The sequence below is a fragment of the Symphalangus syndactylus genome, chromosome 11 (genome assembly GCF_028878055.3).
Source record: "Symphalangus syndactylus isolate Jambi chromosome 11, NHGRI_mSymSyn1-v2.1_pri, whole genome shotgun sequence".
Classification (NCBI taxonomy): domain Eukaryota; kingdom Metazoa; phylum Chordata; class Mammalia; order Primates; family Hylobatidae; genus Symphalangus; species Symphalangus syndactylus.
Genome location: NC_072433.2, coordinates 52,915,201 through 53,183,056, shown reverse-complemented (window position 1 = coordinate 53,183,056; position 267,856 = coordinate 52,915,201). Strand labels below are relative to the sequence as shown.

At 45.0% G+C, this 267,856-nt stretch overlaps 10 protein-coding genes across 27 annotated transcripts; 5 read left to right on the top strand and 5 right to left on the bottom strand.

Annotated features, from left to right (window-relative positions):
• Window positions 1-3,768: 3,768 nt before the first annotated feature.
• Window positions 3,769-11,154, bottom strand: ZNF843 (zinc finger protein 843). Its single transcript, XM_055298105.2, is given in 6 exon segments — window positions 3,769-7,059; window positions 7,062-7,372; window positions 7,374-7,462; window positions 7,464-7,526; window positions 7,528-7,755; window positions 11,143-11,154. Coding segments are annotated over 6 exon segments (1,008 nt in total). The 3' UTR covers window positions 3,769-6,754.
• Window positions 11,155-31,275: 20,121 nt separating this feature from the next.
• ARMC5 (armadillo repeat containing 5) lies at window positions 31,276-39,230 on the top strand. Of its 2 annotated transcripts, XM_063611914.1 has the most exons (7): window positions 31,945-32,419; window positions 34,329-34,436; window positions 34,538-34,602; window positions 35,179-35,324; window positions 36,790-37,286; window positions 37,915-38,047; window positions 38,144-39,230. In XM_063611914.1, the coding sequence occupies exons 1-7, from the start codon at window positions 31,945-31,947 to the stop codon at window positions 38,952-38,954; spliced, it is 2,235 nt and encodes a 744-aa protein (XP_063467984.1). In that variant the 3' UTR covers window positions 38,955-39,230. The 2 variants fall into 2 exon arrangements, with proteins under 2 accessions (XP_055154078.1, XP_063467984.1); XM_055298103.2 differs by having other exon boundaries at window positions 31,276-32,419; window positions 34,538-35,324.
• A 5,241-nt stretch (window positions 39,231-44,471) lies between these two features.
• Window positions 44,472-50,796, top strand: TGFB1I1 (transforming growth factor beta 1 induced transcript 1). 2 transcript variants are annotated; one of them, XM_055299614.2, is made up of 11 exons: window positions 44,473-45,036; window positions 46,261-46,376; window positions 46,502-46,554; window positions 46,656-46,798; window positions 46,996-47,083; window positions 47,197-47,302; window positions 47,410-47,604; window positions 48,855-49,028; window positions 49,324-49,405; window positions 49,701-49,849; window positions 50,149-50,796. In XM_055299614.2, exons 1-11 carry the CDS (start codon window positions 45,024-45,026, stop codon window positions 50,413-50,415), a joined length of 1,386 nt encoding a protein of 461 aa, XP_055155589.1. In that variant the 5' UTR covers window positions 44,473-45,023; the 3' UTR covers window positions 50,416-50,796. The 2 variants fall into 2 exon arrangements, with proteins under 2 accessions (XP_055155588.1, XP_055155589.1); XM_055299613.2 differs by lacking the exon at window positions 46,502-46,554 and having other exon boundaries at window positions 44,472-45,036; window positions 50,149-50,786.
• Window positions 50,797-55,874: 5,078 nt separating this feature from the next.
• On the top strand, window positions 55,875-63,596 carry SLC5A2 (solute carrier family 5 member 2). 2 transcript variants are annotated; one of them, XM_055298159.2, is made up of 14 exons: window positions 55,875-56,053; window positions 57,484-57,555; window positions 57,630-57,734; window positions 58,539-58,703; window positions 58,980-59,085; window positions 60,136-60,216; window positions 60,346-60,575; window positions 60,859-60,994; window positions 61,210-61,317; window positions 61,449-61,599; window positions 61,707-61,875; window positions 61,950-62,165; window positions 62,932-63,058; window positions 63,137-63,596. In XM_055298159.2, the coding sequence occupies exons 1-14, from the start codon at window positions 55,919-55,921 to the stop codon at window positions 63,361-63,363; spliced, it is 2,028 nt and encodes a 675-aa protein (XP_055154134.1). In that variant the 5' UTR covers window positions 55,875-55,918; the 3' UTR covers window positions 63,364-63,596. The 2 variants fall into 2 exon arrangements, with proteins under 2 accessions (XP_055154134.1, XP_055154132.1); XM_055298157.2 differs by having other exon boundaries at window positions 55,890-56,053; window positions 62,932-63,596.
• Window positions 62,316-81,295, bottom strand: RUSF1 (RUS family member 1). Of its 2 annotated transcripts, none has more exons than XM_055298160.2 (13): window positions 80,935-81,295; window positions 80,629-80,743; window positions 73,513-73,558; window positions 72,329-72,361; window positions 72,138-72,243; window positions 69,697-69,798; window positions 66,705-66,775; window positions 66,442-66,626; window positions 66,306-66,363; window positions 65,802-65,872; window positions 65,022-65,165; window positions 64,834-64,911; window positions 62,316-63,761 (listed from the first exon to the last, which is right to left on the bottom strand). In XM_055298160.2, exons 1-13 carry the CDS (start codon window positions 81,232-81,234, stop codon window positions 63,664-63,666), a joined length of 1,407 nt encoding a protein of 468 aa, XP_055154135.1. In that variant the 5' UTR covers window positions 81,235-81,295; the 3' UTR covers window positions 62,316-63,663. The 2 variants fall into 2 exon arrangements, with proteins under 2 accessions (XP_055154135.1, XP_063468847.1); XM_063612777.1 differs by having other exon boundaries at window positions 66,442-66,620; window positions 80,935-81,285.
• Window positions 81,296-85,602: 4,307 nt separating this feature from the next.
• AHSP (alpha hemoglobin stabilizing protein) lies at window positions 85,603-101,985 on the top strand. Of its 3 annotated transcripts, XM_055298528.2 has the most exons (4): window positions 85,603-85,868; window positions 96,023-96,083; window positions 101,305-101,383; window positions 101,640-101,964. In XM_055298528.2, exons 3-4 carry the CDS (start codon window positions 101,309-101,311, stop codon window positions 101,871-101,873), a joined length of 309 nt encoding a protein of 102 aa, XP_055154503.1. In that variant the 5' UTR covers window positions 85,603-85,868; window positions 96,023-96,083; window positions 101,305-101,308; the 3' UTR covers window positions 101,874-101,964. The 3 variants fall into 3 exon arrangements, with proteins under 3 accessions (XP_055154503.1, XP_055154502.1, XP_055154504.1); XM_055298527.1 differs by lacking the exons at window positions 85,603-85,868; window positions 96,023-96,083 and adding an exon at window positions 100,992-101,131 and having other exon boundaries at window positions 101,640-101,985; XM_055298529.2 differs by lacking the exons at window positions 85,603-85,868; window positions 96,023-96,083 and adding an exon at window positions 101,062-101,131 and having other exon boundaries at window positions 101,309-101,383; window positions 101,640-101,985.
• Window positions 101,986-128,119: 26,134 nt separating this feature from the next.
• LOC129457595 (vomeronasal type-1 receptor 3-like) lies at window positions 128,120-129,060 on the top strand. The gene is given in 4 exon segments (XM_055232951.2): window positions 128,120-128,173; window positions 128,175-128,493; window positions 128,496-128,888; window positions 128,891-129,060. Coding segments are annotated over 4 exon segments (933 nt in total). The 3' UTR covers window positions 129,058-129,060.
• Window positions 129,061-147,226: 18,166 nt separating this feature from the next.
• Window positions 147,227-240,874, bottom strand: KRBOX5 (KRAB box domain containing 5). 12 transcript variants are annotated; one of them, XR_010114439.1, is made up of 8 exons: window positions 240,735-240,874; window positions 240,028-240,186; window positions 233,095-239,877; window positions 224,113-224,239; window positions 223,521-223,616; window positions 191,102-191,236; window positions 149,137-149,237; window positions 147,227-148,173 (listed from the first exon to the last, which is right to left on the bottom strand). XR_010114439.1 is itself a non-coding variant. In XM_063612771.1 (8 exons), exons 4-8 carry the CDS (start codon window positions 233,380-233,382, stop codon window positions 188,986-188,988), a joined length of 1,911 nt encoding a protein of 636 aa, XP_063468841.1. In that variant the 5' UTR covers window positions 233,383-237,305; window positions 237,383-239,877; window positions 240,028-240,186; window positions 240,735-240,874; the 3' UTR covers window positions 188,015-188,985. The 12 variants fall into 12 exon arrangements, 10 of the variants coding, with proteins under 10 accessions (XP_063468846.1, XP_063468845.1, XP_055153930.1 ...); XM_063612771.1 differs by lacking the exons at window positions 147,227-148,173; window positions 149,137-149,237 and adding an exon at window positions 188,015-190,250 and having other exon boundaries at window positions 233,095-237,305; window positions 237,383-239,877; XM_063612776.1 differs by lacking the exons at window positions 147,227-148,173; window positions 149,137-149,237 and adding an exon at window positions 178,775-183,782 and having other exon boundaries at window positions 233,367-239,877.
• Window positions 200,701-203,010, bottom strand: LOC129492736 (ubiquitin-conjugating enzyme E2 D3-like). The gene has a single exon (XM_063612770.1). The coding sequence runs from the start codon at window positions 201,201-201,203 to the stop codon at window positions 200,760-200,762; it is 444 nt and encodes a 147-aa protein (XP_063468840.1). The 5' UTR covers window positions 201,204-203,010; the 3' UTR covers window positions 200,701-200,759.
• LOC129492735 (putative protein CLUHP3) lies at window positions 240,743-246,236 on the bottom strand. Its single transcript, XM_055297956.2, has 6 exons — window positions 246,060-246,236; window positions 243,440-243,651; window positions 242,427-242,585; window positions 241,351-241,421; window positions 240,978-241,107; window positions 240,743-240,880 (listed from the first exon to the last, which is right to left on the bottom strand). The coding sequence occupies exons 2-5, from the start codon at window positions 243,635-243,637 to the stop codon at window positions 240,981-240,983; spliced, it is 555 nt and encodes a 184-aa protein (XP_055153931.1). The 5' UTR covers window positions 243,638-243,651; window positions 246,060-246,236; the 3' UTR covers window positions 240,743-240,880; window positions 240,978-240,980.
• Between the last annotated feature and the right edge of the window lie 21,620 nt (window positions 246,237-267,856).

Sequence of the window (267,856 nt, the reverse complement as noted above, 5' to 3'; positions counted from 1 at the left end):
TAATAAATATTTGTAGAATGAATTAAGTGTCTTTTTGAGTCTCAGTGTTTTCAGCTGTAAAATGTATAATAATTTGTACCTTAAAAGATTTTTTAAATAATGGAGACGGGGATCTCACTGTGTTGTCCAGGCTGGTGTGGAACTCTTGAGCTCACGTGATCCTCCTGCCTCAGCCTCCCACGGTGCTGGGATTACAGGCATGAGCCACCGCACCCGGCCCTTACATCATTTTTATGAAGTTTATGTAAGGTAGGAATGTGTCAACCTGGATTTTGGCACGTAACAGTAGTTCAGTATATGTATTAGTCACAGTTCTTTGCAAAGAACAGAACTCACTCTCACTAGTTTCAAAAGATAGGTAATTGAGAATCTTAGGTAGCTCGCTATGTCTGGTATAGCCAGAGAGGCCTACAGTCTGCACAGTCAGAAACAAGTCATTCCGTTGGCCAGCTGCAGTGACACCCCCACAGCTCACACTGCTGGACCCTGGATTCCAAAAGCTTCATTAAGGCTGCCCTGGAAAGCCGGAATTTTCCACCCTCATCCCCTCTTGAAAACAGATTCTTCGTGAAACGTGTATCCTGGGTCGCTCTTTTCTGAAAGAATTATGTGATTGCACCAACTGGCAACCCCTAGGTCCCCCAGCTGCAGGAGGGGATGGGAAACTGAGCTCTGGATTCTGCCTTAGGGAGGCAGGAATTGTAGGGAAAATCTCCAGGTCTAGGATGAGTATTCAAAAGGTTCCAGGCAGCCACAAGCCTGACAGGTGTCTACTGCAAAGTGCATTATTTCAATCTGAAAAATAACAACTACTTGGAGAAAGAAAGCCTAGACAGGGCCGGTGTTCACCCTCTATCAAAGCAGGTCACAAGAAAGCCACAAGACCAGGCAGGATGACATCTGCCTGTTCTGTCCTCAGCACCAGACAGGGACCTTGGCATGAAGTAGGTGTTCTAAAAATATGTATGTAATGAATGCTTGAACCTTGTTACTTTGGTTAACCCTACAGCAATGCCTTTTCAGAATTACAATCCAATAGGAAGCTTCCAGCTTTGATCAAGGGCTGATGTACTAATATGAACTTCATATACAAAAGAAGAATGAATTATATAGACATATAATCTGAATTTAATATATGAAAGAAAAATGAGGAAGATACATTTTCAAGAAGGGGATCTATACCTGTTTCTGGGTAATAAACTGAATAGTAGGTTCCACCCAACTTTAAGCTGCTGCTGCTACTTTTTTTAAAAAAAAATAACCTCCTTGAAGCAGTCAAATGTTATACAGTGTTACAAAAATGATTCCTGAGCTCTCACTGAGCTATAATAGAATTCTTCCTACAGTTTTTTCCCAGCTGGACTTTGGCATTGTTGCAGAGAAGATGGGGCCCTATTCCAGTTAAAGATACCTGGCATCTCCCTCTACACATAGCCCCCTCCCTATATATATAAGATAATGGCTCCTGGAGAAAACAGACATGAAGACAGGTATTTTTACTTGACAAAATTCTAGAGGCCAGGCATGGTGGCCCACGCTTGTAATCCCAGAACTTTGGGAGAACAAGGAGGGTGGATCACTTGAGGTCAAGAGTTCGAGGCTTGCCTGGCCAACATGGTGAAACCCCGTCTCTACTAAAAAATACAAAAATTAGCTGGGTGTGGTGGCCTGTGCCTGTAGTACCAGCTACTCGGGAGGCTGAGGCAGGAGAATCGCTTGATCCTAGGAGGTGGAGGTTGCAGTGAGCCAAGATTGTGCCACTGCACTTCAGCCTAGGCGACAGAGTAAGACTCTGTCTCAAAAAAAAAAAAAAAAAAAAAGGAAGGAAGAAAAGGTTCTAGGCTTCTTTTCTCCCCTAAATGGCCCCTCAGAGTTTTTCTGGTTGTTGCCAAACAATTCCCTGGGAATTCCCATCCGTTTGTTCTTAGCTTGGGAGCTCCCATGGAGAGGTTTTCTTGCTGGGATGTCAAGAACGCCCTGAGGAGGGCCACTTCTGTCCTGGGCTGCTGTCACCATCACGAGGTGCACTTGCCCAGGTACCCAGAGACCTCCGCTCAGGTGGTCTGTGCTTTTCTGGGCCCATCACCATCTTACCTGCCTCTCTAGAGGGTGTGCAGAGCTGTCTCTTCAAGGCTGTGCACTCAGCATTGTTTTTGTAAGTTCTCACTCACACAGTTCTTAACCTGGCTGCTGCCAACACTTTCAGTTTCTAGAGGTTTAATTTTTCCTCCACTTTAGGCAGAGGGAAGAACAAACTCACCAGGTGCTAATAAACCCCGGAGGGCAGCATCTCAGCCGCTTTTCAGAGGTGTGAAGGAGGTGGAGGCGTGAGTCAGGGTCAGTTTCTCTTCTGCCCTCTTCCTGGGATGCTGCATACCGTGACCATATTTTCTAAAGCAAAGATCGATTACAACATGTGATCTACTAAGTATAAATGTTTATGGGGGCCCTAGGGACAGTGTATTTGAAATTGGAATTGTCCTGGAAAAACAACTGTATGGTGATACAGGACATGGGCTAGCTAGAACGAACAGGTAGAGAGAGTTGGAGCTCAGACAGCATTGGGGTGGGGTCCAGTGGCAACAGGGGCATAGACTCTAAATAAACAGGGCTCTGAGCTCCCTCTGCACTTGGGAGGGGCCAGCGGCTATGTAATAGTGGATGTCTACTGTTTTGTGTCATATGACCAATATATCTATGCCTTTTTTTCTGATACTGACACACGCACCCCTGCCCCCCTTATTCTCAGTTCAAGTGGGGTTGACTCCCTCCTCTAGCTCCAAGAAGGGCCACATGATCCAGGCCTACCCAATCAGAGCATTCTATTTTCCAGGCCATAGTGATTTTTTTTTTTTTTTTTTGTGACAGAGTCTCACTCTGTTCCCCAAGGTGGAGTGAAGTGGTGCAATCTTGGCTCACTGCAACCCCTGTCTCCCATGTTCAAGTGATTATTCTGCCTCAGCCTCCCGAGTAGCTGGGATTATAGGTGCACACCACCATGCTTGGCTACTTGTTTGCATTTTTAGTAGAGACGGGGTTTCACCACGTTGGCCAGGCTGGTCTCGAACTTCTGACCTCAAGTGATCTGCCTGCCTCGGCCTCCCAAAGTGCTGGGATTACAGGCGTGAGCCATCCCACCCGGCCCTAGTGATTGTTTTTTGTATTTTGTTTTGAGACAGGGTCTGGCTCTGTCACCCAGGCTGGAGTGCAGTGGTGTGTTCATAGCTCACTGCAGCCTCGAACTCCTGGGCTCAAGTGATCCTCCCACCTCTGGTTTTTTTGTTGTTGTTGTTTGTTTGTTTGTTTTCTACAGATGGAGTCTGTTGTAGGGAGGGGCACAAGTCCATGAGTTCCAATTTTCAGGCCTCTCTCCTGGACTGTTGAAATACAATTGTACTTCAAATGGACTTGGAGCTGCTGGAGCTTCAGGCTGGGGCCTTCAATTGAAGCCAATATTGAAGCCATTTTCAGAGCAGACCTGAAAAATGGGAGATCTAGCCCTGTTAATATTATGTGAACCCCTGAGTCAAGATGTGCCAGAATTGAGAAAGAGCTGAACTCTTAAGACTTTTCAGTTATGTGAAATAACAGATCCCCTATTATTATAGAAATGGGGCTTTAAGTCCTAATTTATTGTTAAACATTTTTTTGTGAAGCTATAGCACATCTCTAAACTTTTACCAGCACATTTCTGATTTCTGTTCCCCTGTACTGATCCATGTTTTATTGAAGTTTTGGGGCTTCTGTTGTAGAAATGATAGAAATATATTTAATAAACATTCTGGAGTACGTATGCCTTTAATGAATTAAACCTAATAGGCACTTGATATGAAGGGATTTAATATTTGTGAAAATGAAGTGAGACAAATAAATTACACATTGAGATACAGCCCAAGTTGCTAAATATTTAAAGGTTGAGGCTTGTAATTTTATTTTCTTCCATTTCATAATAGTGTAGTGTGACACATCACAATACATCTCTACACTGTGACTTGATTTCTCTCAAATCTGTGTGTAATGCTGGGAACACTGATGTTCTGGCTGAACCCATGATACTTGCACACTTGTGCTTGGTTTGCCTCATGACTGGGGTCATTTGAGCCAAGGCTGCAAACTAGGACAGAGTTTGAAACTGGGGCTCCCCTGCGAGAGCGTTACCTCACATATTATGGGACCAGGACCACTAGGCCAGCTGGTCTATAAAGAGCTCCTAAAATGGCAACCTATTAATCTCAGAATTTTTTTTTTTTTTAGACGGAGTCTCACTGTGTTGCCCAGGCTAGAGTGCAGTGGTGGGATCTCAGCTCACTGCAGCCTCAGCCTCCTGAGTAGCTAGAATTATAGATGTGCGCCATCATGCCTGGCTAATTTTTGCATTTTTAGTAAAGACGGGGTTTCACCGAAATCTCACTATCTGAAATTATGGCCAGACTGGTCTTGAACTCCTGACTTCAGGTGATTCAGCCTCCCAAAGTGTTGGGATTACCAGCATGAGCTACCATGCCTGACCATAATCTCCGATATTTTCTAAACCAGTATTTTGCCACCAGTAAATGCTGATTATTAAAAATACACTCAAAGGCCTTTTTGGCCTATGACTGATGCTGCTGAAAATTTGATATAACCGTCTTGGCAATTTGTGGTAATCTCATTTCTACAAATGTGTGGAGGAGATGCACGAGGCCCAAGTAAACAATATTGTTTTCAGTTGCTTTTTTCTGTTATCACTATAAACATAACCATGGAATCATCGAATGACAGGCACAGTAACCAGGAAGACATCGATTGATTGGGTGGGGTCACCTTCACAGTCACCTTGGCTAACTTTCCAAGTATGTACACATTGTATCTTGGGAGGACAACAAGGATGAAAGAAACCCAAGTTTTAGCACAGAATACTTGAGCAGCTGGAATTGGTTCCTTCACATAAGTAATATTAATTGAGCACCCACTGTGAGCCAGGCCCTGTACCAGGGTCTCTGCTCTCGTGGAGCTCAGTCTGCTGGGGAGATAGACAGATTACCAGACAGACATGCCCTACGTTCTCAATGCCACTGGAGCACTCACCACGTCAGGTGTGACACGAGAGGTGGGGCAGTCTCTCAGTGGAAGTGGGGCTCATATGAATGAGTAGGGCAAGTCTGGGAGACAGAAAAGGGGAAAGGTCATTTTGGGCAGTGGAAGGAAATAAATCAAGTGCAAAGACACAGAGGTGCAGGAGGCCCTGGCAAGCAAAGGCACAGAGGTCAGGCAAAGCCCAATGGAGAAGCATGCATGCCACGCTAAAGCATTTGAACCCTGTTCTGTAGGCCCTGCTGGGGTCGGCGGAGGGGCTGGAGGGGTGGGAGTGGCAGGCAGGAGATGCTTTTGGGCAGGAGACTGACATCAGATTTAGTGTTGGAGTCTGGAGTCTGAGGGAGGAATCTATAATAACTGGTAGGTTCTATGGATGCTGAACCAGAATGCAGAGGCGGGAAGCAGGGGAGATTGGCTAGGAGTCTTCTCCAACAGTCCAGGCTCATGATGACAGGACTTGCACCTGCGAGAGAGCACAGGCCACAGAGGGCACGGGGTGCTGTCAAAAACTCTTCTGAGGTACAACAAGTAGACGGCAGTGCCTGATACTACTTGGATTGGGAGAAAGAGGCATCAAGGACTGGGGTAGCAAGCTTGGAAACCGAACCAGTAATGCTACCACAGACTTTCATGCAGTTTAAATTCTCATAGGGTAACTTTTTTTTCCTCACTCTAATAGCACATCGTTAAGACAACCAACAAACACTTTTAAAAATACTTATCTAAAAGAGAGGCTGGGTGCGGTGGCTCATGCCTATAATCCCAGCACTTTGGGAGGCTAAGGTGGGCGGATCACCTGAGGTCAGGAGTTCAAGACCAGCCTGGCCAGCATGGTCAAACCCCCTCTCTACTAAAAATACAAAAATTAGCTGGGCGTGGTGGCGGGCGCCTGTAATCCCAGCTACTCAGGAGGCTGAGGTAGAAGAATCGCTTGAACCCGGGAGATGGAGGTTGCAGTGAGCAGAGATCATGCCACTGCACTGCAGCCTAGGCAAAAGAGCGAGATTCCGTCTTAAGAAAAAAAAAAAAAGGAGAGAGAAATAATATTAATCACTAATATTAAGATAACACAATATTATTCCTGCCCACACCAAGAATATACCTTGTATATTATTATTACTTTGATAATATACCTTTGCCTACTACCTACCTAGATCCTTTTGTTATTTTAGTTATTTTAGAGAGACAGGGTCTCACTCTGTCACCCACGCTGGGGTGCAGTGGTCTGATCATAGCTCACTGCAGCCTTGAACTCTCCAACTCAAGCAATACTTCCGCCTCACCCTCCTGAGTAGCTGGGACTACAGGCCAGCGCCACCACACCAGCTCGTTTTATTTTTATTTCACAGAGATGCGGTCTCGCTAGGCTGCCCAGGCTGGTCTCAAATTCTTTGGTCTCACGCGATCCTCCCACCTCGGTCTCTTAAAGCGCTGGGATTACAGGTGTGAGTCACCGCCCGCAGCCTCACCTGCCTAAATCCCTTAATGTATAAGGGAAAGGAGCGAGAATTCAGGGGAAAAAAACAAACAACATAGCCCCCAGCACTTCTGAGAAAGATCTGCCATACAGAAAAGCCGTCCTGAGCGGGTCTTTGTGGAGGGAGGGGACTGCATCTCAGATCCACAGTCCACCGGGGGCTGCGACTATTCCACCCAGGGCTGCAAGCACGCTGGTTCTTCAGTGTCGGGCCAGGTTGGACCTCCGGCTGGAGGCCTTCCACACCGGAAACACTGGTAGGGCTCCTCTCCGGTGTGGGTTCGAGGGCGGCGGAGGAGCTCGGCACTGTCGCTGAAGCCTGGCCCTGGCCTCGCCGAGCGGTCGGGCCGCTCTGTGCTGCGAGGCCTCCCGGGCTGGCTCAGGGTAGCCTGGGGCCTGAACCGCCTCCCGCGAGTCCCGTCCCATGCTCGCACACCTTCTGGGCCCCATTGCCCCCTCCTGCTGAGCTGCTGGCTGGGTGGCTGGCGGAACCTGGGCAACTTCAGGCCTCCCGGAGGCCCTGCAGGCCCTGCGGGAAGGCCGGATGGAACCAGAGGCTGGAGACTGAGTAGGGGGCCAGGATAAAGGAAGGGAGGTCGGGGCAGGAGTGTGGATGGGGGCAGATGTTGAAGGAAGGACCCGGGGCTCCTACAGGGCCGGAGCCCGGAGGTGCTGCCCGGGGCGACTGAGCTGGGTGCGAGGCTGACGCTCTCCACGCTCCCAGGCCTGCAGGTCTTCTCCCTTGGGTGCGGGAGGACGCTCTGGGAGAGGGAGGTCTTCTCACTGACGCTGTCACCGCAGCTGCAGCAGCAGAAGGGACGCTCTCCTGTGTGAATTCGCTGGTGGCGGATCAGCTTCCACAGGTCCCCAAAAACCTGCTGGCACTGGGGACAGACGCAGGGCTTCCTTCAGCCAGTGTGTGCTCCTTGGTGAGCCAGCAGCAGAGCTGGCCACTAAGCCCTTGCCACACTCCCCGCAGACGAATGGCTTCTCCCGAGTGGACTCGCTGGTGCTTGATGAGGTTGGAGCGGCCACAGCAGGTCTTGTCGCACTGGGGACAGTGACAAGGTCTCTCGCCAGTCGCTGTGGACCCGCCAGTGCTGGAGGAGGGATGCGCTCTGAGTAAAACCCCTTCCGCAGGCCCTGCTGCAGCAGGTCAGAGCTCTGGCTGAAACGCTTTCCACAGTCAGGGCGGGGGAAGGCTTCTAACGAGCAGGGGGCTTCGGAGATGGCCGCTCAGGGAGTAACTGTATGGGAGGCTCTTGCCGCACTCGGCGCAGCTGTGGGGCCTCTGCCGCACTCAGGCTTCCCGTGGCCACGAGCTCACAGTCTGGGAGCCGCACCCGGCCCCAGGCCTCGGGGGCTGTCAGGAGAGTTCTCTAATGTAAGACTCTGGGCAATGTCATCTGAAGGTGTTTCTTGAGGCTCTCGGGCATGTCCCTGGGTGTTCCCCATCACTAGGTCCGTCCTCTTGGATACGCTGGTCCTCACTGCTGTGTCCAGTTCTTGCGGAAGGAAAGATTTCAGATCCCGGAGCCATCATTCTCTCTAGAGGGAGAGAAAACCACAGAAGAATTTTACTACAAACTGCAAAGGAGACTTTGCTTTCGGAATCCTATAATCAATGCTTCTTTATTATTATTTGACTTTTTCTTTCCTTTTTTTTTTTTTTTTTTTTAAGACAGGGTCTATCTCTGTTGCCCAGGATGGAATGCAGTGGTACGATCTCTGATCACTGCAATCTTTGCCTCTCTGACTCAAGTGATCCTCCCACCTCAGTCTCTCAAGTAGCTGGGACTATAGGTGCATACCACTAGGCCCAGCATTTTTTTTTTTTTTTTTGGTAGAAGCTGGTTTTTATCACGTTGCCCAAGCTGCTCTCAAACTGCTGGGCTCAAGCGGTTGGCCCACCTGGGCCACCCAAAGTGCTGGGATTACAAGCATGAGCTACCATGCCCGGCCTCCTATAATCAATGCTTTTTTTTTTTGAGAGGGAGTCTTGCTCTGTCACCCAGGCTGGAGTGCAGTGGTGCTATCTATCTCGGCTCACTGCAACCTCTGCCTCCCAGGTTCAAGTGATTCTCCTGCCTCAGCCTCCCGAGTAGCTGGGATTACAGGCGCCTGCCACCATGCCCAGCTAATTTTTTTTTGTATTTTAGTAGAGACGGGATTTCACCATGTTGGTCAGGCTGGTCTCAAACTCCTGACCTCGTGATCTACCCACCTCGGCCTCCCAAAGTGCTGGGATTACAGGCGTGAGCCACTGCACATGGCCAATCAATGCTTCTTAATAGTAAGATTTATTTTAAAATTTAGATTGGGGTTATAAGACTTTTGGTAGTCTTGGATATTACCATCTTTATCCTGAATGAAAGTGTAGCAAGAGGCTGGGCACAGTGGCTCATGCCTATAATCCCAGCACTTTGGGAGGCTAAGGCCAGAGGATCCTTGAGCCCAGGAGACTAGCCTGGGCAACAAAGCAAGACCCTGTCTGTATTAAAATTACAAAAGCGTGGTCAGGATCATTTCCTCACTAACCTTGAACATCCAAACACAAACCATCAAAAAGAATCAACTTCAGAAAGACATTATTTCTTTATTGGTTAAGGTGATTAAAAGAAGGGGGGCCCTCAGGCCACAAAGATAATTAACTGATTTGTCACAAACCATATTGAAACTCTTTTTTAAAAAGGGTATAGATGACTTTTAATTTACAATTTTAACAATCAAATTAGCCAAGAGTAGAGTTTGCAATAGGACTAGAAAGTATTCCAGTGGCTCATATATAAGTGGGCTAATTTTATCTATTTTTAGGCCTATTAGGCCTGTCAGTCTGGATTTTCCATTACTTGGAAATGGGGACTGGGGAACAGATGCTTCTGGCTGCTCTGAGCCCTGGCTTGATCCTTGGGTCTCATCTCTCTCTCTCTCACCGTTTGTGCTTCACCTCACAGTGGATACTTGGCTCTTATCTCAGGACCTGACCTCCCACTGAGCTCCAAGCCTGCAAAGCATGCTGCCACCCAGGTATTTCCCCCTTAACATCCTGCCATCACTTCAAATTTAATACCCCTATGCCAAAAAATCACTGACTCCTAATTTCACTTTTGTTGGTGGCACCAGTTTCATTCTCTTGGACATCTAAGCTCAAAAACAGTGGAACTTCTTTTGACTCATTGCTCTCCTTCCTTCCCTAGAAGTAAGTGAGCTACCATTTAAAAGTGATGTGCTCATTCTCAGCAAACTATCGCAAGGACAAAAAAACAAACATCGCATGTTCTCACTCATAGGTGGGAACTGAACAATGAGAACACTTGGACACAGGAAGGGGGACATCACACACCGGGGCCTGTTGTGGCGTAGGGGGAGGGGGGAGGGACAGCATTAGGAGATATACCTAATGTAAATGACGAGTTAATGGGTGCAGCACACCAACATGGCACATGTATACATATGTAACAAACCTGCACATTGTGCACATGTACCCTAGAACTTAAAGTATAAAAAAAAAAAAAGTGATGTGCTATCATCAGTCACCCGGGAAATGCAAATTAAAACCACAATGAGTGCCCTTATGCACCCACTAAAATCAAGCAGACTGAAGGTGCTAACTGTTGCCTGAGGATATGAAGTCTCACACGTTGCTGGGGAAATGTAAAATGGCCTGGGCATTTTGGAAACCAGTTTCGGTTAACAGTAAATTAAATGTACACTTACCACATGACTCAATAATTCTACTCTTAGGATTTACTCAAGGAAAATAAAAACATACGTCCACACAAAGACTTTTTCACAAATGTGCATATCAGCTTTATTCATAATAGGCATAAGCTAGAAACATCCAAATGTCCATCAATGGGCGGAAGAATAAAGAAAGTGTGGTTTACCCATGTAACAGAATACTAGCAACAAAGTGGAACTGCTGTTACCTGCAAGCAATGGATAAATCTCAAAATTATGTTAAACCAGAGAAGACAGATACAAGAGAATACATACTATATGATTCAATTTCTGTGAAATTCTGTTTCTACAAAAAGCAAAATTTATTCATGGGGCAGAAAGTAGACCAGTGGTTCTCTGGGGCTGGGTCAGGGAGAGAGCAGCTGACTGCATGGGGCATGAGAGGGTGACGGCAAAGTTCTGCACCCTAAATGTGATGATGGTTATGCCCGTGTATACATTCACCAAAAACCAGCAACCTGTACACTTAAAATGGGTGTGTTTTATATATAACTTATACTTCAGTAAGTGTCAGCACAGATAGGCTAAGCTTCTTCTGAGATGTAACACAGGTAGACAGGAGTATCAGTGCTGACTGGCCAACTATCTGTAAAATATTTTATTAAGCTATAAATAAAACGGAGTTGAAATAGTCAGGACTTACAGTGTACTTACTACGTGCCAGATACTATTCTAAGAGTTTCCACATATTGGTTAGACCTCACAACAACTCTCCAAGATACTAATGATTACCCCATTTTACAGGTGAAGAAACTGAGGCATAGAAAGTTTAAATAATTTAGAAAAGCCATATATACAGTAAAAAAATTTTTTGGCTCCAGGGAGCTTCCTCTTAACTACTATGCCACAATACTTCTCATTAGGACAATTTTGAAATAGACACACTTCTTCCTCCATAATTTCATCTCCTCTACAAAAAATATTTTTACGTTTGCATATTTTATTCAGGCTTTGCCAACATGCATATGCATTTTAACTACTCCATAATCATAGTTCAGACAAAGAGCAAGAGGAAGCCATTCCAAGCAACAGAAGAGTCTAATTTTGCTCTCTGAAAAATAAGCCTTTTTTTAACTTACAAACTATCTCATTCATTCACATTCTTTCATAATGATCTATTTTAATGGCTTTGTTTGAAATACCATATTATATTGTATTCATTTCCTTTATTATTGGAATAGATCATTAGTAGAGATAATGCTGTAATGAGCATCTTTATGGAATGCACAGAGCTTATTTTTTTTCCCTGTGGAATCTTTTATGTAGGAATCATTCCCAGGAGCGCAGCTGCTGCCCCATATAAGAAAGGGCCTCTGGCCTCGATAAAGTAGCAGCTCTTATACCAGTATGAATGAGCTAGTGTTCAATTTGCTAGTGCCTGAGACTGGTCCAGACTCCAGCCCATTCATGGTCTTGAGGGCCCTAGGAAGACCACAGCAATTCCCGCAACTCTCCTTTGGGAGTCAGTGGGGACCTGTTACCGAAATCAGTCCTTGTGCCAATTAAAAGTACCACAGGCTGCCAGAAATTTCCATCTAGTTTTCCACTATCACTCAACATTCTTCCTGTGACTATAACTCCTCTCCTACATTCCCTGTCATCAGCCTTGCCCAGGCTTTCCTGATCTCATCCCTAGATGAGTGTGTGTTTTCCAGCTGGCCTTTTGTGATTTGATTCCCCTCTCTTCCAATGAATGATCTGACACAAGGGCTGTCAAGCATGCTTGTTACTGTAGGGCAGTGCTTCCTGTTTTCACAGCATAGAACCCACAGAAAATGTTACAATTTGAGCAACTCACAGGGATAAAGGGTTAAGATTGCTCCCTGCTGGAGGTGCCCGGCCCAGTGCTTCGGGCCACCCTAGGCCCTACCTACCTTCCTCAGGGGTTAAAGCAGTGGTTCTCAGTGCTAGCTGCACAGTAGGATTACCTGGGAGCTTTCAAAATTATTTTGTCTGTGCTGCACCCAGGAGTAACAACAGCCAAGGTTAAGAACCTTTTTAGCTAAATGGTTATCTGTTTATCCTCAGTTACCTCCACAGCTTATCCTTCTACTACAGTGCCTCCTGAGTAATGGGCACACCGTACAGTATTATTATTGATTATTATTAGTATTAGAGACAGGCTCTCCCTCTATCATCCAGGCTGGAGTGCAGTGGCACCATCATGGCTCACTGCAGCCTCGACCTCCTGGGCTCAAGCGATCCTCCTTCAGCCTCCTGAGTAGCTGGGATCACAGGTGTGCACCACCACACCTGGCTAATTTTTTTTTTTTTTTTAAATAATTAGTGTAGACAGGATCTCATTATGTTGCCTACGCTACTCTCCAACTCTTGGGCTTAAGCGATCCTCCCGCCTTGGCTTCCCAAAGTGCTGGGATTACAGACGTGAGCCACAGCGCCCAGCAGAATACAGAAGTAATAAACTAAGGTCAAGGCCATGTACAGAGGTGTTCAAGGCTCTGAACTGCTGGACTTAATGTCACAAGATAAATTTTAACCTCACCAAACCCTCTCAGTTTAAGAGTATCTGCTAAGTTCTGAGAAAGCAAACGGGGCGTGTGAAAAGATGGGTGTTCATGCCTGTGTGTATGTGGGGTCGGTGATGAGGTTAAGGACAGAACCCAGGGGAGGACTCGGGGACGGGGGAGGCGGCTGGGATTTTAAGGCGGGCCGGGTGTGCTGCAGCCAGCACTGCCGGAGAATCGCTGGGAAACGGCTCCAGCAGTAGAAGGGTGGACGGCCGGCGGAGGGTGGACGGCCGGCGGCAAAGGCGGTGGAGGGGCTGGCCCGCCCTTTCCCTCCTGATAACACCGACGTGCGTGTGGGGTCCACGGAACGCCCCACCAAGCCTCGCCTGGCGCGGGGTCGAGGGGCTCGGCGGAGGCGCGTGTTCAGAGGTGGAAGCGGTGGGCCCGGGCTGCGGCCCTTCGCTCTTTTTTTTTTTTTTTTTTGAGACGGAGTCTCGCTGTGTTCCTCAGGCTGGAGTGCAGTGGTGAGATCTCGGCTCACTGCAACCCCTGCCTCCCGGGTTCAAGCGATTCTCCTGCCTCAGCCTCCTGAGTAGCTGGGACCACAGGCGTCCGCCACCACGCCCAGCTAATTTTTGCATTTTTAGTAGAGATGGGATTTCGCCATATTGGCCAGGCTGGTCTCGAACTCCTGACCTCGTGATCCGCCCGCCTCGGCCTCCCAAAGTGCTGGGATTACGGGCGTGAGCCACCGCGCCCGGCCCCTTCGCTCGCTCTTACCCGGTGAGGTCCCGTGCCCGCGTACCTCCCGCATGACACTTGGGCGTGCGGCCGAGCCGGAAGCGCCCCTGCCCCGCGAGCCGCCCCCGAGACACGGCGGATCGGAACCCAGCCGGGCGCGTAGCTCCAGGAAGGGGACGTGACGAGGACCCGGCAGCCACGGGGCCTGCGGGTAAACGTGGTCCCCGCAAGGGACCCTGGGAACTGGAGGCGTCCTGACCCGGCGTCCGGGGCCCACGGCCCAGGACTAGGATGCCGGGGGTCTCGGGCGTCCTCCCTAACCTCAGTCATAGGGCGCCCCGTATCCAGCCCGCCCTGCTTGCCTCTCGCTTCCCCCAAATACTGCCCCGACCTGTCCAATGGCCCCCACCAAGACAGGGAGAAACGACCAAGACAGTGAGGACTCCGCAAACAGCCGCGGGAGACCCAACCCCTCCACTCCCTCACCAGGATGAGGGAGTCGGCGCCATGCGCATGCACACGCGCCGGCCTCTCCTCCTCCCACCTTCAGCGCGTCTCGCCCGGGAACCGAGGGAAGGGAATGACGGCGCGACGGCGACCCCTAGGGGCGGGAGGAGGCGCGAGGAGCCGGGCTGGGAAGCGCCATGCTGCAAGTTGAAGGGGGACATTGGGTCACTGGGCTGGGTGGGATTAGGGTAGGGCGAGTGAGGCCCTGGCCTCTGGCACAGAATTTAAGGAGGCACCCCAAAATTTAGTAATCAGGATACACAGACTGGGCGCGGTGGCTCACGCCTGTAATCCCAACACTTTGGGAGGCCAAAGTGGGAGGATTGCTTGAGGCCAGGAGTTAGGGATCAGCCTGGGAAACAAAGCGAGACCCCCATCTCTACAAAAAAAATTTAAAATTTAGCCGGGCTTGGTGGTGGGCGCCTGTAGCCCCAGCTACTCAGGATGCTTAAGTGGGAGGATCACTTGAGCCCAGGAGGTTGAAGCTGCAGTGAGCTATGGTGGCACCTCTGCACTCCAGCCTGGGCAACAGAGCAAGATCATGTCTCTTTAAAAAAAACAAAACAAAACAAAACAAAAAAAAACCCAGACGCGGTGGCTCACGCCTGTAATCCCAGCACTTTGGGAGGGCAAGGGTAGTGGATCAGTTGAGGTCAGGAGTTCAAGACCAGCCTGGCCAACATGGTGAAACTAAAAATATAAAAATTATTCTACTAAAAATACAAAAATTAGGCCGGGTATGGTGGCGCACACCTGTAATCCCAGCTACTTAGGAGACTGAGGCAGGAGAATCGCTTGAAACCAGGAGGCAGAGGTTGCAGTGAGCCGAGATCATGCCACTGCACTCCAGCCTGGGTGAAAGAGTGAAACCCTGTCTCAAAAACAACAACAACAACAACAACAACAAAACCCCAAATTATATTATACGCACACCCTACTGAGTTTGATTCCTGGTTCCACCAGTTAATAGCTGTGGGAGTTTGGGCAGTTTGGTGAATCTAATCTCTGTATCTCAATTTCTTCATCTGTAACATGGCAATAATAACAGCACCTACTTACCTCATAAGATTGCTGGGAAGATTCGAGGAGAAAAGCCACGTGAAGAGCTTAGCACAATGTCTGGCACATGGTAAGTGTTCAGTGAATGTTAGTCAGTTGGTGGCTATGGCAGCCATCTGCTGAGATAATTCCCAGTGATCCTACTCCTGGTGTTCACATCCTTTTTAGTCCCTTCCCACAGTGCACCAGGGTTGGTTTATGTGACCTGTGGAACACTATAGGAGTTTCTTTCTCTCTTTCTCTCGTTCTCTTTCTTTCTTTCCTTCCTCTCTCTTTTTTTTTTTTTTTTTTTTTTTTTTTTGACAGAGTTTTGCTCTATCACCCAGGCTGGAGTGCAGTGGCATGATCTCGGCTCACTGCAACCTCTGCCTCCTGGGTTCAAGTGATTCTCGTGCCTCAGCCTCCCAAGTAGCTGGGATTACACACACGGCCACCACACCAGGCTAAATTTTGTAATTTTAGTAGAGATGGGGTTTTGCCATGTTGGCCAGGCTGGTCTCGAACTCCTGACCTTAGGTGATCCACCCACCTCAGCCTCCCAAAGTGCTGGGATTACATGCATGAGCCACCATACCTGGCAAGAATTACTTATAATTAGGTTATAAAAGTCATGACAGTGAAAACCTCCCAACTTAGTTCTGAGGCCAGTATTACCCTACTGTCAAAATCAGACAAAGACATCATAAGAAAACTAGAGACTAATATCTCTTATGAATATAGACATAAAAATCCTCAAGAAAATACCAGCAAAAAAAATTCAGAAATATATAAAAAGGATAACCAGGTGGGATTTATCCCAGGAATGCATGGATAGCTTAACTTATGAAAATCAATTAATACACTACATCAATACAATAAAGGGAAAACATTATTTCAATCGGTGTAAAAACAGCATTTGACAAAATTCAGCATCCTTCATCATAAAAATAGCAAACTAGGAATAGAAGGAAACTCAATTAACGTAATAAAGGGCATCTATGAAAAAACCCACTGCCAACATCATACTCAATGGTGACAGAATAAAAGCTCTTCCTCTAAGATCAGAAACAAGAAAGGGATGCCCACTTTTGCCACATCTATTCAGCCTTGTACTACTGGAAGCTCTCACCAGTTCTTGCCTGGAAGCTCTTGCCATGAGGCAAGGAAAAATAAAAAGCAAGCAAATCAGAAAGGAAGAAGTAAAACTATCTCCATTTATAGCTGAGGTGATTTTATAGAAAATCCTAAAGAATCTATGAAAAAAACTTTGTTAGAGCTATTAAACAAATTCTGCAAAGTTGTAACAACAAAATCAATACACAGAAGTCAGTTGTGTTTCTATACTCTTGACATATTCTATATTCTGGTGTAGTCTATTTTCTGCTGCTATAACCACGCCACAGATTGGGTAATTTATAAAGCAAGGAGATTTATTTGGCTCACAGTTCTGCAGGCTTAGAGGTCCAACATCATGGCACCAGCATCAAGGGTCATCCATGGCAGAAAGTGAAAGTGCACTGTATTAGTCTGTTTTCACACTGCTGTAAGGAACTACCTGAGACTGGGTAATTTATTTAAAAAAAAAAAAAGAGGCCAGGCGCAGTGGCTCACACCTGTAGTCCCAGCACTTTGGGAGGCAACGTGGGCAGATCACTTGAGGTACAGAGTTTGAGACCAGCCTGGCCAACATGGTAAAACCCTGTCTCTACAAAAAATTTAGCTGGCTATGGTGGCAGGCACCTATAATCCCAGCTACTCAGGAGGCTGAGGCAGGATAATTGTTTGAACCTGGGAAGCAGAGGTTGCAGTGAGCTGAGACAGCGCCACTGCACTCCAGCCTCGGCGACAGATTGAAACTTGGTCTCAAAAAAAAAAAAGGGCCGGGCGCGGTGGCTCAAGCCTGTAATCCCAGCACTTTGGGAGGCCGAGGCGGGCGGATCATAAGGTCAGGAGATCGAGACCATCCTGGCTAACAATGGTGAAACCCCGTCTCTACTAAAAATACAAAAAATTAGCCAGGCATGGTGGCGGGCACCTATAGTCCCAGCTACTCGGGAGGCCGAGGTAGGAGAATGGCGTGAACCAGGGAGGTGGAGCTTGCAGTGAGCCGAGATCGCGCCACTGCACTACAGCCTGGGCAACAGAGCGAGACTTAATTGACTCACATGGCTGGGGAGGCCTCAGGAAACTTACAATAATGGCAGAAGGTGAAGGGGAAGGAAGGCACGTCTTAAATGGCAGCAGAAGAGAAAGAAAGAGCAAAGAGGAAGAGCCACACACTTATCAAACAACCAGATCTCCTGAGAATTCGATCACGAGAATAGCAATGGGGAAGTCCACCCCCATGATTCAGTCATCTCCCACCAGGCCATTCCCCCAACATGTGGGGATTACAATTTGAGACAAGATTTGGGTGGGGACACAGAGCCAAACCATATCAGGCATGCAATCTTGTGAGACATGAGACAGAGAGAGAAATAGCGCTGAATTTATCCTTGTATCAGGAGCCTACCCCTGTGATAACTAACTCATTCCCATGATAATGGCATTAATCCACTCATGAGGACAGAACTTTCATGACCTAATCACCTCATAAAGGCCCCATCTCTTAATAGTGTTACAATGGCAATTAAATTTCAACATGAGTTGGAAGGGACGTTCAAACCATAGCACTCTCAATAAAAAATTATACAATAGGCAGGGCGAGGTAGCTCACTCCTTAATCCCAGCACTTTGGGAAGCCAAGGTGGGCAGATCACCTGAGGCAAGGAGTTCGAGACCAGCCCGGCCAACATGGCAGAACACTGTCTCTACTAAAAATACAAAACTTAGCTGGGCATAGTGACACACACCTCTAATCCCAGCTACTCGAGAGGCTGAGGCACAAGAATCCCTTGAACCTGGGAGGCAGAGGTTGCAGCGGGCTGCGATTGTGTCTCTGCACTCCAGCCTCAGCGACAGAGGGAGACTCTGTCTCAAAAATAAATAAATAAATAGATAAATAATTAAAAATTTAAAAAATGTATATATACAAGGTAGATATTGAATATCTGCATGCAAAAGAATGAATTTGGATCCCTATATCACAACATATATAAAAGTTAACTCAAATTGAATCACAGAACTAAAAGGACTCTTAGAATCTTTATAACTTTGAATTAAGCAATGCTTTCTTAGATATGACAGCAAAAGCACAAGCAACAAAAGAAAAAATACAGAAACTGAACACCATCAAAATTGAAACCTCTTGTGTTTCATATGACATTATTCTTTAATTTTTTTCTTTTTCTTTCCAAATACCCAGACGTCAAGGAGATTCACAAGACATTATTAAGAAAAAGAGAAGATAAAAAAGAAAATAAAAGGAGAAGATAACCCACAGAGCAGGTAAAAATCTTTGCTAATCATATATCTGGTAAGGGATTTGTACCTAGACTGTATAAAGAACTATTGCAACTCAATGATAAAAAAGACAAATAATCCAATTTAAAAATGGAATTAGGCTGGGCACCGTGGCTCACGCCTGTAATCCCAGCACTTTGGGGAGCTGAGGTGGGCAGATCACCTGAGATCAGGAGTTTGAGATCAGCCTGGACAACATGGTGAAACCCCATCTCTACTAAAAATACAAAAATTAGCCGGGCATGGTGGCACGTGCCTGTAATTCCAGCTACTCAGGAGGCTGAGACAGGAGAATCACTTGAACCTGGGAGGTGGAGGTTACAGTGAGCCAAGATCACGCCACTGCACTCCAGCCTAGGCGAGAGAGCAAGAGTCGGTCTCAAAAAAAAAAAAAAAAAAAAAAAAGGAAAGAAAGAAAGAAAGAAATTAGTTGAGTGTGGTGGCCTGCACCTCTAGTCCCAGCTAGTCGGAAGGCTGAGAATCACTTGAACCATGGAGGCGGAGGCTGCAGTGAGCCAAAATTGTGCCACTGCACTCCTGGGCAAGAGGAGTCCTTGTCTCAAGAAAAAGAAAGAAAAGGAAAAAAAATTAAATGGGCAAACGACTTGAATAGACAGTCAAATGGCCAATAGTTACATGAAAAGATCCTCAATGTCATTAGTCCCCAGAGAAATGCAAATCAAAACTACGAGGTGCCACATCATGCATACTAGGATGGCGATAATAAAAAAGACAGGTAATTAGGCCAGTAGCGGTGGCTCACGCCTGTAATCCCATCACTTTGAGAGGCTGAGATGGGCGAATCACCTGGGCTCAGCAGTTGGAGACCAGCCTGGTGAACATGGTGAAACCTAGTCTCTACTAAAAACACACAAAAAATTAGCCAGGCATGGTGGCGGGTGCCTGTAGTCCCAGCTACTCAGGAGGCTGAGGCAGGAGAATCACTTGAACCTGGCAGGTAAAGGCTGCAGTGAGTTGAGATCATGCCGCTGCACTCCAGCCTGGGCAACAGATGGAGACTCTATCTCAAATAATAATAATATTATTATTATTTTTAAAAAAATAATAATATTTTTAAAATGATAATATGTACAGGCAGCGGCTCACACTTGTAATCCCAGCACTTTGGGAGGCCGAAGTGGGAGGATCACCTGAGGTCAGAAGTTTGAGACCAGCCTGGCCAACTTGGTGAAACCCTGTCTCTACTAAAAATACAAACATTTGCTGGGCGTGGTGACAGGCGCCTATAATCCCAGTCACATGGGAGGCTGAGGCAAGAGAATCACTTGAACCTGGGAGGCGTAGGTTGCAGTGAGCTGAGATCACGCCACTGCACTCCAGCCTGGTGACAGAGTGAGATTCTGACTCAAAAAAAAAAAAAAAAAAAAAAAAAAGCTGAAAAAAGACAGGTAATTAACAAGTTTTTGTGAGAATGTGGAGAGATTGGAACCCTCACACATGGCTGGCTGGAATGTAAAATTGTACACTAACTTTGGAAAATAGTCTGGCAGTTCCTCAGATGTTTAAACATAGAGTTATATGATCCAGCAATTTCCCTTCTACATATGTAACCAAGAGAAATAAAAGGATATTCCACAAAAAACTTGTACAGGAATATTCATAGCAGCATTATTCATAATAGCTTCAGAGTGGAAACAACCCAAGTGTCCGTCAACTGATGACTGAAGAAATAAAAGTGGCATATCCATGTCTTAGTCTGTTTTGTGCTGCATCATAGAATGCCTGAGGCTGGATAATTTATAAAGAATAGAAATATCTTTCTTTCAGTTCTAGAGGTTGGAAGTCGAAGGTCAAGGGCCCTGCATCTGGTGAGGGCCTTCTTTCTGCCTCATCCCACAGCAGAAAGTGGAAGGGCAAGACAGTGCAAGAGAGGGGGTGGGGTGGGGGCAGAACCCATCCATTTATCTATCAGCTGTCCACTCCCTTGATAACTAACCTACTCATGCAACAATGCCATTAATCCATTCATGAGGGAAGAGCCCACATAACCTAATCACTTCTTAAAGTTCCCACCTCTCAACAGTTGCATTGGGGGTTAAGTTTCCAACACATGAACTCTGGGGGACATGTTCAAACCACAGCAATCCATAAAGTGAAACTGTATTATTCCTAATAAAAAGAAATGGGATGCTACAGTGTGGATGAACCTTGATAACATTATGCTATGTGAAAGAAGCCAGACACGAAAGATCACACATTGTATGATTCCATTTATATGACATGTCCAGAATAGGTCATCTGTAGAGATACGACGTAGACTAGTGGTTGCCTAGGGTTGGGGGATAGGGGGTGTTATGGATTCAATGTTTGTATCGCCCCCAAATTTATAAATTGAAGTTTAACCCCAGTGTGACTGTATTTGAAGACAGGGCCTGGCTGGGCATGGCACCTCACGCCTGTAATCCCAGCACTTTGGGAGGCCAAGGGAAGCGGATCACCTGAGGTCAGGAGTTGGAGACTAGCCTGGCCAACATGGTGAAACACCGTCTCTACTAAAAATTCCAAAAAATTAGCCGGGTGTGGTGGCAGATGTCTGTAATCTCAGCTACTTGGGACGCTGAGGCAGGTGAATGGCTTGAATCCAGGAGACGGACATTGCAGTGAGCCGAGACCGCGCCATTGCACTGCAGCCTGGGCAAAAGCAACAAAACTCCCTCTCAAAAAAAAAAAAAAAGAAAAAAAGAAAAAAGACAGGGCCTGTGTTAAATAAGGTAATCAAGATGAGGGACTTCCAAGAGGAGTGCTGGCGATTAAGAGAGCTGGGGCCAGGTGGGGTGGCTCACACGTGTAATCAGCACTTTCAGAGGCCAAGGTGGGAGGATCCCTTGAGCCTAGGAGTTCGACACCAGCCTGGGCAACATAACAAGACCTCGCCTCTATTTATAAATTCAATTTATTATTATTTTTTTTTTAAAAGGAGAGAACTGCGAGGAGATAAAAAGAGAAAGGGCCAAGGCCAGGCGCGATGGCTCACACCTGTAATCCCAGCACTTTGGGAGGCCGAGGCAGGCGGATCACGAGGTCAGGAGATCGAGACCATCCTGGCTAACATAGTGAAACCCCGTCTCTACTAAAAATAAAAAAAAAAAAAAAAAAAAAAATAGCCTGGCGTGGTGGCATGCACCTGTGGTCCCAGCTACTCAGGAGGGTAAGACAGGAGAATTGCTTGATCCCGGGAGGTGGAAGTTGCAGTGAGCCGAGATCGCGCCACTGCTCTCCAGCCTAGGCAACAGAGCTCGAGACTCCATCTCAAAAAAAAAAAAAAAAAAAAGAGAGAGAGAGAAAGGGCCAAATAATTCAATTCTAAGGTTTGGGATTTCTTTTTTTGTTGTTCTTTTTTATTTTGAGGGGAAAATGTTGAAGCAATGTAAAAGTGTACTGTAGGAGAATAAATACAGCGATATTGTTACTAAAAAAATCCAAAAACCAAAAACCTGAAACCCAAGAACAAAACCTTTCCAGGGTGCTGACAAAGCTCCGAATCTCCAGGCTGCTAACATTCTCCCGGCTGCTCATTTGTGAGGATCCAGTGACCTGTGTCCACTGCTGGGAAGCGAGGGCATCCGCTGGTGTGGCGCAGCCACGCCGGGGGTGCAGTGAAGCCTGTGGACGCAGTTCTCTGCACTCTGCCCTGTGCTCTCTCTGACGTTTTCCACATCCCACCTCTTCACCCTCTCCGAGGCTTTCTTCTCTACCCATCTAGGGACTACAGCCCAGAAAAATGCTACCACACCACACATTGCATTTAGTTGTCACGACTCGCTAGTCCCCATTATTCCAGAGCATCACCTCAACCATTTCTTGATTCTGATTACCTTAAAACTGTTTGTTACCCCTGTAGCCCTAGCACTTTGGGAAACTGAGGTGGGAGGATTGCTTGAGCCTAGGAGTTCGGGACCATCCTGGGCAATGTAGCAAGACCCCTGTCTCTACAAAAAAAAATTAAAAATTAGCTGGGTATGGTGGCATATGCCTGTAATCCCAGCTACTTGGGAGGCTGACACAGGAGGATCACCTGAGCCCAGGAGGTCGAGGCTGCAGTGGGCTGTGGTCACACCACTGCACCCCAGCCTGGGTGAGTGAGTGAGACCGTATCTCAAAAAACCATAAAAACCTTTTTGTTATTGGGATGGCACTGCTCCAGGGCCTTCCAGAGCTAGGGAATATATGGACATTTACACACATCTGCGTGCACATACACATATACACACCCATACTAATTTCTATGTCTATCTAAACACTTTCTGAAAATCCTGAGTCTACTCCTATACCTCCAGTTCCAATTCGACACCACAAGGGCAACCCACATTTTCTCCCTTTCCCGAGCTGTGTTTCGGTTTTCTCTGACACTGAGAAACCTGGCTGTCGTTATCTTTCAAATGTGTACTTATTTCACCAACAGCTGGCGGAAGCAGTTTCTTATCTCTCTTGCCATCTCCTTCCCGTGGCTGATGCCCTCTAATCCTATCAGGTTCTGCCACGCCAAGCCAGGCCACCCTCTCGTGTGGACACCCTCCCCCTGCCTGCTGGAGCTCTGATGCACGCTCTGGCCTGCTGCGTCTCACTCCCCACACCCGGCAGATGCCTCTTTGGCTCTGCCTGCCCCTAGAGGCTGTAAGACAGCATTGTTCAGGAAAGGGAGGAAAGGGAATGGGTGTAGGAAAGGAAGAGCAGATCTTCTTTGAAGAATTCTTTTTTAAAAAAATTATTTTTTTAGAGACAGGGTCTCACTCTGTTGCCCAGGCTGGGGTGCAGTGGCACAATCCTAGCTCACTGCAGTCTCAAATTCCTTGGCTCAAGCGGTCCTCCTGCCTCAGCCTCCTGAATAGCTGGGACTACAGTGAACATCAACACATCTGGCTAGTTTTTTTATTTTTTCTAGAGATGGGGTTTGCTATGTTGCCAAGGCTAGTCTCAAACTCCTGGGTTCAAACCATCCTCCCACCTCAGCCTCTGAAAGTGCTGGGATTATAGGTGTGAGCCACCACCTTTTTTTTCTAATTTACTATTTCTAGTAAGCCATTGGCTTAGAAACCAGATTCACTAATTAATTCATTTACCCTTTCATGATACAAAATTTTTTAACTGACTGAGGCCTTTCCTGAGAATTGGGTGCATGAGCTTTGGTGCATGGACTTGGAAATCTCTGCTTCTTGAACTCCTCGGGGCTCTCTTTACTTCATTCACTCCTGGTGCTCTGCAAGGTTCTGAATGGGGGAGGTTGGCCAGCCTGGGAGAGGTCACCCACACCAGGAGGTCTCAGTACCTCTCTTTCTATCCTATCACTTGGGAATCCTCTAGGATCTGTTTCAGGGAGTCTCTGGTTAGCCCTGAGACATGAGTGGTGTGGGTGAGACTCCCAGGGTCCAGGAGAGGAGGAGTCTGGAATTCTCTGCAGACAGGTTTCCTGGAATCCCAATCCTGGCTCTTTCCAGCCGATACTAGCAGGCAACACTGGGAGGCTGGGAGCCTCTGGGTCAGAATTTTTGGACAGATGACGACTGGAGTGGGGTTGGGGTTGCTTCTCCTTCATGATGAATGAAAATTCTCCATTCTCAAGTTATTCATGAGGGCATGGCCCCAGATGGAACTGCTGTCTCCCCTCCACTCCCTTCCAACTCTGAGAGGGTACAGCACAAGAGCCCAAGTGGGCCTGGGGTTGAGGGAGGTGAGAGGCAGTTATGTCCATGATCTGGATTACCCTGTGTGGGGAAGCAGGGGAAGGAGAGAGGAAGGGAGACCCTGTGGGCACTTCCCAGGCACCAGAGACTCATTTGCAGGCACCAGAGACCCATTCCCAGGAAATCAGAGCCATTCCCAGGCACGAGAGATCCAGTCCCAGGAATCAGAGAGACCCATTCCTAGGCACCAGAGACTCATTCCCAGGAATCAGAAAGACCCATTCCCAGGCAGCTGAGACCTCTCTCAGAGGTCCTCACATCCCTGAGATTAAAGCAGTCAGGAGGCAGGATGGAGAGGGGAGTGTCCTATCAGGTCTAAGGAGGTTGTCAACTTCCTGGACTTCTTGCTAAGGACTCCTCTTCCCACCTTCATGGGTAGCTGAGGTCAGGGAATCTGTGGGGACAAGACTTTCTTTTAAATGCTAATCTGCTGACTAACCTTGAGTCTAGGAATGCCTCCAAAATGTCAAGCTGATGTGTTTTTTTTTGAAATGGAGCCTCACTCTTTCATCCAGACTGGGGTGCAGTGGCACGATCTTGGCTCACTGAAACCTCTGCCTCCTGGCTTCAAGCAATTCTGCCTCAACCTCCCAAGTAGCTGGGATTACAGGCACGTGCCACCATGCCTGGCTAATTTTTATATTTTTGGTAGAGACGGGGTTTCACCATGTTGGGCAGGCTGGTCTCGAACTCCTGACCTCAGATGATCTGCCCACCCCAAGCGCTGGGATTACAGGCGTGAGCCACCGTGCCCGGCCCTCATGGGAAGACGAAACACCTCTTCACTGTAAGTTTCCTCCAAAACAACCCTTGTGCTATTCCAGAAATCAGAAGCTGTGACACCCACAACAACCTGTACCTTCCTTCCAGAGTATGCATACTTTTTCCCCATGATATAAGCCCTGGGTCTGGGGCCTTGCAGTGCGGAGATCTCCGTTTCGCAGGTAGACCATACTTCTGCCTGTAAGTTTTCCTAATAAATCACCTAATACCGGCAAACTGGATTGTCTGCCTCCTTCTTTGGTTTCTTGGCTCCATTAGCATTTGGAATCACTTTACATGACTCTTTCTCAGAACTGAATCCCTGACCTCCTTTTTGCAGGTCTTGGATCTGCCAGCCATTCCCTTCCCCATCACCATCCTGTTCCCAAATGGACCCCTGGTCTCTGTTCCTGGCTAGGGATTCACCTGCGCCCATGGGTGAATAGCTCTGGGGCCTTCAGCCCTGCAGCTGCGCTGGAGTAGAAGGTAGGCAGGTCTGCCCTGAGTCAGCCTCCCCTCCTTAGCCCTTCCTGGGACAGCCTCCCCATCTTCCTCCACTCCTTTGGGAAAGGGACCCAGATCCCAGGAAAGAGAAACTGCCAATCACCTCGGCAGTGCAGGGGCCTTTCTTGTGGCTCTCTCTGCTTGCCCCACGTGGGATGCTGGGGACTTAGCAGGGACAGTGCAGATAAGTCTCTATCCTCCTGGAGAATGCCTATGGGGATGTCCAGGGAAGGGAGAGGAGGAGGGAATCTGACCTGGGATGGGGGGCACTCCTCCAGCATCCCAAGTACCCCTCCAAAACCGCCTGCCTCACTACAGCTGAGCATCCAGGTGGGCGGGCTCCAGTGGCCACATCCACCACACAGCACCAGCCTGTGTGTGTCTTGCCAGGCTCAGAGCTGGGAACCTGGGACCCAGGACTGGGTGAGCTAGAGACATGACTGTGACTGTACTGGAGTCAGTCTTATGCCCAGAGCTAAGCAGGAGCAGGGCCAGCCCGGAGGAGACGACGTTACCGACTCCTACCCCCTCCTGTCTAGCACTTAGAGTACCTCTATACTGGCTTGCTTCCTACAGTTACTCTGGGAAGAATGTCTGCCAGAGACCCTGACCTCTGACCCAGGCACGCAAGGGTCTGCCTTGCCTAGCTGAGCCTGTGCACTCTGTCTCTGCCTCCCTTCAGATAGGGAAAGGAGCTTCAAATTAGGGGTGATGTCATAGCACGGAGTGGAGATGGGGTGGCAGGGAGGCTCAGGGAAGGAGGCCAGGTATTTCACAGAGGAGTTCTGGGGGAGAAGAAGGAAAATGGCAGAGTAGGGAACAGGAAGGGGTGAAGGAAAGGGGAAAAGTGCCTTCACTGCATGGAAAGGTCCTTCTCACCCACAGTGGAGTGGGATGGAGACTGTAACTCAAGTACTTTTCTGCAGGGGACAGGCAAGTAACACATATGAAACGTGCTGAGTCAGGGATGCAAGAGGGAGTGTCCCTGTTCCCATGTCCAGGACAGCCACTACTCAACAAATTGCTGCCATAAAGATCCAATGTTGCAGCATCTTCTGAAATAAATAATAAAGCAGGCCGGGTGTGGTGACTGACGCCTGTAATCCTACCACTTTGGGAAGCCGAGGTGGATGGGGGGAGGGAAGGGCCGGGAAAGGGAATCTTTTTTTTTTTTTTTTTGAAATGGAGTCTTGCTCTGTCACCCAGGCTGTAGTGCAGTGACAGGATCTCCACCCACTGCAAGCTCTGCCTCCCGGGTTCACACCATTCTCCTGCCTCAGCCTCCTGAGTAGCTGGAACTATAGGCGCCTGCCACCATATCCAGCTGATTTTTTGTATTTTTAGTAGAGACAGGATTTCACCGTGTGAGCCAGGAAGGTCTCGATCTCCTGACCTTGTGATCCGCCCACCTCAGCCTCCCAAAGTGCTGGGATTACAGGCGTGAGCCACCGCGCCCCGCCGCCAGGGGATCATTTGAGCCCAGGAGTTCAAGACCAGCCTGCAGCCTGGCAAGGTCCTGTCTCAATTAAAAAAAAAAAAAAAAGCAAACAACAAACCAAACCCCAGAAATCAACTGTGATGTGAAATCTCCTTATTTAAATGTTGGCTCTTTAAAAAAATAAAAAGACCAGGTTAGGTGGCTCACATCTGTAATCCCAGCATTTTGGGAGGCCGAGACCAGAGGAACACTTGAACTCAGGAGTTCAAGACCAGCCTGGGCAACACAGTGAGACCCCGTCTCTACAAAACATTTTTTAAAAATAAAAAAATTAGCCAGGTGTGGTGGTGTATGCCTGTAGTCCCAGCTCCTTGGGAGGTTAAGGTGGGAGGATCACTTGAGCCCAGGAGGTTGAGGCTACAGTGAGCCACAATTGCACCACTGCACTCCAGCCTGGATGACAAAGTGAGATTCTGTCTCAAAAATAAATAAATAAACAAATAAATAAACGGGCATGGTAGCTCACACCTGTAATTCCAGCATTTTGGGAGACTGAGGCAGGGGGATCGCTTAAGCCTACAAGTTTCAGACCAGCCTGGGCAACAAAATGGAACCTCAAAAGGTAAAATCGTGGCTTGTTTGAAAACACACACACACACACACACACACAGCCAAAACAAATGTGTTTCCCATCTCGGGCTTGGGCACTGGGTCACAAGCTTGGACAGTGAAGCTGCTTCTAAACCCAGCACAAGGTACAGTGGATGCAGGACATGGGATAAATTCCTGTTAGATTAAGCCCGTCCCTCTGCTTCTGAGGTCTAGGCCTGCCTCTCTGTTCTGGTCAGAACCTGTGTTATGCAATTGGAGAGGAGAGGGATCCCAGGAGTATCTGCCCTAAAGTGAGAAATTAGATTACAGGTCTCTGAAACGGATTCTGCAAACCAATCCTCCTTCCATCCCTACTCTACCCATACCTAATATTGTTAAGCAGTTACGAATTTTGCAGAGGTCTACAACACTTGACACTCACTCAAGGCAACTGTGAGGAAACTGAGGCTTAAAGGCCACTAGTAAGCAGTGTAAAAAGGACCTGATCATGACAATTATTCTTTGAGTGCCTACTATGCATGTGCTGGGCTCAGGCCCTTCACTGAAACCCTGGCTTGCACTCTCTGAAGGGTCCTGGGTGAGGAAGATGTAAAGAACTCCGTACCTCATCACTGACACCCTGCCGGGGGCATGTGCTGCTCCCAGCCTGAGATGAGTGCTGTTCATTACATGTCATCTCCATGAAGCCTCCCGCATTTGCTCCAGGAAAGACCCATTCGCCACCCCGGCGTCATTCACTCTGTGTTGTTGCTGATACTAAGTCTGTTTCCTTCAAGGGGCAACAGGCTACCCAAGGACTGGGGCTGCTGCCTTCATTTCTGCGACCTCCAGCGGGAGCTCTTGTGTGAGCTGCATGATGCTTGCTAACAGCTCTAGGCAGGAGGGAGAGGGAAACTGAGGGCTGCCGAGTCATCCCTGGCCCAGGTGCTTCGTGCGTGTGCAGTGTTCCTGTGGAATCTTTACCACAACCTCCCATCTCTGTTTTACAGATGAAGAAACAGGCTCAGAAAAGGCAGACGTGTCTAAGGTCACACAAGCCTTGACACCATGAGCTAGAAGCTGAGGGTGAGGTCACTTCACATCCCTTCCCTTTAGTTTCTACTCTATGTGGGTAGCATCCTCGACACAGAAGCCCTGATAAAAGATGGCAAAATTGCCGGGCGTGGTGGCTCATACCTGTCATCCTAGCACTTTGGGGGGCTGAGGCGGGTGGATCACTTGAGGTCAGGAGTTCGAGACCAGCCTGGCCAACGTGGTGAAACCCTCTACTAAAAATACAAACACTGGCTGGTGTCATGGCGCACGCCTGTAGTCCCAGCTACTCGGGAGGCTGAGGCAGGAGAATCACTTTAACCCAGGAGGCGGAGGTTGCAATGAGCTGAGATTGTGCCACTGCACTCCAGCCTGGGCAAGAGTGAGACTCCCTCTCAAAAAAAAAAAAAAAAAAAAAAAAAAAGATGGTAAAATTTGGGGGCAGCAGACCAGATGCCTGGACTGATGGTAGGACTGTCCCACAAGGGGTGGACATTAAGTCCTTGAAACAGACAAGTCCCTCCCCCAGCAGGGAAGGGAAGGGCCTCAGAGCTTGGTCTCTGCTCTGAGCACAGGTAGGTGCTTGGGAAGCCTATCCCTGGCTCCCACATACACAAAGTTTTACCAGTAGAAATGTATGTTTGGGCAATGCCTAGGCAAAAAGGCCATGCTCAGTCCCCAATGTCCAGGCACAAAGGACTCTTCACCACTCTTCCGTCTCTTGACAGAATGGCAGAAAAGGAGCCTGGGAACTTGGAAGGGAAGGGGATAAGGCAGGGGAAGGGGCAGGTGACAAACCCTGGGCCTCTTGCTCCTGCCCAGAAATGCAACAAAGCAACCCCTGAACTCAACATACAGGTCTGTTCTGGGGCCCCCACCACCCTAGCATCACCCATAATGATAGTTCTCACGTGCTGAGAGGACTTTTGAAGGGCTCACACACCCAGGGCTCACACAATGGTCCCAAGTTCAAATTCTCTGGCCCATCTGCCAGAACACAGGCTCCCTCATGGTTCCCTCTGGAGGTTAGGAATGCCCCGCCTGCGCTCTGCCATGGCACTCCTCACAGGCACTTGCCTGATTTCTGGTCCCATTCCTCTAGGAAGAGGTAGCTGTTGTTCTAGGTGTGATTAACCCCATCACTCCCTAGGCCTGTGAAGGGATTGCGTCAGCTACTGCCAGATCTGCAGGCACCTGGGTCCGCGCTGGACAGCTCCCACCATCCCAAAACTCTCCCTTCAGCTGGTCGACATTCTGTCTTTGTAACTTCAAAGAACAAACCTAAGCCCTCTTAGCTGGCTGGGCTCTTTGAAGGCAGTGATCACAGATCTAGTGTTCTGATTCTTTCAGACTGGGGCTCTTTTGTTAAAAAAATTTTTTTAATTTGTTATTTTTTTGAGACAGTCTCCGTCGCCCAGGCTGGAGCGCAGTGGCACGATCTTCGCTCACTGCAGCCTCCGCCTCCCGGGGTTCAAGTGAGTCTCCTGCCTCAGCCTCCCAAGTAGCTGGGATTACAGGCGAGAGCCAACACGCCTGGCTTTTTTTTTTTTTAAGTAGAGACAGGGTCTCAATATGTTGGCCAGGCTGGTCTCGAACTCCTGGCCTCCAGTGATCCGCTAACCTTGGCCTCCCAAAGTGCTGGGATTACAGGCATGAGCCACCACGCCCAGCCCAGACTGGGGTTCCTTGACTTAGCAAAGGGTTGGGCAAAAAGATGTGGAGACCCCCCCGCCCCAACCGAATCCCATCATTAGCTCTAAAATCAACAGCCCTAAAGGAGCAGAAGGGGGTCTGCTTAGAGATCCTGGTTCCTTCCATTTCCTTGAGGTCCGAACCAAAGTCAGAGCTCAAGTTTCAGCTAAAATTTAAGCCAGGGCTATATGCAGAGGCTGTCGCCCTGGTGCGTCCGCTGGTGCTGGCCCAGGTTGGAGCTTTGGACTACGGCCTTGCCACACTGCAGGCAGATGCAGGGCTTCTTGCTGCTGTGGGCCGCCTAGTGGATGGGCAGGTGGGAGCTCTGGCCGAAGCTCCGGCCACACTCACCACCAAGCATCAGGTTTCCGGACTTTGTGACTGTGCTGGTGCCGCAGCAGATTCCAACTGTGCACAAAACTCCTACTACAATACAAACAAGGCACTTAGAGGCCTTCTCACCCATGTGGAGCGCAGGTACTGCAACAGGTTGGAGCTAAGGCTGAGACTCTTGCCGCAGTCCCCTCAGCGGTAAGGCTTTTAGCGGTGTGTGCGCGCTGGTGCTGGATCAGTTTGGAGCTGATGCTGAAAGTCTTACCACACTAAGCACAGGTATAGGGCTGAAGCGACGGTCACACGCGGGGCAGGAGTACGGCTTTTCACCGGTGTGTACCCAGTGGTGCTTAACCAAATTAGAGCCACATCGGAAGCTTCTGCCATACCCCGGACAACGGTAAGGCTTGTCACCAGCGTGGCTGCCTTGGTGGTGAATGAAGCCGGGGAGGCAGGCTGTGGTCAGCCCACACTTCCGGCACTCGCAGGTTTTGGGGCTTGTAGACGGTTGCTCTTGGCAAAGGCTTCTTCCTCCCCAGGGCCAGAGCCTGACCATTTTCCGGGAGGGCAGCTGCCCCGGCCACACCAGGAAGGGCTGCTCAGGCAGAGCCACCCCGCAAACCAGGGGTGACCTGGGGGATCCCCAGGATGCGAATGTTCCGCTCCCCCGCCGCCCCGCCCCGTCCGGATTCTCCCTCGCCTCTTCTGGCGCGGCCGACTGCACTGCGGGTGAAGAACGCCCCGTTTTCTAGATGCCAGCTCACGAGCACGTCCAGAGCGGAGGACACTCGGGACACCGGGGTCCAGCTCCAGAAACGGAAAATTCCACAAGCCCGTCACTCTAGGAAACGGCAGCGAACGTTCTCGGTAGGTTTAACCCTCTTCTTCCTCTGACCGAGCGAGGGCTCCCCGTCTGCGGCACGGTCAGGACCCCGCACTTTCGGCCCGGCTCGGGGTTCTCGGAGTCCGTCCCGAGGCCAGGCTGCACCACCGCTGGGGGGCAGCGAAGCGAGCCTAGAGGAGGAAAGGCGGTCCCCGCCGAGTGCACGCCGGGGGCGGAGCACGGCACGAAGGCTCCATGGTCGGACGTCTGGGCTGTTCGGAGGCCCCGGCCCACCTGGAGGGCCCTGGAAGAGTTTCCGGCGCTTCCCGAGGTAGGCGTGAGAAGCTCGGCGCGGACCACATCTCCCGCATGCACCGCCCGCACGTCCCAGGTTGCGCAGCGATTAAGGTATCGCCGCGCCTCCTGTGCAAGGACAGACTTCCGGGGTCGAGAACTACAACTTCCGACTTGCATCGCTGCGGTGGCGCTATTTAAACAGCGTCAGCGAGTCGGTGCCCGACGATTCCCCTGTCTTCCACTTCCGCTCCCTGGGATCAGCGGCGTGAAGCGGGGCGGAGTCTGAGGTCCGAGCCAAGATGGCGGCTGCGAAGCCAACCCTCACGGACTCGCTCTCGTTCTGCCTCGCGCAGCTCGCGGCGGCGGCTGGGGAGGGTCTGGGTGGGGAAAAGGACCCAGCGACCAACGAGACACCCCTGAGCCGCGCGCTTCTAGCCCTCCGCACGCGCCACATCAAGGCAGCGGGGGGAATCGAGCGCTTCCGGGCACGCGGCGGGCTCCGCCCCCTACTCGCGCTGCTACGGCGAGCGGCCGCAGCGGGTTCCGCCCCGTCCCAGGCAGGCGCCGGCTCCGCCCCCTCGTCGGCCGCGTCGGCAGCTTCTAGCCCCGCCCCCGCGTCGGGCCCCGCCCCCTCCGCTGCGTCGTCGTCTATGCCTACGCCGCCAGTGCGCCTGCGCAAGACGCTGGACTTGGCGCTCAGCATCCTAGCCGATTGCTGTACGGAAGGGGCGTGCCGGTCCGAAGTGCGCAGACTCGGAGGCATACTCCCTTTGGGTAAGTGCTCCGCCCCCGTTTCCTAGAAAGATTAGGTTTGCAACTCCCTTGCTGTCTGGACCCGGGCAGTCTGGAGTTCTTTGTGTCATATCCCGGAATAATGTGCTTTGTGATGGCGCATCCTCCTGTTTCTCAATCTGTTGTGCCCCGTGACGTCACTGCACTCTCTATAGATGAGAGAGAGCCCTCCCAGACCAGATAATCTTATAGCCATTGTCTAGGAATTAGTTGTTGAGGACTTCTTTCGAAGCTGGACTAGCGGAGGCCAAAGAGTTATTTGGTGACTTTTTCAGATGATTCTTATCGTCCAGTTATGATGTTCATAGCAGACATTCAGTGCCCACTATGTGCCCGGCCCTGTGCAAGGTTCTGAAGCCCCACTGATGAGCTGGAAGGTGTAGTGGTTCAGAAAGGGAGTTCTGCAAAAGTCACCTAACCCCTCCGAGGCTAGGATTCCTTGTAAAATGGGGCAATAATCGCTACCTCAAAAAATCAGAGTGGGGAGAAAACGAAGTACAAATATAGCACGAATATACAAATATTCTAAGCATTATACATATTTCAAGTTATTAAAAACTAGCATAAGCTGGGTGCAGCGGTACGCGCCTGTAGTTCCAGCTATTTGGGAGGCTGAGGCGGGAGGATCCCTTGAGCCTAGGAGGTCGAGGCTGCAGTGAACAATGACTGTGCCTGTGAATAGCCACTGCATTCCAGCCTGGGCAACGTAACAAGACCTCGTATCTTAGAAAACCAAACAAACCAGTAGTCGCTTAGAAGCAGGAAAAGATAAATAAAAATAATTAAAACCAGCACAGGAAGAACAAATCCTAGCAAAACATAAGCTTTTCTGTTTACCAGCTAAATTGGTGCCTCCTAGTGGCAATGTGTGAAAGCAGTTTACATGTCACTACCTGCCTTCCACGAAATTATGCTAGTTTTGATGACATCTTAACTTTTCGGATAAAGGGAAGCATTAATATATTTAAAATTTACATAAAATGTATCTGGACCATATATGTTTGACAAGAGCCTTGGTTATTAAATAACCCCCATCATTCAGCTACTATTTTTCATTTTAAATATCTTCCGAATTTATCTGCTTCTCTCTCTCCCTACTTCCATTGTGTGCCCAGAGACTGGTATCTCTGTGCTGTGTGATGCCGGTAGCTGGGTTGGTTCAAGCTATTGTTTTTTCATGCTTGGACTATTATGACAGCCTTTTGACTCCCCCCTTCCAATTCTTTCCCCCGTAATGCATTCTCCCTATGGATGCCAGATTGTATCATGTCACTCCCCTTCATAAAACCCTTGTGTGGCCCCCAGTCCCTTCACATTCAAGTTCTGACCCCTTGGCCTGACGTTTGAAGCCTTTCACAGACACTGCATCTTACCTCTGGACCTTTGGAAAGGCTACTTCCAAACCTAAAATGCCTTCTCACACCCCCATCCACCGTGCTTCTGGCAAATACCTTCCTGTGTACCCCTCCAGACCCAGCCCGAGTGTTAGCCTCTTTCTTTTTATTTTTTTGAGATGGAGTCTTGCTCTGTCATCCAGGCTGGAGTGCAGTGACACGATCTCAGCTTACTGCAACCTCTGCCTCCTGGGTTCAAGCAATTCTCCTGCCACAGCCTCCCGGGTAGCTGGGATTACAGGCGCGCACCACCATGCCCAGATAATTTTTGTATTTTTAGTAGAGATGGGGTTTGGCCCCGTTGGCCAGGCTGGTCTTGAACTCCTGACCTCAAGTGACCCACCCACCTTGGTCCCCCAAAGTGCTAGGATTACAGGCTTGAGCCACTGTGCCCTGCTGACCATTAGCCTCTTCTGAAAGCCTTCCAGGCCCTCTCAGGCCACATTCTCCAGGTGAATAAGGGGTAGAACCCTTACAAGCCCAAACTGTCCTTGCAGTGACCATTCTTCAGTGCATGAAGACAGACAGCATCCAGAACCGAACGGCCCGTGCCCTGGGGAACTTAGCCATGGAACCTGAGAGCTGTGGGGACATCCACTGTGCTGGTGAGAGGCTGTGAGGTTGGGGTCTGCTAGGGCTCGGGGCAGAAGAAAGGCTTGAGTGTCTGTCCTTGTTCACCCTCTGTGCTCCCTTTTCCTGCCCTCAGGTGCTGTTCCCCTGCTTGTGGAGAGCCTGACAGCCTGCCAGGACTCGCAGTGCCTGCAGAGCGTGGTGCGTGCCCTCCGTAACCTGGCAGACTCACCCCAGCACCGCCTGGCCCTGGCACAGCAGGGAGCAGTGCGCCCACTGGCCGAGCTCCTGGCCACTGCCCCAGATGCTGCACTGACCTTAGCCCTCGTCCGTGCCCTCCTGGAACTCAGCCGAGGCTGCTCCCGGGCCTGTGCTGAGCAGCTAAGTTTGGGTGGGGGATTGGGTCCACTCGTCAGCCTGGCTTCCCACCCCAAGCGGGCAGTACGTGAGGGAACCATTCTGATCCTCGCCAACCTGTGTGCCCAGGGCCTGATTCGGCCTGCACTGGGCAATGCTGGTGGCGTGGAGGTGCTGGTAGATGAGCTCCGGCAGCGCCGGGGTCCTAATGGAGCTAGCCCAACCTCCCAGCAGCCCCTGGTGCGGGCTGTGTGCCTCCTGTGTCGTGAGGCCATCAACCGGGCCCGACTGCGGGATGCTGGTGGCTTGGATCTACTGATGGGCCTGCTGCGGGACCCTCGTGCAAGCGCATGGCACCCTCGTATTGTGGCTGCCCTTGTGGGGTTTCTGTATGACACTGGGGCCCTGGGCCGGCTGCAGGCTCTGGGACTTGTGCCTCTCCTGGCTGGGCAGCTGTGTGGTGAGGCTGGTGAGGAGGAAGAAGAGGGAAGAGAAGCTGCTTCCTGGGACTTCCCTGAGGAGAGGACCCCTGAGCGGGCACAGGGTGGAAGCTTCCGGAGTCTCAGGTGAGTCCCTGCCTCAGGGCTTGGGAGGGTGAGCAGTGCAGTGGTGTGGGGTTTGTGTCTGTCTTGGTCCTCTTCACTACCTCCACCCCCATTCTGTCTGAATAAGACTTTTATAACCCAGACTCCTGATTCCCACATGACCACCTGCCAGTTCCTATTTAACACACTCTACTCCCCTGGGTCTACCTTTTTTTTTTTTGAGACAGGGTCTCACTCTGTCGCCCAGGCTGGAATGCAGTGGTGCCATCTCCACTCACTGCAACCTCCACCTCCTTGGTTCAAGCAGTTCTCCTGCCTCAGCCTCCCAGGTAGCTGGGATTACAGGTGCCGGCCACCACACCCAGCTAATTTTTGTATTTTTAATAGAGACAAGGTTTCACCATGTTGGCCAGCCTGGTCTCAAACTCCTGACCTCAGGTGATCCACCCGCCTCAGCCTCCCAAAGTCCTGGGATTACAGGCGTGAGCCACTGCACTGGCTGGATCTACTTTTTAACCTTGGTTCCACCCCAGCACCTTTGAACTTTGGGCCCCAGACAAGTTCACTGGGAGGTGGGATATACGCTGGTTAAGATGGTGGGCTCTGGAGTCCAAGTTCTTATTCTGTTACCATCACTCATGAGCTGAAGCATCACAGGAAAGCTGAGGAAGTCTTTATTTTTTTAAAACATTAGAGTTGGAGAGCTCGCTTGGTTGCCCAGGCTGGTTTTGAACTCTTGGCTTCCAGTGACCCTCCCGGCTCAGCCTCCCAAAGTGTAGGGATTACAGATGTGAGCCACCATGCCCAGCCCCCAGCGCTTCCTATTTCCTTTTTATTTTCTCCATGACCCCTGTACTCTACACTAGCCCCACACTAACGTAACTCATGGTACTCTTACTTCTTGTCTGCTTCTTCTCACTGGAACATAAACTCCAGGGGGACAGGCAGTTTGTTCAGTGCTTCTACCCAGCACTGAAAGAACAGCTTGGCACATGACAGGCATCAGTAATTACTGAATGAGGTTTTAGTCCTATCCCCCTCTCACTTCCGTTTCTCCCCTTTCTCTGCCCTCCTCCTCTCCCCTGGCTTTACCTCCCTCCAAGACAGCTTTTAGCTTATGCAGTGGCTCACGCCTGTAATCCTAGCACCTTGGGAGGCCAAGGCGGGAGGATCACTTGAGCACAGGAGTTCGAGACCAGCCTGGGCAACATAGCGAGACCCATCTCTACAAAACATTTAAAAAATTAGCTGAGTGTGGTGGCACATACCTGTAGTGCCAGCTGCTTGGGAGGCTGAGGTGGGAGGATCACCTGAGCTCAAGAGTTCAAGACTGCAGTGAGCCAGGATCCCACAACTGCATTCCAGCCGGGGCTATAGAGGGATACCACGTTTCTTTAAAAAAAAAAAAAGACAGCTCACACCTCTTGGACTCTGCCCCTTCACCTTGGCTCTGGGTTCAGTCTCCTTCCCTCTCTGCCCTCCATAGGTCGTGGCTGATCTCCGAAGGCTATGCCACGGGCCCTGATGACATCTCCCCTGACTGGTCTCCTGAGCAGTGTCCTCCGCCGGAGCCCATGGAGCTGGCCAGCCCCACCCCCACCCCGACCTCGCTGCGGTCACCACGCACCCAACGCACTCCGGGCCGCAGCCCTGCCGCCGCCATCGAGGAGCCTTGGGGACGCGAAGGGCCAGCCCTGCTGCTGCTATCGCGCTTTTCCCAGGCCCCTGACCCAAGTGGGGCACTTGTGACCGGTCCGGCCCTGTACGGCCTGCTGACCTATGTGACCGGCGCACCGGGCCCGCCCAGCCCACGTGCACTGCGCATCCTGTCACGCCTCACTTGCAACCCTGCCTGCCTCGAGGCCTTCGTGCGCAGCTATGGCGCAGCGCTGCTGCGGGCCTGGCTGGTGCTCGGGGTGGCGCCCGACGATTGGCCGGCACCACGTGCCCGGCCCACTCTCCACAGCCGGCACCGAGAGCTGGGTGAGTTCCCACACCCACCCGTCTCCTTGCCCTGTGCGAGTCCCCATCCTCCCCCATGGCTTCCGTGGGCCCAGAACCTCACCTTCCCACTCACCTGTCCTCCCCAGCGCGTCCTCCAGACAACCCGTCACCAGAGTGGGGTGGGGAACAGGGCGTTCAGGCCCTCCATGGGCCCACAGGCAGAGTTCTGCTGTGTCCTCTGCCCTAGCCCTGGGGTCCAGATACCCTAACTCCAGATGCAGCCCGGCACCCAGGATCTGGGCTGGTCTGTGCTTCTTTCCTGGCTCTGCCATTGGTTCAGCGCTGTCCTGACTGCTCCCCACCAGCATGCTGACCTGTGAACCCCAGCCTCACCACCACCCCCAGCACTGCCAGGGACTGCCCTGTCTGCTGTGCCCTGACCACAGGCTGCTTCAGGGGCCCATACTTACACCCTGACCGTCCCACCTTCTGTCCTTGTCCTGGACCTCAGGTTCCCAGCGTCCCGAGCCCAGCACTGCCTCTTCAGTGCCCTGATTTCTCACCCAGAGGTTTCACCCTCCTTCATCTCACAGGCCCAGAGTCCTGTCTCACTCATCCCACGTGTCTTAGACCCCAGCTCCCAGCCTGACAAGCTTTCCACTCACAGGGGAGAGGCTACTGCAGAACCTGACGGTTCAGGCCGAGTCGCCCTTCGGGGTTGGGGCCCTCACGCACCTGCTGCTCTCTGGGAGCCCTGAGGACCGAGTGGCCTGTGCGCTGACCCTGCCCTTCATCTGCCGGTGAGTGGGAAGTGGGTGCCTTGCGGGGTTGGGGGAGGAGTGCTGTTTCTCCCGGGCCCGGTTGCCACCTTCTGAAAGGCCTTTTCTTCCCTGTAGGAAACCCTCTCTGTGGCGCCGGCTGCTCCTGGAGCAGGGTGGCCTCCGGCTCCTCCTTGCAGCGCTGACCCGGCCGGCCCCACACCCGCTTTTCCTCTTCTTTGCCGCGGACTCCCTTTCCTGCCTCCAAGACCTGGTGTCTCCCACTGTGAGCCCAGCTGTCCCACAGGCAGTCCCCATGGACCTAGACTCACCCTCCCCTTGCCTCTATGAACCTCTGCTTGGCCCAGCCCCTGTCCCAGCTCCTGACCTGCACTTCCTGCTGGACTCAGGCCTCCAGCTCCCTGCCCAGCGAGCGGCCTCAGCCACCGCCTCCCCTTTCTTCCGGGCCCTGCTGTCAGGCAGCTTTGCAGAAGCCCAGATGGACCTGGTGCCCCTGCGAGGCCTGTCGCCTGGCGCAGCCTGGCCTGTCCTGCATCATTTGCATGGTTGTCGGGGCTGTGGGGCTGCCCTGGGGCCCGTGCCCCCACCAGGCCAGCCCCTGCTGGGCTCAGAGGCTGAGGAGGCACTGGAGGCCGCTGGCCGTTTCCTACTGCCTGGGCTGGAGGAGGAGCTGGAAGAGGCCGTGGGCCGCATCCACCTGGGACCCCAGGGCGGCCCGGAGTCAGTGGGTGAGGTGTTCCGCTTGGGCCGGCCCCGGCTGGCTGCCCACTGTGCCCGCTGGACACTGGGGCCAGAGCAGTGCCCGAGGAAGCGGGGTCTGGCCCTGGTGGGGCTTGTGGAGGCAGCAGGTGAAGAGGCAGGGCCCCTGACGGAGGCTTTGCTGGCCGTGGTGATGGGGATTGAGTTGGGGGCAAGGGTCCCTGCGTAGACTGTTGATGTCCCCTGGCAAGGGGACCCAAGGATGAATTGGCTGTGAAGGAGCCTCCCTGAGACTGGCAAGGGAGGAGGCTGAGCAGAAGGAGTCGTCATGGAGGAGCGGTGAGAACATGGAACCAGACCCCAGGATAACGATCTGAAGACCTGGGAGTGAGAAGCCAAGGTCAGGGTCTGGGCGTAGGGCCCAGAGAAGCAGAACAGCCCAGAGCCCTAGGTTCCTGGCTTGGCCCAGACCTCTGGAATTGAGATTAAACACTTTGGAGTTGGATACCTGTGTTGTGTGGTGTGTCTGCTTCTGTTTCTTTGCCCACTAAGCAGAGTCTTGTTCAGGTCTTTGTGTCTGGACACAGACCCCTTGCATGTGACAGTTTAATAAGTACTAGGACAGGGTTGAGTTCCCAGGCTGCTGCTTAGGATGTGGTTTTGGGCCCCAGGGGAAGCCTGCTTCCTGCTGTCAGGGCCTCACTGCTCTGACATAGCAACCCAACTGGACACACAGACCTTGCTCGGGGCTGAAAGGGTTGTGCTGAGGGAATGCTGTTAGTCTGATGATGTGTTGAAGGCCTTTGCATTACTGACTGTTGCCCGTCTTGGGCCCCCATTCTCTGGCTCCCTTTTCATCTCCTGGGCCACGTGTCCTACTGCTGTCTGTCTGAGGGAAGACCTGCTGTGGAGAGAATCTCTGAGCCCTGTCTTAGTCATGCCCAGAGACAGACAAAGACCTGTGCTGGCGTTGAGGAGAGGGAAGGGCTCACATTGCTTTGGTCTCCAAGGCAGGGTCTCCATCACCTGGCTTCCAGATCTTTTTTTTTTTTTGACTGTTATTTTGCTTTAGATTCAGGGGGCACGTGCATGTTTTTTACACGGGTATATTGTGTACTGGGGAGGATTGGGTTTCTAGTGAACCCATTACCCAAAGAATGAACACAATACCCACTAGGTAATTTTCCAGCCCTTGCTGCGCACCCACCCGCCCCCTTTTTGGAGTCCCCAGTGTCTGTTTCCATCTTCATGCCCCTGTGTACCTGTTGCTTAGCTCCCACTTATAACAGAGAACATGCAGTATTTGGTTTTCTGTGTCTGAGTTAGTTTACTTAGGATAATGGCCTCCAGCTCCATTCATGTTCCTGCAAAGGATATTATTTCATTTTTTAAGGCTGTGTACTATTCCATGGTGTATATGTACCACATTTTCCTTCTTTTTTTTTAAGACACAGGGTCTTGCTGTGTCGCCCAGGCTGGTCTCAAAATCCTAAGTTCAAGCAGTCCTCCTGTCTCAGACTCCTAAAGTGCTGGGATTTATAGGCACGAGCCACTGTGCCAGCCAACATTTTCTTTATTCAGTCAACCATTGATGGATACTTAGGTTGGGTCCATGACTTTGCTATTGTGAATAGTACTGCAATGAACACAACGAGTCCAGCTGTCTTTTACATGATTTCTTTTCCTGTGGGTAGATACTCGGTAGTGGGATTTCTGGGTCAAATGATAGTTCTAGTTGTAGGTCTTTGAGAAATCTCCATGCTGTTTTCCATAGAGGTTGAGCTAATTTACATTCCCACCAACAGTGTGTAAGTATTCCCCTTTCTCCACATTCATGCCAACATCTGTTGCTTTTTTACTTTTTAATAATTGGCTTGCAGATTTTTGACTCCTCAGTGGCAGCCTGATTTTGGGGAGAGCTGCACTGGGCCTGCCAAGGTCTGCTTCTGGGCAGCTGAGGTTGGCACTTGCTGTCTCTGAACCTCTGTGAGTGTTGGTCCAGGTCTCTGGTTTTCAGGCTATGCATTAGAACCAAGCAGTGAGCTTTGAAAAACTATTGATGCCTGGGGCCTTTTTGCTCACATTGGACTGGGCATCAGTATTTTATTTTATTTTATTTTTATTTTTGGAATCTTGCTCTGTCACCCAGGCTGTAGTGTGGTGGTGCAATCTTGGTTCATTGCAGCCTCCGCCTCTCTGGTTCAAGCAATTCTCGTGCCTCAGCCACCCAAGTAGCTGGGATTACAGGTGCCACCATGCCCGGCTAATTTTTTTTGTATTTTTAGTAGAGATGGGGTTTCACCATGTTGGCCAGGCTGCTGTCGAACTCCTGACTTCAGGTGATCTGCCTGCCTTGGCCTCCCAAAGTGCTGGGATTACAGGCGTGAGCCACTGCACCCAGTCAGGCCCTATCTTCAAATATAGTCACACTGAGGGTTAAACTTTGATGTATAAATGTAGGGGAGACACAAATATTCAGTCCATAACACTCCCTTTCCCCCAACCCTAGGCAATCACTAGTCTACATCGTATCTCTACAGATGACCTGTTCTGGACATGTCATATAAATGGAATCATACCATGTGTGATCTTTCGTGTCTGGCTTTTTTCACATAGCATAATGTTATCAAGGTTCATCCACACTGTAGCATCTCATTTCTTTTTATTAGGAATAATACAGTTTCACTTCATGCATTGCTGCGGTTTGAACATGTCCCCCGGAGTTCATGTGTTGGAAACTTAACCCCCAATGCAACTGTTGAGAGGTGGGAACTTTAAGAAGTGATTAGGTTATGTGGGCTCTTCCCTCATGAATGGATTAATGGCATTGTTGCATGAGTAGGTTAGTTATCAAGGGAGTGGACAGCTGATAGATAAATGGATGGGTTCTGCCCCCACCCCACCTCCTCTCTTGCACTGTCTTGCCCTTCCACTTTCTGCTGTGGGATGAGGCAGAAAGAAGGCCCTCACCAGATGCAGAGCCCTTGACCTTCGACTTCCCAACCTCTAGAACTGAAAGAAAGATATTTCTTTTTTTTTTTTTTTTTTTTTTTTTGAGACGGAGTCTCGCTCTGTCGCCCAGGCTGGAGTGCAGTGGCGCAATCTCGGCTCACTGCAAGCTCCGCCTCCCGGGTTCACGACATTCTCCTGCCTCAGCCTCTCCGAGTAGCTGAGACTACAGGTGCCCGCCACCACGCCCGGCTAATTTTTTTTTTGTATTTTTAGTAGAGACGGGGTTTCACCGTGGTCTCGATCTCCTGACCTCGTGATCCGCCCGCCTCGGCCTCCCAAAGTGCTGGGATTACAAGCGTGAGCCACCGCGCCCGGCCCTCTATTCTTTATAAATTATCCAGCCTCAGGCATTCTATGATGCAGCACAAAACAGACTAAGACATGGATATGCCACTTTTATTTCTTCAATCATCAGTTGACGGACATTTGGGTTGTTTCCTCTCTGGAGCTATTATGAATAATGCTGCTATGAATATTCGTGTACAAGTTTTTTTGTGGAATATGCTTTTATTTCTCTTGGTTACGTATCTAGAAGGGAAATTGCTGGATCATATAATTCTATGTTTAAACATCTGAGGAACTGCCAGACCATTTTCCATTTTCCAAAGTTAGTGAACGATTTTACATTCCAGCCAGCCATGTGTGAGGGTTCCAATCTCTCCATATCCTCACAAAAACTTGCTAATTACCTCTTTCTTTTCAGCTTTTTTTTTTTTTTTTTTTTTTTTTTTGAGTCGGAGTCTCATTCTGTCACCAGGCTGGAGTGCAGTGGCACAATCTCTGCTCACTGCAACCTCTGCCTCCCGAGTTCAAGTGATTCTCCTGCCTCAGCCTCCCGAGTAGCTGGGATTACAGGTGCCTGCCACCACGCCCAGCTAATTTTTGTATTTTTAGTAGAGATGGGGTTTCGCCAAGTTAACCAGGCTGATCTCGAACTCCCGACCTCAGGTGATCCGCCTGCCTCGGCCTCCCAGAGTGCTAGGATTACAGGCGTGAACCACTGAGCCTGGCCTTTAAAATATTATTATTATTATTTGAGATGTAGTCTTGCTCTGTTGCCCAGGCTGGAGTGCAGTGGTACGATCTCAGCTCACTGCAGCCTCCACCTGCCAGGTTCAAGGGATTCTTCTGCCTCAGCCTCCCAAGTAGCTGGAAATACAGGTGCCCACCACCTTGCCCAGCTAATTTTTTTGTGTGTTTTTAGTAGAGACTGGGTTTCACCATCTTAGCCAGGCTAACACGATCTCTGCTCACTGCAACCTCTGCCTCCCGAATTCAAGTGATTGTCCTTCCTCAGCCTCCTGAGTAGCTGGGATTATAGGTGCCTGCCACCACGCCCAGCTAATTTTTGTATTTTTAGTAGAGACGGGGTTTAGCCAAGATAACCAGGCTGGTCTCGAACTCCCGACCTCAGGTGATCCGCCAGCCTCGGCCTCCCAGAGTGCTGGGATTACAGGCGTGAACCACCGAGCTCGGCCTTTAAAATATTATTATTATTATTATTATTATTATTTGAGATGGAGTCTCACTCTGTTGCCCAGGCTGGAGTGCAGTGGTGCAATCTCAGCTCATTGCAGCCTCCACCTGCCAGGTTCAAGGGATTCTCCTGCCTCAGCCTCCTGAGTAGCTGGGACTACAGGTGCCTGCCACCATGTCTGGCTAATTTGTTGTGTGTTTTTAGTAGAGACTGTTTTCACCATGTTAGCCAGGCTGGTCTCGAACTCCTGACCTCAGGTGATCCACCCACCTCGGCCTTCCAAAGTGTTAGGATTACAGGCATGAGCCACTGCTCCTTGCCTAATTACCTGTCTTTTTTGTTATTGCCATCCTAATAGGTATGATGTGGCATCTCATTGTAGTTTTGATTTGCATTTCTCTGGGGACTAATGATGTTGAGGATCTTTTCATGTAATCATTGGCTATTTATATAACTTCTTTGAACTGTCTATTCAGGTCGTTTGATCATTTTTTTTTCTTTTTCTTTTTTATTCTTGACACAGGGTCTCCTCTGTCGTTCAGGAGTTCAGTGGCACAATCTCAGCTCACTGCAGCCTCCACCTCCAGGCTTCAAGCAATTCTGTCTCAGCCTCCCAAGTAGCTGGAATTACAGGCTCCCACCACCACGCACGGCTAATTTTGTATTTTTAGTAGAGACGGGGTTTCGTCATGTTGGCCAGGCTGGTCTCGAACTCCTGACCTCAAGTGACCTGCCCGCCTTGACCTCCCAAAGTGCTGGGATTATAGGTGTGAGTCACCATGCCCGTCCGGCATTTTAAAAAGCTCCCCAGGTTGTTCCGATTTGCTCCTGGGTTGAGACCCACAGTCCAGTGCTCAGATCTGTCCAGAAGAGTGGCTGCAGCACAGTTGTCTGTCCATAACTACCTCTAGGGCCTCTCGTTTCCACCTCGTTTCTCAGTCCAGGGAAGGCCTTGCTACTTTGTGGCTGGAGACTGTGTCTTGCTTTCTGCTCTGAGTTCATCAGTAACTTAGGAAAGGGCTGTTTCAGAGCAGGCCTGGGCCACCTCAGTGTTGAGGAAGGGCTTTGTCTTGCAGGCTGGCTGGGGGTTGGTTGCCTAGGAGTGTTTTACCCGAATTTGCAAGGGACTTGCGCCCGGGTTCGAGTTTAGGTGTGTCTATGACCAAGTCTTGGACGGAAGGTTCTAGTGTAGAGTCTGTGTGTGGGTTCACTGTGTCTGTCCCCGTCCTTCAGATTTCTTTGTGTCTAGTATGTATGCCTCTTGGGGCCTCTATCTGTCAGGGTCTCCGATGGGAAGGTCTCTGAACCCGAGGTCTAACTGAGTCTTAGAACATCACTCCTGCTACCAATCCAAAAATTCCGTCTGGGACAAGTCTCCCAGGAATGGCATGGGTGGGAGGGAGGCTCTTGTCTAGGACTCAGGCGCTGGCTTTGAGGGGTGTCTGCTTGGGGGCCTCAGTCAGTGTCTGTAAGTCTCCCTAGGGAGCGGCTCTGGAGCTTGGTCTGGAGAAGCCACTTCTCTCTGGCTCTGGCCTCCTGGGGCTCCCTGCAGCTGAGGCCAAGGCTGGGGTGTGGCCGCCTCCGCGGCAGGCCGGCGGGCTGGGCTCGGGTGGGCCGGGGCGCTCCCTCCTTTCCACGCCCCCACCTCGGGTTCCCCCGTTCATCGCCCCCCCATCCCCATCCCAGCGGGTCCCGGCTTCCTTACATGGTCACGGCCGGGCTTCCAGCTCCCGGACGTCCCCCGCCCCCCGCCCCCACCGGACACGGCCCCCGCCCTGTTCGCCCCGCGCCACCCGCCCGCGCCCCGCCATGGAGGACCTGGGTGAGTGGGGCCGGATCCCCGGGTCCGTGGCTCCTCACCGCTGCCCAGAGCTGCCTCCCCGCCGTCGCTCTCCCGCATCTCCCCATCCTTGTCTTCTTACTTCTGCTTTTCGCCTCTGCCCGCGCCTCCTTTCCAACTCCACGTCCCCCTTCCTGCCTCTCCCTTCCTGCCTTTCCTGGGCCGGCCGCTCCCTCCCTTCTTCCCTCGCTCTGCTCCTCCATCCCAGGCTGCAGCAGATGGAACGGGAGGTGCGGGGCCCGCGGGCGCCCAGGCGCGGGGCTCTGGGGAGGGAGGGGTTAAAGGGGCCTCGGCCCGGGGACCGGGAAAGTAGAGGGCACGGGAAAGTCTGGCATCATGTTTTGGAGAAAAAAAGCGGGCCTGCCTGCACCAGAGTTTTGGGAGAGGAGGAGTTAAGGGCTCCTGAGCACGGTGAGGGTCAGGTCCTTGAGGCAAGGAAGAGAATAGTAGCTCAGGAGTGCCTAGGCGCCCGCGAAGGCTTCAGGGTTTCACGCGGGTGCTCAGAGACGAAGACTGAGGGCAGGACTTCTGGGTCCTGGAAGTGAAAGGGCTCAAAGGACCCGGATCTGGGGATGCAGGGATGGAGAGAGGTGTCTTGTCCGGAAGGCGGACCCAGGTATCTCGTCCTCCCTGCGAAGCCTGGGGCTGGAAGGCTGTCCGCTCCACGGGAGAGAGGGGCTTCCCGCCCCTGGCGGTAGAGGGCGCTGCTCGGTAGGGGTAACTGACGCTGTACCGCAGAGAAGCAGCCAATCAGAAGGCAGGTCCCAGCGAAGCGCCAGTGAGGAGCGCAGGGCGGGACTCAGGGGCCTGGGCGGGGCCTGTGTAGATAGAGGGAGGAGTTAACAAGCATGGAAGAGAGAGCGTCCAATCAGAAAGCTGGGGGCCAGGCACTGGGCCAATGGAGCAATTTGGAGGGGAGCCACATTTGGCTTGGGTGAAGATCCCATTTTGACTGCATCAGAGAAGATGGGGAGAATAAAATAATTAGGAGGCTGGGTTTGTGCTTGGCTCCCAGAGTGAGCAACTGGGATATTGTGGTCATAAATATTCCTTGCTACCCTTCGAGCAGTGCTCTGCCTGGCTCTGGCCCTGTGACCTCTTCTCTTAATACTGGCTTCTGTCCTGCTCCAGTACTGCCCACTGGGAACCTTATCTTCTGATCTAACCGTGACCCCTGTCTCTCTCCCTGATGGCCTCTTCCTGCAGACGCCCTGCTCTCTGACCTGGAGACTACCACCTCGCACATGCCAAGGTCAGGGGCTCCCAAAGAGCGCCCTGCGGAGCCTCTCACCCCTCCCCCATCCTATGGCCACCAGCCACAGGTGAGATCGGATGTTGGGGACTGGGGCAGCCACTAGGGCCAGGCTCGGCCTGGTCTATGGGGATCTCAGCCTGAGTGGGGCAGAGTGCAGGCCTGTCATCCCACCTGTGCGTCTCCGCTCTGTAGACAGGGTCTGGGGAGTCTTCAGGAGCCTCGGGGGACAAGGACCACCTGTACAGGTGAGGGGCCTGGCAACCAGGGCATAAGGGGCCAACTGAGGCTCAGGTGAGGAGGCTTGGATTCCCCACCCCTGAACCCAGGCTCCCACTCTGCTTCCCAGCACGGTATGCAAGCCTCGGTCCCCAAAGCCTGCAGCCCCGGCGGCCCCTCCATTCTCCTCTTCCAGCGGTGTCTTGGGTACTGGGCTCTGTGAGCTAGATCGGTTGCTTCAGGAACTTAATGCCACCCAGTTCAACATCACAGGTACCAGGGTGACTGAGAGAGGCCTTGATGTGATGGGGGCAGGGGAGGGAAGGGGATGGGAGCAGGGGAGGGAAGGGCGGGGCAGAGACTAAGAGGAATACACTTCCCAGTGTAGCAGTTAAAGGGACCTAAAGCCTCAAGTGGGAGGGTGCGTTGAGCATGGCCCTATATATAGCGTCCTCCTCTCCTCTCTCCAGATGAAATCATGTCTCAGTTCCCATCTAGCAAGGTGGCTTCAGGAGAGCAGAAGGAGGACCAGTCTGAAGACAAGAAAAGACCCAGCCTGTGAGTTTGGCATCATTGTCAGGGCTGAGAGGAGATGAGTCCTGGATGTCTGAGTCACTAGAGGGAGCGTTGCTCTGGGAGGCTCTGAGATGACACAAGCATGTTCTTCACAGCCCTTCCAGCCCGTCTCCTGGCCTCCCAAAGCCTTCTGCCACCTCGGCCACTCTGGAGCTGGATAGACTGATGGCCTCACTCTCTGACTTCCGCGTTCAAAACCATGTGAGTTGGGCAATGGGCCAGTGTCCATTTGTGGCTCTCCAACCCCTTCTAGACAATTCCACATCTGCTGCCTTGCTGACTCAATTATCATGTCCTCCCCGCTGCAGCTTCCAGTCTCTGGGCCAACCCAGCCACCGGTGGCGAGCTCCACAAACGAGGGCTCCCCGTCCCCACCAGAGCCGACTGGCAAGGGCAGCCTAGACACCATGCTGGGGCTGCTGCAGTCCGACCTCAGCCGCCGGGGTGTTCCCACCCAGGCCAAGGGCCTCTGTGGCTCCTGCAATAAACCTATTGCTGGGCAAGTAAGTGGAGCCTTGTGAGAAAGGAGGCAGAGACCTGTCACAGACCCATCTATAGTGAGATCCGGGCTTTATGCTGTTCCCTTTTAGTAAGTTAATCTGGAAAGTGGGTATCATTATTACTTATGTTTTATGGATGAGGAAACTGAAGCTCTGAACCACACAGCAGGTTAGTGGTAGGGTGAAAATTCCAACCATGTTACCATTTATTGTGGTCCTACTGTGTGCCAGGCACTGTGCCAGCTCCTTTACAAACCCTCATCTCATCTGATCTTCACAAAACAGTCTGTGGCTCCACCCACCATCTCTCATGCATCTACAAAGGCTCTCTCTTCCTCTGTCAGAGTCTGGACTTGGTTCACTGGTCCTTGTCTTATTGACTGAGCAGATGTGATTGACAACAGCTGTGCCTAGGGGTTAACCTAGTGCCCCCTGGTAGATCAAGTACCTGACTCCCAGCCCAGAATTGCCCATCTCAGCAAAGGAGGGTGGCATTGTGACTTTTGTGGATCATAGGCACTTTCATCTTCATGAGTCCCTTCGTCCATTAAAATAAATAGATTTTTATGCCTGTGTTGGTGGAAAGATGGGTATGTTATTATTATATATTAAAGCATTTTCTTCTAGTTCATTTTCTTATTCTGAATTTTTAAAAACGGATTTTTCACTTCCTCCCTCTTATTTATTTTGAGGCGAAGTCTCACTCTTGTGACCCAGGCTGGAGTGCAGTGGTGCGATTGTGGCTCACTGCAGCCTCGACCTCCTGGGCTCAAGTGATCCTCCCACCTCAGCCTCCCGAGTAGCTGGGACTATAGGCCCCCGCCACCTCGCCTGGCTAATTTTATTTATTTATTGTAGAGATGGGGTTTCACCATGTTGCCCAGGCTGGTCTCAAACTCCTGGGCTCAAGTAATCCTCCCACCTCAGCCTCCCAAATGCTAGGATTAGAAGCACGAGCCACCCAGCCTGATCTTACTCTGATTTAAAAAAAAAAATTAAAACGTTTTTATGGGCCCCTAAATGTATTGTGGGCTCCAGGCGCTGTGCCTGCTGTGCCTCATGTATAGGTCAATCCTGGAGCGCAGCTGGAAGACGGGAGCTAGATCTCCATCGCTTACAGGCTGCGTGATCTCGAACACTGGATTCTTTATTCTGATCGCTCAGAGAGGACTCGAAAAACGCCGCGTAAATCTTGCCTCACTGGGCATGTGGCTGTCAGAGCCGCTCTGACCCGCCTCACCTCCCACTCGCAGGTGGTGACGGCTCTGGGCCGCGCCTGGCATCCCGAGCACTTCGTTTGCGGAGGCTGTTCCACCGCCTTGGGAGGCAGCAGCTTCTTCGAGAAGGATGGAGCCCCCTTCTGCCCCGAGTGCTACTTTGAGCGCTTCTCGCCTAGATGTGGCTTCTGCAACCAGCCCATCCGACACGTGAGCCCCGCCCGGCCGCACGGAGCCCGCCATGTCTCACCCGGAGAGCTGTGGGACGGGCCTCCACCGCATGGGTCCCGCTCCACCCGCGATATCCCACCCCACCCCTACCCCTTCCCCTTGGCAATGTCCAAAGCCCCTTGGACTCCACTCTTCCTTTCTGACTCCCACGTTCCTAGTTAGATCTTCTCCCCCTCCCCCCACGCATGCCTTAGTCCAGTCACCCGGGTTCCACGCGGGAGAGGAAGGCGCGAAGGCACAGAGGCCGCGCTGAGTGCCCTCTCCCTCCCTGCAGAAGATGGTGACCGCCTTGGGCACTCACTGGCACCCAGAGCATTTCTGCTGCGTCAGTTGCGGGGAGCCCTTCGGAGATGAGGGTGAGAGTGAACTCGACTCCCACCTTAAAAGCTGCGGGTCCCCTCGACGTCTCGCCCCAGCCCCTCCGACCTCCGGAGTCCTCAGGGCCATGGTTTTCCTTCTGCTCTCTTCTGGCCCTGCCCTCTCCCATACAGACTCCGGACCCGAGCCCTCCCGCTCTGTCCCGCCCCAGACCCGGCTCCTCCTTCCCCAGGGCTCCCTCGGACTGCCCCTCCTGCGGCCCCAGATCTCAGGTCTGGGTCCCCCGTCCCGCCCGCACCCTTTGCTTTCAGCCCACTCAGTTGCCTCTCCTAGGTTTCCACGAGCGCGAGGGCCGCCCCTACTGCCGCCGGGACTTCCTGCAGCTGTTCGCCCCGCGCTGCCAGGGCTGCCAGGGCCCCATCCTGGATAACTACATCTCGGCGCTCAGCGCGCTCTGGCACCCGGACTGTTTCGTCTGCAGGGTGCGCGCTGCGGGGCGGGGCGTTGGAGGGGCGGGTCAAGGGTACAGGGCTGTGGGGCGGGGCGCTGGAGGGGCGGGTCAAGGGTGCAGGACAGGGGGCGGGGCCTTGGAGGGGTGGGTCACGGGAGGTGCTGCTAGGAGCCTCGGGTGGGGCGAGTTTTCCGGGCAGGGTCCCATTGGACGGGATTCTTCACGTCTGGGGCGGGCTGCGGGGTCCCAGGGCGTTATCTGCTAGTAACGCGCGTTGTCTGGCAGTGGCCGCTGACCTGTCTGTCCTCTTTCGTGGCCTCCCTTCCCCAGGAATGCTTCGCGCCCTTCTCGGGGGGCAGCTTTTTCGAGCACGAGGGCCGCCCGTTGTGCGAGAACCACTTCCACGCACGGCGCGGCTCGCTGTGCGCCACGTGTGGCCTCCCCGTGACCGGCCGCTGCGTGTCGGCCCTGGGTCGCCGCTTCCACCCGGACCACTTCACATGCACCTTCTGCCTGCGCCCGCTCACCAAGGGCTCCTTTCAGGAGCGCGCCGGCAAGCCCTACTGCCAGCCCTGCTTCCTGAAGCTCTTCGGCTGACAGCCCGCTCGGCTCGCCCCCTCCCCGGGAGGCCGCGCCCTCCCGGAAAAGCCGGGTCCTCCAGACCCCGAGGTCTTGCTCTCAGAGCGTGAGGCCCCACCCACTGGAGAGCCCCGCCCCTAAGGTACTCTGAGTCCTCAGGGGTCAAGTTCAGAAAAGGCCCAGCCACACCTAAACCCACACGCCCACAAAGTGGATCGCACACAGAGAGCTCCCGTGCGGGCCTCCACTCTATTCCCACCCTTGAGGGAGCCCCCTGACTGGGGGAGGGTCCTTGCAATTCCAGCGAATCGGAGGCCAGGCCAGGACGTCCTTGCTCCCTGCACCCTCACTGTTCTGTGCACTTTTTCTACCTACATAAACACACGCATTCCACGTCTCCCTGGTGCTGTCTCTGAATGCGCGCAGGAGCTTGGCCCTGACGCCCCGCCCCCGCGCTGGCTCTGTCCCCGGCCGTCTCTAGGCCACTGCCCTGTGGCCGCAGCGGGACCCGCAGCCTCAGCCCTTGCAGGTAGCCACTCCTGCACTTCCGACTTCAAGTATCAGATGAGCCTGAGGCTGGAAAGGGTGGCGACCCGCGCAGGACTGTACAGATAGTGGCAGAGCCAGGACAAGAGCTCCAACTGGGGCCCCACCGAATCTTCCCGCCCTCATTACCCCTTCTTCAGTTCTATATTTTGTTTTGTTTTGTCCTAAGAGATGAGGCCTCACTTTGTCGCCCAGGCTGGAGTACAGTGGTGCCATAGCTCACTGCAACCTCGAACTCCTGGTCTTGAGTGATCCTCCCGCCTTGGCCTCCCAAAGTACTGGGATTGCAGATGTGAGCCACTGTGCCCGCCCTTCCCTTTACTCTTGAAATAAGCGCTTACAGTGGTTCATGTCTGTAATCCTGGCACTTTGGGAGGCCAGGGCGGTGAATCACTTCAGGCCAGGAGTTTGAGACCAGCCTGGCCAACATGGTGAAACCCCGTCTCTACTACAAATACAAAAATTAGCTGGGCATGGTGGCACACGCTTGTAATCCCAGCTTCTCAGGAGGCTGAGGCAGGAGAATTGATTGAACTCGGGAGGCAGAGGTTGCAGTGAGCCGAGATGGCGCCACTGCACTCCAGCCTGGGCAACAGAGTGAGACTCTGTCTCAAAAAAAAGAAAAGAAAGAAAAGAAAGGAAGAAAGAGAAAGGAAGAAGGAAGGAAGGAAGGAAGGAGAGAGAAAGAAAGAACTTAATCTGCTCCCCTCCTGCACTGCCTTTGGTTTCCAGATTTTTTCCCCTATTAAAGGGCCTTGAGGGATGGAGCTCTATCCAGAGTGCCAGCTGTGCTCACCTTTTGGTTCTGGGCACTAAGGTACAGCTTCCCTCTTACTATTGACCCACAACATCTTGGATTACCTGAATGTTTCATGTAGTTATGGCCTCAGCTTAACCCTTTCTCACTCCCACCCCCAGGTGTCCCGGTCAAGGCAGAACAATCAGCATATTCAGAGCCATTACTTACTGTCCCTGCTGGCCTATCTGCCACCACCTGAGGCTTCTCCCGGCCTAGCCCTGTGCTGGGTGGTGCTGGGTCCAGAGATGAGTTAGGCTCACTGCCCTGGAGAGCCCCAGGCTGAGGAGGCAGATACTTGGACAGAGGATGACACTTGGTGTGGCCAGGTTGTGACTGAGGGAAGCACTGGGGGCTGTAGAAGCCAGAAGGTGGCTTCTTAACCCAGACTGGGAGTCAAGGGATGCTTCCTGGAGTAACTGACACCCAGGACCTGAGCCAAGTCCTAGCAGAGAAGGATGGGGCCAGGGGTTTTCAGGTTGGAGGATGGAGCCAAGGGTTTCAGGTGTGAAGAAGTTCAGGTTCCATCTGAGTCCCTAAGTCCCAGGGTGGCCCTCTGGGTCTAGACTCTAGGGACCTCTGGTGCTGGAAATGATAGGTCCTCAGAGCCCTTTCCAGCTCATCAGGAAGAGCTAGAAGCCGCAGGGAGCATGTATGGGCACGAGGAAAAGGTGAGGCGTCCTTGGCGCCAGCCTCTCCCAGGCCCCCAGATCTCTTCCTCTCTAAGGTTCCTCTCCCATGGTCTTCCCAGGTCTCCTGCTCTTCCCCTTCCACATATTCTCCCCGAAGAATGTCCCCCCAACCCCAGCCTGTAACCACCTCCCTACCTTGAGGATGCCCAAATTGGCATTCATTCATTCACCAAATATTTATTGAGCGCTCCTGTGCCAGGCTCTGGGGAGACAATGGGGAACCAAGCAGCTATGACCTTTGCTTTTAGGGAGCTGAAGTCTAGTAGCAGAGACAGATGACAGCCAAGCACAAAGGTGACATGCGTGATGAAGGAGCGGTACCTTCCCGACCGCCTAGCTAAAGCCAACGCTTCCCTGGTTTCCATGCCACGGCCCCTCCCTAGTTCCTTCCTAGCACGCAGTGCTCTTGCAAGTAGGATTTTTTTTTTTTTTTTTGAGACGGAGTCTCCCTCTGTTGCCCAGGCTGGGGTGCAGTGGTGCCATCTGGGCTCACTGCAACTTCTGCCTCCTGAGGTTGAACCTCCGGGTTCAAGCGATTCTCTTGCCTCAGCCTCCTGAGTAGCTGGGATTACAGGCTTGTGGCACCACACCTGGCTTTTTTTTTTTTTTTTTTTTTTTTGAGACGGAGTTTCCCTCTTGTTGCCCAGGCTGGAGTGCAATGGCGTGATCTCAGCTCACTGCAACCTCCACCTCCTGGGTTCAAGCGATTCTCCTGCTTCAGCCTCCCGCGTATCTGGGATTAGAGGCATGCGCCACCACACCCGGCTAATTTTGTATTTTTAGTAGAGACGGGTTTCTCCATGTTGGTCGGGCTGATCTCGAACTCCTGACCTCAGGTGATCCGCCCGCCTTGGCCTCCCAAAGTGCGGGGATTACAGGTGTGAGCCACTGCACCCAGCCCTAATTTTTATATTTTTAGTAAAGACGGGGTTTCACGATGTTGGCCAGGCTGGTCTCGAACTCCTGACCTCAGGTGATTCCCCTGCCTCAGCCTCCAAAAATGCTGGGATTACAGGCATGAGCCACCGCGCCTGGCCCTTATTGTTTCTGGCTTCTATCTGATTCTGCAACTGGAACAGAAGCTCCCGAGAGCAGGCAGTGCATTTGTTTTGCTGACCATTTTCTCCCTGGTGTCTAGAACAGGTCCAGTACATAGCCAGTCTCCATACGTGTTTGTTAATGAAGGAAGGAACCAGGAAGGAAGGAAACAGAGACAGTACAACAGACGAAATAGAGAACTAAGTTAGGGGAGGTGGGGAAGAGATTACTTTCACCAGGTAGTAAAATGTAAGGTCTCAGCTGAGAGCCGAACATGGAGAAGGAGCCAGCTGTGCAAGGCGCCAAGGAGAGCATTCCCGGCAGACAGGAAGCAGGTGCAAAGGCCAGGGAGGAGGAGAGAGTCTGATGCCTTGGAAGAAAGAAGGCCACTGTGGCTGGACTGGAGCCAGCAATGGGGAGGCCAAAGAGGAAGGAGATGTCACATCATGAAGGCCTTTGACAGCCGTGGTGAAGGGACCTTATCTGAAGTGTCTGTAACACACATGTGTCCTCTGACACTTGGCACTGGATTTCTCTCAGGCACTTTAAACTCATCACCCCCTGAAGCAGACACTGTGGGTGCCCCACCCATATACCTGCATGGCCCACCTTGGAAGTCATATACTGTGACAGTTTCCAGACACCCTGACTTGCAGCTCCTCCCGGAGTTTCTTGTCTGAGGCTGCTCTTGGGAGGAGGGAGAGTGCTCCGTGTTCTCAGCAGGCCTGAAGTGTGTAGCCAGTGACAGACACAAATCAGGGAATAAATACCCCAACCACCTGGCCCCTCAAGGATCATTGCTATGGGGTGTTCTTCAGTGTCTCAGAGTGTCCTTTTTGGGATGAGGCTCCAACTGCTCTTGGTGGTAACCTGATAAATGACACACCCTTATGCCAGGCGTGGTGGCTCACACCTGTAATCCCAGCACTTTGGGAGGCTGAGGCAGTTTGGCTCAGGTTTTGAGACCAGCCTGGGCAACATAGTGAAACCTCATCTCTATAAAAAATACAAAAATTAGCCGAGTATTGTGGCATGCCTGTAGTTCCAGCTATTTAGGAAGCTGAGGTGGGAGGATCCCTTGAGCCCAGGAGGTCGAGGCTGCAGTGAGCTGTGATCACACTGCTGTACTTCAGCCTTGGTGACACAGCAAGACCCTGTCTCAAAAGAAAGAAACACATGCTTTGTTGGCTTTTCTCCTTGTTTCATTTCTCTTCCCTACACCTTCACAGTCCATACTGGAATCACTTCCTCAGGAAAGTCGTTGCACACAAATTCTCATCTCAGGGTCTCCTTTTAGAGGAACACAAACTAAGGTACTCCTTCATCCAAACTCTGTCATATTACACTCATAGCATTTTTCTCTGTTCCCCATCTCTGGGATGACCATTGCTGCCATAATCAGGCAGGACTTTCCTTCGACTGTCCCCTGACATCCAAGTCTGGTCAATTCTTCTAGAAAGGTAGACATACAAATATTAACCAGCCTATCCCTTCTTGAATCCAGTCCTGTGCTGAGCAATGAGACTCCAGGGATGAATCAGATCAGTCCTGCCCTTTTTAATTTTTATTTATTTATTTTTTAAGAGACAAGATCTCACTCCGCTGCCCAGGCTGGTTTCAAACTCCTGAGCTCAAGTGATCCTCCCTCTGCAGCCTCCCAAATTGCTAGGATTACAGGCGTGAGCCCCAACACCCAGCCAGTCCTCCTCTTGAGGAGACTCTAGTTTGTTGGGAAGACAGACCTGGACCCAGGCAAGGGCCACACATTGTGCTCAGAACTGCATCGGAAATGTCAGAGAAGTCTTTCTTGAAGAGGCAACACAGGCTGGGTACTGAAAGCTGAGTAGGAGTTGGCCGTTTGGGAGACAGGGAAGTGCTCTAAACAGAAGACACAGTTTGTGCGAGGATTTGGTGGGGATAAAAATATCTGGTCAAAAAAAGCAAAAAGCAAAAATCTGGGCTGGGTAGGTTAAAGGAGTGGGAAGGGATTTCTGATTTCCTCTAGATTTGGTTTGGAGAAGCAGGGGGAAGGATGAGTGGGAATTGGGGCATGGCCAGGGTTGGAAATCAGGCTGAAGAGCTTGTACTAAGAACTATGGAGGGTTTCTGAGGAGGGTGAGTCAGACTTGGATTTGAAAATGATTCCTCTGGATTAGTTAAATCCAGGGGTGTTGGCTTAGCTAAGAAGGAAACGATGCATTTTTAGGGAGTAAAAGAGGTGATTTTGAGCCTGCAGCACAGGGGAGAGGGCGGAGGCTAAGGCCCAGGAAGGAGTGCTCTTGAACTTGGAAGGGGCCAGCTCCCCAGGACCAGCCTTCAGCCTTGATATGACCTGATTCAGCTAAACAAAGCTGGGGAGCGGGAACGAGACCTGGGGGACTTGTCGGCTCAGTGCCCCTGAGGTAACCATTAATCCTTCCCCTGGGGGAATCCAGGGGCTGGTTCCCGGATGGGGCAGATCCTGGGGAGAATGGAGGCAGGCTCGGCACCAGAGCTGGGGGCCCAGAGGGCCCTGATTGACAATCCTGCTGACATCCTAGTCATTGCCTCATATTTTCTGCTGGTCATTGGCGTTGGCTTGTGGGTAAGAAGTTGGGGGGTGTGCTGCTGGTGGCTGCTGGCTTCGGGGGCCTGGGGGAAAAGTCTCGGGGGACCCTAGGTGGGAGAATGATGCTTGGATCTTTGAAGGAGAAACCTAGGCCTGGGGGCAAGCAGGTCTTTGGAGGTTCTCAGGGAGGCCCAGACAACATTCCTTCCTTGTCTTCCCACTTTGGGACTGTGCTAGCTAAAGGGGTCCATGGATTTTCATCAGGGTCAACATTCTAAATGGGGTCTCATTCCCCTGGCCACATTGTGGCTGACCAGCAGAAAATATTCAAGGCCCCCAGGAAGGTCAAGCTAAATCCACACACAATAAATCCTGGGGAGTTGGGATGGGACTAGTGGCTCATACCTGTAATCCCAGCACTTTGGGAGGCCAAGGCAGGGGGATCACTGAGGCCAGGAGTTTGAGACCAGACTGGCCAACATGGTGACACCACATCTCTTTTTTATTTAAAAAAGTATTTAAAAAATTATTTACTTTTAAATAGAGAGGGGTCTCACCATGTTGCCCAGCCTAGTCTTGAACTCTTAGGCTCAAGCAATCCTTCTGCCTCTGCCTCCCAAAGTGCTGGGATTACAGGTGTGAGCCACTGTGCCTGGATGAGACCTTGTTTCTTAAAAAGAAAAAAGAAAAGAAAGAAAGAAAGGAAAAATTAGTCAGGCATGGTGGTGTGTGTGCCTGTAGTCACAACTACTCGGAGGCCAAGGTGGGAAGATTGCTTGAGCCCAGGAGTTCAAGGCTGCAGTGAGCTATGATCACGTCACTGCACTCCAGCCTAGGAGACAGAGCGAGAGCTTGTCTCTAAAAAGAAAGACAGATGTGGGGCTGGGTGCGGTGGTTCATGCTTCTGTACTTTGGGAGGCCGAGGCAGCTGAATTGCTTGAGGCCAGGAGTTCAAGACCAGCCTGGCCAACATCGTGAAACCCTGTCTCTACTAAAATACAAACACACACACACACACACACACACACACACACACACACACACACACACACACACACACACATAGCTGGGTGTAGTGGTGGGTGCCTATAATCCCAGCTACTTTGGAGGCTGAGGCATGAGAATTGCTTGAACCTGGGAGGTGGAGGTTGCAGTGAGCCGAGATCACAGCACTGCACTCCAGCCTGGGCAACAAGAGCAAGACTCTGTCTCAAAAAATGAAAAAAAAAAAAAAAAAAAGAAAGAAAAAGAAAAAATACATGAAAAAACTTGGGGAATTGGACACTGGGATTAGAGCCTGGGTTGCCCTGAGTGTTTGGGAGGAGTTGGGTGTGGGAGTGCAAACGATCAGGGAAGCTTGGCTCGTTAATCTTCAGCCAGAAACAAGGCTGAGGAATGTGTTGAGGTGGCTGATGACGTCCAAGGCTGTGCCCCAAACCCAGGTCTCCCCCGCCTCTGTCTCCCAGTCCATGTGCAGAACCAACAGAGGCACTGTGGGCGGCTACTTCCTGGCAGGACGAAGCATGGTGTGGTGGCCGGTGAGACGGGCTGGGCCGGGAACGGGAGGGGCCTGGAGAAGCAGCCCTGCTCACTCCCTCCTCTGGCCACCCAGGTTGGGGCCTCTCTCTTCGCCAGCAACATCGGCAGTGGCCACTTTGTGGGCCTGGCAGGGACTGGCGCTGCAAGTGGCTTGGCTGTTGCTGGATTCGAGTGGAATGTGAGGCCCTCTTTTTTCCAATAACCCCACCCCCAGTGAGAACACCTGGAAGGGTCACACCTTGGGGAAACTCCAGGAAAGGGGGAATGAGACTGGCAGTGGGACTTCCCAACTGCGGGGTGTGGCTGGGCTGGGAGTGGAGGTCATACATCCAGCCAGGAAGCAGAGGGGTGCAGGGGTGACCACTGTCGGTCCTGCTCCTGACTTGCCATGTGAGCCAGTCTGCACCAGCCACTGCCTCTGGGAGCTTCCATTTATTCCTCTCTGAGTGGGGTGAGCAGCCTCAAAGCCAGGGAAGCACCTGCTCAAATGTGCTCTGAAGCTGTGGTCTGTGAGGAACTCGGGGCCAAGTTAAAGCCCTTTGCAGAAGTGAGGAGCAGGGACAAAGCTCTGGGACTAAGGCTCCTGTTGTAGGGGAGATTGGGCTTTGAGCTCAGAGCTTCCTGGAGGAGAAGACTGCTGAGCTGATCCTTGAGGGACACAAGGTTTGGGTGGCTTTGGCTCAGGTCAGTCTGAGGGGTCTATGCTGGGGTTCATATCTAGATGATCATAGGGACAACATTGGGAAAAACGGGCCAGAAGTGATAGCCTGGGGAGAAAAGGAGGGCTCCAGTTAAGAGCCCAGAAGGGTGTCAGCTCTGTTCCTTGGTGCCCAGGGCCCCGGGGCCATCACCTGCAGTTGTCCTCTGGGCCCCAGATGTGGCCCTTCCCAGGGCCACTTGCTTGGAGTAGCACCTTCACAAAGAGGTCAGATCCTCAGGGATGGGGGCAAGCCACCCTCAGCGGCAGTACTGCCACCCGTAGGCGCTCTTCGTGGTGCTGCTTCTGGGCTGGCTGTTTGCACCCGTGTACCTGACAGCGGGGGTCATCACGATGCCACAGTACCTGCGCAAGCGCTTCGGTGGCCGCCGCATCCGCCTCTACCTGTCTGTGCTCTCCCTTTTCCTGTACATCTTCACCAAGATCTCAGTGAGTGCCTGTGGTGGACGCAATTGGGCCCTGGAAGGGCGGGGCTCGAGTGGGGTCTCTAGAGAACCCTGGAGGACGTGAGACCTAGGAGAAACCACTGCGAGGGTTATGATGATGGAGGCAGAGCCTGCAATGAATGTCTCCGGGGCACCAGCCACAGTGCTGGGACCTGGAAAAATGGAGGGAAGCTTTGAGGCTAGTAGGGCATGGCCTGGGCAGGAGGTGGGCTGGGGACACTACCCTGGGTCCTGACCTGGCACTTGCTCCTCCCCCAAGGTGGACATGTTCTCCGGAGCTGTATTCATCCAGCAGGCTCTGGGCTGGAACATCTACGCCTCCGTCATCGCGCTTCTGGGCATCACCATGATTTACACAGTGACAGGTGCGAGCAGGGGCTTAGGAAAGGGAGTGGGCCTGGGACACTGCTGCCAGCTGTGGCCAGGGTTTAGGGAGCTGCCAGAGGAAAGCAAGCTGGAGAGGTCTGGAAGTGTGGTGTGGTCCAAGCAGGAGAAGGAACTAAATCTTTGGAGAGCAAAGGCTTCCTCTCTTTCCACTGTCTCTTGGATTTTGACTGGAAGTTCAGAGAGAGAAAGCCATGCTGGGCTTGAGTGAGGACTATGAGAAAAGGAAGATTTAGCAGCTCTTGCCTGCCTTGAACACCTGGGAGAGCGCGCCTGATGAGTCTCCAAGATCTCTGGCCAAACCCAGTGTGGTTCAGAGGGACCTGGGGTGGGGCCTGAGGTCAGATGCGGACCAGAGTAGGCAGGGCTTGGTGCCAAGGCCCTCTTGAGGGGACCCACCTCCAGAAGGAACGTAACTGAGTATTGGACCTTAGAGAATCATCCTCTCCTATGATGACACAGAAAAAACTGGGGCCGGCTGGGAGTGGTGGCTCACGCCTGTAATCCCAGCACTTTGGGAGGCCGAGGCGGGCGGATTACACGGTCAGGAGTTTGAGACCAGCCTGGCCAACATGGTGAAACCCCATCTCTACTAAAGATACAAAAAATTGGCTGGACGTGGTGGCCCGCGCCTGTAATCCCAGCTACTCGGGAGGCTGAGGCAGGAGAATTGCTTGAACCGGGGAGGCGGAGGTTGCAGTGAGCTGAGATCCACCATTGCACTCCAGCCTGGGCAACAGGGCAAGACTCCAACTCAAAAACAAAAACAAAAACAAACAAAACTGGGGCCTAGAGGGGGCTGCTAGTGGGGGTCCTGCAAGTGGGCGCCTGGCCCTAAAACTCAGCCACACTCTGCCCGCCAAGCCCTGCTTGTTGGTGCCTGCGTGCATGAGCCCCGAGAATAGGCTATCGTTTTGAAATTTATTCTCCAGGAAGGGGAACTCTTTCAAATTCCCACAAAGACGCCTTATTGCTAAGGCCAGCCTGTAACACAAACAGCTGGGCTGTCCCCTGACCTCGGCCTGTTGCAGGAGGGCTGGCCGCGCTGATGTACACGGACACGGTACAGACCTTCGTCATTCTCGGGGGCGCCTGCATCCTCATGGGTTACGGTAGGGGCTCGCCTACCAGGGAGGGGCGCGGAGGGCTTGGTCGCGGAGCTCTCGGCCTGCGCGCGGGGCCGTTGCGCGTCTCCGGTCTGAGGGTCCTAAGGAGGGTCCCCTGACGGCCTTGCCCGGCAGCCTTCCACGAGGTGGGCGGGTATTCGGGTCTCTTCGACAAATACCTGGGAGCAGCGACTTCGCTGACGGTGTCCCAGGATCCAGCCGTGGGAAACGTCTCCAGCTTCTGCTATCGACCCCGGCCCGACTCCTACCACCTGCTCCGGCACCCCGTGACCGGGGATCTGCCGTGGCCCGCGCTGCTCCTGGGACTCACGATCGTCTCGGGCTGGTACTGGTGCAGCGACCAGGTGCGAGTATAGGGCTGCGCCTGCAGTGAGGCCGGGGCGGAGCCGAGACGGGCGGAGCCTGAGTCCCTCCCCGCCTTCCTCACAACGGTCTAAGGCGCGGTCTGAGGGGAGGGAACCCCTCAGGTTGGTGCTAAACCAGACGGAAGGCTCCATCTGCTCCAAGCGTGCAGCTGAACTTGGGGCACTCACGAGCCAGAGGCGGGGCACATATTAGAGCGGAACGTGGCGCGGGGCGGAGCCAAGGGGAGGCCCGCACGCGGGCAGCTGAACGCCGCTCCCGTAGGTCATCGTGCAGCGCTGCCTGGCCGGGAAAAGCCTGACCCACATCAAGGCGGGCTGCATCCTGTGTGGGTACCTGAAGCTGACGCCTATGTTTCTCATGGTCATGCCAGGCATGATCAGCCGCATTCTGTACCCAGGTAACGTCCGCGTCCCTGCCCCGCCCCTTTCCTGTGCCAGCGACCGGGCGCCCGTCGCCCAGTTCCGTCACCCTCCTAACACTCGGGAGTTTGGGCGCGGAGTCCCGCCTCCCTCCGGGGGTCGCACGCCTCCTCTGCTGGGATTCCCAGTCCCCACCTCCTGGGATTCCCAGACCAGGCCCCGTCCTAGCCGCGCGGTGGCCTCTCTCTGGCAGACGAGGTGGCGTGCGTGGTGCCTGAGGTGTGCAGGCGCGTGTGCGGCACGGAGGTGGGCTGCTCCAACATCGCCTACCCGCGGCTCGTCGTGAAGCTCATGCCCAACGGTGAGGGCGGCCCCAGGCCACAGGCGCAAGCTCGCTGCGGAGCCCGCTGCTGGGAGGGGTCGTCCCTCGCGCAGCTGCAGCCGCCCTGGACCCCCAGTGGCCCCAGCCTCACGGCTGCCGTCGGCCCGCAGGTCTGCGCGGACTCATGCTGGCGGTCATGCTGGCCGCGCTCATGTCCTCGCTGGCCTCCATCTTCAACAGCAGCAGCACGCTCTTCACCATGGACATCTACACGCGCCTGCGGCCACGCGCCAGCGACCGCGAGCTACTGCTGGTGGGACGGTGCGGCCTGGGCTCCCCTCCTCCCCAACGGATCAGCCCGGGGCGGGGGCTTGCGCACCTGCAGGGGAGCCCAGGGTCCGGGTTCGATCCGACGGGCTCCGCCGCAGGCTCTGGGTGGTGTTCATCGTGGTAGTATCGGTGGCCTGGCTTCCCGTGGTGCAGGCGGCGCAGGGCGGGCAGCTCTTCGATTACATCCAGGCAGTCTCCAGCTACCTGGCACCGCCCGTGTCCGCCGTCTTCGTGCTGGCGCTCTTTGTGCCGCGCGTTAATGAGCAGGTGAGCCGCAAGCGCATGGTGACGGCAAGGCTGGGCTTGCACATCCTGAGCAGGCTGACCTGTTTCCTTCGCAGGGCGCCTTCTGGGGACTCATCGGGGGCCTGCTGATGGGCCTGGCACGCCTGATTCCCGAGTTCTCCTTCGGCTCAGGCAGCTGTGTGCAGCCCTCGGCGTGCCCGGCTTTCCTCTGCGGCGTGCACTACCTCTACTTCGCCATCGTGCTGTTCTTCTGCTCCGGCCTCCTCACCCTCATGGTCTCCCTGTGCACCGCACCCATCCCCTGCAAGCACGTGAGTGGCCGGGTGCCCCAAGCAAGCACTGTGGGACACAGCACCTGCCCTCTGCTTCCTGGAGTGCCCAGCGGGGAGCACCTGAATTTCTAGACTGAGGGTTGGGAATGGGCTGGGGGTCCAGCTGCAGATGCAATTGCAGAGCAAGAATTTTTATTTAAATACATTTATTTGAACCCGCCTGGAGGAGGCTTGATGTTGATGGGTTGGTGATTAAAGCCTCCCAAAGCCAATCCTTGGCATGGCCTTTGGGACTCAAAACACAGGATCTGACTAGTGGGGCACAATACCATCTTGAATGCCCACAAAAAGGTTTGGTTTTGTTGCCAAAGGGCAGGTGGCTCCAGGCAGGGCTGATGGTGGCAGGGTGGGGTGAGGACAGGACAAGAGATCTGGGTGTGGAAGAATGCCCGGGATTCCTCAGCAGCAGGAGGAAAGGGTGGGAGCACACAGGCACAGAACACTGTGAGCAGGACTGCCAGGCCAGTGTCACAAGCGCTACCATGTGGGTATAGACAGACCTGAGCTGATAAAGCTGGGGGAGCAAGGCCAACGGCTTTAAACACAAGCTCAGGGGTTCGGGGTTTATCCCGAGGGCACAGGGCAGCCATGTAGGGTGGAGTTGGCATGAGTTGAGCCTGGGCTGGGTGCGTAGACTGGACAGAGGTGGGTAGGGCAGGCAGTGATGAGCTGGTGTGCAAGAGACTTTAGGGCCGGGCGTCGGGGGACAGAACTCCCACCTCGTCCGTGCTCCCACCCTCCCCAGCTCCACCGCCTGGTCTTCAGTCTCCGGCACAGCAAGGAGGAACGGGAGGACCTGGATGCTGATGAGCAGGAAGGCTCCTCACTCCCTGTACAGAATGGGTGCCCAGAGCGTGCCATGGAGATGAATGGTAGGGCACCATGCCGGGAGGTGGGGCTGGAGGAGCTGAGTTCCCGCAAACTAACTGCAGGGCCTCAATTTCCCTCAGAGCCCCAGGCCCCGGCACCAAGCCTCTTCCACCAGTGCCTGCTCTGGTTTTGTGGAATGAGCAGAGGTGGGGTGGGCAGTCCTCCGCCCCTTACCCAGGAGGAGGCAGCGGCAGCAGCCAGGCGGCTGGAGGACATCAGCGAGGACCCGAGCTGGGCCCGTGTGGTCAACCTCAATGCCCTGCTCATGATGGCAGTGGCCGTGTTCCTCTGGGGCTTCTATGCCTAAGACCAACTGTGTTGGACACCATAAGCCACAGCCTCACAGGAAGTGGGGGTGAGGAGCCTGCAGTGCTCCTCAGAAAAGGGGAAGGAGCAGTGGGGTGACAAGGTCCTGGCTCCCCTTCTCCCGGCCTTCCTCTGCCTGGGGCCCACTGCATCTGATTGGCAGTCACTTCCCATGAGGGCGTGGCCCACCTGCTGCAGTTGCCCTAAGGAAAAATAAAGCTGCCTTTCCCCATGTCCCGCTGTGGCCAAAGTGTCCTTGCTCCAGGTTCCTGCCCTGGGCTTGGGCCTCCATCTGGGCTGCTCACAAGACCTTCTTTTCGGGAGACAGAATCCATGTGGCCCTCCACTCATCCACCTCTAGCTGGTGCTTCTCGGTCTTCCAGCCGGCATCTTGCAGTCCTGGGGAGAGATCATGGGGTGCTGCTGGGAATGCTGGGGACAAGGGTAAGGAGAGGCACAGGCTGGGTGCAGGGTTTGTGCATACTGGGGCTCCCACTGCCTCTGCTCGGTGAGTATGGCATAAAATGGGGCTGAAACCACACCTGGCTGCAGCAAGAATTCATTGAAATGGCACACAGAAGAGCGCTGGGATGGAACAGGTGCCAGACAAAACGTCCTCATCAGCCAGTGTGAGGGCCTCCCCGCTCCAGCCTCCCATTTTCTACATGTCAACTGGGATTACACAGACTGTCTACACTGATACCACTTCAAAGACCATTCTAAGCTCTCAGTCCTATAAACAGGGAAACTGAGTCCCAAACAGGATTGCAGGGAGAACCCATCTTTTTTTTTTTTTTTTTGAGATGGGGTCTCTGTCACCCAGGCTGGGGTACAGTGGCACAATCTGGGCTCACTGCAACCTCTGCCTCCTAGGCTCAAGTGATCCTCCCATCTCAGCCTCCTGACAGTCCCACAGGCGTGCATCACCATGCACAGCTAATTTTTTTATATTTTTGGTAGAGACAGGGTTTCATCATGTTGCCCAGGCTGGCCTTGAACTCCTGAGCTCAAGTACCTGCCTGCCTTGGCCTCCCAAAGTGCTGGGATTACAGGTGTGAGCCACTGTGCCCGGCAGTTTTTTTTTTTTTTTTTTTTGAGAGAGGGTCTTGCTCTGTCACCCAGGCTGGTACAATCATGGCTCACTGTAGCCTCGACCTCCCCCAGTTCAGGTGATCCTCCCACCTCAGCCTCCTGAGTAGCTGCAACCACAAGAGCAGAACCATACCTGGCTAATTTTTGTATTTTTTTTGTAGAGACAAGGTTTTGCCACGTTGCCCAGGCAGGGTCTCAAGCAATCTGCCCACTTAGGCCTCCCAAGGCACTAGAATTATCGGTGTGAGCCGATAATTCTGCACCAGGCCCAAGAACCCAAGTCTTTTACCTTTCAGGTGGAAGCGTGGGAGTGGCAGAAGGTGGGGCCCCCAGGGACAAGGCTTCAGGGGCCAAGCAGCCATGGGCTGAGGGATGTTACCTTTCAAGAACTTTGGGAACAGCATGTCCAACACTTGGTGTGTCTCCTTGACGATGACCCAGCTCTCTTTCTTAGGACCTGGGTATGGGGGTGCAGAACCAGAAGCTCTGTGTCCTCCAGCAGGACAGAGTTTGTCCTCTCTCCTCCCCACCCTGAGGCATCAGCAGTCTAGATCGTGAGGCACTTACCTGCCTGCACCCGGTTCCTCAGCTCCTCCAGCTCTGCTGGAAGGGGTCCATCTCCCTGCAGGGCCCCAAGCATCAGCCCATGTGTGGCGGCCCTTAGGATGTTCTTGGGGCCTGCCTTCTGGTTCAGAACTACCTGTACCTGGTCTGGAGGGACCCAGAGACAGACTGGTATCAGGGAAGGGCCACCTCCCAAACCCCTTCTATCCCATCACCCTGCTTCCCCTGTCTGCCCTGAGACCTTGGCCTGGCATGGAAGGCCAGCACCTCACCCCTTCCTTTCCAATTCATCTCCTGTTGCTCCCCAATGTTCGGGCCAAACTGACCAATTTCCAAATACAATTTCACAGCAGCTCACTGGGCTGGGTCTCTTTTGCATTTCTTTAATGGCTAGTAAGAATAAGCGCCTTTTCACACTCAACCAGCAGACCAGCACACTCAAGGACTTGTTTACCCAAGAGGAACCCAGGATGGAGAGAAGGGTGGTTTCCCAGGGACAGCAAAGGTCATAGCCTTCCTAAGAGTGCTGCAATGTAGCTTTACAGTCACATTATTTGATCCTCATAAAAACACCGCAAGGAATAAGGCAGGTACTGTTAGCTCCGTTTTACAAAGCGGTGAAGTGAATTTCACTGGGGCATTGCAGCTGTAATTTGAACAGTCTAGAGCAACCCCCAGAACAGGCAGCCTCCAAACTGCCCAGAACTTGGGGACCTGGGTTGGAGGAATGAGAGGCTGACCCGGGAGGGTGTGTTTTAGGCTGGGAGAATGAGGCACACTCACTTCGTGACTGGTCCCAGCAGAGAAGGTAGGGTTCTTGGTGCCCCTCAACCAGCTGCTGCAGCTCAAAGACACTGTGGGGGAGAGGACAGTGCAGTGGGGGTGGAGGACAGCAAAGGCAGGCAGGCATGCCCAACCAGCCACTGAACAGCCACCCACAATGAACTGAAACGATCCAGGCTTCACTCAGGTTCCCTCGCTTCCTCTCTCCCTCAGCCATTACCCACACACACCAAATCCATCCCTTCTTCCTGTATCGTCATCCAACTTCCCCATCTGCCCATCCTTCCTTCACCCATCGAACACATCTCTTACATCTGCTTCATGTTATACACCCTTTCCTTCCTCATACACCCACACCAACCCCACATCTGTTCAGCAGCAATGAAGAACCCAGGACAGAGTGGTGGGGCCTTGCCAGGGAGGCCAGTGTGTAATCAGAGTGAGGGGTGTGTACGGGGAGTGTGGGTGGCGGTGGTGATGAGCGGGAGATGCTAGGCCACTCACCTGGAGACCAAGCGGTGTAAGGGGACCCCCAGGGATAGAGACGGAGCTGGCCAGAAACCTGTGGGAAGCTGGGGTCAGGACGCCTAGGCAGTGGGAGAGGCTGAGACACAGGACCCGAGACCAGGGGCAGGGTCACCTGTCCACAGCGGCTCCATGCGATTGGCTGCAGTTGGGTCAAGTACCTCTCCCCTCTGAAGGTAGTGCTTCAGGACCAGCCGGAGCCGGCCTTCGTTCAAGGTCTCCATGACCAGGGCTCGGACCGCGCGGTAGTTGGCATAGATGTGGAGGGCAGTGAGGAAGAAGAAACATCCAAGGCTGAAGCTGGGGTGAGAGAGTGAGGTAGCCGAAGTGGGCAGAGGCCCAGCTGGGGCTCTCCTGCCCACCCTGTTTCCGGCTTACCCAGGGCAACCTGAAACCAGAGGGAGCATCAGGAGGCTGACCAAGAGCCCCGCCAGGTTCACCAGCGTCTCCTGGAAAATGGCAGAGGGAGTAGGAGTTGGAAGGTGCCCCTCCAGGCCAGACTGAGTACCCCTGAGTGCCTTTTACCCCATCCTCCCTGCTCCACAACCTCCCAGGGCTCCCTACTGCAATGTGGGTAAATTTTTAGTTTTTGGTGGGTGAAATGTCATTTAAAAGATGCCAGCTTGAGGTGGCTCACACCTGTAGCACCAGCACTTTGGGAGGCTGAGGTGGGCAGATCACTTGAGTCCAGGAGCTTGAGACCAGACTGGGCAACATAGTGGGACTCTATTTCTACAAAAATATTAAAAATTTGGTGGGGCATAGTGGCTCGCGCCTGTAATCCTAGCAATCTGGGAGGTCGAGGTGGGCAGATTCCCTGAGCTCAGGAGTTCAAGACCAGCCTGGGCAACATGGTGAGACCCATTGTACTTTTGTAAAAATACAAAAAACTAGCCGGGTATGGTGGCGTGTGCCTGTAGTCCCAGCTACTCAGGAGGCTGAACTGCTCGAGCCCGGGAGGTGGAGGTTGCAGTGAGCTGAGATCACGCCACTTCACTCCAGCCTGGGCAACAGAGCAAGACTGTCTCCAAAAAAGAAAAAAAAAATTAAGCCATGATTGCACCACTGTACTCCAGCCTGGGAGACACAGTGATACCCTGTCTAAATACATATATGTTTATCAGTTGCTTTTTTGCCCAGGTAGGTGCCCTTGGAATACCCTTGAACACATCTTCTTTGTCTTGCAAGTCACCAGAATAGACCCACACTCAGGCACTCACTAATGTGTTTTTTTTTTTTTTTTTTTTTTTTAAAGAGCTAGGGTCTCGCTGTGTCACCCAGGCTGGAGTGCAGTGGTGCAATCATAACTCATAGCCACCTCAAACTCCTGAGCTCAAGTGATCCTACCACCACGCCTCCACTAATTATTACTGCATTTTTTGGTAAAGATGGGTCTTGCTATATTGCCCAGGCTGATCTTGAACTCCCGGGCTCAAGCAATCCCCACCTCAGCTTCCCAAGTGCTGGGATAACAGGCATGAGCTGGAATAACTTCTGTTTACTGATTTTAAAAAGTTGACTGCTCCCCTCCCACCAAGCTCCTTTGGTATGCAATAACTGGCAGATAAATTTGCAAAGGGGTCAAGGAACCATCCGGGAAGAAAAGGAACAAGACCCACACCTCTTCCCTTGTGTATCAATGTTAGGAGAACACTCTGATGGCTGGATTGAGATCACCCTAGGGGAAGGGACCCCAGGCTACCTGCCCCCAACTCATCATGAGGGAAGAGTCTGGATTGGTGCCCCTGACTACTGGGCTCCCAGGGAGGGCTGGTCCTGGCACACAGAGGACCCGAGACTGGAGAGCTGTTCTCACTCTGCCCTCCTGGAAAAGGCGTATGCTGTGGGAATAAAAGCTGTGGGTGTGGCAGGAAACTGGGAATCAGGGACCTGGGGAGTTCAGGAGCTCCTCCCTCCCAGGTGGGAAGAGTCATTTCCAGCGGCCACATCCAGTGACAGAAAAGCTGCATCGGCAGAAAGCTGGGGTCTGCTGCGGGACTGACACATTCCTAGGTTAGTTCTGGATACATCCCTGGCTCTGTGGACTGAGGAAGCCCTGGGGTCTTGGGAAAAACGGCTTGGGGTTAGGGGGAGGGCTGGGGGCCAGCGAGAGAACAGGAGAGGGACACCAGGCATGGAGCTGGGAGTCCTGTGGTGAGGGGCCTGTGCTGTGCTTCCTTCTTGCTCCTTAACAGCCTGTGGACTTAGGTTCAGAAGAGACAATGGGTGGAATGAGCCCGAGCGTCCTGAGAGAAGGGACTTCCCCAGGGGTCCCCAGGGAGATGGGACCTCTCCATGCTTTATTTCTTCATCTGTACTAAGGCAACTGTGAGCATTTACTGCACATGCCCACTGTGAGAATTTAAAGAGTTCCCAGAAATGAAATACTTGGCACATGGTTAGGGCTTAGTAAATATTAGCTTGGGTTAAGATTATTGAGCCAAACAATGGAAGAGAAGGCCAGAAAGTAGGAATGCATAGAACAGCAGTTTCTAAATTGCTTCAGTGTCAAAGAAAACCATCTCACACTTCTGGGACTTCCCTGGGCCTTAATTTCCTCATCTGTAAACTACGGATGAAGTAGTACCTACCTCAAAGGGTTGGTGTGAGAGTTTGTTTGTTTTTGAGACAGGGTCTTGCTCTGTCACCTGGGCTGGAGTGCAGTGGGGTGATCATAGCTCACCGCAGCCTCCACCTCCTGAGCTCAAGGCTGGGACTAGAGGTGTGCACCACCACACCTAGCTAAAGTTTCTTTTACATATTATGTAGAGATGGGGTCTCGCTGGGTTGCCCAGGCTGGTTTCAAACTCCTGGCCTCAAGTGATCCTCCCATCTTGGCCTCCCAAAGTGCCAGGATGACAGGCGTGAGAGTTAAGTGATGCAGTGCACGTAAGCACTCAGCATGGGTTTGTAGAGGTCTAATCCATGCAGAGTTTAGCCTTAGGGGTGTCCCTACCCCAATTCCAGGCTCCCTGGGGTGGGTAGTGGGGCTGAGCCAGCAGGCCTGCTAAACTGCTGAGTGGAAGCCCCAGCCAGTGACCCAGCAACCCCATGTGCTGAGTACCTCTGACTTGCCAATTGCCTTGGCATGTGGGGCCTCATGTGATCAGAACATCCAGCTTGCATGGTGGGGTCTGGAGAGGGCAAGGCTGAGGGCTTGCTCTCAGCCACACAGGTGGCGGGCAGGGCCTGAGATCAGCTCGGACTTGCTGCCACCAGAGCCCAAACCCCTACTCCTGCTTGGGTGTCTTGAGTCAGCAGGGAGCACCCACACTTCTTCCTGTGTGTTCCTGGGCCCTCCAGGGCACTCAGGGGCTTCTCTCCCCTTCCCCTCCCCACTCCACGTCCTCCCTCCAGCTCTGGCACTCACCTGGCTGCTGTCCTTGGCTGACACATCGGCCATGTTGTTCCTCCGAGCCTGGTGCACGGTCAGGGCAGCCCGAGTGGCCCCACCCGCAACACTCACAATGCACTGGGTGGGGAGGGGAAGAGAGAAGGTTGGCGGAGACACGTGTCCTGGTAACACAGGCATTCAGACCAGCTGGAGAAAACCTGGCTCCGGCCAAACTCTGAATGTTGTCCTTGGTATCTAGTTCTCACCTTGATGCCCCCTAGGCTCAACTTCCCTGTCCTGTTCTAGGAAACTGGAGTCCCGCCTGCCACTACCACCTTGGGGACTGGCCTCACAGAAGCTCAATTTCCTTCCCCAAGGTGGAGGCCCAAAGATCATTCTCAGCCCAGAACTCCCAGCCCTCCAGCTCCTGCTTTGGCTATACCCTCCCCATTACTGGCGGGAGGCTCAGGCTGGTTTCCAGCTTCATGCTTACATCTGCCTCCTGTAACTCCTCTACTCTCCTCCTGCCCCAGTTGAAGCTGTCGAAACCTACAATGATGGCCCTGACCTCCCAGGGAGCCCAGATCTCTCCCTCTGAGATCGCAGGATAAAGCTCATCAAGGAGGGTCACTGGTCACCCACAATCATCCCGAGTTCATCAAAGCTCTTTTACTTATTACTATTTTTATTTATCCTTAGTTTTTGAATAGAGACAGAGTCTCCGTGTGTTGCCCAGGCGGGCCTGGAACTCCTGGGCTCAAGAGATCTTCCCACGCGAGCCTCCCAAAGTGCTGGGATTACAGGCGTGAGCCACCGCCCCTGGCTGAGGGCTCTTTTAGATGCCAGACATAGACTAAGGTGCTGTGATACAAGTCAGACCCAGGCCCTGCCCTCATGGAGCATATAGATCAACAGATAATAAATAAACAAGTTAATATGCAGGCAGAGGAAACAGTCTGTTCAAAGACGAGGAACGAGGGACAAAGTGCGGGCGAAGTGGCTGGCAGGGACCTGACCACGCGGAGCCTGGCAAGCCTGGTGAAGGTCTTTCCCTAAGAGCAATGGAGCAGCAGAGTGACCTGATTGCTTTCCTCTTTGAAAGGATCACTGGGCTGCTCTGAGAGGGGAGCAGCAGGGAGGCTACCTGGGAAGCAACGGTGCTCTCTCAGCAGTGAGAGGTGGTGACAGGAAGATGGAGGAGAGAATGGACTGGAGATTTTGAGGAGGGAAAAATAACAGAACTGAAGGTTCAGCTGAAGGTGACAGATAAGGGGAAGGGGGAAGAGGAGGAGGTGGCAGTGGTGGTGGCGGCAGCATGGATGACAGCCAGGCTGGCTTCTCTTAGTGCAGCTGGGGATGGAGGTTGTGGAGAGGGGAACTCTAGAGAGGGGTCTTAAGAGGCAAGCTCATGGCCCTGTTCCATTCCCTTGTTGGACAGATGAAGAGACTGAAGTCCCAAAGGCAGAGTTTGAAGCAAAAGCCAGATGGCACAACCCTCGGTCCACAGCTACAGCCATGCTTTTCTCTGAGGTTTCCTATCCTGTTTAGGGGTGCTCGTAGCATTTAGGCCTGCAACCAGGGAAGCTAAATGTCCTCTACCACAAGGAACCGTTGCACCCCAAATGCTAGCACTTATGGAGAAACACGGCCCTAATGTGATTTTAAGTTGACACATGGGCCTTGGAATGGGTCTTCCATTTTCTTGAGTTTCTCCTCTGGGCCAGGGACTTAACTCTGACAGGATATGCTCTTTACTGAACCACGCCAGGCCTCAGTGTCCTCATTTGGATGAGACCAACCTGCAAGGGTTGTGCGGGCAACAGCTCGGCATGAGGAAGAGTGTGCTTGAGCCCCGCGTGTCCCCCAGCTCACTGTGCGGTCTGTGCTCCATCTCCACCTCGCCTCCAGACCTTAAGCTGTGCTGTTTCTTTTGCCTGGAACACCCGCCCTGCACCTTAAACTCCATCTTCAGGACCCAGGCTCGGGAGAGCTCTTCCTACACTCCCTGACCAGGCTGGAATCCCCGCCTTACCCTCTTGCAGGCCCCTACATTTCTCATTTGAAATACCTGTACCTATAATTCCACAAACACTGGTGCAATTATGTGTGGTTTCCTTTCAAAGATGGGGGGCCCACATTCTGTGCCAAATATGCAGTAGGCACTCAATAAATACTGTACTGAAAGAACCAAAGAGAAGTCAAGGAAGCTGGTTCCAAAATATCAACATTGGACAACCCCTTCTAGGTCTCAGCTCGGAGCTCCCTCCCCAGTCCTGTGGCTCTGGACATTGCCTTACACTTTCTGGGGCACTAGACGCTGTCTGGCTGGAGGAGGGTCAGAAAGGATGGTTGGGTTCGAGTAGAAACATCTGAACTTTCTTATTCTTCTTGACGTGGCTTAAACACAGAGCCCAGGTAAACTCACACACTACCAAGGCAGGTGTCTTGGGCAGATGGGTGTCCCCACAGGCGGCTACCTTGGCCAGGTTGCTGGTGGAGACGGTCATGGTGAAACAAATTGGGTATACAGGAGCCATAATCTCAAGGAACATAGCTACGTCATTGAGGATGTCCGCAAAAAGCCTGGGGAGGGATCAGAGGTTAGAGGTCAGAGGTGGGAGACTTTCATAATGGAAGACTCTCCTCCCCCGTCCCCGCCCCTCCTCACCTCCACTGCTTGGCATTGCAGTCCAGTTTGCTCCTGTTGGGGAGGAGAGGTTGTTGTAATTTGGACTTAAGAAACACATCCTATGGGCAGTGTGGGGAGTCTTGGACCACAGTAAAGTCTGAAGAGCTCAGGAAAACCCACATCCCCAGACAGACATCTGTCCCCACAGCCGGTCACTGCTACTTAAAATGCCACCATTAGCTGGGAGGACCTTCAGTGACTGACTGACCACCTAGTGTCTCCCACTTATGAACTCACGATTTACCAAGGAAAAACCCTGATTGTGTTGTGGCTGCTCCCCAGCCTCTGTCAGTCCTTGGAGGGAGGCTCTTCCTAGGTTCCTCTGCCTCTCTCCATTCTTCTTGCTTTAGACTGAGGGTACCCAGCGAGCGTATTTTGGACTAGTAAACATCACATTGAGTGTGTAACCCTGCATGTTACAGACAACTAGCCCTGATAGGGGATATGATTTCCCTGGATCACATGGAGAGTTGCGGAAAAGGCTAAGAGAGCCAGGCTCCGACATCCAGGCCTAGGGTACTTCTGTTACACAACATCGTGGATGGCTACCTCACCTGTCCTTTTCGTCAGACAGTGACTCCCTGCCCTGTGCACAAACACTTGGAAACGACTTCTCTAGGGACCCAGTGGCAGGAGATACTGCAGCCCCAGCCCAGCTCACGATGTGCAGCATTAGGCCCGAGTCTCAGTTTGAGATCTCCTGGAGGGAATGGGAACATTCTTGGGAGAGGTATCAGACAATAATGAGATCCTGAACACATGGCCTGGTTGAGGGTTCTGCCCAGTGAACTGCCCAATACCATGGAAAGCACAGGCTTCAGGTTCAAATCCCATCTCGCTAGTTATAAGCTGTATGGTTTGGGCAGGTAACTTCCCTCATGCAGGTGTATTTCACATTTATGAAATGTACACATCCAATCCCATCCTACAGAGTTGCTGTAAGGATTAGAGACAGCATACAGAGGCTCAGGGGGCACAGTTACAGCTGTTAATGGTGGCTAGTGTTTACTGAGCCATTATGTACGATGCCATGGGCATTAAGCACTTTGCATAGGTCATCTCATGGAACCCTTACAACCACAATTAATGGCAATACTATGACTATCATTACTACCACCACTGGGAAGAGTTGCCAGAGTTGCTGGCTGGGAAGACAAACTCACCCTTTCCACCAGGCAAAGATGATGCGGCCCAGCATGCCAGTTGAATCTGGGGGAGAGAAGGCACAGGTAAGGAGCAAGGAAGAGGCGTGGGAGTTGTGGGGCCTGACAGACCCTGGCACTGAATTGGCCAATTCACCGAGTCACTGCCTTTGGGAACTCAGTCTGGTACTAGAAGTTGTGGACAGTCATAGCTGCATAATGGGGTCAGAAGTGCCTACACATAGCAGTTCCTCAATATGTCCCCTAGGAGACATGGACAAGAAATGTTCTTTGCAGAATTGTTCATAACAGCAAAAAACATGGTAATAATGCAAATGTTGACTGACAGAATACACAAATTCTATTATATTCACCCAGAGACATTCTTTCATAGATGAATACTACTATTAAACTCTTGCATGAAAATAACTCATGAAGACCACATACAGCACAGTTTGTAAAGCTCTAAAATTAAAACTAAACAATACAGCACTTAGGAATATTTACCTATTTAGTAAAACTATTCAAAAAAGCAGGAAATCTTAAGTGGAAATTCAAAGGTTATTGCTAACCTAGTCTAGCTTTTAGGCTGGGCAGTTGGCTCACAGATGGTTATTATGGGATAAATAAATAAAAGGATTTGGGCTGGGTATGGTGGCTCAGGCCTATAATCCCAGCACTTTGGGATTACAGGGGGTTTGGGCCCAGGGACCGCTTGAAGCCAGGAGTTCAAGACCAGCCTGGGCAACACAGCAAGACCCCATCTCTACAAAAAGTAGGAAAGAAATTAGCCAGGCATGGTGGCATGCCTGTATTCCCAGCTACTTGGGAGGCTGAGGCGTAAGGATGGCTTGAACTCGGGATATCAACGCTGCAGTGAGCTATGATCATGTCACTGCACTCCAGCCTGGATGACAGAGCAAGACCCAGTCTCAGAGGGGAAAAAAAAAAAAAAAGATTTGAATTGCAGCTGGGGTTGCACAGCAGAGGGACAGGCCTTCTTAGGCTGGGCAGAGTAAGAGAAGTCTCTGGAATCAGTGGGACCTTCGTTTGCACAACAAATGCTTTCTGGCTACCTAACTCTCTCTGCCAGGTACTTCATGACCACAGTGACTGAGATGATTCCAGGGTCAAAATCCAGCCAAAGAGCAGATAACAATCAGTACAGAAAACGCTGATTTAGACCAGGGATCGGTAAACTGTTTCTACTCCCTGGTTTTGGAAATAAAGTATTACTGGAATGCAGCCATGTCCATTTGTTTACAGATTGTCTATGGCTGTTTTTGCAAGACAATGGCAGAACTGAGTTGCTGCAACTAAGATTATAAAGCCTGCAAAGCATTAAGATCTGGCCTTTTACAGAAAAAGTTTGTCAATTTGGACCATCCATTATACAGAGAGTAGCACCCATTAAGCCTGGCAGGAATATCTTAGAACGAGACACCTGAGAGGGACTTATACAGTGGACATGGGAGAGGACAGATACCATGGGGAGAGGATTCGTACTTGTCTGAGCTTGAGGGCACTGACCCTGACGTGGGGATGTAGGAGAAAGGACACTACGTTATGGGAATGAGGGCTGGGAGCTTCCCACAAAACATAAATGCAACGACACGGGCCAGCCCTCCCATTCTCCACTGAGAGCAGATGCATTTTCCCCTTTCCAGAGCCTTCTTGGGCACTGAGTCATGCTTGCCCACCCTAGACTTGAGGGAAATCAGTAAGCGCTCCGGTGCACACCTGAAATACCTGTGCCTTTTCATCTTCACAATGATCCTGAGACTTTGGGAGGGATCATTCCCCTTCACTGAGGCTCCCATTAGATTGGTGAATAAAATTGAGGCATTTTACAAGAAAATATGGATTTCCAGCTTCTCTGGAAGAACCTGAAGACATGGCCACACTGGGGCTGCCCTCTCTCACGGCCAGCATCAGCTGGGGCTACCTCACTGAAGGAAAGCATGGGTCTAAGCTACTGTCATCTGGCCTGCTTTGTTTCTCCATTTCTGTCCTGACTCTGGAAGTAACACCCAACAAGATGGTTTTACAGGCCTCCCATCACTCACTTTAACTTCTTCCCTTCAAGTACATTATATTCTCAGCAAAATCATCATTGTGCCAGCCACCACACCTGGCTAATTTTTGTATTTTTAGTAGAGATGGGGTTTCACTATGTTGGCCAGGCTGGTCTCAAACTCCTGACCTCAGGTGATCCACCCGCCTTGGCCTCACGAATGTTGGGATTATAGGCGTGAGCCACTGTGCCCACCCAGACTCTATTTTTCTTTCCTTTGGCTACACACTTGTATCCACTCAGGTGTATACCCTCCTTGGGCCACCTGACAGAAAGGGAGCCTATTCTACCTTTCCATGGATCATCAGAGGCATTTACAGGACAAATGATATATATACTCCCTAGCATCTGAGTCAATACTGTCCACTAGAATAGAAAACTTAACTCCCACTTGCATTTTTTTCCTCCTCATTTACAACTGGCCAACCTGTAAGATCTAGAAACATCTGAGTCCTAATAAGGAATCAGCTGACCACAAATTGTACTTGGCTCCACTTGAAATTTTTAGCTGGCAAAAGAGTGTGGTAGTTAAGAGTGGAACACAGGAATAAGTCCGCCTGGGTCAAAATCATGGCCCTAAGTGACCTTGGACAAGTTACTTAAACACACTTTTGTCTCCGTTTTTCCATCTAAAAAATGAATAATGGCAGCTAACTAATATGGCTGCTGCAGAGATCAAGACACAGACACATATTACATGTAACCGTACAAAATGTGTGGCTTAAGGTAGGCTGCCAAAATATTAGCAACAAGTTTTATTACTATTGCTACTCATGACAATTAGCATCATGTTCCACTGATAGGTAACTGAAAATGATCGCATCAAAAAATTCCAAGTAAGTTTCTCATATGAAGCTCTGCACAGAAATTTCCCATGTTTGATGAAAATGAGCTTGTAAAATCCTAATTGAGAGCTTCTTTTACTATCAATAACAAGCCTTATTTATTTTTTTAGAAGGAGTTTCGCTCTTGTTGAGCAGGCTGGAGTGCAATGGCGTGATCTCGGCTCACCACAACCTCCGCCTACCAGGTTCAAGTGATTCTCCTACCTCAGCCTCCTGAGTAGCTGGGATTACAGGCGCACACAAACATGCCCGGCTAATTTTGTATTATCAGTTGGCGGGGAGGGGGGGGGTGGTTTCTCCATGTTGGTCAGGCTGGTCTCGAACTCCTGACCTCAGGTGATCCACCTGCCTCAGCCTCCCAAAGTGCTGGGATCATAGGCGTGAGCCACCGCACCTGGCCAATAACAAGTCTTTTAAGTAGATTTTTCATCCTTTTTCTTTGAGACAGGGTCTCAGTCTGTCGTCCAGGCTGGACTACAGGTGCCTGCCACCACGCCTGGCCAATTTTTGAGTTTTTTGTCAGAGACGGGGGTTAAACCATGTTGGCCAGGGTGGTGTCCAACTCCTGACCCCAAGTGATCCACCTGCCTTGGCCTCCCAAAGTGCTGGGATTATAGGCGTGAGCCACTGCACCTAGCCTTTTGTTTTTTTTTTTTCATATCTTAAAGTGATCTTGATTTTTCTTAATAACTTGTCTGAGCTAAAGGTTTAGCGTTCCTTTTTTGTTTTAGACAGGATACTGCTCTGTTGCCCAGGCTGGAGTGCAGTGGCACTATCTCGGTTCAATGCAACCTCCACTTCTTGGGTTCAAGTGATTTTCCTGCCGCTGCTTCCCGAGTAGCTGGGATTCCAGGCACGTGCCACCATGCCTGGCTAATCTTCGTATTTTTAGTACAGATGGCGTTTTACCATGTTGGCTAGGCTGGTCTTGAGCATCTGACCTCAACTGACCTGCCCACCTTGGTCCCCAAATCCCACAGTGCTGGGATTACAAAGATGAGCCACCATGCCCCGCCAAGGTTAAGCATTCCTAATCCAAAAACCTAAAATCTGAAATGCTCCAAAACCCGCAGCTTTTGGGAGTGCAGACATGATGCCACCAGTAGAAACATCCAATGGTGAAATAGCACAAACTGTTCTTGTAAGGAAGAGACCGGACTGTTACTGTGTCTATGTAGAAAAGGAGGACATAAGAAACTCCATTTTGATCTGTACTAAGAAAATTGTTTTGCCTTGAGATGCTGTTAATCTGTAACTTTAGCCCCAACCCTGTGCTCACAGAAATGTGCTGTATGGAATCAAGGTTTAAGGGATCTAGGGCAGTGCAGGATGTGCCTTGTTAACAATATGTTTACAGGCAGTATGCTTGGTAAAAGTCATCGCCATTCTCCATTCTCGATTAACCAGCGGCACAATGCACTGTGGAAAGCCACAGGGACCTCTGCCCAAGAAAGCCTGGATATTGTCCAAGGCTTCCCCCGACTGAGATAGCCTGAGACGTCGCCTCGTGGGAAGGGAAAGACCTGACTGTCCCCTAGCCCGACACCTGTAAAGGGTCTGTGCTGAGGAGGATTAGGCGAGACATGCTGGTGGCAATGCTGCTCTGCTACTCTGCTACACTGAGATGTTTGGGTGGAGATAAGCATAATTCTGGCCTACGTGCACATCCGGGCACAGTACCTTCCCTTGAACTTATTTGTGACAGATTCCTTTGCTCACACGTTTTCCTGCTGACCTTCTCCCCACCATCACCCTGTTCTCCTGCCGCATTCCCCTTGCCGAGATAGTGAAAACAGTAATCAGTAAATACTGAGGGAATTCAGAGACCGGTGCAGGTGTGGGTCCTCCGCATGCTGAGTGCTGGTCCCCTGGGCCCACTGTTCTTTCTCTATACTTTGTCTCTGTGTCTTATTTCTCTTCTCAGTCTCTCGTCCCACCTGATGAGAAATACCCACAGCTGTGGAAGGGCTGGCCTCCTTCAGTTCTGAATCAAGGCAATCGTGGTAACAGTGACAATGAAGAGGATGTTGTTAATACTACAGAAAAAGTGCCTACAGACAGCACCGTGAGGATGTGGGAGGGGATTATTGAGGCACTAGAGCAGCATACATTCACAACAGAACAAGAAATCAGGCAGTTTATAGAATCCAAGAGAGACTTCTAAGATAGAAACCACAGTTGATGAGGCAGACTCTGGTGGAAACATTTTAAAAAGCCACCCAGCAGAACACTTCCTCATCCCTAGAGGACCCGCTTCCTGTCCTTCAACGGCTTCTAATGTTTCTTCTCACCTTAAAAAAATAAAATATGGTGTCTAGTAACCTTTTCATCAAAACAGCTGAAGACTGAGAGCCTGCCATTTTTGTTGCTGCTGCCATGGTTCAGAAGCTGATACAGGTGTTCTGGTGACCTGCTGTGCTGCTTAGTTACCCTGAACACACAATTTCTCACTGTATTAGTGGTATATCATGTTTTATACTGTTAAATGCTTATGTGTGAATAGGTATTAGAAAATGACTGCTTCTTGGTAGCATATACATTCAGAGTCAGGAACGATGGGGACGTTAACCAACCAGATTGTCCATGTGTGGCTGAGACAGTGACATCTTTGCTTTCTGATGGATCAATGAACACAAAGTTTGTTTCATGCACACTATTGAAAATATAGTATAAAACTGCCTTTAAGGTATGTGTATAAAGTATATATGAAACATAAACAAATTTCATGTTTAGACTTGAGTCTCATCCCCAGCAAATCTCATTATATACATGAAAATATTCCAAAATCCCAAAAAAATTCCGAAGTCCAAAACACTTCTGGTTGCAAGCATTTTGGATAAGGGATATTCAATCTGTATAGGCAACATGTTGGTGACATCACATGAAAACAGCAACTATTGACCCAAGCTCCAAATGCATTCCAAAAATACGGCCAACAAGCCGGGCGCAGTGGCTCACGCCTATAATCCCAGCACTTTGTGAAGCTGAGGCAAATGGATCACCCGAGGTCAGGAGTTCGAGACCAGCCTGGCCAACATGGTGAAACTCTGTCTCTACTAAAAATACAAAAAATTAGCGGGGCAGGGTGGCACATGCCTGTAATCCCAGCTACTTGGGAGGCTGAGGCAAGAGAATCACTTGAACCCGGGAGGAAGAGGCTGCAGTGAGCTGAGATTGTGCCACTGCACTCCTGCATTCCAGCCTGGGTGACAGTGAGACTACGAGTCTTAAAAAAAAAAAAAAAAAAAAAAAAAAAGAGATGGGGGTCTTCCTATGTTGCCCAGGCTGCCTCAGCCTCCCAAAGTACGAGGATTAAAGGTGTGAGCCACCGTGCCCGGCCCAGTTTTCTCAGTCTTAATGGTAAAGGTGTAAACAGGAGGGTCTTGTTTTCTCAAAAAAATCCAGAGAGGCTCACAAGGGATGTGGCCAGACAGATGCTACCAATGGAAAGAGCTTTTCCTTAGATCTGATTTATCAGGTGGATGCAAATGTAATTGCGGGTTTTCCATTACCTTTAATGGTAATAATGACAAACCCCGCAATTACTTTTGCACCAGCCTAATAAATACCCTCTGGGAGCAAGAGTGAAAGACAAAGGACAATGGCAAAAGCCATGGGGACGCCTCGTGTAGCGCATGTAACAATTTCCCTTTTCTGTTCTATTTCCCTCTCTGAGTGGCATGGTACCAAACTGTACTTTTTTTTTCCTTAAACAATTTTTTAAAAGCTGTACACATTCAGTAGATAGTCACTCTATTATTTACAGCATCATCTGGTATCCTAGAGCACACACAATACCTTCCATTCTTTCCAGGCTCTCCTCTCTCCTTCTCAGGACCAACTATATCTTTTTTTTCTGGAGCTCACCAATTTCCCCTATCCTGGGCAGCTGGCAGTTTTATTCAATCAATTGCATTCTTATGCAATCTTCCGCAAAGAGAATAGGGATAAAGGGGAGGCGACGGGATTTGGGATCCAGATGATTGAGACTCAGAAGTCTGTGTGGGGAATGAAGTGCGGCTGCTAGGCTGGTGAGTGGGATGAGGGTCTTCCAGATGTGGGAAGTAAGACTGGGTTACAAAGCACCGCTCTAATCACTGGGGAGACCTGCCTGAATTCTACCTAATGGGGCACGAGTCCATACATCTATACACATAAGAGCCCAGCGAAGGCAGGGCTGACAGCAGCAATACGTGAAGCTCCAAGAGTGCAGCTCACCTTTCACGAGCCAGGTGGCCGTGGCAGCTGAAACAGTGGCTTTTGCGTTCCCCACCCCTATGCCCAGCAAGACTGCCTGGGTGGCTAGGGAGCCGGAGAGGCTGGAAGCAAAGGCCTGGAGAAGAAAACAAGTAGGGTGAGAAGCGGGCGTAGGAGCGTGGCGGTCTAAGTGCCTTCATCTGTTCCTGCTCTTGGTGTATGCGGCATGTCAGACCCCCCCCCCCCCCCCGAGTCTCAGTCACCCGTCCATTACTGGGGAGGGAGGAGTGGCCTGCACTGTCCCCTGCCCCAGACGACCGAGCTGACCTGCACGGAATCCCACAGCTGGTAGGGCAAGTAGTCCGGGCTGACGCTATCAGGAAAGCCCTGCGGCAGGAACACGGCCTGGAGCCCGGAGAGGGGCGGCGAGGAGGCCCCGGGTGCCCCCACTTCGCCCGCATCTCGTCCTTCGGGTTTGACCGTGAAGGCCCTGGAGAGCCCCCACCAGCGCCAGCCCCCGACCTCCCACTGCAGGCTCCCGTCCGCGGCGGAGCGGCAGCCCTGTGCCTCCCCGGAGCCGAACTGCTCGGAACACAGTGGGGTCTCCAAACCCGCGTCGTCAGCCATGCCGAGCTTCTGGGTCCCAGCCCCGCCCCTGCCGCCCGGTGGACGTGGCAGGCAGCACTTCCGGCTGGGCTACGGAGGCTGCGGAGGGACATTCTTCACGAACAGCTGCCGGCCGCGGCGTCCGCCGCGCAGTTAGGAAACTGACTGTCCCTCTCTCCGGCCTCAGCGCCGCTTCGGACGCCCCGGCACCGGCCCCTGTTGCTTTGTAGCACTCTGCAGCTGGGCTGCAGGCGCCGTGGGCCTCCGCCAGTTGTGTTCGAGACGCGGTTCGGCCACAGAAGTTTTAGCTGTGTGACGTTGGGCAAGTCAGTGGCCCTCTCTGGGCCTCAGGTGCCTTTTCTGCTGTGAGACCAGCGACTGCATTTTTAACCCTGATTTTATCCCTAGATCTACCCAACACATAGTAGGTGCTCAAAAGATATTTATGAGTGAATGAATGCGTAATGAGAAGAAATTGGACCAGATGAGGCCCTGTGAAGCTGCTTGGGTTTTTTTGTTGTTGTTCTTTTTTTTTTTTTTCTCTTCTGAGTGTCCCTGGCCTGGACTAGAAATTCTCCATCCTTCGGCCTTCTGCGAGACTGCAGGAACATTGCTTTTGAAGGATGCTAAGGAATCCGAGGGATGAAAAAAAATCAAGAGATTGCAATGATGTCACAAAACAAGGAAACAAGGCAGGAAATTCTTGTGTGTTTTTTGCGGGAGAGAGTCCATGAAATTGGCGGGGAGTCCAAAGAGGGAGTGTTTCTGTCCTTGGAACTCACATTTTCTTCTTTCCATTTCTCCTCTTCTTCCCTTCTAGTGCAGCTTATTCACTCCGAAGCAGAAATTTGCCAAAAAACATCCTCTTTTTATCAGAAAATAAAATATCCTGGTTTCTTAGCCTGGCATTCTTGGATCCGCACAGTTTGATCCCAACCGACAACTCCTTACTTGAAACTTCAGATTCTCCCAAACCGTCACCTTTCTCGTGGACTTAACACTGGAAGGCCCTTCTACCCCGCTTCGCCTTATCTCACACAAACACAGTCTCTCTCAGACTGAGATAAACTTGAACACTTCTTTTCTTTTCTTTCTTTCTTTCTTTTTTTTTTTTAATTTTGGGTTTCAAAATACAAATGACCTAATCACAACATTTCTGTAATGTTGTCTAAATTCAGGTGCTGGTTTGAATAGAGGACAAAAATAAAACAAGGTTTGAAGACTAAGTACTTTAAAAACGTATTTACTTAAATAGAGGCAGGGCCTCCCTATGTTGCCCAGGCTGCTCTCAAACTCCTGGCCTCAAAAGTGATCCTCGGGCTGGGCGTGGTGGCTCACGCCTGTAATTCCAGCACTTTGGGAGGTCGAGGCAGGTGGATCACTTGAGGACAGGAGTTCAAGACCAGCTTGGCCAACATGGTGAAACCCCATCTCTACTAAAAATACAAAAATTAGCTGGGCGTGGGGGTGGCGTGGCCATAATCCCAGCTACCCGGGAGGCGGAGGCAAGAAAATCGCTTGAACCGTGTAGTTTTCATTAACTCCGTGTTTGTTATCTCTTTTTTACCAATGGTTTGCCAGTTTCTTCTACAAATACCTGTTGCTACTACCTATTATGTGCTCATTGGGATAGTGAGCAAAAACAAACAAGGGTCTTGGTCTTCTGGAACTTATATCAGGGAAGGATATTGATCAAATCATACAAATAAATGCAAAGTTGGAACTATATCAATTGCTGTAGAGGGGTACATGCTATTTAATATGAAGACTTTTAGAAGGAGAATTGAGCTAATCAATGGAATCAAGGGAAACTTTTTTTTTTTGAGATGGAGTCTCCCTCTGTCACCCAGGCTGGAGTGCAGTGGCGCAGTCTTGGCTCACTGCAACCTCCACCTCCCAGGTTCAAGTGATTCACCTGCCTCACCCTCTCGAGTAGCAGGGATTACAAGCATTCACCACTACGCCCAGCTAATTTTTGTATTTTTAGTAGAGACGGGGTTTTGCCATGTTGGCCAGGCTGGTCTTGAACTCCTGGCCTCAACTCGTCTGCCTGCCTTGCCTCCCAAAGTGCTGGGATTACAGGCATGAGCCACTGTGCCCAGCCAAGGGAAACTTTTTAACAAAAGTTTAAGATGGGGTCTCTCTGTGTTGCCCAGGCCTCCCGCCTTGGTCTTCCAAAATGCTAGGATTATAGGCATGAGCCCTTGAGGCCAGCTGGGAAACTGTTTTTTTGAGGAAGTGTGTATTTAGCTGAGATCTAGAGTAAAAGTTAACTTGATTATGATGGGAAAATAATTTTCTGGAAAGAAGGAGCAGCATGTCCTGAGTGGGAACGGGGCGTGGTACCTAACATCCAACAAAGTCCGGTGCAGCAGAAGTCTAGAGCACGAGGGGCATGGGGAAAGGGCTGCTAGGGAGTTAGGGGCCAAACTGCAGGACATTGTAGGCCAAGCAGTTCTTCATCCTTAAGGTTAAGATTTATTTTTTATTCTATCAATCAATCAATGAGACAGGGTCTTGCTCTGTCACCCAGGCTGGAGTGCAGTGGTGCAATCATAGCTCACTGCAGCCTCAAACTCTTGGGCTCAAGTGATCCTCTTGCCTCAGCCTCCCAAGTAGCTGGGACTACAGGCATGCACCACCGTGCCTGGCTAACTTTTAAAATTTTCTGTAGAGATGGAATCTCACTATGTTGCCTAGGCTGGTCTCGAACTCCTGGCCTCAAGTGATCCTCCCACCTCGGCCTCCCAAAGCTCTTGAGATTAAAGAATATATTGGTATATATTGGAGTGGCACTTTAGAGAGGTAGTTGAATAAATTTAATTTTTTTTTAAAAGACAGGTTCTCTGTCACCCAGAGAGTGCAGTGGTGCAATCATACTACAGTCTCACTACAGCCTCAACTTCCAGGGTTCAGGCGATCCGCCTCAGCCTCCCGAGTAGCTGGGACCACAGGCGTGTGCCACCATGGCTAGTTAATTTTTGTATTTTATTTTTGTAGAGACAGGGTTTTGCCATGCTGCCTAGGCTGGTCTCAAACTTCTGGGCTCAAGTGATCCGCCCACCTCAGCTTCCCAAAGTGCTGGGCTTATAGGCACAAACCGTGCCTGGCAGAAATGTAATGTTTAATTCTTATTTGCCATTTAGCTTATAATACTGTCAATAAATTATCCTTTCAAAATAATTTTGAGTTTCCTGGTACAGTGAAAGATAGAAGGGCTACAAGCATTGTGTTATATTTGAAAGGTTAGCTTCTGTGAGTGGATAGGACTCTGGGGCAAACGTCTATGAATTCCATCAGAGGGCCTTACTGTGAATGTAGGTTCTGTCCAGGATTGTAGCTGTGAGATCTTGGGCAAGTTACATATCTCTCTGTCTTTCAGTTTCTTCTTCTGAAAGACGAAATGGTAATGGTAAAATGGAAATAATACTAGTACCTACCACACAGAGTTGGAACGAGAATTAAGAGTCATGTCATGGCCGGGGGCGGTGGCTCACGCCTGTAATCTCAGCACTTTGGGAGGCCGAGGTGGGCGGATCACGAGGTCAAGAGATCAAGACCATCCTGGCCAACATGGTGAAACCCCATGTCTACTAAAAATACATAAATGAGCCGTGTGTGGTGATGTGTGCCTATAGTCCCAGCTACTCGGGAGGCTGAGGCAGGAGAATTGCTTGAACCTGGGAGGCAGGGGTTGCAGTGAGCTGAGACTGCACCACTGCACTCCAGCCTGGGCGACACAGCAAGACTCTGTCTAAAAAAAAAAAAAAAAAAGTCATGTCGTATATGCAAAACTCAAAATATTTAGCACATAGTACGTACTGTTTAAGTGTTGGTTCTTACTCAGAGATAATGTCAAGTGTTCAAATGTGAGGCCCTTGGCTCCATGTGAGGCAGGTGGTCCTCATGACTAGTGTCACTATATAATTTATTGTGCAAACCAGGACTTTTGATAAGGTCATTAAAGGAAGCACTGGTAATAATTGTGTTGGGAAAACAGGACTGCGGGAAAACAGGTCTGCAGTGAAGCTGTCTCGGGCAAATGGGAATATATGGTCACATTATTTATGAGCCCACTGCAGCTCTACTGCTCACCATTGTCCACCTTGACCTCTCCCTACTCAGACTATGATAGCCCCTGTTTGTTGTAGCATTTACTTAACTCTTAGCCTATGCTGTCTGGAGCCAGTTTGTATTTGCTTTTGTTAGGTACAGATGTCCTGTCTTCCCAAGTGGACTGTAAGTGCCTGAGGGCAAGGACCCATCATGCACTTCCCTGTGATCCGAGTGTGCAGATAGGTGGCTTGACAAAGAGATGAGTGATAGTTCCCCTTTCTCTATAGCTGACTGCCACAGTCGCTACTTGAGACCCTCATTACAATAGTTACTACTGTTACTATCTGAGACCTTCACTATGACCGTTACTACTGACTACTTGAGACTGTCGCTATGACAGTTACTACTGTTACTACTTGAGACCTTCATTATGACAGTTACTGCCGTTACTCTTTGACACCCTCATTACAAGACTGAATGAAGGGGTGAACATAGAAAATGAAAACTTAAAGCAAAAAGGAAGGGTCCAGGGGAAGAAGAAGAGAGCTCCCTGCTTCTAGTAAGCAAAGGCAGCCCTTGAGCTTCCACAGGAGGAGGAGGTAATGATGGGTCGGCTGCTTAACTGATAACAAGTTCATATTATTATTAACAGGCTTCAGATGTACCTAATCACAAGAAACACTGTGCTTGGGGCATGACTGCCCTCAGCATTCCTTCTGGGTGGCAGACGCAGTTTGTCAGTTTGCCAACATTCTGCATTTATGAGAAACAGTTTGTTGTTTACTCATACAGCCTCCAGTGGTATACTGAGTTGATCGTGACCCTCATTCTTTTGGCCTGTAACATTTCTCTCTCATGAGGTCTCTTGAGAGCCTGCGCCTAAATCCTGTCATTTGACAGTGCAACTGTCTCTTGTTATAGCTAGGGAATTGCTTCCAGGACCCTGGAGTATATGAAAACCTGCACACACTCGTCTTGCAGTTGGCTCTGCATATATGTGGCTTTTGCAACCCTCTGTTACTGTATTTGCTTTTTTTTTTTTAGATGGAGTTTCGCTCTTGTTGCCCAGGCTGGAGTGCAGTGGCACAATCTCAGCTCACTGCAACCTCCGCCTCCTGAGTTCAAGCGATTCTCCTACCTCAGCCTCCCAAGTACCCGGGATTACGGGCATGTGCCACCATGCCTGGCTAATTTTTGTATTTTTAGTAGAGACGGAGTTTCACCATGTTGGCCAGGCTGGTCTCGAACTCCTGACCCCACATGATCCACTCGCCTTGGCCTCCCAAAGTGCTGGGATTATAGGCATGAGCCACTGCGCCCGGCCTGCTGTATTTTCTTTCTTTCCTTTTCCTTTTATTATTTAACTGAATAAGAAAAAATGTTGGTATCCTTTCTTTTCTTCTTGCTCTGTTCTCCCCTCCCTCCCTCCCTTCCTTCTTTTCCTTTCCTCCCTCCCTCCCTTCCTTCCTTCCTTTCCTCTCCTCCCTCCCTCCCTTCCTTCCTTCCTTTCCTCCTTCCCTTCTTTTTCCCTTCCTTCTTCCCTCCCTTCCTCCCTTCTTCCTTTCCTCTTTTTGGAGATAGTTTCACTCTGTCACCCAGGCTGGGTGCAGGGGTGTGACCATGGCTCACTGCAGCCTTGACCTCCTGGGCTTAAGTGATCCTACCATCTCACTGCCTGAGTAGCTAGAATTACAGGTGCATGCTACCACTTCCAGCCATTACTATATTTTTGATCTGTATTTGGTTGAAAGAAATCTACATTATAAGTGGATCTGCCCAGTTCAAACCCGTGTTGTTCAAAGATCACTGGTATATCAAGCATGGGGCAGAATACTCCAAGCTCTCAGCCCCTTGACTTTCCCCTAGTTGATTTCCCCTCTTCCAATCCTGCCTCCTGTAGTCACTCTCCACACAGCTTCCAACTCTCTGGTTTACAACCTCTCAGTGGGCTGGGCACAGTGGCTCATGCCTGTAATCCCAGCACTTTGGGAGGCTGAGGTGAGTGGATCACTTGAGGTCAGGAATTTGAGACCAGCCTGGCCAACATGGTGAAACCCCATCTCTACTGAAAATACAAAAATTAGCCAGGCGTGGTGGCGCTAGCCTGTAATCCCAGCTACCTGGAAGGCTGAGGCAGGAGAATCGCTTGAACCTGGGGGGCGGAGGTTGCAGTGAGCCGAAATTGTCCCACTGCACTCCAGCCTGAGTGACAGAACGAGACTCTGTCTCAAAAACAGCAACAACAAAAGCACCTCACAGTGGCTTATCATTACTTTTATGGAAGGAGATTGCAACATTCTCCTCAAACCCTTCAATGGCTTTTCTTCATGCTTGAAAATAAAACCCGAACTTTTTGTCAGAGCAAGCAAAGCTCTGCAGATCCGGTCCTGCCTGATCTCTTGAACCTCACCTCTGCCACTCATCCTGTCGCTTCCCCTAAAGATCATAAGATCCAGGAGCACTAATCTATTTTGAGGGCTTTGTATCAGTGCCTGGCACAAGGTAGGGTCCAAATATCTATTTGTGGAAAGAATAAATTTTTATTTTTTAAAAAATAGAGATGGGGAGGCTGGGTATGGTAGCTCATGTCTATAATCCCTGCACTTTGGGTGATCGAGGCAAGTGGATCACCTGAGGTCAGGAGTTCGAGACCAGCCTGGCCAACATGGTGAAACTCCATCTCTACTAAAAATACAGAAATTAGCTGGACATGGTAGTATGCATGCCTGTGGGCCCAGCTACTTGGGAGGCTGAGGCAGGAGAATCATGTGACCTGGGAGGCAGAGGCTGCAGTGAGCCGAGATCATGCCACTGCACTCCAGCCTGGGTGACAGAGCAAGACTCCATCTCAAAAAAAAAAAAAAAATTTCAATGTCAGAATTGTTAGATATATTAAAACACAAGTCTATTATGTAAAAGGAAAACTCGAGGTACGGAAAATTATTCACTGAATTAAGTGTTACTAAGATGAGTATTGAGCCAAAGAATGGCTTTAGGACATTTTTCAAGGCAGAGTAAATATTATCAAATAATTTACTTAAGAAAACTACTGAAGTCCATGATTTTTGTTATAATATGAAAACATAAGGTCATCAAGATATCTTGACCGCTCATCCCGACTTCATGAAAGAATATGGTCTTTTCATCATTCTCAGAGACCAGATGTTTCCTGTCACCACCTATCACAGTCTCCATTAGGTACTTTGTATGTCCAGAGTAGGTTAAAGCCTTATATTTAATACTTTTGAAAAAGAGTTAGATAATTTAATCAGCTACATCTTATACATTATCACAGGCATGAAGGAATTGTAGAAATGCTTCCACTCATCCTGAAAATGTTTCTGACTCTTGTGGAATTGATAGAACAACTAGCGGATTAATTTCTAAATTAAACTACAAAACTTTTTTAAAAATCCATTATTCCCATTTTATGGGTAAGGAGATCTTACATGAGAAAGATCAACAAAAACAGATTTTCGGGGCCAGGCATGGTGGCTCAGGCCCGTAATCCCTGCACTTTGGGAGGCCGAGGCAGGTGGCTCTCTTGAGGTCAGGAGTTTGAGACCAACCGGGGCAAAATGGTGAAATCATTTTGTATTTCCCTATGAAAAATACAAAAAATATTAGCTAGGCATGTTGGTGCATGCCTGTAATCCCAGCTACTCAGGCAGGTGAGACACAAGAAACCTTTGAACCTGGTAGGTGGAGGTTGCAGCAAGCTGAGATCGTCCCTCTGTACCTTGGGTGACAGGGCCACACCCTGTCTCAAATAAAACAAAAAAACAACAGATTTTTGGCCTCTTGCATCAAAAACCAACAATGACATAAATGAGCCGCAGTTCGGGACTGGCTCATGTTCTTGGAACTTAGCTCCCTCTCTACAACTTAGCCCATGACCCAGCAATTATTTCCTTTCCCCACATAGCCTTGGCGCTGGCCAGTTTCTGGCCCAGTGAAGTCCCTTTTCTAGACTAGAGCATTTACTCCACCTCCTCATACACTTCCTCCCCTTGCAGGTGATCCCTCATAGACCAAAATGTAGCACACCCACCAGGTGCCTCCCTGTTGTCGGGCTGTGGAACTCAGTGACTGTTAGAACGGCCAGCAAACGTATGGAGGGAGGTGGCCAGGTCAGAGATATGGGCTCAGGATCCTGTGACCTCACCTCCCCACAGAACTGCAATTATACTTTCACCTGGGGCAGCAATGACAGTACACACTTGGGGAATTGAAAATATTTTTTGTTGCGGGAAGTCAGGGACCCCGAATGGAGGGACCAGCTGAAGCCATGGCAGAAGAACATAAATTGTGAAGATTTCATGGACATTTATTAGTTCCCCAAATTAATACTTTTATAATTTCTTACGCCTGTCTTTACTGCAGTCTCTGAACATAAATTGTGAAGATTTCATGGACACATCACTTCCCCAATCAATACCCTTGTGGTTTCCTATGCGTGTCTTTACTTTAATCTCTCAATCCCGTCATCTTCATAAACTGAGGAGGATGTATGTTGCCTCAGGACCCTGTGATGATTGTGTTAACTGTACAAATTGTACAGCGTGTGTGTTTGAACAATATGAAATCTGGGCACCTTGAAAAAAAAACAGGATAACAGCAATGTTCAGGGAACAAGAGAGATAACCTTAAACTCTGACTGCTGGTGAGCCAGGAGGAACAGAGCCACATTTCTCTTCTTTCAAAAGCAAATGGGAGAAATATCGCTGAATTCTTTTTCTCAGCAAGGAACATCCCTGAGAAAGAGAATGCGTCCCTGAGGGGAGGCCTCTGAAATGACCACTTTGGGGGAAGCTGTCTTTTATGGTCATAGTGGGGGGATGAAATAAGCCCCATTCTCCTGTAGCACTCCCAGGCTTATTAGGATGAGAAAATTCCTGCCTAATAAATTTTGGTCAGACCAGTTGTCTGCTCTCAAACCCTGTTTCCTAAAAGATGTTATCAATGACAATGCATGCCCAAAACTTCATTAGCAATTTTAATTTTGCCCCAGTCCTGTGGTCCTGTAATCTCACCCTGCCTCCATTTGCCTTGTGATGTTTTATTACCTTGTGAAGCATGTGATCTCTGTGACCCACATCCTATTCGTACACTCACTCCCCTTTTGAAAATTGCTAATAAAAACTTGCTGGTTTTGTGGCTTGAGGGGCATCACGGAACCTGCTGACTTGTGATGTCTCCCCCCCGACACCCAGCTTTAAAATTTCTCTCTTTTGTACTCTTTCCCTTTATTTCTCAGACTGGCTGACACTTAGGGAAAATAGAAAAGAACCTATGTGAAATATCAGGGCTGAATTTCCCCCAATAATTTTTGAAAAACTTTGTCCCAATTACAATTACCAAAAACAATGACAACTTCCCTGCAGCACCTCCAGAGAGATGGCAGTGCCTGGAAAGGTTCTGCTTTTCCATGATCCTTTGAGGCAGACAGGGGCTCTCCTGGAGGGAGCAGAAAATGTGGAGTCTGAGACAGAAGGGGATGACAGTGAAGCGCGGTGGGTGCTGGATTCTGTGCTTCCTGGGATGTGTTTTTGTTGAAACTCCAATTTTCTGTTGCTCCCCAAATTCTTTAAATGAACAATCATTGAATTATAAATAGATAAATGGTAACTTGAGAAGGATTTGTCAACAGATTACAGTGCCAGGAAGAAGGTGAGGTTCAATATTGACAAAGAAAATAGAGACATCTGTGTAATTCAATGCAAGTTGATATGCACAGGTAGATTGCATGTGTGTGTGTGTGTGTGTGTGTGTTTTGAATATATGTTTTATCAAAATGTAACTCAATAGAGTTAGACTCTAAACTGAGCAATATTCATAGAAGAAACAAAGACATTTAACAAGGAATTTCCCCTCCCACACACACAAGCACCAAGTTTATGTAGTTGAGAGGGAAATTCTACCGATAAAGTAATCAATAAACTAATGCTAGTTAAACTACTCAAGAGTTATAGAGAGGTAAATCTTTCCTAAAATAGTTTTTAGGAAGGGTATATAAAGGTGATACCAGAACCTTGCCTAGATTTAGCCACATAAAGGTGATACCAGCACCTTGCCTAGATTTAGCCATCTAGAATACTATAGACAAATAGGACATATACTTTTTTTTTCTTTTTTTTTTTTTTGAGACAGAGTTTTGCTCTTGTTGCCTGGGGCCAGAGTACAATGGCGCAATCTCGGCTCACCACAACCTCCGCCTCCCGGGTTCAAGTGATTCTCCCACCTCAGCCTCCCAAGTAGCTGAGATTACAGGCATGCGCCACCACGCCTAGCTAATTTTATATTTTTAGTAGAGACAGGGTTTCTCCATGTTGGTCAGGTTGGTCTTGAACTCTTGACTTCAGGTGATCCGCCCCCCTCGGCCTCCCAAAGTGCTGGGATTACAGGCGTGAACCATAGTGCCCGGTGACATATACATTTAAGAGTAAAATATTAAATATTAGAAACTATTGCATCAATATATTAATGCATAATCGATCACCCTTTATGTTATAAAGGTAAGTATGATTCAATATTAAGAAATTCATTGATGAAATTAATCACATTAACTGAATGAGAATGTCATGTGACTATGTTCATCAATGCAAAAAAATTGGCAGAATTCTACAGAAAATTATGTTTAATAAATTTAGTAGGAAACTGGTGTAAAAGATTTCTGAAAAACATGAAAATAGACTTATACAAATGAAAAATAATGACACCAAATGTTTGGGTAGGAAAATTCAACAATATTGAGAAGTCAATAATCTTTGAATAAATTTATATGTTGATTTTGACCCAAATATAATACCATGTACTTGAGTTCTGAAGATTTAAAAAATGTATTGCTATGTAAAGTAAACAAAAAAAATCCATGAACAATTTGAAATGAAAAAAAAAAAGAGTGACTTCCCTTGTCATATATTATTAAAACATGGGGATCTGGCACTGTGGCTCACTCCTGTAATGCCAGCACTTTGGGAGGCTAAGGCAGGCGGATCACCTGAGGTCAAGAGTTTGAGACCACCCTGACCAACATTATGAAACCCCATCTGTAATAAAAATACAAAAATTAGCCAGGTCTTGGTGGGCACCTGTAATCCCAGCTACTCAGGAGGCTGAGGCAGGAGAATTGCTTGCACCTGGGAGGCAGAGGTTGCAGTGAGTCAAGATCACGCCACTGCAATCCAGCCTGGGTGACAAAGCAAGACTCCATAGGAAAAAAAAATAAAACATGAGAATTAAAATAGTGTACTGTTGATTCATGAATAGAAATAGAAATGAGTGGAATACAAATTTTAAAATAGAATAAAATATTTGCAAATATTTTACAATTTTAATTACAATAAGACAGCAGTGACAAAAGTAGAAATGTGGATTTAGGGTGTCTCACTGGAGACCACAGCCCATGAATATGTAGCTGAGCCTTTGTCTCCTCATGTGTTTTGTTGCCACAGAGATGGTGTTTCCACAAGTGCAGGGAGGGTATTCAGCCTTTGAATAGAGCAGCTGTGGCTATTGTCTGATGAATAACATTTTTACGGGCACGATACATACTGTAACCTGTTCTAAGAGCCCACAGCCTGTTTTCTGGTGAGCTGAGATGTGACTGCCTTCAGTAACACTTTATCACCTGCATCTGACCCACTTTCTCTGGGTACCTTAAAAACAGTCACATACTGTTTTAGTAATTCCTTCAGTTGGTGACTTGCCTGGTGTGAGACTATCTGGGAACCCCTCCTATCCAAGCCCACAGGTGATAACAGTCTGTGAACAGTCCAGGGAGAGACCAACTGCTCAGGGATGCTGGAACAGTGTATGAACAGACTACGTATGTATAAACTTGTACCCATCATTGAGCTTTGGCCAGTTGTTCAAACCATGTTCAAATAAGATAAATGCCAATTGTAACCAATGCAGCTGTTTCCGTATCCCACTTCTGTACCATTTTCTGTATGTCACTTTCTTGATTCTGTCCATAAATCCTCTCTGACCACACAGCAGCATGGAGTTTTTCTGAACCATTCTGGTTAAGAGAGCTGCCTGGTTTGCAAGTCATTCTTTGTTCAATTAAATCCTGTTCAACTTAATTTCCCGAAAGTATTTTTTATTTTTTACTTAGTTATTTTTTTAACATTACCAAGGTGAATGTATACCAAGAGCTTGGAATATCTTTGGTGTGAGGAATATGGTAGGTGATGTTTTCTGGAGGATGAGGTGAGGCCAGAATGGGGTTTGAGGGCCAAAGAGGGACCTGTGTGAGAGGCTGATGAGGGTGCTGTTAGTAACTGGGCCTGTTATACGGGAACAGGGTTATTACCCCTATCAAACATGGAAGAAGGGGAAAAGTTCTTAAAACACAAGCAGGAGGTATTTTCCCTCCTACTTTTTATATTTCCACAAACAGCCAAAAGCTAAGTATATGGCTTCTGTCCTTCATTCTCACAGTGTTCAGAGTAGCCAGCCAAGTCCAATGAGGAGGGTTCAGGTGCACAGAGTGGTCTTCTAAATACTAATCTACATCTTTTTCCACTACAGAATTTTTTTTTTTTTTTTTTTTTTTTTTGAGATGGAGTCTTGCTCTGTCACCCAGGCTGGAGTGCAGTAGCGCAATCTCGGCTCACTGCAAGCTCCGCCTCCCGGGTTCACGCCATTCTCCTGCCTCAGCCTCTCCGAGTAGCTGGGACTACAGGCGCCTGCCACCACGCCCGGCTAATTTTTTGTATTTTTAGTAGAGACGGGGTTTCACCGTGGTCTCGATCTCCTGACCTCGTGATCTGCCCGCCTCGGCCTCCCAAAGTGCTGGGATTACAAGTGTGAGCCACCGCGCCCGGCCTTTCCACTACAGAATTTTTATCAAGTCAATTTAAAAAGTTTTGGTTGATTAAAGAAGCGTTTTTAAGGCCTGGTGCAGTGGCTCATGCATGTAATCCCAGCACTTTGGGAGGCCAAGGTGGGCGGATCTCTTGAGGTCAGGAGTTGGAGACCAGCCTGGCCAACATAGTGAAACCCCGTCTCTACTAAAAATACAAAAAATAGCCAGGCGTGGTGGCAGGTGCCTGTAATCCCAGATACTCAGGAGGCAGAGACTGGAGAATCACTTGAACCCCGGAGGTGGAGGCTGCAGTGAGCCGAGATCGTGCCACTGCGCTCCAGCCTGGGTGACAGAGCAAGACTACGTCTCAAAACAAACAAACAAACAAACAAAAAACCTTTTAAAGTATATAAACATTAGTTTCAAAATTCTGGTTGGCAAAACAACTATGTCAAGTTCACGAAACATAGGGGAAGTTCCAATGAAGTGCCAGAGCCAGAGTTACTCCCAGAGCCAGCTTTGGGGCTACTGTCCTGTCCTCAGGATGCTACAGTCTTTCTAAGCTACATAGGTCACACATGGGGCTGACCTTTCAAACACGCAGGTGCTGCTGTGTAAGAGAAATAGGGGACCTTCAACTCTGCTCCTCTGGATGGAAAGAAGGTGTCTCACAGGTCCTATTTTCCATACTAGATGTTAAGTACAGTCGCTATAAGAAGGTCAGTTTCAAATGATTTGCAAAGCACATTTACAAACTCTTCAACCTCATGAGCATGCCCATGAATACTACAAATAAGAGGAGTGGGGAATCACTTTGAAAGCAAAGGGGGTGAGGCCTTTCTTTTCAGTGACCAAACAGGGTCCCTTGTACAATTCACACATCCAGCTCCCAGCCCAGCCCACACCTTAACTGGTTCCTGTGGGAACCCCAGCTCAGTTTGTCTCCAAGATGCCCCCAAATCCTCCAGCCTGGATGCTGCCTCCAGGGTCCACCCTTGTGGGGTTTCCCACTGAGACCCCCCTCACCAGAGGCCAGAAAGAGCCAATCCAAGCTCAGCCGGCAGTGGATGCTCACCCTGGATGATCTGTCTGCTCTACTGTCAGTTACACCACTGCTGTCTACTCTCAACCAAGTCTACACCAAGAGACGTCAGCGGCACATGCCCAATTATGCCTTTGGTAACAACCCCCCTGCATCTCACCTGTCTCCAGCTCCCCATATCCCTTGAAGTCTGGTTTCCTTGATCAGGATTAGGGGTTTTCAGTGTGGCAGGGACTCCTGATGGTAGCAGAATGGCATCTCTGAGGCCAAACCATGTCTGAATTGACACTCCATGTTATCTAACTTTTTCACTCTCCTCTGCTCTGCAGTGTGGGGTGGAGTTCCCCAAAGCAGAAGCAGTTGTGAGAATTCAGCTGTCTCCTACTAATCCAGGTATTTCAGAGACCCCTGTAGTCAGAGCACCATGGTCCCGAGATGAGCAAGAAGAACACTTCCAATGGGTATGCGGTCCTGGGAAGTTTTAGAGAATCAAATTCCAGATCTTTGAAGTCCATACTCATTCTCAAAATCAACTAGACCCAAAAACTGTGTCCAGGGGAGTCCCTGCCCCTGGGCCCTTCTCATGCTTCCTTCCTTCTCCCAATTGCCAATCTCACCTGCCTGAAATTTACAGGGGGCGTTGTCCCAGACCACGAGAATAGGGACCCTTCAACAATTCCCTCAATTCTATGCCATCCATCTGATTAGAGGATTTATTTCCAATACAATTGGAATTTCTGTTTCATAAATATTTATTAAAATTTGAAACATTCACTTTGGTAAACTGCATTTTACTAAATATGTGTCTATATATGTTATATATATATTATATATATATATATATATAAATTTCCTCTTGAATATATATGTCAGAGCTATCTATCCATGTATCTATACAGAGAGAGAGTGAGACAGAGAGACCAACAGATAGAAAGACACAGCACATGAGAGAAGTTGCAAGTAAGTAGAATGGGAGTGAACAAAATACTCACAAGCACAAAAGCATATGAGTTATCTTAGGATAAAGTTATGTGGGGATAGTGGAATAGAAATACAAGTTCAAGAAGTAAAAGGCATGTTGTAAAACTCCCAGTTGCTAAGGAAAAACTTGTTTGGTTTTTAAAAAAATATATAGTGGTCAGGGCCAAATCACCACCCCATTAACATTGTGTTGGGTGTATTCAAAAGAGTGATGTGTGGTTTGTTTAAATGTGTTTGGATCCTGTCACAGTTAAAAGCCTTTGCTATGATTTAAATGTGTGAGGCAAAAATAAATGTCTACAAAACTTGTGTGGGAGTATACACAAAGATTCTTTAGAAGGATTGGATGAAAGAATTTGAAGACAAAGGAAAGAATATCTGAAAGTCTAATCCCTAGCTGACATTACTTTTCCTCCTGAAACATGCAGTGGGGCTGCCCAGGCCTTTGTCTCCATTTGTTCCATTTACCTGTAGGAAAATAAGACTTGGTTCTCATCACAATTTTAGCAGTCATGACGTACATGGCCTCAAGGAAGTGCCAGAGGATGTTTTAGGCTCCAGGAGCCATTTAAAGGATGTTTCTTTCCAAAGAAAATGTTCATGTCATGAATTTTATTCCACTAACATAATCTGAACATACAGGTCTACCTTTAAATAATGGGCCAGATGACCCCCGTTTATCTAGGAGTGCAGTCTTCTGTCAGGGCAGATGTCCTTTCTACTGTGGAGAATTGCATTCTGAGACCCTATGAGTCTGAGCATGTCTGTAAGGGGCTGCCGCCGTCTATTACAAGGATGGCCTCTTTAGCTTTGGCTCTATACCATGTGGCTTGAAGATTTTCCTTGAATTTGACCTGAGTCCCTGACCCCACCCACATTGCTGGGGAGGAGGGGCCCATTCTGGACTCTGGCAGCTGTAACTCCTGACCCCCAGTCTTGCTTGCAGTGGAAAAGAAGAGGCGGAAGAGGGAGGTGCACACTCAGCCACTCTGGGCATCCTTCCTGGGTAGGCTGGGCCCCCTGCAGGGCCTGCTGTCACCTATCCAGGAGCACAGCTGATCTCGGCTGGGTCTCCCTCAGCACCCTCAGGATGTGTGGGGCAGGTGTCTGCGAGTCCCTGGGGGACTCAGATTCCTGGCCAGTCTCACTGCCTCCTGCCTCAGCATTGGGACCCTCATGTGGCTGCAGATGTGGCTGGTAGTACCAATTAAGGGAGCCTCTGTCTTTCCAAACTTAAATTCCCCCTCCCATAACCCATAACTTCAGCCCCCTCCATTTTCTGAGCTAAGCTCCAACTAGTGAAAACAAAGTCAAGTGGGAGTCAGGGGACAGGAAAGTGGCCCAGGGGTGGGGCAGAAGAGGGGGAAGGGACAAGTTTCTCTCGAATGGATCAAGAGCGAGCTCCTCCCTCCTGCGAGTAGCCACGCTGCCAAGATGCTGTCCTTCAGATTCGAAAGGCCCATGTCTCCTCCCCAGCCCTGGGACCCTCTGGAGGCTGCAGGTCCTGATTGCTGTGCCAGTCACAGCAGGAACAGGCCCCCAAAACGTCACATCTCCAGGAAATAAGACCAAGGTTCCACCTAACCAGTTCAGCTCTCTCCTCCCTCCCAAAATGTTCACAGGGGAAACCATGGGCCAAACTATGTAACACGAAATCTACAACCTTTTTGCCCTGACTCTAACCTGGTACTGCCACGAGCAAGTCAGGGTTTTGCGTTGACTGAGAGTGGGATGTGTGTCGTCAATTCCAATCAGATTTCTGGAGAAGGCTCTTTTTTCCTTGATGGTTGAGGTCTTCATTGCAGTCCTCTTGGTGGAAGGAGAGGCTTTCCTAGAAGTCCAAACAGTTCTCTTTTCCTCCCTCTGGCTAATTTCTTGTTCAGCTGAAGCAGAGCCTGCCTCGATGAGGGAGTTCCTATTAGGTTTCTTAATTTAAGAGACATCACCAGTAGTGAATTCCACTGTAAATCAGCAGTGCTTTATTTTTCTGTTGCAGAATGAGTTTGTGATCCTAGTTTTCTACAATTCTTTAGCAAATGTGTTTTTGTAATCTCAACGTTCAACTCTTCCTTTATTGACTTATCTAGCATGCTGAAAGAGAATCAGTTTCCCCTGCTATTCTCAAGACACTGGGTTGAGGGAAGAGACTTCAATTCTTCACTACATCTCACTAATTTTACTCTGCAATTCATTATAGTCCAGGTAGTTAGATTAGTTCCAACTGTGCCAGGAAATTTTGAGGAATGAACAAAATTAGATGTTTTTTTTCCTTTTTTTTTTTTAAGAGATGGGGTCTCACTATGTTGCCCAGGCTGGTCTTGAACTCCTGGGCTCAGACGATCCTCCTGTCTCTGCCTCTTACAGGCATGAGCCACTGTGCGTGGCTTCAATGCTGGATGTGTTCTTGGCAGCATGGTCTTCTAAGCCATCCGAGGCAGCACCATCTCTTTTGAGTTTCCTGGCACGTACCAGAGACCTTCCTGAAACTTTTCCTTAATGAGCTTTGGAAGGGCTTTGGGATCTTGATCTTTCCCATCTGGTAATGAATTATTTTTAAAGAAATATTTAAGAAAAATTATTTAGAAGTGAAAGGATGCAGGAGAGAGTCGGCCTGGTGTGATGTGAGAAAGACTGGACCTGGTGGTCATTGCTGGCTTTCAAGCTGGAAAAGGACCAGGAGTGAAAGAATGTGGGTTCTTCTATAGACTAGAAGAGGAAAGAAAAAGAACTCTTTCTCACAGATTCCAAGGGGAACACAGCCTAGAGGACAACTTAATTTTAGCCTAGTGAGTCTCATTTTAGATTTCTGATCTCTAAGTCTGTAAGATAATAAAATTTATTTATTTATTTATTTAGAGACAAGGTCTCACTCTGTCACCCAGGCTGGAGTGCAGTGGCGTGATCTTGGCTCACTGCAGCCTCTGCCTCCCGGGTTCAAGCGATTCTTCTGCCTCAGCCTCCCAAGTAGCTGGGATTACAGGTGCATGCCATCACGTCTGGCTAATTTTTGTATTTTTAGTAGAGATGGGGTTTCGCCATGTTGGCCAGGATGGTCTTGAACTCCTGACCTCAAGTGATCCGCCTGCCTTGACCTCCCAAAGTGTTGGGATCACAGACGTGAGCCACCGCACCTGGCTAGTAACACATACTTTCCACCCTACGTAAATGAAAACATGTTCACATGGAAACCTGTACACAAATATTTATAGCAACTCTATTCACACTTGCCCCAAAGTGCAAACAATCTAGATGTCCTTCCATGGCTGAATGAACTACAGTGCATCCATACAATGCAGTGTGTGCACTGACACTTGCAACAACTTGGATGGAGCTCAAGAACATCATGCTGACCAAAAAAAGCCAGTCTCAAAGGTTACATACTGTCTGATTCCATTTATATGACATCCTGAAAAAGGCTTAACTGTAGTAATGAACAGATAAGTGGTTGCCAGAAGTTATGGGTGAGGATAGGGGTGGCTACAAAAGGTTAATGTGAAGGAGTGGTTTTTGGGTGATGGAAACATTCTGTACCTTAGCTGCGTTTGTAGTTACACAAATCTATTATAAAATTAATAAACTAGGCTGGATGTGGTGGCTCACACCTGTAATCCCAGCACTTTGGGAGGCCAAGGTGGGTGGATCACTTGAGGTCAGGAGTTTGAGACTAACCTGGCCAACATGGTGAAACCCCATCTCTACTAAAATACAAAAATTAGCTAGGTGTGGTGGTGCACGCCTGTAATCCCAGCTACTTGGGAGGCTGAGGCAGGAGAATCACCTGAACCTGGGAGGCAAAGTTTGCAGCAAGCTGAGATCGCATCACTGCACTCCAGCCTGGGCCACAGAAGGAGACTCCCTCTCAAAAAAAAAAAAAAAAAATTTAATATACTGTACACCAAAAGGAAGTCAGTTTTGCTGTATATTAATTAAAAAATGCTACAACCAAAAAGGCAAATCAACAAAGCTTTATGAGTGTATAGGCACCTATGAATGTTGGGTTTTGAATGGAAAAAAAAAGTGACAGGAAATATACAATGTTTAATGCTGGTTACTTTGGAGGGGGCAAAAATGATTCAGTTTTTCAGTGTACGTGTTTGTATTGTTTTAATTATTTTAATTAGTATATAGTAATTTTGAAATTTGAGAAACATCTACTGAAAATGGAAAATACCAGGAAAAATATTTAAACAGATGAAAAAGAGTATTTCTGCTTTATTGGGTACCTGTTGACAGGGTAGTGAACAAGACAAATGCATCTCCATTCTTTTTTTTTTTTTTTTTGAGATGGAGTCTCTCCCTGTCACCCAGACTGGAGTTCTGTGGTGTGATCTTGGCTCACTGCAACCATTGCCTCCAGGGTTCAAGCGATTCTCGGGCCTCAGCCTCCCAAGTAGCTGAGACTACAGGCGCCTGCCACCACGCCTGGCTATTTATCTCCATTCTTGTGGAGCGCAGCGTGGTGGAGTTCGGTCCACACGCTTACAGGTGGCTTATCTGCAAAATGTGTCTAAAAAGAAATTTTATAGGATAAATATTTTATACATGTTTGAAACAGTGCTTGGCACAAATGAATAAATGTAATGCAAGCTGCTATTAATACATCATCTCTGAACTGGGAGAATCATTGCGATCACATCGTTGTGATTACACAAAAGCCTCTGTCATGTAATAGGGCTCAGTAAACGTCAATTTTCATAGCATTTTGAGCCTGGATACTGAGATATGGGGCAAAAGGCAAGGACATGTCCCTGGTTTGGCTCTCGCATTTCCTGGGTTTCCTTATTTATCTGTTTTTTTTTTTTTTTTTTTTTTTTTTTTTTGGACTTGTTATCTTTCTACCTTCAGGGAAGCCTCTCCCTTCTTCTCCTCCCCAGAATGACCTATCACCCTCCTTCAGGACCTAGATGCAGGGCGTTTCTATCTTAGGCTGACACTTGACTCCTTGCCTACATCTATAGCTTGGCACAGAGAGATTCACGCACCCTCAAGAGTGTGGGTGAGACATACATAGCCTGTTAGACCTGAAGGTGAGCCCAACGTGGGAAAGTCGTGACCTCAGAGCAGGGCAGGATGTGAAAGGTTTTGGAAAGGAGGTGGCCCCGCAGGGCAGGAGGGATTTTTAAAGGGAGGGAGCGGATTGGGGGAAATACCCAGTGAGGAGGGAAATGGATATGTAAATTCTACCCTTTTCTCTACCCAGGCAGATGGCTCTTCTTAAGGCCAATACGGATCTCATTTCCGCAGGACTGAAGGAGTTCAGTGTTCTGCTGAATCAGCAGGTGAGTCCAGGCTTTCCGTTTCAAAGGACTGGCCTGGAGACTGGGGGGTGCCGGGGAAGTGGAGGATGAGGGCAGAAAACAGAGGATAATTGGAGCTGATGAAGTAATGATGGAGTTGATGGGAACAATGAGAGAATGGGATACAATGCAGAGGAAAGAGGATGTGAGAGTTGGTGCTGTGGCACTATTCTGGTATTCCTGAATCCCATTGCTGACCACATTCTCCCTTGCCAACTGCCTCTCCGCAACCCCCCAGGTCTTCAATGATCCTCTCATCTCTGAAAAAGACATGGTGATTGTGGTGGAGGACTGGATGAACTTCTACATCAACTATTACAGGCAGCAGGTGACAGGGGAGCCCCAAGAGCGAGACAAGGCTCTGCAGGAGCTTCGGCAAGAGCTGAACACTCTGGCCAACCCTTTCCTGGCCAAGTACAGGGACTTCCTGAAGTCTCATGAGCTCCCGAGTCACCCTCCGCCCTCCTCCTAGCTCAGGGACCCAGCCCCTCCTCTCTGAGAAACTCTGACCTTCATGTCCTTAGCCTGTGCTCCTGCCACTCTACCCTGACACCTCAATAAAGACCAGCACTGGTTTTGCTGGACTTCTGGCTTGTCTTTCATGGTCTCTCCTGACATGTGGAGGCAGTCGGTCCCTTTCCTTCCGCCCTCCTTCTTAGATATGCTCTTGGAAGTTTAATTCCTTACAGCAAAGGTTAGCAGCCTTGAGTGACCACTGGGCAGCGATTCTAAACTAAAACAGGCTGAACGAGGGGCCAGGAAGGCGGACTAGAGAGTGCGGAGGCGCGGGGGAGGGGGTGGCAGAAACAAGAAAGGGGGATAGAAGTCCTCCAGACATTGTCCTGTGACCTGCTTGTCGAGGAGGAAACTGTTGGAAGTCTCCCAGTCTTGTTCATCCTAAGCCAGGTCCACCGCCTCGACTTTTCAATCCCCTGTCCTTAGCCCCAGCTCAAACAACATTCTAGGATCTTCGGACTCTGACTACCGCAAAATACCTCCCCGGAGCCCCAAGCATCGCAGGAATTTAGAGTTGGAAGGGATCCTGGGAACCCTTCAGCGCGCCCCTTATATTTCAGGCGGGGAAGCCCCTTCCCTTTGGCTCCAACATCCCTGGGCGCAGATGCCAGGATTGGGAAGCAGAGGAGCCCGCCTTCCCCCCGCCCCAAACTTCTCAGATCAATTCCCGGTCTAGCTCCCTTTCTCCCAGACCTCCAGACTCGAATCCTCTTTATTTTAGGGCTCTGGGCGGAACCAGGGCCGGGCCAGACTCAAGAGCTTTTTAAAAACGAAATGAAGGTGTTAGACGCGCGGCGCAGTCTCCAGGAAAAGCCTCCACGCGCAGAGGGGAGGGCCCTCGGGAGGGTGCGCGGGGCGGGGGAGCGCGGGGCCGGGGAGCGGCTACGAGGCGCCGCACACCAATCAGACGCGGCTCAGGGTGCGAGCTGGGAGCTGGAGGGCGCCGCTCTGGACCTTTTCCGTGTTCTCTCTAACGCGGGAAATGTTTGGGGCCCGGAGGGATTGCTCCTCGTTCCAACCTCCAGCAAGCTTTCCTCTGGGACCTGTGAACCGACTGTTGTTTTGTGGGTCTCTGCAGCCTGGATCAGGGTGGAAAGGGAACCCGCTCAGTGTCCCCAGCGGTGCTTCCAACCCTGGGGTGTGGTCGGCCCTAGACCCAGCTTGGGAGAGTGGCGCCTCCCAGGGAAGCAGGCGGCGAGCACCTCTGGGTTGGGGTCGGTGGTCCAGGCAGAGTCTGGGGCGTTCTCCACTGCACCGCTCAGGAAATCTCAGTCCGTGAATGGGGACCAGGGCCCGCTCAGGCGGGACAGTAGTCGGCAGCCTCACCTTTGCAAGAGAGACCTGGCCTGGTGTGTGTGGGTGGAGGACAGTGACTGGGGGACGCTAGGAGAGCGCACAGCACAACGCTCGGGTGCCTTATGCAGAATGGCGAAATGTTTGCATGTAACCCACGCACATCCTTTCGTGGACTTCACATCATGGCTAGATTACTTATAATACCGACCACAACGTCAATGCTATGTAAATAGTTGTTACACTGTATTATTTAGGGAGTAACGACAAGAAAAAAAGCCTGTACATGTTCAGTACAGAGGCAACCATCCATTTTTCTCCCCAAAGATTTTCCATCCTTTGTTGGTTGAATCCACAGATGCGGAACCCACAGATACGGAGGGACCACTGTATTTGTCTTTCAGCTTAGCTGAAAAGAATATCAGAAGCCACTTTGGCTCAATTCATGAAGAGGAACTTTGCGTACCTTTATAACTATCCAGCTATGGGAGCTGCTGAGCTAAGCACTTCTCAGGAAAGTGCTTTCAAAGGAAAATAACCAATTACAGGTAAAAGGTAGAAAAGATTCTCACTGGGAAGTTCAACATTGAAACTCCATTCCGACCATTCCATAAGCTTGTGTAACTGAGAAGCTGCAAAAAATATTTTTAAGACAGAAAAATCTGTTACCTGCACTTTCTGCTCTCACATTACTATCAACGAAGTGACTGGTTGTAAATCTACAAGAACTAAAATTGGGGATATTTTGATTTTTCGGAGATGGTGATATGAACCTGATGGTTCATAATAATAAAAATAAAATTACTAAAGCAGTGAGTGCCCCAAATCCATTACTGTTCCTGAAGGAAAATAAATTAGAAGTAGCAAGAATAACCTTCCTTTGCTTAGCAGTATCTGAATTAATACTAGAAATAAGATTGTAAATAAATGGTAAAACATTATAGCCATAACCCTGCCCTTATCTTCACCCTCATATTGAACCTGACCTAGAGCTGACCCTGAACTTGAGCCTCATCTCTAGCCTCACCTTGCCCCTGATCATAACGGACACCTTGCCCTCACAATGACCCTGACTCTCACACTGACATTGCCTCTCATTCTCATTCTTATACTGATCCTGATGCTGAATTGGACCCTAAACTTTACCTGATCCTAACTTTCACCCTGTCTCTGAACCTCAACCTGAATCCTACCCTGACCCTTACCCTGAAATTGACCTTCACTGACCCTTCCCTAAGCATTATGTTGACTCGGACCCTAACTATGACCCTGACCCTTGATCTTCAACTTGACCTAGACAGTGATCATAATTATGACTTTTTTTTTTTTTTAAAGAAGCAGGGTCTTGCTCTGTCGCTCAGGCCGTAGTGCAGTGGTGCCAGCATGGCTCACAGCAGCTTTGACCTCCAGAGCTCAAGCGACCCTCCTACCTCAGCCTCCTGAGTAGCTGGGACCACAGGTGCATGCCACTATGCCTGGCTATTTTTCTTTTTTTTGTATTTTTTGTAGAGATGGGGGTCTCACTATGTTGTCCAGGCTGGTCTTGACCCCCTGGCCTCAAGCAAGCCTCCCACCTTAGCCTCCCAAAGCACTAGGACTACAGGTGTGAGCCACTGTGCCTGGCCTTTAACCATGACTCTTGACCCTGAAGCATACACTCTCACCTTGACTCTGACCTTCCTCTTGTTCTGACACCACCCCCTCCTTCACACCTGAGCCTTACCCTAGTGCTCACTCTCACCTTGCACCTGACTGCGACACTCACCCGACCCTGATCCTGACTGTCACTTACACACTCTATCTCGTTCTCACCCTGACCCTGATTCTGTACTTGACCCGGACCCTCACTTTTGCCTTCAGTTTTAGCCTCACCCTTAATCCCAACCCGAACATTGAAGCTAACCCTACAGTGGCACTCAACTTGACCCTCCCCTGGCCTGGAATCTTAACGTCACCACTGTCCTCATCATGACCATAAATCTGACCCTTACCTGACCCTGACTCTGCTGCTTACTTTCCACTGACCCTGACTTGACCCTTATGGTCTCCTTGATCCTGACCTCACCCTGACTCTATAAGGACTATTATCCATACCTTCACCATGTCCTTGAACCTGCTGTGAATCTGAAACTTATGCTGAGCCTGAACTACACACTCAGCCTGACCCTGGCACTGAGTTTTTCTCACTCTGTGATGAACTCTGACCCTAAAACTGACTCTGACCCTTGCCCTGACCCAGGCTTTGAATGTTTGCCACACACTCCTTATTCTCACTCTGACACTGACCCCCACTCTGATCCTCACGATGACTCTCAGCTGGACTTTGACCCTGGAACATGACTCTTACCCTCATCAAGACTCAGCAATTTGCTCACACCTATAGTCCCAGCACTTTGGGAGGCTGAGTTGAGAGGATCACTTGAGGTCAGGCATTTGAGACCAGCCTGAGCAACATAGCAAGATGCCTCACCCCCATCTATACAACAAAATACTCACATTGCATTACAAATGTCTGCTACATCGTTGTAGCAAATTCTTTCTTTTTACTCCTATTAGTAGCTGCAATGTGGTCTTATGGTAAAACTCTGTGCCCCAGTTCTGACCACTGGAACAAGTTGGACACATCTGGCTTCTTTTTTTTCTTTTTTTTTTTTTTTTTTTTTTTTTTTTTGAGACGGAGTCTCGCTCTGTCATCTAGGCTGGAGTGCAGTGGTGCGATCTCGGCTCACTGCAGCCTCCGCCTCCCAGGTTCAAGTGATTCTCCTGCCTCAGCATCCCAAGTAGCTGAGATTACAGGCACCCACCACCAAACCTGGCTAATTTTGGTATTTTTAGTAGAGACAAGAGTTTCACCATGTTGGCCAGGCTGGTCTCAAATTCCTCACCTCAGGTGATGTGCCTGCTTCAGCCTCCCAAAGTGTTGGGATTACAGGCATAAGCCACCAAGCCCAACCACTTCTGGCCTCTTACCAGGGCTGTGACTTGGTGAGACAAAAGAGGAATCAGTGGGAAATTTAAGGAAGCCCTCTCTCGCAGGCTCGTGAAAGTGCAGCGTCAGCTCCTGAGAGTGGGGCCTCCTTAAATGTTGTGCCCTGGATGCCTCCTTGCCTTACTCTCCTCTAGGGCCTGCTTCTTGTAGCTCCTAAAGGGTTTTGCCCTCTGGATATTTTTCAGTTCTCCTGCAAATGCAGATGGGCGGCCCATGCCCACCAGTATTCCGGGCACATCCCAACATGCCCAACTCCACTCAGAATCCACTGGAATCCCTGATACATTTGTTTGATGCATTTATATATTAATAATGCAGTAGCTCATACCTGTAATTCCAGTACACTGGGAGGCCAAGGTGGGAGGATCTCTTGAGTCCAAGAGTCCTAAGAGACCAGCCTGGGCAACATAGAGAAATCCTGTCTCTACAAAAAATACAAAAATTAGCCAGGTGTGGTGGTGTGTGCCTGCGGTCCCAGCGACGTGGGAGGCTGAGGTGGGAGGATCACTTGAACCCAGGAGTTTTTTTTTTTTTTTTTTTTTTTTAGATGGAGTCTTGCTCTGTTGCCCAGGCTGGAGTGCAGTGGTGCAATCTCAGCTCACTGCAGCCTCCGCCTCCCAGGCTCAAGTGATTCTCCTGCCTCAGCCTCCCAAGTAGCTGGGACTACAGGTGCGTACCACTATGCTGGGCTAAAGAGTCCAGGAGTTCTAAGAGACCAGCCTGGGCAACACAGGGAAACTCCATCTCTACAAAAAATACAAAAAATTGGCCGGGCGCAGTGGCTCACACCTGTAATCCCAGCACTTTGGGAGGCCAAGGTGGGTGGATCACAAGTTCAGGAGATGGAGACCATCCTGGCAAACATAGTGAAACCCCATCTCTAGTAAAAATACAAAAAAAATTAGCTGGGTATGGTGGCACACACCTGTAGTCCCAGCTACTCTGGAGGCTGAGGCAGGAGAATTGCTTGAACCCGGGAGGCGGAGGTTGCGGTGAGCCGTGATCCTGCCACTGCACTCCAGCCTGGGAAACGGAGCGAGACTCCAGCTCAAAAAAAAAAAAAAAATATATATATATATATATATGTATATATATATATATTTTTTCAAGGTAAGTAATCTAGCTTCTGTAAGCCTCAGTTTCCTATTTTTGTATGTGTGAGAGAATAAACTACTTGATCTTTCTATAGCAAATGTCATGCTTTTGTGAAAGGTTTTTTGAAGGTAGATGAACCAAATTAAAGATTCTACAGATGTCAGAGGCCCATCTGTCCATGAGCATCCCCTCTCCCAACCTTGAAAATTACTGTATTGATTGGATTTTCCATATAAAACTTCTATTGTAACCTCCAGAGTTTGTGCACTCATGATAATTAATTACATTTTTCATGAATATTTTTTTTTACACTTTCTTCCCTCTTACAACTTAAGAGTTTTTGCTGATACCATAAACAAACCAAACCAAACAGGAGTGTCACATAATGGAGTTAGTGGCCAAAATTAAAATGTAAAAGACTTTAGTGTATAAATTAGGCTGGGCACGGTGGCTCACACCTGTAATCCCAGCACTTTGGAAGGCCGAGGCAGGCAGATCATCTGAGATCAGGAGTTCAAGACCAGCCTGGCTAACATGGTGAAACCCTGTCTCTATTAAAAAAAAAAATACAAAAAATTAGCCACGCTTGGTGGCAGGCACCTGTAATCCCAGCTACTTGGGAGGCTGAGGCAGGAGAATCGCTTGAACCCAGGTTGCAGTGAGCTGAGATTGTGTCATTGCAGTCCAGGCTGGGCAACTAGAGTGAAACTCCATCTCAAAAAAACCCCCAAAAACAAACAAAAAAAGACTTTAGTGTATAAATTGAGTTGACTATAATGACTGTATATTTTTTGTTGACACATATTCATTACAAATGTTTTGGGAGAGATGTGCTTGCATTTTCAATCTTAAGAGCGCACAGTTTTGTAGTTATAAATTCTATTACTGCTGTATTGTTTCTAATACCTTTTACAGAAGCGAAATGTCTTCATGCTGCTAAATAGCATTTACCTGCAAGTGAAGGAATGAAAGCTCATAAAACTGCAATACAAAATTTGTCTTCAGCAATAGGTTTAATTTTATTTTTGTAGATTTATGAACCTAGAAATTTATTGCCAGATATTTAATATATCAAAATAGTAGAACAAGGAGCTTGTATTAAGAAATGTATTAATAGCCTGGCATGGTTGCTCCGCCTGTTATCCCAGCACTTTGAGAGAACGAGGGGGGGGAATCACCTGAGGTCAGGAGTTCAAGACCAGCCTGGCAAACATGGTGAAACCCCATGTCTACTAAAAATACAAAAATTAGCTGGGTGTATTGGTGGGTGTTTTTAATCCCAGCTACTCAGGAGACTGAGGCAGGAGAATCGCTGGAACCCCTGAGGCGGATGTTGGAGCAGTGAGCTGAGATTGCACCACTACACTCCAGCCTGGGTGACCAAGCGTCACTGCACTTCAGCTTGGGCATCTCAAAACAAAACAAAACAAAACAAAAGTAAAGAAAAAACGAAAGAAATGTATCGGGAAATTTGTGATTTTCCTGGGTTTTTTTTTCTTTTTCTTTTTCTTTTTTTTTTAGTTAGGCAAACTGAAGAGGCAAACAACGAGAAGTAAGATGACTTCTCACACAGCTCAGTGAACATGGGATCTGCTCAGATGCTCTGATTTCTGAGCCCCCCACTCCCCACTCCTAACTGTTAAGCTATTCTAATGCCAGGGTATGTTGGAATTTATTCATCCGTTGATGAATAAATAAACTGCGGAACAGTTCTAAACAATGAAATATCATATTAAAATAAAACTGCTCTGGCTACAATAAGGAAACAGATTGTAATGAAGATAGCATCAGGGAACCAGTAGAGAGGCTGTTGTGGTGCCTCCAGAAGGTAGTGGGGTGATTTAGACAACAGGAGTATAAATAATCATGTGGAATTCTCTCCTGGAGCTCCCACCGCTATCTGCCTAAGTTCCACTAAAGAAGTAGAAATGTGACACTGATCATTTACAGATCATCTTCCTTGAGTTTACCTAAAAGAAGAGAAAACCTTCAAATGTCTGTGTAGCTATCATTGGTAGGAACCGTCATACTCCAGAGCCAAAACACCAAGAGTGTGGACCTGCTCTTCTAGGGCTCTGTTTTACTTATAGGACTCATATTAATTTTTTTCCAACAAAGTTTAAAAGTAAGTCCTGTGTGACATCATCCAGCCATGGAAATTCTGTTACTAAAATCTGAGCCCCGCCGGGCATAGTAGCTCACACCTGTAATCCCAGCACTTTGGGAAGTCGAGGCGTGTGGATCATTTGAGGTCAGGAATTCGAGACCAGCCTGATCAACATGGTGAAACCCTGTCTCTACTAAAACTACAAAAATTAGCTGAGTGTGGTGGCTTGTGCCTATAATCCCAGTTACTCAGGAGGCTGAGGCAAAAGTATTGCTTGAGCACAGGAGGCAGAGGTTGCAGTGAGCCCAGAGAGAGGCTCCATCTCAATAATAATGATAATTAATAATAATAGCTGAGCCTCAAAGTCAAAGAGGAGGACTTTGCTTCTCAGTGTCATTTTTCTAAAGGGAGCCGGGAGCCAAGTGTATGGCTTCCTTCCCTTGTTGCCCACGGTCCTGAGCAGTTAGTGAGCCTGGCCAGGAAGGACTCAGGTGCCCACATCCTCTTCTAAACACAGCCAGAAGTCCATTAGGGTTGAGAATTATCACGTCATTTTCCATCACAAGATTTTTATCAAATCTATTTAAAAATTTTTGGTTTGATTAAAAAAACCCTTTGAAGTCCAAAAACAAGTTTCAAAAATCTAGTTGGTAAAATACAACGATGTCAAGATTGCAATGGGTAGGCGAAGTCCTGGGATTTGAGAGCAGGACGAGCGCATTCCTGGGCTGCGGTCCTGTCCTCTGGCTGTGGCCTTTCCGGGCTCCCAAGGCTGCGCAAAGGCTGCCATCCCAAGGCAAGGTGGGGGCTGCGGGGCCGCCCCTGGACGGAAGCGCGGCCTGCCTAGGCCTCGTTTTTTGTTCCTAGATGTGAGTCCAATCCCACTATGAAGGTCAGGTTCAAAAGGTTTGCCAAAGCAAAGCTGCAAACACTTCCACCTCAGAAGCACACCCCTGTATAAGAAAAACAAGGGTGTGTGTGTGTGTGTGTGTGTGTGTGGGTATCCATTTGAGAGCAAAGGAGCGAAGACGCGACGCTATGTGACAATTTAAGTGAACTGTACAATTCACCGTCCTCAATGCCTCCCGGCCGCCTTTTAACTGATCTGTGGGAACTCCAGCATGCCCCGGGCCGTGCCCCAGGGCGCCCCCAGAGCCCATCTCCCCAAAGTCCTGCAGCCAGGACGCTGTCACCAGGGCCAGCGCCTCTCGGGAGTTCCCACTCTGTGACTCCCTGGCCAGAGACCAGGAGCAGCCGGGCACAGGCCGCGCCCCCGCGTGTCCCCGCGGAGGTCATGAGGTCTCTGCGGCCCAGGCCCCGTCCCCGGACAGCCCCGGGTGCCTCAGGAGCTCCGGCCGCAGCTCATCTGGGACCAGCTGCCCGTGGAGCCACCCCTCACCCAGCCGCCCCCAAGTTCCCGCAGGAGGAACTGGCAACAGACACTTCCAGCCCGCAGCCGCCGGCCGCACCGGCGCTGCACAGACTAGGACGCGCCCCGGGGCCGGGGCCGCGCTGGATCGGACCCGCCCAGACACCCGCTCCTCCACCGCCGCCCCGCGGGGATCCTGGCGCGCTGTCCTCCCTTCCTGGGTGCCCGGGGCTGCGCTTCCCGGGAGGGCCGCACACCCCCAACCACCCGATGCAAATTAAGGAGATTCCTATTCCGGAGGCTGAGGACACCTCTGGGGGTCATGGGAAGGTCATGCTGTTGATTCTGGTGATGGCTTCAAGAGGTATTCAACTTCATCACATTTTGCAAGTTGAATATATGCGGTTATTGGTATTCCATTTTACCTCAATAAAGCTGCTTTAAAAAAATTCTGTACATGTTGTTTGGCAGACTTTGGGAAATAGAGGACTGTACATTTCTAGCCATTAGTATATTGGGTCAGAGGACAAGTCCATGTAAAACAGTTTTGTGTATTTCCAAATTACCACCTTAAGTGTTTGAGCTAATTTTTTTTTCTTTTTCCAGTAAGGAACCATGGTATCATTTTTTTCCACTGACTGGCTCAAGGATACTAAGTTTTTTTTTAATTCGTTTTTAAAATTCTTTAATTAATGCTAACCTTGTAGGCAAAAAAGAAAAAAAAAAAGATGATCTGTTTTTTTCCATGACTTTCATGGTAAGTGAAGGTGAACATCTTTCCATATCTGTGAGGTGGTTTCCCATGACTATCATTACAAATGACCACAAACTTGGTAGCTTAATACATCATCAATTTATTATCTTATGGTCTAGACGGATGGCTCACGCCTGTAAACCCAGCACTTTGGGAGGCTGCAGCAGGCAGATCACCTGAGGCCAGGAGTTCAAGACCAGCCTGGCCAACATGGTGAAACCCCATCTCTACTAAAATTACAAAAATTAGTTAGGTGTGGTGGTGGGCACCTGTAGTCCTACCTACTCGGGAGGCGGAGGTGGGAAAGTCGCTTGAACTTGGGAGGTGGAGGTTGCAGTTAGCTGAGATCACACCACTGCACTCCAGCCTGGGCGATAGAGCAAGACCTTTTCTCAAAATAAATAAATAAACAAACAAATTTATGATCTTATGAATTTAGAGATCAGAAATCTGAAATTAGACTCAATAGGCTAAAATTAAGTTGTCCTCTAGGCTGTGTTCCCCTTGGAGTCTCTGGAAAAGAGTTCTTTTTCTTTCCTCTTCTAGTCTATTGGAAGAACCCACATTCTTTCACTCCTGGTCCCTTTCCAGCTCGAAAGCCAGCAATGACCACCAGGTCCAGTCTTTCTCACATCACATCAGGCCAACTCTCTCCTGCATCCTTTCACTTCTAAGGACTCTTGTGATTTTGCTGCACCTACCAGGATAGTCAAGGATGATCTCCTCATCTCATGGTCAGCTGAACAGAACCATAATTTAGCCTGTAATCTTGACATGGACAATTAACAAGAACTTTAAGTTGTGAGAACTTTTAATTAGAGGGATATTACTCACTTGGAAACTGAAGCTCGCAAAATTGCCAAACCACATGGCCAGTACGTAGGTATATGGAGTGTCAATTCAGACATGGTTTGGCCTCATAGATGCCATTCTGCGACTATCAGGAGTCCCTGACACACTGAAAACCCCTAATCCTGATCAAGGAAACCAAGCTTCAAGGGATGTGGGGAGCTGGAGACAGGTGAGATGCAGGTGGGTTGTTACCAAAGGCATGATCGGGCATGTGCTGCCCATGTTTCTTTGTAGGGTGGACTTGGTTGAGAGTAGGCAGCAGTGGTGTAACTGATGGCAGAGCAGACAGATCATCTGGGGTGAGCAGCCACTGCCAGCTGAGCTTGGCTTGGCTCTTTCTGGGCTCTGGTGAGGGAGGTCTCGGTAGGAACTCCCACAAGGGTGGACCCTGGAGGCAGCGTCCAGGCTGGAGGATTTGGGGACACCCTGAGGATGAGACAGCAGCCCCAAAGCACACTCTAGGAGTAGCTCCGGCTCTGGCACTTTCTTGGAACTTCCCCTATACTTTGTGAACTTCACATAATTGTTTAACTGCTGAGAATAGGCCCCCAAATCTGGCCATAAACTGGCCCCAAAACTGACTGAAAACAAAATTTCTGCAACACTGTGACAAGTTCGTGATGGCCATGACACCCATGCTGAAGGTTGTGGGTTTACCGGAATAAGGGCAAGGAACACCTGGTCCACCCAGGGTGGAAAACTGCTTAAAGGCATTCCTAAACCACAAACAATGGCATGAGCGATCTGTGCCTTAGGTACATGTTCCTGCTGCAGATAACTAGCCAGAGCCCATCCCTTTGTTTCAGCCCATCCCTTTATTTCCCGTATGGAACACTTTTAGTTAATCTATAATCTATAGAAACAATGCTTATCACTGGCTTGCTGTCAATAAATATTTGGGTAACTCTCTGCTCAGGGCTCTCAGCTCTGAAGGCTGTGAGTCCCCTGATTTCCCACTCCACATGCTATATTTCTGTGTGTGTGTGTCTTTAATTCCTCTAGTACTGTTGGGTTAGGGTCTCCCTGACCAAGCTGGTCTTGGCAAGTGGCACCCAATGTGGGGACTCGAACCCAGGTCGAAGGATCACTGGAGCAAGGGTTGGAGAACGTGGAACTAAGTCGGAAGACACTTGAGTACTCTTAAGCAATCCCCATGTTGAGTAAGAAGGGGAGCTTGGAAGCATCAGGGTAACAATGGGACAAGTGTGGGCTCTGGTTTGTTCCACCTTGGAACATTCATGATGAGGAGGAAGGAAAGTATAACGAAGTAACAGAAGAGATGACAGAGCAGGTTTGTTTGCCAGCTAAAGCTAAAGCAGCAAAGGAAGGAGAGGTTCATCCTTGCCCTTCTGCACCCCCTCATTATTTTGGAGAAAAAGAGTGGCCTGACCCCCCAGATCTTTCTTTTCTGGTGGACACTGGGCGAAAAGTAGTTGCCCCAGTGACTGTTCGAGCGGCACCTTGAGCAACTGCTCTCAGTTCTATTCAGGCAGGAATTCAGAAAGCTAGACGAGAGGGTGATACAGAGGCTTGGCAGTTCCCTGTTAGAATACACCCCCCAGATCAACAGGGAGATATTACAGCCACATTTGAGCCTTTTCCTTTTAAATTCAGAAAAAGGCATGAGGGGCCAGTCCTGGGCCTTGTTCCAAACTGGGGCGTTTCCGGCTCAGGCCATTCCCTAACCCCTGTACAATGTCTGTCACCTGCCACAGCTGGGAGTGCTATAGTAGATTTATGCTGCACAAAATCTGTGAGCCTTCTGCCTGGGGAACCCCCACAAAAAGTTCCAACTGGAGCAGGGATGATAGGATTACTTCTAGGCAGGTCTAGTTTAAATTTAAAAGGAGTGCAAGTACAAACAGGAGTCATTGATTCAGAATACAGTGGGGAAATTCAAATTGTTATATCTACTTCTGTTCCCTGGAAAGCAGAGCCAGGAGAGTGTATAGCACAACTCCTGATTGTGCCATATGTAGAAATGGGGAAAACTGAAATTAAATGAGCAGGAGGATTTGGAAGCACAAATAAACAAGGCAAAGCAGCTTATTAGGTGGATGGAATTACTGATAAACATGCTACCTGTGAAAAAACTATCCAGGGAAAGAAATTTAAAGGTTTGATAGATACAGGAGTGGACATTTCAATCATTTCTCTCCAGCACTGGCCGTCCATGTGGCCAATTCAACTCACTAAATTTAACATAGTTGGATTTGGTAAAGCCCCTGAAGTCTATCAAAGTAGTTATATTTTGCATTGTGAGGGGCCTGATGGACTACCTGGGACTATTCAACCAATTATAACTTCTGTACCTATAACTTTATGAGGGAGAGATTTATTACAACAATGGGGAGCACAAGTTCTAATTCCAGAGCAATTATACAGCCCTCAAAGTCAACATATGATGCATGAAATGGGGTATGTCCCTGGTATGGGACTAGTAAAAAATTTGCAAGATTTGAAGGAACCGCTTCAAGCAGAAAGATAAAGTTCCCACCAAGGTTTAGGATATCATTTTTGATGGCGGCCATTGTTAAGCCTCCAGAACCTATACCTTTAAAATGGTTAACAGATAAGCCAATTTGGATAGAACAACGACTGCTAAGAGAAACTGGAGGCTTTGGAGGACTTAGTTACTGAACAATTAGAAAAAGGACACATAACTCCAACGTTTTCCCCTTGGAATTCTCCAGTTTTTGTAATTAAGAAAAAATCAGGTAAATGGAGAATGTTAACTCACTTAAGAGCCATTAATTCAGCTATACAACCTATGGGGGCATTACAGCCAGGATTGCCTTCTTCTACCATGATTCCAAAAAATTGGCCTTTAATAGTCATAGATTTAAAAGGCTGTTTCTTTACTATTCCCTTAGCTGAGCAAGACTGTGAATGGTTTGCATTTACTATTCCTGCAGTAAACAACCTGCAGCCTGCTAAGCATTTTCATTGGAAAGTGTTGCCACAAGGCATGATAAACAGTCTAACAATTTGTCAGACTTATGTAGGGCAAGCAACTGAACCTACTTGTAAAAAATTTTCACAGTGTTACATTATTCATTATATGGATGATATACTTTGTGTTGCCCCCACTCTAGAAATATTACTCCAATGTTATGATCACTGGATTGGAGCATAGTGTTGGAGCATAGTGTGCCATGGCCACACTATGTTCAACTGGTCTAAACAAAACGGTCAGATGGTAGAAATGGTAAGAAGTACAGCAAGAGTTCCCAATGGCAGTATAGCAGCACCTCAACCTCAAATGATATGGCCTGCTGTAGGAGCTAAACATAAGGATTTGTGGAAACTATTAATGGTTCTTAGTAAGATCAAAATTTGGGAAAGAATAAAAAAGCATCTAGAAGGACACTCTACAAATTTGTCTTTGGATATTGCAAAATTGAAAGAACAAATATTTAAAGCATCCCAGGCACACCTGACCTTAATGCCAGGAACTGGAGTGCTTGAAGGAGCTGCAGACGGATTAGTAGCTATTAATCCATTAAAATAGATAAAGACACCTGGAGGCTCTGTGATTTCAATGGTGATTGTGCTTTTAATCTGTGTTGTTTGTCTTTGTGTAGTCTGCAGATGTGGATCCTGACTCCTGCGAGAAGTAGCTCACTGTGATAAAGCCACCTTTGCTTTTATTGCCCTGCAAAAACAAGAAGGGGGACATGCTGGGGATATCCCCCAAATCCGGCCATAAACTGGCCCCAAAAGTGGCCATAAACAAAATCTGCAGCACTGTGATTTGTTTGTGATGGCCATGACACCCATTCTGAAGGTTGTGGGTTCACTGGAATAAGGGCAAGGAACACCTGGCCCATCCAAGGTGGAAAATCGCTTAAAGGCATTCCTAAACCACAAACAATGGTATGAGTGATCTGTGCCTTAAGGACATGTTCCTGCTGCAGATAACTAGCCAGAGCTTATCCCTTTGTTTCAGCCCATCCCTTTGTTTCCCATAAGGAATACTTTTAGTTAATCTATAATCTACAGAAACAAGGTTTATCACTGGCTTGCTGTCAATAAATATGTGGGTAAATCTCTGCTCAGGGCTCTCAGCTCTGAAGGCTGTGAGTCCCCTGATTTCCCACTCCACATGCTATATTTCTGTATGTGTGTCTTTAATTCCTCTAACACCATGGGGTTAGGGTCTCCCCGACCAAGCTGGTCTTGGCATTTAGCCAACCAGAATTTTGAAAGTAATGTTTATTTAAAAAGTTTTTTTAAATCAAACACAATTTAAAAAATTAACTTGATAAAAATTTTGTGATGGAGAAAGATGTAGATGATTTTTAAACCTAATTTGTTTTGGTCCGTATTTAGAAGACTGCTATGTGCACTTGAGCCCCTTCTTCACTGGACATTGCTGGTTATTCTGGACACTGTGAGAATGAAGGATAGAAGCCATGTACTTGGCTATTGGCTCTTGTGGAAATGTAAAAAATGTGAGGGAAATACCTCCTGTTTTTCCTCTTACCTTATGTTTGGGAGGGGTAATAACCCTGTCCCCATATAACAGGCACAGTTACTAATAGTAACCTCATCAGCCTCACAGATGTGTCCCTCTCTGGCCCTCAAACCCCATTCTGGCCTCACCTCATCCTCCCAACAACATCACCTACCATGTTCTTCCCACCTAAGGTATTCTAAGCTCATATTCATTGTGGTCATGATTTAAAAAAAAACTTTAGGCAAATTAAGTTGAACGCGATTTAATTGAGCAAAGAATGACTTGCAAACCAGGCAGCTCCCTTAACCAGAATAGGTTCCAAAAAACTCCATGCTGCTGTGTGGTTGGAGAGGATTTATGGACAGAATCAAGAAAGTGACATACAGAAAAAAGTACAGAAGTGAGGTGCAGTAACAGCTGCATTGGGTATAGCTTGGCATTTATCTTATTTGAACATAATGTGAACAATTGGCCGTCTTTGATCGGCCAAGGCTCAATGATTGGTACAAGAGCAGGCCATAGTCTATCTATACATCCAGGTAAGTTACAGTTAACTAGGTAGAGAGAACCTTTTAGGCCAAACTTAAAATATATAAGAAGATAGCTTTAGGCTAAACTTAATTTAACAATCTCCTCTTTTGGTCAACCTCTCAATTTTGTGTGTGACCAAAACTTAGGGCTTTAGTGCTACTCTGAGTCACTATCATGTTGGGCTTCTGGCCTCAGCAAATCATTCATAGATTGTGTTGTTTTCATGACTGTGAAAAGTAAAGTAGAGGTTCCTCTTCAAAGATTTTCCTCCCCATTTAATTAGGAATAAATAGTAACTTCTCTTAGAAGCAAAATTTATTCAAAGACCTGTGCTAACGTTCTTAAATATCTGCTAGCCATGATAAAGAAATCAATGTACTTTATGTTCTTAGCTCCCACAATTTAGCCTAAATATTTGCCCTGGCATGCTTATACTGGTTCAAGCAAGCATTAGGTCATAGCCTGTTCCTCTTCCTTATTTGAAGGTGTTTTTACCTTTCTCAGTATTCCACAAGTTACTTCCTCCTTCCTTTGTTCTCCTCTGCCTTTGCCTCCTTTAAAAAGTTCTAAGTTGCTAGGCAGTTGGGACAAATACAGAATGTAAGGCCCCATTCCAGCCAATGGAAACCGGACACAGTGGTAGTGTGGACATGTCAGGTTATAAATAACCCTGTCTCCTTTGTTCAGTGTACTCTCATGGGAAAACTGCTGGCAAGTGTACCCTTTCTGCAGGAAGTAAAAATAGCCTTGCTGAGTAAACTAAATTTATGTTCAAGTGCTATTTCTTTATAGCACCAGGGAACAAGCATTTCAAACAATGATCATACATTTCTTTGAGTTTTTGTCATTCCAGTCAAAGAGATCATTTGCCATTCCATAGATGACTGCACACAAACATTTAATACTTTTGAGAGAATACAGAATACTTGGGAGACTACTGTTGTGAGTATCCGGAGGATAATACCAAGAGTTTGGAGTATGCTCCTTAGCCAGGGTCCACACCAAACCAATTAAAATAAAATAGATCAAGGAGTGAGCTAGATAGAGTACTTGTTTTAACCCAGCAGGCTGTCTGTTAATTCCCTGCAACTAAATCTCTCTCGTACCTATGTATTCAACCACGTGCAGATTCTTCCGCGTTCAGCCATTAGATCATCTAGAGTTATTCTATTATCTAGCACAACTATAGCAAGAGAACTTGAAGAAGACTGCTGTACAACCAAAGCCTTTGCGGTAGAAGCTGATACAGAGCCCACTATGAGGGACAAATGTCTAATCATTGCCTCATTTATATTTACTCCAAATCATAGAAAAAGAGACCTAAGAAATGATGCCCATCGACAAGGATGAAGGCCTCCTGGCAATATTCTCTTCACCCTATGCTGTAGGTTAACAGGAGTGAACCAATGTTCTGTCTCTGACTGATTACAGAGCAACAAAGCTACCATTAAAATTCTTCATCCACATTGGCCCTTCATCTTTTATCCTTCAAGGCATAAGGTTGGCCATGTATAAAATTGGCTTCAAAATACCCCACAAATAGGCTGGGTGCGGTGGCTCAGGCCTGTAATCCCAGCACTTTGGGAGGCCAAGACTGTCGGATAGCAAGGTCAGGGGTTCCAGACCAGCCTGACCAACATGGCGAAACCCCATCTCTACTAAAAATACAAAAATTAGCTGGGCATGGTGGTGTGCCCCTGTAATCCCAGCTGCTTGGAAGGCTGAGGCCAGAGAATTGCTTGAAACTGGGAGGTAGAGGTTGCAGTGAGCCAAGATCGCGCCACTGCACTCCACCCTGGGTGACAGAGTGGGACTCTTTCTCAAAAAAAGAGAAAACACAACAGAAAACAAAATATCCCACAAGTAGCTGGGCGCGGTGGCTCATGCTTGTAATCCCAGCACTTTGGGAGGCTGAGGCGGGCGGATCATGAGGTCAGGAGATCGAGACCATCCTGGCTAACACGGCAAAACCCCATCTCTACTAAAAATACAAAAAATTAGCCGGGTGTGGTGGCAGGCACCTGTAGTCCCAGCTACTCAGGAGGCTGAAGCAGGAGAATGGCGTGAACCCAGGAGGCGGAGGTTGCAGTGAGCCAAGATTGCGCCACTGCACTCCAGCCTGGGCGACAGAGCGAGACTCTGTCTCAAAAAAAAAAAAAATCCCACAAATAATAGTATGCCATATGAGTTTACACAAAGCCCCTTTTACAATCCTAATGTTCATAGAAGCATAAGGAAGGAAAAAATTAAGAGAGGCATGAGTCTTCTGATAGCAGAGAAGTCTTGATCTGTGATCTTGAGAAAGCTGTCCACATCTACAATATCGTCTGCTTCTGGAGAGAAACTTCCCTGGTTAGCTTTACCTTAGTTCTCTACTGGGTGTGCAGCTCCAAGAAGTGTTCTTCTGAGTTGTGAGATTATGGACCCAAGATTCAAGGTCTCAAGTTTTGTTACAGAGTGGTGGCAAAGACAGCCTTTCTCTGATGTTGTTTTCTGAAGACCCAATGTCTAGGTTTTAGATTGTGAAGGGTTTGATTGTCCTCGGCCAGTGGCTCATGAAAGCTTCCTTTGCCTGGTGAAAACACTCTGGCATAATACATTAAAGTTTTGCAGCATTTAGTCATATCGGAGTTTAGGAATGAAAGATACATGAGGTTCTATTATTAGGGCACAGGCCTTTCAGTGAGTATTTCATAAGCGGTCAACTTATGTTTTCCATTGGAAGTGGATCTGATTGTCATTAATCTGCAATATCTTTGACCAAGGCAATCCAATTAATTCAGTTAGCTCTGACTAGTGCTATTGGCTCTGTAATAACTTATCTGTTCTACAACTTGTCCAGTGAAACGAGTACTTCTATCACTGGAGATTTCTCCAGAAATGTCCCATGAGAGAAACACATTTCCTAAGGACCTTTTCGCTACTGTTGTAGCATCAGCCTTCTTGCATGGAAAACCCTTTATACAGCCAGAAAACATGCATTGAAAATGACAATTGAATGACATTCCTCTATAAGTGTTCAAATGGCCCAAAGGTAGCAGAAATGTATCTAAAGTTTTGATTGTCTTCTCAGGATTATGGGTTTAATGCACCAAACATTGGATATATATATTTGTTTTGGATTATTTTATTTCTTCCATGGAAGAGTCCTGGAGTGTAGAGCTATAATAAGGGAAGCTTGAAGGACTCAGGAAAGACTGGGCAGCTGTCCACACTTTCCACGAGTCCACACTTAACACTGAATTCGTATTCTCTTAAATGCCAGTTTTGTTTCCCCAAATCAAGTATATTGCACCGTTTATTAAGTAGGTTACCATTTGACTTAGATAATGAAGTTCATTCAAATTGCGTAAGTAAATGATTTCAATACTGGCTGATTTAATATGAAAATCTGGCAGAGTATTTCCTTGATATTCAATTAATTCTTGTCCTGCTTGGGTTAGCAGTTTCATAAAATAGTCAAATCTCTTCATTAGAGTTCTGGGACTTCTCATCTGGTCCAAATGAAATGACTCTAAAATTATCAGAAATTTGTGTTCAAGAATGCTTATCAGGGTCCTTTCCATCCTCCCACGAACCTCCTTGAAGACACAATATTCTAGGATTTTATTGGCTTGTGAAGACTTTTCAGAAAGTTCATAAGACTTAAGCAATTAGCTGTCAAAATGACTTAAAATAGTCATAAAGACACAATAGATAAGAAAATTTGATTATTTCTGTGGCCTACAATTATTTTACATAGTAACCACAATTATGACTTATAAGCTACCAAAACATATGTTAGGAATCAGAAGTTTAGAAATCTCATACAAATTTGGGACATATATTAATAACATATCCATAAAATATAACTAGAATAAGGTTAAACATTATATCTTATTAGATAATGCTTCCCACATAATTTAAAATAGCAAATAAACCTGTTTATTATCTCTCTTTTGGATGCTTCAAGGAACTTCTGTAACATCCCAGAGTTAATTTGGGGTCCAAAAGACTTAATTTTAAATTTAAAATGTGATTTTTGGGAAGGATGTGAAATATATTAAAGGTTTAAAACACTAGGTCAAAATAGAATCACAGGTCACTGTAAAATAATAGTCATTCCATTTAGACAAAGTGATAATTAAAAGGTTTTAAAAAGCAGAAACCTGTTTCTAATAGAGAGGAGACTCAGTTTTCTGAACACTTGAAAGACCTAATAAAGACAGCATGAGACAGAATCTGTCTCTCCTCTTTCTTCCTTTTTTTTTTGCAGATTATTAGAAGAGTATGCAAAAATATTTTATCATCTCTTACTAATGCTACATGAAAGTCTTGTTCAAAAGAAAAAAACTTTTACTTTTACATTAGCGTGTTACCAATACAAAGCTAACTTTAATAATAAACAAATAACATATAAACAAATAATATACAAATAAATAATAAACAAATAAACATATAACGAATTCATCCAATCTCAGTCAGCTTTTGACTACGGTTTTTCATAACCTTTTACAATCTCTCACAATTTTTTCTATTCTCTTTTTCTTTTGTGAGATGGAGTTTTGCTCTTGTCACCTAGGCTGGAGTGCAATGGCACAATCTCGGCTCACTGCAATGGCACAATCTCGGCTCACTGCAAGCTCTGCCTCCTGGGTTCAAGCGATTCTCCTGCCTCAGCCTCCCAAGTAGCTGGGATTACAGGCATGTGCCACCACCCCCGGCTAATTTTGTATTTTTAGTAGATACAGGGTTTCACCATGTTGGTCAGGCTGGTCTCCAACTCTTGACCTCAGGTGATCCGCTCGCCTCGGCCTCCCAAAGTGCTGGGATTACAGGCATGAACTACTGTGCCCAGCTATTCTCTTTTTCTTTACAACTTTTTATATTCGCTGTTTTATCTTTTTTTATTTCTTCAATTTGAAACAATCTTTAAGTAACATTTAACTAGACAGAATTGCTTTTTCTCCAAAAACACACATTTCATGCCTTTACAACTATATTCACCCAAAACATACTTTGCTTTTTATACACTCTAGATACATAATTGTTTTTCTTATATCTAGCAGTTTTAATTACATATATTAGCTACCTAGCTGACAACTGGCAGCACATTCCAAGGTTGCTGGTACTTCTGGTCATCCTTGGCCTTTCTTCTGGTTCTGCCTTTTGGTGTGTTCCATAAATTTCTTCATTTGGAGAAAATTTCTCACAAACAAAGTTTCACTCAAGGCATAGACCATCTATTCGTTTCATTTTAGCATATCTTCTGAAGATCATCTTTGTGTCTCATAACCAAGGATATTTATTCTTTCCAAATTTGTTTTTTCCCTTCTAATGGACTGTGGCAACTTCTCCTTGTGCCAATTTGGAGTATAGGTGAAGAGTAACACACGTTGGTGTAGCCTGTTCCAGCATCTCCAAGCAGTAGGTCTTTCCCTGGACTGTTCACAGCCTGTTATCCCCTGTGGGCCTGGATAGGAGGGGTCCTCAGATAGTCTCAGGCCACACACATCACCAACTGAAGGAATTACTAAAACAGTATGTGACTGTTTTTTAGGGACCCAGGGAAAGTGGGTCAGATGTAGGCGATAAAGTGTTACTGAAGGCAGTCACATCTCAGCTCACCAGAAAACAGGCTGTGGGCTCTTAGAACAGGTTACAATGTGTACTGAGCCAGTAAAAATGTTATTCATCAGACAATAGCCAAAGCTACTCTATTCAAAGGTTGAATATCCTCCCTCCACTTGTGGAAACACCATCTCTGTTTGTGCAGCAAAACACATGGGGAGACAAAGGCTCAGACACCCCAAGTCCACATTTCTACTTTTGTCACTGCTGTCTTATCAGTGACATTTTCACATATTTTATTCTGTCTTAAAATTTCTATTCCACTCATTTCTATTTCTATTCATGAATCAACAGGGCACTATTTTAATTCCCACATTTTAATAATTTATAATAGGGTGAATTCATTCTTTTTTTTTTCCTTTTTTTTTATTTTCGAGACGGAGTCTCTCTCTGTCACCCAGGCTGGAGTGCAGTGGTGTGATCTTGGCTCGCTGCAACCTTCACCTCCGGGGTTCAAGCGATTCTCCTGCCTCAGCCTCCCAAGTAGCTGGGACTACAGTCACGTGCCACCATACCTGGCTAATTTTTTATTTTTAGTAGAGATGAGGTTTCACCATGTTGGAGAGGCTGGTCTTGAACTCCTGACCTCAGGTGATCTGCCCACTTCAGCCTTCCAGAGTGTTGGGATTACAGGTGTGAGCCATTGTGCCTGGCCTTTTTTTTTTTTTTTTAAATTTCAAATTGTCCATGGAGTTTTTTGTTTATTTTTCATAGCAATACATTTTTAAGATCTTCAGAACACAAGCCCATCGTATTATATTTGGGTCAAACTCAACATACACATTTCTTCAAAGATTATTGACTTCTCAATATTATTGAATTTTCTTACCCAAACATTTGGTGTCATTATTTTTCATTTGTATAAGTCTATTTTCATGTTTTTCAGAAATCTTTTACACCAATTTCTTACTAAATTTATTAAACATAATTTTCTGTAGAATTCTGCCAATTTTTTTTTGCACTGATGAACATAGTCACATGACATTCTCATTCATTCTATTAATGTGATTAATTTCATCAATGAATTTCTTAATATTGAGTCATACTTCCCTTTAAAACATAAAAGGCGATTAATTATGCATTAATATACTGATGCAATGGTTTCTAATATTTAATATTTTTACTCTTAAATGTATGTGTCCTGCTTGTCTATAGTATTCTTTTTTTTTTTGAGACGGAATCTTGCTCTGTCGCCCAGGCTGGAGTGCAGTGGTGCCATCTCAGCTCACTGCAAGCTCCACCTCCCGGGTTCATGCCATTCTCCTGCCTCAGCCTCCCCAGTAGCTGGGATTACAGGTGCCCGCCACCACAACCGGATAATTTTTTGTATTTTTAGTAGAGATGGGGTTTCACCATGTTAGCCAGGATGGTCTGGATTTCCTGACCTCATGATCTGCCCGCCTTGGCCTCCCAAAGTGCTGGGATTACAGGCATGAGCCACCGCACCTGGCCTTGTCTATAGTATTCTATATGGCTGAATCTAGGCAAGGTTCTGGTGTCACCTTTATATACCCTTCCAAAAAACGATTTCAGGAAACACTGACCTCTCTATAACTCTTGAGTAGTTTAAGTAGCATTGGTTTATTGATTACTTTTTCAGTAGAATTTCCCTCTCAACTACATAAACTTGGTGCTTGTGTGTGTGAGAGGAAATTCCTTATTAAATGTCTTTGTTTCTTCTATGAATATTGCTCAGTTTACAGTCTATCTCTATTGAGTCACATTTTGATAAAACATATATTCCAAACACACACACACACAAACACACATATGTATATATGCAATCTACATGTGCATATCAATTTGCATTGAATTACACAGATGTCTCTCTTTTGTCAGTGTTGAACCTCATGTTCTTCCTGGCACTGTAATCTGTTGACAAATCCTTCTCAAGTTACTTGTGTGATCCCATCTCTCTATTCATAATTGAATGATTGTTCATCTAAAGAATTTGGGGAGTAACAGAAAATTAGAGTTTCAGCAAAAACACATCCCAGGAGGCACAGAATCCAGCACCCACCGTGCTTCACTGTCATCCCCTTCTGTCACAGACTCCACATTTTCTGCTCCCTCCAGGAGAGCCCCCGTCTGCCTCAAAGGATCATGGAAAAGCAGAGCCTCTCCAGGCACTGCCATCTCTCTGGAGGTGCTGCAGGGAAGTTGTCAATTACCCAAAACAGGTAATTGTAACTGGGACAAAGTTTTTCAAAAATATTTTCAATTCCCCAAGTGTGTACTGTCATTGTTGCCACAGATAATGTATAATTGCAGTTCTGTGGGGCGGTGAGGTCACAGGATCCCGAGCCCGTATCTCAGACCTGGCCACCTCCCTCCACACACTTGCTGGCTGTCCTGACAGTCACTGGGTTCCAGAGCCCGGCAGCAGGGAGGCGCCTGATGGGTGTGTTACACTTTGATCTATGAGAGAGCACCTGCAAGGGGAGGAAGTTGTCAGGAGGTGGGGTAAATGCTCTGGTGTGGAAAGGGAACTTCACTGAGCCAAAAACTGACCAGTGGGGAAAGGAAATAATTGCTGGGTCATGGGCTAAGTTGTGGAGGGGGAACAAAGTTCTAAGAACATGAGCCAGTCCCCAACTGTGTGTGGCTCATTTAACTTAACAAAATCATCGTGCTTGTCATTGTTGGTTTTTGATACAAGAAGCCAAAAATCTGTTTTTAAGTTTTTTTTTCATTTTATTTTTCTTTTTTCGTTTGAGGTGGAGTTTTGTACTGTCGCCCAGGCTGGAGTCCAATGGCACGATCTCAGCTCACTGCAACCTCTGCCTCCCAAGTTCAAGCGATTCTTCTGCCTTAGTCTCCTGAATAGCTGGGATTACAGGTGCCTGCCACCACGCCCGGGTAATTTTTTGCTTTTTTAGTAGAGATGGGGTTTCGCCATGTTGGCCAAGATAGTCTCAAAGTCCTGATCTCAGATGATCCGTCAGCCTCGGCCTCCCAAAGTGCGGGGATTACAGGCCTGAGCCACCGTGCCTGGCCCCCAAAATCTGTTTTTGTTGATCCTTCTTGTCTAAGATCTCCTTACCTGTTAAATGGGAATAGTGCATTTATTTTAAAGTTTACTAGAATAATTTGGAAATTAATCCGCTAGTTGTTCTATCATTTCCACAAGAGTCAGAGAGATTTCAAGATGAGTGGAAGCATTTCTACAGTTCCTTCATGCCTGTGAAAATGTATAAGATGTAGCTGATTAAATTAACTTATTCTTCTCAAAAGTATTAAACGTAGGGCTTTAACCTACTCTGGACGTATAAAGTACCTAATGGAGACTGTGACGGGTGGTGACAGGAAACATCTGGTCTCACTCAACATGGGGAAACCCTGTCTCTACTAAAATGCAAAAAAATTTAGCAGGGTGTGGTGGCATGTGCCTGTAGTCCCAGCTACTCGGGAGGCTGAGGCAGGGGAATTCCTTGAACCGGAAGGCGGAGCTTGCAGAAAACTTCTAATATGAGGTTTTCATATTAGAACAAAAGCCATGGATTTCAGTAGTTTTCTGAAGTAAATTATTTGGTAATATTTACTCTGTCTTCAAAAATGTTATAAAGCCATTCTTAGGCTCAATATTCATCTTAGTAACACTTAATTCAGTGAATAATTTTCCCTACCTCGAGTTTTCCTTTTAAATAATAGGCTTATATTTTGATATGTGTAACAATTCTGACATTAAAATAATTTTTCTTTTTTTTTAGGTGGAGTCTTTCTCTGTCACCCAGGCTGGAGGACAGTGGTGGGATCTTGGTTCACTGCAGCCTCCGCCTCCGGGGTTCAAGCAAGTCTCCTGCCTCCGCATCCCAAGTAGCTGGGATCACAGGTGCATGCACCACCATGCCTGGCTAATTTTTGTATTTTTAGTAGAGATGGAGTTTCACCGTGTTGGCCAGGCTGGTCTCGAACCCCTGACCTCAAGTGATCTGCCCATCTCAGCCTCCCAAAGTGCTGGGATTACAGGTGAAAGCCACGATGCCCGGCCTGAAATAATTTCATTTGATATTTTTGTATTCATAAACAAATACTAAATTTCTCTGCAATTAATGACAACCTGGTTCTCCTTTACAGTGTTTTATATCCTACCCATGTCCCTTGTCCCCTTGCTTAGCAGCAGTCATTTCTGTATCCTTCTTGGTTACAATGAGAAAGAATCTTCTTTTTTAATTTCAACATGAAATCATTTAAGCATTCAATAAATTTCATTTGGTCTTGTATGATTATTCTTTTAGGATTATACTAAATCAGTGCATCTATATTCTACTTGGATTTCTGAATCATTATAGGTGATATTTGCTCATGAAATAAGCAATTAGATTTAAATGAGAAATTGCCACAATCAAAAATTAAGAAAAAACTATAACCAGGTTTAAAGAAAGTGTCAAGATATACAACATAAAATGTGTGAAACATTAGAAAAGCATAGCTATGTCCAAGGGTAAGACACACAGTAATTAAACACATTGTCCAATTTTGATTCTGCCTCTTACAAAGAAAAGTCATTAAGCTTCCCTGTGTAAGAGCTCCTTACCTGTAAAATGGAAATAATAAAGCACTTATACCACAGAATTATTGTAAAAGTTATATGTAAAACATTAATATAGTAGTCTTCTCGTGGGGATGTATATGTTTTTCTTTTTAGAGCAAAAATCTTATTTAAAAAACAAGGTCTGGTCAGGGATTGTGGCTTACGCCTGTAATCCCAACACTTTGGGAGTCCGAGGTGGGCAGATCATGAGGTCAGGAGATCGAGACCATCCTGGCCAACATGGTGAAACCCTATCTCTACTAAAATACAAAAAAATTTAGCAGGGTGTGGTGGCATGTGCCTGTAGTCCCAGCTACTCGGGAGGCTGAGGCAGGGGAATTCCTTGAACCAGAAGGCGGAGCTTGCAGTGAGCTGAGCTCATGCCACTGCACTCCAGCCTGGCGACAGAGCGAGAGTCTGTCTAAAAAAAAAAAAAAAAAATAAGTATTAAAAATAAAAAAATAAAAAAAGGGTCTAATAAGAAAATGTCTAAGTTGGAAACAATGGTAAGTGGACAATAGTGGATTTTATTTGCAAAAGTGAAACAGACTTTATGTTTCCACACAGGGTTCTCTCACTTTGTAATTATCAGACACTGAAAAATGACAAATGGCCTCCAGGGATTTTGCAATAGGCATGATCTTCTTATCTCAGATCTTCTTATCTCGGATTCCTGGGGAATTTCTTTCTTCTTTACCACTATAGTTTCCTTTGTTTCACCAGAGGTATGTTATCGTCCACAGATCTGATTCTCAAGCCTCTGACCGTAGCCAACTCCTTGGTTATACACTCTAAAGGAATCCCACAAACAATGGCTGCTTTTGGGTTGAAAGATTCCCTCAGTGATATTGGATGCAAACTTGTGTTTTATGTTCACAGAGTGGGCAGGGCTGTGTGCATTGGCAACGCCTGCCTCCTGAGTGTCTTCCAGGTCATCACCATCGGCCCCTGCGAATTCAGGTGGGCACAGCTTAAACTACATGCTCTAGATACATTAGGTCCTTCAACATCCTGGTCCTGTGCTGGATTCTGAACACGCTGGTAAATATTACTGTTCCTCTACATGTGACTGGCAAGTGGAACAGCATAAATAGCACAAAGACAAATGATTATAAGTATTGTTCTGGAGGAGGTAGGAGCAGAATTCTACAGTCATTACATATTGTCTTGGTATCATCCCTTGATGTTTTGTGTTTGGGGCTCATGGCCTTGGCCAGTGGCTCCATGGTTTTTATCCTGCACAGGCGCAAGCAGCAGGTCCAGCACATTCATGGGACCAACCTCTCCCCCAGATCCTCCCCTGAGCCCAGAGTCACCCAAAGCATCCTGGTCCTGGTGAGCACCTTGTGTTATTTTACTTGCTCTCCTCCATCTTTACACATCTTTTTCCTAATCCCAGTTGGTGGCTGTTGAACACCTCGGCACTGATCACTGCCTGTTTTCCCATGGTCAGCCCGTTTGTGCTCCTGAGCCGCCATCCCAGGATACCCAGGCTGGGCTCTACTTGCTGTGGAAGGAATCCACAGTTTCCTAAGCTGATCAGATAGTTCTTCGATTTATGTGGATTGTTTTCTTTCTGTACAATGAATGGCCATTTGTTGATTTCTTCCTGCAGAAGGTTAAGCACCACAATTGGCAGTCAATTGCAAAGTGTGTGTAAGACTCAGAATCTGTCTTTGCCCTTCAAGGATTTTTCATGTATCATAAACGACAGTTACAGATGAAATGTTTTGCAAAGTGCTTTCATAATTTTCATTTTGTTAATGTTGCAATGGAGAAGTTTAGAGGCAAATTATTCATTAAATGTGGGCCTCTAATAATTTGTAACAATGCAACTTTAAACCAATTAATAAAAAATGTCATGGAATTAACTGGGCACAGCAGTGTAAGAAAAGTTTAATGAAATAAGCTTTAAGTGATGATCAATGAAGAAAGTGAGAAGAAAGTCATAGTTCACGCCCTTTTTTGTTTTGAATTAACCTTCATTTTTTTCCCATTTTCAAGTTGTAGAATTTTCTTTTTGTCCTTGATGATTATACTTTATTTTAATGAGACTAGTTTTTGATTATTTAAAAATAATTCTGTCCTTCTGTAATTTTTCTGATGTGTAGATCCTACGTTCATGCTTCTTATACGAAGATTTTCTCTCTTTTGGTTTTGAAGGAGCATTCTCTGCTCCTTCACCTGAACGTTCAGCTTTTTAATCCAGAGTAATTATATAAAACTTGGTATTTATCCAACATATTCTGTTGTTTATATGTTTTTGTAATTTATGCTTAATATTTTGAGTTTCAAATTTTTGCTATTTATATGATTCTACTGTTGTTTCTTCTATTTTTGAATAAAATCTAGATGCATACTTTTCTAAAAGGTGAGAAGGAAAAATAGAAGTTCTACCACCGGGCCTGGGATGGAGTTGGAGGGAAAATAATGTTATCAGATCCTTCAGGATGTTAAAGACCAGGTTTTGTCATTTTACCTTAAATTCATTTTTTCTTTAATGAATGCAACCTTTTTTTTTTAAATTGCAAGTCTAGTCGAATAGACCAAATGTTCCTACTTCTAAAATAAGCTACAAGTAATCTTTTTCTATGAAAATGCTGTGACTTGGTGCCACAGCTAAACTTTCTCTAATAGCAGCAGTATCATCAGCCCATGGCAGCAAAGAAATGCTAATTTCTGGCATCCCAGGGGCTGCTATTGAAGCAACTTCATAAAGCATGCAGATATCTATTCTGCTGAAGTTTCAAACAAATAAAAATGATCATTGTGCTTGTGGGTTTCGTACCTTTCAATATATACATAAATGATGGCAAATTAACAAATAATAGCAGGTCCTTGATTTCCAATAAAATCACAAGGCAGAGTGTTGGCAGTGAAAAGAAAAATGTTTAGATTGGAAAAAAGTTACAAAATGGTGTTGGCATTCACAGAAAAGATCATGTGGAGATCAGATCCATATTGACTAAACATTGAAAATTCAGCTACAATCCAAAGAACCCTGTCTGAGTCCAAAGGCATGCATGCTAGCTGATGGAAATGCGGGACTCTGACGGTATCTTCTCCAGAGCAGAACAGTAATGTCTCACTGGAATAATCACGAAAGGGTGAATGAGCTGCCATCATACTTCTTTTTTGTAATTCAAAATAAAAGAAACACAAGCACAGTGTCAGAGGCGTTCAAACCAGAGTGACTCCATTTTGAGTGAGGGCTAGGAAAATGAGGCTGGCCTCTACATGTTCATGGTTAAGGGAACAAATAATGTTTACTAAACAGATCCAGACTTGGGAGTGTCCGGATATGCTGATATCTGGAGAACAAAGGCATTCCTAATTTTGCTTTAAAGATAATAATATTGATTCTTGCAAAATATAGTAATTAAGAAAATTAATCCTTTACCATAAGTCCTTGTAGCAGGGCACATCTCCCCAAGATCTTTTTTTATCCTGTATATATACAAACACTGTACCTAGGGCTGACGCCTTCCTCCTCTTACTCTCAGGAATGCCCTGCTCGGTCTAAGGAGTAGCTGTCCTTTTACCATAATAAACTTCCTTAATAAACTCGCTTTCTTAATAAACTTGCTTTTGCTTTACACTGTGGACTCACCCTGAATTCTTTTTTGTGTGATATCTGAGAAACCTCTCTTGGGGTCTGTCAAGGACCCCTTTCCTGTAATAACAGGACAAAATAAATTACAGAAGATTGGACAGAGAAAATATAGAAATTCGCAATAATGGCTGGGTGTGGTGGCTCACACCTGTAATCCCAGCACTTTGGGAGGCCGAGGCGGGGAGATCAATTGAGGTCAGGAGTTCGAGACCAGCCTGGCCAACATGGTGAAAACCTGTCTCTACTAAAATACAAAAATTAGTCAGGTGAGGTGGTGGGCATCTGTAATCCCAGCTACTGGGAAGGCTGAGACAGAACAATTGCTTGAACCTGGGAAGTGGAGGTTGCGGTGAGTCAAGATCATACCACTGCACTCCAGCCCGGGAGACAGAGCAAGACTCCGTCTGAAAAAAAAAAAAAAGAAAAGAAAATTCAGATTGTTTCCTTTCTTTGCTTCTGGTTTTACAGAGACTCCTTTCTGAACCACCAGGAAGGTATAAAAATTGTCTTGACTCAGGGCCTATCCTGGTAGTCACTCCTCATCAATGGAGTCACACATTTTGCTACTTCTGGTTTGAGAACATTCCATGTTATGCATTCAGATGACTCTGCAGACTCACTGTCAGTAGTTATTGTTTGCAGATTTCTTCTCATTTGGGCTGAGGCTTCCCTCAAAAATTCACACACTGAAAACTGGCCCTCTGGTCGCCCTGTGTGGGCCTCCCGCTTGGCCGCAGCCCCTCTCTGCCTGGCTCTGCGCTCCTGCCCCCCAGGCCTGCAGCTGCGCTCGCCACCCAGGCTTGCGTGGCGGGTGGCATTTTACCTTAAATTCTAAAAAGAAAGTTCTGTGAAATCTATGAATTTTTTGTGGGAGGAGAGTCGTCCATTTCAAATATTTTAAGGTAAAAATGGACGCAGTGGTCTGGGTGGAGCGAAATGAGCACAGGACTGTAGAAAGAGATTCTCATTAGAATTCGACTCACAGCTGATGAATATGAGACTCATCAAGAAAACTGCCTAATTTTCGGGACCCTGTGAGGGTAGAATATGCTGTATTAGCAAGAATCCCAATTAGCCTGTTCAGAAGAAATAGCCATCAGGGTGACCTCTGGGAAGTGAATCTGGCGGAACCAGTCACTGTCCGTGGAGGAGCCGACGCCAGGGACTCTGGGGAGGCTTATGCTTCCCTTTTTCTGGGGAGTTGGTGGCAATTGCTGCCTTGAAATACTCAAGGGAGCCAATCTGAAGCAATCATAATACAAACGGGCTAATCATGTGGCTGAAGCGAAAAATTTCCACAGATATTTTCTTTTTTTTTTTTTTATTATACTTTAGGTTTTAGGGTACATGTGCACAATGTGCAGGTTTGTTACATATGTATCCATGTGCCATGTTGATTTCCTGCACCCATTAACTCGTCATTTAGCATTAGGTATATCTCCTAATGCTGTCCCTCCCCCCTCCCCCCACAGATATTTTCTTATTATTGTTAGGTAAAGCAGGTAAAATGTCTTGAAAATTCAAATATTTGAAAAATACAATGCAGAAGTTTGGTCCAATGGACATATATCGAAACTGGGCTACGTATCACATTACTCAGCAGTATGGAATGACTGAAATAATGTAATCACAGAGGGAGCCTTAACGAATGTAAAATATTTTAATCATAGAGATTAACCTTACTACTATTAAATAATAATATTTTGAAATAGTTTATGAAGCAATTTAAAATACTAAGCCTAAAAACTGAGCAATATTCCTAATTAATATTTAGAACTTTTCAGATGAAAAGACAATAAAAATTCTTCATATTCAAGTTGTGCACTGTATTTGTTCAAAAGCAGAGAAAATTAGATGGCTGCAAATTCAAATACGACAATAGAAGATGCCTGACAATATGTGTTTTTGAAATTAAATTAAAAAAAGAAGCTTCACCTTGGTCAGGAGAGGTGGCTCATGCCTGTAATCCTACCACTTTTGGAGGCTGAGGTGGGCGGATTACCTGAGGTCAGGAGTTTGAGACCAGCCTGGCCAACAGGGTAAAATGCCATCTCTACTAAAAATACAAAAATTAGCCAGGCGTGGTGGTAGGGTCTGTAATCCCAGCCACTTGGGAGGCTGAGACAGGAGAATTGCTTGAACCTGGGAAGCGGAGGCTGCAGTGAGCCCAGATCGCACCACTGCTCTCCAGCCTGGCTGACAGAGCAAGACACTATCTCAAAAAAATAAATTAGAAGCTTAGCCTAAATAATGTGTTATCATAAAGTATAATGTAAGTAAAAAATTTAGAATAAGTATTACATGGAATATAATAAAATAAAATTAATGATGAAATAGAGCTTACTGCAATGTAAATAAAAATGTGTAAACATATACTTAATATTAAAAAATAAACAGTATTTAAAACTTCATGGAGATTTTTAAAAAGTCTACATTCCAAGACAAACAACTTTACGCTAATAAATTAGAAAACTTAGAGGAAAAAGTGATTTCTGTTAAATAATAAGATACCTAATACATACATTATGTCAAAACTTAAAACTAAGGAAGTGTAAGTCATGGATTTGCATGTATAATTAATATACAGGTACACAGAATGATTGAGAAGGATTCATTTCAGAAATACAGGACATGCCACTGAGAGAATCAGCTCATATTATGACATGAAAAATTAAATGAGATAACAGCATTCATTGAGTAAATCACTTCATGCCTTTGTAATTTTTATAAGTGAATTAACTTAGAAAAATATTTTACCAGAGAATGTTTTAATTATTGGTGATAAGAACACATGAGGATATAAGAATAAAACATAAATGGCCAGTGAGCACGTGAAAAGATATTCAGAATTCTTATTCATTAGGGAAATTCAAATCAAAACCACAATGAAGTGTTAGTTCACACCCACTAGGATGGCCATACTCAAGAAAACAGAGAAATAGAACTAATAGAATGAATATCTATATCTACATCTATATGTCAAGGTTTACATATTTTTTCACCCACGTGTGCGTGGGTGTGAGTGTGTGCGTGTATGGAATAAAGCTATTTACAGTAGTGTCTTAGCAGAAGGCCTTCCCCAGCCCCCTCCAGGCTCTGGATTAGAGAACCTTTTTTTTTTTTTTTTTTTGAGATGGATTTTCTTTCTTGTTGCCCAGGCTGGAGTGCAATGGCACAGTCTCGGCTCACTGCAACTTCCGCTTCCCGAGTTCAAGCAATTCTCCTGCTTCAGCGTCCCAAGTAGCTGGGATTACAAGCACCCGCCACCATGCCTGGCTAATTTTTTTTTTGTATTTTTAGTAGAGACGGGGTTTCACCACATTAACCAGGCTGGTCTTGAACTCCCGACCTCAGGTGACCCGCCCACCTCGGCCTCCCAAAGTGCTGGGATTACAGGCGTGAGCCACTGCACCCAGCTTAGAGAACCTTTTGCTCCTGCACTCACTCCAGTCCACCAGTCCAGCACTCATCCTTGCTCACAGTGTGGTGTGCCTGCCTTTCACCTAGGGAAATGGAATACATTACCTCATCAGCACTTCTTTGTCAATCTCTTGTCTCTGCTCTGCAGACTTTTGAGCCATGATCTGAGGCGTGAATGTGATGGGTCACTGGGTTTCTGACAACCCAACACCTGGTTCTGCTCAGGACAGGCCAGACCCACATGACATCACACCCACTGCACGAACACACATAAGGAGGTGTGGTGTGACTGTCCAGGTGGGATTAGGGTGGTGGCCAGACATTGATTGGCTTGCTCTTGGCTGCCAGTGTTACCTTTGAGTACCTCCTCAACACGGCCAAAGGTGATGGTGTTGAGGGCTGACCCGATGTCAGCAGCTTCAGAAAAACCTATCATTCAAGATTTTCTGGTGCCAGAACTATAGGAAATTGGGATCAGCAGGATAACACTAGGTAACATCTAGTTCTCTTTAGTATCTTCAGCCAAGTGAGCTGGGGAGAGACTGTTTCTAGAATGTGGCTGCCTGGTTTCCAATGTTCCAAGTTCTGTTGGGGTCTATTGTCAAGGAAGTGAGGTCACTCTTTGGGGTCCCTTACCTGGGGCTACTCCTGAAGGGATCTTCTATTGCCCTCAGCACTCCTGGTTCTCAAATCTTCAAGTGACACCGCTGGGTGTCCTGGGTTTCTGACTTGAAGGCAGCAGATAATGGGAATTCTCAGCCTCCATAGTTACATGAGCCAATTTCTTAAAATGAATAAACATTTATTATTTATATCTATACTTAAATAAATTGCATGTATGTATTTAAAGTAAGTTAAAATAATTTATTAATTCAATGATTTGAGTTATTTAAATTTAAGCAATTTAAATTGGTTTTTTTTCTCTGGAACACCCTGTCCTAGAGGTCATGTCATAACCACCTGAATAATCTGCAGGTGCAGGAATCACTTTGTTCAGCGATACTCAACCATGATGGATTGTTTAGCAGAAGACAGACTGACACATTTGACTCTACAAAGTCTGGTAAACTCTCTTCTTTATCATTATGTCTCCCTTTTCCTCACTGGGTGCAGGTTAAGGTGCACAGATTTGATTCTCACGCACCTGATTATACCCAACTCTTTGGTCATTCCCTCTAAAGAAATCTGGCAGACAATGACATCTTTGGTTTGAACAACTTCAACGATTTTTCATGTGAACTTCTATTCTTCCTTCAGAGACTGGGCAGGGGTGTTCCTCCTGGCAGCACTTGCCTCCTGAGTGTCTTCCAGGCCATCGCTATTTCCCCAGGGACTCCAGTAGGGCAGAGCTTAGAATAATAGTTCCCAAGCTCATTGGACATTTGATTCCCTCATGCTGGATCCTAAACACACTAAGAAATAATTTTCCTCTTTATGTGTCTGGCTATAACTCAATGCAGCCATCACAAGGAAAACAGATAATGGCTACTGTTATGCTGTGATTCATTCTGATTCCTTGATGTTTTGGATTTGGGAATCACGGCTTGGGCCAGAGGCTCCATGGTTTTCATCCTGCGCCGGCACAAGCTGCAGGTTCAACACATTCATGGGACCCACTGGCTGTTCAGGTCCTCCCCGAGTCCAGAGTCACCTAAGCCATCCTGGTCCTGGGGAGCATCTATGTACGCTTTTACATCCTCTTTTCCTTTTGTCAATTTTTGGCTCTTTTTAATCCTCTTGGGCAGTGGCTGGTGAACATTTCTGCCCTGAGTGCTCTGTGTTCCCCAACTCTCAGCCTTTTTGTTTTCATCAGCTGTGACTCTGGTGTCTCCAGGTTCTGATTTGCCTGACACAGAATACAAAATCCGCTAATTTTATCATATATATGTATGTTGTGTATTTTTGCACAATGTTCAGTTGTTTACTCATCACCCACAGAATTATAAGCACAGTTGTGAAAGTGACATTACAAGGGATTGGTGATACATACAGAAAAACACCTACATATGTCTAACTGTGTGGGGATAATCAGACTATGCTTGTTATTCGTCAAGCAATAATATTGGAAAATTATGCTTTAAGAAATGTAAAAATAATATTAATTATAACAGTGTTAAACTACTTTAACTGTATTGTCTTTTTTATCTGATATATCACCATCCTCACTGATTAATTGGTTAAAATCATATATAATGTATTTTTACTTTTTCTACTTTAATTTTAATTGGTTAAAATTACATATATCTTCTAATTTTTCTACTCCTTCAAGAGATATAACTAAAGCATAAATATATATAAAGATTATGTTTATGTTTTAGTTGTATCTCTTGAAGGAATATCCAATTGAATATAGTCAATTAATATTTGACTTTGACAGGAATAATTTAGCTATTTTTGTTTAATATTTTAAAGGCTATATTTGGCATTGGATATACCAACTTTCTGTATTCTTCTGAATACCCATCATCTTTTCTGATTCTTCCAATTTTAACGTCTTCTATGTTATATATAGATTTTTAAAAGTCACAGTTAACATCTGTTATTTAGGAGTTATACACAAGCATATCTTAGTTTTTAACACAGAGGTTACAGCAGACTTTAAAATATTAATCATGGTATAAAGTTATTTAATACTTTCAACCTCCACTTTGACAACATTAAGGCATTAAATTACTAATCAAGCCAGGTGAGGTGGCTCACGCTTGTAATCCCAGCACTTTGGGAGGCCGAGGCAGCAGGATTGCTTGAGCTAGGGAGTTTGAGACCAGCCTGGGCAACACAGCGAGCCCTAGTCTCTACAAAAAATTAAAAACTTAGCCAGGCATGGTGCCACATGCCTGAAGTCCCAGCTACTCAGGAGGCTGAGGTAGGAGGATCACTTGAGCCCAGGAGGCCAAGGCTGTGTGTTCTCTCTGTGTGTTTCACTCTGTCGCCTAGGCTGGAGTCAAGTCGTACTACTTGACTCCAGCCTAGGCGACAGAGTGAAACCCTGTCTCAAACAACAACAACAAAAATCACTAATCCATTTATATTCTCTCTTTGTGTTTTAATTGATATGTATTTTTTTTTAAAAAGTTGGAATACTTGCACAGGCCATTAGTGCACAACTAAATGAAATTTTAACAAACTGAACCCAACTCTGTATGCATGTCTTAGGTTGCAAAACAGAACATCGTCAGACCCCAGCCACCTCCTTGTGCCCTTCCCAGTCACTACCCCAGGAGTAACCACAACTCTGACCCGTAACAGTATAGCTCACCTGTACTTTCACCTGTTTTGTAGCTTATATATACGAAATCATATAGTGTAACTTATTTTGTATGTAGATTTTGAATTCCACATGTTTGGAAACTTATCTATATGTTATTGTGGTTCATTCATTAGGTAGGTGATGGAATTATTAGGTTGGTTGAGGTTTTTGCCCTCTAAAGTAATGGCATCATCTGAACATCAAGCAATGAATTTAATCGTGCCACTGTAAATATGAGTAGTATTCATGATGGGGCTATTAGGAACACTAGCTGTTTTTTTGTCTTCCCTGTTAGAAATAGCAAAATAGTCCATAGAGATGAACACTGAGCTTTTATTTGAGCAGGAACATGAGAGTTCACCAGAGAAGCATAGATAACTTCAGATCCTGGGGAAGGGAAGGGCGGGCAAGCAGCTTGGGTGGTGGCATTCATCTGAGAAAAGTGGGTGAATCCCTAGTATGTGAAAGGGACAGAGAGTGTCAGTAACTCACTTTTTCACCGGGGAGATGTGGAACTCAGGACATGGAAGAGCATCTTGTTTCTCCCAAGCCCTGGAGCGAATCTGGGGAGAGGCTGGGAGACTCTGAGAGGGAAAGGCACTGGGAAAAGCTGCAGGCATTTTCCCAGACCCAGGACCAAGAGGAGATGCCATTTTCAGTTCTGGCTCATGTCAAGGCAGTCATTGGTGGCTGGGCAGCAGCAGCTGCCACAGGTATTTAGGTCTCTGGTGAGAAAGATTAAAGCACTTGTTCTGGAGCAGAAGGACCCCCATAGGCAGAATTGAGCAGCAAGTGTGGCGTGTACTTCCGCTATAGGCCCTGGAATCGGGCTTTCTTTCATTACAGGACTGGAAAGGGAGGAGATTTGCTGAAGCCATGGTTGCTCTCAGGTGGTGATATTTATGGCCAGAGGTGGCTTTGCAACCTGGGACCAGTCTATGTATGGCATTTCTGGGCGCCCCAGCCTGCCCCCTTGGTCAGTCAGGGGAGTGAGCCCAGCTGGTTCTGAGGAGGGGGAGGGAGACAGATCCCACTCCTGCTCACCTGGATCGGGAGCATGGGCCACCACTCCCTTCCTGTGCGAAGAGCTTGGTGCAGAGGCATCTTCTCTGCTCTTGGCCGAGGCACGTCTGCAGGCATTTGGTGCAGCCTCTCACCTGGATTGTGAGCTCTGGGCTGCCTGTCCGTTCCCATGCAGAGAACACAATGCAGCGGCACTCTCTCTGCTCATACACGGACTTGTCTCTTGGCTTCTGGCATGCTCACTCCCCCAGATTAGGAGCTTGAGCCACCTCTCCCTTCCTGTGCAAAGGCCTTGTTGCAGTGTTGGTTTCTCTGCTCCTTGCCCAGGCAAATTTCCAGGCATTTGGTGCACCCTCTTGCCTAGGTTAGGAGCCTGAGCTGCCCCTCCCTTCCTGGGCACAGATGTTTTTTCTTTCCTTTCTTTTCTTTTCCTTTTCTTTTCTTTCTTTCTTTCCCTTCCCTTCCCTTTATTTCTTCTGTTCTTTTCTTTTTTTTCTGTGAGACGGAGTCTCACTCTGTCACCCAGGCTGGAGTGCAGTGGCATGATCTCGGCTCACTGCAACCTCCGCATTCCTGGATTCAAGCGATTCTCCTGCCTCAGCCTCCTGAGTAGTTGGGATTACAGGCACACACCACCATACCCAGCTAATTTTTCTATTTTAATTCTTTGGGATTTTGAACTCATAGCAACCATAACACTACTAGTTACACTGATTTCTACATCACTTTGAGCTTGCTTAAAGTCAGTGGCTCCTGCCAAACTTAGGGCTGGGACCTTTCCTGAAAGGTACTATATTTCCTGAAATATAGCTTTATATTTCAATTTTGAGATGGGTCAATTTGGACTCTATAACTGATCTCAGAATGCCACTTGGTAAATAGAAATAACATAATCTAGAAGGAAATTGGACTGGAACAGAAACAGCTCTAAAGGAAAAATTAGGATTCATCTTTGGTGGGAATTTTTTGCCCCTCTCCATTGTCCACAGCAATGCTGCTGGCTCTATGGGACCCTCCCCAACAACACACAATTCACTGAGTGTTTACTAAATGCCTAGTCCTAGTTTTCTAATGGGTCGGGGAAAAATGACACTTCATGGTTCCACTGGGCTGCTGTGGGTGTTTAACCTCAGTGCCAGCCATGTGGAACTTGAAGCAGGAGTGGTCACTCCACTCAGTGGTCAGAACTCAAGAGTTTTGTGTCATTGACTACTTTCTAGCTGTTTGGTCTTCCATATTGAAAACTACAGACTATTTGAATGAAGACATCATCTTTGGGGCTGCAAACTGAAAACAATCACTGGAATTCAGGAGGCAGTGGTTGCAGTGAGCAGAGATAGCGCCATTACACTCCAGCCTGGATGACAGCATGAGAATCCATCTCAAAAAAAAAAAAAAAGACAGAATCCAAATGCTGGTGAGGATGTGGAGAAAAGGGAATCCTTGTACACTGTTGGTGGAAATGTAAATTAGTACAGACACTATGGAGAACAGTTTGGAGGATCCTCAAAAAACTAAAAATAGAGCTACATTATGATCCAGCAACCCTACTCCTAGGAATATATCCCAAAGAAAGGAAATCAGTTTATTGAAGAGATATTTGCACTGCCACGTTTATTGCAACACTATTCACAATAGTCAAGATTTGGAAACAACCTAAATGTCCATCAACAGATAAATGGATAAAGAAAATGTGGTACATATACACACTGGAATACTATTCAGCCACGAAATATGAGATCCTGCCATTTGCAACAAAATGGATGGAACTGGAGGTCATTATGTTAAGTGAAATAAGCCAGGCACAGAAAGACAAACTACATTTTCTCACTTATTTGTGGCAGCTAAAAATTAAAACAATTGAACTCATGGAGACAGAGAGTAGAATGATGGTTACCAGAAGCTGGGGAGAGTAGTGGAGGGATGGCGGTGGAAGTGGGGAGGCTTAATGTGTACAAAACACAGAATGAATAAGACCTAATCTTATTTGCTAGCACCACAGGGTGACTATAGTAAAAAAAGTTTAATTGTACATTTAAAAACAACTAAAAGAGTATAATTGGATTGCCGGTAACAGGAAGGATAAATGCTTGAGGGGATGGATACCTCATTTACCCTGATGTGATTATTACACATTGCATGCCTGTATCAAAATCTCTCACGCAACCCATAAATATATACACCTACTGTGTACCCACAAAAACTAAAAATATAAAAATAAAGAGAGGGCAGAATCTCTGTAGAGCACCGTGTTGTGGCACATGGTAATCAGTTACCTTCTGAGGTCAGATTCTCAGGGTTAAGCCTCTGTGGCAGGGCTGCAGAGCAGTGCAAGCTTGTGGAAGCCTCTGGTCAGCCGTAAAAGGTGGGGCTCTGGCTCAGGGAGATGTCTCCTGTCTCGTAAAACATCACGCGTCTGTGGGTGTGAGGTTCTGTGCCCTTCCTCAACAGAGCACTATTGACCGAATAATTGTTTGAGGATCATGCATAACTGGCCTTCTTTATGTTTAATTTCTCAAATAATAAAACAGAAAATATTTTTATTCACTTTCAGTTTGAGGAAGAGTATGAGAAACTTCAGGAAAAATGTCATAGGAGGGAACTCTGGGGCCCTGCCTATCCTCAGAAACCTCAAAATTCCTGGTACAACCCATTAGCATTAACCTTATCAAAACTGATATTTTCTTTTTTTGCTATACAGATTTACCTTTTATTGGAGCTTTATTTTGTTACAGGTTGTAAGGAATACGTTGTTGTTTTAATCTTTGTGACAGGAATATCAAATTCCCAAACTCCAAGTATTAATGAATGTCATCTCCACGGTAATTTTTATTGCTTATTAACTCTTTGCTGTGGTCTGAATATTTGTGTTCCCAACTCTCCAAATTCATATATGGAAACTTAACCCCCCATGTAATAGTATCAGGTATGGGATCTTTGGGGAAGAGAATAAGCCAGGAGGGCACCGTCTTCATTAATGGAATTAGTGTCCTTGTGAAGGAGGTTGAAGGGAGTGCCCTTGCCCCTTCTGCCATGTGAGGACACACCTAGAAGCTATGAGAAATAGGGCTCTCGTCAGAAACCAAATTTGCTGATGCATGGATCTTGAACTTTCCAGCCTCAACAATGGTGAGCAATAAATTTCTGTCATTTAAGGTTGGTCTGTGTCTGAATTTTTAGCTCCAATGTTCTATCAGTGTTTTTGTCAATCAAGATGTCTCACAGGGATGGCCAATATTGTTTTTTTTCCTTAGAAATTTCTTGGCTTATTTGTGTTTGCATCTATCAGGTTTTTTCCCCCAATAACATACCCACCTCTAATACCTAATTGTATCTGTATTGAGGCAAAATTAAATTAATAAATTACCTTAAGCACAACTGATGTTGATAATTTTTTTCTACCTAAAATGTGATGCAATTTTCCATTTGCTTATGTCTGTATTTATACATTTTAGGTACTTTCTATGGTTTTTCTTATATGCTGCTGAATGACTTTTGGGTGAATAATGAAATTAAGGCAGAAATCAAGAAGTTCTTTGAAACTAATAAGAACAAAGATGCAACATACCAGAATCTCTGGGACACGGCTAAGGCAGTGTTAAGAGGGAAATTCACAGCACTAAATGGCCACATCAAAAAGTTAGAAAGATTTCAAGTTAATAACCTAACATCACAACTGAAAGAATTAGAGAAGCAAGAACAAATCAGCCCTAAAGCTAGCCGAAGACAAGAAATAACCAAAATCAGAGCTGAATTGAAGGAAATCAAGACATAAAAAGCCATTCAAAAGATCAACAAATCTAGGAGTTGCTTTTTTGAAAAAATTAATAAGATAGATAGGTCACTAGCTAGATTAATAAAGAAGAAAAGAGAGAAGATCCAAATAAACATACATTAGAAATAATGAAAGAGATGTTACCACTGACCCTACAGAAATAAAAATAAACATCAGAAATGACTATAAATACCTTTATGCACACAAACTAGAAAACCTAAAAAAGAAGGATCAGTTCCTGGACATATACACCCTCCCAAGACAGAACCAGGAAGAAATGGATTCCCTGAACAGACCTATAATGAGATCCAAAATTGAGTGTGTAATAAATAGCCTACCAACCAAAAAAAGCCCAGGACCAGATGGATTCACAGCCAAATTCTACCAGATGTACAAAGGAGAGTTGGTTCTATTCCTACTGAAACTATTCCAAAATATTGAGGAGGGAGGCCTCCCCAACTTACTCTATGAGGTCATCATTATCCTCATACCAAAACCTGGCAGAGACACAGCAAAAAAGAAAACTTTAGGACCAATATCTCTGATAAATATCAATGCAAAAATCCTCAACAAATACTTGCAAACCAAATCCAGCAACACATCAAACAGCTAATCCACCAGGATGAAGTAGGCACCATCTCTGGAATGCAAGGTTGATTCAGCATACATAAATTAATAAATGTGATTCATCAAATAAACATAACTAAAGACAAAAACCACATTATTATCTCAATAGACGCAGAAAAGGCTTTTGATAAAATTCAACACTGCTTCATGTTAAAAACTCTCCATAAACTAGGTATCAAAGGAATATGCCTCAAAACAATAAGAGCCATCCATGAAAAACCCACAGCCAACATCATAGTCAATGGGCAAATGCTGGAAGCATTCCCCTGGAAAACAAGCATGAAACAAAGATGCCCACTTTCACCACAACATAGTATTGAAAGTCCTAGACAGAGCAATCAGGCAAGAGAAAGAAACAAAGGCATTCATATAGGAAGAGAGGAAGTCAAACTATCCCTGTTTGCAGAAGACATAATTCTTTTATTTATTTATTTATTTATTTTTATTTATTTATTTATTTATTTATTTTTATTATTATACTTTAGGTTTTAGGGTACACGTGCACAATGTGCAGGTTTGTTACATACGTATCCATGTGCCATGTTGATTTGCTGCACCCATTAACTCGTCATTTAGCATTAGATATATCTCCTAATGCTGTCCCTCCCCCCTCCCCCAACCCCACAACAGTCCCCGGAGTGTGATGTTCCCTTTCCTGTGTCCATGAGTTCTCATTGTTCAATTCCCACCTATGAGTGAGAACATGCGGTGTTTGGTTTTTTGTCCTTGCGATAGTTTACTGAGAATGATGTTTTCCAGTTTCATCCATGTCCCTACAAAGGACATGAACTCATCATTTTTTATGGCTGCATAGTATTCCATGGTGTATTATATGTGCCACATTTTTTTAATCAAGTCTATCATTGTTGGACATTTGGGTTGGTTCCAACTCTTTGCTATTGTGAATAGTGCCGCAATAAACATACGTGTGCATGTGTCTTTATAGCAGCATGATTTATAGTCCTTTGGGTATATACCCAGTAATGGGATGGCTGGGTCAAATGGTATTTCTAGTTCTAGATCCCTGAGGAATCGCCACACTGACTTCCACAATGGTTGAACTAGTTTACAGTTCCACCAACAGTGTAAAAGTGTTCCTATTTCTCCACATCCTCTCCAGCACCTGTTGTTTCCTGATTTTTTAATGATGGCCATTCTAACTGGTGTGAGATGGTATCTCACTGTGGTTTTGATTTGCATTTCTCTGATGGCCAGTGATGATGAGCATTTCTTCATGTGTTTTTTGGCTGCATAAATGTGCAGAAGACATAATTCTATACCTAGATAACTCCATGCTCTCAGCCCAAAAGCTCCTTCAGCTGATAGACAACTTCAGCAAAGTTTCAGGATACAAAATCAATGTATAAAAATCACTAGCATTTCTGTACACCAACAACAGCCAAGCTGAGAGCCAAATCAGGAAGGCAATCCCGTTTACAATCACCGCAAAAAGAATAGAATACCTAGGAATACAGCTCACCAGGAAGGTGAAAGACCCCTACAATGAGAATTACAAAACACTGCTCAAGTAAATCAGTGATGACACAAACAAATGGAAAAACATTCCATGTTCATGGACAGGAAAAATCAATATCATTAAAATGGCTATACTGCCCAAAGCAATGTACAGATTCAATGCTATTCCTATCAAAATACCAATGAAATTCTTCACAGAACTAGAAAAAACTATTTAAAAATTCATATGGAACCAAAAGAGAGCCTGAATGGCCAAGGTGATCCTAAGCAAAAAGAACAAAACTGGAGGCATCATGCTACCTGACTTCAAACTATGCTACAGGGCTACAGTAACCAAAACAGCATGGTACTGGTAAAAAACAGGCACATAGTCCAGTGGAACATAATAGGGAGGCCAGAAATAAGGCCACACAGCTACAACCATCTGATCTTTGATAAAGCTGACAAAAACAAGCAATGGGGAAAAGAATCCCTATTCAATAAATTGTGCTGGGATAACTGGTTAGCCATATGCAGAAGATTGAAGCTGGACCCGTTTCTTACACCATATACAAAAATCAATTCACAATAGACTAAAGACTTAAATGTAAAACCAAAAACTATAAAATACCCTGGAACGATACCATCCTAGACATAAGAATGGGCAAATATTTCATGACAGACACCAAAAGCAATTACAACAAAAGCAAAAATTGACAAATGGTATCTAATTAAACTTAAGAGTTTCTGCACAGCTATCAACAGAGTAAACAGACAACCTACAGAATGACAGAAAGTTTTTGCAAACTGTGCATCTGACAAAGGTCTCCTATCCACAAGGAACTTAAATTTACAAGAGAAAAACAACCTCATTAAAAAGTGAGCAAATGACATGAACACACACTTTTCAAAATAAGACATACATGTGGGCAACAGGTATCTGAAAAAAAGCTCAATATTACTGATCACTAGAGAAATGCAAATCAAGACACAATGAGATGCCACCTCACACCAGTCCAAATGGCTATTAAAAAGTCAAAACATAACAGATGCTGGTGAGGTTGTGAAGAAAAGGGAACATTTATACACTGTTGTTGAGAGTGTAAATTAGTTCAATGATTGTGGAAAGTAGTATGGTGATTCCTCAAAGACTGAAAAACAGAAATACCATTAGACCTAGTAATCCCATTACTGGATATATACCCAGAGGAATATAAATCATTCTGCCATAAAGATACATACATGTGAATGTTCACTGCAGCACTATTCACAACAGCAAAGACACGGAATCAACCTAAATGAGTGACAGACTGGATAAAGAAAATGTGGTACATATACATGGAATGCTATGCAGCCATAAGAAACAACAAGATCATGTCTTTCACAGAAACATGGATGGAGCTAGCAGCTATTATCCTTACCAAACTAATATAGGAACAGAAAACCAAATACCATGTGTTCTCACTTATAAGTGAAAGCTAAATGATGAGAACACATGGACACAAAAAAGGGAACAAGAGACACTGGGGTCTACTTGAGGGTGGAGATTGGGAGGAGGGAGAGGAGCAGAAAAAATAACTATTCAGTACTAGGCTTAATACCTGGGTAATGTAATAATCTGTACAACAAATCCCCGTGACAAATATCTACCTAAGTAAGAAACCTGCAACCTATGTAAAAACCTTCACATGTACCCCCAAACCTAAAATAAAAGTTAAAAAAATAAGAAAAATTAAAAACAGGGACTACACCAAATGTGATGAGAATGTAGGGGAAATGGAACCCTTGTACAGTCTTCATGGGAATGTGTAATGATGCCACCCTTCCCAAAACAGTTTGGTGGTTGCTTCCCTTTTTAAACATTAAACTCTGAAGTATTTACTTAAGAGAAATTGTAATGTATGCCTATTCAGCAACTTGTACATGAATATTCATGCCAGTTTTATTTGTAATAGACAAAAACTAGAAACAATTTACATGGTCTTCAACTAGTGAATGCATAAAGCTCTAGAATGCAATTTTGCATTGAAAGGCGATGAACTGTTGATACCTGCTACAGTGGGAATGGATCTTATGCTATGTGATTCTATTTATGTAGAATTCCGGAAAGTGAAAATCAGTCTGTTGTTACTGGAAGCAGTGGTTGCTTAGAGATGGGTTGGAAGGAATGCAAAGGAAGAATCACAATGGGGGTAATCATGACAAAATGTGTGGGGGGAATTGATATGTTCATTGTCTTGACTGTGTTGATGATTCCCCAGGTATACACACACATCAAAACAAAATGAACACTTTAAATATGTGCAGCTTATTGAAAGTTAATTATACTTTAATCAACCTGTTTTAAAAAATAAGCTCAATTGAAACCTGTAAAATGGAAGATTAAAATTAGGCAAATAATATAATCCAGGTTGAAGAATAAACAAAAATATGATCAACAAGAACTTAATACATTCTGACAGTTTTAGAACAAAGAAAATGAAAGAATAGCATGGTGATTTTATCATTTCATCAAATTGAAAAAATACCAACATTTCTCCATAGAGAACGCTATTAAAGGTTAGTAGACATTAGTCCTTTATTGACTCAGCGTGGGAGAGAAAAGAGCTACAGTCTTTTCTGACTTATAGGGGGAGGATCTACATATATATTCATTTTGCTGTACTTTTCAATACACAAACACATATGAATGATTATGCCCTAATATTTTCTGATTACAAAGAAATACGTGACTGTCATAAAACATCCAAAAACATCAAATGTCTAACATGAAATACAAAATTTGTCAGTAGTTTTAGACTTAAATGAAACACAGTTTCCACTTTGAGGATATTGTTCAAACTCCTTTCCCAAGACTGCCCTGATTTTGTCATGTATTAACACCAAGTGTCTAAAATTGCCTGAGAAGTAGCAGGTCTTTGTTCTCACTCTCACACAGCCATGTCTTCTGTTGAATAGGGTCTCGGTGACCCCAGCTAAAGCCTCATTTGATCCACCAACAGGCTCCTTTATCTCCTCTCAGGGAAAGGGTGGGTCCATTATCTTCCTAGGAGGAGCTCTGAGCTTCTCCACCCTAGGGACCAGGGAGTGTGGCTGGGATGAGCCAGCCCTCAGAGGGGAAGACATAGGCCATCTGGATGGCCACGGCACAGGTTTGTACCACAGCACAGAGGCCCCTGGAGCCAGGTGAGCTCAGACAGGTGCTGCCAGGTCAGCAGAGAATAGGCCTACTGTTCCCACACCTGGGCTGTGTTGTGATAAATGGCTTCAGACGGAGCGTGCAGAGAGGTCACCAGGCTTTTCTGAAGTGGCAGTGGGTGGTCTCTTGAGACTGAGATCTGGGCCACTCGCTGTGTCCGGTGTGGGCCTCTGGGGGTCCCCCACAGCAGGCATCATGGGTCTCCTCATTTCACTGATGTGTACAGTGTCAGAGGCCTTTGGTTTCTTTTCCAAAGTCAAGCAGTCCTTTTGCAGTTTTGGCTCATGTCCTTGATGCCGTCCTGAAGAGGAAGCATATGACTTACCACAACAGCTCCCATGGATGCTCATTCCCAGAATGTCCCCACGCACCTTCAGGTGAACCCCACTTGTCTTTCCTCCTCCTTCCCTGCCCCCTCTGTCTCCCTAACGAAGGGAGGCTAAACCCCTCCTGGGACCCCAAATGCTTTCTGGATGTCAGGATCTCTAAATTCCTCTCAGCCACTGAGAAACCCCTTTCCTGCTCAATCTCTGTATAAATAACCTGCTTATCTGCCTTTTGGAACAAAAAAGCAAGATCCTACTTGCTCTATCTTGGCAGCTATCCATGGAATGGATTTCTCTCTTCCTAGAGTTCCCCCATCTGAGCTGGACTCTGATTCTGTGGATAAAATGGAATTTTGAGTGACTGCCTCCAACTGAACACCTTAGGCGCTCTAGTCCATCCTGGACACACCAGAGCTGAGGTCGCCACCAAAACTCGGTTCTTCTCTGTTCTCCAGAGTCCAAGATTTATAAGACCCTGGATGCCAAAAAGCCCCCAGTTCCCTTCCCAGAGGAGACTGTGTTTACCCATCCGCTATCTCTTCTCACCTTGGAAGAATCCCATCTTACATAATTTAGCAGTGCTGTTTCTGACTTTGAGCTTAGTTTCCTTGGAATTGTCTTCCTCATTTGAATTGGGCTGTGGTCTCAGTGCAAAAGAAAGTTTAGGTGACTCATCTCTTCCTAGGCACAGAGCTGCAAAGTCTATACTTGACCCATATTTGTGGGTCATTCTCTCAATCAAGGCTGTTCACCAGTGTCATGTGTGAATGGGAAGCATAGAATTCCAGGAGATGATCGCCATATTTCTGAAATCTCTCTGATGACTATAAGTCATTTCCCATTTCTAATCTCAAAATGAAACTCCACCAAAGACACAGATCAGTATCCCTAATTCTACCCCTCTTGCCAACCTACATAGGAACAGCCAAATGCCTTACCTTGCCTTGCATGTGGCTCTTACTGGAATGAGAAGAGAGTGTCTTATCTTTTCTTCTGATGGTCTTTCCTCCTTATCCAAACCTCTTTCTGTAAAGGAGATCTGTTGGAAAGAAGGTGGGTCAATAGGGCATTGGATGGAGGGGCAGTGGGAGTCTGGTCTTCATTTCCCATCCCACAGTGAAGCTCCAGTGAAAGGTGCTCACTCTCTCTCACATGCCCAGAATCAGGTGCAGGTTGTTCTTGTGAACCTGCTTTTCTAAGCCCTTAAGCTGGACATGGGTCAGTCCTACTGGCTGAAGAGATTTCTCCCTCCTGCCACTCATCATGACCTCAGTAAGAAATTTTTCCATCATGAATGCCCTGGGGACCTAGATACAGATAAGGGGAGACTTGCAGAGCCCCATCATCATGTTAATAAGCAGGAATTCAAAGCTAGGGGCACAGGAACAGGAATGCAAGGAACTTATGCTTATCTGATTTGTGCCCCAATACCCACCTAGAAGTATTTAAGACCCTGCCCAGATTTCAAGATGCAGAATTAGACAGATCACATATTGACATGTGTATATATATTTTGCACATGAAGAAAATTATATGTAGTGTTAAAATTGTACACACAGATGTTATAATTTCTCAAATGCTTGGAAATGAAAAATATCAAATTATGGTTCATTATATTAGATATATGCATACGTGATAACATAATAATGCAGAGAAAAAGTAAACATCAAATAAAATATCATTTCCTAGCTTGAAAATGGGGGAGATGATTAGATAAAATGTGACTGCATTGGACTGATTAGATCACATGTAAAGCTAACCCAATCAACTGAATTTTTGAGGCAGCAAAATGGATAGAAGGAAACTTTCCCTCTATCTCATTCTCCTTCAGTCACCCTGGGAGCCCCACTATGCTCTGTAGAGTCTGCTCGGCATCCATGATCTAAGCTGATCCATTCAGCTGGATTATCATCAACCTTGCATGCTTTGGTTCTTTCGCTTTGTGTTTCTCTTTACAATAAGTTGTAGACAGGACTTTGCATTATGAATTGCAAGACACCTAGTTGGCCACTTGTCTGGGCTTAAATAAGAAGCAGATGCTGAAACCAAGAAATCCCCAGCAACTTCTGACTCCAGGACCCTTTACTAAGACTGACAGAAGGAACAAAGCAAAAATGAGATATCTGAAGGGTTGAAATAATCCTTGAACACTGGAATCCTTGGACATCAGGATTCCAGTGTCTCCTCCTTTACTTTTTGTCCACAGCCTTCTCCTGGCATGAATAGAGAAACTTAATAAAAATACACAAAGCGCTCAGTATACTCCCAAGTTCCTCAACTCAGAAACCCATTCTATTCCTGAAGGATCATTGCAGGCAGGTGTGTGGGGCTATCTTGAAACTGCATATACAGGCCAAATAGCAATAGAGTCCAAATCAAAGTACATCTTGATTATACATTAAAAAAAAAAACACAGAGGCTGCCTGGAGTTGGAAGTTGGATCTGAAATGAGACCAGGAGAATCCTTGGTAAAGTTTACCAGACCTTTAATGGTTCTTTCACTCCAAAACACAAGCAAGGATCATGCCCTTTTTCCCATCCACCAGGTGCAGATGGGAAGTTGAGACACATACAGACACTAAACATGGTTTGTTCTGCAGCAAGAAGGTTTTCAGAGAGAGATGCTTTTGCATAATTTACCCAGGAAACTTGAAGCATCAGCAAAACTTAAGTGTAATGAGATAATCTTGCCACTCTGAGGGTATTTTCCCCCCTCGTTTCCTGCTCAGTTGCTCTTCATTTGACTTGCTTTGCTTCTATGAACATTATCTTAGAAACCCAGGATAACCAATAAGATTCCTCACATATATGTACTTTTCTTTTTGTTTTGTTTTGTTTTTCTATTATTTATATGTGCACCACCAACATGCTAGCATGGGCATTTCCACACACATTTTCAAGTAGTGTCATCAGATGCATTCCAGGAGGTAGAATCCTGCATGCAAGAACATGTTTCTTTCAACTCAATACATATTCGTTAATTGTGCCTTAAAAGGCCATTTACAGTCCTTATACACATGTAAAAAACAGTGTGTATATATGTATGTATGTATGTTCATTCACTCATTTATTTATTTAGTTAGAAACGGGGTCTCACTCTCTGTTAACCATGCTAGAGGGCATGATCATAGCTCATTGTAGCCTCAAACTCCTGAACTTAAGGGATCCGCATGCCTCAGCATCCCAAAGTGCTGAGATTACAGGCATGAGACACTATGCCTGGCTAGTATGTTTTTACTTACCATGAAAAGATTAGTAGGAAGTATTATATTTTCCTAACTGATGGTCACAGAAAACTTTTTTTTGTAATTTATTTTCCTGTGACCACCACTGAGGTTGGATGCCTCTTTATATGGGAAATGAGCATTTGTATTTCTTTTACCATAAAATGTTTTCATAGGTCCCATGCCTTTTAAAATTGAGTTTGTGTTTTACTCTTCATTGTCAGAGGTTCTTAACATATTTGGATGTCACCTGTTCCATTTGACATTAGTAGGCTGTTGCCTGTCCACAATCCAAGAATAGATCTGTCCTAGATCTGTTCTCAAAAGTCATCCAGTTGTCAAGAAACCTGAGATGTGATCCTTCCACATGGCAGAGCTTCCCATCAAGACATGAACTAGGCTGCCAATTACCTCATGGCCAGGAAAAGCAGGGGGGATGGATTTACTGATTGGCTCCATTTTGCATCCAAGCACTTTGGCTAGGATTCAATACTTATTGCCAAGATGATAGTCGACAGGCCCGAAGTTTACTCTCATGATGTTCTCCAGCCTGCCATCAAAATACTTTTCGTGGCCACCTCTTCAACCTCTGACACATCATATTCCCATGAGATTCATATGCACATTAATGGTTGTGAAGTGGGGAATTTTATTCTTTTTTTTTTTTTTTTTCTTGAGACGGAGTCTTGCTCTGTCACCCAGGCTGGAGTGCAGTGGTGCAATCTCGGCTCACTGCAAGCTCCGCCTCCCGGGTTCACGCCATTCTCCTGCCTCAGCCTCTCCAAGTAGCTGGGACTACAGGCGCCCGCCACCATGCCTGGCTAATTTTTTGTATTTTTAGTAGAGACGGGGTTTCACCATGGTCTCGATCTCCTGACCTCGTGATCCACCCACCTCGGCCCCCCAAAGTGCTGGGATTACAAGCGTGAGCCACCACGCCCGGCCTATTCTTTTTTTTTTTTCTGTTTTTGAGACAGAGTCTCACTCTGTCACCCAGGCTGGAGTGCAGTGGCATGATCTCAGCTCACTGCAGCCTCCACCTCCTGGGTTCCAGCGATTCTCTTGCCTCAGCCTCCCAGGTAGGTGGGACTACAGGCAGGCACCACCACACCAGGCTAACGTTTGTATTTTTAGTGGCAACAGGGTTTCATCATGTTGGCCAGGCTAGTCTCTAATTCCTGACCTCAGGTGATCTGCCCACCTCGGCCTCTCAAATTGCTGGGGTTACAGGCATAAGCCATCATACCCGACTGGGAATTTTATTCTTAGAAGGAGGAAGTTTATATGGGTACATTGTTTTCTCAAAAGGATACAGTTAAGATTCTACTTTTTAATGTATATACATTGTTTCACAAAAAAACCCAAAATAATAATACAGTTGGGGGAGTGATGAGTGAGTTAAAATATAGATGAAACAAAAATGGCACATGATTATTACCTGTGGAGGCTGGGTGACAGGTTTATTACATTACTTGATGTATTTTCTATATGCTTAAAATGTCATTTGCCAGCCAAAAATTTTGTATCCTGCCAGAATAAGCTTCATAAATGAAGAGGAAAGTTCTTCCCAGACAAGCAAATGCTGAGTGAATTTGTCAACACTAAATCAGCACAACAGGAAATGCTCAAAGTGATCTTAAACCTGGAAATGAAATCTCAATATTCACCATAACAAAAACACAGGTAAATATAAAACTCACTTCGTGTGTTTATACAAAACAATCACACAAAGCAGGAAGAGAAAGGAATCAAAAGTCAATGCAACAGAATTTCATCAAACCACAATGACAGAAAAAGAAAAATAAACAAAGAATTTATAAAACAGCTTGAAAACAATCAATAATATGACAGGAACAAAGACTCATGTATCAATATTAACCTTGAATGTAAATGGATTAAAACTCCCACTTAAAAAATGCAGATTGGCAGAATTGATTAAAAACATTATCCAACTATATGCTGCCTATAAGAAACTCACCTGTAAAGACACATACATTGATTGCAAAGAGATGGAAAAAGATATTCCATGCAAACAGAAACCAAAAACAAGCAGATGTAGATATATTTATATCAGATAAAATAGACTTTAAATCAAAAAAGGTAGTAAAGGACAAAGAAGGTCATTATATAATGATAAAGGAACCATTTGAGAGCCAGAAGATTAACAGTGGTCAGCAAGAGAATATAACAATTCTAAATATATATGCACCCAACTTTGGAGCACCCAAAACAAATACTACTAGACCTAAAGGAAGAATTTGACAGAAATACAATAAGAGTAGGGATTTTAACACCTTACTCACAGCACTAGACAGATCACCAAGACAGAAAATTAACAGAAACATTGAACTTAAACTGGACTTTAGACCAAAGGAAATTCACAGACTTTCAGAACATTCTATCCAACAACCTAAAATATACATCCTTTTCATCAGCACATGGAACATTTTCCAAGATAGACAACATGTTAGGCCACAAAACAAGTCCTAAAAGATTTAAAACAATCAAAATAATATCATTTTGAAACAATCAAATTATTTCAGATCATAGTGGAATAAAGCTAGAAATTAATGTCAAGAGGAACTTTGGAAGCTACATAAATATATGAAAATTAAAGAGCATGCTCCTGACTAATCACTGGGTTGATAATAAAAATTAAGTCAGAAATTATTTTTTCTGAAATGAATGAAAAAAACATAACACACCCAAACCTGTGAGACATAGCAAAAACAGGGCTAAGAAGGAAGATTATAGCATTAAATATCTACATCAAAAAGGGAGAAAGATCACGAATTAACATCCTAACATTACAACCTCAGTGACTATTAATAGAAAAAGAATAAACCAAACCTAAAGTTAGCAGAAGAAAAGAAATAACAAAGATCGGGGCAGAACTAAAGGAAATAGAGACCAAAAAATGCAAAGGACCAATGAAACAAAAAGTTGGTTCTTTTAAAAGAAAATTGATAAGCCACTAGCCAGACTAACCAGAAAAGACCCAAATAAACATAACAAGAAATGAAAAAAGGAGACATTACAACTGATACCACAGAAATGCAAGAGATCCTCAGAGACTATCATGAAAAACTGTACATGCACAAACCAAGAGGAAATTGATAAATTCCTGGAAATGCTCAACCTATCAAGATTGAACTAGAAATAAGTACAACTCCTCAACAACCAATATGAGTAGCAAGACTGAATTAGTAAAAACAAACAAACGAAAAACCCCAAAACCAAAAAAACAAAACAACCTCCCAACCAAACTTCCAATAACAACAACAAAAAGCTCAGGACTAGATGGATTCACAGCAGAATTCTACCAAACACACAAAGAAGAATTAATACCAATCCTCCTGAAACTATTTCAAAATATCAAGGAGAAGGTAATTCTCCCCAACTCATTCTACAAGGCCAGTGTCACCCTGATACCAACATCAGACAAGGACATACGAACTACAGACCAGTATACTTCAACAGATGCAAAAACCCTCAACAAAATACTGGAAAATTAAATCCAATAGGGCATAAAAAAGATAATGCATTGTGATCAGGTGGGACTCATACCAGAGATACAAGGATAGTTTGATATATACAAATCAACAAGCGTGATACATCACATAAACAGAATTAAGGACAAAAATATATGATTATCCCAACAGATGCAGAAAAAGCCTTTGATAAAATTCAGCATCGTTTCATTAGAAAACCCACAACAAACCAGCTATAAAAGCAACATACCTCAACATAATAAAGCCCATATACAACAAACACAAGGTCAACATCATACTTACTGGGGAAAAGTTGAAAGCATTTCCCGTAAGAACTGGAACATGACAAAGATGCCCACTGTCACCACTATTATTCAACACAGTACTGGAAATCCTTGCCAGCACAATCAGGCAAGAGAAAGAAATAAAAGTCATGTAAATTGAAAAAGAGGAAGTAAAATTATTCTTGTTCACTGATGATATGATCTTATATTAAGGAAACCCTAAAGACTCCACCACAAAACTCTCAGATTTGATCAATAAATTCAGTAAAGTTTCAGGATATGAAATTAATGTACAGAAATCAATACTGATTCTATGCACCAACAGTGATCTAGTTGAGGGACAAAACGAGAAGGCAATCCCATTTACAATTGCTTCAAAAAATAAAATATGCAGAAGTATATTTAACTGAGGAGGTAAGAGATCTCTATAAAGAGAACTACAAAACAATAGTGAAAAAAATCATAGATTCCATAAACAAAGAAAAAATAGCATATGCTCATGAATTCGAAGAATCAATATTTTCACAATGGCCATACTGGCCAAAACAATCTACAGATTTAATGCAATCCCTATCCAGTTACCAATGTCCTTTTTTTCAGAATTAGAAAAGAAGTCCTAAAATTCATATGGAACCAAAAAAAGATCCTGATATGGAACCAAAATAGCCGAAGAAGTTCTAAGCAAAAAGAACCATGCCAGAGGCTTCACGTTATCCAACTTCAAATTATGCTGTGAGGCTATAGTAATCAAAACAATGTAGTACTAGTATAAAAATAAACACAGATCAATGGAACGGAAGAAAGAGCCATAAAACAAAGTCACATCCAATCAACCATCCAAACAACCAATCTTTGACAAAGTCAACAAAAATGTACACTGGGGAAATGACCCCCTCCCTATTCAATAATGGTGCTGGGAAAATTGAATAGCCATATGCAGAAGAATAAAACTGGACCTAGACCTCTGACCATATAGAAAAATTAACTCAGGATGGATTCAAGATCTAAACGTAAGACCTGAAACTTTAAAAATTCTGGAAGAAAGAAAACTTAGGAAAAACTCTTTGAGACATTGGCCTAGGCAAAGAATTTATGACAAAGTCCTCAAAAGCAAACACAAGAAAAATAGAAGTAGACTCAATTAAACTAAAAAGCTTCTGTACAGCAAAAGAAATGACAGAGTAAACAGACAACCTACAGAACAGAAGAAAATATTTGCAAACTATGCATATGACAAAGGGCTGACATCCAGAATTTACAAGGAACTCAAACAACTCAACAAGAGGAAAACAAGTGACCCCATTAAAAAGTGGGCAAAGAACATAAAAGAGAGACATTTTCCAAAACAACATATGCCAGTGGCCAATAAACATATGAAAAGATCCTAAACATCATTAATCATCAGAGAAATACAAATGAAAACCACAATGAGATACCAACTTTCGTGAGTCAGAATGGCTATTATCAAAATGTCTAAAAGCAACAGTTGTTGGTGAGGCTACAGGGAGAAGGGAACGCTTATACACTGTTGGTGGGAATGTAAATTAGTACCTTTATGGAAAACAGTATGGAGAGTTCTTAAAGAACTAAAAATAGAACTACCATTAGCTGCAGCAATCCCACTATTAGGTATATACCCAAAGAGAGATAAATCACTATATTAAAACAAAATCTGCATTCTTATGTTTATTTACAGCACTATTCACAATAGTCAAGATATGAAAGCAACCTGTGTTCATCAACAGATGAATGTATAAATAATGTGGGACATGTACACAATGGGCTACTATTCAGCTGTAAAAACGAATAAGATTCTGCCATTTGCAACAACATGTATGGAACCAGAAGTCATCACATTAGGCAAAATAAGCCATGTGTCAAAAGACAAACTTTGCAGGTTCTCATTTATTTGTGGCAGCTAAAAATTAAAGCAATTGAACTCATGGAGATAGAGTAGAATGGTGTTTACCAGAGGCTGAGAATGATATGCACCCCCAGCCCATAATCCACTGATGGTTACCAGGGGGTGGGAGAGTGGGAATAATTGATGCATAAAAAAATAGAAAGAATTAAGATACAGTATTTGCTAGCACAAGAGGGTGACTGTAGTCAAAATTAATGTAATTGTACATTTAAAAGTAACTACAAGAGTATAATTGAATTGTTTATAACACAAGGAAAAAATGCTTGAGGTGATGAATCCCCATTTACCCTGATGTGATTATTACACATTGTGTGTCTGTATCAAAATATTTCGTATACCTCACAGACATAACACCTACTATGTTACCCAAAAAATTAAAAATAAAAAAATTAAAATGTGGTACACATGCACCACAAAATACTCAGCAATAAAAAATAGAGATCTTGTATTTTTCAACAACATGGATGAAACTGGAAGCCATTTTCCTTAGTAAAATAACTCAGGAAGAGAACATTCAATACTGTTTGATCTCATAAGTAGGAGCTAAACAATGGGTACTTATTGACTTATAGAGTGAAATAACAGTCACTGGAGTCCACGAAAGGTTGGAGGGTGGAAGAAGGGTGAGGGGTGAAAAACGATTGAGCAAAAATTTCACTATTCGGGTGATGAGTATGCTAAAAGCCCAGACATCACCACTATGCAATGTATGCCTGTAAGAAACTGGCACTTGTGGCTGGGCCCGGTGGCTCATGCCTGTAATCCCAGCACTTTGGGAGGCCATGGTGGGTGGATCAACTGAGGTCATGAGTTCGAGACCAGCCTGACCAATATGATGAAACCCCATCTCTACTAAAAATACAAAAATCAGCCAGGCATGGTGACGTGTGCCTGTAGTCCCAGGCTGAGACAGGAGAATCGCTTGAACCCGGGAGGCGGAGGTTGCAGTGAGCCGAGATCACACCACTGCACTCCAGCCTTGGTGACAGAGTGAGACTCCATCTCAAAAACAAAAACAAAAAACAAAAAAAACCCTAAACCTCTGCTAGGGCAATACGGGAGGAAAATGTGGGGTCAGAGTCTTCACACAAAGTCCCCACTGGGGCATTGCCTAGTGGAGCTGTGAGAACAGTGCCACCATCCTCAAGACCCCAGAAATGGTAGATCCATGGACAGCTTGCACCCTACACCTTGGAAAAGCCGCAGGCACTCAATGACAGCTTGTGAAAGCAGTCAGGAGGGGGGCTATACCCTGCAAAGCCAAAGGGGTGGAGCTGCCCAAGGCCATGGGAACTCACCTCTTGCATTAGTGTGACCTGGATGAATGACATGTTGTAAAAGGAGATCATTTTGGAGCTTTAAGATTTCACTGCCCTGCTGGATTTCAGACATGCATGGGGCCTGTAGCCCCTTCATTTTGGCCAATTTCATTCACTTGAAATGGGTGTATTTACCCAATGCCTGTACCCCCACTGTATCTAGGAAGTAACTAACTTGTTTTTGAATTTACAGGCTCATGGGTGAAAGGGACTTGCCTTGTCCCATATGAGACTTTGGACTTGAACTTTTGAGTTAATGCTGGAATGAGTTAAGAATTTGGGGGACTGTTGGGAAGGCATGATTGTGTTTTGAAATGTGAGGACACAAGATTTGGGAGGGGCCAGGGGCATAATTATATGGTTTGACTGTGTCTCCACCCAAATCTCATCTTGTTTGTAGTTTCCCATAATCCCCATGTGTCAGGGGAGCAACCCAGTGGGAGGTAATTGAATCATAGGGTCGGTTACCTCCATGCTCTTCTCATGATAGAGTGAGTTCTCACAAGATCTGATGGTTTTGTAAGGAGCTTTCCCGCCTTTATTCCGCACTTCTCTATCCTGCCATCATGTGTAGAAGGACGTGTTTGCTTTCTCTTCCACTATGATTTTAAGTATCATGAGGCCTCCCCAGCCCTGTGGAACTGAGTCAATTAAACATCTTTCCCTTATAAATTACTCAGTCTTGGGTATTTCTTCATAGCAGCATGAGAATTGACTAATACATTTTAATAGATACTTTCTATTGTAACTTAGAGTGTTCAGAAAATATGACATTACATTCCTATCATTAATTCAATAACAATTTCCGGCCTAAAGCATACCTTTGTCAGATTTTCTTTTTAAAAATGCACATCCTCTGTTTACTGGTTGAAATGCTGCCTGTTTATTTCTATGACAACTTAGTCAAATTTCTAACAAAATTATGTAACATTCTTTATATTCATTTATTAATTGTATATCAAAAGTCAATTTTTATGATTGTCTTACTGTCACCTGGTATGACTAAAAATGTGCCAATTTGTCATTTCCAATGAATCTACCAATTATTTATTTTTAAACTCTAGGTGTTATGCCTATAAATGTGCCATAGCTTAGTACAGTGTCTAAAACACTGTATGTGGTAAGTGCTAACCACTTTGAGTCATCAAGTAATCTTTTTTCATGCCATTCTTCAATTACAATAATATTTTGTTTGTTCTTATTAAAAATTATGTTTCTGTTCTATCTAAATATAGGTGAAAAAATATGAGGTAGTCTCTATGAGAACCCTCTTCATCAAATCCAAAGTCAAATTTCACAAACAGCTTATATATTCAGTTACTTATTTGTCACAAACAGTAAATATGACTATTTAGGTATGATAATTGTAGTAATAATCTCCATCCTACAACAGAGAAAACTTTGGGTCATTCATTGATGGGCATAAAGCTCCATTCTTTATTATTATTCTCAGAAAATCCATTGGCATGGAATAAAACAAATTAGAAATAAATATTATGATAGGCACACATTTTGAAAGTAAACTTAAAAAGTAGATGATATAAAGTTACATAAATGAAAACTAGAATACAGTCATGTGCTGCATAACAATGTTTTAGTGAACTATATACCACATATATGACAACGGTCCCATAAGATTATAATAGAGCTGAAAAATGCCTATCATCTAGTAATATAGCCATTTTAATATAGTAGCACAATGCATTACTCACACATTTCTGGTAATATTGGTGTATTAGTCCATTTTCATGCTGCAGATAAAGACATACCAGAGACTGGGAAATTCACAAAAGAAAGAAATTTAATGGACTTACAGTTCCACATGGCTGGGGAGGCCTCACAATCATGGTAGAAGGCAAGGAGGAGCAAGTCACATCTTACGTGGATGACAGCAGGCAAACAGAGAGAACTTGTGCAGGAAAACTCCCATTTTTCAAACCATCAGATCTTATGAGACTCATTCACTATCACAAAAACAGCAGGGGAAAGACCTGCCCCCATGATTCAATAATCTCCCATTGGGTCCCTCCCACAACTTCTGGGAATTATGGGAGCTACAAGATGAGATTTGGGTAGGAACACAGAGCCAAACCATATCATTCCACCCCGGCCCCTCCCAAATCTCATGTCTTCACATTTCAAATCCAATCATGCCTTCCCAACAGTCCCCCAAGGTCTTAACTCATTTCAGCATTAACTAAAATGCCCAAAGTCTCATCCAAGACAAGGCAAGTGCCTTCTGCCCATGAAACTGTAAAATCAAAAGCCAGTTAGTTATTTCCTAGATACAATGGGGGTACAGGCATTGGGTAAATACAGTCATTCAAAATGGGAGAAATTGACAAAAACAAAGGGGCTGCCAGCCCCAGGCAAGTTCAAAATCTAGCAGGGCAGTCAAATCTTAAAGCTTGAAAATGATCTCTTTTGACTCCATTCTCACATTCAGGTCATGCCGATGCAAGAGGTGAGTTTCCATGGTCTTGGGCAGCTCTGCCCCTGTGCCTTTGCAGGGTACAGCCTTCCTCCCAGCTGCTTTCATAGGCTGGTGTTGAGTGTCTGCAGCTTTTCTAGGTGAAGAGTGCAAGCTGTTAGTGGTTCTACCATTCTGGGGTCTGGAGGGCAGTTGCTCTCTTCTCACAGCTCCACTAGGTGGGCCCCAGTAGGGACTCGGTGTGGGGGCTCTGACTCCTTCTGCACTGCCATAGCAGAGGTTCTCCATGAGGGCCACACCCCTGCAGCAAACTTCTGCCTGGACATCCAGGCATTTCCATACATCCTCTGAAATCTAGGCAGAGGTTCTCAAACCTCAATTCTTGACTTCTGTGCACCTGCAGCTCAACAACAAGTGGAAGCTGCCATGGATTGGGGCTTGCAACCTCTGAAGCCATGGTCCGAGCTATACCTTGGCCCCTTTTAGTCAGCCAAGTGGCTGGAGTGGCTGGGACTCAGGGCACCAAGTCTCTAGATTCCCCACAATAGGGGGACCCTGGGCCCAACTTACAAAACCATTTTTTCCTCCTAGGCCTTCAGGCCTGTGGTGGGAGGAGTTGTCGTGAATACCTCTGAAATGCTCTGGAGACATTTTCTCCATTGTCTTGGGTATTAACATTCACCTCCTTGTTACTTATGAAAATTTCTGCAGCTGGCTTGAATTTCTCCTCAGAAAATGGGATTTTCTTTTCTGTTGCATTGTCAGGCTGCAATTTTCCAAGCTTTTATGATCTCCTTTCCTTATAAAACTGAATGCCTTTAATAGCACCCAAGTCACATCTTGAATGCTTTGCTGCTTAGGAATTTCTTCCACCAGATACCGTAACTCATCTCTCTCAAGTCTAAAGTTCCAGAGATCTCTACAGCAGGAGCAAAATGTCACCAGTCTCTTTGGTAAAACATAACAAGAGTCACCTTTGCTCCAGTTCCCAAAAAGTTCCTTATTTCCATGTGAGACCACCTCAGCCTGGACTTTTTCATCCATATCACTACCAGCATTTTGGGCAAAGCCATTCAATATGTCTCTAGGAAGTTTCAAACTTTCCCACATTTTCCTGTCTTCTTCTGAGCCCTCCAAATTGTTCCAACTGCTGCCTTTTACCCAGTTCCAAAGTCGCTTTTATATTTTTGGGTGTCTTTTCAGCAGTGACCCACTCCTGGTACCAATTTACTGTATTAGTCCATTTTCACACTGCTGATAAAGGCATACTCGAGACTTGGCAATTTACAAGAGAATGAGGTTTAATGGACTTACAATTCCACATGGCTGAGGAAGCCTCACAATCATGGCAGAAAGCAAGGGAGAGCAAGTCACATCTTACATGGATGGTGGCTGGCAAAGAGAGAGAGCATGTGCAGGGAAACTCCCATTTTTAAAATCAACAGATCTCATGAGACTTATTCACTATTACAAAAATAGTATGGGAAAGACCTGCCCCCATGATTCGATTATCTCCCACTGGGTCCCTCCCACAACACGTAGGAATTATAGAAGCTACAAGATGAGATTGGGTGGAGACATAGAGCCAAACCGTATCAGTTGGGGTAGACAACCCTGTGCTGTCAGTCACATAAATGTATATCACATACAATTATGCAGTATATAATACTTGATAATGATAATAAATGATTACGTTATTAATTTATGTATTTACTGTACAACTTCCAGCCCCATAAACTCCATTCATGGTAAGTGCCCTTTACAGATGTACCATTTTTAATCTTTTATATTGTATTTTTTGCTGTACCTTCTCTATGTTTAGGTATCTTCAGATACATAAATATTTACCATTGTGTTTCAACTGCCTATAGCATTCAGTAGAGTAACATGATGCACAGACTTGTAGCATAGGAGCAACAAGCTATACCATATAGCCTAGGTGTGCAATAGGGTTTACCATCTAGGTTTGTGTAAGTACACTCTGTGCTGTTTGCAAAATGATGAAATGCCTAACAACACATATCTATGAACATACCCCCTTGATAAATAACACATGACTGTATATAAAGTCATATCAGAAAACAAAATATTAAAAGTCTTTCCACATTGAAAATCTCTGAATCAAAAGCTTTAAATGATAAATCTTATCAACATCTAATAAATTATTCATGCTAATTCTTCAAAGTAACTTCCAAAAATAGAAGCAACACTTCCCAATTTACTCTATGAGGCCAGGAGTGCCATGATACCAAAGCTGGAAAAAAGCATTGTAAGAAGACTATAGAGAAAAATTCCTAATGACTACAGACACAGAAATCTTTATTAAATACTAGGAAACTTATTCCAGGAACATAATAAATATGACTATATATCATAGCCAAGTGAGATCTTATTTTTATAAATGCAATGTTAGCTTAACATCTAAAAGTCAATTAAGATAATATACAATATTACTTGAATACATGACAAAAAGAACATTTTGATAGACAGAAAAAAATTTGACAAAAATCCAACATACATTGTGATAAAAAAAAAAACCCAGAACGCTACTAATAGAAAAAAAAGTGAGTTCTGCTAAAAGCCATCTATAAAAACCTACAACTAGCATTATACTTAATGGTGAAAGACTGAGTACTTTACTGATAACTTTGGGAACAGGATCATAATTTCCACTTTTAACACTCTATCCAACATTGTACTCCAGCTCGGGAAATTATACTGGAAAGTAAAATAAAATTGTCCAGAATGAATAAAAAAAGTAGAACTGTGTTTCATTGCACACAACATAATCTTCCACATAAAAAATTGTCAGGAATTTACTAAAAACTCACTAGAACTAAGAAATTCATCCATGTCACAAGATACAAGATCAACACATAAATTGAATTGTATTTTATATACTAGCAAACAAAAATCTGAAAATTGAATTAAGGAAACGATTCCATTTACAATAGATCAAAAAGAAATAAATATTTATGAATAATTTTTTAAAAATTAAATTTAAGTTCCAGGACACACGTGCAGGGTGTGCAGGTTTGTCGCACAGGTAAATGTGTGCCGTGGTGGTTTGCTGCACCTCTCAACCCATCACCTAGATATTAAGCCCCACATACATTAGCTATTTATCCTAATGCTCTCCCTCCTCCCACCCCTCAACAGGCCCCAGTGTGTGTTGTTCCCCTCCCTGTGTGCATGTGTTCCCACTGTTCAGCTCCTGCTTATAAGTGAGAACAAGTGGTGTTTAGTTTTCTGTTCCTGTTTTAGTTTGCTAGACATGCATAATGGCTTCCAGCTCCATCCACGTCCCTGCCAACGAAATAATCTCATTCCTTTTTATAGTGTTCCATGGTGTATATGTACCACATTTTCTTTATCCAGGCTATCATTGATGAGCATTTGGGTTGATTCCGTGTTTTTACTATTGCAAATAGTGCTGCAATGAACATATACATGGATGTATCCTTATAATAGAATGATTTATATTCCTTTGGGCATATACCCAGTAATGGGATTGCTGGGTGAAATGGTATTTCTGGTTCTAGGTCTTTGAGGAATTGCCACACTGTCTTCCATAATGGTTGAACTAATTTACATTCCCACCAACAGTGTAAAAGCATTCCTATTTTTGACAGCCTTGCCAGCATCTGTTGTTTCTTGACTTTTTAATAATTGCCATTCTGACTGGCATGACATGGGTATCTCATTGTGGTTTTGATTTGCATTTCTCTAATGATCAGTGATGTTGAACTTTTTAAAATGTTTGTTGGCTGAAAAGTCATCTTTTGAGAAGTATCTGTTCAAGTCTTTTGCCTACTTCTTAACGGGATTGCTCTTTTCTTTTAAATTTGTTTAACTTCCTTGTAGATCCTGGCTACTAGACTTTGTCAGATGGATAGATTGCAAAAATTTTCTCCCATTCTGTAGGTTGTCTGTTCACTCTGATGATAGTTTCTTTTGCTGTGCATAAACTCTTTAGTTTAATGAGATCCCATTTGTCAAGTTTTGCTTTTGTTGCAATTGCTTTTGATATTGTCATCAAAAAATCTTTGCCTGTGCCTATGTCCTGAATGGTATTGCCTAGATTTTCTTCTAGGGTTTTTATACTTTTGGGTTTATATTTAAGTCTTTAATCCATCTTGAGTTAATTTTTGTATAAAGGTTTAAGGAAGAGGTCCAGTTTCAATTTTCTGCATGTGGCTAGCCAGTTTTCCCAGCACTATTTATTAAACAGTGTGGGCGGCAAGCCACCTAGATGCCGAGGCAAGAGACCGAGGACATGAGCTCTTCCAGTATAATAAAATATAAAATAAGAATAGTTATACCAGATATAGATCTTAAATATGATTATATATGAATATCATTAATCATTAGTTTGTAGCAATTACTCTCTATTCCAATGTTATAATAATCCTCACTCTATAATCATAATCTAGGAAAAACCAGGCCATACAGAGATAGGAGCTGAGGGGACATAGTGAGGAGTGACCAGAAGACAAGAGTGTGAGCCTTCTGTTATGCCCGGACAGGGCCACCAGAGGGCTCCTTGGTCTAGCAGTAACGCCCATTGCTGAGCGGACCATGGTCTAGAGGTAGCCTCAGTGTGAAGGGAAAACACCCACTACTTAACAGACTGGGAAAGGGAGTTTCCCTTTCCCTGGGGGAGTTTAGAGAAGACTCTACTCCTCCACCTCTTGTGGAGGGCCTGACATTAGGCTCACCCGCAGTTATCCAGAGGCCTAACCGTCTCCCTGTGATGCTGTGCTTCAGTGGTCACGCTCCTAGTCTGCCTTCATGTTCCATCCTGTACACTTGGCTCTGCCTTCTAGATAGCAGTAGTAAATTAGTGAAAGTACTAAAAGTCTCTGATATGCAGAAATAATGGTGTAAGCTGTCTTTCTCTCTGTCTCCTCTCCCTCTCTGCCTCAGCTGCCAGGCAGAGAAGGGCCCCCTGTCCAGTGGACACGTGACCCACGTGACCTTACCTATTGTTGGAGATGACTCGCACTCTTTACCCTGCCCCTTTTGCTTTGTATCCAATAAATAACAGCACAGCCAGACATTCGGGGCCACTACTGGTCTCTGCGACTTGGTGGTAGTGGTCCCCTGGGCCCAGCTGTCTTTTCTTTCATCTGTCTTGTGTCTTTATTTCTACACTCTCTCGTCTCCGCACACGGGGAGAGACCCACTGACTCTGTGGGGCTGGTCCCTACAAATAGGGAATCCTATTCTCAGTGCTTGTTTTTGTCAGGTTTGTCAAAGATCAGATGGTCGTAGATGTGGGGTCAATTTCTAAGGTCTCTATTCTATTCCACTGGTATTATATGTCTGTTTTTGTATCACTATCATGCTGTTTTGGTTTCTGTAACCTTGTTGTATAGTTTTAAATCTGGTAACATGACTCTAGCTTTGTTCTTTTTGCTTAGGATCATCTTGGCTATATAGGCTCTTTTTTGGTTCCATATAAACTTTATTTTTTTGAGATGGAGTCTCATTCTGTCATCCAGGCTGGAGTGCGGTGGCATGATCCTGGCTCACTACAACCTCCACCTCCTGGGTTCACATGATTCTCCTGCCTCAGCCTCCTGAGTAGCTGTGATTACAGGCACACCCCACCACACCCAGCTAAATTTTTGTGTATTTTTAGTAGAGACAAGGCTTCACTATGCTAGCCAGACTGGTCTTGAACTCCCGACCTCGTGATCCACCCGCCTTGACCTCCCAAAGTGCTGGGATTACAGGCGTGAGCCATCCCTCCTGGCCAAGTTTCCCTGTGAATTTTAAAGCAGTTTTTTTTTCCTAATTCTGTGAAGAATGTCAATGGTAGTTTAATGGGAATAGCATTGAATCTATAAATTACTTTGGGTGGAATGGCCTTTTTCACGGTACTGATTTTTTTTAAATTTTATTATTATTATACTTTAAGTTTTAGGGTACATGTGCACAATGTGCAGGTTTGTTACGTATGTCTACAAGTGCCATGTTGGTGTGCTGCACCCATTAACTCGTCATTTAGCATTAAGTATATCTCCTAATGCTATCCCTCCCCCTGTCCCCCCACCCCACAACAGGCCCTGGTGTGTGATGTTCCCCTTCCTGTGTCCATGTGTTCTCATTGTTCAATTCCCACCTATGAGTGAGAACATGTGGTGTTTGGTTTTTTTTCCTTGCGACAGTTTGCTGAGAATGATGGTTTCCGGTTTCATACATGTCCCTACAAAGGACATGAACTCATCATTTTTTATGGCTGCATAGTATTCCATGGTGTATATGTGCCACATTTTCTTAAGTCAGTGTGGTGATTCCTCAGGGATCTAGAACTAGAAATACCATTTGACTCAGCCATCCCATTACTGGGTATATACCCAAAGGATTATAAATCATGCTGCTATAAAGACACATGCACACATATGTTTATAGCAGCACTATTCACAATAGCAAAGACTTGGAACCAACCTAAATGTCCAACAACAATAGATTGGATTAAGAAAATGTGTACTGATTCTTTCTATCCATGAGCATAGAATGTTTGTCCATTTCCTTGTGTCCTCTCTGATTTCTTTGAGCAGTGGTTTGTAGTTCTCCTTGAAGAGGTCATTCACTTCCCTTGTTAGCTGTATTCCCAAGTATTTTATTCTCTTTGTAGCAATTGTGAATGGGAGTTAATTCATGATTTGGCTCTCTGCTTGTCTATTGTTGGTGTATAGGAATGCTTGTAATTTTTGCACATTGATTTTGTATCCTGAGACTTTGCCGAAGTTGCTTATCAGCTTAAGAAGCTTTTGGGCTGAGATGATGGGGTTTTCTAGATATAGGATCATGTCATCAGCAAACAGAGATGGCTTGACTTCCTCTCTTTTTATTCAAATACACTTTATTTCCTTATCTTGCCTGATTGCCCAGGCCAGAACTTCCAATACTATGTTGAATAGGAGTGGTGAGAGAGGGCATCCTTGTCTTGTGCTGGTTTTCAAGTGGAATGTTTCCAGCTTTTGCTCATTCAGTATGATCTTAGCTGTGTATGTTTGTCATAAATGGCTCTTATTATTTTGAGGTATGCTTCATCAATACCTACTTTACTGAGAGTTTTTAACATGAAAAGATGTTGAATGTTATCGAAGGCCTTTTCTGCATCCATTGAGATAATCATGTGGTTTTTATCTTTAGTTCTGTTTATGTGATGAGTTACATTTATTGATTTGCATATGTTGAGCCAGCCTTGCATCCTAGGGATGAAGCTGACTTGATCATGGTGAATAAGCTTTTTGATGTGTGGCTGAATTCGGTTTGCCATATTTTATTACGGACTTTTGCATCAATATTCATCAGGGATATTGGCCTGAAGTTTCTTTCTTTTTTTTTTTTTCATTGTATCTCTGCCAGGTTTTGGTATCCAGATGATGCTGGCCTCATGAGATAGATAAAAGTCCATCCTTTTCAAGTTTTTGGAATATTTTCAGGAGAAATGGTATGAGCTCCTTTTTGTACCTCTGATAGAATTCAGCTGTAAATCCAACTGGTTTTGGGCATTTTTTGGTTGGTAGGCTATTTATTACTGCCTCGATTTCAGAACTTGTTATTGGTCTATTCAGGAATTGAACTTCTACCAGGTTCAGTCTTGGGAAGCTATATGTGTCCAGGAATTTATTTATTTCTTCTAAATTTTCTAGTTTATTTGCATAGAAGTGTTTACAGCATTCTCTGATAGTTGTTTGTATTTCTGTGGGGTCAGTGGTAATATCCACTTTATCATTTTTTATTATGTCTATTTGACGTTTCTCTCTTTTCTTCTTTATTAGTCTAGTTAGTGTTTTGTCTATTTTATTTTTATTTTTCAAAAAACCAGCTCCTGGATTCATTGATTTTTTAGAGTTTTTCATGTCTCTATCTCCTTCAGATCCACTCTGATCTTGGTTATTTCTTGTCTCCTGCTAGCTTTGGGTTTGTTTGCTCTTCTGTCTCTAGATCGTTTTTTGTGATGTTAAGGTGTCGATTTGAGATCTTTCTAGCTTTTTGATGTGGGCAATTAGTGCTATAAAATTTTCTTTTAACACTGTTTTAGCTGTGTCCCAAAGATTCTTGTACCTTGCCTCTTTTTTCTCATTAGTTTCAAAGAACTTGTTGATTTCTGCCTTAACTTCATTATTTACCCAGGAGTCATTCAGGAGCAGGTTGTTCAATTTCTATATAGTTGTGTGATTTTCAGTGAGGTTCTTAATCTTGAGTTCTAATTTGGTTGTGCTGTGGTCTGAGAGACTGTTTGTTGTGAGTTCAGTTATTTTGCATTTGATGAGGACTGTTTTACTTCCAATTATGTAATTGATTTTAGAGTAAGTACCATGTGGCACTGAGAAAAATGTATATTCTATTGTTTTGGGGTGGAAAGTTCTGTAGGTATCTATCAGGTCCACTTGATCCAAAGCTGAATTCAAGTCCCGAATATTCTTGTCAATTTTCTGTCTTGATCTGTCTAATATTGACAGTGGGGTGCTAAAGTCTCCAACTATTATTGTGTGGGAGTTTACATCTCTTTGTAAGTCTCTAAGAGCTTGTTTTATAAATCTGGGTGCTCCTGTATTGGGTGCATATATATTTCAGATTCTTAGCTCTTCTTGCTGATTGATTCCTTTATGATTATATAATGTCCTTCTTTGTCTTCTTTGATACTTTGTTGGTTTGAGGTCTGTTTTGTCAGAAACTAGGATTGTAACCACTGCTTTTTTCTGCTTTCCATTTGCTTGGTAAATTTTCCTCCATCCCTTTATTTTGAGCCTATATGTGTCTTTGCAGGTGAGATGGGTGTCTTGAATACAGCCCACCGATGGATCTTGATTGACTCTATCCAGCTTGCCATTGTGTGTCTTTTAATTGGAGCATTCAGCCCGTTTACAGTTAAGGCTAATATTGTTATGTGTCAATTTGATCCTGTCAAATGATGTCAGCTAGTTACTTTGAAGATTTGTTGATATAGTTGCTTCTTAGTGTCATTGGTCTTTGTACTTCTGTGTGTTTTTGCAGTGGCTAGTAATAGTTTTTCCTTTCCATATTTAGTGCTTCCTTCAGGAGCTCTTGCAAGACAGGCCTAGTGGTGACAAATTCCCTCAGCATTTGCTTGTCTAAAAAAGATTGTATTTCTCCTTTGCTTATGAAGCTTAGTTTGGCTGGATATGAAATTCTCAGTTGAAAATTCTTTTCCTTAAGAATGTTGAATATTGGCCCCCAATCTCTTATGGCTTTTGGTGTTTTTGCTGAGATGTTTGCTATTACTCCAGTGGCCTTCCCTTTGTAGGTGACCTGGCCTTTTTCTCTGGCTGCCCATAACATTTTTTCCTTCATTTTGCTCTTGGAGAATCTGATGAGTATGTGTCTTGGGATTGATCTTCTCATAAATGATCTTACTGAGGTTCTCTGGATTTCCTGAATTTGAATGTTGGCCTGTCTTACTGAGTTGGGGAAGTTCTCCTGGATGATATCCTGAATTACATTTTGCAACTTTGTTCCATTCTCCCTGTCTCTTTCAGGTGCCCCAATTAGTCGTAGGTTTGTTCTTTTTACATAATCCCATAGTTCTTGGAGGTTTTGTTCATCCTTCTCACTCTTTTTTCTCTAACCTTATCTTATTTCAGCAAGACAGTTTTCAAGCTCTGAAATTCTTCCCTCTGCCTGGTCTATTTGGTTAGTGATACTTGTGCTTGCATTTTGACTTTCTCGTGTTGTCCATCAGGTCTTTTATATTCCTCTCTAAACTGGTTGCTCTGGTTAAGTTCCTTATGTTTTATCATGGTTCTTAGCTTGTTTGCATTGGGTTAGAACATGCTCCTTTATCTCAGTGAAGTTCACTATTACCTGCCTTCTGAAGCCTACTTCTGTCAATTCATCCTTCTCAGCCTCCTCCCTCTTACTGGAGAGGTGTTGTGATCATTTGGAGGAGAAAAGGACCTCTGGCTTTTTGAGTTTTTAGGGCTTTTTCATTGATTCCTTCTCATCTTCGTGAATTTATCTGCCTTCAAACTTTGAAGGTGCTGACCTTTGGATGGAGTTTTGTGGTGACTTTTTTTGTTGACGCTATTGTTGTTGTTGCTTTCTGTTTGTTTTTCTTTTAACAGGGCCTTCTTCTACAGGGCTGCTGTGGTTTGCTGGGGGTCCATTCCAGACACTATTTGCCTAGATTCCTCCCACACCTGGAGGTGTCACCAGTGGAGGGTGTAGAACAGCAAAGATAGCTGCCTTCTCCTTTCTCTGGGATCTCTGTCCCAGAGGGGCACTGTTCTGATGTCAGAAGGAACTCTCCTGTATAAGTTGTCTGGCAATTTCTGTTTGGGGGTGTCTCACCCAGTCAGGAGGCATGGGATCTGGGACCCACTTAACGAAGCATTCTGGCTGCCCCTTGGCAGAGTCAGTGTGCTGCACTGAAGGGAATCCCACTCATCTGGACTGCCCGAATTCCTCAGAGCAAGCAGGGGGATAAGGCTGATCCAAAGAGACTGTGGCTGCCCCTCCCCCCAAGGGTTCAGTCCCGGGGGGATTAGAGTTCTGTCCCTAGACCCCTGGCTGGAGTTGCTAAAATTGCTTTAGGGAGGCCCCTCACCCTCAGTGAGGAGGGTTGGGTCAGGGTCTGGCCTGAAGAGGCAGTCTGGCCACAATCTGCAACAACTGCTGTGCTGCACTGTGGGGAATTCCAAACTGTCCAATCTCCCTGGCACCAGCAGGGGAAAAATGGCAGCCTGGAACTGCAGTGATGGTTGCCACCCCTCCCCCCAGGAGCTCAGTCATCTTAGGCAGCAGGCAGCTGCAGTGATAATGGCCACCCCTCTCCCTGAGAACTAGGTAGTCTTAGGCAGTCTCCAGCCAAGTGGCTGCTGAAAATCTGTACAGCTCTGTGCTTGGGACCCAAGGCTCTGGTGGTGTGGGCTCATGAAGGGGATCTTTTGATCTGTAGGTTGTACAGATCCATGGAAAAATCAATGGTTTCCCAGGCAGGGTAGAAGGATCAGTCAGTGCCTCCCTTGGATGGGATTGGGTGCTCCCCTTGCCCTCTGTGGTTCCCAGGTAAGCCATCGCATCGCCCTACTTTTCCTACATAGTTCGTCATGTCAACTGTGTAGTCAATCCCTTTGAGAGAACCTGGATACCTCAGTTGCTGGTGCAGGATTCACTTGCCATTTTCATTCTTTTCACTGGGAACCTTCAACTGCAGCTGTTTCTAGTTGGCTATCTTGGTCCCTTCCTCCCATGGATAAATTTAACAAAAGAAATGCAAGGACTTTACACTGGAAGATTATCTTATGCTAAAATAAATCCAAGAGCAGAATAAGTGGAAAAAATCCAATATTAAATGATAATATTGTAAAGAATACAATATCCCACAAATTGACCTAAAAACTAAATGGAGTCTCTTCAAATTTAAACTATAGCTTCTATAGTTTTTATAGAAATTGACAAAGTTTCTCAAATTTTCCTATATTTCCATAGTTTTTATAGAAATTGACAAGCTTTCTCAAAATCCACATACACATGCAAAGTAAACCAAAAACATAAACATAATCCTTAAAAGGAATAACAAAATTCACCCGGGCGTGGTGGCTCATGTCTGTAATCCCAGCACTTTGGGAGGCCAAGGCGGGTGGATCACCTGAGGTCAGGAGTTCAAGACCAGCCTGATCAACATGAAGAAACCCCGTCTCTATTAGAAATATAAAATTAGCCAGGCGTGGTCATGCATGCCTGTAATCCCAGCTACTCGGGAGGCTGAGGCGGGAGAATTGCTTAAACCTGGGAGGCGGAGGTTGCAGTGAGCCGAGATCATGCCATTGCACTCCAGCCTGGGCCAGAAGAGCAAAACTCCGACTCCAAAAAAAAAAAAAAAAAAAAAGGAATAACAAAATTCTATAACTTAAACTCAATAAAATTAATTTTTATTCACTACAAAGTAACAATAATCAAGCCTGTGGTGGTAGCACAGGGATAGATTCATATAGAACAATGAAATAGATAGGAAGTTTCATTAATAAACATGCATTTATGGTAAAGTGATTTTAACAAAGGGGCCAAGAAGTTTCTGAGGAAAGAAAAGTCTTTTCAACAAATGATACTGGAAAATTGGATATTGGCCTGCAAAATAATGACACTGCACTCCTAACTCAAATCACACATCAAAAAACAAAAAAACAAGCCAACCAACCAACCAACAAAAGTTGAAAAGGCCATACACTTAAATGTAAGTGCTGAAACTAAAAAATTCTTAGGAGGAATATTAAAGTTTTGCAACCTTGCATTAGGCAATGATATTTTAGATTTTACACTAAAGGACAATCAAAAAGGGAAAACTATACTTCACCAAATTTAAAATGTTTTATTCTTCAAACACCATGAAAATATAAAAATGAAAGTCACTGAATGAGAGAAATCACCCTAGCTGACACTTTGATATGGGATTTTTAGTCTCCAGAATTGAGTACATTTTTGTTTCTAAAGCCACCCAGCATGAGATAATCTGGTAATGTGGTATGGCAGCCCCAGCAAACTGACAGTCTATTAGAACAAACACAGGATGTCCCCTACGGTGTGTCTGAGATGACCACAGAATAGAATCACGCCAATCTTCACCAGCACAGAAAGGCTGCACCACTGTGGGAAACAGCCTCCCTTATGGAATATTATGAAGACAAGTGAGGGCACAGGTTCTGACCTGGCAGGGTTATGATGATATGTTTTATAAGATTAAAAGTTATAGACAAACGTTACAATAGCCTAAACCCCTCCCTTTCCTATATAAACCACCCAATTTAGAGTGATGGTTAAGATTGGAGGTCTGGAAGAGTAGTGGAGCTGCCTGCTACATGGAATACTTGGGGCAAGTTGTTAAAACAATAAAAACAGCAACAACATGCAAAGATACTCATGGCCTATTGTAAAGTAAAAACAACGCAAAAGTGTTTTCTCTGATATTTCTAGAAGTAAGTGAACAGGGACTTTCCACCTAGCCAAGTTGCCACTGGGGACTAATGGAGGCCAGGTTCCTTTGGGAATGGGACTATCGGCCAGTAAATTGGTAAAAATATAGGACAGAGCCCAGGGGAGTATCTATACTCAGGTTTAGGCCCTGGGCCCACTCTGGTCATCTCAGGTCCTTGTCTGTGATGACCCTTCTGTGCTTACTCTCATGCTTGCCCAGCAGTGACCACGGTTGGTGATGTGGCACAACTGTCTTTTTTCCAAGGAGATACAGTTGGACCTATCAAACAGCTCTTCACTGATCTCCTGCATGGAATTCTGCAAATAGAGTACCCAGCAAATTGATTGAGAGGTGTTAGTGGCCTGCTTGGCTGTTCCCACAAGGAGATGCTCTGATTAAAGTTCTGCATCCTAGATTAGGCACAGAGGAGCATCTCCATGAACCTCCAGCCAGGGCAAAAACCACATGACAGCTTGAGGTCTCAAAATCAAATCTGAGTAAACAAGCTTAATCCCCAACACTCACCTCCCCATCCTGCCAGCCATGACCTGGGGTATGAACACAGTAGAGTTCCAGCACCTAACAACCTGCTCCTTCCCAGGAAGAGCCTCACCTCACCTTCTGCTCCCCACGCCTACACACATATATGGTGATGAGGAGAGGATATGAGGTTGTCCAGATGGGATCTCAAGTGAGGATTGGTCTGGAAAGGGCTACCCTGTGGTTACTTTGGCGTACCTCTTGCCAAATGACCTGAAGCATGGAGGTTGGGGATTGAGAGCTGAGCCAAATTCTGCATCTTTTTAGAAAAGTCTCTCACTGAAGCAAGAGCTTCGAAAAGTTAGGATACAGCAGAACATCTTGCTCTCTTGACAGTCTCTGGCTAACTAAGCTTGCTAGGAGACTGTCTTCAGAAATGTGAGTGCCTAGTTACCAAAGTTCTAAGTTCTGTAGGGGTCTTTCACCAAGGAAGTGAGGTCACTTCTTCAAGGTTTCATCATTCTTTTACTAAGACCTACCCATAGGCTTCTCTAGGATGCTGACTGCTCATCTTCCTTCTCCATGTTATTTTATTACCTGCACACAGTCATGCAAACACAGACCTCTCTCCCCCAGACTCTGAGAAGACTCAGTGAAGCCAGGACCACAGGTTGAGGAGAGCTAGGTCAGAACCTCCTTTTAATAAATTCATGAGTTATGTCATCCTAGATATGTCATTGTGCTTCTCAGGGGCTCCACAGTCTCCCAACCTGCACAACAGAGATCATGCTAGTTACCCAGTTCTAAGAGAACTCATCAGGAGTTACCTAATTCTAAGGGAACTCATCAGGAGCATGTGAAATAATACAATGGTCATAAGTTGGTATCACATGTAGCTAATATAAAAAGACAGAGATGGAAGAATTACATGGGTGGAACAACTCAAACATGCCTGGGTTTTATAAGTTGCATGTTGAGAAAGTCACTTCCCCTCCTGGTCTCATTTTCCAAGATCCACCATAAGGGAATTGAAATTAAATAAAATTTCAATAAGGTCATCCTGAGGCAATAGACCTTCCAACGTCTTCTCATTCTATTTAGAATCAGGTCCATTTGTCTCACCTTGGCCTCTGTGGTGAGCAGCCTCTGTGGTGGTTCACGAAGATCCCCATTTCCCAGTATACACATCCTGGTGTAACCAGTAAGTGGTTAGCGACTCACCTCTTGGCAAAAGAATACAACTGAAGCTATGGAATGTCACTTCCTTACTAAAATATTGGCTTTTACCTTTTACTTTCTCTGTCTGGTGCTCTTAATTCCTTCCTTCCTTCCCCTACCCCCTGTGGTGTAGGAGATTGGTCAGCGTGGTGGGGAAAATTATAAGGAAAGATACAAACCTTCTTGGAAGGCTGGGAGGTTTTGCAAAAGCTTCTAAATAAAATTTGGCTGAAGGCAGCCAAATTCCCTTCTCTGGAGCCTGAGAGCAAAGGGTAGACAAAAAGGGAATGTAAATGAATTTATCTAGATAAATTTGTTTACTCCTGTCTCCAGAAACCAACTTTTGATAATTCATGCACAGGATTGCTCTCTACTCAGGGGTTTGACAATGTTTATTACCCCCAAATTGTGTTTACTCCAAGCCTTTGTCATTAAATCTATGCTTAATAAATGTGAGCATCGCCAGCTTATAGGGCGATAAGCACTCTTGGCTGAGCTGCACTCTCATCAGTGGTTCTAAGGGGTGTAGTCCCCCTAGCCACACTGTCAGGCAAAATACCTGTGTCAGCATACTTCTTTCATCTGTCGCTCAGCCAGAGTCTGCAGGACAAACTCGGCAGGCTGTGCCCCATGTGAGGAATGCTGCAATGGATCATGACGGAACCCTCAAAAATGAAGGTGAAGAAATTGTGCAGTAAGTCATTGGTGCCCCCTTGGGATTTCCAAGTTTGAGGGAAATGTTTAGGCTAGGGTTTCATCATGGGACAACAGTTATCAGCTCAACAGCAACAGTATATAAAAGTATTGAAACAGCTGCTTAAAGCTAGTGAAGCCTCAGTTTCATGGGCTCAATTAAGGGACCTAATACAATCTGTTGTTTCCCATAACCCATGGTTCCCAGAAGAAGGTATGCTAGACGTACAGCTCTGGGAACAAGTGGGGAAAGGTCTTAAACAACATCATGAACAAGGGCAACAAGTCCCAGTAACATCTCTAACATTATATGCTTTAGTTAGGGCTGCTTTGGTCCCACTCTACACAGAAAAGCCTAAAAGGTAAGGGAGGAGGAACCATCACCTACCTTACCGCCTCCTCCTCCCTCAGCCCTGCCATTAACAGGCAAAAATACCAAAGAGGAAACAGAGGTTTTGCCTGAGCCCCCTCCTCCAATAAATTGGAAAAAGACAAGGGATACACTACAGCTATGGGACCCTGTCTTGGGCAAGTGGCATTAGAAGGGGAGCTCTTAACCTGCCCAGTAATGCAAGATCGACAGGCAATCAAGTATCTGAACGCATTTCTTTTGATGCTTATAAAGAGATAAGAAAAAGCACTAAAGAAAATGGAGCTGCTAGCCATTTACAAAAGGAATAATTGAAGCCATAGCAGACAACTTCTGTACGAGTCCATGGGACTGGTCAGTGCTAGCTAAAAAACCTTTAGAGCCCAGCCAATACCTCCTCTGGAAGGCAGAATATGATGAGTTATGTGAACAACAAGCCAACCAGAATCAATTGGCCAGGCAAGACATAACAACTGCTATGCTCCAGGGTAGGGGTCCCCATGCCAATGTACAACTACATTTTGATACCCAAGCCTATGCACAAATGTCTTTGTGTGCTCTCAGGGCTTGGGACCGAATTTCCGAAAGCAGTGTTCAACAGGGATCTTTCGTAATTGTTCCATAAGGGCCTCAGGAGCCATTTGTTGAATTTATCAATTAGTTCACCCAGGCAATTAAGAGATAAATTAGTCATGCCCAGGCTGCTGATATCTTATTGCTGCAATTGGCTTATGAAAATGCTAACATCGACTGCCAGCAAGCAATGCAGGCAATTAGAGGAAAGGCAGCCACAGTCAGGGAACTTATACAAGCAAATCAACTGGTGGGGACTGAAACACATGAAGCCAAAATATTGGCTATGGCATTAGGGCCTCCTAAAGTGAAAAAGGAGAAAAACCCAAATTGTTTTCTAATGTGGAGAGCCAGGTCATATTAAGAGGGAATGCCCGAACAGTAGAGACCAAGGTAACTCAGGAAAAGAACCCCCTTTTATATGCCCCCGATGTAAAAAGGGGAAATATTGGGCAAATCAATGCAGGTCCAAATTTGAATGCCAGCAGCTTTCCTCGGTCAACGGAAAGCCCACAGTCCTCTCTCAGAGCAGCCACCACTGGGAGCACAGGACTGAACTTACTCTGCCCCAACGAATTAGTGCTAAAAGGAGAAGACCCTAAAAGGGGCCCACTGCCTCTGGGAACAGTGGGAGTAGTCCTAGGGTGATCAGGCCTATCCAGTAAAGGAATTAATATGCTCACCAGGGTAATTGATAGTGATTATCAAGGTGAGATATTAGTTATGATGGAATGTAAAGGTCTGCATATTCTTCCTCCTGGATCAAAGGTAGCTCAATTACTACTCTTACCATACTGGGTCCCCAACGGCCAGGGAAAGGAAAGGGGAAAGGGAAGTTTTGGAAGCATGAGATCCACAGGAGTATATCAGAACCAATTAATCACTGATCAGAGACCCATGATCACCTTAAAAATTGGAAATAAAAATTTTACTGGCTTATTGGACACAGGGGCAGATATTTCAATCATTAGTGATCAAAACTGGCCAGAAACTTGGCCTTGAGTCACTAAGAAACAAAAAATTGTCAGCATCGGGGAAGTGCACACAGCCAAGTAGAGCACACGCCCCCTAACATGTCGCGATTTAGAGAGAAGAAAGGCAGTTATACAGCCTCTAATCATGCCCATCCCTGTTAATCTTTGGGGATGGGGTCTATTAGCCCAATGGGGGGGGGGGGGTCACTCTGCAGATGCCTAATAATGGCCACTGTTATTATCCCTCCCCTACCCCTGATGTGGCTCTCTCAAGATCCAATTGTGGTAGAACAGTGGCCTTTAAAGGGAGAGAAATTATAATGAGCCCATGAATTAGTTAAGGAGCAATTAAAAGCCGGCCATACAGAACCATCAAACAGCTCTTAGAATTCACCCATTTTCGTCGTTCCCAAAAGTTCTGGCAAATGAAGACTTTTGCGTGGCTAACGGGCTATCAATGCTAATTTGCAACCTATGGAGCCCCTTCAACAGGGCCTCCCTTCCCATGTGGCGATTCCTCAAGATTGACCTATAGTCATTATTGACTTAAAAGACTGCTTTTATACTATTCCCCTTGTAGAACAGGAGAGGGGAAAATTAGTGTTTATAATATCAGCTATCAATAATGAAAGGCCAGCTCACCAATTTCATTGGAAAGTACTTCCTCAAGGAATGCTGAACAGTCCTACCCTGTGTCAGTATCATGTAAATTGGGCTTTGCTCTCCAGTAGAAACAAATTTCCTAGTTGCAAGGTTATTCATTTTATGGATGACATTTTACTAGCAGCCCCAACGGAGCCAGTCCTTTTAAGTTTATATGCCTCTGTCGTAAAGAATACACAGTTAAGAGGTTTAATCCCTGAAAAGGCACAATTGTCTTCTCCTTGGAAATATCTTGGATACATACTAACTTCCCAGTCAGTAAGACCTCAAAAGGTTAAATTAAATACTAGCAACTTACACACCTTAAATGATTATCAAAAATTACTGGGTGATATTAATTGGCTTCGTCCCACCTTGAGCATAACCACTGATAAGTTACAAAACCTGTTTTCTATCCTAAAGGGCAACACAGCCCTAGACTCTCCCAGGTATTTAACTCCTGCAGCAAAAAGGGAAATCGAGGAAATAGAGCAAGCTATTTCTCAGAGGCAACTAGATTGCACAGACCCACAACATTCAGTTAAATTGTTTGTTTTTCCTACTAAACATTCCCCAACAGGATAGCCCCAGGGCTATGCTTCCTAGAATGGATTTTTTGCTCACATACTGGGACTAAAACACTATCTCTCTATATCCAGCTAGTTAGTAAAGTCAACTATACATGCCACAGATTATGCAATCAGTTGCTAGGTTATGACCCTGATGTCATAAGAATTCCTTTGAGTAAAAAGCAATTCGAAGGAGTACTACCCCCATCTCTAGATCTTCAGACAGCACTCTCTGATTATGCAGGTCATATAGAGCATGCCCTTCCTACTGACAAACTACTTCAGTTCTTTTTTTTTTTTTCTTTTTTTCGAGACGGAGTCTTGCTCTGTCGCCCAGGCTGGAGTGCAGTGGCGCTCTCTCAGCTCACTGCAAGCTCCACCTCCCGGGTTCACGCCATTCTCCCGCCTCAGCCTCTCCGAGTAGCTAGGACTACAGGCACCCACCACCATGCCTGGCTAATTTTTTTGTATTTTTAGTAGAGACGGGATTTCAATGTGGTCTCGATCTCCTGACCTCGTGATCCGCCCGCCTCGGCCACCCAAAGTGCTGGGATTACAAGCGTGAGCCACCGCGCCCAGCCTACTTCAGTTCTTATCTCATACTCCAGTAGTTGTGCCTAGAAAAGTAGTTCACTCCCCCATAACTAACACTTCAACGCTTTTTACTAATGGCTCTGGTAAAAATGGAAAAGTGGCTATTTGGTGGAGACCGCATAATTCCCTAACTCATTCTGAATTTACTAGTACTCAGAGAGCTGAGGTTGGAGCCATAATACTGGCCCTGGAGACCTTTTCTGCTCAGCCCATGAATACTGTTACTGACTCTGCTTACTCTATTGCATGACACATTAGCCTACCTCCTCTTTTTAATAAATATTTAGAGAGGATGGAAAAATAAATGTGAATAACATACACAAAATAATTTAGTAAATGAAGAATGGTATGAACAAATAGAAATTTGAGGAAGCAGAGTGGTTAGTATGTAGTAGCCCCTACAATGTGTTAGGGATTATTCTAAGCCAATTACATATGGACTTAATACCGGAAATGTATAATACAGAAATTCATGAAAAATGACAAACTAAGCCATTTACAATCCTGTTAGGTAAAATTAAGACCATCACAGAAATAAAATGTTTTGGTATACAGTAACTAAATGAACATAAACATGCTAAATATAGTTTCACTAATTAGGTAGAGAAAAATGCGTAGCATTTTTCACCAGTAAAGAGAAGATACACATTATATTCTAGTACCAGAGGTGAAAAAAACTGAATGACAAAGTGTAGGCCTAACAATGACATGAATTTTATGATAGCAGAAATTCAAGAGGTCACTATTTTCAAGGCAACTAAAATGACACCAGAAATTATAAATTGTAAACAACAAGTACTATCTAGCCACACATAAATTTCCCTTGTCTCTTTTAGTTTATAGAACAAGTAGAAATCCAGACAGATTCTTTTGTAAATTCAGAAACATGCTAAAAAGGAAGCAGAGTGATTAAAGCCAAAAGACCTGAATTCGGGTAAATAATTTTATCAATATTATTTTAATATTATAAACAGTAATTCTGGCTGTATCTAGATCAGTTCTGTTCATTGGCATGAAGTATATAGTTTCAGAAACGTGCAAAAAACAAATTTTTAAGTATCAAAAAACTACTGTTTACAAATTACTATTACCACCTGGTATATTCGAGAGGAATATTCTGAATGAAGAAATGGGATATCTCATAAGATTCTGCTGTATGCTGCACAATGTCTACTGAAATATTTTACTCATGTACACTGTGAATATGCTTTTAGGAAAATGCTAGATATTATTAAATATTTTAATATAGACAACTAAAAAAATCCTCAAGAAGTTACAAGAACCTTTAAGTTGCTGAATGGAGTTAAAGGAAAATATAAGAACCTCACAGGAGCAGAAGTAAATCAAGATAATGATTCAGAGTATTCAAACTGAGAAAAAAATGCTCCCTTCAGATACTGACTCATCACAAAGATGTCAAATCTATGCATGTTTTTCATCTTGTTCCCAGGGAAAATGAAAGAAACACTGGAAACAATATGACTATAGACACCCCAAATATGTTATCTCCCAAAAGTGAGAACCAAAGGAAAAACTGAGTGATATAATAAGGAAGAAATGTCTGAAGAAAAAATATGCAACAGCTTTGCACATTGGAATTATATTTAAAATGTTTAAATGAATATAATGAAAAGTAGAAAATCAGTGTTTATTTTTGTGGAAAGAACAAATAACTAAAGTTTAAAAGCCACATTTGAACAACAGCCCAATAGAATATGAATAATACAAAATTAAGTTACTAGACAATGTATAGGTTCACCACTAAATTAAACAGAGATGATAAGAGGACTAGTGAATTAGAATATTGAGCAGAATGAATACAGCCAAATACAGTAGAAATACAATTTCATAAAGTATCATTTTAAAGACTATAACGAGGAGCAAAACATGCCTAATTGTTTCACCAGAACAATGAGTATGAATTGGCCACAGCAAATAAGGCCAGTCAGATTCAAGGACTGGATAAACAGAATCTTTCCCTCCATGGGAGTAGCTAAAAACATGCATTGCAATGGGCATGGATACAGAGAGGAATGAATTGTTCCCATTACTGCAATCAGTATCATTATGCTTTGTCTTGCATAACTGTTCCAAGTCAAGTAACTAGTCTATTAAGAGGCTGGGATGGGACTCAGGGTCAACTCTGCCTGACTCCAAAGCCCATGAACTCCATGGGCCCTTGAGGTTCTGGAGAGTGCCACTTTTGCGACAGAAGTAGGATTCCTTAGACATTCTCATCCATCTATTATTCTTCACTATTGGGAATAATCTCCTTGGACAATGCTTCTGAAGCAACTTGGAAGGTCTTCAAATAATTTGAGAAAGTGTCTAAGGGCTGAGCTTAGGAAATCAAGGGCCAACATTACTCATTTCTTATCATCAGAGAAATTGGAAAGCACATAAGAACACACTCCACATGTTTGCAAATTCTCACGTTTGCAAATTCTTTTCATTTTAGTATTTTCAGGTTATTTATGCTTTGAAAACAAATTAAATCAAATTACTGTGCCTGCAATAACCTCTTACTCTAAAAGCAAGTGACATAAAAAATAGATCTGTAGAGAGACACTTCTTCCTGCCGCAATTTCCAAGACTCCAAATGAAGGAATGTTCACAGGGCACATACCTGCAGCACACATGGAAATCACACACAGCTAATGCATCCCTCACCCTGAAACAGTGGGTCTCACCCCTGGCTCCACATTACAGTCACATGCGGAGGCCCTACAATTCCCAAAACCCAAATTGCAACAGACCAATAAAATCAAAATCCCTGGAGTAAGGCCCAGACACCAGTATTATTTAAAGTTCTCCAGGTGATTACAGAATTTAGCCAAGCCCCCAAAGTACTGCTTTCAGCCAAAATTTTTTGGTGTACTAGTTGCAAATTGTCTGTTGAATTAATGTAAAATGCTTACTCCTGAGTTGCAGCCTTTCAGTCATACCTGTATTATCTACTCACCTTTGCAGGAACTGACCTTTGCTACTCCTTTTGTTCCTGATCAACATGCTCCACATGTACTGAGTGCATAGTATGCCCAGGGTCCTGTGCTAGGTGTCCTGGCTTTCAGAGCATCACTGTGGGGGAAAACTTTGCTGGGAAAAAGTTTCATCTCAAAAAATCAAAACCATGCCACTTACCAAATGAAGGCAAAAATGGAAAGACCCAAGAGGTGTCCATAAGATTAGGACATTGATACTTTAGAATATTCAAACCCATCTGCTAATGCCATGAGATTGTGTTCCATATTATGACAAAAGAAAACACTGCCAATATTCTGAGATAGTGAGTTAGGATTTTGGTGCAAATATGTAATATTTAATTTTTTATTGATATACAACATTACATACAGAAACATACATGTAAAGCTTTTTGGATTATAACAGATAATTTACATAACTGAGGAATAGAACCAGCTTTACTCCTGCCCAGAAAATAAATTTCTCCCTCCCTCCCTGTCCAAAGGTAAACAAGATCCTGAGCTAACATTGTAAATTAATGTTGTGCATTTATACAAATGCTATTAAAGACATAAAAATAAAATATATAGACCTGCCTCCAGCTTCAACTACTAATCATGTACCACTTCTGCTTCATCTATACTTCAATCCTTTCCCTACCCCCACCCACTTAATTTTTTTAAGATTTTTTTTGTGAAGATGTACATACATTGCAAGGCATAAACCTTAACTGTACATGTTAGACAAATAAATAGACCTGTATAAACTTCACCCCTTTTCGAAGCAATACTTTCATCACCCTCAGAAAATTCACTTGTCTTTGGTCCTTTTTCTCAAGCAGATATTAGCTCTGTGTTGATTTTTTTCACCATAGGATTATTTTGCCTGGAATAGAATACACAAATACATAAAGTACAATTTTGTGTCCAACTTTTCTCTTATTGAGCAGGTTTGTGAATTTTTTCCAGGATGTGTGCTTGACTTTTCGTATTTCTGAGCTGTATTTTGTTCTAAAAGCTATACAATTAGTTCATTTTCTTATTGATGGACATTTTGGTTGTTTCCTGTTTTGGGCTATTATGACTAAAAGATACATAAATATTGTGCAAATAAATATTTTATATTTAACTCCTTTTTTAGCATTTACAGTACACTTCTTTGCATTTTTTAGTGGTTGCTGCAGGGAATACAATATGAATCTTTAACATATCAACCAAATCTACTTTTAGAGTTAATACTATACTGTCTTAAATATAAAACATGAAAAATTTGCTACAGAACAGTTCCATTTATCTTCTTATTCCATGTGTTATAAATTTTACAACTACAAACTATAAATCCTACAATACAGTGTTATAATTTGTTTCAAACAGTCACAAGTCTAAGAAATTAAGAAAAAACAGTATTAATAAATATTAGATGGTAGATACTTAAAATATGCAAATACACTTTTCTTTTCTTTTCTTTTTTTTTTTTTTTGAGACAGAGTTCCGCTCTTGTCACCCAGGCTGGAGTGCAATGGCATGATCTTGGCTCAAAGCAACTTCTGCTTCCCAGGTTCAAGTGATTCTCCTGATTCAGCCTCCCAAGTAGCTGGGATTATAGGCGCCCACCACCATGCCCGACTAATTTTTGCATTTTTAATAGAGACGGGGTTTCACCATGTTGGCTAGGCTGGTCTTGAACTCCTCACCTCAGGTGATCCACCTGCCCCGGCCTCCCAAAGTGCTAGGATTACAGGCATGTGCCACCGAGACTGGCCCAAATACACTCTTTAGTGTTTAAGTTTTTCCTGAAATTTTTGAATTCCTCAGGGAATCTTCCCTACAGTAATTATTACTGTGATGTTCTAGTGTTGATTTATTTTGCATTATCCAACTACATTGATTTGTATTTTGAATATTGTAGATTTCATTCCTTCTTTCCTTATTTAATCTCTTTTATTCACACAGTAGAGATGAGTATTATTTTATTCTGTGGGCCATAATCCAAAGCTATCATAACTTATGGCTCATATTGTTGGAGCTTGGACCATTGGGAGGTCTTTCAGGTTGGCTCCCTTTGAAAAGTCCCCATCATTTTTATTAAGCACTTTTTTCTTTGTGGCTTTACAAGATACTCTAGCTCAACTTGTATTTTCTTTTTTTTTTTTTTTAAGAGATATAAGACTATTTTTATTATGGAGAATTTATAAAATAGCTATGAAAATATAATTCTATTTGAATCAAATTAAACCGTCTTCAAGAGAAATCAAATTATTATAAATTACATTATATTCACTATATTTTAGTGTTTGGATATTTTTGTTATTATTTTTATGGTTTTTTTGTTATTATTATTATAGTTTAAGTTTTAGGGTACATGCGCACAATGTGCAGGTATTCAACTTGTATTTTCTAACTTCAACCCTTGGGTCCTTTTAATGAATGTTGTTTAGAAACCAAGATTGTAGACCTAGGTGTGTTGATACAAGATGTCACTGGTTCTTGGCCCTCAAGAGTTTGGAACATTATCTCTGAATTATCTATCTATCTATCTATCTATCTATCTATCTATCTATCTATCATCTATCTACCTACCTACCTACCTACCTATCTTTATATCTATTCATCCATCCATCCATCCACCCACCCATCCATCCATCCATCCATCCATCCAGATATATCAGTCATGGGTTCATCCTGATATTTCCAACTTTGGGCTAGGACCACAAGATTCATGCTAGCATTCACCATTTAACTTTTGTGAACTACACTGAGAAACAGCCTCCATATATTATATAATAACATGTAAAATTGTTTCAGAATTGCTAATGCATATCCTTGTAGGAAAATAAAATATTACTCAGTAGAATACAGCATTTGTGTAGTCTTACAGCACTCAATCAAAACACTGTTTTTCAAAGTGACTTAGATGCAGACCTTTTATCCCCATCCTCCTCAGTAGGGTTATGTCTATAGGTAGATGACAGGTAATTTGTTCGTTTATAGACAGAGTCTCACTCTGTTACCCAGGCTGGAGTGCGTGGCACAAACTTGGCTCACTGTAACCTTCATCTCCTCAGTTCAAGCAATTCTCCTGCCTTTGCCTCCTGAGTAGCTGGGATTACAGGTGTGTGCCACCACATCCAGCTAATTTTTGTATTTTCAGTAGAGACGAGGTATCACCATGTTGGCCAGGCTGGTCTCAAACTCCTGACCTCAAATGATCCTCCTGCCTCAGCCCCCCAAAGTGCTTGGATTACAGGTATGAGCCACTGCACCTAGCCAGATGACAGATAATTTGTAATACAATGAGACTCATTTGTCACTGTCTGCATTACATCTGAATTTCCCCAACATCCTGGTTAATTTTTTAAAATTTGCATGGAGTAAAATTTACTCTTTGTGGTGTACAGTTTATTGGGTTTTGACAACTGTGTAGTCACATATCTATTTCCACAGTACCACACTAAACTGTTCAATCATCCTCCAAATTTTTTCTTGTTGCCCCTTTGTAATCAATGCCTGTCCTCCTCCCATTCTTTGGCAACCACTAATCATTTTCCATCCCTCTAATCTTTCATGAAAGGTGATAAAATAGAATCATGTAATATATAGCCTTGCTGATCCGACAGTCTTAATTTAGGGAAATGTATTTAAGATTCATACATGTAGTAGTGGAGATCGATAGTTTTTTCCTTTTTGTTAACAACACACTTCTTTTGTATGGACATAACACAGTTTATTACCCATTCACCTAGTGAGGGACATAAGACTTATTTCTAGCTTTTTGCAAATATGAATATAGTGGCAACAAATATCTACAAACAGGTTTTAATCACTAGTTTTCGGTTTTGTATAATAAATGGCTGGGGTGGGACATCTAGTTCAAATAATAAGTATATGACTAACTTTATAAAAAATGGTTAAACTATTTTCTAAAGTTACTATGTCATTTTGCATTCCTAATTTGAGTAGCTCCAAATCCTAACAAGCACTTGGTATTCACGTTAATTTTTTTTTTAGCCATTCTCATAGGTGTGTGATATCTCACTGTGGCTTGGTTTCATTTTTTAAAGAATTCTGCTGAATACAGAATTTTGTGTTGATACTAGGTTTTCCTATCTGAAATTTTAAAATGTAATTCCATTGTCATTTGCAATGATTACTTTTTATGACATATTATACTGCATTTATATTATTTCTTCTGTTTATGTAATTTGTTACTTTGTCCTGGCTGTTTTCAAGATTTTTTATTTATCTTTGGCACTACTTTTACTTCAACTAATTGGTCAGAATTTTGTATTGTAACTAAATAGATCACTGTAGTGTTACTCATGTCTTCAGATTAATTTCTCAGCACCATTAAATCTTTTTTTTTTTTTTTGAGATGGAGTCTCACTCTGTCACTCAGGCTGGAGTGCAGTGGTGTGATCTTGGCTTACTGCAACTTCTGCCTCCCAAGCTGCCTCAGCCTCCCGAGTAGCTGGGATTACAGACATGGGCCACGATGCCCAGCTAATATTTGTATTTTTAGTGGAGATGGGGTTTCACCATGTTGGCTAGGCTTGTCTCGAACTCCCAACCTCAGGTGATCCACCTGCCTCAGCCTCCCGAAATGCTGGGATTACTGGCGTGAGCCACCACACCTGGACAGCACCATTAAACTTTATAAAACATTCTTAAAATCCATGAGAACTTATAATAGTTTATAAGCTTTGAAATAAGAAAATCATATAATTTGTCTCACATGAATCACAGGCAAGAAAAAAGGATTTGTATGGGATAAAGTCTGAACCCAGAAGACATTAGATTTATGAGAGAAAAATTCAATGTGCAATGAAAAACTAATTTAGCTTTAAGAATGTGGGAGGTTGCTAGTTTGGTAATAAATCAACAGTTCTCAAATTTCCTGTTGTGATCCATCATTTTCTTTTCCATTTGAAGATAGGTACACACACACGCATTTCTGCCTGTATAGTTCTCTTACACCTTTTTCCTTCTATCTTAGTATATCTGTATATTCCATTTAATGCAAGTGAAAGCAAAGAAAAATCTCTAAGTGTTCAATTGGACTGAAAAAGGGCATGCGCAAAGAAAAATATTGAATAAAATTTTACAAACAATGATTCGGGATTTAAAAGTATGGCATTTAAGTATACCCCCATATAATCTTTATTAAAACTGTCATAGTACACCAGTAGCTACAAAAAGCAGGAACGAATATAAAATAGTAACCATGAGAATATTACCAATATTATTAGAAGTTTAGTTCTCTGGAAAATTGATATAAAGCATATTTACAATCTTTCAGATATGAGTTTTCACTTTGATATCTGCGAAGATGTTTTTATTTTTAACACATCAAATAATATTCAAGATTACTACTTCATTGTACTACAAAGGTATGCCAGTATTTTAAATAACTGACCAGTGTTTTTCTACTTAAGGAGCAATTGATGTAATAAATAAATTCAGAATATTCCTCTTTTAATTTAGTACAGAATACTAATGCCCTAAATATGTACTATATGCTTACACATATTACTGTTTTATGATTCAAACACAAAGAGCCTCTTTTAGATTTTCTTCATGTATTTTACATTTGCCATTAAACTTCCATGAAAATAAGTTGATATTAATGATGTTCACCTACTATAGAATGACCTCTTAGAGCTCTGATGCAGAAAAAATAGACTATATGTTTTTATATAAACACTAAGCATTAAGGTATAACAACTAATTTGAGAATTGAATTATGATTTGCTTTATACAAATTTCAAATGTTTTCAATACAAATAACGTGCTCACTGAGTAATTACTTGTCCAAACATCAATGCTTTTGCTCATTTGAAACACATAACAAAATAAATAACTGCTTTGGCTTTAGAGTAATCCTCCATAACAAATACTCTTATTTATAAATTTTAAAGTCTGGGGATCTGTGCTTTAGTCCTTTTTTGTGTAAGTCCTGACACATTCAGATTTGAGTTCTGATTAAATACTTCCTCCCATTTATTCAATCTGTAAAGTCTGTTTCCCTATAAACTCTATGGTGATTTTTAAGTTCTAAATTTTGGATAAAACTCTTTTCACATTTACTACAACTATAGAAATTCTCTAGTATGAATACTCTTATGTCGAGTAAGGGTTGAGCATCGATTAAATAATTTGCCACATTCTTTACATTTGTAGGGTTTCTCTCCAGTATGAATCATCTGATGTCGTCTAAGGTTTGAAGACCGGTTAAAGGAGATGCCACAATCCTTACATATATATGGTTTCATTCCAGTATGAGTTATCTGATGCACAGAAAGACATGAGGAATGAGAGAAAGATTTGCTACATGCTTTACATTTGTAAAGTTTTACTCCAGTGTGAATTCTCTGATGTTTAGTAAGGGATGAACTACAGTTAAAGGCTTTGCCACATTCTTTACATATGTAGGGTTTCTCTCCAGTATGAATTCTTCGATGCTGAGTAAGGCGTGAACTACAATTAAAGGCTTTGCCACATTCTTTGCATGTATAGGGTTTTTCTCCAGTATGAATTCTCTGGTGGACAATAAGACTTGAGGAACGAGAAAAAGATTTGCTACATGATTTACATTTGTAAAGTTTTTCTCCAGTATGAATTTTCTGATGTTTAGTTAGGTACGACCTACAGTTAAAGGCTTTGCTGCATTCCTTACATTTATAGGGTTTCTCTCCAGTATGAATTCTCTCGTGCTGAGTAAGGGCTGAAGACACTTTAAATGATTTACCACATTCTTTACATTTGTAAGGTTTCTCTCCAGTATGAATTCTCTGATGCACAAGAAGATTTGAAGAATGAGTAAAACATTTGCTACATGCTTTACATTTGTAAAGTTTTTCTCCAGTGTGAATTCTCTGATGTCTAGTAAAATATGAACTAGAATTGAAGGCTTTGCCACATTCTTTACATTTGTATGGTTTCTCTCCAGTATGAATTATTTGGTGTTGAGAAAGGTGTGAACGATGGTTAAAGGCTTTGTCACATGCTTTACATTTGTAAGGTTTCTCTTCGTTATGGATTATCTTATGTTTTCTTAGACTTGACAATTTACTAAGGATTTTCTCACCATTATTACATCTGTGTGACTTTTCTCCAGTATGGATTCTCTGAGGCTGAGTATGTTTTGATGACTGGATAAAAGTTTCTACACACTTATTACATTTGGCAGACTTCTCTTGAATAAAGATACTCTGATGGACATGGTTGGTGCATTCATGAAAGGCTTTCTCACATTTTTTACATTTGTAATGGTTCTGTAGAAAATGAGTTTTCTGATGTCTTCTGGGGCTTATGCCTTGGCTTAATGTTGTATCAGATTTATTGTACTGATTTTTCTCTGCAACACAAATATACTGGTAATTATTTAGGGTAGAGTCCTGCCTAAAGGCTGTCAAAGTTTTATTATGTGTGTGATGTTTTCCCAAATTATCTATTCCTTGACGTTGATTAAGCAATGATGAATGAATGAAGACCTTTCTATATTGATCACAGGCAGAACAAGGTATTATTTGTTGGTGAAACAAACTTTTAACAAAGATCCATCAAATTGATCATATTTAGAAATCGCCTCTTTTTTTTTTTTTTTCTTGAGACGGAGTCTTGCTCTGTCGCCCAGGCTGGAGTGCAGTGGCGCAATCTCGGCTCACTGCAAGCTCCGCCTCCAGGGTTCATGCCATTCTCCTGCCTCAGCCTCTCCGAGTAGCTGGGACTACAGGCGCCCGCCACCACGCCCGGCTAATTTTTTGTATTTTTAGTAGAGACGGGGTTTCACTGTGGTCTCGATCTCCTGACCTCGTGATCCACCCGCCTCGGCCTCCCAAAGTGCTGGGATTACATGCGTGAGCCACCGCGCCCGGCCAGAAATCGCCTCATTTTTAAATCTCTCCTTTTCAGAAATATTTGACTGAACATTTACTCCAGTTCTATATTTTAACTGGTTTAAATGATTATTTGAAACATGGACTAAGTCACCATTCAGATTTTCCAAATTTCCTTTTAAAGAAAAGGTAAGTTTCAAAAATTGATGTTGACACTTACTTACAGAAACACACGGTTTAGAAAAAGCAACTGACATAAATTGAGTTTTTTCATGTTTTTGACCTCCTGTAACAGTGATGTTTTTGTTATAGGTAGTTGTCTTACATTTTGTATGTCCATCATAATATCCATTGTGACCTTCACACTTACCCTCACTTTCCCACTCTTTCCTTAAGTTTAAATTCTGAGGGCCACAGCTCCCATATCCATCCAATATCACTTTTTGGAATGATGCTTCTATAAGCTTCTTTCTTAAGAGGACTTGAGTATCATGAGAAAAGATTTCTGAAAGATACCAAAAGTTTTAAAAATTCCAATTACTAAATTCAGGTGAAAATACTTTATAAATCTAATACACAAATTATACCATGTTAAGAACACCATGATAGTTGAATCAAAAACTTGAGGCCCCTATGTTTTCTCAATTGATATATGAGCTTAAATGTAATAGGGTGACTAAAGCCAGCTGAGTTTGCAGCACCTAGGTGAACACAAAGCCAAGAATGGTTGCATTTAGAAGGAAGAAAGTTTGTTGTATTTGTGCACCACAGCACAGTGCAGTTACACAAAAGCTTTTCGCATTCTGTTTTGCTCTCAGGAAAGAAAAATTAAAGGAGTAAAACATATGTCCAAAGTTCTGCATTATTCTGGGGCTATCTAAAGACCGGCCATTGCTTCCTTTAATATGTGGTGCTGAAGAAAATGGTGATATAATTGAAATGACATGTCAGGTCAACTGAGAACAAACATGAATGCTTGTTACAAGAACAGAGAGACGGTAGTGCCTATGACACTCACCAAAGGGGGAGATTAAAGGCTCCTAAGAGAAAAAGAAAAAAGCAAACCTTTTTAATAGGAAAATACACACAGTAGTCCAGAGAAGAAACATCCTGACAACAGTATGAAGAATCTCCCAGAATGACTAGAGTGCCGGATGGGTATCAGTTTTCGCCTGTACAAATTCATTCCATAATAGATGGAATAGGTAGCTGTCTCTTACTTGATCAAAATATCAACAAAATCACAAGACATCAAAGTAACCAAAACACATGGCTCAATAAAAGGACCAAAACGAAAGTAAATCTAAAGAATCAGAAATCTATTAACTAACATATTAATATCCAAGTGAAGCTACAGAAGTAGAAATCTATTAACTAATTTTAAAATAATTTAAAATATCTATCTTTGTCTTATAGACAAGGTCTTGCACTGTCACCAGGCCAGAGTACAATCATAGCTCACTGGAACCTCAAATTCCTGGCCTAAAGCAGTCACCCTACCTCACTTTCCCAAGTGGCTATGACTATAAGAACACACCATCACATCTGAATAATTTTTTAAATTCTTTGTACAAACAGTGTCTTGCTAGGTCATTTGGGCTGGTCAAAAATTCCTGGCCTCAAGGAATCCTATAGTCTCAGACTCTCAAAGTGCTGGGATGAAACCAGCAACTGAACCTGGCATTCTATGACTTCTTGAAGAAATGAGAATATTAACCCAACAACCATACAAAAGGACAAGGATGTATTACATAATGATAAAGGGTTCAATTCAGCAAGAATACTTACATATGCTAAACACCTATGCACCAAACTTTGGAGCACCGAGATTCATAAAACAAGTGCTTCTAGTCCTGAGAAAAGGATTAGCCATATAATAACAATGAGGTATTTCAACATCCCATGGACATCATTAGATCACTGAGGCAGAAAATTCACAAATAAATTTTAGACATCAATTCCACATAAGCTAATAGGCATCTACAGAATAGACCAATTGGACCTAATAGACATCTACAGAATATTCCACCCATTAACCACAGAACACATACATCCTTCATATGCACACAGGACATACTTGAAGATTGACCCTATATGCTCAGCCAGAAAGCAAGTCTCAATAAATTAAAAAGAAAAAAATCATACTAGTCATGCTCTTGGACTAAAATAGAATAAAAACAGAAAACAATACCAAGAAGATCTCTGAAAACCACAGAAATGCACAGAAATTAAACAACTGGCTCCTCAACAACTTTTGAGTAAACAATGAAATCAAGGCAGAAATTTACAAGTTCTTTGAAATAAGTGAAAACAGAGAAAACACATACCAAAATCTTTGGGACACAGCTAAAGCTGCATTAAAAGAAGCTTATAACACGAAATGCCTACTTCAAGAAGTCAGATCTCAAATTAATGACATAACATCACTTGTAAAGACACTAGAAAAAGAAAAATAAACTGAGCACAAATGTAGAATAGAAATAACTAAAATCAGATAACTGAATTAATTGAGACCCCAAATTCCATACAAAGCATCAGCAAAACCAAAAGTTGGTTCTTTGAAAGGGTAAACAAGATTGATAGACCACTAGCTAGGCTAACAAAGAAAAGCAGAAGATCCAGATAAGCACAATCAGAAACAACAAAGGGGACATTACAATCGATCCCACAGGTATACAAAAGATTCTCAGAAACTTCTATGCACATAAATTAGAACATCTAGAGGAAATGGATAAATTACTAGAAACACACAATTTCCAAAGATTGAATATGGAAGAAACTGAAACCCTGAACAAACCAGTTATCAAGTTCTGATACTCAATCAGTAATAAAAAATTTACCAACCAAAAAAGCCCTGGACAAGATGGATTCACAGCTGAATTATACCAGAAGTACAAGGAAGAGCTGGTATCAATTCTACCGAAACTATTCCAAAAAATAAGAAGGGACTCCTCCCTCTCATTCTGAGGCCAACATCACTCTGTTACCAAAATCTGGCAAAGACACAATGAACAAAGAAAACTACAGGACAATATCTCTAATGAACATAGACAGAAAAATCTTCAACAAAATAGTAGCAAGCCAAATCCGGCAGCACACTCAAAGTTAATTTACCACAATTAACTAGGCTTTATTCCTAGAATGCAAGGTTAGTCTAACATATAGAAATTTAAAAATGTGATTCACCACATAGAATTAAAATTTAAAAGCTAGACGCAGTGGCTCACGCCTGTAATCCCAGCACTCTAGAAGGCCGAGGCCGGTGGATCACCTGAGGCCAGGAGTTCAAGACCAGCTTGGCCAACATGGTGAAACCCTGTCTCTACTAAAAATACAAAAATTAGCTGGGTGTGGTGGCACATTCCTGTCGTCACAGGTACTCTGGCGACTGAGGCATGAGAATAATTTGAACCCGGGAGGCGGAGGTTGCAGTGAGCACTCCAGCCTGGGGGATAGAGTGGGACTCCATCTCCAAAAAAAATAACGATTTCAACATATATGAGATAAGCTTTTGATAAAACTTAACATCCCTTAATGATAAAAAAAAAACCCTCAACAAACTAAGCATTGAAGAAACATACCTCAAAATGAGAGCCATCTATGAGAAACCCACAGCCAACATACTGACCAAGCAAAAGCTGGAGGCATTCCCCTTAAAAACAAGAATGAGAGAAGAACACCCACTCTCACCACTTCTATTCAACATAGTAATGGAAGTACTAGCCAGAAAGATCAGTCAAGAGAATGAAATAAAAGACATCTAAAGAGGAAAAGAAGAAAGTAACATAATCTCTGCTGATATGATTCTACACCTGGAAAGACTGTGCCAAAAGGCTCCTAAAACTGAAAAGGAACTCAAGTAAAGTTTCAAGATACAAAATCAAAGTACAAAAATCAGTAGCATTTCTATACACCAATAACATGCAAGCTGAGAGCCAAATCAAGAACATAATTCCATTCACAATAGCCACACACACAAAGAAAAAACCGAATACCTAGGAACAGATCTAACCAATGAGGTAAAGATCTCTACAAGGGGAACTATAAAACACTGTTGAAAAAAATTATAGACAACACAAATAATTGGAAAAATATTCCATGCTCAAAGAAGAATCAACATCATTAAATGGCCATACTGCCCAAAGCAATCTAGAGATTCCATACTATTCCTATCAAACTACCAACATCATTTTTCACAGAATTAGAAAAAAACTATTCTAAAATTCATATGGAGCTAAGAGTCCAAATAGTCAAAGCAATCCTAAACAAAAGAACAAAACCAAAGGCTTCACATTATCCAACTTCAAACTATACTATAAGCCTACAGTCACCAAAACAGCATGGTACTTGCACCAAAATACACACACAAGGGCGGGGCCAATATGGCTGACTAGAAACAGTAGTGTTTGGAGGCTCCCATCAAAAAGAACCATAATAAGTGTGTGAATCTTTCACCAGCAACCAAGGTATCCAGGTTCTCCCATCAGAACTGACTAGGAGGCTGGCATGATCCACAGAGAAAGTAATAACAGTGTGGTACGGCAGCCCACCTGAGAGCCACATAGAGGAGGAGAGCCCTGTCCTGCCAGCCAAAGGAGTCAGTGAGTGAGTGTGCTACCCAGCCAGGAAAACCATGCTTCTTCCAGGGAACTGTGCAACCCACGGACTGGAAGATCCCATTCGTGAACTCATGCCACTGGGGCTTAGCATCCCAACCCTGTGGCTCTTAACACAGGGTTAAGAGCCTTAACAGCCTCTCAGCTGGAATCTGCTTAAGCCTACAGAGCACCTGCAGGGAGGGGAAACAAGCACCACAGCTGCATCTGCCTGCTGTCTAAGCCATTTGAGCTCCTTGGCAGAGGGGCAGCAGCCAGCACTGGGACTCAAAACCGCATAACATGCTAAGCTCCCAGGCTGACGGAAGGGCAACATCCACCTCTATAGCTCCAGGCTGTGCTTTTCCCCTTCTGGAGTCAGGGAGGCTGCATGGCTTGGTCCCAAGATGTGCCCCCGACAACCCAACACACTGGCTATGGCAGACTGCAGCCAGAGTGCCTCTTCAGGCCTGACCCAGGCCATCCTTCCTCACTGCACAGGGCTTCCCTGCAGGAACTCCAATCTCCAGCCAGAGGTTCAGGGAAAGAACACAGATCTCACTGGGCCTGAGCCCCTAGGAGGAGGGGTGACAGCAGTCTCTGCAGACCAAGAGACTTAGGCTTTCCTCCTGGTAGTTCTGAGGAATCCAGGCAGCCCGGACAAGTGGGTTTTTCCCCAGCGAAGCACACCCCCTCCACCAAGGGACAAAGTGCTTCGTTAAATGAGTCCTATTCCATGTGCCACCCAACTGGGTGAGACCCTCCAACGGGGGTTGTCAGACACCCTATACAAGAGCAATCCTACTGGCATCAGGTTGGTGCCCCCCGAATTCAGAGTGGGACCTGACCATTGAAAGAAAAACAAACAGAAAGCAACAACAGCATTAACAACAACAAAAAGCCCCCACAAAAACCCCATCCAAGGGACAGCAGCCTTAAAGATGAGAAACTCACAGAGATGAGAAAGAATCAACTAAAAAAAGCTGAAAACCCAAAATGCCAGAGTGCCTCTTCTCCAAATGATTGCAACATCTCTCCATCAAGGGCATAGAACTGGACAGAAGATGAGACAGAAGAATTGACACAAGTTGGGTAATAAAAATCTACACTGAGCTAAAGGAGCATGTTCTAGCCCAATGCAAAAAAGCTAAAAACCTTGATAAAAGGTTAGAGGAGTTGCTAACTAGAATAAACATTTTAGAGAGGAATATAAGCCAAAAGAACAAAGCTGGAGGCATCACGCTACCTGACTTCAAACTATACTACAAGGCTACAGTAACCAAAACAGCATGGTACTGGTACCACAACAGAGATATAGACCAGTGGAACAGAACAGAGCCCTCAGAAATGATGCCGCATATCTACAACTATCTGATCTTTGACAAACCTGACAAAAACTAGAAATGGGTAAAGGATTCCCTATTTAATAAATGGTGCTGGGAAAACTGGCTAGCCATATGTAGAAAGCTGAAACTGGATCCCTTCCTTACACCTTATATAAAAATTAATTCAAGATGGATTAAAGACTTACATGTTAGACCTAAAACCATAAAAACCCTAGAAGAAAACCTAGGCAATACCATTCAGGACATAGGCTTGGGCAAGGACTTCATGTCTAAAACACCAAAAGCAATGGCAACAAAAGCCAAAATTGACAAATGGGATCTAATTAAACTAAAGAGCTTCTGCACAGCAAAAGAAACTACCATCAGAGTGAACAGGCAACCTACAACATGGGAGAAAATTTTTGCAATCTACTCATCTGACAAAGGGCTAATATCCAGAATCTACAATGAACTCAAACAAATTTACAAGAAAAACACAAACAACCCCATCAAAAAGTGGGCGAAGGATATGAACAGACACTTCTCAAAAGAAGACATTTATGCAGCCAGCAGACACATGAAAAAATGCTCATCATCACTGGCCATCAGAGAAATGCAAATCAAAACCACAATGAGATACCATCTCACACCAGTTAGAATGGTGATCATTAAAAAGTCAGGAAACAACAGGTGCTGGAGAGGATGTGGAGAAATAGGAACACTTTTACACTGTTGGTGGGACTGTAAACTAGTTCAACCATTGTGGAAGTCAGTGTGGCAATTCCTCAGGGATCTAGAACTACAAATACCATTTGATCCAGCAATCCCATTACTGGGTATATACCCAAAGGATTATAAATCATGCTGCTATAAAGACACATGCACACGTATGTAGCACTATTCACAATAGCAAAGACTTGAAACCAACCCAAATGTCCAACAATGATAGACTGGATTAAGAAAATGTGGCACATATACACCATGGAATACTATGCAGCCATAAAAAACGATGAGTTCATGTCCTTTGTAGGGACATGAATGAAGCTGGAAACCATCATTCTCAGCAAACTATTGCAAGGACAAAAAACCAAACACCGCATCTTCTCACTCATAGGTGGGAATTGAACAATGAGAACACATGGACACAGGAAGGGGAACATCACACACTGGGGCCTGTTGTGGGGTGGGGGGAGGAGGGAGGGATAGCATTAGGAGATATACCTAATGCTAAATGACGAGTTAATGGGTGCAGCACACCAACATGGCACATGTATACATATGTAACAAACCTGCACGTTGTGCACAGGTACCCTAAAACTTAAAAGTATAATAAAAAAAAAAAAGAGAGGAACATAAATGACCTGATGGAGCTGAGAAACACAGCATGAGAACTTCATGAAGCACACACAAGTATCAATGGCCAAACCAACCAGGCAGAAGAAAGAACATCAGCATTTGAAGACCACCTTGCTGAAATAAGGCATGCAGACAAGACTAGAGAAAAAAATTATAAAAAAGAATGAACAAAGCCTTCAAGAAATACGTGACTTCACAAAAAGACCGAACCTACGATTTACTGGAGTACCTGAAAAAGATGAGGAGAATGGAAACAATCTGGAAAACATAATTCAGGATATTATCCAGGTGAACTTCCCTAACCTAGAAGTCAGGCCAATATGCAAATTCAGGAAATACAGAGACCACTACTAAGATACTCCATGAGAACATCAACCACAAGACACATACTCATCAGATTCTCCAAGGTTGAAATGAAGGAAACAATGTTAAGGGCAGCCAGAAAGAAAGGCCAGGTCCCCTAAAAAGGGAAGTCTATCAGACTAACAGTAGGCCTCTCAGCAGAAACTCTATAAGTCAGAAGAGATTGGGGGCCAATATTCAACATTCTTTAAAGAAAAGAATTTTCAACCCAGAATTTCATATCCAGCCAAACTAAGCTACATAAGTGAAGGAGAAATAAAATCCTTTCCATTCAAGCAAATGCTGAGGGATTTCATTACCACCATGCCTGCCTTGCAAGAGCTACTGAAAGAAGTACTAAATGTGGAAAGGAAAAACTGGTACCAGCCACTGGTAAAACATAAAAACATAAAGACTAATGACACTGTGAAGAAACTGCATCAACTAGTGTGCAAAACAGCAAATAGCATCATGATGACAGGATCAAATTCACACATAACGATACTAACCTTAAATATAAATGGGCTAAACGTCTCAATTAAAAGACACAGACTTGCAAATTGGATAAAGGGTCAAGACCAGTTGGTTTGCTGTCAGGACACCCATCTCATGTGCAAAGACACATATAGGCTCAAAATAAAGGGATAAAGGAAAATTTACCAAGCAAATGGAAAGAAAAAAAAAAAAGCAGGGGTTGCAATCCTAGTTTCTGACAAAATAGACTTTAAACCAACAAATATCAAAAAAGGCAAAGAAGAGGATTACATAATGGTAAAGGGAACAACTCAACAAGAAGAGCTAACTATTCTAAATATATATGCACCCAATATAGGAGCACCCATATTCATAAAACAAATTCTTAGAGACTTACAGAGAGACGTAGACTCCCATACAATAATAGTGGAAGACTTTAACACTCCACTGTCAATATTAGACAGATCAACGAGACAGAAAATTAACAAGGATATTCAACACTTAAACTCAGCCCTGGATCAAGTGGATCTAATAGACATCTACAGAACTCTCCATTCCAAATCAACAGAATATATATTCTTCTCGCTGCCAGATGGCACTTATTCTACAATCGACCACATAATTGGAAGTGTAACACACTTTTTTTTTTCATGACAACTCCCACACCAAAACAGTACTTTATTTTGCAAATTTTGACCCATTATTACTCCCATGTTTTTTTTTTCAGCTGTCAAGTACACAAGGTGAAGAGAAATTTCAGTTAGACAGGGACTGCACCTGGAAAATAAATTTCTTAAACTTCATAAACACATTTCAAAACTGCTGGGTCCCAGAAGTCCATCTATGAACTCTAGGGCTGCCAGCATCATGTGCAGCACATTAAAGCTACACTATCCAAATAGCTTATTAATTCTGCATAAATCAGGTCAAGCAATGTGTCAACCTGTAACAGACTGTGCACTTTAACTGAACATGGCAAAATATTTACTCTTTCGAACTTTACATCATCATTTGATTGTCAAACAATGAAGCAAATCCCAATAGTATACACAAAAAACAGCTTTGCATTTACAAAAGATTGTTTCCCATACTGATTAATCCAGGCAGCTAACTCATTGGTTTATGCAACTTTATTGAAGAAAAATAAATCAATTACTAGCAGAGCTATTAATTGATCACTCATCCATTGACAACTTGCATCATTTATTCAGTGCTATATTAAACAGTGTATTGGAAGACAGATTAACTAATAGCTCCAAGCCTCCTAACAATTTAAATGAGAATTACAAAATGTTTGAGACCCTATTTTGGAACACAAAGGGTGTTTGACTTCCAATTTCCATTCTCTGTAGAACAAGAACAGGTCATTCCTTTATTGACATGCATAAAATACATCACATTTTCTGTTCTGCTGATGCCATAAATTCAATACCAATTCTCCAGCCACATCAGTTATGAGTATAAAGTATATCATGTAACCTCAAATCTCTAACAGTGGAAGGCTTAAACAAGAATGGATGCTGCTAGAATAATGCTGTATCCTTTGATATGACAACTGAGCATCCATCTCCCTCCCCCTCAGATGATTTCTTCAGCATGTTAGAGCAGTGAGGAATGGTTTTAGTCTCATAACCAAGTTAGAGTGAAGACATTGGCCACATAATACACATGCTCCATTTTTTTTTAAATTCTGAGTCTTGGGCAACTGTTCTCTTGTAACTACTTTACAGTTTCTAAAAGCATTTATTGTCCAAAGCTGGAAGAACTTAAGTCTTCTCAGAGGAGCATGTGAATGAATGGAGGGAGGTAAACAAAAAATAAAATTAAAAAAGATGAGGTCTGATAGGGGAGCAGCCGGATAAGAAAATCAGAAAAGGAACAGTAATTTAAAGTTTATTCCAGCTATAATGCAGGCTATTCTGACTTTAAGGTAGCATCACATGGCATACTTCTGAGTCCATTCCTGAGATATTCTGTTGTACTTATCTCTGTCTGTTTTATAGATCCATGCAATCTCTGGCACTAGGGGGTCATCTGGGTTTGGATCACATAGCAGTGAATAAATGGATAAAAGAACTTTAGAAATTGTTAAAGCAGGTGACCACTGTGATCTTAGAATATCAAGACAAATGCTGCCATTACTGTTAATATTTGGATGATAAATTCTTGTTGTAAATGCAACCTTAGGTGGTTTGAAGGGGTAGTCTGTAGGAAAATGAATTGTCAAAAAGAATACACTGCCTTGATATGGGCTGTCATTAGGTCCCATATTTGTGGCTTGCCAATGAAACATATCATCCCCAACTGGACCTGCAGAACCTTGTGCTGGAGGGTCACAGGCCAAATCACTAAGTTCCTTATTAATCCGTTTCAGCGCCATAGTGTGTGCTTGTCGTCTGGCTCCTCACTCTCTCAGTGTATGCTCAAAGGTCCGGCCAAAACTCTTAACTATCTCAGCGGTGGCGCAGGATTGTCTCGTCTCACACCAGCTCTGCCAGACACAGGTGCAGAGGGGCCAGGGCCTCCCTCACTCAAGCTGCGGCCTCAGCCTCCTCCCCATGCCAACACTCTTCAGCAAATACAAAATAACTGAAATCACAACAAACAGTCTCACAGATCACATTGCAACCAAATTAGAACTCACGATTAAGAAACTCACTCAAAACCACACAATTACATGGAAATTAAAGAACCTGCTCCTGCATGATTCCTGGGAAAATAATGAAATTAAGGCAGAAATCAAGAAGTTCTTTGACACAAATGAGAACAAAGAGACAATGTACCAGAATCTCTGGGATGCAGGTAAAGCAGTGTTAAGAGGGAAATTTATAGCACTAAATGCCCACAACAGAAAGCTAGAAAAATCTCAAATCAACACCCTAACATTACAATTAAAAGAGCTAGAGAGGCAAGAGCAAACTAATCCAAGAGTTAGCAGAAGACAAGAAATAACCAAGATCAGAGCAGACTTGAAAGAGATAGAGACATGAAAAATCCTCCAAAAAATAAATGAACCCAGGAGCTAGTTTTTTGAAAAAGTTAACAAAATAGATTGACCACTAGCTAGATTAATAGAGAAGAAAAGAGAAAAGAATCAAATAGACACAATAAAAAATGATAAAGGGGATATCACCACTGACCTTACAGAAATACAAACTACCACCAGAGAATACCATAAATATCCCTACACAAGTAAACTAGAAAATCCAGAAGAGATGGATAAATTCCTGGACACATACACCCTCCCAATACTAAACCAGGAAGAAGTCGAATCCCTGAATTGACCAATAACAAGTTCTGAAATTGAGGCAATAATAGCCTACCAACCAAAAAATGCCCATGACCAGATGGATTCACAGCTGAACTCTACCAGAAGTACAATGAGGAGCTGGTAACATTCCTTCTGAAACTATTCCAAACAACTGAAAAGGAGGGACTCCTCAATAACTCAGTTTATGAAGCCAGCATCATCCTGGTACCAAAACTGGGAAGAGAGACAAAAAAAAAAAAAAAAAAAAAAGAAACCTTCAGGCTAATATCCCTGATGAACATTGATGCGAAAACCCTCAATAGAATACTAGCAAACTGAATCCAGCAGCACATCAAAAAACCTATCCACCATGATCAAGTTGGCTTCATCCCTGGGATATGAGGTTGGTTCAACATATGCAAATCAATAAACGTAATCCATCACACAAACAGAACCAAAGACAAAAACCACATGATTATCTCAATAAATACAGAAAAGGCCTTTGATAAAATTTAAGATTCCTTCATGTTAAAAACTCTCAATAAACTAGGTATTGATGGAACACATCTGAAAATAATAAGAGCTATTTATGACAAACCCATAGCCAATATCATATTGAGTGAGTAAAAGCTGGAAGTATTCCCTTTGAAAATCAGTACAAGACTTGGCCGGGCGCAGTGGCTCACGCTTGTAATCCCAGCACTTTGGGAGGCCGAGGCGGGCGGATCACGAGGTCAGGAGATCGAGACCATGGTGAAACCCTGTCTCTACTAAATGTATAAAAAAAAAAAATAAGCCGGGCGCGGTGGCGGGCGCCTGTAGTCCCAGCTACTCGGAGAGGCTGAGGCAGGAGAATGGCGTGAACCCGGGAGGCGGAGCTTGCAGTGAGCCGAGACTGCGCCACTGCACTCCAGCCTGGGCGACAGAGCAAGACTCCGTCTCAAAAAAAAAAAAAAAAAAAAAAAAAATCAGTACAAGACAAGGATGCCATTTCTCACCACTCCTATTCAACATAGTATTGAAAGTTCTGGCCAGGGCAATCAGGAAAGAGAAAGAAATAAAGGGTATTCAAATAGGAAGAGAGGAAGTCAATTTGTCTCTGTTTGAAGATGACATAATTTTATATTTAGAAAACCCAGTCATCTCAGCCAAAAAAACTCCTTAAACTGATAAGCAACTTCAGAAAAGTCTCAGGATACAAAATCAATGTGCAAAAATCACAAGCATTCCTTTACAACAAGAATAGACAAGCAGAGAGTTAAATCATGAATAAACTCCCATTCACAATTGCTACAAAGAGAATAAATACCTAGGAATACAGCTAACAAGGGATGTGAAGGAACTCTTCAAGAAGAACTACAAACCACTGCTCAAGAAAATAAGAGAGGACACAAGCAAATGGAAAAATATTCCATCCTCATGGATAGGAAGAATCGACATTGTGAAAATGGTCATACGGCCCAAAGTAATTTATAGATTAAATACTATTCCCATCAAACTACCATTGACATTCTTCATAGAATTAGAAAAACACTACTTTTATTTCATATGGAATCAAAGAAGACCCCATATAGCCAAGAAAATCCTAAGCAAAAAGAACAAAGCTGGAGGCATCACGCTACCTGACTTCAAATTACACTAAAAGCCCAGAGTAACCAAAACAGCATAGTACTGGTACCAAAACAGATATATAGATCAATGGAACAGAATAGAGACCTCAGAAATAATACCACATGTCTACAACCATCTGATTTTCAACAAACCTGACAAAAACAAGCAATGGGGAAATGATTCCCTATTTAATAAATGGTGCTGGGAAAACTGACTAGCCATATGCAGAAAACAGAAACTAGACCCTTTTCTTGCACCTTATACAAAAATTAACTCAAGATGGACTAAAGACTTAAATGTAAAACCCAAAACCATAAAAACCCTAGAAGAAAATCTTGGCAATACTATTGAGGACATAGACGTGGGCAAAGACTTCATGACTAAAACACCAAAAGCAATTGCAACAAAAACCCAAATTGAAAAATGGGATCTAATTAAACTAAAAGCCTGGTTACCTACAGAATGGGAGAAAATGTTTACAATCCACCCATCTGACAAAGGTCTAATATCCAGAATTTATAAGAAACTTAAACAAATTCACAAGAAAAAAACAACCCCATCAAAAAGTAGGCAAAGGATATGAGCAGACACTTCTTAAAAGAGGACATTTACGCAGCCAACAAATATAAGAAAAACATCTCAACATCACTGATCATCTGATACATGCAAATCAAAACCATAATGAGACACCATCTCATGCTAGTCAGAACGGCAATCATTAAAAAGTCAAGAAACAACAGATGCTGGCCAGGCTGCAGAGAAATGGAAATGCTTTTACAATGTTAGTGTGAATGTAAATTAGTTCAACCACTGTGGAAGACAGTGTGGTGATTCCTCAAGGATCGAGAATCAGAAGTACTATTTGACCCAGCAATCCCATTACTGGGTATATACCCAAAGGAATATAAATCATTCTACTATAAAGACACATGCACATGTATGTTTGTTGCAGCACTATTTACAATAGCAAAGACATGGAACCAACCCAAATACCCATCAATGATAGACTGGATAAAGAAAATGTGGTACATAAACACCATGGAATACTATGAAGCCATAAAAAGGAACGAGAGCATGTCCTTTGCAGGGACATGGATGAAGCTGGAAGCCATCATCCTCAGCAAACTAACACAGGGACAGAAAACCAAAACACTGCATGCTCTTGCTTATAAGTGGGAGTTGAACAATGAGAACACACGGACACAGAGAGGAGAACAACACACACCATGGCCTGGTGGGGGCTGGGGGGTGAGGGGAAGGAACATAGAGGATGGGTCAATAGGTGCAGAAAACCACCATGGCACACATATACCTATGTAACAAACCTGCATGTTCTGCAAATGTAACCCCCATCTTTTTTTTTTCTTTTGAGGAAATAAAGAAAAACAAAAATTTTTTATAAAAAGGACACATAGACTGATGGAACAGAATAGAGTACCTAGAAATAAATAGAGGCACAGGCTTACAATCATCTGATGTTCCACAAAGTCAACAAAAATAAGCAATAGTGAAAGGACTCCCTATTTAATAAATGGTTCTGGGATGACTGACTAACGATATGCAGACGAATGAACATAGACTCCTACATTTCACCATATATAAAAATTAACTCAAGATTATTAAAGATTTAAATTCAGAAATTTAAAAAAATAAAAATACTAGAAGAAAATCTGGCAAATACCATTCTAGACATTGACTTTGGCAAAGAATTTATGGCTAAATTCTCAAAAGCAATTGTAACAAAAACAAAAATTGACAAATGGGACCTAATTAAAGAGTTTCTGCACAGCAAAAGAAACTGTGAACAGAATCAATAACCTGCAGAACAGGAGAAGATATTTAGAAACTATGAACCTGACAAAGGCCTAATTCCAGAATCCATATGAAATTTAAATTAACAAGAAAAAAAATAACCCCATTAAAAAGTGGGCAAAGGGCAAGAGCAGACACTTCTCAAAAGAAGACATACAAGCAGCCAACAGGCATATGAAAAAATGTTACACATCACTACCCATCAGAAAAATGCAAATCAAAACCACACTAAGATACCATCTACACCACTCAGAATAGTAATTATTGAAAAGTCAAAAAACAGATGCTGGCAAGTGCCAGCAGTAAAGATAATACTTATATGCTGCTGAAGGGAATGTAATTAAATTAGCTCAGTCACTGTGAAAAACAGTTTGGAGATTTCTGAAAGAACTCAGAACTACCATTTGACCCAACAATTCTATTACTCAGTATATACCCAGTGGAAAATGAATTGTTCTACCAAAAAGTCACATGCACTCATATGTTCATCACAGCACTATTCACAATGGCAAAAACATGGAATCAGCCTAGGTGCCCATCAGTGGTGGACTGGCTAAAGAAAATGTGGTAAATATACACCATGGAATACTATGCAGCCATAAAAAAGAATAAAATCATGTCCTTTGCAGCAACATGGATGCAGCTGCTATCCTAAGTAAATTAACACAGGAACAGAAAACCAAAGACCATGTTCTTCTAAGTGGGAACTAAACATTGGGTACATATGGACATAAAGATGGGGAAAAGAGACAATGGGGACTCATGGGGGCAGTAAAGGAAGGAAGCAAGGGCTGAAAAACTACCTATTAGGCACTATGCTCATTACCTGGATGATGGGATCATTCAGACATCAAACCAGTGTCATGCAATATACCCATGTAATGAACCAACACATGTACACCTTGAATCTAAAATAAAAGTCAAAAGTGTATTAAAAGAAAAAAGAAACAGAAAAAAAATGGGGTCTTACTCTGTCACTCTGACTGGAGTACACTGGTACAATCATAGCTCAATGTAGCCTAGCCTCAAATTCCTGGGGTAAAGCAATCCTCCTGACACAGCCTCCTGAGTCACTGGGACTACAGGCACATGCCACAACAACTAATTAAACAAAAAAAAATCTTAGACACAGGGTCTTGCAATACTGCCCAGGCTGGCCTCAAGTGATCCTCCTGCCTTAGCCTCCAAAGTAGCTGGGATTACATGCACACACCACTCTGCCTAGCAAAATATCTATTTTAAAGATGCTCAACCAGTTAAAGGAGAACACAGACAAATTAACAAAGGAAGACAAAAATGCATGAAGAAAATGAGGTTATGAACAGAGATTAAAACTATAAAAACACAAAGTATGGAGCTGAAAAATAACTAAATTTAAGGATTCACTAGAGGGTTCAACAGCAGACTTGATCTAGCAGAAAAATAACCCAACAAGCTTGATAACAGGTTATTTGAAAGTATATGGTCAGGACAGCAAAAAGAAAAAAACAGAGTGTCTAAGGGACTAATGGGGTACTATCAAGTAGGCCAATGCTGAGACCAGCTCGGTTGTGGAGACCCTAACCCAGCAGCGCTAGAGGAATTAAAGACACACACACAGAAATATAGCATGTGGAGTGGGAAATCAGGGGTCTCACAGCCTTCAGAGCTGAGAGTCCCAAACAGAGATTTACCCACATATTTATTGACAGCAAGCCAGTGATAAGCATTGTTTCTATAGATTATAGACTAAAAGTATTCCTTACAGGAAACAAAGGGATGGGCCGAAATAAAGGGATGGGCTCTGGCTAGTCATCTGCAGCAGGAGCATGTCCTTAAGGCACAGATCGCTCATGCTATTGTTTGTGGTTTAAGAATGCCTTTAAGCGGTTTTCCACCCAGGGTGGGCCAGGTGTTCCTTGCCCTCATTCCGGTAAACCCACGACCTTCAGCATGGGCGTTATGGCCATCATAAACATGTCACAGTGCTGCAGAGATTTTGTTTATGGTCAGTTTTGGGGCCAGTTTATGGCCAGATTTTGGGGCCTGTTCCCAATAGGCCAATTTACTCATAATGGGAATTCTAAAATGCAAAGAGAGAGAAAAGAGTAGAAACTTTACTGTAAGAAATGATGGCTGAGAATTTTCCAAATTTGAGGGAGAAAATGGCCTAAAATTTAATGAAACTCTACCAACTCTAACTAGTAGCAACACAAAGAGACCCACAACAAGACACATTATAATCGGAGATTCAAAAGTTACGAACAAAGAGAATTTAGAAGCCAGAAAAAAAAAAAAACTGTGACTTGGCATATGCAAGGCCCATTCCTAGGATGACCAGCAGATGTCTCAGCAGAAAATCTCACAGGTCAGAAAGTTGAAGAATGATATATTCAAAGTGCTGAATAATGACAACTACCAATTAAGAAAATGTTTTCTGCCAAAACTACCCTTTAAAAATTTTGAAATAAGGAATATTCAAAATCCACAAAAGCCAAATGAATTCATATCCACTAGATCTGTTCTAAAAGAACTGCTAAATAAAGGCAGTTCTTCACATTGAAAAATAAAATGATGGTGAGTAGTAACACAAAATTATATAAAAATATAAAGTGTTCTGGTAATAGTAATTATATACGCAAGTAAAATATTCTGTATTATAATGATGGTGCATAGAATACTTTCAATTCTGCTATAGATTTGAAAAGTCAAGTACTTTAAAATAACCACAAATCTGTGCTAATCGATTCACAATATAAAGTGATACAATTTGTGATATCAATAAAATACAATGGAGAGTTCATAAAGAGGCAGGATTTTTGTATGCAATTAAGGTTAGCAGCTTGAGGTAAATTGTTATAACTTTAAGATGTTTTACATAATATCTATGGTAACCACAAAGCAAGTACCTATAATAGATACACAGAGAGAAGTGGGAAAGGAATTAAAACATGTCATTACAAAAATCAACAGAATACTAAGGAAGATAGCAAGAGAGGAAAACTGGACCAAAATCGATACAAGACCCAAAACAAAAAATGAAACGAAATGCAATGGTGAGTCAAACCTTTCAGTAATTACTTTATATATAAATGAATAAATTCAAAAGACATAATTTGGCTGAATAAATTCAAGAAACAAGATCTAACTCCATGCTTTCTAGGGAAGACCAACTTTAGATCTAAGAACACACATAAGCTGAACATGAAAGAATGGGAAAAAATAGTGTGCAAAGTAAAATACTGTCATATTAGTTAAAATACATGTTACATCAAAACATGTTACAAAGACAAGAAAGAGCATTATATAATTATAAACGGGTTCACTATCTAGGAAGCTATAATAAATATTAACATATATGCACCTAACATCACACCTCTCAAATATATGCAGCAACTAGCAAACTTTTACAGAATTGAAGCAATAAGTAGCCAGCAGTACAATAGTAGTAGGAGACTTCCATACTCCACTTTCAGTAATGGAAATAATAAGAGACAAAAGATAAGGAAACAGAGGACTTGAACAACACTATAGACCATTAGACCTAACAGTCATATACAGAACTAACCATTCAACAGCAGAATACACAATATCCGTAACCATATATGGCACATGATCACTGACAGACAACCTGTTAAGCTGCAAAAAATGTTTTACCAAATTTAAGCAGATGACAATCACACAAAGCATCACTTCTTACTACAACAGAATAAAAGTAGAAGTTAAAAACAGAAAGAAAAATGGCATGTCCATGAATATGTGGAAATTAAATAAACTCTCAAACACACTCTTGTTCAAGAGTTTGAAGACAATACTGTTAAGATGTCAATACTACCTAAAGTGATCTACAGATTCAATGTACTCTCCATCAAAATATTAATGGAACTTTTTGCACAAGTATTAAAATAGTCTAAAATGTCTACGGAATCTCAAGAGACCACAGATGGATAAACAATCTTCCACAGATGGATAAACAATCTTGGGAAAGAAAAACAAAGAGGCATCATACTTTCTGATTTCAAAATATACTACAAAGCTATTGTACTCAAAACAGGCTGCTACTGACATAAAGATAAATAAAAGATGAAACAGATTGGAGAGTCCAGAAATAAACACTCATGTATATAGTAAACTTATATTCAACAAGAGTTCCAAGACTTCACAATGAGAAAAGGGACAGTCTCTTCAACGAATAGGATTGGGAATATTGGAAATCCACAAGGGAAAAAATAAAGTTGGACCTTACCTTGCACATTTACAAACATGAACTCAAAATGGACTGACTTATTTTTTGTAGCTACTATAACTCGCATTTTTTATTTTCTTTTTCAGATGGTTTTCTATCAGCACACAGAGATCCCACTGAGATTTCTATGTTGATTTTGTGTTCTGTGACTTTACAGAACTTGTTCATTAGTTCTAACAGGTTTTTGGTGTCATGTTTATGTTTTTATTATATACAAGGTCATATTGTCTGTAAACAAGGACGATTTCATTTTTCCATTCCAATTTGGATGCCTTTTATTTCTTTCTCTTGACTAATTGCTCTGGCTAGAACTTCTAGTACTATGTTGAATAGGAGTGGTGAAAGTGGGTATCCTTATCACGTTACAGATCTCAGAGAAAAAGCTTCCATCCTTTCCCTGTTTGGTGTATTAACACTGGTTTGTCATATTTACTGTGTTGAGATATGTACCTTCTATACATAATTTGCTTAGAGTTTTCACTATAAAGTAAGTTAAATTCTGTCAAATACTTTTTCTGTGTATACAAATAACTACAAAAAATTAACATACCCAGCAATAAACTTAAATAAAAAAGTGAAAGATCTCTACACTGAAAATCATAAAACATGGATGAAAAAATGAAATACATGTTAACAGATGAAAATATATTGTTTATATATTGGAAGAATATTACTAAAATGGGCCAGGCGCAGTGGCTCATGCCTGTAATCCCAGCACTTTGGGAAGCTGAGATGGGTGATCACCTGAGGTCAGGAGTTCAAGACCAGCCTGGTCAACATGGTGAAACCCTGTCTCTATCAAAAAAATACAAAAATTAGCTGGGCGCGGTGGTGGGTGCCTGTAATCCCAGCTACTTGGGAGGCTGAGGCAGGAGAATCATTTGAATCCAGGAGGCGGAGGTTGCCGTAAGCCAAAATCGCACCATTGCACTCCAACCTGGGTGACAAGAGCAAGACTCTGTCTTAAAAAAAAAAAAAGAATATTATTAAAATGGGCATGTTACCCAAAGTGACCTATAGATTTAATGCAATTTCTATCAGAATACCAATGACATTCTTCACAAAAATAGAAAAAAAAAAAAACTAAATGTACATGGAACCACAAAATACCCTGAATAGCCAAAGCAATCCTGAGCAAAAGGAACAAAGCAGGCTCAAGCCATCACACCACCTGACTTCAAAATCTACTACAAAGCTACAGTATCCCAAAGAGCATTATACTGGCATTAAAACAAACACATAGACCAATATGCCCAATGAGTCCATAAATAAATTCATGCACCTAAAGCTGACTGATTTTCAACAAAGATGCCAAGAACACACTTTGGGGAAAAGACAATCTCTTTAATAAATGGTGCAGGAAAAATTGAATATCCATATGCAGAAGGGTAAGACTAGACCCCTAACCCTCATCATATACAAAAACCAACTCAAAATGGATTATAGACTTAAATGTACTGCCCGAAACTATGAAACTATTAGATGAAAACAGGGCAAATACTTTACAACATCGGACTTGGAAATTCCGACTTCAAAGTAAAGGCAATCTAAGCAAAAATAGGCAAATGAGATTACATCAACCTAAAAGACTTTTGCATATGAAATGAAATAACAGAGTGAAGAGACAACCTAGACAATGGGAGAAAACATTCGCAAACTATACATATGACAAGAGGTTAATATCGAGTATATAAGAAATTTGAAATCTCAAAATAAAACAAACATACAATCCAATTTAAAAATGTGCCACAGACCTTCACAGACAGTAGTGAAAGGAAGACATACAAATGGCCAAAAGGTACATAAAAAGATGCTCAACATCACTAATCATCAAGGGAATGCAAATACAAACCACAATGAGATACCGCCACACTCCAGTTAAAATGACTATAATCAAAAAGACAAAAAATATAACTAAAACAAGTATTGGTGAGGATGTGAAGAAAAAGGAACACATATATACTGTTGATGGGATTATAAAGTAGTATGGCCACTATAAAAGAGTATGGAGGTTCCTGAAAAATTAAAAATACAGCTGTCATATGATTCAGTAATTCCACTATTGGGTATATATCCAAAAGAAAGGAAATCAATGTGTCAAAAACATAGCTGCATTCCCATATTTACTGCAGCACTCTTTGTAATAGCCAAGATATGAAATTAATCCAAATGTACACAAAGAGATAAAGAAAATGTGGTGTAAATGCACAATGAATTACTATTCAGCCATTAAAAAAGAATAAAATCCTGTCCTTTGCAATAACATGGATGAACCATGAGATATCATGTTAAGTGAATAAGCCATATACAGAAAGAGAAACTTCATGATCTTACTCAAATGAGTAATCTGAAAAGAAGGAAAGAAAAAAAGAAAGAGAGAGAAAGAAAAGACAAAAGAAAAGGAAAGAAAATAAAAGAGAGAAAAGAAAGGGCAGGCAGGTGGGCAGGGCACAGCGGCTCACACCTCTAATCCTAGCACTTTGGGAGGCTGAGAGGGGCGGATCATTTTAGTTCAAGAGTTCAAGACCAGTCTGGCCAATATGGTGAAACCCGTCTCTACTAAAAATACAAAAAAATTAGCTGGGCATGGTGGTGCATGCCTGTAATCCCAGCTACTCTGGAGGCTGAGGCAGGAGAATACCTTGAACCCAGGAAGCAGAGGTTGCAGTGAGCTGAGATCATGCCACTGCACTCCAGCCTGGGCAACAGAGCAAGACTCTGTCAAAAAAAAAAAAAAAGAAAAGAAAAGAAAAGGAAAAAAAGTTGATATAAGCAGAGTATAACAGTGGTTACCAGAGACTGAAGGGGGAGGAACAGAAGGAGGTTGGTTAACAGGTATAAAGTTACAATTACATAGAAGAAGTAAGTTCTGGTGTTCTATTACACAGTACAGTAACTGGTTAATAGAAGGGTATTACATATTACAAAATAGCTATAAAAGGCCAGTCACAGTGTTACATGCCTATAATCTCTGTACTTTGGGAGGCAGAAGCAGGAGGACCACTTAAGGTCAGGAGTTCAAGGCCAGCCTGGACAATGTAGTGAGACCCTATCTCTGCAAAAATTTTTAAAAATTAGCCAGGCATGGTGGCACATGCCTGTAGTCCTAGCTACCTGGGGAGTTGAGGCAGGAGGATCACTTGAGCCCAAGAGTTTGAAGTTATGGTGAACTACAATTGTGCTACTGCACTTCAGTCTGGGTGACAGAGTGAGATCCTGTCTCTACAAACAATAAAAATTAAAAAAAAAAAAACAGAAGAGAGACTTCTGAATGTTCTCACCACTAAGAATTACCAAATACATGAGGTAATGCACTAAATACCCTGATATGATCATTATACAACATACACACATATATAATTGTACCCCGTAAATATGTACAATTAACATTGTATCAATTTAAAAAGCAAACTAAAACTTAAACATAAAACCTATAAATATAAAACTCCTAGAAAAATACAGAAGGGGAAAGCTTGGTCATGAAAATTGGTCTTGGCAATGATTTTTTGGATATAATATCAAAGGGTGAGGCAACAAAAAGCAAGAACATACACATGGTACTACATCCGTGTATCCAAAATATTCCAAACATATTCAAAACAGAACGTGGAATAGATGTTTGCACACCCATGTACCCTGCAGCATCACTCCCAAAAGACAGTACCTGGAAGCAATCAAAATGTCCCTTTATGGATGAGCAGATTAAACAACTGTGGCACACATACACAACAGAACATTACTGAGCCTTAAAAATAAGAGACATTTTGACAAGTATTAATAAGGACAGATCTTGAGGACATTATGTCAGGTGAAATAAGATAGTCAAAAAGAAAGAGACACTGTTTGATTACACTTACATAAAGTATCTACAGTAGCCAAACTCATAGAAACATTAGGCAGAATGGTGCTCTTCAGGAGCTGGAGAGAAGTGTGGAAAGGACAATTTGTTGTTTAAAGGGTATTCACTTTGACTTTTGTAAGATAATAATGATCTACAAACCTCTTGTAAAACAATATGACTATACTTAACACTAACTATACACTTAAAAATGTTTGAGATGACAATTGTATGTTTTCACCATTAAAAATTTGAGTACCTAAAAGAGATAGTTATAAAATGTTTCAAAAACCACCTTCAAAGAACAAAAGTGTTCCTCTCACATAATTATATAGATCCAAACAATAGATTGTGAATTTAAGATTATTTCCTTAACTACTCATCTAGACAGAATAAAGCAATCATTAACAGCTAAGAAAAAAAAATATACAAGATAAGTCATGAACAAAGTAGAGGCAATATTTATACAGATGAATAATACATAGTATTTTATAAGCAACAGGCATATAGCTAATTCATATATAAATTAAACATCATATTGTCTTAAAGTGTACAGAGTTGAAAATTATCATCCAATTCATAATATCAAGGTTGAAAAGCAAAAATACAATCAACTGATCTAAGGAAACCTATCTGAAAAAAAAGAAACACAATCATATGGAATCAATAACAAGAATAAGAGAAATTTTAGTGCATAAAATAATAAATACATCATAGATATTCTATTAAAAAATAATGCTTTAGATATTTACAACTATCAACTGTGTGCACCCACGAAGAACAGGCATTTTGAATCAATGCCATTCAATGAATGACAGTAAAATGTCACAGGAAATGCATTACAATCATTAATAATTAGCTCTAATGAGAAAATTTTAATGAATAAATATTTAAAAGACACTAGAAAGACTTCTTTATCATGTTATCAATATATTGGTGCTATTCTTACATAAAATATAATGACTATAATAAAGTTTTTAGAAGCTAAAAAAAAGCTTTCTATTTCCAAATACAGGAACAACATAAATGTTGCAAACTAAGGTGAGAATTACTGAAATGTAAAGTCAGTATTTGGGATTACATTATACATCATTTAAATATAGGCTAAAAAAATATATAAATCTCAACAATTCTTTTTTGCTTGCAGTAAACTTAAACTTATAATCAAACATATTAATAAATATGTGGTATCCACTAGTAATCTAATTTACATCTTTACAATGTGTACATTTGAGCATTTTATTTCAGAACTTTTGAATCTAAAAATCAGACAAATGTGATACATATTTCAGGAAGGGAAACATACAGGATTAGAAACATAAGCAAGATGACAGAATAGGAGGCCTCCATGCATATTTCTCACAACAAAATGTGGCAGCCATGCCAAACACAACTGCCTTTATGGGAGCTTTGCGATCCAGGTCACAATTTCTGACACCCAGCTGGAGCACAAGATCAACAAGGACAATTTGAGGACAAGTCCTTAACCGAAGGGTAGGCTTGTTGATCATGGTTCTGGACACAAAACAAAAAAATTGCTATATCTGACCGTAGATTTAGCTATAGCTCACTTGGCCTTGGTCCTGCCACTCAAAAAATCTTCCAAGAATCCAGGAGGATTCATTCCCACTTGAGATTCAGGTGACAGGCCTGAAGATCCTGGTCTTGTCTGTGCTCCCTGAATAAGGCAAAATCTATCTCCGTCAACTCTCAGTCATGGTCTGGAAAAAATCCTGTCCACACAGAGACCCTCAGGAAAAAATATCCATCTGTGCCCCTGGACGTAGAACTGTCAACACTGACCCGAATGGGAATCCGGAAGTGGCACTGAAACTTTGCTCCAGTTTCATGCAGCCACAGGTCAGGAGTTTTGCTCAACCTGGGACCTGCATAAAAGCACACACATCTGTGCCCCTGGAGCTAGACTTGCTGACATTAGTCTCACTATGAATCTTAAAGCAGCCTTGTAACCTAGGTCTACTTTTTGTCAGCCAGGGTTTGGGAGCAGTTCTACTCACCCAGGAACCTAGAGGGAGACACGTCATGGGCCGAGAGACAGCTGAGATTTTGGTCTCAGCTGTGTATCCTGTAGCAGCCCTATGAATCAGTTCCAGATCCTCTCAGGGGTCAGTCATGTCCATCAGTGACTTGCTAAATGACTGGATGAAAGCACTCCCAGAGACTCAGCAGGAGCCACACCTGTCCACATCTATTCTATCAGCACCCACACTCTGCAGAAACAACTACAATTCCTTATCTTAGAACCAGCCCCAATGCTCAAGATCCTGAAGAAAGTTGTCTTCCCAGAGAAAAGACGGGATCCATGACTGTCTATGCCCTGCTAATAGGTCTGTCAACCATAAAATCCACTGCAGACCCAGTAGCAGTCATGTGACACGGCTCCAACACACTCAAGTGCAATCTTAGTCAAAATCTCATCAGCTCAGGGATCCGAAAGAAGAAAGTATTTATTTCCCAAAACTAGTCTATAATGACTGGAAGAGATGTTTGCTCCTTCACATTCAGGGACATAAACATAAGCCTACAAAGATTGTAAAGAATCAGGCAAACTACCACCACCAAAGGAAACTAAAAAGCCCTAGTAATCATCTCCAAAGAAATGGAGATCTGAAAGTTGGCTGACGAAGAATTCAAAATAATCATCTTAAAGAATTTCAATGAGATGCAAAAGAACACAAATAGATAACTAAAAAGTTTTATAATACAATACTTGAACAAAATGAGAGTTTTAATAGAGAAATAGAAACCATTAAAAGGAACCAGATAGAAATCTTGGAACTAAAGCGAACAATGAAAGAACTGAAAAAATGTAACAGTTTTAACAAGAGACTCAATCATGAAAGAAAAAAAAATCAGCAAACTTAAAGACAGGTCATTTGAAAGTAAACAATTAGAAAAAAATATGAAAGTATGAAGGAAGCATATAGCCTGTATAGTATATCATACAGTGAACAAATATACATATTTTAGGATTTTCAGAAGAAAGAAAGAGGAACAAAAGATTAAAGATATAATGTCTTAAAACTCCCCAAATCTGGAAAAGGATATGAACAAGAAGTTTCATAAGGCTCAAAATATCTATGGCAAGAAGAACCTAATGAAGATTCTCCTGGGACATATCACAATTAAACTGTCAAAATTCAAAGACAAAGCAAGAATCATGAAAGCAGCATGAGATAAGAGATTCTTCGCATACAAGGGAAACTTTATAATGTTATCAGTAGATTTTTTAGCAGAAACCTTACAGGCCAAATGGGAGTGATACAATATATTAAAAGTGCTGAAAGAAGGAAAATTAAACAAACAAACAAAAAAGACAACTAAGTAGGCTATACACAACAAAGCATCTTTTAGAAATAAAAGAGAGATGAAGACATTTCAAGACCCTCTCCACCAAAAAAAAAAAGTTAAAGGAATTGATCACCACTAGACCTGTCTAGAAATGCTAAAGGACTAAAGGGAATTACTCAAGTTGAAATGATGAAATGCTAACTAAATATGAAAACATTAAAACTACAAATATCACTGGAAATGGTAAATAGTGAAATTCAGAATACTCAAATATTGTAATGGTGGTACATAAGTCACTTTTAATTCTAGTATAAGAACTATAAAACAAAAGTATTTTTTAAAAGTATAGCTACGATAATTTGTTAATGAATACAAAATATAAAAAGTTTTAAAATGTGACATATATAGTATAAAATGTGTGAAGGGGAGGAAAAGTATAGAGTTTTTCTATGCATAAAAGTTGAATCATTATCATCTTAAACTAGACTGTTATATGATGTTTTATGTAAGTCTTATAACCACTGGAGAAAAAAAAACTGTAGTAGATACAAGAAAAAGAGAAAGTAATCAAAGTATATAAAAACAACAAAAACAAGACAAAAAAATTAACATAACCAAAGCATAAGAGGAAAAAAGAAACAAAATATAAAATAGAAAACAAACTTATAATAGTTACCTATCAATAATTACATATAAAGAGATTAAATTATCCAATAAACAGATATTGATAAAGACTGAACGTCACTTCCAAAATTTAGGTTAAAATTTAATAGCCACTGTGATAGAATTAAGAAGTGGGACTTTTAAGAAGTGATTAGGCCATGAGAGCTCTGCCTGCATGAATGTATTAATGTCCTTATCACAGCAGTGGGTTAATTATCACAAGTGTGCATTTGTTATAAAAGGGAGCTATCTCCCTGTCATGCCTTTGGCTATGTTATTATGCAGCAAAAAGGTCTTCACCACATGCCAGTGTCATGCTCTCTGCTTTCCCCGCCTCTAGAATCATAAGCTAAATTAACTTGTATTCCTTATAAATCACCTATTTTCTTATAAAATACCCTGTCATATTCTGATATAGCAGCACAAAACAAATTTAAAACAGGCAGAGAGTGGCTGAATGAATTTTTAAAAATCCAGTGACAGGTTGCTTACAAGAGACTCACTTTTGATTTAAGGACAAACATAGGCTAACAGTGAAAGAACTGGAAAGGATATTCCATACAAATGATAAACAAAAGAGTGCAGGCAGGGGTAGTTATACTTACATTAGATAAAACAGGCTGTCTGACAAAATCTGTCACAAGAGACAAAGGAGTTAACTATATAATAATAGAGAGGTTAATTTGTCTAGAGGATAGAGCAATTAGATACATGCACCCAACACTGGAATACCTAAATATATAAAGCAAACATTAACAGAACTGGAAGGAGAAATATACAGAAATACAACAAAAGAGAACGTTAGTACCCTACTTAAAATGGATAGATCATTCAAGCACAAAATTAAGAAAATGGTGCACTCCTATAACACTATAGACTAAATGTACATATAACATCCCATCCAACAATATGAGAATACACAGTCTTCTAAGAATACATGAAATATTCTCCAGGACAGATCACATGTTAAACCAAAAGTAAAAAACAGTAAGCCTTTTCAAATTTATAAAGATTAAAATTATATCAAGTTTTTTTTCTGATTGCACTGATATAAAACTGAAAATCAATAGCAGAAAGAAAACTGGAAATTCACAAATATGTAAATATTAAACAACACACTCCTGAAAAATCAATAGGATAAAGAAGAAATCAAAAGAAAAATCTAAACATATCCTGAGACAAATGAAATTGGAAACACAAGAAACCAAAACTTCTGTGATGCAACCAAAACGGTTCTAGTACAGAAGTTTATAATAATAAAGTTCTACATTAAGAAAAAAAAGATGTTGAATAAGCAATCTAACTCAATTCCTCAAGAAACTTGAACAAGAACAAAATAATCCCAATGTTAGCATAATTATGGAAATAGTAAGAATAAGAACAAAAACACACTAAATAGAAAGACAATAGAAAAGATCAAAGAAACTGAGTTGAGTTTTTCAAAGAAAACAAAATTGAGAAACTTTCGGCCAGAGTAAGCAAAGGAACAAAAAGAGAGAGGACTCAAAAAATTATAAATGGGCTGGGTGCACTTCCTCATGCTTGTAATCCCAGCGCTTTGGGAGGCCATGGCAGGTAAATCACTTGAGCCCAGGATTTGGAGACCAGCCTGGGCAACATGATGAAACCCCTCTCTCTAAAAAATACAAAAACTAGCTGAGCATGGTGGTACACCCCTGTAGTCCCAGCTACTTGGGAGATGGGAGAATAACCTGAGCCTGGGAGGTTGAGGCTGCAGTGAGTTATGATCATGCCACTGCACTTTGGTTTGGACATTGGAGTAAGATCTTGTCTTAAATAAACAAATAAATACATAAAAGAAAGAAAGATCAGTCATTACAACTGACAACACACAAATACAAAGAATAAGAGACTACTATGAACAATTATATGACAACAAATTGGATAACTTAGAAATAGATTCTTAGAAATGAATGACTCACCAAGATTAAATCACAAAGAAACAGAAATACTGAGCAGACCAGTAATAAGAAAGGAGATTGAAGCAGTAATAAAAAATCCAATGATAAAAAGCCCATGACCAAATGACTTCACAGGTGAATTGTATCACACATTTAAAGATGAATTAATGTCCATCCTTCTCAAATTCTTCCAAAAAATTGAAGGGAAAAAACACTGCCCCTTAGTTTGCATGTAATGAAAAGTGGGTATGTAAGTACATGACTGCAGAACTGCTCCTCTCAGCACACTGTCTACAGGGGAGCCTCACTCCACAGGAGCAGTCATAGAGCTGCAACACTGCCAGCTCAGTAAAGCTGTTTTCTTCCACCACTACCTTGCACTTGAATTCTTCCTGAGTGAAGCCATGAACCTTCCCAGGATAAGCCCGAATTTGGCAGCTCACCTGCCCTGCAACAAGAGCAATTAGGTAAGAAAAAGAAATAAAAGGCACTCACATCAGCAACGAAGAATTGTAATTTTCTCTGCTTGCAGATTAGGTGATTTTATATACAGAAAACCCTAAAGAGTATACAAAAAGAGTTAGAGCTAATACTTATTCAGTAAAGCTGAGGTCACAAAATTACCATACAAAAATTAGTTGCATTTCTATATACTAACAATAAATGATCTGAGAAAAAAAGTTAAGCAAACAATCCAATTTATAATAGCATCAAAACTATAAAATTCTTATGACCCCATTCAACGAAGGAGGTGAAAGATCTGCTCAGTAAAATCTATAAGACATTGATGAATGTAATTGAAAAAGACACAAATAAATGGAAAGATATCCCTTGTTCATGTACTGGAAAAATTAATACTGATAAAATGTCCACACTATACAAAGTGATCTACAGATACAATGTAATCCCTATTAAAATTCCAATGTCAGTTTTCACAGAAATAGAAATAAATTCTAAAATTTATTTTATTTTATATATATTTTTTGAGACAGAGTCTCGCTGTTGCTCAGGATGGAGTGCAGTGGCGTGATCTTGGCTCACTGTAACCTCCGCCTCCTCGGTTCAAGCAATTCTCTTGCCTCAGCCTCCTCAACAGCTGAGATTACAGGTATGCACCACCACACCTGGCTAATTTTTGTATTTTTAGTAGAGACAGGGTTTTGCCATGTTGGCCAGGCTGGTCTTGAACTCCTGGCCTCAAGTGATCCACCTGCTTCGGTCTCCCAAAGTGCTGGGATTACAGGTATGAGCCACTGCATCTGGCCTTCAAATTTCTATAAAACCACAAATGACCCCAAATAGGCAACACAATCATAAGAAATAAGAATGAAGGTGATGGCATCATACTTCTTCATTCCAAACTATTACAAAACTATACTAAGTATTATATTGACCTAAAAAGATACATAGACCAATGGGACAGAACAAGGAAACCAAAAATAACCCCAATGTGTATAGAGTTAGCAATCTTTGACAAGGGCACCAAGATACATAAAGGGAAAAGGATGGTCTCTTCAATAAATGATGCTGGAAAAGGTGGATATTTATGAGCAAAAGGATGAAATTGAACATTTATACCATATACAAAAATGAACTCAAAAAGAATTAACACTTAAATGTAAAACCAGAAACTGGATAACTTTTAGAAGAAACACAGGGAACAAACTCTTCAACATCAGCCATGGTACTGATTTTTTAGATTTCACACCAAAAAAGCACCATCAACAAAATTAAATAACAAAAACAAGTGGGACTACATCAAACTAAAAAGTGTCTGCACAGCAAAGGAAGCAAAGAACAACATGAAAAGGCAATCTAAGGACTGGCCTAAAGACTGGGAGAAAATATATCTGATACGAGTTTCATATCCAAAAGATGTAAGAATCTCACACAACTCAATTGCCAGTAAAAGTAAATCCGACTTAAAAATATGCAAAGGACCTGACTAGAAATTTTTCCAGGGATGACATAAAAGTGGCAAACAGGTTTAATAAAAGGTGCTCAACATAATTAATCATCAGGGAAATGCACATCAAATCTCAATAAGCCATCGCCTCACATTTACAGAGAGATACCACAATGAGGTATCAAATCATGAGATATCACCTCATACCGTTAGAATGGCTACTATCAAAGAGAGAAGAGACACAGATGTTGGTGACAGTGTGGAGAAAAGGAAACGTTGTACACCGTTGGTGGAAATGTAAATGGATCCAGCCATTATGGGAAAAAGCATGGAGGCTCCTCAAAAAATTAAAAATAGAAGTACCATATGAACCTCAATTCCACTCCTAAGTATATACCTAAAAGAAATACAGTCTGGCAGGGGCAGTGGCTCATGCCTGTAATCCCAGCACTTTGGGAGGCCAAGGTGGGCGGATCACTGAGGCCAGGAATATGAGACCAGACTGGCCAACATGGCGAAACCCTGTCTCTACTAAAAATACAAAAAAATTAGCCAGGCAGGGTGGCACAAGCATGTAATCCCAGCTACTTGGGAGGCTGAGGCGGCAGAACAGCTTCAACCCGGGAAGCGGAGGTTGTAGTAAGCCAAGATGGCGCCACTACACTCTAGCCTGGGCGACAAAGTGAGACTCCATCTCAAAAATAAATAAACAAATAAATAAATAAATAAAATCAGTATGTTAAAGAGATAACTGCACCCCTATGTTCATAGCTGATTATTCACAATATATAGTGGAATATTATTCAGCATAATGAAGAAGGTAATCCTGCCATTTCTGACAACATGGATGAATGAACCAGGTGGACACTATGGTAATTGAATAAGATAGAGAAATACAAATACTGTATAATATCAGTTATTTATGGAAATCTAAAAAAAGTTGAGCTCATAGAATTAAAGTATAGAATGGGTCCCAACACCTGACAAGTGGGAAAACCGGGGAGATACTGGTCAAAGGGTACAAACTTTCATTTAAAAGATAAAATCTAGGGATCTAATGTACAGCATTGTGAATATAGTTTACAATACTCATATATACTTGAGATTTGCTAACACAGTAGATCTTTAATGTTCTCTCCACAAAAAACCTGGCAACTATGTGAGATGATTAATATGTTAATTAATTTCTTTGTACTAATCAATAAACAATGTATACATATATAAAATCAAATGATCAGGATGCACCTCTTAAATATATATAATTTACAAGTGTAGGGAAAAAATCCACACGAAAGAAGGAAGGAAAAGAAAAAAGAAAAGAAAAAGAAAGAAAACGAACATAAAGAACACATTCTCATTAAGCTTCACAGTTAACCAGACAAAATTATAAAATGTTATGAATGTATAAGGTAAGAGTTGAAAGTTTACTATATACTGGACAATATTCTAAGCTCCCCATAGACATTCATTTAGCTAAGAATTCTACACAGTAAGTAATATATTAAATGATTTTAAATCTGTGGAATTTATGCATACAGAGACTATATTTCTAATCTTAGTTTAGGCTAGAAAAGATGAAAAGTTGAAGTGAAATACAGGATCAGGTTTTTTTTATATTTAGGAAGATGTTTTGCACTCTGATGAATTACTGAGTCTTAATTTTTGTAGGATCATCTTGGAAACCACCATAGGATTCGAAATTAACATATCAGAAAATATATGACCCACAGAATTCCTGGGACGTTTGAAAAAAATCCTACTGTCCATCACTCCCCTCACACACTTCTGACATGAGGCAAAACCAGAACTTTAGAAGCGGTTTCACATAGAGGTAGAAACATGCATAGACTTTCCCAGAGCCCCCACATCAAAGGAAGAGCAGTCAGATCACGCAGGCCCTCACAGGCCAAGGGGAGCACTTTGGCTGTCACTGTGAATTTGATGGTGGATCACAGAAGGGGAAGGAGAATCATCAGATAATTTAAGAATATGAGACAGAAGATGTCCCTCTGTGACAGCACCAAGAGAAAGAAATAAACCCAGGCATCTCAAAAATCATTTCCATGGGAGAACTTCCCAATCCACACTTCAAGGTCTGGTTCTTTCTTGACCACTGGACCTCTCACCCATGTCATCTACTTCATTCACTCCCACCTACCTGGCTGGATGGCTACTGTCTCCTCACTCTTCACATTCCAGGGCTCTTTCCTTTGCTCCAAAAAGGTGATCAGGTCCGGCTTACAGACAGCGAGACCTGTTTTATTAGAAAAAGTCACATGACTTTTGCTGGGAGTCCTTTAATTGCCAGCTCAGTAGGATGCTCGGTAAAGAGGGAACATTATAGAGGATCCTGGAAAATTACTTCCCCAAATACTGTTTCCTGTCAGCTTCTTTACAATGTTTAGGAAACATTTTAAATATGGGAATCCTGAGCTTCACTTCCAAGTATGACTGAATCAAAAATAAGGAGAAGGAATTGGATTTTAAAGTGTGGGCAATGATAGTTTATGTCACTCAATTTCTAGAATCACCACTAAACTAGAGTGAAGCTTCTACATCACCTCAAGAAAGAAGGCAAATGTCAAGATCAAACATTAGAAGCCTTTTCTACATCAAACCCACAATTTTTTTTTCCTGGAAGCAGGAATCTGAATTCATTCACATCAAGCATAAGCTCCCAAGTGACATTCGACAAAGGAAAGAAATAAAACCCTTAGTTATTAGATATTCCAAAGGCAAGTTATCCTCACCGAGAGATACCAGGTTTCTGTAGTTCTCTAACATCACATCCCCATATAAAAGCTTCTGACTTGAATCCAGGTGTTCCCACTCCTCCCGAGAGAATTCTATGGCCACATCCCTGAATGTCAACAGTCCCTGAAATAAAAATAAATGGCACATTAACCATGTGGCCATGGGCAGAGTTCATCATTTGACAAACCAAGATGAAATGAGAGCTAAGAAAACTGACTGATTTATATGAGTGACCTGAAATATTCAATAAGATACTTTTAAACACAATAATATTTTCTAACGTATTCTCTAACTCTGTGGAAAGAGAATGATATAAGATCCACAAAACCAGTGTAGATACTATGCCTATATAGAATATAAAGTATAAAACTAAAGCATCAAGGCCGGGTGCGGTAGTTCATATCTGTAATCTCGGCACTTTTGGGATGCCGAGGTGGGTGGATCACCTGAAGTTCGAGATTAGCCTGGCCAACATGATGAAACCCCATCTCTACTAAAAATACAGAAACTTAGCTGGGCGTGGTGGCACATGCCTGTAATCCCAGCTACTCAGGAACCTGAAGCAGGAGAATCACTTGAACCAGGAGGCGGAGGTTGCAGTGAGCCAAGATTGCGCCACTGAACTCCAGCCTGAGCCACAAGAGCAAAATTCCGTCTCAAAAAAACAAAAACAAAAAAACAAAAAACAAAAAACTAAGGCATCAACATAGGAGTATACATTTTTGAGTCTATATTTACATCATCCACAATCAGTTGTGTATAATTCTCAGGTGGAAAAGTCATGGTAACTTAGAGGCATACTTCTTAAATTTTATTGTATTCAACAATAAACTGCAGAACTGGTTCAAATGCAGATTCTGGTTCAGGAGATCTGGGGCTGGGGCTGGGGTTGCGTTTCTGCATTTTTAACAAGCTCACCAGTGATGCCAATGCCTCAGGTCCAGAGGCCACACTTTTGAATAGCAGAGAGGTAGAACACTGAGGGAAGAATTCAGGGATGATGTGAAATTGAGAGTTTTATGAAATTTACAGGTTATAACATAATAGCAAGAATAGTAGAATCCTTTTTGAACATTTACTGTTTACTAGATGTCATCCTAGCAGTTTTTCATGTATTGATAAAAACCATAAAAATAATCTATATGAGAAATAATACTATTCTTCCTCTTTAATTAAAATATTTTGCTAACCCTTCCCCTCACTGTCTCAAGCCTGAAAAAAATTTTTTTGCCAAATATCTAATATATAGTAGAGCTTATTTTATTATTTATTTATTTTTATTTATTTATTATTTATTTATTATTTTACCCCAGTATCTAACTTAGAATTCATTTTAAAGGGACATACAGGTCAATATGCAGAGATAAGTATAAAAGAATGTTCAGAGCAGGTGTTATAACTGAGAAGAATGATGAAAACAGGAAGGCAGCAACATAAAACTGATCAAATGATGCTTATGTCACACACACATATGTACATAGAAATGGTAACTATACATACATGAAAAGTGAGAGAAGATTTCTTAATTAAGAAATATTTTAAATTGTGTTAAAACTATAAAACTCTTTATGGATGATGCCTTTTTCTGTTTTTTAACAAACTATGAAGACTAATACATACAATGATATAAACTAAAATAAGAGCTTGTGTTTCTGAGTCTAGTTTTTTCCAAGTTTTTATTTATTCTAAGTGCTGTGTTATATTTTAGAATTTTAAGACAGTAGATATATTAATTATATGTTAATTGTTACCTTTCTCTGAAAATACAGAGAATAAAGGAGTGTATGCTTGTGAAATTAGTAAATTAAAATGGAAACCTACAGAAGTGAGGCTTGTTTCAGAATTCCCAGTTTCAAAAACCAGTATTTACGGTCAACAAATGTGAGAGCCTTCACTCTCCAAAGCAACCCACAAGCAAAGGGAAACTAAAAAGACATAGTAGTCTCTGGATTAAACGTCATGGTTTATATGCATCACTCAGTAAATCCTCCCTCCTAGATATCCATTAAAAACAAAGAGAAAAAAAACTAGTGAAGGAATCTGGCAGAGAGCACCTGAACCAGGTGAATGAAGTTAGCATCGGCTGTCATGAGACGACTTGGTATCAGTGCTGACGCACAGATGGACCCATAACCATTGTATATTAGTGGGGGAAGAAAGTAAATCATAATCTGGGTATAATAATAAACAGAATCTGTGGAGGAACATACAGGTGGCCATATTTCTTCAAACTGGCCATGTGACCCTACTTAGAAGCCCGAGCTGAGAATCACTTAGCTAAGCATTCCCTCTCAAGTTTCAATATGCATACACATCATTTGGTATTCTGGGGCCCGTGCTAAGTACTGTGATTCTGCAGGTTTGGAAAAGTTCCATGAATTGGCTTAAGACCCATTATCGGTAGCACACAGCTAGAGAAAGCGGGCACAGCACACAGGGTCCCTTACACCCAATACTCTAATCACAACGCAAATACTTTTCATTCACAGCGAGGACCACCAACCACTGTCCTGAAAAATCACATCCTTTGCCAGCCATTTAAAGTCTACAGAGGCTGGAGAGGACAGTAACATCTAAGTCAGCATTTGGAAAACAGCATGGATACATGCATTAAAGCAGTGTTTACTGAGCTTGTACTATGTGCTCACAGTATGCACTGTGCTGGCAACATCACATGATGTGAGTTAAGCCACATAAACCCCTGGGATGTGGGTCCTGAGTATCCCATAATTCCCAGCAGGATTTAGATAATGGCCCAGACTTTCTTTCTTCTTCTGTTTCCCTGTCACTATAAAAGCTAACTATAGACAGATGGGAGGGATACGGAAAAGAAGGGTGAAGTTTATTTAGTTCATAAGGATTTCTCACTGTAGTCTTTACATTGACTTTGTTACTACTTGTGGAGCAACTACTGGATCTGCAGGAATGGAAAAAAGGTGGCAGGTGGGATGTCTCTAGAAACACTGTTTTCAATGAAGAAAAAAATTCAGGCCCCCATATTGTCCTTTGCTCCCATTTAACTGCTTTTGGGTTTGGGGAAATTCTGAGCACCAGCTCTGGAGAACCAGCAAGAGCAACCACTCAGAAGTCTGATCTCCAACAAACAGTTCTGTGAAGGTAGGCTCCAAGGTGGGGCCAGACCTGAACCAAGCTCAGAAGAGGGTGGATTTGGGTAGGGTTGGGGCAGAACAAGGCTAGGGACACGGGGCAGGCCCTAGGCTTCCCATCTCTATGTTGCTGATTTAAGTCCTGTCTTTCCTAAGCCTGACCATAAGAACTTGACTCCCAGAGTTTGTCTGATTTTAACTGTTTGTTTCATCCTTAAGTATTTTGTAAATCCATTAACAAGCAATTTAATCAAAACATGTAGGGCCTTCTGGGAAAATTATATTAAAAAGCAAATCAAGAGAAAATCAATAGAAATAATAATATCTCTTCTGTCCATGGGTGGCCCTTCAGGTGGTGACATCAGAACTCACAATGTCAACATAAGGGCAGTGTCCCAAATCAAGCCCAAGTTCCCTGTATACCTCCATGCTTGCACAGGACCACATGATGCTGAATTTGGCCATTATCCATCTGTTCTAGACGGAAAGTTCCTGGATGGTAGGGACTATGGCTGCTACAAGTGTTTTTCTAATGGCCATATGAAATGGAAGCAATTGGTTTACCTATCAGTATGAGTCTCCAGAACTCCTCTTTGTTCTTCATCCACGTATTAGAAAACTGGAGCAAATCCCATTTGTATACCAAATAAAGAGATTCCTTCTGTGAGTGGAGGAACAAATCCTGGATGATGCATTCCTTTCCTTCTGAGATGGAAAGAAATTAGACCCCGCAGTCAGCTTGACCTCAGTCTGCACAGGACATCACCAGATGTCCCAAGGACTCCCACGTGCTGGTGAGGGAGTTCCTGGTGATCCTGTGCTGATGCCCCAGTAGTGATTTGGGCAGGAGAGACTCAGGCTGACTCTGTGGGGCCAGGATACAAAGTGGAACTGCCCCAGTGGAACCACAGATTCTGGATCCAGGTGTAATATTACCTATACCTGATCAGCTAACTCGGGTACAAGGAAGGACAAGATTACCCTACTCCAGTAACACAGCTCACAGGTAGGTGTAGCTTCACTCACGGCTCTGGACAGTTGTGGCCCTGCCCTCCCTCTGCTAAGGGCTGCTTTACACTTACAGATTCTGCCACCATATTCTGCTTAGACCAGAAGGCCCTCACAGAACTGCAGCAGCTCACTGGACAAGATCTGGAAAACCTGAAAGACCCCACATAAAAAGTAGGGCTTTACAAGGTCTATGTCAATCTCTCATAATGCAGAAAATGTCCCCTGGATTTTCTATGTATCCTCAGTCCAAAGTCTGGCCCTGTCTTGTGGATCCCAGGTAGGAGACCAGCCTTTATGTGCAGACCCCAGGCGGAATCAACCTGGCTCTGCATTCTTGGGTGTTGCTGTGCAGAAAACTAGGAGACAGCCCCTCAGGAAGGCTGCTCTCACACATCCTGGAGAACCCCAGGACCTGGGTTCAACATTTGGAGCTGCAGATTTAGGTGTTGGAGGGCAGGGAAGTGGCATGCGCCCTCTGCACATTCATGGGCATTTGGGCAAGAGGATGAGGGGAATGTTGAGATTCTCAGGCCTACTCAATGCATGTGTGTGCCTGGTTGGTTTCCTGGCCCCATGGTCTCTGAATCAGTTTCAGGTCTGAAGATGCCAGGGGCATGGAAAGACAGAGCTGGAATGGCTAACTTATGCCCTGTGAACTTATTTTTGTAGAAATCTGGCCAAACTGTTCTAAAAGGGATTAAAGATTCCGAATAAGCAGAGAGACTGTACTGCCTGCAGATTTTCGGGGCAATGGGCACTTTGCTGCACAACTGTGGGTTGTGACAGGAAGTCTTTGAGGGAATGTCCCCTCTAGAGTGCGGCCTGGTGGGCACCTTACATTTCTCAGTGTTTGGGAAATATAATTAAAAACAGAATCACAAGAAAAATGATGCACAATGGTAAAAAGAAAGCAAACTGTTTTATGACACACTCAGACCAGAATGTGAAGGACATTACAGGCAATCTGCTAAGAGACTGGAAAAACACTCACTCATGAAAAGTCACCATAATTAGTCCTCAGTAGAAGACCTGACAGCACCATTTGTCAGATAGAGTTCATCTTAAATTCACCTGTGAATTGGGAGGCCACCTGTTTTTTATTTGGCTACAGTTAAAGGAAAAATAAACTTCATGTCTTCGCGACAGGTAAATTTGCAACTTGGAGCCAGGGGCCTGAAGGTAGATGCCTGCTCTCCTAGAGAAACTGTAAGATACGGCTCTATCTTCTTTGCTACCTATATTTCAAATCAATGATTCTCAGTTCCTAGAGAAAGAATGTCCCGAATCAAAAAGACTGACAGCCAGGCACAGTGGCTCACGTCTGTAATCCCAGCACTTTGGGAGGCCGAGGCAGGCAGATCACCTGTAGTCAGGAGTTTGAGACCAGCCTGGACAACATGGTGAAACCCCATCTCTACTAAAAATATAAAAACTAGCCCTGCGTGGTGGCAGGCCCCTATAATCCCAGCTACTTGGGAGGCTAGGCAGGAGAATCGCTTGAACCCAGGAGGCAGAGGTTGCAGTGAGCCAAGAATGCACCACTGCACTCCAGCCTGGGCAACACAGCAAGACTCAAAAAAAAACGAAGACTGACAAAAGACAAAAGATCTGTTTAGCTGTTACAATGATTTAGACATATTTCCAAAAGGCAGAAAAAAATTTACATACAAAAATTCTCTAAAGTAAATGATTTAAGAAAAGGAAGGAGAGAAACATGTCTTCCCTTATTTTCAAGAAGGGTTAAGTCTCATATTTTTAATTTGTATTTGTTCTCACAACTGGGAGATCTAGGGCCATCATCTTGAATTAATGGACATCTGAATTCCAGCAGGCGCTAGATTCAGGCACCTGAGGATTGGCCTTGGACACACTGCGTGCACATAAAAAGGGGTTTGTGGGCCAGGCATGGTGGCTCACGCCTGTAATCCCAGTACTTTGGGAGGCAGAGGTGGGTGGATCACTTGAGCCCAGAAGTTCGTGATCAGCCTGGGCAACATATTGAGACCCTCCCTATCTCTACAAAAATTACAAAAATTAGCCAGGTGTGGGGGGCACACGCCTCTAGTCCCAGCGATTTGGGAGGCTGAGGTGGAAGGATCACCTGAGCCCAGGGAGGTCAAGGCTGCATGATCATGCCACTGCACTCCAGCCTGGGCGACACAGTGAGACACTCTGTCAGGGTTTGTGGGGAAGTTAAAAGGAAGAAGGGAAGGTGCTACTAAGAACTCTCACGTGGGGGGCAGTGCAGAATTGGTGGAAGGACTGATTTGGGCTACAGATACTGGCCCAGGTGGGGCTATGCTCTGACTTAGTCCTGTGTCCATGCAGGCAGATGAGACTATGATTGGGTGGTCCACAAGCCTAGGTTGATGGAGGGACTGGGTTGCTGCTGCAGTTTCAGGGTCTGGGGGCAAGGATAAGCCAGGAGTCCTCTAGGCACTTGTATGGGAATTTTGGCTGGAAACTCTAGGAGCAAAGGTGCTATGGGCACAATTCCTGAGGGTCACGTCTTGTCCTGAAAGGGGCGTGGCCACGCCAGTGCCTAGTGGGTGTGTTCAGAGTGGGTGTCAATTATGTGGTGACAGCACAGTGGGGGCAGGGGTCTGTTCTCAGAACTTCTTCCCTTTCTGTCCTCAGTCGCCTCGCACCCCGGGAGGAGACGTGGAATCACAGCACAATGTGTAGGGTGACAGCCTGTGTGCAGGGGAATACAGCCTCCCTTCCTGGAGACACCCAGAGTCTCTCTCCAGCCCAGGTCCCTGTGCTTTTTTATGACACTGTGTGGAGTTTGCTGAACACCAGCCAATTCTCCAACACCAACTGGTTGTCCAACAACTCAATTCTGACAGCACCCAGAGGCAGCACAGACCCCACAAGTTCAGAGTTAAGTGCCACAACACTGCCCCCTCTACAAATGCCAGTCACAATCCCCCAGGGGCCATCTATACTTCTGAGCTACTGCCTATAAATTGGGGTCTCCCATAATACCCTACTCAAGTTCATTAATTTTATACAAGGATTCACAGAACTCAGCAAAGACTGTAATTGCATTGACCAGTTTATTAAAAAAGGTACAACTCAGCCTAATGGAAGAAATGTGTAGGGCAAGAGAAAGGAGTGGGGAAAAGATGGGGTAGGTAGTTAACCCTGGGAAGCAGCTGTGATGAAAGAAATCCCCCTTCCTTTGTGTTCTTCAAGAGCAGCTTACTGCAAAGAATCCTCTTCCCGTTATGACTTAGATGACGCTCCCTGTTTTAGGTATCACAAAGCCACAAACTCTTCTATTTCCTTTTTTGTCCCCCCTCCTAAGCAGTTAAATAGTTTTGTCTTGGGTGGTCAAAACAAAATATGTGTTAACCAAACTTGCTTAAGTTTCTCCCCTTCTCCAGGTCCCTGAGGTTTGTCCCACGCACAGCCTGAGCCAATATTCAACCCCTCTTTATGCCCCTCCTGAGGATAGGCTGACTTCAGGGTGAAGTCATTCTCTGATCAGGGATCTGATTTTGCCCCGGAGTCGTGCCCTTCCCCTCCCACCTTTAATCATGTTTCCTCCTCCCTATGAAAGAAAGGCCTTTCCTGCTTCAACTGTGAGATCCACAAATATCTTACAGTTGGTGCTTTCCTCCTCTTGCAATACTCCTTTAGAATTAAGGAACTTCTTACCTATATCCAGATGTTTTATTTGACAAAGTCAAGAAACAGCCCCAGGACGCTAACAATTCCACTCTCAGAAAGAGCTTCCCAATCTCCCTTCCCGCCCAACCTCGACCACATTCGCCTGTGAATCCAGAACTCTGCAGCTTCTCCCAGTACAAAGGGCTCCCTCCATGGCTGCTGTGAACCTCAGGGACACCTGAAAAGGACGCTCCCCAGGAAGAACTAACTGGGCCTTCAATGACCTCCTTTTGCAGGCTCAAATAAGACTGAGGTCTTCTATGCCTAGTCAGGGTTATTCCACACACCCGCTTCTCACTTCGCAGGCTCTGTCTTTCAGGTCCATCGAGGTGGGGTGCCTTCCTCCCACCTCATCACTCTCCACAAGCATCTAGCGAGCTCTAAAACCTACCCCAGGATAGCAAACGTCAGACCTTCCTCCACTCTCCCCGCACGGCACGCCTTCTGGGCAGTGCTGCCAATCCTACCTCAACTGAAGGGACAGGGGCAGGTGCCCAGTCAGTTAGATGTTCAGTGACCTAATAGATTTCAGGAAAATAGCTAAATCACTCAAACACAGTTTTTATAGAAAAGAAGGAAACTGTAAAGCACTTAAACTTTATACTTCAACAGGTAAGGCCAAAATACCTCTTTCGGGCAAGAAACATGTCATTTAATTATTTCCATAATAGCAGATCATTTAGTATACGTGAACACTTCTAGGAGGCGCCAAGTCCTGTCTCATAACATTTGGCATTCAACTCGGACATCCAGATAGCAGTAGAATACGGAACAGAGATATCCACTGTCACAAATCCTCCACTGCAAAAGAGAGGACCTGATGTTTTAATGAATGTTTGTAATTGACCAATTAATCTAGCACACTTTCTGTGGAAATGTATTCGTTTTCTACAGCCATAGTGGAAGAGAGATTGTCCCTATTTCTTTTTCCCCAGCAGCACTCCAAAGCTAAGCCCTGGGATTTTGAAATCGCTGCTCCAGAGGACCCTAAACCACAAACCACCGCGATAGGCTTCCCATTTCACCAATCGCTGTTTACCCAAATAAACCCTTTAACGCTTTAAGGGTGACTCCCTTTAATTTGTAAGAGGAAAAAGGAGACTGGGACACCACGGGGCACAGTATCTTCCCACACACAAATCACACGCCGAGCCGGGGTTTCCCCTGAGACCCTCACGTTCTCACCGCACAATCTGGGGAGACGCGGGCTGTGGCGGCCCAGAAACAGCTCCGGCCAGGGCCGAGGTCGCCCTGCGGGGTCGAGACGGGACGGGACGCGCGGGGTACAGGCTGCCGGCCCGGCCGCCATCTTGCGACGGAGGGGACCAAGGGCCGAGTTGCGCCCGCGGGGACTCGGGGCCCAGACGCCGGAACTGACCTCGGGGAGGCCCGAGTGCCCCCAAAGCGGGTTCCCGCCGCTTTCGACCGCCCCTCTCCCTCTTCTGGCGACCCCCGACCTGGCACATTCACCATTTCCCAGCTTCCGGGATGTCCTGGCGTCTTAGCTACGGATCTCCCAGTGCCTGCAGGTCACAGAGCAACAGAGGCTCTGTCTATTCTCAGAACGCGAAGCCGCCTGGGCCTCCCAGATGGAGGGACTCCGGAGACCAGGTGAAGGGACCCGAGCTCTTACTGCAGCCAACAAAGGCCCCCGCCAAATCCCGGAAGCAGCCCCTGCTCTCCGGCTGCTCCCGATTGGACGATTTCCACTCCAACGCCACTGATTGGGTAAAGTTCCAGGCCCCGCCCCCTCATTCTCTGTTTTTTGAATGGGAGACAGGCTCATCGAGGTGGGGGGCCGCCTGCTGAGGGTATTACAGCTAATTTAAGGGGTGAGCTGGGACTTGAAATGCACTTGCTTTCCTGTACCTGGTTTTGCTTGTATAAGGCATCTTATTAGCTAATTAAGTATAAGAAGGAGGGCATTTGGACACCGTTAAAACAACTTTTTAACCGTTCTAACAACACAGGAAAGACCCTCATCCCATCCCTTAGCACCTCTCTCATCACACGGTACCCCACTGCTCAGGACATAACTGTGGGACTGCAGAGGAAACTGCTGGGGGTTTTGGGGAGCATGCAGGAGGCTTCAATGGCCAAGGTAATGGTGGCTTCCCTTGGGTGTCACTTAAAATCTTGGTGTCAGAGACATCTTTTTTCCAGTTGGCTCAGGGAAACTAACAGACATGAGAATTGTATTTTTTTTTTCTTTTCTGAATTTCCAAGAAATAAAGGACTATGCAAGCATCCCAAAAGGTATTCAATTATACATGAAGCTGACAGCCTCCCTGCTCTGGAGGGGGATGGCCTGGCAGCAGCCACCAGCTGCAGCGAGCTGAGATAGTGCCACTGCAGTGAGCCTTAAACTTGCCCTCTTGTAGACAGGCCACCTCCACACACCCACTTCTCACATCGCAGGCTCTATCCCTCTAGTCCATCAAGGTAGGCTGCCTTCTTCCCATGTCATTAGCTCTCCATAAGCATCTAGTTAGCTGTAAAACCTACCACAGGATGGCAAACGTCAGACCCTCCTCCACTCTCCCAGCACTGCATGCCTTCTGGGGAGTGCTGCCAATCGTACCTCAACTGAAGGGACAGAGGCAGGTGTCCAGTCAGATGTTCAGTGACCTACCAGGTCCAGCATGCCCAGGGCCTGACTCCACAGCCTAGCACCCCTCCCCCACCCGGCCTTCACTCCAGCCTTTTTTCTCCAATGACAGGGGATGTTCACCTGTGCCACAATCCCAAGAGTCTAGTGACTGGGCCAGGTAAATGCCAGCTGAGTGCCTGTGACTCCACCCTCTTACCTCCCACTCAGGTAACATTATAAGCATAACCTTGAGTTTGACCTAATTTATACATATTCCTCTCCTAGTAACCTGTCTGACAACAGCCCTTACAATCCAGAGACTGGGGCAGCAGGTTTCAAAACCTCACTTTATTCCAATGTGAAATGAAGACATGATGGTTTAAAAATGAGAAAAAGTTCCTGATAAGCTGTGGGGGTGCTTCACTTGCCAGCTCATGCCCATTCCCTCTGAAACAAGATGTCTCGTACCCATAAGCAGCTCTCTGCAAAGCACCACATAGAGGTCACAGCCAGACAGGCTCCCTCAGGCTCACAGGGTAGCAATCTCCCCCCTCAGTCCAGGCTCCCACAGCAGGCACAGACAGGTGCAGAGAGGAGCAGCCATGGCCTGTGGGGTCCCCTGCCACCCTCAGAGCTAGTCTCTGCAGAAGGTGCTGTGTGGCAAGCAGTAGGGCTCTACAGAGAGGTGACAACCCCTCCTGTGTCTGTAACCTTTCCCCAGGATCCATGATTCAACCCTGGTTCCCCAGGCCCTTTACCCACCCCACCCTCCTTGTGTCAGGCAGCTCAGGTTAAAATGGGGAGAATGATATATTCCAACTGTAGACCCCAGGGTTATGTCCATCTGGGGTACAGGGAGTAGGGACACCAGTCAGAGCCTGTGGCAGCGCCTCCTGCTGGGCCTGAGGACAGACAGGCCAGGGCTGGCCACAGCGACATCTGGGGGACCACCACTGACAAACCTGTCCCTCTCAGCCTGGAGCTATGGCCAGGCCAATCATGATTAATAAAACCACTGCAGCCTTCATCCTGCCACAAAACTAAAGTGCACCACAACCTCCAGCCCTGCCACAAAGCTCTGGCTCCCCATCTTTTTTTGCTTAAAACTTAAGACATTAAGCCAGGTTGGGCCTGGGAGTTGTGGCAGTAAAAGCAGTAGCTGTAACATCAACCATGTAAATGAGCTGAGGAATCCAACTGCACATCATCCACTCAGAACTGCCTCGGGGCAATGTACAGGCTGGGAGGGACAGATCAATACTCGTGGCCATGGATGCACTCCACACCCCTGCTGGAAGATGGGGAGGCTGAGGGGAATATGGGGAGCCCGAGGGGCCCCTCAGCTGGGAACTGAGGACCGTACACTCCATTCACAGGTCTTCAATTAGGCCTTTGCTTGTATATTCACTGAATCAGTGCAAAAGCAACTTTTAGGGGGGCATGCAGGCTGGGGTCCCAGGAGGATGGTGGGGGTGGAACATGGAAGAGGGGCTCACTTCCTCTATCTGCAAGCATGCCCCCTTCTCCTGGAGTCTGCATCACTAACATCAGGGCCGCTGACTGTCTGTCTCTCTCGATCCCTGCAAGCTCAAGGAAAAAGGATCCTTGGCAGCCACAGGGCTGGGAGCTCAGTTCCTCTGGCCCGGCTGGCTCAGGCTCAGTGGCCATAGGCTCCCCACCTCTAGCTCTGTGTTTTTGAGACACGGTCTCACTCTCTCACTCAGGCTGCAGTGCAGTGGGACAATCATGGCTCACTGCAGCCTGGACCTCTCAGGCTCAAGCGATCCTCCCCTGCTGAGTAGCTGGGACTACAGGTCGCGCCACCACACCAGGTTAATTTTTGCTTTTTGTAGATGGGGTTTCGTCATGTTTCCTAGGCTGGTCTCCAACTCTTGAGCTCAAGTGATCCACCCACCTCGACCTCCCAGAATGCCCTATCCCTGTTTTTCCGGACTCCTGGAGCTAGTGGCGCTGCAGCACCTCTGCTTTCAGATTCTCCTAGTCTTCTGGCTGAGTAGAAGGTGGGAGAGGAGGTAGGTGTCAGACTGGGCCCCCTCTAGCTTGGTTAAACTCCCACTTGGGACAGATCAGGCTCTGTGCCATATTCGGTGAGACGTGTGGAACAAGTACTTCCCTCCCCAGAGCAGAAAGATCCCTAACTGCTGACAGTCAGGATTCCATGAACTTGACTCGGCCTAGGGCCCGGCTGCCTCTCACCCTCTCACCTGGTTCCAATCGCTGCACTCTGTGGCCTCCCTGCCACCAGATCAGGTGTAGACAAGGGGTGTGGGACAGGGCTGCTGACACCCCTGGCTGACCAAACCCCTTTCCCACACTGAGGGGAGAAAAGGCAGGAGGTTAGGGGCTCCCGAAGGCAGCACTGCTTGTGACAGCACTGCGGGAGTCCTCAGGGCCTGCTCCTAAGGCACACTTTGCACTGGAACCAGAGGCAGCCGGGGAAAGAATAAAGCCACTCCTTAGGAACTGAAATGGAAGACCACCAAGATATATTGTTAAGTAAACAATAATAACCTTCATCCGTGGCATGCCACAATTCCAAAGAAAAGGGCGGGGGGGGGGGAGATCACATGGAGTATTTCTGGAAGGATTCACAAAGAACTTCTCATCACTGGCTACTTTTCAATTTTGAGCCATGTCAGCCTATTACATATCTTAAAAAAACTAAAGGCCAACTTCTAAGTAGGGAGCCATGGAGGGGCCTCAGCTGAGAAGAATGAAGACAGCGTTAATGATGACCTGGAGCTGCTCCAGACGCTGGCCATGCTGGGGGCTGTGAACTCAGGGGCTGTGGGGAGGATGAGCTGTGAGTGAGACTCACCCTACCCAGGCCAGGTGGGGGCCCAGCTCCTCCCAGCGATATACCTGGAGGGGCAGGATGCTCTCACTGCAGGCGACTGGTATCTCCCGTTGATGGTGCGCTGCTGGGCCACGGCCTGCTGGGCCAGGCACTTGAGGTTCTCAGAGCTTTCGTTCTCGTGGTTCTCACCCCAAAACAGGGGAGTGAACAGAGGCAGGAAAGGATTAGCTGACCACAACCCACAGGCGCAGTTCTGCCCGCCGGCCCTGTGACAGCCCACCTGGGCCTTATAGATGGTGTCAGATTCCTTCTCCTGCTGCAAGCCCAACCAGAACTCAGCTTTGCTCTCACAGACCCAAGCAACAAGGTGGTGGCTGCCAGATCTCCCCAGACAGGAATAAGACAGCCAGAGCATGGAGGTTGGGGAGAGGGGTCCACATTCAGACCAGGACTCTCAACAGAGACAGGAATGCCACTGGCTTCTGGAAAAGGGTTACTCGTGGTGTGGGAAATTTAACATGGCCAACTCCTAAGCACTAAAAACCAGCAGCACCAACACTCAGGGACTGTGACCTTCACAACCCACCCAGCGACTTCCAAATGCTCCTCAGAACAGCACAGCTCAGCTGGGTCACTGGTTTGACTGCTCACTGGCTTGCAACCAACACAAAGCTCCAGATTCTGCATCTGGGAGCCTGATGGCAGGTGGTTGGGGGATGGGAAAGGGGCTCTAGTGAGTGTGGCCAGAATGAGCTCTTCTTCACTGTCCAGAGCTTCTCCAACGATCCAGCCCCAGAACCACCCAGGGTGCCCATGCCCACAGCAGAGTGCAGCTGGCTGCAGCCTCAGCCTCACAGGGCTGCTCCTCAACTGTGCTCCATGAGGCGTCCACCAGCTCCTGGCACAGGCGACAGAACCTGTGCCTAGGGGTGCAGGGGAAGCTGGCATGGGAGCACTCCTCTGGCAGCTCCTTGTGGGGCACAGGCAGGAAGCTGAGGTCAGGGGCAGTGGGCTCAGCAGGTAGAGAACGTAGTGGCACCTGTCATTGCCAGTGAGGCCCTTGCCCTCAACCGAGAAGAGCTCCGCCTCATCTTCACAATGGCTGAGCATGCAGTTGCTCAGGGTCTTGAGCAGTTAACATGTGCTCCAGCAGATCCAGACAACACGGGGGCAACACTGCCATCTTGCAAAGTCAGTGGAGCCACAGATGACACTCTGCTCCTGGTCCCACTACAGGATGCCAGGGATGAGGACTTGGAACCTGACCCAGTAGCCGCAGTCATCCACCTCTGCTGTGTTCAGCATGTACAGACCCTCCATGTCCAATGCATTGTGCGACTGCTCACCATTCAGGTCACTGGTGAATGCTATGGAGGCTGCCACATCCCCGGCAAAGTCCTTGTAGTGGCCACTAACAAAGCCCAGGCTGAAGATGATGCAGCTCCATGTGAACATCTGCAGCTTGGTCTCCTCTCTGGGGCTGATGGCCATGACGATGCCTCCCTGACTACCATGATGCCCCATGTGGCTGCCACTCTGAAGTTGCTGTGTACCTGGGAGGGACCAAGGCTGGAAGGGTGATAGGCCACGCCCCAAAAGCCTCAGGCTACATCCACCTGGCCCAGCTCACCAAGATGGGGGAGGCAACCAGGCCTGCCTTGGGAGCCAGAGACCCTTGCCTCAGTTTCCTTCTATTTACAGAAGGGCAAGAAAATCATTTCTACAAAAAACTAAACACTTATGCTTAAGGAGGCGCAGAGTTTGGTGGCTACCAAGGAGTATGAGGGCTGGGGCAGGTTTGGGATCCACCAGTTATGTGCCAGGCAAACCTGGACAGGTAACTTCAGACCCAGTTTCTTGTCTATACAACGATGATGACGGAAAGTACTGACATTTACAAGAGGTCCAAAAGATTATAGGAAATAATGCTTATAAAGCACTTGGAATCTTCCTGGTGAAGTTAGTACCCAAGAAATTGTGGCTGTTACTTCTTGCATGTTTGCAGTAAGTTTAGGAGAGATTTTTTTTAAAACAATTATTTTTTCCTCATTTCTCTTAGTAACCGCACTAATGGCTTTTAAGCCCCAGCAAGCTGCAAGCGCTATGTCAATGAGCCCCGCCCTAGAAGGGCCACGGTTGGGCACCATGTGCTCAGGGGAGGGCCCCATGGCAGTCAGTGGAGGGTGGGAAGCTGGATGTCCCTGGCCACTCAGCCCAGACAGCAGGGAGGACCTTCTCCTCTCAAGGACTCAAAGTCTCAGAGGCCAGAAAAAGGTGCTGGGATGGTCTCGCAGGAAGCAGAAGGCTAGAAGGCCTTGCAGGGCAAATCGGGCCTTCAGGGCACCTGACAGGGCTAGGACTGCCGGCTTCCATCACTTCCCTCCTATGCACAAGAAAACCTTCCAGCAGAAGCCAGGTGGGCCTGAGGCTGTAAGGCTGTCACTCACTCACCAGGGGCTTCGGGTACCTTGAACATGGCTTTTTCTTGAAGCAGCTGCTCAGGTTGGTTCTTGTTGGGCAGGTCCCTCATCATCTGCAACTCCTCGTTCCAGTACTGGGGCTGCAGAGGGACCAGGGAGGGAGACATGGTCTCAGCCTGTGCACTGCAACCTGCTCTGGGAAGTCCCTTCTCCTCTCTCCCCACAGACAGCCCCAGACTCCCCAATGAACAGACCCGTGGCAAGCCTCAGGGAAGTGCGCAGAACCCCACCTGGCACCCAGGAATGAAGGGGGTTCCCAGTGAGGACCAGGCGAGGTCACAGTCCCCTATGCAGGAATGTCTCCTCACAGCCCAGCCTCGAGGTGCAGGCGCCTTTCCACACATGCAGTCCACAGTGTGCTCCGTCACAGGGGCCATCCAGCTGCACACCTGGAATGAGGTGGCCCCCTCTCGAATGGGTGGTACTGGACCCCATGGCAAGCAGGGGAAAGGCAGAAGGGGCTTCCCACCAATCTCAGGACCCTGCCACAGGCTCCTTCTTCATCGAGGCCCTCACCTGCTCTGGGTTCTCTTGGCCCTGAGATGCTGTCCTGAAAGGCGAGTCAGAAGCACATGGGCACCACTCCCAGGGCTGCTCTTGCCAGAGCTGGCTCATAGCTCCCTAGAGGGAGACTTGGGCACTGGGGGCCTGGGGACAATTTCCTTGGGCAGAAGCACTGAGTTTGGGCTAGCCAAATCATCCCAGACCCCCGTGTGACATGAGCCAGGGAAGGAGCAGATGGGGCAAAGGCGCTCCCCTTCCCCTGACGCAGGGCACAATGTTCTGTAAAAGGCAGTCAGATCTGGCAGAGCAGACCCCCTGGGAATGGCTTAGGAGGCGGGGGCTGGTGGGCTTGGGGCTGAAGTGACAGGCTGGGGACCTACAAGGAGAAGGTGGTCCCTCAGTGGGTGGCCCTGGTAGGCTGGCAGGGACTCACCGGTTATGGTAAAAGCCCAGTGTGGATGTGGTGATGCTGCCTCGCTGGTCCTTGGCTGTGATCACAAACAGGTACACGAGGTCCCTGTGCATCTCGCAGTTCCCAGGGGACAGGTACCAGCCGCTCATGGCAAGCACTTTCAGGGGCTGCAGGAATAGCCAAGCATGAATGGGCCAGGCCTCCTGGTGTGTGGCCCTCCACCCACCCGGGGACCCTCTTCCTTGCTCCTCCCTGGAGTCCCACCTTTTAGCCACCGTTCTGGGGCTGCAGGGGACACGGTGGCTGTTCCAGGTTCCCTAGCAGGATGTACTTGGGTGGTGTGCAGTTGGTGGGGTCCATCTCCAAGCCTTTCTGCTCCTGCCATCTGTGGGACCTGAGGCTGGTGGTCAGCACACGGGCACCCAGGGCCAGCTGCTTCTAACTGTGGCCCTGGTCTAGGTTCCTCAGGCCCAGGCCCCTCCACGTAGAAAGGCCTGGCCTTGAGCCCCCTTTGTCAGCCTCTGGCCTCCTTGCTCCCTGCCCCTCTGCCCCCTACCCAATCTCTGGCCCCAGTGCCTCTGCACCTCCCAGGCCACTGTCAGTGAAGATGCTCAGGAAGGACAAGGAGCTGCATCACCTGGGTCCAGGCTCCTGAGCAGTCTCAGATGTGGCACTCGTCACTGTGGGCCTTGTGCACTGTGCAGGGCTCTGTCAGGAACAGGAGAGAGGCAGGTGTTACCAGGTCCCTGCACCCTGGAACAATCCACCCAGCTTAGAAAATAGCTGGCAAGGAAACTTCATGGATAATTTTAATTTTCAACTTTAGGCTTCCATTTTCAAATTCCACTATGGACACATAAGCTAGAGTTTGGTTTCAATACACACGTGTGTGCGCATGCACCTACACACACACACACACACACACACACACACCCTGGCTTGCTGAGGGCAAGAATCCTTGATTGCAAAGAACCTCCTGCCAGTTGCTTCTGAAGCACACACAGGCTTTGGGGAGCCCACAAGGCTTCCTGCATTTTGTGTGCTAGTGTCTCGGGTGGGCAGGGCCTTCGGTGCTGCGGGCCCTCTGCAGCCTCGCCCTGCTCTCCCGGGGCAGCCTTCATGCAGGGGTGGCCTGAGAACTTTCTAGGGCTGCCAAATTCAACGTCCCCATTGAGTTTCATGGGATTTTAATGGTCATTGTTTTGGGGGAGGGGAGAGGTTGTGATGAACTGTGGGCCCCCTTGAGCTACAGACCTTTTCCACAATTGCTGTTAATAAGTAGTCAGGCCCTGGGAACCTGAGTGCTTCACCCAGGGAACTTGAGTCTATGGAAGCTTTTATCTGACAACCAAGCCGGATTCACCACACCAGATGATGGTGCTGCTTGGAGCCGACTTCCCCACTCAAGGACTGTGAAACTTTATTTAGTTTCTTTAGGAAACTAAGCATGCATCTCTTCATAATTTAATAGGGCTGATTCCAAGCCCTAGCTTCATACTGCCTGACTTCTTTTCAGAATTTCAACTGTTTTTTCACCCCTGGGCCATGAAGTTAGAGAGTGCAGGTATGATGCCCTGAAAAGCAGACCTGTGCTCCAATCCCACCTCTACATGCTCGTCTGCGACACAGAGGCCCCAGCTGGGGCAGTGAAGTGTTGCCTGGCCCTGCTTACAGGGGCCCTCCCTGGGCAGGCAACCCAACTTCTGGACCAACCTTCCACCACGTGGAGCAGCAAACCTGCCTGCAGCCCTGCCATGCTGCGCAGCTCTGAGATGTGGTCCAGCGTGCTGCCACCCAGGTGCAGTGAGAAGTGATGTGGCGACATGGGTATTCATGGTCCATGAACACCTGGTGGATCTCCAGCACCGTCTCCTGCAGGGACACCGGCCAGGGAGAAGGCCCAGACCACCCTAGTGAGAGGCCACAAGGTAGGGAGCAAGGACATACCCCTTTCCCCAGCCCAGAACACCTGGGTCCTGAGAATAAATGTTTCAAATACTCAGTTTCCCACTTTTGGGCTTTTACATTCCAGGCCCTGTCCATACACAGCATGCCCATCGGCACCTGTGTGCCTAAATGCAGGACAGAGCCTGGCCCCAATGACTCTTCCTGCAGCCTAAGAGCAACCCCCGAGCAGAGGAGAGGGAGATGGAAGAAAGGGGGAGGGGGAACGGCAGGCTTGCTCTTGCCCTTGCCTAGTGCCAAGGGCTGAGTGCCCCAGGGCAAATGGCCTTTTCCTTCCTGAAGGGGTGCTCCAGGGCCCAAGCCTGTGAGCAGAGAGGACATGAGAGGGCCTTGCCCGGCTCCCCACCAAGTTACCAGCCTGCAAGTCCTCTGGGTTGGTTCTGTCCTTGGAGAACACCTAATACCACCCCCCAGGCCCCGGTGACAGATGGTAAGGTCATGGCCCAGAGAGAGGTGACTTGCCTGAGGGCACAGAGCAAGAGGCTGGGGCGTCCTGGGACCTGACACTACCCACCCGCTACCACTCCTCTCCCTGAACAGGGCTGGCAGGCCCAAATGGTAGCTGTCCTCTAGCAATAAGGCAGTAACTGAACCCGGACTCCAATCCCACATTAGCAGAGTGACCTCAGGCAGGGCCCAGGGCCCTCCATTTCCTGCCTACAGCACGGGGCCAGGAGGAGCCAGGGCAAGGTTGGGTTTTCCAGCCTCATCCTCCCTAGCAGGCTCAAGCCCTGGTCCCCAGCTCCCCTCCTCTGTCATACCTGCAGGGTAAAGGGTTCACTCTTGGGGCCAGGATCTCCACAGAACAGCCTAAATCCTGAATGGTGACTTCTATTCGGTGGTGTCATCTCCTGGCTTGGCCTCATCCAGCCCATGTTCCCAGGATGGCTCAGCCTCCTCCTTCCTCCTTCAGGCTCCTCCTTCTTCAGGCTCTCCAGGCAGTTCCCACTCAAGAACATGAGTGATGGTGGCTCTGGGGGTGACAAGAAAGGCACTGAGTTGGATGGGCATTGCCGGTGAGGGAGGACTGTCCACCTCACCCCACATGGGTGGGCACAAGTCGTATGGAATGGTGTCTGCATGCCCTCCCGAGCCTCGGCTCCACAGTCCCAGCTCACCCTCGGCGAGCCTGCAGGCCGCCGCCTTCTCCCTTTCACATCCTGTGCCTTCATCCTCGACTGCTCCTTGGCCCACCACAGTCTGGCTTCCACCTGAGCTCGCTGTCCAAACCACTCTCCCCACATCACCAAGGCCACCCTCAGGGCCAAGCCCCAGGGGCTTCTCCAGCCCAGGTGCATCCGCCCACTCAGCAGCACCCAGGCCACCACTCATTTCCTCTCCTCCTCCCTGACCAATGCCACACCCTCGTCCCTCCCTCTCCAGCTCCATCCTCTTCCTCCAGTCCTGAGCTGGGAGTGTTGGGCCCCCCCGGCCTCTCCTCATTCTCACCTCACCCTCTCCCATGGCTTCAAAGGTGTTCCCATTTCCCAGCTCTCATAGCCAATCCTGGCCTCAATCAGACCTTTCAGACCAAGGAGACAGCTGTTTCCTGGGCATCAACATGTGGCTCTCCCTTCAGTATCATGGAAGACCCATCCTGCAGGGATGAAATTCATCTTCCTCCACAAACTGGTCTCTGCTGTGTGAAGGCCCCCCACCACTTATCTAGTCACCCAACCTCAATCTCCCATCTCCTATTTCAAGAATGCCCCTTGGAACCCTTCTAAGAAGCACACTGCTCACAAAACCAAGCTGCTTTTTTTTTTCTTGAGACGGAGTCTTGCTCTGTTGCCTAGGCTGCAGTGTGGTGGCGTGATCTCGGCTCACTGAAACCTCCGCCTCCTGGGTTCAAGAGAGTCTCCTGTCTCAGCCTCCCAAGTAGGTGGGATAGGCGTGCACCACCACACCCAGCTAATTTTTGTATTTTTAGTAGAGACGGGGCCATGTTGGCCAGGCTGGTCCTAAGCTCAGGTGATCCGCCTGCCTCAGCCTCCCAAAGTGCTGGGATCACAGGCGTGAGCCACCACACCCAGCCAAAATCAAGCTGCTTGAGCCAGTGCTCTCAGGCGCCAGCCCAAAGGCAACCCCAGCTCCTGCTGGCTCCTCCACTTAGGTCTACATTCCCCAAACCACAGAGGACTGAGAATACCTGAAACCTGCCCTCCCACCTCTCTGCTTTTCCATGCTGCCCCTGACATCTCAGTCTGTTGGGCAAACACTGACTCATCCTTCAAGACCTAGGTGAAAGTGTCTACAGGTAGACTATTGCTGCCCACTTGCCACCCATCCTCCTTCCCAGAGATCAGTGAATGAAGGATGTGGAGCCCCAGAAGGAGGGAACTATGTCTTCTGATCTGTCCACAGCCTTGACCTCCAAAGTTTAGATGTGGATGGAGTAGAATAAAGGCAAACTTCTTTGTTTTGCAATTTGGCCTTGGCCCTAATGGTCAGGCTGCATCTGCTTGAAATCTACCATAAAGAGCAAATAGTTGATAACGTTGTGAATTGCAGAGGGGAAGCTGGCAGTTGAGAATCAGGGGAAGGAAGTGAAAATTTAGAATTTTACTGAAAGCCTTAGAAGAATTAGGTTGGGGGAAGAAGGTGGTGGATTTGAGACCCTGCTTGCCATACATTTGCAAAATGCAGGGAAAATCAGTCCCCCTGTGGGGTGTTAAAATAATTAAATGGGAGGCAATTAGGCTGAAGTGGCTGTAGTGCCCTGGGTTTCTACCTAAGAAAACCAAAACGTAACTCATGCATTTCTTAGAAATAACTTAAAAGAAAACAAAACGGTCTTAACCAACCACAAACCACAAATTAACCTTTGATTACATAATCAGGGAATTTCTGCCTGGACAGTTCAAATAAGGGGACTACATAACTGTAGCCAATCAATTACTGAATTGGCTTTGTTTCCTCATGCACCTTATTAAACCCTTTCCTTCAAGCCCCTCCGGTGGACCCCAAACCACAATCCATGGTTGTGGCTTCCTGATTCATGGGTCGTTATTTGCTCAGATAAAATCTTTAACGTTTTAACCAAACCTCAGTTTAATTTTTAACGAAAGAAAGAAAGGACTGCAGACCCCACGAACCACAGCTCCTCCCACGCCCGAACCCCGAGCCGGGGTTCTCCCGTAAGGCCCCTCCCGTCATTACCGCAAAAGGCGGGGAGACACGGGGCTGCGGGCGCGAAACTGCCCAGAGAGGGCTCAGGGCAAGGCCAAGGTCGTCGCGCAGGGACGGGACGAGGCGCCCGAGGTCCCAGCTGCACCGTGCGACCGGGGAGACTCCGGGCCCCGACCCCGGAGCCGCCAGGGGGAGGCCCGGTTCCCAGCCGACCCCTGCCGCGTCTCGGGAAGCTCAGCCCCGCAGACTCACCATCTCGCGGCTTCAGGAGCGTCCCAGTATCCTATCTAGGGACCGTCCAGTACCTGCAGGTAACACGGCAAAGGAGGCTGCGGAATGAAGGAGAAAGAGCAGGGTACACAGATCAAGCAGGGAAGCGCACCTGGGAGAGGAAAAGGCCAGCCTAGAACACAGGAAGTGCGCCCCCTTTCTCGGCTGCGGGCCTGATTGGACAGGGTCGACAACAGCGCCGCTGAATGGATAGGGCTCCAGGTCCCGCCCCCTTACCCCCCGAGTGGCAGGAGATGCGATCACAGGTGTGGCTGAATGAGGCCTGAATGAATGATTGTCTGCAGCCCTTTTCAGGCAGGGCTGACTCCCTGTGCTGGGACCTGGGGCTGCCCCGGACACTGGTATTTAACTTTGCTCATAAGATTATATCAATTTATGAGTAATATAGGTAATATCTAAAATTGAAAATTATATAATAACGATTCTTTTAAAATTTCAGATTTCATAACCTTCATGGCCTCTGGTCCCTTGAGGAGGCAGCATGAGATTTGAAAATGGAGGGAGTCCTCTAAGTCAGAAATGTCCCTAGGAATAAAATTGAGCCGCATGTGTCATTTACAGTAGTCTAGTGGCATCATGAAAGGAAAACAGGTAAAATTGATGGTAATACCTTAACCCTATATATCCAAAATATTATCACTCAAATATGTGAGCAATATGAAATTATTAATGTAGACCACCAGAGAATGCTTCTAAAGTTTGGGGTACTAAATCTTGTAAAGTCACTCTGTATTTAAACTTCTAGCACATCTCAGTTCCAACCAGCTCTATCCAAAGAGCTCAGCAGCCCCACGTGGGCAGTGGCTTCCGCATTGAAGAGCAGATCTAAGGGCACTTGCCCGTCTAACCTCAGGGAAGTCGAGGGCCTGGACCCCCTTTCCTGCCAGACGAGAGCGAATACCCTCATCCTGCCCATCTCTTTCCTCACGCCCAAGGATGGGAGAGGCAGTGCCCAGTGAGAGAGCCAGGGCTGCAGGCAGGAGGTGTCTGCAAGTCGACCACTGCTGCCCACCTGCCTCTGGGCAGGGCTTCCTCACCCTTCCAAAGGTCAGACAGTGAATGAAGAGTGTCAGGCTTCAGGAGGAAACCCCTGACTTCAGATCTGTCTATAGCCTTGACCTCCAAAGTTTGGATGTGGAGGGAATAAAGGCAAACTTTTTATTTTGCAATTTGCCCTTGGCCCTGATGGTTAGGCTACAGTGGGCTGTTTCCTCCTATGGTGTGGGGACTGTATGAGTTTAAGCACCAAGCATGTCAACATGCATTTCTGTATAATTTATCCCTATCCAACAAGAGGTGCCACTTTAAATAAAGGGAAAAGCAAATCAATACCTTATACAGTGCCTTCTGTTTGCCGGGTAACAACAAGTAGTAACCAACCTGTCATTTGAATCCTGGCAACCTGACTGCAGGTGTATGTATCAGTTAGCTATTGCTGCATAAAAAACCACCCTAAACCTTATTAGCTCATGATTGGGATGGTCAGTCATTTAGGCTGGACTCAACTGGGCCATTCTTCTGGTCTCAGCTGGGCTCCTTCAGGCGTGTGTGGTCCAGCTGCTGGTTGACTAAGTGGCTCTGCTTCTGGGTGTCAGTTGGGGCACCTTGGTTTTCCTCCCCAGTGGGATCTCATCCTCCAGCAGGCTAACATGTGCTTGTTCTCATGGAGATGGCAGGGTTCTAAAAGAAAAAGCAGAAGCATTCAAGGCCTTACGTCCCTAGACCCCAAACTGTCACACTGCCACATTGATAGCTTTCTGTTGCCCAGAGCAAATAAGGCCAGCCCGGATCCAAGCGTCAGGAAACAGATTCTGCCTCTATGTTGGAGCAGCTGTAAAAGCATGTTCCAAAGGGCATGGACACCAGAGCCATTTTGCAATCAGTCTCATTCTGTCTTTTCTTACAGCAAGGTTTATATAACTGTTCCAAGTCAAGGAACATGTCCAAAGCGCTACAGCTACTAAGTGGCTGGACTGGGACTCTGGATCAACTTTGCCTGACTCCAAAGCCCATGTACCTCCATAGACCTCACAACTCAAGCAGCTTCCCTATGCCTTTGAGATCCTGAAGCATATGGACTAATAAAAAAAAAAATATAGTGTGTACACTTGCCAGCATCTTTTGAGATGCTCATCCTTCTAGTAGGATTCTTCACAATTAGGAGTAATCCCCACCAGAGAATGCTTCTGAAATGTCTTGGAAACATTTAGATTAACTTGAGAAAATAGCTGACAGCTGAGTTTAAAAAATCAAGGCATAACTTTTTCATTTCTTACCGTAGGAGAGATCTGAAAACACATATAATGCACGAACATGTGTGCAAATTATTTTCATCCCCATTCGTTATTTGTAGGCTATTTATGATTTTTAATACAGACTAAATTAAACTACTGTTTCTAAAACAACCTTTTACTCTGAAAGCAAGAGACACAAAGGTAGATCTGCCGAGAAGACATTTCCTCCTGCCTCAATTTAGCCAAACAGCTGAGTACGTCTTAAAGTCAGCCTTCGATTTCTAACAAGTCAAGCTGTTTGCCAAGACCTCAATCAGATCATAAGAGTGCTTCAGCTACTTCATCATCCTAGAAGGTTGACCAGACAGATCGAAGCTCTGGGGGTGGAGTGGTGAGAGGACCCGCACTAACAGGTGAGCAGCCATAGGTCCATAGATGAGTCATTCATTAGGTGGGGTGTTTTGGGGTCTTGATATTTATGACACAATTAACGTCTATATTACTAAATGTAAATTTTAAAACATTACAAATAATAAATCCACATATGAACTGAACATGTCAGCAATTACAATTATTGTTATTCATCATTATTCTAAATGTGATCATTATTATTACCACAATTAGAAATAGTGGTTGTGATTGTTGTTGCTGCTGCTGCTGCTGTTGCTGGAGGGATTGTGATAAAAACACCGGGTAAGGCTCTGCTGCCTCCTCCACCTGTGGCATCGGGGGCTGCTGGCTCACTAGTTTGGTGCACACTCTGGACCTCTTTGGTGAAGCAGCAGCTGAAGAGCCTTCAGGCTCTGCCATGGCAGAGAAAGAGCCTGAGTCAACGGCCGAGAGCAGAATCCTATGAATTTGAAAGTGGCAGGTAGGATGGTCCTGGGGTGCAGTTGGTGGTGAAGAGGCGCACACCACTTAGTGAATGAGTGGAAACCTTTGGTGAGAGGCAGAGTTTGTCCATGACACAGATCAGATTCCACTTTGACTGGGGCCAATCAGTGAAACAGACACATCTGCAGAACTGGAAATGGAGGACAAAGATTCAGTTGATGTGTTCCGGAAGCAGACTGGAGTGTCTACTGAGAACACACTCACTGCTTTACCCCAGAATTCTGTTCCTACAGACATTCTCATGTGGAAAACTGCAATATGGTTCCACCACCTCTGACTGGTCCAGTATCCCTTTCTCTATTCTTCACTTTCTCCTTCCTCATTCCTTTACTGTGCATAAATTATCAAGTGTAGCTGCACAAGCATATTGATGATTTTGTTTGCTTGCTTGGTTGATTGTACTGAATGGCCACCAGTTTGTGTTGAGTGATTTCCAATGGACACAAGGCGAGGGAAAACACTGATTCTGGAAAAAGACTCCCTTTCTCCACCAGGGGATGCTCATTTACCTCTTATCTCTATGTTCCAGGACTTCAACAACAACATAACAAACATAATGATCCTTAACGCTTTTTGCAGGGAGAAGAAAAAAACATAATAATCTTTACATACATTGTTCGGTTGGAGAATTTTGTTTTTGAAATATCCTGTTGTGAAACTATGGACAATTTCATAACTTTTTAAAATGTAGCTGTTACACATAGGGCAAATCTGTCCTTACACAGGACTAAGTGACACATACAAGAACAGAATGAATCCCAGATATGTTCCTCTTCAAATCAGGCATCTGGTTGTTTAAACATATATCTCATGTAAAATATATATATTTTAAAACGTATATAAATGGAAACATGAAGTTCCTCTAGCCACCAAGTAGGTTGGTTGGACTCAAAATGAGGTAGAAGGAGTTTCCGTCTGCAATACATTTGAAGTCCTCCTGGGAACCAGGGAACTGTCCACATCCTCTGAAGCTAGCCCCCTCCTCTTCTGCCTGGGGCAGGGTGCCCTATGAGATTCCCATGTCCTGACCCAGGAGGTATATGGAGGGTGGGAGGTTGTCGGTCTCACACCCAGGCAGACATCCCTAGCCCAGGACTCTCTGGAAGGTATTCCCAGAGTCCCTGTAAGCTGCCAGGGTGACACCCTTCCAGAAAAGTTATAGAGGTGAATTGTGCTTGGGGCTCAGTCCATGGGTGATACCAAGCCACTTTGCACCCTAGATAGAGGGCAACACATGTAATGCAACTGCAAACTATAGTAAAGCTTTGTGTGTGTTTGTGTGTGTGTGTGTGTGTGTGTGTGTGTGTGAGAGAGAGACAGAGTCTCACTCTGCTGCCCAGGCTGGAGCGCAGTGGTGTGATCTCAGCTCACTGCAACCTCCACCTCCCAAGTAGCTGGGATTACAAGTGCCCACCATGATGCCCAGCTAATTTTTGTATTTTTAGTAGAGACGGGATTTCACCATGTTGGCCAGGCTGGTCTTGAACTCCTGACCTCAGGTGATCCACCCACCTCGACCTCCCAAAGTGCTGGGATTACAGGCCTGAGCCACTGCTCCCAGCCCAAACTACATTAAAGCTCTATCTGCTGACAAAATCTGAGAGCCAGGAAATGGGACGTCCTCTTTATGCTTCGAAGGAAACGAGAACAGGCTAGAAGTGGTTGGTGCATGTGTTCCTGACTGCCATTGTCAGGGTGAGTGGAGAAGTGCATGAGTTTAGAAAAGGACTGTGCCGCATGACAAGCTGGAGGGGGTGTGACAGGGGAAGACTATAATAAACAAAATGTGTAAAGTAAAATGGAAGTTCCACTCATGGAAACATAGAACATTCTTTCCTCACAGTGAAGAAAACAGAAAGAAAAAAGAAACCTGAAAACTCGCTTTATTTTAAGTAGAAAAAAATCTATAATCAAACCCTAATTATGCTATGGATGGCATATCTCTGCTTTCATGCAATAATTGGATGAAATCTGCTATGAGTACATCATCCCAATTGGCTACAGCAAGCTTGTCCAACCCACAGCCCATGGACCACATGGGACCCAGGATGGCTTTCAGTGTGGCCCAGTACAAATTCGTAAACTTCCTTAAAACATTATGAGTTTTTGTTTTTGTTTGCAATTTTTATTTTTAGCTCATTAGCTATTATCAGTGTTAGTATATTTTATGTGTGGCCCAAGACAATACTTCTTCTTCCAACGTGGCCCAGGGAAGCCAAAAGATTAGACATCCCTGTGCTACAGGGTTCTAGAAAAATAAGTGATATGGTTTGGCTCTGTGTCCCTACCCAAATCTCATCTCAAATTGCAATCCCCACTTGTCAAGGGAAGGACCTGGTGGGAGGTGATTGGATCATGGGGGCGTTTTCCCCCATGCTGTTCTCACAATAGTGAGTGAGTTCTCACCAGAGTTGATAGTTTTAAAGTGTGTGCTTCCTGTCTCTCTCTCTCCTGCTGCCTTGTGAAAAAGGTGCTTGCTTCTCCTTCACCTTCCACCATGATTGTAAGTTTCCTGAGGCCTCCCCAGGAAACAGTTAATTGAACTGAGTCAATTAAACCTCTTTTATTTATAAATTATCCAGTCTCAGGTAGTATCTTTGCAGCAGTGTGGAAATGGACTAATAAAAAAAAATAGTGTGTACACTTGCCAGACATATGAAACTCAATTTCCATGAATTACTATGAGAAAAAAACAAATTAACTAGATTGAATCAGTGATGGGACTGATCACTCCTGGGATGAAATACACTCAAATAGATTAAAATGTTGCTTGCAGTGTGTGTGTGTGTGTGTGTATGTGTGCATGCTTGTGTGTGTGTTGTGGGCGTGTGTGTAGTGTGGTGTGCGTGTGTGTAGTGTGTATGTAGTGTGTGTGTTTGTGTGGTGCGTGTGATGTGTGTACTCTGGTGTGTGTGGTGTTTGTGGTGTGTCTGCATATGTGGTGTGTGTGTAGTGTAGGGTTGTGTGCTGTGTGTGCATGTGTGGTGTGTGTGTGGTGTGCATGCATGTGCGTGTGGTGTGTGTAGTGTGTTTGTTGTGTATGTGTGTAGTGTGTGTGGTGTGCATGTGTACTGTGGTGTATGTGGTGTGTTTTGTGTGCACATGTGTGTGGTGTGTGTGCGTGTGTGTAGTGTTTAAGTGTGTAATATATGTGTACTATGTGTATGTAGTGTGTGGTATACATGTGTGTGGTGTGTGTGTATGTGGGGTGTGTGTGGTTTTTTTTTTTTTTTTTTGGTGACAGAGTCTCGCCCTGTCACCCAGGTTGGAGTGCAATGGTGCAATCTCGGCTCACTGCAACCTCCAGCTCCCGGGTGCACATGATTCTCCTGCCTCAGCCTCCCGAGTAGCTGATATTACAGGCATCCACCGCCACACCCAGCTAATTTTTTAATTTTAATAGAGACAGGGTTTCACCATTTGGCCAGGCTGGTCTTGAACTCCTGACCTCGTGATCCACCCTCCTCGGCCTCCCAAAGTCCTGGGATTACAGGCATGAGGTGTGTGGTGTTTTTGGGTGTCTGGTGTGTGTGCGTCTGTGTGCACATACGTGTGTGGTGTGTGTATGTGTGTGTGGTGTGTGTGTGGTGTGCATGTGTTTGTGCATGCATGTGTGGTGTGCGGTGTGTGTGTATGTGGTGTGCATATGTGTGTGGTGTGTTTGTGTGCATATGTGTGTTGTGTGTATGTGCATGTGTGTGTGGTGTGTGGTTTGTGTGGGGGCGTTGTGTGTGGGGGTGTGCATGCGTGTGTGTGTGGTGTGTGTATGGTGTTTGTGTATGTGTCATGTGTGTGCTTGTGTGTACTGTGGTGTGTTTGCCACCGAGTACCAGAAACGCTGCCTGCTTGAACTAAAGAAAATGCTCTGAGTTTTTTATAAAGTACCACCCTATGGAACCCAGAATCCTCCCACCTAGTAGGTGGCTCTTCAACCTCAGGTTTCAGTCTCAGTTCCTTTGAGAGCAGCCACCCAGCAGACCAAGTGCAGTGGGTGGGGAACATGGTGGGGGATGCCAAGGTTTTTCTAGAGGGCCAGGCCCTAATTTGGGAGAATTCTGTGAAAGAATGCATTCCCACCCACAGCCAGGAGCTAAGTCCTGATTTGGGCTCCAGAGGCAAAGTGATAGCTTCTCACCCCTCTGCTTTCTTCCCTACTCTGAAGGTGATCACCAGGTGGCAGCTGAAGATCAAAGATAAATATCACTAGACAGAACAGGCTGTCTTTTTTTTTCAATTGAAAAAAAATTATTATATATTTATGAGATACAATGTGATGTTTGATATATGTAAACACTATGGAAAGATTCAATCAAGCCAATTAACATAGCCATCCACTCAGCAATTTAGCATCTTTTTTGTTGTGAGAATATTAAAAATTTAATATTGTGATTTTTAAATGTACAATTCATTATTAACTGTGTTCGCCATGCAGTGCAATAGAACACACTTATTCCTCCAGTCTAAATAAAAGTTTGCATCCTTCCATAAACATCTTCTTTCTCCATATTCCTCCTGTCCCCCTGACCCAGCCTCTGGTCACCACCTTTCTAGTCTCTATTCTCTGTTTCTGTGAGATCAACCTTTTTGATTCCACATATAGGTGAGATCATTCAGTATTTGTCTTTCTATGCCTCATTTACTTCACATAGCAGAATACCCTCTGGTTAAATCCAAGATATCACAAATGACATAATTTCCCTCTTTTTTATGGAAAAATAGTTCTCCATTATGTATATACACCACGTTTTCTTTTCTATTCTTTCTTTCTTTCTTTTTTTTTTTTTTGAGACAGGGTCTTGCTCTGTTGCCCAGGCTGGAGTGCAACAGCATGATCTCAGCTCACTGCAACCTCCTCCTCCTGGGTTCAAGCGATTCTTCTGCCTCAGCCTCCTGGGTAGCTGGGATTACAGGTCCCCACCACCATGCCCAGTCAATTTTTGTATTTTTAGTAGAGACGGGTATGTTGGCCAGGCTGGTCCTGAACTCCTGACTTCAAGCCATCTGCCCGCCTTGGCCTCCCAAAGTGTGGGATTACAGGCATGAGCCACTGTGCTCAGCCCACTTTTTCTATATTCATTCATCCATTGACGGACACTTGGGTTGCTTCCATATCTTGATTATTGTCAGTAATGCCAGAATAACATGATGGTAAATATCTCTCTTCAATATACTAATTTAAATTCTTTTTGATATATACCACAAAAGTGGAATTGCTAGATCATAGGATACTTTTTTTTTTTGATGGAGTCTCGCTCTGTCACCAGGCTAGAGTGCTGCGGCACTATCTCGGCTCGTTGCAACCTCCGCCTCCCGGATTCAAGGGATTCTTCTGCCTCCGCCTCCCGAGTAGCTGGGATTACAGGCATGTGCCACCTTGCCTGGCTAATTTTTGTATTTTTAGTAAAGATGGGGTTTCACTATGTTGGCTAGGATGGTCTCGATCTCCCGACCTTGTGATCCGCCCGCCTCGGCCTCACAAAGTGCTGAGATTACAGGCATGAGCCACCACGCCTGGCCAGGATACTTTTATTTCTAGTTTTTTGAAGAATGTCCATACCGTTTTCAGAATGGCTGTACTACTTTACATTCCCACCAATAGGGTACAAGGGTTTCCTTTTCTCCACATCCTTGCCAACACTTGAAATCATTAGTCTTTTTGATAAGAGCCATTCTAACAGGCCTGAGGTGATATAATTAACACTGCTTTCCTTTCTTCTCAATTAAGTGGTCAGAATTTTGTATTTAATGTCTTTAAATGGCCTCACACCTATAATCCCAACACTTTGGGAGGCTGAGGCAGGTGGATCACCTGAGGTCAGGAGTTCGAGACCAGCCTCACCAACATGGTGAAACCCAGTCTCTACTAAAAATACAAAATTAGTTGGGCGTGGTGGTGCTCGCCTGTAATCCCAGCTACTCAGGAGGCTGAGGCAGGAGAATCACTTGAACCCTGGGAGGTGGAGGTTGCAGTGAGCCAAGATCACACCATTGCACTCCAGTCTGGGCAGCAAGAGTGAAATTCCGTCTCAAAAAAAAAATGGCCTCAAACTCCCACTGAAAATGATTTCTCATGGCATTAGCATAATTTCAGACTACTCATCAGAATGATAAACTCCCATGTGAGATGACCTGCAGTGGGGAGGGCAGGGAGAAAGCTGCAGCTAGAACAGACAAAGGAGAAGGCCTGAGATGCCTGTGGAGCTGGTGGTGGAACTTGTGAACCCCAAGTACATGAGATGGGTCTCAGTCAATTTAGAAAGTTAATTTTGCCAAGGTTAAGGATGCGTGCCTGTGACACAGCTTCAGGAGGTCCTGATGACATGTGCTCAAGGTGGTCAGGGCAGAGCTTGGTTTTATACATTTTTAGGGAGAAATGGGATATTAATCAATCTATGTAAGATGAGCATTGGTTCAGTCCTGAAAGGCAGGACAACTCAAAGCAAAGGCATGACAAACAGTTGCATTCTTTTTTTTTTTTTTTTTTTTGAGACAAAGTCTTGCTCTTGTCACCCAGGTTGGAGTGCAATAGCACCATCTCAGCTCATTGCAACCTCCGCCTCCCAGGTTCGAGCGATTATCCTGCCTCAGCCTCCCAAGTAGCTGGGATTACAGATGCCTGCCACCACGCCCAGCTAATTTTCATATTTTTAGTAGAAAATATGAAAATAACTTTCAGCCTCTCTCCCTCCTCAGAGGTTGGGGTGGGGCTAAGAAATGGTCTGTTAGACTGAAATTGTATCTACAGGCAAGAGACCGTATCATCCAGGTGAAAAAGTGGCATTGCTTCTACCTGTGGAGAGAGGACGCCTGTTCCCAGGCTGCAACACTGATTCTGTGGTGCAAGAATTCTGCTGGCTTCATTTTCGAATTCTCTCCAGTTCCTCTCTGTCTGTTAAATCAGTGAAAGCTAAATAAATATTGGGACCCCAAAATCACCCGTCTAAAGGGAAAAGTCAAGGTGGGAACTGCTTAGGGCAAACCTGCCTTCCATTCTATTCAAAGTCATCCCTCTTCTCACTGAAAAAAAATGCGTATCTTGTTGCCACTTCTGGAAAGGCTAATTAGAAACAAAAGAATGCAACCTTGGTCGGCGCAGTGGCTCACACCTGTAATCTTAGCACTTTGGGAGGCCGAGGTGGGTGGATCACCTGAGGTCAGGAATTCGAGGCCAACCTGGCCAACATGATGAAACCCCGTCTCTACTAAAAATACAAAAATCAGCTAGGTGTGGTGGCGGGTGCCTGTAATCCCAGCTATTTGGGAGACTGAGACAGGAGAATCGCTTGAACCCAGGAGGAGGAGGTTGCAGTGAGCCGAGACTGCACCACTGCACTCCAGCCTGGGCAACAAAGCAAGACTCCATCTCAAAAAAAAAAAAAAAAAAAAAAGAAAAAGAAAAAAGAACTGAATTATACAACTCCCAGGCTATTGATTCAGAGAAATCTCCATACATTTTGGTGACAGAAGTCACAGAAGTATTCTGTATTGATTGTCAAGTGAGGAAAAAGGAAAAACACTTTGGTTGATTTATTTTTTCTATATCTCTCTGAGTTAGAAAAGTGAAAAATAAGGTGAGGATGTGTATATATTAATGACAAAAGTTGTTCAAGAGAAAGATGTGTCAAACTGGCATCTACAAAGGAGAAGTGGTTTTGATGAACTTACCCCAAGAAATGTGGAGAAACAGTTCCAAGAAACACATTCTACTGGAGCAGACCATCGTGTTTGTGAACATCTCCCTGGGCGGTTCTCACATGCAGCCTGGGTTGAGATCTGCAGCCCTAGAAGAAGAGGGTTATCTTTGTCACGAGCTGTTGTGAGGAGAGGGGTGACCTTTGTGCTTCCTCATCTTGTTTTTTTTTGAGACACAGTCTCACTCTGTCACCCAGGCTGGAGTGCAGTGGCATGACCTCAGCTCACTGTAACCTCTGCCACTTGGGTTCAAGCGATTCTCCTGCCTCAGCCTCCTGAGTCGCTGGGACTACAGGCACACGCCACCACATCCCGCTCAGTTTTGTATTTTTAGTAGAGACGGGGTTTCACCGTGTTGGCCAGGCTGGTCTCCAACTCCTGACCTTGTGATCCACCTGCCTCAGCCTCCCAAAGTGCTGGGATTACAGGTGTGAGCCACCATGCCTGGCCTGTCCTTCCTCATCTTAATGTGCCACAGGGAGGCGAAAACTTCAGTAAATGGGAGTCACACCCAGGTGAAGATTAGAACTCTCTGCTGAGGGTTTTACCATCCTGTGAGGTCCCATCCCAGAGATTCTGATAGGATGATCCAGCTTAGGGCCCTGGCATCAGCAGGCCTGAAGCTCCCAGGAGGCCCTGATGCTCCCAGGAGGCCCCGCCAGTGCTGGGCTGCTGACCCCCAGAGGGTCCCAGTGCCCAGAGAGCTTTTTCCCCTGAGATAATGAGGAGAGCTTCATGGATGTCTTGGGGCCTGGGGCAGAGGACTAGGGTGTGACTGAGGAGCTCTTCTTGAGATAGACTCTGGAGGGGTGTGTGGGTTCTATACTAATGTGTTTTTCAAATCTGTTTAAGGCTGTTTCTCTTCTTGAGGATATGTCAGGAAATGCTTGTGCTCGGCTTTCTAGCTTAGGTAAACTGGTCAAACTTAAGGAAAATTGTTTCCATAATTCTTGGGTAAATGAAAATAATTTCTGATCCCATGATACAAAGCTCCATGAAGTCTGTGTTTCCTTCCATCTGACTGATAGAAATACAAAAACATTTTATTTTTGCCATCTTTTTGGTGGGTACAGATTTCTTTGGTGATAAATGAGAAAAAGAGAGGAAAGAAAATAACTGGGCTGTGATGGGGACTGGTCTCTACCTGTTTTTCTGAGGGTGTGGCTTCAAAAGAGTTAAATCACACGCACCACTACAATAATTAGCAGTAGCAATCCCTTTCTTTTAAGATAATAAAATGGAAAATACCCAATGGACATAAACATGATCAAAAGGTTTTTCTTTTTCCCTCTCAAGCCAATATCCGCCCTTATAAAAAAAGACAAATGGTTGTATGATTGGATGCTAACTCCATCGGACATTCTATAACTCACCCAGCCACTCGTCCCCCATAGAGGTGAGAGGAACAGGCAGTAGGTTTTATTTGTCATGTTATAATAGTAAACAGATATTTTAATGAAAGCTTATTTGATTTCCATTATTCCTTTGAATCCATATGAAAAAGCATGGCTGTCATTTCCTGCCCATATCTGACCATATTCAGATGCTCTGGGAACCAAAAAGAAAGAAAAAATATTTACTCCAATGTTCATTAATTGGTATTTTAAATTGATGTTTCTTCCATAGAGCCTGAGGGTGGTGAAAATGTGACAGGGGCTGCTGTGGTTTCCAGAATGAGCTCCCATCCTCTGGGGGTCCTGAGATGGATTGATCCTGGAGTCCAACACAGGATCCAACACAGTGGATTGATCCTGGAGTCCTCTCGAAAGACAATTGTCCCATTGGATGGAACATGGGTGGCTGAAATCCTGGGGGTAGCAGCAGGACACACCAGGAGCTGGTGGCCAGACAATGGTCACCACAGCTGGAGGAGCACGTGGGGATATGTTGCTGTGGTTGGCAGATACATCTGCTGCTGCTGCAGGAGGAGGAAGTGTTCCTGTTCCTGGCAGTGCTGGAATAGGCGTTAGCTGGATCCCAGCCTGTGGTTCTGTCCTTTTTCTTTTCCTCTGGCTGCTTGGGATGCTCTCCATTTTCTACTGAGTCTGCAGCCCTTGAAAATCAACTTATTAAAGGATTTCTCTGCAGCCACTTCTGTAGCCTGCCCTGTGGAAACCTGGATGAAAGCACACTACTCTCTGGTCTGCACAACAGTGATCACTCAGATCTTCAAATAACTAGAAATGATTATTTAGATCTGTCTCAGCAATGGCATCACCCAGATCACCAACACAGAGTGTGGTGATAACCTTGTCCTCTGGTGGATCTGGACAAGGCATGGTGAAGCCTGCTTTAGAAATGTGTCTGCTCCAGAGTCACTGATTCCATATCAGTCTTTAATATTCTTATCAGCAAGGGGATCATCTGGATCTGTAGGCTTCTCATGTCTATATGGGCCCTCCTCTTCTCCCTCACACTCTCCTTTCACCCAGAAGGAGCAAATGTGCTTATTCCTTTGGCAGTAGGGTGTGGTCTGTGCCAGTTTGTACAGCACGTCACTGGTGTATGTGACTCTCCCCAGCCGGCCAACTGGCTGTGTTCTGTCTGTTATATTCTGCATATGGTACTCTTCATTGATGTCTGACTTTGCCAGGTCATCTTTTAAAGACAATTTTGTATCATGAACCTGAATGGACAGGCCATACTCTAGGACTAAGAGGCAGGCCTGGCAGATGTTCCTCAATGTCCTTCAGGCTTGGCACACTTCAGTCTTCTTGAAATGCATGTGGATCCCAGGGCATCAGCAAAACACTGTGTATGGCCTGGAATAGATTTTCCATTTTGTCTCATACTTTTCTTTGGTCATTCAGATATATGGGTTTTCTCCAAGACACAGAATAGAGAAGTCTACATCTTCCCAGTTTTGCTTATTTTAGGTATTGGAACCAAGAAATGTCACCATCTTGAGAGGGTCTAGAGACAGTGGTAGCATTCAAGGTGGTAGCCAGGACCAGCACACTCCCGTCAGCCCAGCTGTTCTTCATGCCCCTGTTCTTGAGACCCTGGGCAATTGCCTTTGACACTATGGTTCCTCTTTTTTGTCCCAAAGTGAAACTGTCTTCCAAGGAATCCCCATTCTTTTTTTTTTTTTTTTTTTTTTTGAGACAGAGTCTCTCTGTCGCCCAGGCTGGGCTCACTGCAGGCTCCGCCCCCTGGGGTTCACGCCATTCTCCTGCCTCAGCCTCCCGAGTAGCTGGTACTACAGGCGCCTGCCACCTCGCCTGGCTAATTTTTTTTTGTATTTTTGGTAGAGACGGGGTTTCACTGTGTTAGCCAGGATGGTCTTGATCTCCTGACCTTGTGATCTGCCCGCCTCGGCCTCCCAAAATGCTGGGATTACAGGCGTGAGCCACCGCGCCCGGCCGGAATACCCATTCTTGTAGGAAGCTCTGGATTTCCTGACCTCTCCAAGGACTGGCCTGGAAGGGACAGAGAAATGTGAATGCCCCTTGAAACTACTCACAGCGTATAGTTGAGTGGTTTCCAAAGACCCCCTCTATGCTGCCAAGCCCTAGGCATGCTCTCGTATCTGTTGGTGGGAGATAATAAAACCTCAAATGAGAAGAGCAAGAACCAGGATCCCTGGGAGAAGTAACGTCTAATCTTTAAACTCATGGACATGTCAGGAAGCACCTGTCTAGCTATTTATCATGTTCAATAATGGATAAAGACACCTGAAAAGTGAATGAATGAAATGATTTTCAGGCTAAGTATTTCTGCCCTGGAAGGGTTCTTCTTTTGTTTCAGACATAGTAATCTGCCCTGAGAAGAGAGCTTGGGTCACCTTCTGGTCACCAGGGGTTGCTTGGCAAGAGCCCCATATATAATGAGCCATAGACCCATCATCTGTGGAGCTGCCTTTGTTGCCCAGAATAAAAACTCAGGGCTACCAAGAGTGACTGAGGCTAGAACAGAAAGATTGTGGGTTGGTGGGGGAAGAGAGCTAATTCAACAAATTAAAGAAAAAGACATTCTAACATAAGACAATCTCTATTCCTGCCTTGCCTACGAGTTGATTAAATATGGGAAATCACAGTACCGAAAATAATTATCTAAAATTCTACCTACCAGGAACTGAGCTACAATATTTGTGTCACTGTAAAGTAATAGAGAATTTATCTCAGTCCAAAATTGATAACAAAGAATTTCAAAATCAATTTAGAGCTTTGCTTTCTGTGTATGTGAAAGAACAAGGTCCAGACTCCCTCTAGCATCAAACAAATAGAAAGCCAGATCCACTATTGTGACCCGAATGTGTCTAGACCCTGGAAAGTATCTGACAGGAGCACAGGACAGTGGCCTGGAGGCTGAATCCAAGGGAGGGGATCCCCTGGCTGCCCCAGCTCAGAGCCTGCAAACAGCGTCCAGGAGGCAGTGCAGGCAGGCAGGATCTGGGCAAAGCACGGAGATCCCTGAGTTAAGGAAACAGGGTTGAGAATATAAAGAGAAAGGCAGCTGCAAGACACAGGGCTGGGTACCAGAGAGTAGGAGGGAGTGGCTGAACTGAGGTAAGACTGGAGAGTAGAAGATGGAGGTCATTGAACCATTGGCAGATACAAGGGTAATTACCAATTAAACAAATTTGTCCCAGTGAAAAAGAGAATAGGAACCCTGATTTTTTCTTTCAGAGCATTTTTTTAAAGAAAAATTATCCTTATGAGTTTCTTCTGTGTCCCTTTGTGATATATGGAAGTCTCTTCAAAAGTTAAGTAGCCTCTTGCCAGCTTCCAAACAGGACTATCTTTCTCAAGGGCCTGGGAGCCATCTCTCTGAAATGGAATCATTAAGGGAGAGAGTTCCTGTGAGAGGGTAGGAGCCCAACTTCCGCCAGTGCCTGGCTCTAACTTACTAACCTATTCCTGCCATAAACTGTGAGACACTGATCTTTTCTTGTCATAAATGCCATTAGTAAACACTGTGGCTACCCTTGAGGGACATGTAAAAACAGTGCTGTCAAGTCCCTACCTTGAGGACTGGTTACTGTTTATCTCGGGAGCACACATGCACTGGTTGTAACTGCCTGCCTATGCATGAGGGTGAGATTTCCTTCTTTCTTGCAATATGCTCTTATTGTCTGTTTTGTGCATTGCAATGCGGTTTAATGATTCTTCAATGAAACTGTTTTCTTTCTCTTCTGTCTCTCTAGAGAGATTTCCTGGGTTTGCAGGAGACTTTGTTGTTAATCATATTCTCCACCAAGACAGTGACATCACTGTGCTAGAGGGGAGCTCAAGACCTGAGTGGCAGCATCTCTCCCTGCTGCCGCAGCCAAGGCCCCAGTGCCCAGGAAGGGGTGCAACCACCTGGAGTAGAGTCTTAGATGGGAACTAATATCAGTAACTTGATATTTCTGCTTGGATAATGGGCAAACTAGAGATAGCTCAGTTTAATCCATTCACAACCAAGCATTTCTGCTCTGGGGAAGACAAGGCTAGACATACATGTCTCTATTCTTCCCAATAAGTACAATTAAAATCCCTGGACATTATAAGTAAAACAGAATGGAGAAAGCTCTAAAAGGTACATTATTGGCTCTTCCAGATGAAGAAAAAGAGGTCCTATGACTTTGAGTCTAAGGGTATGCTACAGAACATTTACTAAATTCAGGACAGTATGACATGGCCCTGAACAAGTAGTCAGTTTTTCAAATATTTGAGCCATATTTGGGATGGCAGCACATATGGCCAGAGTCACCCTATTCAGTTCCTGATAATCAACTTTCATTCTCCATTTCCCTTCATGTTTTGGCATCAACCACACCAGGCTATTTTGTGGGCTCTGTGCAGACACACAAATCCCACCCTCTCCTGTTTCTGAATAGTAGCTATTATCTTGTGTGCTCTCCTGGGAGGCAATATTGTTTGATACACACCAACCCTCTTGGGTGGAATAACATCACCAGCTTCCCTTTGGCTTCCCCTCAGAGCATCCTTACCTGGAGACAGAACTTGCCTAAGCCTGCTTCAAGGACAACTCCCAGGAGAGTTTCAATACCCAACATGTGCTGTGGGATTGGGGCTCACTATAGCCAAATTCCAAGCAGTTCCAAAGCAGACAAATGAATCGTTCTTCCCACATGAGCCTCTATTCTCCCTCAGTGGCCTTACATTGAAGGGAACCTTGGACTTTATGTCACATCTGGTGCCGTGGTTCTCTTTTAACTCTCTGTCTCTTTGCTTCCACCAGTTGGAACCCAGAGCCCCTGCTACCCAAAGCTCCCTTAGTGCCGGGACTGGAGGCCATGAGCTCCCCACATGCCTCTCCACAGAGCCCCTCTTTTTTCACCTTACCCTCCACGTGGGCAGCTAATAGAGTGGCCCACGGTGGAAGAGTACAGGTCTTTCTGTAGTTGCAATTCCTTCTGTAACTCGGGACCTTGCTCTCAGCCACCAGCTGAGCAGGTTGCCTGTGGCACAGAGCAGCCTATCCCTTTCCTCCCCATCAACCACTGGGCTTCCTTACTACTGACCCATGGCAAACCCTCCATGAGGCTCCCTCAAGCCTGTAGAGCTTTGTGGTATCTTGGCCCTCCTGGGGCAGCCCGCAGGCATCAGGAAGATGGGCGACAGAGCCCCACATAGTCCCTTGTAGGCACTCTGAGATCTTTCTGGTAGGATTCTGTTTTCCCCAGCTCATTTCTTGGAATCCTATTGATCACACCAAGGCTCAAATTTCCTCCAAAGTGGTAGCAGCAGAGTACCCACAGGGAATGCCCCAAACCATCCTAAAATGGGGCCAGTTGGTATTCCAAAGAAAGAAGCACTAAACCTCATGGTGATAAGTTCAAAGTATGTATTAGAACATACACATAGGGGGGCTATGGCATATCCTCCTGAGGGACAAAGAGCTAGAGATGTTCTTCCTGGGTATGTCCACAATGAGGAGTCTGGTTATGGAGTTTGTATGAGGGCTTAAGAAATTTGGCTTAGGACCAGGGCTGGTATCTTTCAGGGTTTTGAGCAACAACCTAAACACCTTTATCAGTGCCTGAGAATGTTCAAGGCCCTGGCTTGGGTTTAAATCGTCAGGGGAAAACATGCAGCTGGCCACCTCACAGAGCGGTCAAGTTACTGTGTAGTTCTCTATCAGGACAGAGAAAAAATGAGAGAAAATGGGGAAATCACTGTTATCCTTGGTAGTAAGAATTAATCTTGAGAAGTGTGAGTCATTCAATTTCACTTTTCTCATAGATGTCTTTTAGCAAATCTCACAAGTTCCCTTCTATTAGTAGTTTGCTGGAGGTTTTGCCATAAATGGGTGTTTGATTTTTGACATTTTCTTTGTGTATTTAAACTATCACTTTTTGTCCTTTATTTTAGTAATATTGGGCATTAGCCTGTTTGACTTTTGGATATTAAGTCACAATTGCATTTGTAAACAAACAATTATTCTTGGTCTTGGTGTATATTCATTTATTATGTTGTTGGATTTAGTTTTCTAGTGTTTTCTGAGGGTTTATGAGCCTATATTTATATGGCACGTTGGTCCATAGTTTTCTTTCCCTGTCATGCTTTTGTCTGGCTCTGGTATTATGGTAATACTGGCTTCATAAAATAAATACAAAAACATTTCTTCTTCTTCAATCGTTGAGAGGTTTTGTGAAGGATTGGTATTAATTATTCATTAAACACTAATAGAATTTTTCATTTTTTTTTACCCTGGAATTTTTTTTGTAAAAGTATTTTAACCAATTTTTTACTTGTTATATGACCACTCACATATTATATATATTCATATATTACTATATTCTTATATATTTCTTATGTTTGCTTTTATAATTTGTACCTACCAAAATGTTAATTTTCCATTTACACTTTTTCATATGTAATGGATTTAATAGTTAGTTAATATGAGATGATAATGTAGAATGAAGCCTTAACTCAATTAACAAATGACCTAAATGTTCTTCTGTTATAGGATAGAGACTATGAATATAACTATTATCCTTAATAATAATCTTTATAGTGAGGCAAATAAGCCTCTGAATATAAGGAAATTAGTGAAACTTCCATTTAGTTTGGCTTTTATTAAGAAGATAAGCTGAGAATAACTAATTTTAATCAATATTTAGATGTCAGAAAAATACTTTTAATAAGAACAAATATAAAATATCTTGTATTTGAAGAACCACCTGAAAAGATAATTTGATGAATCAGATTGGTTAGTACTTACTTAGCACATACAATACGTTAGGCAAGATTCTAACTAATTGTACATTTATAGACATTACTTAAGAGTTAAAAATGAGAAACCCAGAGATTCATTGGCAATGACAAATTGGCATTTTCTATCGTATGAGGTGAAATAAAAACCACCATAAAAATTCACTGTTTTGGTTTAAGACAACTAAATGAACATAAAAAAATTGAATAACTTTATCAGAAAGTTTGACTAGGCATAGAGATAAATGAGTAGCATTTTTGAACAGTAAGCAAAAAACACACATTATCAAATATCAGACAAAAATATTTTACATGGAAAAATATCAGGCCTATAAAATTTCATTGACTTTATGAGATCAGAAATAAAACAGATTACATTTTTAGGCACTATGACATGGTAACAGACATGATGAATTAATGTGTAACCAGAGTCAAGTGTGCTCATTATTATCCCCCAAAACTGTTAGAACTAATAAACTAATGCAGTGAAGTTGGAGGATAGACAATCAACCTAAAAAATCAGTTGTGTTTCTATATGCTAATAATGAACTCTGAAAAATAAATCAAGAAAACAATTTTATTTTATTTTATTTTTTTTATTTTATTTTTATTTATTTTATTTTTTTATTTTTTTATTTATTGTTTATTTTTTATTATACTTTAGGGTTTTAGGGTACGTGTGCACAATGTGCAGGTTTGTTACATATGTATCCATGTGCCATTTTGATTTCCTGCACCCATTAACTCGTCATTTAGCATTAGGTGTATCTCCTAATGCTGTCCCTCCCCCCTTCCCCCACCCCACAACAGTCCCTGGAGTGTGATGTTCCCCTTCCTGTGTCCATGAGTTCTCATTGTTCAATTCCCACCTATGAGTGAGAACATGCGGTGTTTGGTTTTTTGTCCTTGCGATAGTTTACTGAGAATGATGTTTTCCAGTTTCATCCATGTCCCTACAAAGGACATGAACTCATCATTTTTTATGGCTGCATAGTATTCCATGGTGTATATGTGCCACATTTTCTTAATCCAGTCTATCGTTGTTGGACATTTGGGTTGGTTCCAACTCTTTGCTATTGTGAATAGTGCCGCAATAAACATACGTGTGCATGTGTCTTTATAGCAGCATGATTTATAGTCCTTTGGGTATATACCCAGTAATGGGATGGCTGGGTCAAATGGTATTTCTAGTTCGAGATCCCTGAGGAATCGCCACACTGACTTCCACAATGGTTGAACTAGTTTACAGTCCCACCAACAGTGTAAAAGTGTTCCTATTTCTCCACATCCTCTCCAGCACCTGTTGTTTCCTGATTTTTTAATGATGGCCATTCTAACTGGTGTGAGATGGTATCTCACTGTGGTTTTGATTTGCATTTCTCTGATGGCCAGTGATGATGAGCAGTTCTTCATGTGTTTTTTGGCTGCATAAATGTCTTCTTTTGAGAAGTGTCTGTTCATGTCCTCTGCCCACTTTTTGATGGGGTTGTTTGTTTTTTTCTTGTAAATTTGTTTGAGTTCTTTATGGATTCTGGATATTAGCCCTTTGTCAGATGAGTAGGTTGCAAAAATTTTCTCCCATTCTGTAGGTTGCCTGTTCACTCTGATGATAGTTTCTTTTGCTGTGCAGAAGCTCTTTAGTTTAATGAGATCCCATTTGTCGATTTTGGCTTTTGTTGGCATTGCTTTTGGTGTTTTAGACATGAAGTCCTTGCCCACGCCTATGTCCTGAATGGTATTGCCTAGGTTTTCTTGTAGGATTTTAATGGTTTTAGGTCTAACATATAAGTCTTTAATCCATCTTGAATTAATTTTTGTATAAGGTGTAAGGAAGGGATCCAGTTGCAGCTTTCTACATATGGCTAGCCAGTTTTCCCAGCACCATTTATTAAATAGGGAATCCTTTCCCCATTTCTTGTTTTTGTCAGGTTTGTCAAAGATCAGATAGTTGTAGCTATGCGGCATCATTTCTGAGGGCTCTGTTCTGTTCCATTGATCTATGTCTCTGTTGTGGTACCAGTACCATGCTGTTTTGGTTACTGTAGCCTTGTAGTATAGTTTAAAGTCAGGTAGCATGATGCCTCCAGCTTTGTTCTTTTGGCTTAGGATTGACTTGGCGATGCGGGCTCTTTTTTGGTTCCATATGAACTTTAAAGTAGTTTTTTCCAATTCTGTGAAGAAAGTCATTGGTAGCTTGATGGGGATGGCATTGAATCTATAAATTACCTTGGGCAGTATGGCCATTTTCACGATATTGATTCTTCCAACCCATGAGCATGGAATGTTCTTCCATTTGTTTGTATCCTCTTTTATTTCATTGAGCAGTGGTTTGTAGTTCTCCTTGAAGAGGTCCTTCACATCCCTTGTAAGTTGGATTCCTAGGTATTTTATTCTCTTTGAAGCAGTTGTGAATGGGACTTCACTCATGATTTGGCTCTCTGTTTGTCTGTTATTGGTGTACAAGAATGCTTGTGATTTTTGTACATTAATTTTGTATCCTGAGACTTTGCTGAAGTTGCTAATCAGCTTAAGGAGATTTTGGGCTGAGACAATGGGGTTTTCTAGATATACAATCATGTCATCTGCAAACAGGGACAATTTGACTTCCTCTTTTCCTAATTGAATACCCTTTATTTCCTTGTCCTGCCTGATTGCTCTGGCCAGAACTTCCAGCACTATGTTGAATAGGAGCGGTGAGAGAGGGCATCCCTGTCTTGTGCCAGTTTTCAGAGGGAATGCTTCCAGTTTTTGCCCATTCAGTATGATATTGGCTGTG

What these genes read in the sequence shown, in the direction of transcription:
- RUSF1 (XM_055298160.2), bottom strand. Translation starts at nt 81,234, where the DNA reads ATGGCTGACGACGCGGGTTTGGAGACCCCACTGTGTTCCGAGCAGTTC. An exon ending in CCACCAGCAACCTGGCCAAG is followed by an intron (nt 69,799 to 72,137) that starts GTAGCCGCCTGT and finishes CTCCCCACCCAG; the next exon opens with TGCATTGTGAGTGTTGCGGG. An exon ending in CTGCTGGGACCAGTCACGAA is followed by an intron (nt 65,166 to 65,801) that starts GTGAGTGTGCCT and finishes GGGTCCCTCCAG; the next exon opens with ACCAGGTACAGGTAGTTCTG.
- LOC129492735 (XM_055297956.2), bottom strand. Translation starts at nt 243,637, where the DNA reads ATGTTCTTGAGTGGGAACTGCCTGGAGAGCCTGAAGAAGGAGGAGCCT. An exon ending in GCTGCTCCACGTGGTGGAAG is followed by an intron (nt 241,422 to 242,426) that starts GTTGGTCCAGAA and finishes TGTTCCTGACAG; the next exon opens with AGCCCTGCACAGTGCACAAG. An exon ending in GCTCAGGAGCCTGGACCCAG is followed by an intron (nt 241,108 to 241,350) that starts GTGATGCAGCTC and finishes CACCAGCCTCAG; the next exon opens with GTCCCACAGATGGCAGGAGC.
- AHSP (XM_055298527.1), top strand. Translation starts at nt 101,309, where the DNA reads ATGGCTCTTCTTAAGGCCAATACGGATCTCATTTCCGCAGGACTGAAG. An exon ending in GTGTTCTGCTGAATCAGCAG is followed by an intron (nt 101,384 to 101,639) that starts GTGAGTCCAGGC and finishes GCAACCCCCCAG; the next exon opens with GTCTTCAATGATCCTCTCAT.
- SLC5A2 (XM_055298157.2), top strand. Translation starts at nt 55,919, where the DNA reads ATGGGGCAGATCCTGGGGAGAATGGAGGCAGGCTCGGCACCAGAGCTG. An exon ending in ACATCTTCACCAAGATCTCA is followed by an intron (nt 58,704 to 58,979) that starts GTGAGTGCCTGT and finishes TCCTCCCCCAAG; the next exon opens with GTGGACATGTTCTCCGGAGC. An exon ending in CGTGAAGCTCATGCCCAACG is followed by an intron (nt 61,318 to 61,448) that starts GTGAGGGCGGCC and finishes GTCGGCCCGCAG; the next exon opens with GTCTGCGCGGACTCATGCTG.
- KRBOX5 (XM_063612771.1), bottom strand. Translation starts at nt 233,382, where the DNA reads ATGGTGAATGTGCCAGGTCGGGGGTCGCCAGAAGAGGGAGAGGGGCGG. An exon ending in GCGTCTCCCCAGATTGTGCG is followed by an intron (nt 224,240 to 233,094) that starts GTGAGAACGTGA and finishes TTTTTATTTCAG; the next exon opens with GGACTGTTGACATTCAGGGA. An exon ending in GACAGTAGCCATCCAGCCAG is followed by an intron (nt 191,237 to 223,520) that starts GTAGGTGGGAGT and finishes GGTATCTTTCAG; the next exon opens with AAATCTTTTCTCATGATACT.
- ARMC5 (XM_055298103.2), top strand. Translation starts at nt 31,945, where the DNA reads ATGGCGGCTGCGAAGCCAACCCTCACGGACTCGCTCTCGTTCTGCCTC. An exon ending in CGGAGGCATACTCCCTTTGG is followed by an intron (nt 32,420 to 34,328) that starts GTAAGTGCTCCG and finishes CTGTCCTTGCAG; the next exon opens with TGACCATTCTTCAGTGCATG. An exon ending in TGGGGACATCCACTGTGCTG is followed by an intron (nt 34,437 to 34,537) that starts GTGAGAGGCTGT and finishes TCCTGCCCTCAG; the next exon opens with GTGCTGTTCCCCTGCTTGTG.
- TGFB1I1 (XM_055299613.2), top strand. Translation starts at nt 44,920, where the DNA reads ATGGTCACGGCCGGGCTTCCAGCTCCCGGACGTCCCCCGCCCCCCGCC. An exon ending in CACCCAGTTCAACATCACAG is followed by an intron (nt 46,799 to 46,995) that starts GTACCAGGGTGA and finishes TCCTCTCTCCAG; the next exon opens with ATGAAATCATGTCTCAGTTC. An exon ending in CGGACTGTTTCGTCTGCAGG is followed by an intron (nt 49,850 to 50,148) that starts GTGCGCGCTGCG and finishes TCCCTTCCCCAG; the next exon opens with GAATGCTTCGCGCCCTTCTC.
- LOC129492736 (XM_063612770.1), bottom strand. Translation starts at nt 201,203, where the DNA reads ATGGCGCTGAAACGGATTAATAAGGAACTTAGTGATTTGGCCTGTGAC.